The 272,199-nt window shown below is 52.3% G+C and overlaps 8 protein-coding genes across 20 annotated transcripts; 5 read left to right on the forward strand and 3 right to left on the reverse strand.

Moving 5' to 3' along the window:
* The first annotated feature begins 2,676 nt into the window (after positions 1-2,676).
* Positions 2,677-33,782, forward strand: SBNO1 (strawberry notch homolog 1). Of its 2 annotated transcripts, XM_063144385.1 has the most exons (31): positions 2,677-2,802; positions 3,674-3,778; positions 4,583-4,895; positions 6,385-6,485; positions 7,857-7,953; positions 8,598-8,758; positions 10,014-10,147; positions 10,245-10,335; positions 11,909-12,070; positions 12,411-12,546; positions 12,653-12,758; positions 13,560-13,713; positions 15,192-15,374; positions 15,495-15,592; positions 17,977-18,128; positions 19,057-19,254; positions 19,456-19,623; positions 19,747-19,916; positions 22,000-22,131; positions 22,611-22,746; positions 24,247-24,359; positions 24,693-24,764; positions 25,062-25,161; positions 25,537-25,611; positions 26,518-26,664; positions 27,231-27,325; positions 27,446-27,538; positions 28,598-28,735; positions 30,915-30,991; positions 31,133-31,326; positions 32,250-33,782. In XM_063144385.1, the coding sequence occupies exons 1-31, from the start codon at positions 2,677-2,679 to the stop codon at positions 32,390-32,392; spliced, it is 4,170 nt and encodes a 1,389-aa protein (XP_063000455.1). In that variant the 3' UTR covers positions 32,393-33,782. The 2 variants fall into 2 exon arrangements, with proteins under 2 accessions (XP_063000455.1, XP_063000456.1); XM_063144386.1 differs by lacking the exon at positions 3,674-3,778.
* A 5,406-nt stretch (positions 33,783-39,188) lies between these two features.
* On the forward strand, positions 39,189-54,220 carry CDK2AP1 (cyclin dependent kinase 2 associated protein 1). 4 transcript variants are annotated; one of them, XR_010026285.1, is made up of 5 exons: positions 39,191-39,280; positions 47,596-47,702; positions 49,038-49,167; positions 51,062-51,418; positions 54,148-54,220. XR_010026285.1 is itself a non-coding variant. In XM_063144143.1 (4 exons), the coding sequence occupies exons 1-4, from the start codon at positions 39,202-39,204 to the stop codon at positions 51,127-51,129; spliced, it is 381 nt and encodes a 126-aa protein (XP_063000213.1). In that variant the 5' UTR covers positions 39,189-39,201; the 3' UTR covers positions 51,130-52,347. The 4 variants fall into 4 exon arrangements, 3 of the variants coding, with proteins under 3 accessions (XP_063000213.1, XP_063000212.1, XP_063000214.1); XM_063144143.1 differs by lacking the exon at positions 54,148-54,220 and having other exon boundaries at positions 39,189-39,280; positions 49,041-49,167; positions 51,062-52,347; XM_063144142.1 differs by lacking the exon at positions 54,148-54,220 and having other exon boundaries at positions 51,062-52,347.
* Positions 52,755-58,979, reverse strand: MTRFR (mitochondrial translation release factor in rescue). Of its 2 annotated transcripts, none has more exons than XM_063144140.1 (3): positions 58,902-58,979; positions 55,299-55,609; positions 52,755-54,309 (listed from the first exon to the last, which is right to left on the reverse strand). In XM_063144140.1, exons 2-3 carry the CDS (start codon positions 55,578-55,580, stop codon positions 54,097-54,099), a joined length of 495 nt encoding a protein of 164 aa, XP_063000210.1. In that variant the 5' UTR covers positions 55,581-55,609; positions 58,902-58,979; the 3' UTR covers positions 52,755-54,096. The 2 variants fall into 2 exon arrangements, with proteins under 2 accessions (XP_063000210.1, XP_063000211.1); XM_063144141.1 differs by having other exon boundaries at positions 58,910-58,966.
* Positions 58,980-59,327: 348 nt separating this feature from the next.
* MPHOSPH9 (M-phase phosphoprotein 9) lies at positions 59,328-94,900 on the forward strand. Of its 3 annotated transcripts, none has more exons than XM_063143830.1 (24): positions 59,328-59,445; positions 64,606-64,738; positions 66,446-66,590; positions 67,999-68,088; positions 70,364-70,878; positions 72,651-72,768; positions 73,527-73,617; positions 76,319-76,422; positions 79,260-79,382; positions 80,467-80,909; positions 82,647-82,802; positions 83,075-83,162; positions 83,939-84,154; positions 84,893-84,940; positions 85,994-86,058; positions 86,335-86,436; positions 86,908-87,051; positions 87,371-87,564; positions 88,703-88,867; positions 89,574-89,694; positions 90,347-90,450; positions 92,231-92,469; positions 93,347-93,415; positions 94,096-94,900. In XM_063143830.1, exons 2-24 carry the CDS (start codon positions 64,635-64,637, stop codon positions 94,195-94,197), a joined length of 3,546 nt encoding a protein of 1,181 aa, XP_062999900.1. In that variant the 5' UTR covers positions 59,328-59,445; positions 64,606-64,634; the 3' UTR covers positions 94,198-94,900. The 3 variants fall into 3 exon arrangements, with proteins under 3 accessions (XP_062999900.1, XP_062999901.1, XP_062999902.1); XM_063143831.1 differs by having other exon boundaries at positions 59,329-59,445; positions 86,911-87,051; XM_063143832.1 differs by lacking the exons at positions 59,328-59,445; positions 64,606-64,738; positions 66,446-66,590; positions 67,999-68,088; positions 70,364-70,878 and having other exon boundaries at positions 72,758-72,775.
* Positions 94,901-96,064: 1,164 nt separating this feature from the next.
* On the forward strand, positions 96,065-217,511 carry PITPNM2 (phosphatidylinositol transfer protein membrane associated 2). 5 transcript variants are annotated; one of them, XM_063143756.1, is made up of 27 exons: positions 96,065-96,109; positions 112,092-112,196; positions 159,281-159,455; positions 171,875-172,089; positions 172,708-172,829; positions 176,623-176,856; positions 177,495-177,827; positions 182,586-182,681; positions 187,318-187,422; positions 188,941-189,011; positions 190,831-191,075; positions 193,290-193,479; positions 194,032-194,151; positions 194,543-194,754; positions 197,710-197,885; positions 198,269-198,439; positions 199,883-200,032; positions 204,241-204,405; positions 207,110-207,319; positions 208,554-208,702; positions 210,325-210,441; positions 212,014-212,130; positions 212,472-212,620; positions 214,496-214,645; positions 215,140-215,323; positions 216,688-216,816; positions 217,121-217,511. In XM_063143756.1, exons 3-27 carry the CDS (start codon positions 159,378-159,380, stop codon positions 217,457-217,459), a joined length of 4,227 nt encoding a protein of 1,408 aa, XP_062999826.1. In that variant the 5' UTR covers positions 96,065-96,109; positions 112,092-112,196; positions 159,281-159,377; the 3' UTR covers positions 217,460-217,511. The 5 variants fall into 5 exon arrangements, with proteins under 5 accessions (XP_062999826.1, XP_062999827.1, XP_062999829.1 ...); XM_063143757.1 differs by having other exon boundaries at positions 199,883-200,008; XM_063143759.1 differs by lacking the exon at positions 207,110-207,319.
* Positions 217,512-224,148: 6,637 nt separating this feature from the next.
* Positions 224,149-227,826, reverse strand: ARL6IP4 (ADP ribosylation factor like GTPase 6 interacting protein 4). The gene is made up of 5 exons (XM_063143735.1): positions 227,603-227,826; positions 226,570-226,899; positions 225,413-225,530; positions 224,991-225,060; positions 224,149-224,504 (listed from the first exon to the last, which is right to left on the reverse strand). The coding sequence occupies exons 1-5, from the start codon at positions 227,808-227,810 to the stop codon at positions 224,448-224,450; spliced, it is 783 nt and encodes a 260-aa protein (XP_062999805.1). The 5' UTR covers positions 227,811-227,826; the 3' UTR covers positions 224,149-224,447.
* Positions 227,827-229,476: 1,650 nt separating this feature from the next.
* Positions 229,477-235,330, reverse strand: OGFOD2 (2-oxoglutarate and iron dependent oxygenase domain containing 2). Of its 2 annotated transcripts, XM_063143754.1 has the most exons (7): positions 235,158-235,330; positions 233,717-233,773; positions 233,035-233,145; positions 232,619-232,718; positions 231,112-231,236; positions 230,409-230,666; positions 229,477-229,810 (listed from the first exon to the last, which is right to left on the reverse strand). In XM_063143754.1, exons 1-7 carry the CDS (start codon positions 235,323-235,325, stop codon positions 229,535-229,537), a joined length of 1,095 nt encoding a protein of 364 aa, XP_062999824.1. In that variant the 5' UTR covers positions 235,326-235,330; the 3' UTR covers positions 229,477-229,534. The 2 variants fall into 2 exon arrangements, with proteins under 2 accessions (XP_062999824.1, XP_062999825.1); XM_063143755.1 differs by lacking the exon at positions 233,035-233,145 and having other exon boundaries at positions 235,158-235,320.
* A 15,617-nt stretch (positions 235,331-250,947) lies between these two features.
* On the forward strand, positions 250,948-263,553 carry ABCB9 (ATP binding cassette subfamily B member 9). The gene is made up of 11 exons (XM_063144393.1): positions 250,948-251,617; positions 252,023-252,137; positions 253,650-253,780; positions 255,201-255,406; positions 256,783-256,980; positions 257,568-257,696; positions 259,074-259,262; positions 260,259-260,432; positions 261,197-261,356; positions 261,899-262,035; positions 263,020-263,553. The coding sequence occupies exons 1-11, from the start codon at positions 251,005-251,007 to the stop codon at positions 263,299-263,301; spliced, it is 2,334 nt and encodes a 777-aa protein (XP_063000463.1). The 5' UTR covers positions 250,948-251,004; the 3' UTR covers positions 263,302-263,553.
* The last annotated feature ends 8,646 nt before the right edge of the window (positions 263,554-272,199 follow it).

Genomic DNA, 272,199 nt, shown 5'->3' on the forward strand with positions numbered 1-272,199 from the left:
GGAGGGGGAGCTGCAGTTTGTTCCTCCTGGCTGACAAAGCAGAACTCTTTCTGTTCCCTGATGTTTCCAGCTTTCTTTCCTTATCTCTTTGGCCAGCAGACTTAGGTCTACTATGTAAAAGGTTTGTACAAAACCTTTGTTTGGTCCTCATAGGCTTTGTTAGTCTTCCGTTTGCTGCTTTTAAAGGGATTTCTATAGTTGATCAGTCGAGCAAGCATAGTATGTCTAAGACAATTACGCAGTCACAGCTAACCCAACCCGGAAGTTTATGTCCTGCACACGTGGTTCACATTGAAGGCTAAAATCTGATGACCCTCCTAGGAACTTTTTTGCTACAGTCCAGTGTGTATCAGTGAAAACCTTTCCGGTATCTGTGGAATCGGTCCAGATTATTTGGGAGACATCAGTTGTCAAATTTGCAAACTGGACTTGGTCTGTTTAGCTCCATCAATTTAAATCAATTCTTTCAGCACAGTTTGTTTGGGGAGTAATAGTTGGATGTTTCACCGAGCTTTGTGTTGCTGTATCTGTACTTATTTCTACTTCAGTCCCTTTTCTGAAAATTAATAAATGTATTTCTTGTAAGACAGAACATATTCCCTTTGAAATAAATGCTGCTTCTACAAAGCCATTGAATTCATCTTAGTCTTGTTAAGTATGGCTAATATAATCTTCATAGGGCTTCTTAGAGTTTATTTTAATTTGGAATATGGATTATACTTAACCTGCACTGTCCTGGTAACAGCAATGTGAGTTACATACTGAAATAGTCACTTCTGTGCAAATTTTGATTAAATTCAACTTTGATAAATCTTTTAAGTCCATAAACACAGAGTTTTTTTCTCTCTCTTAATACTTTTATGTTAACTTCCAAGGAACACTCTGCTTCTTGTACCCTTCTGGGATGAAGGAACCGGAGGCTGATTACATGTGGACATTGCCTTGGTTGTGCTCTATTATCAGTAGAATTCTTTATCCAAAAAGTTACTCATTTGGAGTCTTAACAAATATTGATGGTTACAAAGTCTGGCTTAATGACTTGCAATACTTTTTTACTAGAGTCATGGTTTTAATAACTCTTGCTGGTGCAGCCAATGTAAAATGCCCATGTCCATTGTAACAGTCAAAGATGTTGAATTCTCTCAGTACAGCTGAGGAAGTGTTGTCTTTCTTCTAGTTTGTAGGTTAGCAAGCTAGAGCATTATCAACTTGAGCTTGAGTTGCATGTCTGCTGGCCTCTATACCCCTTTGAATGCCATTTTGGCAGAAAATATAGGTGAAAAAACCCTCCAATAATATAGCCCATATGTTACCAAGGTGAATATTGCAATGTTTCTGAACACTTGCCTATGTGGAAAGTAGGCCCACCCATTTGCGTGAGGACCAAAGCCTTCTGGGTTGTATGTGCACATACAAGTTGATAGAAAGGGTTTAAATCTTCCAACTAAATCTTGAAAACAAAGTTGAAGCAAGTTTGTAGATTTTTTTTGCAGGCTGTCCTCCTAGGTTATGTGCACCTTGGGGATCCAATTACAAACTCAAAGCAAATTAATTTGAAATGACAGTAAATGTATTGCTCTTTGATAGCTCACTCTGTAATACAGTCTTCTCATTACTGGAAACGAATGGGCCTAAGAGAGGTACCCACCTTCCTCATTATGTGGCTGCAGGGAAGAGACTAATCTCATGCAAACAGTTGCACTAAATGAAAATGAAACTGGGTCCCCAGCATCACTTAGCTACAGTGTTGAATGTGGTCAGCCTATAGCAACAGGGTGGTGCATGGCAGGCGTCGTTTGCCAGCAAGGCTAGGTAGCTCTGCAGATGCTGAGTATGAATTACGGACAAGTAGACAAAGGTGATGATATCCATGTTAAGGAGTCAAAGCAGAAGTGAAATAAAGTAAAATACTGGGGATGGAATGAAAGAAGTCTGAAGAGATTTTAGTAAGATGGCTAGAGGTGGGTGGCCAACCTTGAGGCGTGGATGCCACGAAGTGGCACTGGCAACGTAAGTCTGGCATTCCTGGGTAAGAGCAGGAGGCCCTGCTAACTGGCTAGGTAGGGCCCAGTCATGCCTCCATTCCTGCTCAGACGACGAGTGGCGCAGGCATCCCATTGCACATGGGGCTGAGCATGCAGGGCAGTGCGTTTAAGACCGCATGACACGATATCGCAGGTTTAAGTCAGAGGAAGGCAGATTGAAGTTGCATCTCAGGAACAACTTCCTAATGGTCAAGGCTGTCAGACAGTGGAACCAAATGCCTAGGGAGGCATTGGGCTCTCCATGGCTAGAGGTGTTCAAGCAGCCACGTGTTAGGCATGCTTTAGGCTGATACTTGCACTGAGCAGGAGGTTGGACCCTATGGCCTAAATGGCCCCTTCCTACTTTGATTCTATGATGTCATCGTCCAATACTTTGGCCTTGTGGTTTACTTGCCTGAAAGGTTGCCCTGGCCTAAGCAAGAGCTGCATCTTTTCATGTAATGGCTTAGGAAAGAGACTAATGTATAAAATTTGTGTGTTCCTGATATCGGTTATGGGAGCTATCATGGAATCCTGTACCTACAACTGGCAATACCACTTGTGGACAGAAAATATTGCCTTCTGGAGTTCTTCCAGGATAAACAGTTGCTGAAGCGTAAATGCCCTGATTGTAATTTGCTTTCTTTCAGAGATGGTGGAGCCAGGACAAGATCTGTTGCTTGCTGCTTTGAGTGAGAGTGGGATCAGCCCAAATGACCTCTTTGATATTGATTCGACAGATGTGGGTCTTGCAACCCCAACTCCAGCTGTTCAGCAGGTTGGAAAACCATACTCTTAAATTCATTTCTGTGCCATATCCCTTTGAGTTGACTTGATTTATTTTCCTTTAAAATTTGTTGTTACTACAGTTAGGTGATTGAGTAGAAAATAAAAAAGCAGGGTATTTTAATAGCTGCTTATTTAATATATGCTCTGAATGGGGCAGCTTGGGCCCTGAACCACATGTTACCTGTAAAACTGGGCCTGACTTTGATATGGTTGTGAAACTCTTAAAACTGGGCCTGATTTTGATATGGTTGTGAAACTCCTATCTTGCCATATATTAAACGTGCTCCACTTCCAAGGCAATAAAGGACAGTGGAGTTGAGGCTACAGAGAATCTTTCAGACGGTGTGCTTCTCCAAGGCTTAAAACATCCTAGAGATAGATTAATGTGATATGAAGTTCATCTCCTTGGCAACTTTCTCCTGTGAGAATGTAACATTTTGCATTGCTGCCTGTGCTACTACTTCTATCAGTTACAAAATATAAGCATCTAACACTGCAGTCCTATCCTCACTCACCTAACAGTAAGACTTACTTCTGGGTAAAGATGGATAGAGCTACACAGTAATCAGTGACTCAGTCTGTCGTATTTTAATTACTGGTGACCACCTGTGATTGAACAATCTGCATAGGACATACGCACGCAAGTGTGCTGTCATCCAGACTTCACATGTAGTCAGAGAGCTAGTTGTCAAAGTGAGTTTTTCATTTCCTTGAAGCATTTTTAAGTGAAAGAGCATCTCAGCGGTGTGCATAATTGTGTAGAAGTATCTTTAAGATACATCTAAATTAAAAGGCACAGCAAGCAAGTCTGTATTGTTTCCAAGATATCTTAACATAACCTTTTGCCGCTTTCTCTTTAGTCAGTACCACTTAGTGCATTAGAACTGGGCATGGAGACTGAAGCATCTGTTGCTGTTAAAGCAGAACCACAGGCTGCATCTTCTCCAACCGTACTAAACATCAGGGTGAGCAAAATATACGTGTTTGAGTTAGGCCTTTGCGGGAAACTTTAAAAAACACGCAGCCCTAAATAGGTACAGAGGTGGTCTACTTGTGCGCTCTGTGTTGCAGGATGGCTTGAGTAGGCTAGTGGGCCATTCAGAAGGAATTGCATCTCCAGGGGCAAGTGGCTCCATGGGCAACAAGAAAGAGTTCAGTGTATGCCGACCTGCATGCCATGCTGGTTTATATAGGCCAGATAGACCGTGCGGTGACGGTTTTACTTGAGGTGACGATTTATCAAACTTCTTAACTGCTTTCCCACTCAAAGTATCCCAAACTTCCTGCACAATTAAAACAAGCTGCACAATACAATGCACACAAGAAATGGGAGGCATGCAGTGTTTTTGTTCCGTGAATGAACACGTCCTGGAGGCTGTGTCCTGTCTCCAGTAGCAGAGGCAGTAAGGCTGTGAGCACCGTTTGCTGCTGCGCTTGTGTTCCGCTGGTGGTTTCCTTGTTGACAGCTGATTGGCTACTGTGTGAACAGGATGCTGCACTAGATGGACTTGGGTCTGATCCAGCATCAGGGCTCCCCTTACGTCCTTATGAGAGCAGAGCTTCTCTCCACAATTTAAAGAAAAGTTCTTGTTCACAAATGGCAAAGTTTATTGAAGGAGAATGATAAGAAAAGCGTCTCAAGCCATTTAATTAACTAAACAGAACTAACAGAGCAGCTCATGTTCAACAAATAACTGTTTTATTCTAATGCTGGGTTTGTGATATACATCTTAAGACTGCAAGGATGCTCTTTCTTTTTCTTTACATAGCAACCGCCATCAACCACGACCTTCGTGTTGAACCAAATAAACCAGCTCCCTACTCTGGGGGCTGCCATAGTAATGACAAAAACAACCCCTGTCACCACTACCAGGCAGACGATCGCGGTGGCAAAAATCATACAAACGAGCACGACGACCCGGCCGTCGGCGACCTTGCCAGTGGCACGGAACACCCTGACTACAACCACCACCTCCAAGGACCAGATCCAGCTGAAAGATCTGCTCAAGACCAGCAGTCTTAATGAGCTGATGAAGTTGAAGCCGCCTCCTAACATTGCTCAGCCTGTTGCTACAGCTGCAAGTAAGCAGCACTGGGTGCTGACCGGATGGTGGCTGGTGGGGAGAAGGGTTCCCTCAGGGCATGTACAGAGCAACCTAGTATGTGTGTTACGTGCTGCGTAGTAACATCCATGCTGCCTGGATGCTACGTATTGGATGTCTAAGCCTTCGACCATGCGAAGGACGTGATCCTAATAATTCTTTTATGAAAAGAAATCTTAAAAGTAGGATTGTATACAAATGTGGCTCTTTTAACTAACTAATGCGAGGTGGTTCTTGATGAAATCCAAGTCCGAGTATCTTTTTTTTCCAAACGGATACAAAATCCAGAACAGCCTTGCTTTGCATGATTTTCTTAAAATGAAAACTGAAATTAAAAAAAACACCCATTGCTAACATTGGTAAAGATAATTTTAGGGGAGATTTTTGTAGGTGACTGGGTTTCTTCTCAGGTGTTACTAGCGAAGTGTGAGGTTGTTTTTTATATCTACAGAGTTATCTGTTTTTAATCATTCCTGTGAAATTTGTGCAGCAGGATTTAAGGCTCTTCTTGTGACCCACCGAAACTTGGTGGAACCCATTTTTGGGTGTTGAGGCCAGCATGTGAGGCTAAAGGGGTCTCAAATCTATCTTCAATAATTTCTGCCAGACTTGGAAGTCCCAGCAGTCACGTCCTGCAGTTATAATCAATATGGAGTGCCATCGCCAGTGATATGGTGTACACCACCATATTAACCTGAGCAGAGAGGGAGAGAGGCTGCTAGGTCTTGTGTTCGTCTGAAGAATTTTAATATTGAAACCCGAAATTGTTGACTTTTTTTCAGAAATAATTGTAGTTTCTCCAAAGGTGGTAAACCCCACCAAACCAGGTAAGGTGACTTGCACTACTAAAACTGGGAGTAGGGCTTCCTCCCCATAACCCACATGTGACAGATTTTAAGGTGACCTGTATGTCGCTCTGGTGAAGGGTGACTTCTGCCTTTATCGGCTTGGTTTAATGTCTGGCAGCCTTTCTTCTGGTACGATAATGGAACCCGTTGAGAATGCTAATGTTCAGTTGTTTAGGGTTGGTTAAAACTCACGTGCTTTGATGTATTGTTTATTTATTTATTTATTTATTTAGAATATTTATATACCGCTCTCCATTGAAAAATTTCGGAGCGGTGTACAAGGTAAAATGAAAATAAAAACAGAATAAAACAGTTAAAACAAAATTTAAAAAGAAGCAAAAATCAGAAATCCAAGGCTGCATGTTAAAGAAAGGCTTCTTGGAATAAAGATGTTTTCAGGAGGCGCCAAAAGGAGTACAAGGTCGGAGCCTGCCTGACCTCCGGAGGCAGGGAATTCCACAGGAGGGGCGCCACCACGCTGAAGGCTCTTCCCCTGGTGGATCCGGAGTATTGTTGTATATTCAGTGCAGCTTTCAACCACCCCAGTGCAAAGAAGATTTGTTTATACACTGGGAAAGTTTGTTTGTTAAATATTATTAACCTGGAATGTTTTCCTTACAGCTGATCTAAGCAATGGTGCTGTAAAAAAGGAGGCATCTACTAAAGAAGTAGCAAGAATATGGATAAATGATCTAAAAATGAGAAGCTTTTCTCCTACAATGGTAGGTGCAACTTCTTAGGTATTGGGATTTATATTGTTATATAACTTAATGCTTCTTCTGACAATCTGAATTCCCAGAAAAGCAAATTTGTGGATATGTATCAAACTGCCTGCTCCTATAATGAGCCTCTACGCTCATTAAGAGTGCATTGTTAAACTGGAATTGATGGCCATCGACTTGGAAGCCATTAAAAGGTGATTCGATAAATTCATAGAGGAGAAGGGCTCTCGTTGGCTGCTCATCACAATGCCTATTCATTCCCTCCGGGATCAGAGGCAGAAGGCTGCTCAATGCACATTGCTAGGGAACCTGAGAAGGGGAGTGTTGTTGTGATTGCTGGCTTCCGGTCAGCATTTGGTTTGCCACTATGAAAACAGAATGCAGGACTAGATGGGTCTTAGGTCTGATTCAGCACAGGCCTTAGGATCTTCTGTGTACCAAGGTGCCTGATTGGAAGCAGGTCGGAGAAGACCTTTGGGGGCAATCGTGTCAATAGCCCTAGTTAGGTCTTGATTCCATCTATTGACCAGGGCTTCAACAGGATTGTCAACAATACCAGCCATAGCACCCTCTAAGGCTTTCTGGAATCCAAGAGGATCCATCAGCCTTCGAGGGCAGACCATCTCCTTGCTGTCTGCTTAAGCCCTGGGTTTCTTCATCGCTTCTGTTGCTGTGTTGACTTAATGTCTTGTTCTTCACATTTTGGTTTTTGTATTGGGATCGTTTGTGTTGTAAATTACTTTGGAGACTGTTTAGATCTAAAGGTGGGATAGCAATTTATTAATAAGAGATGGTTCATGCCTGCGTGTTCTCTAACTGGAGTGTACCGTAGTTTTGCATCAGTGAATGAGCTGTTATGATAGCACACTACACTCTTTGATTTGCCTGGAATAGAATTTTTCATTGTGACAGATTCAAGTCTATTAATAGTCTGCAGACTTTCGAATTCCAAAAAGAAATATTTGATTCTATACAATGAGGGAGAAGGGAATCTCAGAAATACATGAAAACCCACTAAGAATACATTTTTAATTAGAGGAAATTAAAAGAAACAGTAGCCCTTAACAGTTCTGCAGAAGTGGTTTATGAATCTTTGTAACTAGGAATACAGACTTTACAACTGATTTCATTACATACAATTGTGTACCCATGATGATAGAGGCTATATGCCACCCTAAAGACCTCCTTGAAATGGCAGCCATCAAAGGACAAATGTGGCATAGAAATGTAACAAATACAGATCACTGAAAATTCTGGTGCACAAATAATACTTTGAAAACTTAACACTAAGTCTGTAGTGTCCCCTGTTCCATCGCTTTGTCAGTCTAAAGCTTTGCTGCTTCCGTTTACACAATATAATCTTTGCTACAGAAAGTTCCAGTAGCAAAAGAAGAAGAAGAACCTGAAGAAGAAGATGAAGAAGAAATGGGTCATGCAGAAACATATGCAGAATACATGCCTATAAAATGTATGTTTAAAAAAATTCTACAACAGTTTTCAAAGATTAAATATGTAGGTTTAAAGTGTAAAGGGAGAAATACCTTTTCCTTGATAATAGAAAATGGTTGTGGGGTGTTTGTGATGCTTTTTATTTATTCAAAAGGTGGGTCTCAAGCACAAATCTCTAGGTATTTGTCAGTTGCTGTGTTTTGTGAGGAGAATTAGAATGATGTAATTTTAAAAAAGAAAAAAAAACCTGTGCAGCATCCAAAGTTACACAAGTAGACGAGTCCAGTCACTCCACAGGACTTCCAGTCAACCCCCCTTCAGCATCTCTGGAACCTTCCAGAACCGCAGGAAAGGCCTGAGAAGGGGAACGGGCAGCATTACCAGAATTCATTGCCCAGGGGAGTGGGGAGGGTTGCTTGCCTGCCTTGAATTTTACCAGCCCTTCTAAAGCTTATGAACACAGCTGTACAGAAGTGATGAGTCATGCTGAGAGGTAACAATCTCCAGCCCGTCCCCTTCACTAAGGAAGGCCCCGGCCCATTTATTAGTTCCTTGTACATGGTCAGTCTTGTATTTGGAGCTGTCATTTGCTTTCTAAGTAACCTGTGACAGGATATTGCCAAGAATATATCTGAGACTAATCCACTTACCTCTTCCAAACAGTAAAAATTGGTCTGCGTCATCCTGATCCAGTGGTAGAAACCAGCTCTCTCTCCAGTGTGACCCCTCCTGAGGTTTGGTATAAGTCTTCAATTCCTGAGGAGAGTATTGATCATGGCTGGCTGTCAGCATTGCAGCTTGAAGCAATCACATATGCAGCCCAGGTGTGTTACAGTTAAGTGTGTGTTTGGAGGGGGGGGTATTATCATGCGTCCTTGTATACATAAAACAATGAACGTGGGACTAAAGGAATCTTTACCAGAGGCCTATGTGCGCACAGCAGGTTTATACACTGTACTTCAACAAAATGAGGAATAACTACTTCTGAAGTAGGGATATTGGCTGAAATGAAATGAAAATTACAGTCCAATATTTTGGAGTTTAGTTCTTACGGATGTTCTTAACTGATGCACACACACATGTTACAAAAGAGAAAAACGACTTGGCTCCTATACTAGCCCCCTGGTTCAGGCATTAGTTCTAATAGGATTAACGTAAAGATAAACTCAGAGATTGGGAAAGTTAGCACTTCCCAAATAAGGAGTGGGAGGTGGTGCTGTGGAAATGGCAAAGGATAGGGAGGTCGGGGGTCATGATTATGACAGACTGTGGGCATGGAAATGCATAGATTTGGAGGAGGAAAGAAGACAAAATGGACCGGAAGCTGTTATCATTGCCTGGCCTCAGGGTAAGGGGAACTCAAAGGACTCAACTTCCTGGTTAGTCACAAATATTTGGAAAATGCTATGGGTGCACGCTACCTTTAAGTCTGCCAGCATTAGTCACAAATTCAAAAATGAAGTGAAAGCCTCAAGTGATGTAGGCACTCTTGAGTACTATGTTGTGCAGAAAGAAGCAATAGATGATATATCCAAAGATGGTTCTGATAGAATTTGGGAAATGAAAAGAATGCTTATGGAGGTTTCTGGCTACTTGGTTGAGTTAAAGCTTGCTGGCTATATATAAGAGCTGTACATAGAGAGAGATTAGCTATTAATATGCAAAACAGAAGGTGGTATCAGGGTTGCCCAAGGCCTGTCTATGCCTGTTGACCAGTCTAATGAGTGGGAACACTTCAGAATTGGGCCACGCTTGCCTTCAAGACACTGAACTGGCCCATTTAAAGATGCCCTTGTGGCTTCTCTGGTTGGGCAGTTTGGGCAGTTCTGTGGGAGCCGCTCTCCTCGTGGAATTCCTTGAGGAAGCACCTATGCAGCTCTGGTCCTGCATTAGCTTTCCAGGGCGTTAGCGTTCCTGGCGGATTTCTGTACTGCTCTTTCTGTAATAAAATGGATTCTTGTGTGGTCACAGGGTAGTTTCTGATGTGCAAGTTGTTTACCGAAAGTGCAGATGGGGGGAGGTTTCTGTGGAAGTTTTTTAATAATGGCTTTTGTAATGTACTTTTTATACATTCTGCAGCAACATGAAACATTCCTACCCAATGGAGACAGAGCTGGCTTTTTGATAGGTGATGGAGCAGGTGTGGGAAAAGGAAGGACCATAGCTGGAATCATCTATGAAAACTACCTCTTGGGTAGAAAAAGATCAGTATGGTCAGTGCAGAGAACTCAAATATGAATGTAACATCTTAGCATTTTCTTTTCTTTTTGCTGTATCGTCATGGGTTGTGTTGTGTTTCCTCTCTTCTAGGTTCAGTGTTTCAAATGATCTTAAATATGATGCAGAAAGAGATTTGAGAGATATTGGAGCCAAAAATATTTTGGTCCATTCATTAAACAAGGTGTGGAATATATATTTTTTTACTATAGTTGAGACAAAAACCTTTACGTACACTTGGGTGCAATGCATGTTACAGGAATGCTGTGTATCTCAGAAGCTGAACCCACACTTGCTGTTCTTGCTTCTGTTGCCTTTCTGCTCCAGCTGTTGTGCCAGCTGTGCACACAGCTTGGAAGGAGGAGGGTGTGTAGCAATAACTATGCCAGCACAGTATCCTAACTTTGTTCTTCAAACTTTTTATTGCAGCTAAAATAAGCAAATAATGCCAGTTCATTTCATTATATTATCCAGAAAAAACCACAGTCTTCCAATATACTCAGAAAAAAAATGTATATAAGAATAAACTTGAACAAAATATAAGGATTGAGGGGCAAAAGTACGCTGAATGATCCATAGGCTCCCATGGCCTGAAGTAGTTGCGACTGTCATTAAATGTGTCCCGTTGTTTGTGTTCAGGGTGTTTGTTGAAATGAGAGCAACTGGGAGTTGTAATCTGCCTCTGAACTCTGCCCTTGAAATCTGTAGTTCTCAGAAGCGAAACCTTCATCTGAAAATTCTGTTTTAGGTCTTTGTACTGTAGAATTAGACATCTTACTATATATTTTTTTAAATTAAAAGCCTTTGATGGCATTCATATATGTAAGAAGTTTGCTACTAAGGTTGTAACAGTAATGTTCCAGTAATGAAATTTTCCCTAGCAACCAGATGTTAAAAATACAATAGAGAAGTCTGTCCGTTGAACTTGACGGAACGTCTTCATGATGTTTCTAGGATCAGGGTAAATCAAGTCCTTGGCTAGTAATGCATTTGTGCACATTTCTGGTACAGAGCCTAAGTAGTACCGAATGTTATCTTGTACTAATGAAAATGTTCACGCTGATTACTTTCCTCCCACCATTCTGTAGCTCCCTGCTCTTTGCACAGCTAGTTAATTAGCTTCCCTCCCTTTCTGTAGTGAACTTAATGCTGAGATTTAACTCACCGTTCGTCTCTCTCCCTCCCTCTCGGCTCCTTAGAAGGGGATTCTCCAGGGTTGCGCAGTTACATAGTATGTGTTTGTAACCATAAATTTGAATTGAGAAACATTTTTTGGAGATCCAACAGCTTTAGAATTACAACCAAAGTGTCACAGGCACAAACTCACCAAGATAAGGAACTTTGCTTTCTGGAAAGATGTTACATAGAGACAAGCATTCACAACTCACGTTTTGCTCTGGATTCATTTTTTTCTCCATTTTCAGGCAAATTCAGTCTTCATATTTCAGACAAGTTATTTAACGTTTGTATACCTCCAATGAAAGCAGCAAAATCTGGAAACTGGAATTGGGAAATCTAAGCTTAAGAATTTTGCAATTCACTTGTTCCAGGCATACGTTATGGATATACATGTAGCTAAATAGAACAGAAATAGATATGGGCTTCATATGGCCATTCATATTTCTATTTGTAAATCTTGATGCAATACTATACTAATTTAGTGGGAATTGAACGTTGGGTATTCACATTTGCAATCGAACATTGAGGTTTTAAATGTGCTGGTCTTCCACATTTCTAATCTTTTATTATTCTTTTAGTTCAAATATGGAAAGATTTCTTCCAAACATAATGGAAGTGTGAAAAAAGGCGTCATATTTGCTACTTATTCTTCTCTTATTGGAGAAAGTCAGTCTGGAGGCAAATATAAAACCAGACTCAAGCAGCTTCTTCACTGGTGTGGCGATGACTTCGATGGAGCTGTATCCTTCCTGTGCTCCAGCTTGTTCCAATAACCAAGCCTTCCCCAAGCCCTTTAAACCTGTTCTGTGAAGATTATCAGATACTACAGCTCACTTTGTTATGTAACATAAACATAATGCCTGTGAGTAGTATCTGAGAGAAGGCACCACGAACACGGTTTGGGGGTGGGTGGGGAGCGTGGTTTACATTTACATCCAGAAAACATGCTTCAGATTGAGCTGTGTGATTTCTTTAATTGGGAAACAGCCCTACCAGTCTGGCTGCTTAACTGTCTGTGAAAGCGACCTTGGAAAGTAAGATCACTGGTGTGAACTGTCCATTTCTTAATAATACATTCAGATAGTATTTGACGAATGTCACAAGGCTAAAAATCTTTGTCCTGTGGGCTCCTCAAAACCAACTAAGACAGGATTGGCAGTTCTGGAGCTGCAGAATAAACTTCCCAAGGCCAGAGTTGTTTATGCTAGTGCTACAGGTATGTGCTCCTTGATGAACTACTAAATGTGTGTTTCTTTTTTGTTGCTTTCTATTTGCGGAAATGGGAACAACTTCTTATAATAAATCTGGATGTTTCCTTTCAGGTGCATCTGAGCCACGCAATATGGCATATATGAACCGCCTTGGGATCTGGGGTGAAGGAACTCCATTTAGAGAGTTCAGTGACTTTATTCAAGCTGTTGAAAGAAGGTAAGTTCTTGAATCTGCTTGTCAACTGCTGTGGCATAATATGAGGAGAGGCCGTAGCTCAGTGATAGAGTATGTGCTTTCTATGCAGGTGGTCCTTCGTTGAATTCTCAGGTTTGTTTGTTTGTTTTTTAAAAAAAGGTAAAAAAAAGTCCATGGGTATGTCCTAATTCCATGACCTGCTTCGCATGTAACTAAAACCTAGAGTACAGGTTGTCTGTGAATTAAGCGTTGTTGTTGAGTCATGGGTAGTCATACATGGGAACTCTGCGCTATGGTTTAAGTATAGGTTGTTAACCACAAACAACCCGAGTTCTCAACCCAATAACAAACCATATGTTTTGTGCCTGAGTTATTCGTGGTTCACAACCCATCATTAAGCCATAGTGCAGACTTCATTCATATAACCCATACTCAACTCATATTCTAGGTTGTCATTATGTGCAACCCAGGCCAGTCTAAGACAGTTTCATAAACATGGGTCTTATTTCTGAGTAAACATTTGTGGGATTGGTGTGTAAATTTCATGAATGTCAAATAGTAAAATTGTACGTGCCACCTGAGGGAGCCATCCTCCGCCCCCTAGTCAATGTCTGGGTGTAGCCGACCTTGGAGCCAGTAGAGTGTGCTCCCCACCCCACCTTCAATAACTTCAATATTTTTGGAGGTTTTACATCTGTTATTAGTTCCATATCAACAGACTTGTGTGCAGTGTTGGGTTTTCACAATGTGTTCAATAACTTCCCATTTGAAAGTAATTTCTATATGTAAAATTACCTTGATTTATCATTTTTCTGTCTTCAGAGGTGTGGGTGCCATGGAAATAGTTGCTATGGATATGAAACTAAGAGGAATGTACATAGCAAGGCAGCTGAGCTTTTCAGGTGTGACCTTCAAGATCGATGAGGTTCAGCTTTCACAGCACTATGTGAAAATGTATAACAAATCTGTGAAAATGGTAAGGATGCTTAAATATTTCGCATTTCACATGGTAGCCTAAGCAGTGAATTTTTTGAGCAGTTAAAGGTCGTTTCCCCTCCTATTTGTAACTCGTATGTTGCAGTTGAATGTACTGTCCTGATCCAGAAAGATACAGCTATGTTAACATCCAAATCAGTGGAGTTCAAATTAGTCCTGATTAATTTATCCTATTGATTTAAGTGGGAATTACACACAACTAAGTTAGAATCATAGAATAGTAGAGTTGGAAGGGGCCTACAAGTCCATGGAGTCCAACCCCCTGCTCAAAGCAGGAATCCACCCTAAAGCATCCCCGACAGATGGTTGTCCAGCTGCCTCTTGAAGGCCTCTAGTGTGGGAGAGCCCACCTCCTCCCTAGGTAACTGGTTCCATTGTTGTACTGCTCTATCAGTCAGGAAGTTTTTCCTGACGTCCAGCCGGAATCTGGCTTCTTGTAACTTGAGCCCATTATTCCGTGTCCTGCACTCTGGGATGATTGGGTTCTCTGGATTGAGGCCCAAGACTGAATTTTCCTACTCTGCTTGTAATATAGAGATTACTAATATTTCCTTTTAAAACTGGTTTCCCAGTTTTTATTAGTAAAGACTTAAAACACGCTTTTGGAAAAAGGTGCTAATGGGCTACCCTTAAACCACTGTTCTGGAACGCTCAGCAGCCAGTTTAGCCTGTTTCTACATCCCTTAAGAGGTGGCTATAAACTGACTTTACGCGCCCCAGTGGTTAAAACTCCAGGTGCGTGTCCTGGACAATCTAATGGAACTGCAGTCTTCAAACTGAGATTGAAAGTTTGAGTGCTTATAAGTATTGGCTCGAACAGTGATTGCTGTATAGTGCAGCCATCAACGACTTGTGGCCCTCCAGATGTTCTGGCCTACAATTCGCATGATCCCTCCTCACCATTGCCTATGCCAGCTAGAGTCAATGGGAGGCCAAGACATCTGGAGGGCCACAGGCTCTGCTCAGCCCTGCCATGGAGCAGTGGTTCCCAGGGAGCCCTGGTGTTTCTAGGTGAGATGATCAGGAGAGAGCCGTTCAGTAGGTGAGTTTCTCTGAGGGGCAGAAATGCCCGCCGGGCCCAGTCTTCTCCGGCAGGGCTCAGCGCCAGATATATTCTAGCAGGTGCGTACGGCCAGCGCTCCACGTGAATTGACTGTGTGGCTTAGAATGTGGTTTGGCAAGCAAATCAATGTACAAAGGATGTTCTGAATTTATTTATTTATTACATTTTTATACCGCCCAATAGCCGAAGCTCTGGGCAGTTCACAAAAATTAAAACCATGAAGAGCATAAATGAAAATACTACTGTGATTCAGCAACAATTCTTAAGACAGATGATCTGGGGCATCAATTTCATTTTTAAAATCTTGCCTTGCTGGTAATGCTACATTGCACCAGTACTTCTCACTGAAGGTTCCTATGAAAAGAGGTGGAAAGTTGACTGGTGTTTCTTTTTAGTGGGTGAGTGCCAGGGAGAAATTCCAGCAAGCGGCCGACCTCATTGATGCTGAACAGCGGATGAAGAAGTCCATGTGGGGCCAGTTCTGGTCTGCCCACCAGAGGTTTTTCAAGTACCTCTGCATAGCCTCCAAAGTGAGAAGGGTGGTGCAGCTCGCGCGAGAAGAGATAAAGAACGGCAAAGTAAGTATCAGACTTGCAAACTGCTCTATCAGAAAGGTGTGGGACCTTTCGTGTAAGAGAAACATGTGCCTTGTACATTTTGAACCTCAATTGTGTGTGTGTGATTGTGTCTTCCTCCAGTGTGTGGTCATAGGGCTGCAGTCCACCGGGGAAGCGAGAACCTTAGAAGCTTTGGAAGAAGGTGGCGGTGAACTGAATGACTTTGTTTCCACAGCAAAGTAAGACTCCTGCTCCACAAGTCTTGGGGAAAGTAACTGTTTCTAAAGCACTTGAAAAATCCCAAGGCATTGCACAGTAACAACCATTGTAGGTGCTGCCCACAGTCTTACAGTCTTCAAACTGGGACAAAGGCAGGACACGCTGGGTAGGGAGTGGCAGAGGGTGGGCTGCTGTAATTTAGGGTGCGTCCTAGGCATATATTTATGGACAGAAAAAAGTCCCTTGCTGGGAGTTACCAGATTATTGTTTCTGTCTCAACATGGATAGGGTTGCACTTGAAGTCTTTCAAGGCTCTTTATAAACCGTCCAGAGAAAGTGTGATCTCCTCCCCCCACGCACATCCCTTCTTCCCTCCAAAAATCTAGTGTTCCATTTATTCATTAATTTCCTAATTTGACCTTATGGGCTGTTTAACTGTGAGCATGTGCTGTCTGTGCTTGGTTTTGTACTTGATATTCAAAGCCGATTTGCCGAAGCCCAGGGGCTTTGTAGTAGTATCTTCTCTGGGATGAAAAGTTGGCCTTTGGCTCAAATGCAGTGTAGGTTGATCCCTGAACCCATTGTGTTTGAATTCTTTGATATCAATTCTCATGCAGGGAAAGGTTTGTTGGAATTCCCGGTATTTTTCTGCCAAAGCTGTCAGCAAACCATATAATGAGTCTCTCTGGGGCAACATCAGACAGCTGTTCCGTGGCTGATGGTGCTCCATTCTCAGTTCTGTATCCATTTAATATGGTAACAGCCTTAATCAAGCACAGAGTCTTCCACTCCGTTAAGTTCTGCAGCCAGCTCGCTCTGCTCACCGCAGCTTTCGGAATGTGAAGATCTGCAGGGAATATGGAGTGGTTACAACCGGCTCTGTTGATTACAACAATGGGGAAGGGGACATATCACAACTGGGCTAACTCCCTCGAGGAAGAGTTTAAACCAGTGGTTCCCAAGGAGGGGCTGGTTCTGCCCCCTTGGGGGCGGTGGGATTGCATAGGGGGACGTTAAGAGGCAAGGGGGCGGCAGGGGGGCACTCGAGGTGGTCTTTTCCGAGAAGCGCCTCTCCAGAAGGTCTTAAAACCCAGGGAAATTTTTTATGGGAGAAGGTAGTTTGGTCCCAAGCCAGATAGGAGAAGAATCCACACATGTATTAATACCGTTTAAGAAGAGTCCTTTTAACGGTGAATTGAAATGTTTCAAAAGCACCAAAACGCTAATGAAGAGACATACCCTGCCTGGTGTGCCCCACCATGCTGGCTGCAAAACAGAGGCGTTCGCTCTCTTTTCCCTCCCTCCCTTGGCAAGCCTGCGGCGGGTGCTTCGGATTTTGAATAAATATTCAACTAATTGTTACTGTTTTGAATTTTATTGTTATCTTCCTTAGTGGGTCGTTGAAAACCGCTATTCTGAATAATGATTTTTATAGTGTAGGGTAGGGGGCACTGGGCATGAGTTTGTGGAACCAAGGGGGCGGTGACCTGAAAAAGTTTGGGAACCACTGGTTTAAACCAATGTTTTGTCTGAGGCTCTACCGTCATAGTGCCGTTCCTAGAAATCTCTTTAGTTGCTGAAGTGTAAGCATAGATATTCCCTGTGTGTATGTTGATTTTGTTTTGGTCCGCCGTCTTGTCACTATTAGGAAAAATGTAATACAATTCTTTTAAAAGCCTTCCTTATCTGTAACTGGAAAATGCTTTTTGGATTTGGAAGAGCATTTTGCATGGCCTGAAACCCAGGCTTGTGTGTAGGAAGCAAAACCTCTAGGAAGGGGAGTGGGGGTTGGGAGTGATCCACAAAGGGCGCCTGCCACCTTCTGTGGTGTGGGGCGTCCATGTCTGATGCTGGACTGAGTCTGGGGCTGTAGGCATCACAGTGCCACGGGTGAAGTGGAGGTCTGGTCCCTGAGGTGTTAGGCTTTAGGGTTCAAGTAGCAGACCCTGGACATTGGTTGGCAGAAGCCAGTAGAGTGTCAGTCACTGGGAGCACCTCTCCCTAATCCTGGGCTACTCTGTTTTTGGACCCTCATCTAGTCCCGTGGGGCAGGTTTATGTTGGATGGCAGGGGCAGGTTTATGTTGGACGGCAGGGGCAGGAAACCGGCGTCCCTCCAGATACTGGAGTACAATTCCCATCATCCCTAACCTTGCCCATGCTGGTGTTCCCCACCCCTCTTAAAAGGTGATGGCTGCAGACTAGCTCACCCCTGCTTGATTACAGCCACCCAGGCAGAATAGAAACTTCACAGCATCTATGTGAAATCGTGCCTGCAACAATTCAAGGAGATATTTCGTGGGCAGCCGAGTTTAAGAATGCTAGGAGAGGAAGCCCTCTGCATGGCTCCTCCTCACAGTAAAAGAGATTTTATACTCATTTTTTTCTTTTTCCTAATTCTGCAGAGGGGTATTTCAGTCCCTCATTGAGAAACACTTCCCAGCTCCTGACAGGAAGAAGCTTTTTAGCTTGCTGGGAATAGATTTGTCTGTTCAAAGTAACCACAACTCTCCACGGGACAGTCCTTGCAAGGAGGACAAAGTGAAGAAACGCAAAGGTAAGGTTGGAGATGCTTTTGCAGTCATGGTGCTATTCTAACCATTTATTATTATTATTATTATTATTATTACTATTACTATTACTATTATCATTATTACTTTAGTTCGGAAGACATGCTTAAGAAAAGGTCTGGGGTTTTGGCTGATGAACTCTGTTCATGGAGGTGCAAGGGAGGCTCCCCAACAGTAGCTTGGGGTGGGGGTGGGTTGGCCTTGGTATTCTGAGGGCCTTGCGAAGAAGGCGTCCTGAGCTTCAGCTGCCTTCACGTGCCCCATGTCCATCTTGTGCCAGGGCAGCGGTGGCTGCTGTGGAACGGTTTGCTTCAAGTACTTTACTACCGTGGCACTTTCTCTGCGACTTGAAAGAACCTCAGTGTCCAGAGTTGGGCAAAGCAAAATTAATGTGAGCCATCTTTTTGCAAGCCACACTTCTTTATAATTTTCTTTCGAGGTGGCTTGGGAAAGGGGTGCCTGCTCTATAGAGCTGTCTTCATGCAGTTATTCCACAGGGAGAACTAGTGGAATTCCTCCCTTGGATAATGGTGCCCAATCTTCATAGAAGGCTGCCCTTTCTACACCTCATCGTAGGTTTTCCACTGCGCCCCAGCAAGCAAGGGAACGTCCGCAGCTCCACTCACGCCCCTGACTCCATTCCCCCAGCATCGCCTCCCAGTGGACCACCCTCCATCGCCCTGATCCCCAGCCCCTTCTCCTTAAGCCCAGCACAGTTGCAGCTTCCACTGGGAGAAGCCTCGGGCGGTGGCTGCTCGTAGAGCCCTTAGTGCGAGGAGTCCCAGTATTTCCTCAGCTGGGACAGCGTGTTGGTTGCCTGTGCTTCAGCACCTCCCAAAGCCCGTGCTCGTGAGCGAGAGTGGGGCTGCGGCTGCACTCTGATGCCTCTGCTTGCTCCCCTTTGTATGAAAAAAGGTGAAGAAATAACCAGAGAGGCCAAGAAAGCGCGTAAAACTGGCGGACTGGCCGGGAGCAGTTCTGACGAAAGCTACAGCGAGTCTGATGCCTCAGACAATGAAGAGAGTGACGACGAGAGCTCCCGGTTTTTAAGCTCTGGGGACGACGACGACTTCAACCCCTTCAGGGATGAATCTAGCGAGGATGATGAAGATGGTGAGACCGTACGGGAACCTTGTTTGTAATCTGTTTTCTTTCTAAATTGTCACACTTGCCTGGGCCTACTGTGATTCCGTTTGCTGTGGCAACCCTTCCTGCAGGTTGATTTACCTCTACCACAAACAGCTTTGGTGCATGATTTCACACTTCTCAGAATGCCAATATTTGAATTGCTCCTTTGTCTTTCTTTGTATTCAGATCCCTGGCTAATTAGAAAAGAGCATAAGAAAAATAAAGAGAAGAAAAAGAAGAAAAGCATAGACCCAGACTCTATTCAGAGTGCCTTACTAGCGTCTGGTCTCGGATCCAAGCGGCCCAGTTCTCTCTCTTCCACGGCTGTGACCTCTTCCACTACCAATGCTTCTGGTACGCTGAATATGCACATTCTGGGTTGGGTTTTGAAATTGAAAATCTCCTTCCAACCGTGGAAGCAATGCATCCAACTTCTCAAGCACCCCCCCCCTCTTTTTGTGTGTGTGTAATCTGCAGTTAACAGTAATACCAGTGTGAGCTATGTAACGAGTCAGGATGCGGTTGAAAGAGCCCAGCAGATGAAAAAAGAATTGCTTGATAAACTGGAAAAGCTATCAGAAGACCTCCCTCCTAATACACTGGATGAGCTGATAGACGAACTGGGTGGACCTGAGAACGTGGCCGAGGTAGGCACTTCACCACAGATGGGTTGCCAGGGGCCACTTAGTGAGCCTGCAGCTGTAATGGTATCCGATTCTTAACACAATGAAGCCTGACATCGTGCTTGTCAGTCCCCCCGTGCCTTCATGTTCCTTGGCCAGAGAGCATGGGCAGGTCGGTGGTGGGCAAGGTGTTACGGCTTGGTGAGCCGTTGATGGCCAAAGTTGCTGTGCATCATCAATATGCTCTCAGAGCTGAAGAGCACCGGCCTCAGCCTGAATGGAAACGCTGACCTTGGCTTGGTTTCCCAGTGCAGGGCTCCTCACTAACGCCCCTTGTTGATGTGGGTGGCGCAGGGTGGGTGGGGCCAGGCTCACAAGTCAGGTTTCCCTTTTGTTCCAAGGAGGCTTCCAAACTAGCTTCCAAGTTCAGATTGGGGTCTCTCTCGGTCTTCTGGTCTTGGAGAGAGTGGGGCTGTTCACAGGACACGGTAGCCCTTCTGTGGGTCATTCAGCCCACGGCAAGGCTGTGGTGCTTGCAGGGTGCATGGGGCAGCCGTTTTGGACCTGCAGCCCCTGCTCGGGGACTCTCCTGTTTTGCGAGCCAGACGGGCGTGGGTTATTCAAGGGTTAAACAATACCCCCTGAGTGCCGGCTGTGTGGAGAACGTGCCACCCACAAGCCCAGTGGCTCAGTCAAACCCAGCTGCTGTGTGGAGCCAAACTGCCCTCAGCTCATGCAGTCGGGTGTGCTCAAAGCCAGTCGTAGCTTTTGCGGGCCACATCTGTGTCAAAAGGGCATTAAAACCCTGTTCCATTATTACTTCTAGGCCAGCCATGCACACAAGGTACTTATCAGGATGGGGCCCAGGCTCCCTGGTTTGGTTTCTGACTCTTGAGTCAGAGGCGTTGCTAGAAGAAGCCCAGCCGGGACAGGGAGCAGGGAAAGACTTTCCCAAGACCTTGAAGGAGTCAGCGAAGAACCTTCCTGAGGCTTCTAGAGCTGGAGGGCCCGTCCCAGAGATGGTCTTCCCCCTGTCCCTGTGGGCAGCCGGCCTCTGTCGGAGGGGGACCTGGCTTAGGAGGGTGGAGGTGGAGGAGGGACTGTCGCCAGAAGGGAAGTGTCAGGATATAAGAGCAGAGAGGGGGCAGGATGACAAGGCGAAGGTGGATTTTGAAGGTAAGGCTAAGAAGCTTATTCTGGATCTTGGAGCATACAGGAGAAGTAGCCATTAATGAGGGATGTGTCATGGTCAGACCGATGAAAGGTGAACAGATTTGGCAGCAAAGTGCTGGATAGATGTGACTGGCCGAAAGTGAGTCAGGAGGAGGATGTCGTACTCAAGGAGAATCAGAGAACCACAGCTACGTGCCTGACCATCTGGGAGGATGGTGACGTTGCCAAAGGACGTAGGGAATGAATGAGGAAAGATGGAAAGTCCCACCCTGGACATACTGAGCTTCAGATAGCAACGAGGCATCCAAGCAGAAACACCAGAGAGGCACTTGGAGATGTGGGATTGTATACAGGGCAAAAGTTGGGTGTTAACAGCATAAAGGTGGTACTGAAACCCATGGCTATTGCAAGGACTATCTTGCAATTGGTATCTGGGGATGTAGAGAACTCCTTGTGGAAGCTCCATAGCCCAGTCTCAGAACTAAAGTTTCATCTTGGTCAGTGTTTTTCCTAACCACCTTTTTCTGAAACCGGAAAAACTAAGTACTTTTTAAAGCAGCCTATGTTATGGCATGGGAACCTGCTATTTAACGAGACCAAAAACACAAATGCCCCCATCCGGGCACACACAAGCTCTCGGATGTCCATCAGTTAGCTCCTTGCATCCTGGCCAATCACTGTGACTTCCCCAAAAAGGTTCTCGCCTCCAAGGGTGTGAACCTACAAGAATCATCAAGACACCAAACAGTTCACGAGAGGAAAAAATATTTTTCTCCATTTGCCAGGCCAGTGGGCAAAGCGGGCCAGAACTGGGCTGTGTGTTTTGTCAGATAAGTTTGGGCAGCCATAGAAAAGCACAGGACATTAATTGGAAGTGTTTAAGGGGTGCCTCAAAGCATTCTGCAGCAGGCCACAACCGTCCGTTGTTCCACAGATGACCGGTCGCAAAGGGAGAGTCGTGAGCAACGACGATGGCAGCATCTCGTATGAGTCAAGGTCGGAGCTTGATGTTCCTGTTGAAATCCTGAATATTACAGAGAAGCAGCGATTCATGAATGGAGATAAGGTAGCAGCTGCCTCCATGGCCCTTGGCCTCTTCATATAAAACAGACCAACAGGTCTCCCAGGGTGGCGGTGGGGATGGGGTTCTTGGCAATGCTGTGTTCCAAAAGTGGCTGTACCACTTTAATACTGTGCGTGTGTCTGTATAATACCTGTGAAATTCATATTTATTATATATTTTATGAGTCAGTGTATAAAGAGCTCTTGCTTAAAACCTTTCTGTGTGTCAGTCTGCCAAGAAGGACAGATGCAAGATCATTTCTGCTTTAGCAAGCATATGAAGCTTGGCTTGAGCAAGAACGACATAGCCGAGAGGAGTGTGTTCTCTTCTGAGCATCCCATGCCACAGTCCCGTTTTCCTCTTGGAGCATGGTGGGGCTCCTCGGATCTCCCTGAGCTTGCCCACAGCCGCCACATCGTACTGAGATCCCAGCTTTGCGTCTCTCGCTAACCGGCATCTCTGCCTCCCCTTTTACCTTCAAGAACATTGCCATCATCTCCGAAGCAGCCAGCTCAGGCATATCTTTGCAAGCGGACCGAAGAGCCAAGAACCAGAGGCGCAGGGTCCACATGACCCTGGAGTTGCCGTGGAGCGCGGATAGGGCGATACAGCAATTTGGTGAGTACTTTGCTTTACTTGCAAACAACGTTCCTTGGTCGCGCACATAGGTTCAGTTGTAGTCTTTGCAATTCAACAGTTTTAACAGAGCAGCCCTAAGCACTCCACTTTAATTGAGTGGAGTTACTGAACAAATGTATGTAATCTCATAGATCATGGGTTCTCAACAAGGGGGAAATTCCCCCCTGGGGGGGGGGGGAATTGGGACCACTATTCAGCAAAGCATGATGTCCTGTAGATTATGTCTTCCTGCACATGTTATTAAAAACGTCCCAGAAAAGTGTCATGTTGTCTGCAAAAGCCAGGCCTTTGCTCTCTTTTCCCTCCCTCCCTCCCTCGCAATCCTAGAAGTTTCAAGCTTCCCATTTAAAGGGGCAACACAAAGCATGGGAGATGAGAATGTAAAAGGGGCCATGCTTTGTGTTGCCCCTTTAAATGGGACTAATATAGAAAAAAAAAGATTTTCAATATTATATGCATATTATTTGGAATGCACCTTTTGAGTTAGACTATCTTGGGAAGGGGGGAGTTATATTTTGAACAATGGTGAAAGGGGGGAATGGAGCAAAAAAAGGTTGAGAACCACTGTCATAGATGAACTGCAGTTCAGCCTGTGCTGGGTTTTGTATGATGTCAAAAGGTAGTGGAATCTGACCGTTTTGGCTTGGTGACAGTGTTAGAACAGGTCTTTCCACCTCTGTCCAGATCAAAGTGCTTCTTCCATTGCCACAAAGACCAAACTAGTGCTGACCACTCATCCTGTGTTTATGGAGGATATGGCTTGCAAACCATTAATTCAATTTTAAAATAGTTTGCTGAACAGCAAAATGTAACAACTTATTTGATTCAAGTATACCTGAAGCAGAATGTAGCTTGCAACACGCACAAGTTGGGCCTTAAGTCCAGTCAGACGTATGGGTCCTCTTCCTCCTCCTCCTCCTCTGATGGTTCGTCCTCCCATTTGCTCAAGGCAGTGCAGGGCAGATTTGCTGCTTCGGCCTTTGTTCCTTCTGCAGAGGGAAAGCTCCACCCCGCCCCGCTCTCTTCTGATCTTGCCTGCTCAGCAAAGGTTTCGTTTCCTCCGTTGCTTTTCAGTGTTACTTGGCAGCAGTAATGGCCTGGACAATCCCTTGCCCTTGTGGACAAAAGAGTTTCCATTTTCTTTGTTTTTTTCTCAATGGGGTACCCTTCTTCCCTCTCCCCCACTTCACAGTCCCAATGTGCATTACTCTTGCCCCACAAGTTACTTAGGATGTAGCCTCAGTTCACTTCCCTGTGGCTGTGCATAAAAAAGAGGACTGATAGCTGTTTGCAAGTTGTCATTCAGAAGAATGCCTCTCCTCATTAAGGAACCCTAGAATTTTTTGGAACACGGGGAAAGCTGTTGAACCATCGTAAAGAATATTGTCTCTGCAGACACACCTGCTTTCCCATCAAGCATCTTGAGAATTGGTGCTGGTGGCTTGAGGGAATAAAATCTGTTCTCTGCTTGATACCCAGGCCGGACTCACAGGTCCAACCAAGTGACTGCACCAGAGTACGTCTTCCTAATTTCCGAACTGGCAGGAGAACAAAGATTTGCATCTATTGTTGCCAAACGACTTGAGAGCTTGGTAAGAGACTAAGAAATTGGTGATACATTAACAAATTGTGATTAAAGGTTCAGGAACTGTCGGACTCCTTTCTTGGTCTGTGAAGGGATACAACAAGGGGGAAATGGTGACCTCCCATTTCTGTAGAATGCCGATTTAGAACGGGTGGATTTGTGAGTGATGTGAATTGGATTCTGTTGTGTGGTAGCTGCCCTTGCTTTCTTAGTTCCTTGTATTCTGTTCCCCTCCCCTTTAATTTTTGGAAGTTTTGTTTTAAATTAAAGATTATTTGTTTTTTAAAAAAAGGAAAAGAGCATTTCCCTGCCTTGATTCTAACGTGGTGTCTTATAACAGGGCGCTCTCACTCATGGTGACAGGAGAGCCACAGAAACAAGAGACCTGAGCAGGTTCAACTTTGACAACAAGGTAAGGCTTTGGGTCTATTTGAAGAAAGCCCCGTCCTGTTCGGATTACTCCCTTTGGAAAATGAAGAGGGGTTTGTTTGGTTTTGCATCGTTATTCTTTGCTACATAGGGACTCCTGCATTTTAATAGCATACCCCGTATTTACATCTTTCTACATAAATATCCAATGTATAAATTGATCATTGGATGAGAGAAGCAAGTGCCCTAATTTTCTAGAGAAAGAACATGTTGCCTTTTAAAGAAGGATGTTGATACTTGGTGTGGGTTACTCCAGCTGCTTCCTCTCCCTTTCAAATAGTACGGCCGAAATGCACTGGAAATCGTCATGAAGTCTATTGTGAACTTAGATTCCCCGTTAGTGTCTCCACCAGCTGACTACCCAGGAGAGTTCTTTAAAGGTACGTGAGTTCATTTTTTCGAATGCTAAGTTGAGAATCACTCTTGTAAGTGAAGAAACTATTTTGTAGAATGAATTGAAATTGAATTGTGTACCTTATTCAGGTGGTTCAACTATGTATATAAATTCAGCAGCTCAGCTAAGTTGTTTTCGCTACTTGATTAGGGAAGCATAAATGTCATTCCATCACACTGAGGTGGTTGATTTCACCACCTGTTCAGCCTGCTGCTTTTTATTTAGAAATCTTTCTGTGTGTTGAACTGATCTACTTTATATACTTTTAAAATTGATTAAGTTTTATAAACTTTCTGCTGGTGGTCCTTAAAGGTAGGACCCATGACACCCTCCATAAGTAACCACCCTCTTTTCTTCCTAGATGTCCGACAAGGTTTAATAGGTGTGGGGCTAATAAATGTAGAAGACCGGTCAGGCATTCTAACTCTGGACAAAGGTATTTGCTCTTTAATATCAGTACAAATGGGAAATACTGGTTATTGTGATGAGCTTTGAAATCAGCAGCCAAACATTGCAGGTATACATGAATCAGACTCAAGGTGAAGTTAAGGTATGAGGGAGGGAGGCGTGCTTTCACGTCTTTGATGAGAGTCTTGGAAGGCCACGAATGGCCTGAAAACGGCTCTGTCTCTCCACATCCATCCATAGATCTAGGGGCCCCCAGACTGCAGAAGGCTCATCTAGGCTGCAGCCTTCCTTGAGGGAGGATGGATTAGCGTGGCCACACATGGGGGCTCTCTCCGTGCACTCTGTTGTTGTAGTTGCTGTTTTTAATTGACCATTCTGTGTATGCAGTTGCTCAGTTCTCCAAATAATAATAACAATAATAATTTTTTATCCACGTCTCCCTCTGGATCGAGGCTGGGAACAACATTGAATACAAAAACATAAAAACAATACATTATTAAAGTCTTAAAAGATTTTAAAGCTTTAATAACCTTAAAATTCGACTGGGTACAGTGGGTAGGCCTGCTGGAAGGGATCCGCCTTTACAGCCCTTTTACAGCTGGTCGCAATTATACAAATCAAGCCATATTTTGCTAGATTTGCATAATTCTGATTTTGCTAGTCAGGAGGGGTGGGGGCGTGAGTTATGTTGGGGCAAGGAGCGATGCCGGACACTCTGGTATTTCCCCGGACTGCCAGAGATCTTGGAAACCAAAACTGATCAGCAGGAAGTTGCATTCTGTGCCTAGTACAGTATCCTGCGGGCGATCAGGGAGCTCCTATAGAATCTTGGAGCACGTATTCTTAGATGGACAGCGCTCCTGGCAATTCAGCGTATTTACAAGATGGACTTTCCGAATTTGTGCTTAAATGGCTTCACCCCCTCTTGTTTCAGATTACAACAATATAGGGAAATTCCTAAACCGTATTCTGGGTATGGAAGTGCATCAGCAGAATGCTTTATTTCAATATTTCTCTGACACTCTAAACGCAGTAATTCAGAACGCGAAAAAGAACGGAAGATACGACATGGGCATTTTAGGTAAGTGCAGGAGGAGGAGGAGGAGCCCCTCTCAGTAAGTGCAGTGGTAGAGCCCCTTCCAGGCGGTCCAGGTTGTTCCATATCCTGTAAAGGAGGCAAATGGAACCAGCCTCTTTTACCTTGCAGCTGCATTCTGCCCACCTCCCCAGCCCCTTGAAAGCCCCTTGAACCAGCAGGCAGATGCTGGCCATGCCATGCCGTACGAGAGCCACGCTGCTCTCATGTTTCTCAGACCCACTTCCTTGATAGCTGCCTGCTTTGAGGTTTATGCCATTTCCCCTCTTTCATAGCCACCATCTCCTGTGCCTTTCTCTGCTGCTTACCGTGGCTGGTTGTGTCCCAAACGTAGCCTCCGTATTGCTCTTGGAAGCCTTGGAAATCCCTGAGAGAGGGGTTGTATTCTCCCTCAGTGGAAGGAGGTATCCCAAGGTGGATCATCTCACCCACTTGCTTCAAAGTCAGAGCCATGTTAATCATTGCAGACTTTTATCCTTTGTTTTCTTTTATGTATTGTGCCAATATTAAAATTGCATCTTGTGACTCTCTCTCCCCCCCCGCCCTTGAAGATCTGGGTTCAGGAGATGAGAAAGTGAGGAAGGCAGATGCTAAGAAATTCCTGACACCAGGATATTCTACATCAGGGCATGTTGAGTTGTACACTGTAAGTCTGTTTCTTTGAGTTTGCTTGGCCACGAGCTGCTAATATCCTTTGTTGGAATTCTGAGCTTGTGCTTCCAAGGCTTCGGCCTAAACGTCCTTTCTGCTTTAATGTGTGTTCTAGATAAGCGTGGAAAGAGGGATGTCTTGGGAAGAAGCTACGAAGATCTGGGCAGAGCAGACTGGACCAGAGGATGGGTTTTATTTATCACTTCAGGTGAGGCTGGGTTCTCTGCAGACGTCCAGTCAGGTGTTGCTTGTTTATTTGTTTTGTGGGGGGAAGGTTGCTTTTTTCTTTTGGTAAATCAGACTTGGATTGCTGCAGCCCCCTGAATGTTTTGGTTGACTTGTTTCTGCACCCTTTCCAATGCTCTCTTTGGAGTGCAGCAACGAGAACTGTACACAGTATTCCAAGTGCGATTGCACCATCGATTTGTATTAAAGGCCTAACCATACTGACAGCTTCTTATCCCATTCCTGATGCACCCAAGCGTGGCACTTGTCTTTCCACCATAACCCCAAGATCACCTTCCTGCTCAGTTATCACCTGTTCAGATCCCATCAGTGTATCCCTGTGAAGTTAGGAGATATAACCCCATAGTGCATCATTTTACACTTTTTTATTTTATTTATTTGTTGAATTTGTATACCGCCCCATAGCCAAAGCTCTCTGAGTGGTTTAATTGCATTTTCCGTTTTGTTGGCAGGGAAATTACTTGCCATAATTGGGGAGAAGGCATTATCCTTCATGTAGACATAGAAAGCTTACAAATGAGTGGTGGCAAAAGGCAAGGAAAGGTTGATAGCAGATTTACAGCCCTTCACATTATAAAACATTTCTCATTCTAGGTGCCCTTGATAGCATTTGGGGAACGTGAAACATTTAATAGATTTATATCTGACTCTTCCACCATTTAGGCCTTCATGGCGGTTAAGAAACACATTTGAAATACAGTTGTTTGCATTCTCGGTGGGGGCATATGGGAGTCTTCCACCTCAGCCACCCCACTCCATGCCTGATGTGTCTACATCAGGGGTGGGCAGATTAGGTAGATTAGGGCCTACTAATAGATCTCTGGGTGATTGACTACAGTCCTCTTCCGTGAAACCTTTTGCCGGAATAAATGTGTTAAGATTGTCATGTAAAGCCATCTTCTTGAACTCTTAAATTCATTCCACAGATTCTTAATTCCGAATCAACGTATGTCTGTTTCCTAACTGAACGGTGTTCAGTCCTGACAGTACTTTTCGTGTGTGTGTGTGTTTTCTTTTCCAGATACGAAACAATAAGAAAACTGCCATCCTGGTGAAAGAAGTAAATCCCAAAAAGAGGCTTTTTCTAGTGTATAGGCCAAATACCGGAAAACAACTGAAACTTGAAACCTCTGCAGAAATAAAGAAAAAATATAAAAAGGTTAATAAAAAAAAACACAATTCGATCTGTATGTAAATAATGAATGGAAGCTGTCAAAATGCCGCTTTTATATGAAGCTTATAATCTTGAGGAAGGGGAGAGCAAAATATTCTTAGGTTGCAATCCTATGCACGTTTAGATAGAAAAAGGGCGTACAGTGCTGGGAGTTGTAGGTTTTATTTTTCTGTCTAAGAGCACAATCTGATGCGTGTTTAAATGTGTGAATTCCATTGAGAATTCATTAACACCTGAAGCCCAAGTGGTTCCCAGGCGGCCTCTGCCCCCTTTCTCTCCTTTCCCTCACAGGCTCTCCCTGCTGCTTGCTTCTTCTAACCCGGGCTGCTCTCTTTCACACACACACACACACACACACACACACACACAGACTAACTATCCCTTTATCAAGGCGAAAGGCCATTTCACACAGTTTCATGAGTGCACATGAGATGTTTCAAACGCCCACCTCCTATAAGAGGGGAAGCCCAAGGGCAGCGAACACAGGTGTGTTATGCGCGAGAGGCTCCTCCTCCCAGGGGGACCCAGGAGTAGAACAGCCAATGCCAGCTTGCCTCTGTGCACATATGCCCCTTTCCAACCTTTGTGCACCACACCCGGTGGTAGCGATGGCAGAGAGCAGCGGCAGCATTCTGAATTGGAGCTGATTGGCAGCGCTTAAATTTCCCACGTAAATTTCCCAGCGGCATCTTGTGAAGTTAAAGTGGCACCACCCATTTCTGAAGTAGAGCGTTCGTCACCAGGCTAAATGTTTTTGGCGAGGGGTTCGAGCTGCCCGTCATTGGTGGGACCCTGGCAGGGCATTGGGGTCTTGGCAGCTGCCACAGGATGCCGTGTGTTGGGGTCAGGCCTGTACGTTTTGCCCACCGGCATTGCTGCTGCGTAGCGTTAGGCCAAAGGCCAGTCATAGAGGGTTGCAAGCAAAGTCCTTCCAGGTGAATCCGTGAAGATTGTTGGTCTGGTAGGAATCATTTTGCTTACTTTATTTCCTTGGAGTCCCCACAAGCTTCCCAGGCTCTTGGTGCGGATGAGGGAAATGACCGTTTGGGTCCTCCGTAGCAATCGCGTGTTTTGCAGCGCTGCCGGCTCTCTATGCTGGTGCCAGCCGTGGCTTGACCTGGGCTGCCTCGCCCTCTCCTCCTGAGATGCAACTGAAATTGCGGCTGCATGCTGCCATTGTTAGGATTTCCTAGATGTCTTTCTCAAAAGGCAACTTAAAACAAAATGAAAATATACAAAATTTCAAACAGCTGAAGCGGTTATTCACTAAAGTGCAGCCACCCCATAAAAAAACTAAAACACCAGTGGCAACCATAAACAGTTCAACTGATGCATTAAACAGCCCATACTATCCCAATAAATACCTGAAAATAGAGGAAAATCTAAACCTGGTGCCAAAGCCATGGCAAAACCAGCCGCTGTTCGGATCATTCCCAAAGATATTTTTTTTCAAGGGACTTGATCAGTTCGAATTTATTTATTTATTTATTTATTACATTTCTATACCGCCCAATAGCCGGAGCTCTCTGGGCAGTTCACAAAAATTTAAAACATTAAAAACATTCAACTCATTTGATTCCAAAATCCATACAGAGGCACACTTAGGACCAGCTCGGTTTTGTAGTCCATGGGGGCAGCCTGATCGTATCAATACCTACTTGCACGTGCAAGTCTGAGTGAATTCAGTGGGACTCCCAAGTAAAGGGTTGCAGTCTTAGTCAGTGGAAGAGCTCTTGTTGAAATGCTTCCCCTCCCGCCCCCCCCCCCCCCCGCAAGCATCTGTAGAGTACGTCACCTAGAGCCTGCTCAGGCATCATGCACAGACCGTGGCTTGCTTGGTGCATTAAAGTGAACCTGCTCTGTGGCGTCTTGGGCTCACTTGTGGGGCCCTACGTCTGCCTGCTCCCCACGAACATGACTTTTGATCCTTGTTTGAGACAAAGTATTATGTTCATCAGAACAAGCAGAAGGGTTTGTGTTTATCTGCAAACTATGGTTGCTTACTCAAACTGGTTTGCTCTCAACAAGGGTTGGAAGTTACATGTGGGCTGGAGCGCTGCAGAAATGAGATTCCTCAGGCTCAGCCCGTTTATGCAATGCCTAACCAGAGTTTGTCATTGCATCTGAATGGGCTTGTAAACAAATCCAACCATCTTCCTTCCAGGTACCTTCTGATGATGCTCTGGCTCACTGGCTAGAGCAGTACAAGTCATCCACAGATACTTGCACCCACGCCTACTGGTGAGTCCTTAAAAAGCCACCGAAACAGACCTTGCACAGGGCAAAATGCCACAGAGGTGGCAGCTTCCCCAAAGTGGCCTGTGGGAATAGAAGCTCCCCGTGGGCATGTCTTCACTTTTTAATCTCCCATTCCTCTTTCAGGAGAGGCAACTGCAAAAAGGCAAGTCTGGGCCTGGTTTGTGAAGTGGGCTTGCGCTGTCGGACTTACTACGTCCTGTGCGGTTCAGTCTTGAGTGTCTGGACGAAGGTGGAAGGAGTTCTAGCTTCAGTGAGCGGCACAAATGTGAAAATGCAGATTGTTCGGCTACGGACAGAGGATGGACAGAGGATTGTAGGTGAGTCTGATCGTTTGTTGTCTTTGGGTCTGAGTGGAAAGGTCCGCAGCTCCTCTCTGCAGTGAACATATGTTGTGCCTTGATCCCAAGCACTATACAACTAGTTCCACGGAATTAATTGAGCTTTGGACTGTCTTGAACAAAGGACTTCCCTCCCTCTGCTCAGCATTGTCTTTTCCCCAAGATGGAATATTTGAACCTTCGGCCTGTTTTTTTCTTCTGTGTCATAGAAGCATCTTACATTGAAAAGCCAAGGGCCCTGGTTTTTAAACTGGCGGAAAAATCCACTGGATGCACACAGTGCCTTTACCTCAGCTAAAGTAGCTTTTTCAGTTCACCCTCTGTACCCTACGCGAGCCAGAGCGGGAGAAGAAGTAGTCAAACTTTTTTGTGGCAGTTAGATCCTGTGTGGAGGACAATCTGTTCTCTTAAGTGCACCAGAATCCGATCTTCAGGCGGCATGAAACAAGCATAGGAACAAGTTTCCTTTAATATTCGCAGTAGTAGTCCAAATCCCTGCCGTGCTGGTAGCTTATTGTTTGGAATATGTGCAGTGTTCATAACCATGTGCAGACAGCAGCCTTTCCCACCCAGGTGCCCACCAAGCGTTGCGGACGTCAGCAGCTCTCACTTGCCCCAACCGGCATGGCTAATGGTCAGGAATGCTGGATCGTGGTCCAAAACTTGGAGGTGGTGTGTGTGTGCATAGGCACCAGATTGTAGGTGGCTGGCATGCAAGATGGTCTCTGGATTGGGCTAACACTAGCCACTATGAATTGCTAGCCGCGATGGCCCTGCTAGTCAAGATCAAGGCTGGGCAGTTAATGGGAGAACAGTGGCGTGGAGTGCAGACCGGACAAAGTCGAATGTTGAAACCGTATCAATGTCTGTGAAGTAAGACCTGGTCCCCTTTTCCGTTGCAGGCTTGATCATTCCCACAAACTGTGTGTCTCCCCTCGTAAATCTCCTGTCGACCTCAGACCAGTCACAACAACTTGCAGTGCAGCAGCAACAGATATGGCAACAGCATCACCCACAGAGCATTTCCAGCTTCAACAATGCATGAGAAAGAAGAGCGTCTTTGGTATTTGGCTGTAGAAACATATCATTGCATTTTATTTTTTCTTCAAATATCAGGGACAGATTCCAAAGAATTAACTTTCAGTTCCATCATGCTCTCTTAGAACTCTGTGGAAGTAAAGAGGCGCCTGAAGGGTGGCCAAACTGAGAGCCAAGCATTGCTTTCCAGCGGTCCACGTGTTCTCTTTTTGTTTGTTTATTCCCCTGTGCGCTTCGTAGCGCTTCTTTTTACAATTTGTTTTCGTCCTATTTGAGCGACAAATCACAACTTTGTTTTTGAAGAGGCTTGGAAATTCCCAGCCGAGCTGTCATTCTCCCCTTGTCATTCAGTGCTCAGGGTTTAATGCAGTACATTGGTGCCATTGCTGCAGGAGAGGTCCTCAGATGCATGTATTTTGAGTTCATAGAGAGAGAGACTATATATATAAATATATATAATATTGGTGGTGACAGAGGTCTCAACCTATAAATAAAGAGTTCATTTATTTAAAAAAAAGCATGAAAATCTAGAAGTTTGCAAACCATGCATTCAAGACTGTTCCCCATTTCTGTTTCGGCCATGCATGTCTCTGGAGCGGCCATGAGCGAGATCTCTCCCACACACAAAGCCAACTGGGAGAGAGTGAGAGACAATCTCGTTGCAGCATTAAGGATTTGCGTTTTTTAAAAATGGCATCTGCCCAGTGATTGCATTTTCAGGCTTTCTCCTAGAGGTTATATATTTGAATCTGCAAATTTTTTTTTTGTGTGTGTGTGTGTAATGAAAACATCTTACATTTTTAAAGGTTCTTTTTTTAATGTATTAATGGTGTTCCTAAAGTGTGCTGCAAGAACGGCTTTAAAAAAGCCGGATTTCTTTTTCTTCCACCCTCAAATGTTTTGTTTATCCAGTAAGGTTTCAGGAAACTCGTGTGGAAATTTACTTCCATTTCACAATACAGCCCTTTTTTCTTCTCCTTTTTCTGGTTACTGAACACCTTACTTGAGCTGTCAATCAGACGTGAGGGGGAGGCTGGGCGGCCTGGGGGGCACGTGAGGGTTCTGACCTACGTGCTGCATTTTTTTCTGTTGCCCCGTAACTTGAATACTTTTTGTTTATGTTGTAAGACATTGTAGAGTTTATCCTTGAGCTGTTTAAAATTGTAAATGTACAAAATGTGAATAGTCACTTATCTAAGAATATGGGTAAGTTTTGTTTTGCCTATAATAGTAGATGTTTATAAGAAAGTGAAGGACAATGTTTGTCATTTTTCTTCTTGCTTGCACAGGTTGCACTATTGAAAATTTGAGATTGTATAAACCTGTCCACAGAACTGCAAGATAACAAAATCTTGTAGATGTCAAATAAAAAAAACAAATCCCTATTGTTCTAACAAGTGACGGGTTCAGTGCTTAATCAGGCAATTGCAGTTGTAGAAACACTTTTGTGTTTGTATCATAGGATGAGTTTATGCCACTTGATTCTCAACCAGCGTGCCTCAAGATCAAACTGTTAAAGGTTCCTGTGCGCCGAGAGCACCTGTTCAGAGGGGGTTCCTTGTGGAAACTCTGCATGCTATGCTGTTCTGACCTTGCCTTTTTCAGATCAACTTCTGACACATTTATGTATTAGCTGCAGATAATTTAGCCCTTCCTGGTGCAGTAAAATTACTCACCATCTGAGGATGCTGCTTGTTGCCTCAGCCAGAGGCTCTGCGCTTGCCTCATTCCACTCCAGAAATGTGCATAGATCAGTGCCAGGGTAGGATCACCTGAGGCCAGCTGGTCTTTACTCGTGTCTGTGCTAAGCAGAGACCTTGCTTGGCTAAGAAATTTGACTCACGTTTATTCAGAAAATTTCTGCCTTAACTTTCTGAATTTGGGACATTTGTATATTTGACTTATACATCACTCTTCAACAGATTCCTGGGATGGCTTTCCAAATCATTAAAATTACAATGAAGCCAATTTTACATAGTCAAAGAACTCTGTGGTTTCCCCCAACTCCCATGAGTACAGTCCTGTTGGACCGGAGAGGTTTCTTCCTCTCCATTGCAAACAAATCTGCTCTTTTCATGAGACTACGTGTGTTTTGCAATGAGCTGCCACTGAAGTACAAAGCCTACTTAAAAACACTACCAACAGTGATATCTGAAGCACTATAGTGTAGCTTTACTTATACAAAACAAAGTCCCTGCTCTCATTCAGAGACTTTGCTTCCAGGCATCATGTCTGCCCCCCTAACCCTGAGGTGTTGTTGTTATAGTGGCTAAGTGCAAGACAGGCGCCCTCAATTCAAATGTCATCTGGATCATGGGTCCAGTGAGTGACCAGCCTCCCTTGTCTTCTGCCTACAGCAAAGTCCTCCCCAAATTCTGAAGAAGCCCAGAAGATGGCTGTGAAGGGAGATGGCATCAGGGGTGGGGTTTCGTGAGGGATTTTCAGCATGGAATTCCTTGCCTGGGGGAGAGGGGGTGGACCCAGAGGGCCGTATAAACCAAGTTCGGTGAGTTTCCAATGTCAACATGTCCATACCGACAGCCAGGGATATACTTGTCTTCAGTGACCTTTTGACTCGTGGAACCATACAGGGACGGAGGCTACAATTTGTACGGAAACGGCCTCCAGAAAATGGAGCAGATCCAGGTACCCTGTGGGATCCTTCCCGAAGGTGGTACTGGGTGACCACAGCAGAAGAAAGCCTTGGGCGTGGCTTCAGCTAGAGTGGGCAGCCAGAACTTGGTGATCTGGGACAAAGTGGAGCGAGGCTATGCAGGGGGCAGAACCCAGGTGTTGTGCAGCTGGAGGTGGGGATTCCAGCAATGGGGAGAAACCCGACCTGGACAACTGCTTATTGTGCATCCAGCGCGCCCGGAGGAGGCCACTGCTGCTCCTGCTCACCAGCACTGGTGCTTGGGCCCGAGCAAGAGGCAGGTGAAGAGAAGAAGCGGCTCTTGGCAGGGGCCCAGCCACGCCTACCTGTTACCCTTTGCATTGGGCCTGGGAGGCGTCCGTGAGCTCGTGGGAGGGGAAAGGGCTACCAAGCACTTCCTACCTTTGGGGTTCAATTTAGACATTCAACTGGGTAATATGGGTGAAGCAGGAAGGGATCAGGTGAGTAGCCGGAGCCTATCCCAACCAAAGGCTCAGAGGGGAAGTATCCTGCCTGAGCCCTGGAGAGCTGCTGTTGCCAGTCAGTGCCTGCAATACTGGGCTAGATAGACCAAGGGTCTAACTCCGTATAAGGCAGCTTCCTATGCTCCTATCGGATACGGCCGTGGTGGGTTGAGGGGGGGGGGAGCATCAGATACAGGAGGAAAGAACAGAGTAGATGGGGTGGGTTGTGTCTGGCCCGTTCCTCATGTGGAACCCTGCTGCCTCAAAAGAGGAACCTTCTGGACAGCACCTGTGCCTGCTGCAGAGGAACCCAAGTCCACGTGGGGTGTTTCTGCCACTGTAGCGGTAGAGCCCAGGAAACCGCCTGCCTCCATGGGCACCTGCCCTGTTCTAGGACCTGCAAGAGCGGGCAGTGGGTCAAGCACGCATGAAAGGCCTCCCTCCCACACGCATTGCCACGGGCCCCCACTCTTTTGCCTTTAGAAAGGCGGTAGAGAGACATCGGTTTAATTTAGCCTTTAACTTTGCTACTTTTGAAAAGAGGGGTATTGTTTTGAATGTCCCTGCGACAGGTAAAAATGTAATAACGCTCCAACTCACAGGTAACACAAAGAAAGCTGGATGGCCTTGCTGGAACCCTGCTCACCTGAAGGAAGCCTGGCACAGACCTGGGAAAAACGCGCACCTTCTTCAGCGCAGGACCAGGCGCCGATCTACCAGCCCCGCCGTCCGCAGCTGTGACCCAGCCGGGCCTGAGACATTTCCCCTCAGGTGAGCAGCAAAGGGCGTCGCTTCCTTCCCCCCCCCCCCCGGCAAAACAGCAGTCTCCCAGCGGCCTGGGGGTGAATGGAAACGGGCAAGAGGTCATTCCCCAGCGCCGGCCAGAGGCAAAGCTGCAAGTGCCCGCTCCCCTCCCCCAAGCCAAGGGGCCCGGCCCAGCCCAGTATTGCGAGCGCTGACTGGCAGCCGTGGCTGCCCTGGCTTTGAGGCAGCAGCCTTTCCCAGCCCTCCGTGGAAGTGCTGCCGGGGGCTGAAGTGGGGGCCGTCTGCAGGCCAAGCAGGGCCTCTCCTGCCCCGCTGCAGGCCTTCGCCAAAGCCAGGCTGGTTATTTCAGCGTCCCAGGCAGAACCTCCCCCAAGCCCCTCTCCCTGGCAAAGGAAACAGAACAACCTGTTAAATGCCAAATGTTGGCCGCCTTTCAGGATACCCTAAACCTGCTGCCTCAGGCAGCCGCCTCACGGCAGGGGCTGGCCCTGTCGTTATGTCGGCCCTAGAGCCAGGCCTTAAAAATTGGTCCTGTAAATTAGGCTGCTGTGTGTATGGGGGGGTGGGGGCTGTAGATAAAGAGACCACCTGGATGGTGTTGGTGTTGTGGGGGGGGGGCAGCGGGAGACCTGGTTTCGGTTCCCTGGTCAGCCATGAAGTGTCTTCGTTCAGTGACCGTGGAGGCCAGACACCACCTCAGCAGAGTGAGTCTCCCTAAAGAAAGGGATTATTTGCCAGGCCAACCCCACACCCCACCTCCTGTGAACTGAAAACACAGGGACCGATCCCTCTAGCAGAGACCGCCATTGCTCCTGCTGTGGAGGTTTTTAAAAAGGGGTGCAGCTGCGTCCCCCTCACGTGCCTGCTCCGCTCCACCACCCACCGCTAGCCACGTGATTTTGGCACCTGAGGTAGAAAATCCCACAAGCTTACCTTTCCTCCTCCCTGACAGTTAAATTAAAATACTGCAAGGGAGTTATTTATTATTATTGAGTACTACTACTAAATAATAATAATAATAATAATGAGGAGTACTACTACTACTAATAATAATAATAATGAGGAGGAGGAAGAGGGTTGTGTATGCCACCTTGGGTTCCTTGGAGGAAAAAAGGCAGGATATAAATGCAATAATAAATAATAAATAAATAACAATAAATAACTCCCAATTTGCTGCCAATCCATGACAACCAAAATCAGATGCCTAAGGTGGCCATTTCACTCTACCTACTGATAGGACCATCCCTGCAGGCTACTAGCATTTTTTTAACAATATACTATAATGAGCTCTAGAAATATTTTTACAGGTCAATAATGAGTGTATTTTTTTTTTAAAAAAAAACCCCTAGATCCCTCTCCCCACCCCGCCCTAATTGACAAGAATTCTCCAAACTTTGGTATCTTTCCACTTTTAGATTTCAGAATTCTGACACTGCTTTCATCTGTATCTTTTGGAATGAATTAACAGAGTTCATCAAATGCTCATAGATATAGCATTAGATTGTGTGGTTTTCGTCTTTTTAATTTTAAATTACCAATTTCCAAACTATGTGCCTTGGGAAATAACAGAGAGACCCTTCTGAGCTGAAACTGTCCACGCACAGAAGAGGTTGCTTGCTACAACTCTGCGTGATTGACTGCTCTGGGCCAACCTCCTTCCAATCAGCCGCAGTTGGGAGTGGACTGTTCTGTCCCCTTCCTCCTCGCCATCAGCGGTGTGTTCATTCGCTCCTGACAGAGGTGCGTGTTCGAATGACCCACCCTGAGCAGCAGGGGTTTCTGCAGGAGCCATGGCCTGGGCCGGCCTTCTTCCCACCGGGGAAGCGTGACCCAGGCGGTGGCAGAGTGGGCCCTGGCCATTTCCCCAGCATGTCTCAGGCTGGGTGTTTTAATTGGTTAAACGGCTGAATGGACCTGCCCATCCTAGTTAGTATATCTGATAGCAACCAAGTACCATACTACAAACTAGATTTTAATTTTGAACATCAACTCTATGCTATGTTAATTAACTAGAGCCATTATTTTCTGGGTTTAATTGATTAATTTAAGAAATGACCACATAATGTGCCTGTATATGTACACACACACACACACACACACACACACACACACACTGAAATGGAGATGTTTGGGAAGCCAAGAAAAATCTTAAAAAGCAAAGCATTTGGTAACACCCACACAAGTAGCAAATGTCATTTTTATTTCTAGCCTGCTGTATTTGTCAGCCCTTTTGAAAGCCTTGCCGATCTCCTGGAATCATTGGTTTTTATTTTTAAAATAATGTCAATCACTTTGAGCAAAGACATTTTTATCACCCCCACTGCCCCCCCCCCCCCAATCCTTCCTTTAAAACGTTCATTTCCCTTCCAAACTCCCAACCCATCCTATTCTTTCTCCAGGCTTCAACTTTCCTCCCAAAACTTTTTTCTTTAAAACTCCGAAAACTGTTTCCTTAAAAGAGAGAGAGAAGCAGAAGAAGACGACACCCCCCCAGCCCTGCACCTCTTCCGCTCGCAGCATGAATTCCCAGGGGTCACGAACTGGAGCCTCCTCTCCATCGAGCGCGCCCGGGAGGTGCCGGAGCTGCCTGCGCCCAGTTGGAGCTGGAGCTCCCCCCCCCCCAACCAACCCGCCGCTCCTCTTCCTGCTCCTCCTCGCCCGCCCGGCCTCCCGCCCTCATGCCCGCCTTTCTGTCCTCGCCGGAGGATGGCTGCCTGATCTCCTCCTGCGCGGGGGAGCGGGGGGGGGGCGAGATCTACAGAGGCGCCCAGGGATCCCTCGCTCGCTCTCGAGAAGTGACGCGGCCATAGGTGCGGAGGGGGCTCGCCTCTCGCAGTAAACAAGCCCCAAAGTCTCGGGAGGGCAGCCGGGCGGCGAGAGCGCCAGGCGCGGCGCGTGCGGGGATCCGGGCCATTCCGCCGCCTCCCTTCGCCCATGTCGCTGCTGCTGCTCGGCATGTCTTACAAGCCAAACTTGAACGCGCACATCGCCGCGGCGGCTCCCATCAGCCAAGGTAAGAAGGCGGCGGCGGCGGCGGCAAACTCTCGCGCTCTGCCCGCGCCTCGGTGCCGGCCTCGCGGGCATGCCGGTGGGGCGCGGCGGGCAGCGTGGCTCCCCGGGCGGAGCGCGGGCGCGGCTCCTCCGAGCTACCTGGGCGCAGAAGGGGGCGCCGCGCTCGGCTCTCGCAGAGCTGATTCATCTCCGCCATTATGCACTTTGGGGGCTGGGGGGGAGGCCTCCTCGGCCGCCTGGTGCAAAGTTTGGGTCCCAGCACCCACCGACCCACCCACGCTCCCCGCCCCGGGCGGCTTGGAGAGGCTCCGGGCGCTTCTGCCCTGCCGTGGCCGCCACCAGCCTGGGGGCCGGGGTGGGAGGGGACCAAGCAGCGGCGGTGGAGGATCGGTCCCGGCGCCGCCGCCTCCTCCTTCCCCTCCCCCTCCATGATCGCCTCCCTAGAGCGGCTGATTGATTCGGATCAAGGAAGAGAAGGGAGCGCGCCGCGCCTCTGCGAGGGCCACTGCTGGCGGCGGGGCGCAAGTGCGCGCGGAGGAGGAGGAGACCGGAGGAGGTTGCCAAGACAAGGATGGAGGACGAGTCTAACCCAAGACGGGACCCCCACCCCACCCCAAGAACTGGGGGGCACTAGCACACGTGCTCGCAGGCATCATTTCTGGAATCCACTCCTCTTCCTGGAGACTCGCCAAGAGCAGAGCTTGTGTGTTCACATCGCACTTATGGAGGCTGACTCTAGATTCAGTGCCTCTAGTATTCAGTGAGAATGACGGTAAGCGTCCCCAGGACTGTCGCCTCAATGTCTCTCCATTGTTATTTTTTGTAAACGGGGCAAGACCAGCCTTCCCCCACCTGGGGATGTGTGGAGACCCTTTCGGTGTTGGCCGGCTGCAACTCCCACCTGTTCTAGCCAGTGTAGCCCATGTTGAGGGTTGGTGGGCGGCCCCTTCTTGATCTGGCCATTGGTGCATCTTCTGGCCGCTGGTGTTTCTTCAGGGTCTCTCCCGCCTGGGGTCTTCTTTTCTGTGGAAGTGGGTGTGGGTGTCTCCCAGCCCCGCCTGCCTTCAAAGTGACTTCTGAGACGGGCAGGGTCTCCGCTTGTTGGCTGTGGCAGCGCTGCAGCGAAGCCTTGACTGAGTGTACCGAGCGTGTTTTGCCAATGTCTGCTTACTGTTCACACATATGCCGTTGCCCCGACCCATCAAAGGATGCTCATGTGCATGTGAACGGTCCCCTACCCAAGCCCAAGCCGGCTGGAGAGATAAGATGCCTCATCGACTGGACCTTTGACTCTGTTCACTTGCAGCGTTCATTTGCGACGTCTGTTGTTTCTGTGCAAACACGGAAATTGCGTAACATGAATGCGGAACAGGCACAAAAAGCAGGCACATTTTCAAGACGTGTAAAACAATGCACTTTTCCCCAGAGACTACCAACGTGAAAGGGTGCATTTCTTTAGAATTTGTGTTGGTTGGTTTTCAAATGCACATTTTTCTGTGGTTCAAGAATTTGCCAACCCTTTGGTGGGAGAGCGCTTGCGCCTGCGTTCGTTCCGGGTTGCGAACGTGGACGAAATTAAGAAGCCCCGTGAGCTTCAGCTGCACTCCCTTTATCGCCGAGCTCCTCCTTTGCTAACGCGGTGCCCTCCAAATGTGTTGGACTGCAACTGCCATCGTTCCCAGTTAGTGTTGGCCATGCTGGAGGGGCATGCTGGGAGTTGCAGTCCAGCACCCTGGGAAGGCACCCAGTCAGAGAAGGAAAAGTTAAAATGATCATTGGTGCAAAAGAAATGCTTTTCGACTCTCCTTCGCTTTCCTTTTACAACTTCCTTTCGCTTCTGATTGTCTTTCTGTAGTTTTGCTCTCTTCTGTCATTTTTCTTTCTCTTTCTTAATCCATTTTGCCTCCCCCCCTTTCCTTCCCCTTCCCTCCTTTGGCTTTTCTCTTTCTTTTGACTTTCCCTTTCTCTTCAACAGTTCCACCGCTGCCCTGCAAAGCTGCTTTCAGTTTAACTTTGTGCCTGGTTAAAAGGTGGCAATATCTAGTAGTGTATTAGGTTTTGTGGTCGTCCTAACTTATTCTGGAATTATTCTGACCATAACTGAAAGGACGCACAAAGCTTCTACAGGGAGTGGATGGAAAAATTCCATTGGCCGCTCAGGTTGCCACATTCTTTTGCTGGCCCTGCTCCTGTGCCTTTAACAACAGTTTAATAACAGAAATTTCACCTGTGATTCTCCCTACCACCACTTCATTGCTTTATCTCCAGGCCAGGAAAAACTTCAGTTGCTTAATTTTGGGGTTTCTCTTAAAGCACAGGAGCAGTAAAAACACATACTTGGCAGCTCTGTTTGCACTACCAATAGTACAAATGTTCTTAAAGATACAGAGGTTTAACTATTTAGTGGTGTTCTTATTCAAAGAAGAGAAACACCCTTGTTTGATTTATTTTTTAAACAAATAAGCACGTAATTTCCTTCTGCCTGGCACCCTCAGCCACTAGGTGGTAACATGGCGCTTTAGAGGAACCTGCTGCTTGAACACAGCTGCTCCCCAGGATCTCGAGCAGAGAAGGGACTATTCCACTGCCTGTGAATGGGGAGAGCCCTTTATCTAGAGAAGCTGGAGTTTCAACCTGGGACCTTCTGCATGCAAAACAGGAGCTCAAGCGCTGAGGCGTGGCCTCTCCCTGCCTTGGGCTGGCCCTACCATGAGGCCGAGGGAGGCATTTGCCTCAGGCGGCAGATAACCGAGAGGCAGAGGCAGCAGCACAGTTTTGGAGTGGAGAGAGCTGTGTGCTGTGGCGCCTGCATCTTGCCCCGTGTGCCAGTGTGCTGCCTTCTGAGGCCGTGTAGGATGTGCTGCCGCCTTGCCAGTGCTGAAGAAAAGCTTCTGGTGTACGTGGAATGGGAGTGGGCACCATCTTGTTCCTCCTGTTAGGGAGCAAAATGTCTTGGCCTGCCCTGGTTCAATCCCGCCTCCTCGTAAGTCAAGGTTGCAAAGAAGGTTTGAGGCGACAGAGCCCATCGTCCCGGACTATTGGGCATGTTGGCTGGGCCTGAAGGGAGTTGTAGTCCCAAACATCTGGAGAGCACCTGGATGGGGAAGGCTGAGTGAAGCTGTGAAGGCTTGTTAGGGGTCACCTATGCTAACAGGCTGGCCTGATGGGCCGTCGTTAGCCTCTGGGGATGGCTGGATGTGGCTTGCCAGAGCTGCTGGGCCATGTCTCAGGGCAGGGAGGGAGCGCCATCCACCGGGATGTTCCACACGGGCCCCATTGAAAACGAGGAGGGACCGCCCAAGGGGGCAAGGCTCTCCCGTGGCGCTGGTGCAGGGAAACGCCCCAGCGAGCCGGAAGCTGCTTCAGTTCCGGCGTCACTGCTTGAGTGCCCTGCCGCTTGGGGAGTGGTTCTGTGGGCTTGCGTGCCTGGCCCTGCGGTCGATTCTGCCTCAGTGTTGGGACGATCCGAAGGCCCCAAGATGAGAAATCTCCTTTCTTTTCGTAGGATTATAGAACAGTATAGTTGGAAGGAGCCTCTAAGGCCATCGAGTCCACCCCCCTGCTCAGTGCAGGAATCCACCTCAAAGCATCCCTGACAGATGGCTGTCCAGCTGTCTCTTGAAGGCCTCCAGTGTGGGAGAGGCCACCACCTCCCTAGGGAACTGGTTCCATGGTTGTACTGCTCTAACAGTCAGGAAGTTTTTTCCTGCTGTCCAGCCGGAATCTGGCCTCCTGTCACTTGAGCCCATTATTCCGTGTCCTGCACTCTGGGAGGATAGAGAAGAGATCCTGGCCCTCCTCTGTTTTTGCAGAGGGAAAGCCAGGCCCTGAACGAGACGCATCTCAGAGCGAGGGCTGCGGTAGCGGCATCTCTGGGGCTCCAGGGGACGCCCAGCCTTTTCACTTGACTGCAGCTCCGGATCTTGGGCCAGAATCCCACGTTCCCCAGCCCCTCCCGCTCTCCACCATTTCCTTTTGTCCTGCCTTTGGGATGGCAGAGTAATTGTGACATTGGGAGTGAGCTGGGTGTGAGCGAGAACACCGTCCGCTACATCCAAGAGAGGCCGGGGATGACTCTCTCCAAATCTGTTCTTCTCTTTAACCTGGGAATAATTATGGGGGGTGGGGGGTGTTTGAAAGACAGACAGAGCGGAGGCTGCTGCGCAGCTGTGCTCAGGGACGCCCGTTTCACCTGTGCCACGACTCCTTGCACGCCATCATGCTTTTTCTAGAGGAGCAGCTCTCTGTGGAGCGTGGCCAGAGGGGAGCTCTCATCCGTTTCCAAAATGGTGCCTGTGCCTGCTTTGTGTACCAGCCTTCCCTCTCTCTCGCTCGCTCGTGGTGCTAATGCCAGCACCCTGGCTGAAGGCCAAGGCAGGGAGACAAAGGAGCGCTGGAATCACTCCGAGTCGCAGCGGTCTGCCGGCAGAGGCTCTCGCCCCCCCCTCGCCCCGGAGGAAGCGCGTTTGGATGGCCGGGGCTGGTGGGGGGCCCTTCATGCATCCAGATGAGAAGCTTCCCTCTTCACGCAGACACAAACACACGCTCCAAACATTCAGGCGTGTGACTCGGGCTTGGCTTCCAAACCTGAAGTCCGGTTTTGTGTGTGTGTGAGTGTCCCCCCGTCCGTGTCCTTAGGTAAAAAAGCAACCCACGCTGCAGAAGGCCCAGGGAGCAACTGGGCTGCCCTTCAGTTTTTTGGCCCCCATGTTGTGTTTTTTGAAGCCTGCAGAAAGATTGTCTGTTGAATTTCATTAGGCAGGTGTCAAAAGACGCAAAGAAACAATTAAAACGCAACGGGAGGGAGGGAAGGAAGGAAGGAAGGGCAGCAGCAGCAGCCTAAACTCAAACATGGAGGGCCTGGAGACATCCTGAACTGTCGGTGGCCTTCAGTGCCCTGTGGGCAGCGCTGGGTCTGGAACGTTTGGGTACCAAGAAAGCCGTGTCCCCCAACTCGGTGCCTTTCCATGCTGGCTGGGGATGGTGGGAGTTGTAGTGCCACCTATTTGGAGGAAGCCAGTTGGGGCAGGCTGCCAGGTTGCTAGAGGCAACAGCTGCAGCATCGACGCCGAGGCTTTGGGGGGCTTCTGGCCTTGCTGCTGTTGATTTCCCACCCCACTTCCAGGGTTCCCCCTAGCAAGGGGGAAGGAGGCATCTCCGCTGACGTTTGCACGAAGGAAAAACGTGGCAGATGTGGATGGGCAGGGGTGGGCCACGACCTTGCTTAAGAGCGCGTGACCTTGATACCGGCTCCAGCCACTGCCCCCACCCACATTTTCTCCCATCACTCTTCACCATTTCGGGTTGCCAACCTTCTTTCATAGATACTGCTCCTGTGTCTATGACAGCAGCCCAACGCGTGGAAACTAAGCAGGCAAAGCAGGGCGATGAAGCAGTGGGGAAAGTGAGCTTCTGTGTATCAGGGCTGCTGTTGGAGGCACAGGGCAGCTCCCGGCGGAACAACAAGCCCAAAGAAAAACTGGCCCGCTCCATTGCCGTTCTGGTCCCGTTCTCCTGGGTCTCCTGGCAACTACGGGGCACATTTTATTCTAGCCGGGCTCCTGAGCTCTGCTAGCCTCTGCGGAGTCGATTGCATGAGAGGGAAAAATTCAGCCACGGAATCTACAGCCTTGTGCTGGGAAAGAAAGTCAGCAGCTGTTGAATTTCTGCCTGTTGTTTGGGGGCTAAAAGCGCACGAGCCCCTGCCAGAGAAGATGGTGGGAACCCTGGCGAGAAAAGCACGACGCCGGTTGTGCAATCGCCCACGCGGCGGTTGATGGAAAGCGGGGTCCCAGAAAGGTTCTGTGATGGACACCTCTATCCAGGAGCTGACTGGCCAGAGAAGTTGCCTTTTTGGAAGCAACATTAAAACTTTCAACCAGCTTGATGACAATAAAACACCCCATAAAATCAAATAAGGACAAGAGAGCAGCTGAAGAGAAATATCAACTGTTCTAAACAACAACCACCCACCATCGCATGATCAGCAAGAAAATAATTGCTTATCATATAAAAAGGAACAATTCAGGATGTTTTCCCTTTTGCCTGCAGAGGCCTGCTGGGAGCGAACTGTTTTCTGCTATCTTCCTTAGACTTGAAAGGTAACCAGGCCTCACTGAGGAAAAGGCTTCCGTAATGAGGGTGCAAGCACTAGAAAGGCCCTGGAAGTCTGAGCCCGGTAGAGGCTCCCCCCAAAGCAATCTTGTCCTGGACAAAGATTCCACGACAGCGGATCAACTAGTGATCCGGGTGGGGGAAGCTTTTTCTCCACTTGGCATCTTTGCTCAAGACATCTTTGCTCAGTGGGTTCCTCCTGGTGGTGTGAATTGGGGCATGCCACGCTGGGGAGCGTTTGCGGGAAAGCAGGGCGGTGTGGCACCCGTGGACGAGCGACCGCCAGAGTCCGTAAAGGGCCGAGGAGGCGGACGGAGAGGCCGTACGAATGCCTGTGGCTGGACTTATGCAAGTGCGCTGACAAGCTGTGGGCCGGATCCTTCTGGCAGGGAGAGCCAGCGCTGCCTGGGCTCTGGCAGCCTCAGGACAGGGCCTTGCTTTGGATGCCCTCTAGCTACCCAGGAGTCATGAAGCAAAAGGGGGTGGGGGGAGGCTGAGTCTCGCTAGAGCTGGCGTCCAGGGTCGGCAGGGCTGGGCACCTGCTGATGGCCCACCCACCCCTGGCAAGACACCCCCCCTGCAGTGGCCCTGCCTCCTCTTCCTCAGAAGGGCCCCCTCCCGGCCACTATGGGGCTTAGGTAAGACGTCCTCGGGGTGGGGTGGGGTCCTGTGTTTGGCTTCCCTTCCTTCCAGCCTCCCTCCAGCTGGGCTGAGCTGGCGCAGCTAGGGAGGCGGCCATCTGCATGGCGCATGGGGGCCCTGGCACTGCAGCCAAATCCAGCCTTCCCCCCCCTCCCCGCCGCCTTTTGTTCTCGAGGCTCGTTGCAGCAGCAGCAGCGCTGATAAGGCGCTCTCTGCCATCCCTGCTGCTATGTCTTATTACATGTTCGAGGCAGATGGCAAAGGCACAGGTAAACCGACTCCCCCCCCCCACACACACACACGTGCGCGGGCTGCTTGGTCTTTGGTTGGGGGAGGCGGTCGCCTCCGGGACCCAGTAGCAGCCTCGAATGCAAGCTGTGCTGTTGCGGGGGGGCACCTGCCCCGGGGCATGGGTGGGAGATGCGCTTGTGCACCCCCTTCCTCCCCTGCAGCCCTGTGGGCTTCCTTCTGGGCTCTTTTGCCCCCTTCGTGAGCCTGGCGGGGGGAGCCCCGCTTCAGCGGAGGGAAGGCTCTTGCTCAGTGCCAGGGAGGCCCAGCTTTGCATGCAGGCAGCCTTTCCGGGGGCAACTGGGGAAGACCCGGAGAGCCACGGCTGCCATCCGGTGCCGACACTACTGGCTCGACGGACCGTGGGCCTGACTCGGTCTAAGACAGCTTCTGAATTAGCCCTTTATGTGGAGCCATGAGGACTGGGATCTTGCTTTTCTTTCAGGCCGTGCTTTGCAGGCACGGGGCCTCTGGCTCCGGCCGTGGCCTCTCCAGGGAGGCCTCGGAAAGGCCCCTCTAAAACCCGGGGAGGTCTTGCTGCCCGTCGGTGTGGGCACGAAGGAGTTAGCTGGCCCTGGATGGAGCAGCGCCCTGCATTTCCAAGGCCTCTCGCTGCTTCCCATGGTCTGCATGGGCCGAGCCGCACAGCAGGACCTACCTGTGCCCACCTGCTGTCTTTGACAGGGGCCAGGCGGGCCTGGAAGCCAATTCCTTGGAGGAACAGTGGGAAGAGCTGGATGCGGCTAGCCAGGAGACAGGGAGGCGTGCTAGCAGTATTCCAGGAGCTGAAAGGCCGTCCTGCAGGGACACAGCAGAGTCACCCTCTGCTGCTCCGGAGGGCAGGGCTAGAGTCAATGGGTGGGAATGACAGGGAAGCGGATTTCGGCTAGGCATTAGGAGCAACGTCCAAACAGCGCTCTCTCTTTGGCAGTGGTGTCAGCTGGCCTCGGGAGCTGCGGGGTCCGCTGGAAGGGGGCAAGTGGATGCCGGAGGGCCACCCGTCAGGGGCGCTGCAGCTGCACTGCAGGGCTGGGCTGGGCTGGGCTGGGTAAGGCAGCCCCTGAGGTTCCCTCCAACCATGGGGCTCCATGAGCAAGAGGTAGCAAGGCAGGGAAGAGTCCAGCATCGCTCCACAGGATCTAAGGGCTGTTTACGGAAGGAAGAAAATAGGTGCTGCTATTCTCCCCCCTCCCCACAAAATGTACATTAACCTGCATTGCCGTCTGCCTCACTTGGGAACCGCTCTCATTTCTTCCTTTCTTTTCTCCAAAGCCGGGAGCGTCCACTCTCCGTCCACAAGCATGGCGGGGGCGGGGCAGTACAGGCAGCTGATCAATGACTATGGGCCGCCGTCTCTGGGCTACACGCAAGGAGTGCAGGTAAGGAGTCTGGCCGGGCCTGAGCGTTACGGCCGGGGCCTGAGTGTCGCTTTCACATGTTGAGACCTTGGTCTTGTTTTCATCACCCCATTAAAATGAACCTGATGCTGTCTGGATAGAGGGGATATTTTGGAACGGCTGCATTCCGTGATTGTAGGCTGACCCTATGAAAAGGAGGACAGGGCTCCTGTATCTTTAACAGTTGTATTGAAAAGGAAATTTCAGCGGGTGTCCTTTGTATATAAGCGGAACCTGGTGAAATTCCCCTCTTCATCACCACAGTTAAAGCTGCAGGTGCCCTGCCCTCTTTTAAATCTGGCCACTCTAGTATAGCTCCTGCAGCTTTAACTGTGGTGATGAAGAGGGACTTTCAGCAGGTTCTCCATATATACAAAGGACACCTGCTGAAATTCCCTTTTCTATGCAACTGTTAAAGATATAGGAGCCCTGTTCTCCTTTTCATAGGGTCACCCTGCGTGATTGGGAGGCTGTGCAGTTTGAGGAGACAGGGCCCTTGGTGCAGGTTGGGATTTGCAGTGCAATCCTCTATGTGTCTACTCAGAAGTAAGTACCACTGAGTTTGGTGAGACTGACTCTCAGGTCAGGCATAGGGCTACAGCCTTTGGGGTTCAAGCGGGTGCCTGTTTCAGCTGGAACTGGTTCTGCCTTGTCTTTGGCCGTTCTTCAGCCTTGCGGAACCTGCGCTGTTTTGAGGTCTACCAACCAAAATTCAGGTGCAAAAACAGTGACTTAGGTAGAGGAGGAAATATGCTGAGAACTGTATGTCAGAAACCCTTGCCAATCGATTGCAAATCACCAAGAGCTTTACCAGCAGATGTGATCTACCGTCAGTCTGTTTCTGCATTATAAGAAATGAGAGGACAGGTCTCTGCCCCTAGGGGGAGACAATCTAGAAAACGATACAACAGTGAAAACGGGAAGTGGAGGCTGAGTCAGCAGAAGTGCTTGTGGCTGCTGTAGTTCTGTGTATCTTGACTTCGGTTCAATACAGGACGTGGACTACGGAGGAGGGTAGAAAGAACTCCCTTCTAAACTTGATGATGCTGAAGTGAGTTCAGCGGGCTTTACTTCCTGGTAAACAACAACATGGCTTCTGCTGAACACCCTTCTCCACTGGCGCACTCCAGTTAAAGTGCACACGGTGGGCTGAACTCCTGTGTGCAGACTGAACTCTGTGGGACGGACGTCTGAGTAAACCCGCATAAGTTGACACGGTGAATCTGCAATGACAGAACTCCACAATGTGAGATGGTGTCTTGTGGGTTGTTGTGATTGTGGTTCTGGCCTAATTCCCATCCCGCTTCTCTCTGCCAGCAGGGAAATAGCAGCAGTCAAGTGCCGCAGAGCAAATACGCCGAACTTTTGGCCATCATAGAAGAATTAGGAAAAGAGATCAGGCCCACCTATGCTGGCAGCAAGAGCGCCATGGAGAGGCTAAAGCGAGGTAATCGTGCCGGCATCGCGCAAGTGGGGGGATCTTTTAGGCTCCATTACTTTAAGTGACGGAATGGAGTTTCTGGTCTACAAGGTTATGTGGGAAAGCTTAAAAGGACACAAATTGTGTTTAATAACTGTTTATTAGCAAGACTTGGCTTTTGAGAGTGTGGGGCCTCCGCCATGGACTGAATCCTAAGAGTTGGTGGGGTGAAAAGGCCCACACCCTGCCCCAAAGCGGTCCGCTCATTTGCAGCCGATGTAACAACCAGCACGAATGAGCGAGGCACAGCCCTGTGCAACTGCTGCAGCACTTTCTCTGCTGCCCCGAGGGGACTACTTACAGGGAGACTTTCGGCTTGCATGTTTAATTTCCGGGGACACTGAAAGATGTGATTTCACCCCATTGCCTGTAGTGCGACACTGTAGCCTTTATCGTGCCACCTTCAGGGCTCTGCCACCCCATTATCGACTCATTCTGCTGCTTGTTTATGCCTGGCCAAAGGGTGCCCACTGCTGTATCCATTGCCTAGCGAATGTTGGCTTGGGGGTGGGGTGTCGTTTTCACAAGGGAGGGGAAGGAGAGCTGTGTGCGCTTGGAATTCCTGCCATCACCCCGGCCGTGGAAGGCAAGGGGAGGACGTGCGTCCAGCATGTGGTTTGGAGCAGGCAGGCAAGCTGGGTCAGTTCTGCGTTGGGTGCTGGTGAACCCAATGCTCTCCAGGTGTTTTGGATTAGAGTCCCAGCGTTCCTGACCATCAACCATGCAAGGTTGGGGTTGATGGGAGTTGGAAGTCCAGGACACCTGAGGGCACCGTATTAGGGGAAACAGATGACTTGAGTCCTTTTATATTCCCCAGGCCTGCCCCCCCTCCGCCTCCAGCTGTGCTGCCTTGCGGAGGAGGAGTCGTACAGAGGCAGCCTTCCGATGATGGGTCTAGCGCTCAGGTGCAACCCTGACCTCTCGCCTGGAGTGCTGGCAAGCAGGCTAAATGGAGGAGGAGCAGCCCTGGGCAAGGATGCTGGCCCTTTGCAGTTATTGGGATGCCATCTCTGGCAGTCTGGGGCCTCAGGCAACCCCTGCTTATCTAGTTCAGGCCCAGCACAGGGCCACGGGCTGGGTGTCTCCATAGCCTCACCCTCTGAGTCTTGTGTGGGTGCTACCGGGTCATGACCTGGCCCGGCCCCTTTGGCTTCCCTGTGTAACCAGAAGCTTTCAAATAAGTTATTTCTGTGCTGGAGTATATCAAAGGCCTCCCCTGTTGATCGCCAGCACGTAATTTCTGATCACCACTGGAGACGCTGTGTTTATCTGTGGACCTCAATGCTGAAATTCAGGAAGTTTGGATTAACGGTTTGCTGTGAGCCCATTTCTCTGACCACTCCCAAAACACACTTTGAAGGGGGTGGAATAAACTGTGTTCCTGATGCAAATGCTGTGACCATCACTGAACTGTATCAGAAAATAGGAAGAGTCAATAAAAAAACCCACCACAAAGGGCCACCATTTGCTACTGCAAGACGTAGTGATGGCCATCAACTTGGACGGCTTTAGAAGGGGATTAGACAAATTCATCGCGCATAATTGATTGCGGCTCTGCATCGCCTTCAGCACGAGAGGCCATGTGCCTCTCCATAGCGGTTGCCAGGATCACGAGCGAGAGCGGGCCTTTGCGTTCAGGCCTGTAGGGAGCCTATGGTTGTTGCCACCACCACGGGAAACGGTGCTGGGAAGTTCTTACACTGCGCCTTTATGTGAAGGTTGTACAGGAGGACTCCCTGCTGAATTGTGCCTCCTTTTTCTTTTTCCTGGGAAAACCTACTTCCTCACAAGTCTCCGAAGAAAAGATGTGTGTTTGTTTGTAAAGAACATCCAAGCTTACCGCCTTTCATTTCCACCCTAGGCATCATTCATGCGAGAGGACTAGTCCGAGAGTGTCTGGCAGAGACTGAGCGGAATGCCAGGTCCTAGCCCTTTCCTGGCTGCGAGGTTTTCCATCTCGTCTTATGGAGGAGAGACCACCGATTCCTTTGCGGGCGGCAGAGACGCTCAGTCGGGCCCTTTCATCGGGCTGTTCCACTTCCCCCTCCCAGCAACACTGCCCCTTGCAAGAACGTGGGCAGGGATCCAAAGAGCTACTTGGTACCCACCCAAGGGCTTCTGTGCTCAGTTGAGGCTTTGGATCGTCCAGCATTGAACAAGTACGTCCCCGTCCCCAACAGCTCCCCTGGGGTTGCAAAAGAGTTCGCCATCCAGCACGGTGAGCGTCTATTTGAGAATGGCCAAAGGCCGCTTGGGCGGAGGGGCCCTGGCGTGGGGTTTGGGGATCCTGGCCTGAGTCAGGAAGTCCCCACCCTCCCATTAAACATGAAGTTTGCAAAATTTCATTTCAGTTGGGACACACCCTGAATTAGTGTGGAAGATTTAAAAAGGAAACGAACGAACACAGCACCCTGCATGCAACGTGTCCCTCTCCACCCGGTCATCTTTCTCCTGCAGAACATACTGTTCCTTCTGCTGGCAGGGAGCCCATCATCCCGGGGTTCTTCAGTCTGCATTCATGGGGATGTTGGAGTCCTCAGCAGCTTTCCTGGGCTTCCTAACTGGCAAGATCAGTAGAGGGGGATGGGATCCCTGAAAGGCCGCTCTTGCGCCACTTGCAGTCTTTGCCCGCAATGGACAGGGGAGCAGTAGCCATGTTTTAGGTCACGCTGTAGGTTCCTGCGGGACAACGGTCACCTCTGGCCAGCAGCCCACATGAATTGGGTGAGTCCGCCCACAAAGGAACCCACCATCCCAGCCTCCTCTGTAACGCACCAGGTTTCCCCTGGCAAAGATGCTGGGATTTGGGAGACAGCCGGTGCAGAAAGGTAAAATGTTTGGAAAGGATGGCCTTAATCCTCCAAAGTCAACCTGCCTCACAACTCAAACACTCTTACAGATATAGTGTTGAGGAGTCCAGAGGTCACCCCTTGTTTCCCCCAATCAGGGGCCTCCCTAATTGCATCCTTCCTCCTTGCATGACCATTAGGGTTTCAGAGTCCAATAACAGTGCACGAGTTCTACAAGAACAGCCTCTTCAGACCTGTGACAGGGCCCCAAAGGTCCCCCTGCCCCAGATTTAAATGGCAACTTTTCATCTTTGTATGTATTTATTACTTGATGTAATAAAGCTTATTTTCAGAACAATTCATCTTGTTAAGAAATGGAGGTCGGGCACAATTACTGGTACACCTACGGGTGGGATCATCGCCCAAGAGGCCCAGCGCAGGAACCTGGTGACTTGGAAGGTTAGAGGCGGGGGAGGGCTGCCACACCACACCACACCACACCTCCATTCGGGGCTCTCAGCCTCCGGGATTCAAACTCCGAGCTTGGCCAGGGTTTTCCCAAGCCGGCTGCCCTCGTCCTTGTCAAGGCCTCTTTCACAGCACATCAGTGAACACGCTGCACAGAGGGGACAGCTGCTCTTGGTGGGGAGTCCAACTCCCAGGACCCCTGGCTGGCCTCTGCCTGGGCAAGCGCGTCTGCAATCCCAGAAAGGCTTCAAGCACCCGGAAGGGGAAGCGGCATGCTCCACTGCACCGCCTGCCCTGCTGCTGTCACACCCGCGTAGAGAGGACGGCTCGGAGCCCACGACGACGACCCTCGGCGGAAACTCCGGCTCTTCGAATGGATGGTGAGGCCTCCGCAGGCTCCGTGCCAGGCGGGCAGAAGAGCCAGGGCGCTGCTGACCTGCTCCCTGCTGTGCTTAAGGCACCACCAAGGCAGAGGGTGGGGCTGTAGCTTCAACTCTCAGCAGTTGTCAGGTGTCGCAAAGGAGGCAATAGCTTTCCCACTTGCCATATAAAGCTGGTATGGACCACTTGTGGTGCTCCAGACGTTTTGGCCTAGAACTACGGCTGCAAGGAGGGCTTCCAGGTTTTTCATTCTGACACTTGCCTAATGGTGACCCCAAATGAGCCCCTTGAAAATCACAAGAAAAGCTGCCTGCACTTCACAGAGGTAAAACATGCTGGGCCGGTCAAGCTCTCCCCAGTGGCAGAGGGAGGGCAAGAGCCCCACGAAGCCACGGCCTCTGGCCTGCACCACCAGAGAGAGCCGTGTTCTGCCGGAGGGAGGCCCGGGCGTTTGCTCTCGGCATGTGCATCTCCTTGGCCGCTTTGTGCCTTTGTAACGAGCACCCAACGCTGGGCCTCGTGGGCTGAAGGCGGTGTGCAATACTCGGCAGGCTGCAAAGGGCGCGGTGCAGCTTCCACTGGGCGAGGCCACCTCTGCCGTTGCACCGTGTGCCTGGGAAGCTTCGCTTCTGTCCTGTCACGCCTCTCTGGCTCATTTTGCATCAGTTTCAGTGCCCTGCCCTTGATGCATGCATCATTCTCATGCCCGGGGCTATCCTGGGAGCAGGTCTCATCCGCTGCTACAGCCCCCAAGATGCACATAGCACTGTGCCACGACCTAATGACACACTCGACTTGGGAAGGGCTGAACAGCGCCCTCGTGTACTGCCAAAGAACTCTGGAGGTGTTCTTCACGGCAGGGAACTGGATACAAATACCTGGGAGCAGTGGCAGGGTGACCTAGTCCTGCCTTAAAACAAGGGCCAACCATCAACCTGAGGCACAAACTGCTGGAAAGGGAGGCAACATGGGTCTGTTGGTTCCACTGGTGGACACAAAAATGGGAGAAAGAAATCTGGCAATCCAAGAGAACATGCTAATTCTGGCTCTGGGGAGCATTCTGCAGCCTTTTGCTATGTGAGTTTATGACGCTTTGGCATTTTGCCAGCCTCTGGGACTTGCAGGGTGCTTTTCTTTTGATCCCAAATGAGTATTTTGGAAATGACAACTAGTCACGTCTCAGTCAGAAAGCAAAACCTGGAAGTCCAGCCCCCCACAGCTAGAATGTGTGTGTATTGTTAAAAGCTGCTTAAATTCTCTATTGGTCATCCAACGTTTGCATTTCTTTCAAATGCTTTTTCCTTTCAAGGTTTTCCTTTGCTCGCCTCTTCTTCTCTTGCTTTTTCTTCTCTGATTCCCGTTTTTCTTTAACAACATCGCTGCTTTCACCTTTGTAGAAAATGTCAACTTTCTCCTGGAGGATCTCTCTAGCTCTTTTGCGGTTCTGCTCTAGCGATCTCGTCTGATGGCACTAGGGAAAAGACAATTAATTTATCCAGGGGGTTACAGCCTGCCCTATCCTGAAGGTTAGCAATGTTCTTGCAGACCTAATAGGATAGAACCAATAGATATCACCTGAAAATACATTTGTAGAGACAGAAACCTGGAAGAGGCCTGATGAGAAGGGCCTGGAGGGACTACGTGAATTCAATATACGATTCACAGGAGGCAAAATCAAATGGGGCTACAGGTGACTTGGAGGTGGCAGAAGTCTTGTGGATGTGTGGGAAGAAGAGAAAAGCACCAGTGACTAAATCCTGTTGCCTTCCATCCTTATCTGGACTTCAGCAGGTGAGGGTGACCATGCAAAATGCACGTTGTTAGGGAAGTTGGAAGGGAGTTGTAGAGAAGAAGGAGCTGGGTCAGGCCATGCTGTGAATTTGGGGGTAGGACCTTCAGGATCTGGTCCTACTCTGCTGAGGACATGACAGTTCAGTCTCCACTAGGTGAAAGGATGCCTTGGTCACCTGGTGCTAGGCAGCTCATCACGTCACAGAAACCTGGTTTAAAGACTGTTGGTGGATGTAGCACATGCTGGGATTTCTGAAGCATCAGGTTGAGAGAATCCAATTAAGGGAGAGTTTTAACTAATGTGAAATTCATGGCTTGGGCACCAGACATAGGAATAACCCACATGTCCATCCATTTGTATTTTGGTTACATGTACATTGATGGTGCTATATAAATAAATAATAATAATAATTTGTGGCATGAAAGTTTGCTGTATAGTCACCTGGATTTGATTTGTACTCACCATAGCTGACAAGGAACTGGCTATTTTCAAAACTATACTTGGGTGTGTGCCAGATTATTATTATTTACAGTATTTATATACCACTCCATATCTAAAATAGATTCCAGAGCGGTGCACATGGGGGTTATCTAAAGTTATGTACAGAAGCAGTGTGCAGAAGACAACTGACCCTTGCTATAGAAGTAGAACCCATTCAACAGAATCACCTTGACTACAATCCCTGAGGGAAGATGCTTCAGGACCACACAGTTGTTGGTTTTATTCGTGGCTTGGCCTCCTGGCCCAGAGCCACGGACACACTGTTCTTCCAGGTCTGCCTCATTTAGAACCAGGAGGTCCCCAGAACTCTTCTTCCTCGCTTCAAGGAGCAACGGTCCGGGCCACCGAGGAAATAAAAAACACTGCTTCTCCCAAAGCCCTGGTGTCCGAGGGAAACCATGAAGTCTAGTCAACGAGTTTGCCAAGAGCAGGAAACTTGAAGGAGGCATAAAAGAGAGAGGCTGGGGTTCTTTAGATGCTAAGAGAGAGAGCAGGACAGGAGGGGCAGAAAGACATCAATGAGTAGTGTTCATAAAGCAGGTTCATCGACAGAATTGTTAGATCAATGTTCTTTTCACCCAAGGACGAGATCCAAACAGCCCTTAAGCACGACTCCACCATTCCAGCAACAGAGGGTTCAAAAGCACTTTATTGATTAGTAATCAAGGCCTGGTCTCTTCAAAGGGAGCAATCAGACAAAAGACATAGGGAATATGGTACAGTATTAAAGCTTTCAAGGGGCAGGGCCCAGTAGCAGCATTAACCAATCAGAACATAACACTGAGGCATAGCTAATTATGCTAAACAGTCCTGTAAACAATACCTTTGGCCTGACAGTAAGTTACAGAGAGTTAACTTCGACACAGACAGCTGGAGCCAGGACTCTTGTTTATATTAGTAATCAAGGATGCACACAAGGAGACATTCTCATACAGGGCATTATGACATTTTGCTTGGTGTGCAATGGAGACTTTATAGTTTCCTGTTAAAAATGGAGGTGATTCTGCTAACAGAATGACACAATGTCCGGCACATTTTAGGGCCCTGTGGCTTTGTGCTTTTTGGTTAGGGAGGGGGATCGGAGCCATTTTCTCCAGCAACTTCAATGCACTGAGGGATGTCAGCTGCCCATTTTCATTTAACTCCGCTGACTTCGCATTCTGCAGTTGTGATCCAGGCTGGCCGGGGCAGATTGACTGCCGGGAGAAATGATGTCATGTCTAGCGATTTAACCCCACCCATGCCACCAAACAACACAAACCTGCCACGAAACGTGGTTGGGGCTGCTGCATGGTCACCACCCTGTCATTCTCTCCCAGCCTTCCCCCCACACCCCGCTTCTCCTCAAAGTGCAAGACCACCTCGCTACTCAATAGTACAAAGTGCTTTCCCAACTGCTGGCTGAAGTGACAGATCTTTTCTTGAAAATGAGAGGAGAGCAAAACTAACAGGCCACAATCTTCTGCCAGGAGACCAGTGAAAACAAGCCTTGCCCGCCTGGTGCCTCCTTTTCTGAGAGCACCGCCACTTTGTATGTATGATGCAAGCAAGACTGACAGCCGGTGCCTTAACAACGGCCACGTCTCGATGCTAAACACTGCCCACGGCGGCAACCCAATCATGGCATGGTGTTGAGGCTGCGGTACGCTATTCTAGCAGTGCAAGCAGACAAAGGTACCTCCGTATCCACAGGTGCCCAACTTTCACGAGGGAAAACTGCAAAGGCTTTTCACTTCTGCATTGGGGTGTGGGTGAAGAACGAGGGGGGGTCCTGAATGAAGACAACATTCTGCTCATTGTATCCCTCAGAAGTGTGGAAAACACTGGCACAGAAGATGCAGAAACAGTGTTTTCAGTGAGTCCAAACAATCTCTTGGGGGCACCAGAAACCAAAAGATGGGGAATTAAGTGTCCTTACAAAACTGGAATTGTTAAAATGTTGATGTTAGAACGCTAGAGAGGTTAATGCTAGAGAGGTCACCCCTGCTTATTGGTTGGGATCAATACATTTTTCAGTAATGCAGGGCGGGTGAATAGAGTTTTCTGAATTTTGCTAATGTGATGCTAAAGATACATTTTCGGGTCTGCAACCTGAATACTTCCTGGAATTCACATTTATCAAAGAAATTTAATTGCTTGCAAAGACAATAGGAACAAATGATCAGTGGCCACCTGCTACGCCTCAGGGCTTGGAGGTCTTCATTGATTCCTGACAATGCAACAGAATAGAGAGTCAGCTGCCGCTTCAAGGTTTTGTTGCCCGCCCACCCATTCCCTTCCATGTGGCTGTCATAAATAAGATTCCAGGTGCTCAGCAAATAGGCATGGAGGGATGGGAGAGCCCGCAGCCAGTTCCTCTCCCAGTGCATCTTGAATCTAGAAAGTGCAGTGCCCACCCTTTCTCATGTTACTATCCACAGAATAGGCCAAATGAGTGATATAAATTTAATCTAGGATTTCACCAAGAAGCAAAGATATTGGGGAAGAGAAGAAAGCCTTGCTGCCTTCAATTCCAAAATGGAAAAGGTTTAAATCAGCATTTTTTTAAAGGCCAAAATAAGTCATCATAAAGAAATATTGTAATAATGAGAAACAACAACTTAGACCTGAAAAAAACTCCCACCTCTCTCTGCACCCCCGAGCCATGACGGCAAAAGCTGAAAGGCTACTTAAAAAACAGAAGCAAAGCTCTAAGTTCATTTGGTTCCCCAGGTTTCATCAGGCCCAACACCTTATTCGTGATACTCTGGTCCCGCCTGTGCCTGACGCTCAACGTGTTTCCATTTCGGCGCCAACTGAGCCGGAGTCACACCATCCGGGAGCGGCGGCGGCGGCGGCACGGGTCTGCCAGCCACAACCTGCGACTCCACCCGCCTGTGCCAAAGAGGCCCTGGCTCCTGGGGGTGGAGGGCAGATGCACTTGCCGTGTGGGTCAATCTCGACCCACCCTACCACCCCATTTCCCTCTGCAGTGAAGTCACAATCCACTCGCTGGCCTTATCAGTTGCCAGGGGAATCAGGGAGGCCGGGAGGAAGCCTCCGCATCATGACTTCTTCCACTGCGAAGGCCGCGGCGCGTTGCGACCCAGCACCGGCTTAAACGCAGCCCGGCAGCCCTTCACCATGGCAGGAGGCGGTTCTCCTGCAGCGGGGCTTCCGAGACCTCGGGAGGCCCTCTAAGCAGGTAGGGCCAGAAGAGGCGGGCGCCTTGCTGCCCGCTCGGAGCCAGCCGTGCTCCGCCTGGCCCGTGGAAGCAGGGCCAGCGCATCGCCCGTCACTTACGCCTTGAAGCGCGACTCCCATGATAGGACATGTAGTCCCAGGTAGCCGAAGGGTGCTGCGGGGCCGTTGCCTGAACTGGGAAGGCGTTGTCAGACGGGGCGGCCGCCGGGGTTTCCTGCGTGGCTCCCAGGACCTGAGAGATCCCGAGAGACGCCGCCCGCCCGCCTTCCCTCCCTCCCTGCCGTCCGCCTGCCTTTCCGGACTCGGCTCAAGGGCGGCGGCGACGGCGGCTCCAGCGTCCGCGCAGCAACGGCAAGGGGGCGCCTCCGGGCTCTATCCCTGCACCTGAGGAAGCGGCAGGGCCCGGGACGGGGACCCGCCTCCACATCTGGGGCAGGAGGGCTGCCGCGGTTCCCGGCGCCCGTGGCTCTGCGGGTCGGGGGGGAGGGGCTCCGGCCGCGGGGGCGAAGGGCAGGGCTCCGGGCTTCGCGCGGGGAGGAGCCCGCCACGTTCAGAGAAAGGCCCGGCGCTCCGGTAACTTCTCTTACCTACTTACACGAGACAAGGGAGGCCGCCTAGGACAACAACAGGCCTCAGTATCGACCGTTTTGCGCATGCGCCCTAAAATGGCCTTTCTTGAGAGCAGGGCCCTTGAGGAAAAGGGGAGGGTGGAAACGCTTCTCAACGCCAATAGGAGGCGGCACTGCCCGCCAAAAGCCAATGGCAGAGAAGGGCCGCTGATGCGACGTCATTTCCCACTCCCACCGCCCTATCCCCGCCTAGGAGAGTCGAACGGCGCGAGCCCGTAAGGGCCAATGCCTGCGCAGCCCTCGTGCCCCGCCCCCATGAGCTCGCGCATCTGGGCAGCCAATCACGTCGTGAGGCCAGCCTCGGCGCGGCCAATTGCCGCACGCGCGAAACGGCTGCGCGAGCCTCTTGCGTCGGCCCGAAAGCCTTCGAATCTCAACCGCCAATCCTGAGGGGAGCTTGTTTACCCCTCAGACTTCGCCTGCGGGGGAGAGAAGCGACGCGGCCTTTTCTTCTACCGTTTTCCTGCCGGGCAGCCGACTAGGCCCGCGAGCCGAAATGCAGGTACGAGGCGGGAAGCGCCTCCACAGTAACACCGGTGGGGGGTGGCGCGGAGGGAAGGGAGACTTCCTTGGGCCCTCTGCGTCCTCTTTTCCCCCCGTCGGGCACGCCCCCAGCCCGCGAGTGACGTTCCCGCTCGCCAATCAGCGGCCTGTCTGGCTGTCTTCGTCTTGCAACGGGCCAATAAGGTGGAGGAAGGTGGGGCTTGAGAACTGCGGTAAGAGAGGGGCATACAGAGGAAAGCGGGTCTAGAACAGGCGAGCGGACAGGCAGGTTGGTCATCCAGCAGCAGCAGCCTTCCTCCGCCTGGTGCTCTCTAGATGTTCTGCACTTTAACTCCCATCAGCCCCAACCATCATGGCCAATGGTCAGGAATGCTGGGAGTTGCAGTCCAGGGCATCTGGAGGACGCCAAGTTGAAGGCTGGGCTAGTAGTTAAAATGAGAGGGGAGAAGCGGGTTGCATTCTTCCTCAGCCTCCAAATCCTATTTGGTGAATTTGAGCTAGTCACCATCTCTACCCTAGTCTACCCCGCAGGGTTGTTGGAAGGGTAAAAGGAGAAGGCCGTATATGTTGCCCTGAACTCTTTGCAAAGGAGGGTAGGAAAAGCAGTACCAAAAAACCAACCCGTGTGTGTGTGTGTCTGTTGCAGGGTTAGAGGAGGTTCTTTAGTGCCACAGTTGTGTTTCCCCCCCCCCTTCATCTTTTGTAATGGGGATGAGCTAAGATGGAGGGCAAGAACTGTAAAATTTCCAACATGAGATGCTGCACAGTAATGGTTAACAAGAATGACTCTGATTAGAGGTTTACAGTCTAGGGGGAAAGTACTAAGGCGTGGGGAAACTAAATAAAACTGATTTAGAAGAGCGGAAGGACTCATTTGGGGGGTTGTTCCGAAAGCAATCAAGTTCTTAATAAAACTTAACTTTTATGTAATGCTTTTGTTTATTTAAAACACATGGTTTAGATTGCCTCTGTCATTTTTAAAGCAACCCTGCAAATTATCTCTCATCTTTTAATCAACACTGTAAGGAAGGTCATGTCTTTTGTTCTCCATCTGCAAGAGGCTGAGAGTCTTGCTAGTCCATTTACATTGTTCACGACTGAGGTGAGGTGTTGCAAAGTGCGGCATGAGTGTTCATTCAAAAATACGCTCCTTTGAATTCAATGGAATAGGCTTCTAATTAAGTGTGAATTAGATTGCAGCCTCAGTTTCTTTGCTGCTGTGCTATTCAATCTTGCTGCTTTTTTACTGGTCCTACTGTTATGTCTTTAGCAGCATTCCTGCAGGCAGAAATTCAGCACAACCAAAGAGAAATAGCTTCAGCAATTTAATTTCTCAGGCTGCTGTTAAAGGTACAGTTGTAAAAGTAATCGCCATCCAACCCCCCCTCCATGTCTCCTTGATGTCATTTGCATTCTTACAGCACATTCCTAAGATTGTTTACTCAGAAGAAAGCTCCACCGTGTTCAGTGAGACTTGCTTCCTAGAAACAACTTGAAATAAATAGGATTAGATTCACTTAACTCTTCGTTGTATATGTATTTATTTATTTATTAAATTTATATACCGCCCCATAGCTGAAGCTCTCTGGGCGGTTTACAAAAGTTAAAAACAGTGAATGTTAAAAAGTATACAAAATTTAAAACCATCAACAATATAAAAACAGCAGTGTAAAACAAAAGTATTGCAGACTTTGATAAATCTTCCTTTTTCTAAATGGAGCAATAAAAAAGTGTGCGTGTGTAGAAATGTCTGAATGTGAAGTACGAAGTTGTCCTTACAGTCCTGTCAGTGTGCCCCTCCTGAAGAGCAGCTTGATTAAATAGTTGGTGATTGCTAGGAGTTCAAGAGAAGGGTGGGAGATAACACTTAAGCGTTTAGTTTAGATAAGCATTGGAGAGGAAGGCAGTAGAGAAAATTGTTGATTATTATTATTACATTTATATCCTACCTTTTTTCCCCCCTCTTGCAAGGTACTCAAGGCAGCTTACATGGTCGTCGTCCTCTCTATTTTATCCTTGCAACAACCCTGTGAGGTATGTTAGGCTGAGAGTAAGTTACTAGCTTAAAGCCACGCAGTTGGCTTCATGGCCAATTGGGGACTAGAATCCGGTTTGCCCAAGTCCCGGTGCAACACTCTTAACCACAGCACCACACTTGTTCTCACAAGCTCCTTGTTGTCTGAAGCTAACTGATAATTTAGAAGCAAGGCTATATTTCTAAGCTCATTTATAAGTCCCATTGAGCGAACTTCAGAGTAGGCATGTATACGATTGAGTTAGCTAATGCTTACTTCCAAGTAAGTATATATGGTCTCTGGAGAGGCCACCAGTGAGGGAGGAAGCAGCAGCCAGGCACCTCTCCACCTTGCCTGGGTCCAGCTCCAGCTGAGAGCTCCCTCCTTCCTGCTGTCAACTGTCTCTGGAGAGGCCACCAGTGAGGGAGGAAGCAGAAGCCAGGCACCTCTCCACCGTGCCTGGGTCCAGCTCCAGCTGAGAGCCCTCTCCCTCTTGTTGTCAACTGTAACTGCTGAACTTTCCAACTAAGATTGTAGTGCCTGAATTTGCTTTCCTTTCCCCCCCCTCCTCCTCCCTCCCAATCCCCTTTCCTTTTGTGTCATGTCTTTTAGATTGTAAGCCTGTGGGCAGGGACTGTCAAGAAATACTTTTGTGAGCCGCCGTGAGAGCCTTTTTTGGCTGAATGGCGGCATAAAAATCCTTAAATAAATAAATAAATAAATAAATGGGATTGTGGGATGGAATCCATTTTTAAAAATAATAATCACGAGTTCTAGTTGGTTGATCTATAGATTAAACTTACATAGCAGTAAAAAACATGTTTCTAAAGCATGAAGTATATTTTCTTTCTTTTTAAGATGCAGCACTTGTGTTGTGACAGGCATCATCTTGGAAGAGGCATTCCTCTTGGAGCACAAATGGGAGAATGCCTCTTTTAAAGTAGTGCTTGCCATCTGCACTTTTCATAAGGACAAGCATTACAGTCTACTGCCCAATTAGTAAGGGGCACCTCTTTAGTCAATTAGTGCTGCAGTCTTATATTCATTTACCTGGGATTAAGCCTCATTGACTTCATTGGGACTTACCTCTGCGTAGACACATAGAGGACTGCACTGTAAACTTTTTTAATCAGTTACTCCAATTGATCAATTAAATGTTGCAGCCCCCTCTCTGCCTCCTGTATTTGTCTTTCCTCTCTGACATGGCTAGACAGCACTCTTCAAGAAACTGGATTTAAATCTGAGGCTGCTGGTTACGAATCCCTAATCTCAGCAGGGGGCTGATAAATTTTGAAGGGGAAATTTGCAGTCCAGGGAAACTGGCTAGAAAGAGCAGCAGGAATACAGAAGGATGGAAGTTGCAGGAGAAGCAAAAGGCTCAAGGAGAGGAAGTGTAGGGTAGTGATGATTTGTCTGGGTAATGGACTGATTGACACCACCCAGTGGGGAAGTGGTTGGTTTGTTTTTCTTATTTCAAGTGTTGATTTATAATTTCTCCCTGTTTATTAGAATTATAAATTGAATTGCTGAGTTACATGTTTTAAGAAAAGTTTTCTGGCCAATACTGCTGCTTCCCTTTATTTGGATTTTATATAAAAAGGCACACTACATAGTACTCCACCAGGTCAAGAGCTAGTTTATTGCATAGATTACATCCTGACATTCAGTATGCTGACTGGACTGACAGATTCTTGCCTTGGCTAAGCCAGCAAGATCTTTTCTGATGGATGTTGTGATGCTTTTTTCTTTCTAAAAAAATATGGATTCTTTCAGATAGCATTTCTACTTTACAGTCATCCCTACCTTACACTTTACAACCATCCCTGCCAATTACATCTCTTTCTCCTGTTGGGACCCATAATATCTATAGGTGAATAACCTTCTCCCCTGTCCTTCAGATATTTCAGGAATGACTAGACAATTTGTAACAACTGGGCTGTGTGTGGTTGTTGCTACTCTTATTTTATTTGCAGGTGTAATTTTAAAAGCCTTGCCTTATAAAGTGAAAGTAAGTAGAAAAGCATACATGGCTTTCTCTTACTCTTTTCCTGATGCTGCCTTGCTTTTATTGGGTACATGTAACTTTACTAGTTGCTGTTATATTTTAACTAGCTGATATACCCGGGGTTGCTCGGCCCCTCTAAGAGATATGTCTGCGAGGTAATCATCTTAAAGTAGTAGGCTGGTGCTAGGACTGTGAGTTAATTTTTAAATGAATTAAATTGCTCAAGGCATGCTGGGAGTTCTATGCCTAAACTGAGGCTAGAATGGAATGGTGTGGGGGAGGGGGAGGGGGAGGGGGGGGCTAAGCTTATCTTCATTTATATTGTTGTATATATTTAGCTAGATTTTGAAAAGAAAATGTTAAATCTTTAATACTTTTGTTTTAAATCTAATGACTTTTTAGGAAAAATCTTATATTAACTGCTCTGGGAGAATAAACAGGATGTAGTACAAATAAGTCATGCACAAGGAATTGTAGAAGGGCAGAAATAGGTCAGGCAAAACATACTGAAAAATAGTTAGCCCCTGAATTTTCAATGTGGGCTTTTAACAGCTGAGAATTCTACTTCGTTGATGTAGTGAAATTCACTTTGGGTCTGGCCACCTTGATAAAATAATGACGATGGAAGAGTGTTTGGCTAGAATATTATGGATATCCACCAAAGGTAAAATAAATTGTTTTATTGCACTCAGCAAATTGAGCCTAGGAAATGTGTTTGTAAATAAATAAATTGTCCCAAGAGATGTTGGCTCTTCAAGACATTGTAGCAAGGCCCTGTGTGGGGGACCTTCTTAACTCTTTCTCAGGTTCATCTATAAAATGGAAATAATAACTCTGTTCTACTACTTCACCAGGCAAGACTCTAAATTCACTTTCTTTGGCGAGCACAAACAGCAGCTCAATCTTAGCCAGTGGATGCTGTCAATGAGAAGTCGTTGGCTGGGTTCAGCCAAGTAGCAGCTTAGTTCTTAGCTGAGATGCAAGGATGTCAATATTCTGCAGCTTAGAATGGAAGCGTCTGAAGTCTAGGTTCCTAATGCAGCGGCGCAACTAGAAAGATTCTGTGTTTTCGAACCGTGAACCCATGCTGCCCTTTTTGACATGAGCCTGTTGTATCTTTTGGGTGTTTGTTTGTCAGGATAACCACAGCCTTTGCAAGCATGAGATATGGAACACCTGGGCATGGTGAGAACTGAGCAAGAGCCCTCTTCTGTTGACCTTGATACAAGAAATGCTCCCAAGTCTCATGACTATCAGTTAAGTAATAACAGGTAAATCTGATCTACTGCATAATTTATTGAAATTATTTATTTATTGTATTTCATAGCTGCCTTTCAAGGGTGTAGTCTACTCAATCAGATCCCCCGCCCCCAATAAAATAGACAGGCTTGTACTCTAGTACAGACAGTGTTGGCTAAGGTGGTGCGAAACCTGTTTCAACTTTTTAAAGTACAATGTACTCATCAATTCTCATGAAAAAAGAAGTGAAGCCCTTTTAATTTTACAATGCAATAAGCAGAACTGGTAATCATGTAGACTTATTGTGCAAAATGGGCTGGACAAAGGCCGTGAACGGAGCTTGAGGCACTGTGGGGTGGGTCACACATCTGGAAAATAGCTCAATGGCTTTTTTGGGATGGGTTGCACACACCCACACACCCGAAGGAACAGGGGCATAGTTTGGGGGTGCTCATCTTTGTCACTTGAGGCTCAGGTGGCTTCAGTGGCCAGCAGGGCCTTTTGCCAGCTTTGCCTGGTAGGCCAGCTACGGCCATTCCTGGACTGTGATAGCTTAGCCACAGTGGTACAGGCATTGATAACCTCAAGGCTGGATTATTGTAATGCCCTCTATGTGGAGCTACCTTTGGGCTGCGTCCAGAAGCTACAGCTGGTGTAGCATGCAGCTGCAAGGCTGCCAACTGGGGCCTCCTTCCAACAGCAAGCTACACCCTTGCTAAAAGAATTGCACTGGCTGTCAATAAACTATCAGGTCAAGGTGTTGTTGTTAACGCAGAAAGCACTAAACAACTTGGGGCCAGGTGACCTCGACAACTTCCTGGCCGCTTATGTCCTTGCCCAGTCTTTGCAGTCATCAGAGGGAGCACACCTGAGGTTGTCACGTGCTCCGGGGGTTGGCCTCAGGAGCACTTTCCCAACTGTCATTGGACAGGCCTCCACAGCTCTGGTGTTTAGACATTTTCTTAAAACTCATCTATGGTTTGCAGCATGCAGTAGAGGGTCAGTTTTATGGCTCATTGATTTGTATTGTGCTGTTTTGTTGACATAGTTATTGTTTTTATGTCATTGCATTTTGTATTCTCCACTTTAATACTTTTGTGGAAAGCACTATATAATTTGAATAATAAATAAATAATCAATACTAATTATTTTCATTATTAACATCTCTCTCTCTCCCACTTTTGGTAGAAACTAAAGTGGTGGAGAGGGGGTACAGGAATGAGCATAGCTGAAAAGGGTGCAGTGCTTATGTGCACAGCCACTAAACTGAAGAAGTATTTGAGGAGTATGAAGGGAAAAACACAACGGGAAGAGGATTTTCATAGGTAGTTGTGAAACTCTGAAAATAGTACAGCTAAATCATAAACTTAATAGAATGTAGGTCTTTTAGTAATGGCTGTGAAGCATAGTTGTCACTTACTTCCCTAAAGACTGGTTTTCTTTTTAAACAAGGAATCCATAGTAATGGATGTTAATAGTACAATCATAATTGTACATATGTGATTGTTATGCCCTCATTCTCATCGATGAGCCAGTCATTTTCATTCGGTTTACCAACCTACACTTTAAGGTCAGGAAACTCTTTAACCACTGTGTGGTTTACGGCACACGTGTTTCATCTGGTCTGTTCCAGCTTGTGTTCAGCATAAAAGAGAGTTGGGCTGCTAGCTGAGCACTATAAAGACTGTTTTGTTTGGACAATTGGCTCAATAAATAATTCACATAGCTTTCTTCAACAGCAGCAGTCCCTTGCCCAACCCAAAGGGCGCCTCCAGTTTCTCAGGGAAAACTGGCCCTTCCGTAATTTCTGGCCAGGTTGGTCTGCTGCCTTCCTTCATGCAAGACATTCAAAGGAGGGGTGACTTGGAATTATTGAGCTGTGAGGTATGTAATCTTTTAATTGGTTTCTCAATGATTTAACACTTAAAATTTATATAAAATTATGAAAGCCTTCTGTTATGAAAAATTGTATGATCGTCTGCCCTTTGGCTGCCATTCCCAATACATAAAAAAATGTACATTTTGTTAATTTGCTAAGGCCACGATCTGTGGTCCCACCACAGTGGTGCTCCAGTGCCAAGCGTCAGGCTGGTCCTGCAGCAGCTGCTGCTTTGTCCCAAGGCTGGCCATTGGCCCCTCTAGCCTGAGGACTCCCTGTTGACAGCGAGGTCTTTCCAAGCCTTCTGCCTGAGATCTGCTTGTCTGGCTAGGCCAGGGACTGGACTGGACCAGGGGCCTTCCGAGTGGCAGGGTGCCACACAGCCAAGCAACCCACTGGGGAACTGGGACACCGTACGGCCAGGCAGCTGTGCAACAATTGCCCAGTGTGGTACCAGCAACACCGGGTGAGGCTTCTGCGCCCTCGAGGGAGAGCCAGGGTGTGCTGCAGGCTCGCTTCTCTCGGCTACGACCTAGCACAGCTGCTCCTATCGGTTCTGGCAGGATCTGAACTGGGGTGGGGGTCTGTCACAGGCACGTCACACTAGGATGGGGCATTATGCTGTGTCTGCGTTTGTAGCCAGTTCGGGCATGAAGTAGAATACACATTTGTCTCACATTTTATTTATTTATTTATTCATTACATTTTTATACCGCCCTATAGCCAAAGCTCTCTGGGCGGTTTAATACATGGCATTTTAGCATGCCATGTATTAAGTATGTCAGTGTGCCATTATTTTAGTGCAAATTGCTGTAGTTCCATACTTCTATTTAGTCAAAGTACGTCGATCCCACTCCTCAGCCAAAAAGGCACCCAGAGTGTCTTAGTGGGATCAGTAGAGCATGACAGGCCCCACCCGCAGGCTTGTGATCTAAGAAGGCACAACACAACCCACGAAGAAAAAGTTATGGGGAGGGTAGAGGAAAAAATCAAGTTCTCTTTCAGTCTGGCTGGTGAAGTGGACCTTCTGTAGAGTTTGCTGGGATGGCTGCTGGTGGCCATTTATCTGCTTTGTACGTGAAAGAGTCTGATTTGGCATCTTTATAAGTTGCCAGGTGTTGAAGCATCTGCAACATGAAGAATTAAATATAGCAAAACAACAGTAATCGTTTGGACTGAAGTTCTCATTCTTTCCCCCATTTTTTCTTCATTTTTTAAAAAGTTTCATTCCATATTGAGGAGCTTGTCAGCATCTCGGGCAAAGGGTAGTTTTATCAGATGGGACTGCTATACAGCATGGTCAATTTCCTTGCCTGTGTGTCTGAGACCAAGCCCCTGCTGTGCTAGATGTAGAATAAAAATTGAGAAGGACATGTGTGTTCGTAATTTTAAAAATAATTTCATTTTTAATAGACCAGGTGGTTACAATTGTTCAGACTGGTGGAGAAGCAATGCCAAGACCAGATAGCTGCCCAACAAAAAGTGTTCCATTATCAACTCCATGTAAGTATTTCGGTTGGCTTGGCTATTTCAACTTGAAGTCGTGGTTCTCCAAAGTGTGGGGGAGGCCTGGACAGCAGCAAGGGATGTGGATGCTCCTCCCCTCCTACGGTATTTTACATGCATGTAATGGTAGCCTAATTTGGAATAGCGTGTGTGCACGCACATCTTTAAAAGACATGGGTACAGCGACGAAAATACGTATAAGCAATTCTCCTATGCAAACAGTCCAAATTCAAACATACTCATTTTGATATCCCATAATTGCACTAGAATAAACCTTGAATGCTAGGGTAGGTTTTATCCCAGAGTTCATCTAAATGCCTAAGACCAGAATAGCGTTACATTGTCAGCCTCCGCTCTCTTTCCAGCAGTGTAGGACTGTGTGGAGCTTCTCCTTGTACAGGTGCCGTTGTGAATAGGGCTGGGAAAGTCTGGATCAGTTCCTTGGGGCCGGATGAGACACCGGCCCTGTGCAGAACTGAAAACACATTTCAGATTCATGCATGTAAGCAGCAAAGTGGATGACCAGAAGCTTGGGATTTTCCCAATCTTGACTGTAATATGTGAGCACGATGAGCGGACATAAAAAGCTTCTCTTTCTCAGAAATTCCATTTCTCCATCCCCATTTCACAGGAAAATCAAAATATCAGAATCTCTGTATATGAAAACAGCTATATGATACATTTGAAATGTATATATTTGGTACATTTGAATATTTACATCCTTTTGGTTACTGTTTCTCCTTTTCCTGATGGCCCTCTTCACTAATAGTAACCAACAGCTCCTGAAATTGAAACAAATAACAAAGAGGTATTGTTCTTTTTTGTTCTCTTTCATCTTCCTGTTTCCACCTTCCTTCCTTTTTTTCTGTCTCTCACCTTTTGTCATTCATGCTCTTGTTTCTCCTCTGTGTGTAGTCTCAGATCATGTGTTGCTATGGAGAGGCCTGATTACTCACTGAGTGATGCCTGCCAGCGCTGTTTGTTTTTGAAACTAACCCTTCAGAAGGGCCACTGATGCACACAGGTTGTCTGTCCCAAATTTGGCCATTGTACAGATCCACTAAAATTTTTGTGAAGAATCCTGAAAAGCACTGGTCAAATCTGATCAGGATTTCTTAGGGTTGAGGGCTGGCTCTGTATTTATTTTATTTTTAGCAAAATAGAAGTACTCTTGGTGTTTGTCACTTTATAGAAAATAATGATGTTGCAGTAAATTCGGTTTGTACTGTGTATTGGTAAAGCTGAAAAGTGAATGGCTTTTATTCACATTTAGCTAATTCCTATGAAGGAATTATGGGGGTGGGTGGTTTTCGTTTGTTATTATTGTTTTTTAGGTATGTCTCACAGGATAATATAGAAAGGACAAAAAATAAGACCAAATATCAAAACAAAAAACTCTTCATATTAAAATTGCCTCCACAATCTAGCTCAGAAATTTTTTAAAGGTGAACAGTTACCAAAGTCTTATGTTTCCAAGATAAAAAAAGTATGTCTACAACTGCAACTTTAATTAAGGAATACTCTCTGTTGAACTTTGTACAGCTTAATTCCAAATCAACATGCTTCATATCTTCTAAAAAGTATACCAAGCAATCCCTGGTTGTGAGCAAATCAACTGTTTAAGTCAGGGAATCCATCAGAAGGCTTGTGACATCTGTCCATTGGCTGTCTATCCATTTGGGGGAGGTGGAAGTAGCTGGGCCTTTGCTCAGGAGGCAAAGGGATAGAGGTGAGGGCTATTAATTCTGGAAATAGTTGCATCCATGGTTTGGGGGGCAAGCAGACAGAGCAGACTGGGAATGGTTCTTGGCTTAGTGTCTCTCCAGATTTATCCATGGCTTTCCTTTAAAAAGTTGGACTTCCGTGGCTTATAATGTGTTTATAAATGTTCTGGTAAATCAACTTTGCAAGGTGAGAAACAATTCCTGCACATGGAGCTTTGCCAGACCAACACAATACTCACAAGTATGTCTGGGATGGTCTTTGTTTTTCTTACCTGCAAGTCTGCAATAGAGTTCCAATATAGTCTTACCCAAGCAACACTGAATTTGCACACGCATGCATTTTGATGGTCAAAGGGTGGCGGGAGCAACTCTTTGGATAGTCATTTGTACTCCATAACACATTGCTGCATGTTATGTCTGTATGTGGAACGTTTTATGGGAGTTACTGTGAAAAATAACAGAAGCTGACTCTTCTTCTGCAACTTTCTGAAATGCTTCCAGGTTTCTTTGCTTCCCCCCTTTTTAAACCCTCACACTTCTCTTTGTAGGGCATACAGAATGAAATCAGGCACTTGGTGAAACTGCAAAGCCAGAATGTGGGCTCGTGCACCAGGCAACTCTCTCCAGTCAAACTTGCAAACAGTTTCTCTCCATTAAAAAGTCCGATGGGGCTGCAGTCTGAACCCTTTGAAGAAGATGAGCTCTTTGCCCATCCGCTCAAATCCAGCCACACTGAGAGTCAGCCGGAAGCATCGGCCGGGCACCAGGAGTGCCTTGCGAACGGTGTGTCGATGAGCAGCGGGTACGGCACCTGTTCTCCTGCAGGACTGAGCCCTAGCAAATGTAAGGACGTTCAGATGTGCATGGGAAGCGCAGCAGAGAGCACCGGAGGACGCGATGGCGCATCATCAGTGCGGGAGGGATTAATTGCAGCCAGTATTCAAAACCAAGTGTGCACCCAAACACCTGTTGAACATTGTCCACCGCTAAAGGATGATGATATAGTTTTTCCCTCTGAATTTGAGCATATGATTCATGAAGGTCAGTGTGGAAAAACGAATTGGTAAGTGACCGACCTTGGAGGCCTTAGATTTATCTTTAGCGTTAGCATGTTTTTAGTGTGTCCGATTCCCTGCTCCTCGACTTTGTCACTAACATGTGCTGAGGTTTTTTTGTAAGGTACATTCCTTGTGTGGCGACGACCTGAAATGGTGTTGCTAATACAACAGGAGGCTGACGAATTCAAAATCCTTCTTGTTACCTGTGGGTGGGGTGGGGGAATCAAGATTTCTTTTTTTAAAAAAATAAAAAATAAGCAGACCAGTTGCTAGCATATGGCACTTCGTGCCTTTTGAATCCTGGTGGCTCTGCAGTTGCTGCATTGCAGTTTGACATTCACAATATGTGAAGAGTGAGGTGTTACAGAAAATGTAGGCAGCTGCCTTGTACTGCATCTGACCATTGGTTCGTCAGCATTATCTATGCTGACTGGCAGCGTCTCTCTCTATGGTTTCAGAGATGGTCGGCCCTGTCCTGACTGGAGATACCATCATGTGCTCTACCCGTAGATCAGTCTTCCCCAGCCTGGAGCTCTCTGGATGTTTTGGACTACAGCTCCCAGCATTCCTGACCATCAACCATGCTGGCCGAGGCTGACGGGGATTGAAGTCCATAATGTCCTGGGGGGTGGGGTGGAGGGGGCACCAGGTTGAAGCATATATAGACTGCTTCGTCGGTCTTGCTCTCCCCACAGAGTTTAATCCTCTGAAAACCTTTAAATCATCCAAAGCTGGAGATATGTAAAGATGTAAGAAATGTTCTGAAAGGAACAACATCTAAGCCTGAGAGGACCTGGCTGAAGCCACACTCCAGTCTGAAGCTACGGTAAACAAGTGTTTGCCTCCTAGTCATGGAGTTGTTGGGGTGAGAAATGCATTCCGCTGTGAATGTACTGAAACGTGGTAGTTGTATGCTGTCAGCTGCAGAGTTTATTATAGTGTGTGTGGTTTGACTATTATTTTTGATGGGTGTAATTTCATTGTGTCATTAGCAGTTTCAGTGCAGTGAATGAATAGCCTGTGCACATTTATTTCCAAGGCAGCAATGATGGGAATATGTGATTGCCTGTCCTCTGTCTTCACAATAGTCTGTCTGTAGCCCTGGCTCCTCATGAACTGTGCTTTGAGATATGGGTGCATTGGGTGGGTTTTTGATTTTTTCCTCCAGCTCTTGATCAGCAGACACTCTCCCAGCAAATGTAACATCAAAACTCCTCCCCCCCCCCGCCAGTTTTACAAGGGATTTGTGGTGTGTCTTGGGAGGGCTCCTGTTCAAAACGCAAATATACAGAACTCTCCTTGGAGAACGTGGAACTGGTCACTTGAATTCTGCAGCCTGGATCCTTGTATCATTGAATCTGTGTTACAAATATTTATAGAACTTGGAACATTTGAGTTTGTGGGAAAGGTATATATTTTTTCAGTTGCTCTGATATATGAGCTTCTGAAGGGATTGTTGAACTAATAATGAGTAGCATCTTCTCTTCATTTTGGTACAGAAATGACTTTAATCAAATTAATGGATGTCCTGTATTGGGCTCCAGGGAGCCTCTCTCCTTTGCTGAAAACCACAATATGAGTAGTCAGCTCAATGTTCCTCTTTCCTCCCTCAGCTGGCCTCCAACAACCCATCAGGCCAGAGGTAGTGTGATCTGTAGAGTGCCTGTGAGGGCACAGCAAGAAGCAAAGCTTCCAATACATGTGACTTGCAATGCTGAGACAAAAATCTCTCTCTCTCCCTATCTCTCCTTTTGTTTTGGTTTCCTCCTTCCTGCAGTAAATCTTTAACATCATGGGCTCAAAAGCTGAAACAAAACCAAGTGAAGAGAACAAATGTGGAAGAAGGTGATGCGCATTCTGTGCAAGGAAAAGAGCAAACACGGACCTTGGGGAATGTGAGTGGTAGGCCGGCCTTTCGTCCTAGTCCCCTTCTTCAACATAAAAGCCTGTGCTCATCCAAGGCTCCTTCATTTGGGCTGCAATCCCATGGAACTCAAAGGGGGTACAGGTTTTTCACATCACCCTGGGCTCTAAAGAGTTCTGGAGAGCTCCTTTAGAATTCTGACTGGCTCTGATTGAGATCCGGAGCAGATTTACAGCCCCACTGACGTCACAGCCCCAGCCCTGTGTGCCTGCCTGGATCTTCCCCGTCCCCTCTTTGAACTCTCTTGCCCCTTACTTGTCACAAACAGGTTTTGAGATCCCCTTCCCTTTCAGAGGCGGTGGACCATGTGGCCGCAATGCTGCTCTTCAGGGTGGGCTGGCCTTAGCGCCTCCTGGGTCTGCAGAATTCTTTGCATGGTTCTTCGCATCCTGGCGGGTGTGTCAGTTCTTTGCCCCATCAGGCACTGAATGTGGCCTATGCAGTGCAGCCTCAGGTGGCAACCCACCCCGTGCACCTGTGCCCAGAGTAGGCACCATTGAACTCAGTGGGACCGCCCTCTGTGTAGACATGTAAAGGATTGTGCTGCTAGTGGACTCTGGTGTTAACTTTGGTTAAATGGCTACGGATAGTTGCTTGTAAAACTTTTTTTCAGTATTGCATTTGTAGTTACTGTGCACATTCTTTCTGTAATCTGTGCATTTTGTCACATTTAAATTGATGTATTTGTCTATAAATCATTGGGTTTTCTCCCCTTCTATGGAATTATAGACTAACCCTTCTGCTGCTGTTTCGCCATCTTATACTTTTTACCTCAATCAACCAAATGGAAGCCAGAATTCTTTAGCGTCTGATATTTCAGGTATAGTTAATTGCTAATACTTTCCCTTTTTTGTTTGTTTTTTATTAGCATGTCCCAAAATCGCAAGCAAATGTAAAAGTTTGGCATGATTATCATGGTGTTTCTCCTTCTTTTCATTCTGCTCCTTGAATATTGCAGTGACTGCGAAGTATAAGATCAAAGGCACAATCCAGGGGGGAAAGCAAGCACACTTAAGGCTGCAATTCTATACTTATTTACCCAGGAGTAAACCTCATTGAACTTGATGTGGCTTATTTCTGAGTAGACATGTATAGGATTATGTTGTAAATCCCACTGAGTTTAGCAGTGGGATCCTATGTGCACTGATTTGAAAGTGTGCATCGCGCTTTGAACTCAGTAGAACCAATTACCTCTGAGTAAATATACATAGGATTGAGCTATTAATCTCTTTAATTTCAATAGAACTCAGAAGAAACCTTTTAAGAAGAATTACCAGTCTCAGAAATAGGTACTTGAATTTTACCAAGGAATTTCAATACCAGATACTCAACATCAGCCACTTATCCTCGTAATATTAAGACCCTATGCATGCTTACTGAGTACTTCTGAGTTTAATTGGTCTTTCCCCTAACTGAACCAGGCTTCCATAAATTTATATGAATTTATATCTTTCTGTCTCCAGGCGGAAAGTCCTTGTATTCCTCTTCTACCTACTGCCCAGCGAGAGCTTTACAGGGGAGGAATGGAAGGCTCTGTATATGTATATGTGTGTGTGTGTGTGTGTGTATCTGTCCGTAATAATCCCTGCTTTCCATCCCAGGGCACTAATGCACCCTGTCGATGTTCTGCCCCCTGTGCTATCAACAGCTTTTTTAAAAAAGTATTATTCCTGCACACAGTATCTTGGAGGCTTTCCCTGCTGATCGCTAGAATTAAATTGATGGCCTTCACTGGTAACTGTATTTGTGGATCCCTCGTTCCTAGAGTGTTCCTAGAATTGCAGACCCAGAATTGCTAACCCTCCAACAAGCCATGTCACCCAGGTTCGGATGAGATGACAGCTGTGTTCATATGACCCACGACGTGCAGTACAGATTGTAGGGTGGATAAAAGGCCATGCTCCATGCCAACTATCATGGGGGATTATGCAAGTGAAGGACATGGGTGCAGGTGGGGGGAGAAGCCATGATGTCTTCCTTCCCCCATCGCGATTGTCCCTACACACCCAATAAGTCACAACGGGGCAGCGATTATGCAAATCGTGTCCCACACATGGCGACAGGCACCATGGCTCACAAGAAGCCACTGTGGCCTGTTTTGATTGTACGAACTGGCCCTTTGTGTGGGGTAGCTGCTGGTGAGCAGAGCTTGCTTTATTTATTTATTTTAATTTACAGCATAATCCTGTGCATTTTTACTCAGAACTAAGTCTGTCTGCATTCACAAGTCATGCTAACCCATTGAGCACGATGTGAGTGAGCTGGAATAAGCCACAGTGAGACATGACCGCCCAGGGAGCTTCAGCTATTGGGCGGTATAAAAATGCAACAAATAAATAAATAAATAAATTGGCTTCTTTAAATCAAATTATTGTTGTTTGTTTAATTGCTTTGTAGTCTGCTTAACTATATAAAAAGAGATCTCAAAGCAGTTTAAAATATAAAATGCTCGATTAAAAAACATCCACAGTTTTGTATGCTCTGTTCATCAAGGAACAAAAAATACAAAACATCTCAATTAAAAAACATTTCAAATAAAAAATAATCATTGAAACATTAAAACTAGAAGACCCAACAGTCAACCCAAGGAGCACTACAGTCAGCCAGGGAAGGCCTGGGAGAAAAGGTGGGTCTTTCACTGGCACCTAAAACACGCCACTGCTGGCGCCTCCAGCTTGCCACGCAGAAGGGCATCCCATAAAGTCAGCTGAAATGGCAGCCTGCAGTGTAGCAGAAGCCCAAGCTGCTGGGCGGAAGGTGGGGCGAAGAGAACACCGCTGGCTGCCGCTGGCTGGTTCCTGTCGCTCTCAAGTGTCACTTGGTGAGATGTCCACTGCCTTGGGTTCCTTGGAGGGGAAAAGGTGGGATAGGAATGTAATTAATAAAACGTTTGACCATGGCTGCTGCGTCCAGTGGTATTTCTTAGTCAACGATTTCATATATGTTGCTACCTGCCTGAAGACTTTAGAATCAGACAATCTGTAAACCTTTAATTAGATACCCAGGCTGGCAAATCACTTTATTTTGCCCCAAGCACAATCTGTTTGGGTAGGGGGTGGAGGTGGAACATATGAGAAGTGCCATTTGGTTTTAAATCTGTTTTCTAGAACGTATTTCCCTCTTTCACCACCAGCGGCGTTGACTTTTACAACAGCTGAAGTAGCACAGTATTGAAAGGCCCATTTGTTAATCAGACTCGGCAAACGAGTGTACCTGTTAAATCTAATACAAGGAAGAGTGATTCAGTTGGTGATCATGTTGAAATATTGCTAAGCACAAATATTTTCATTACATTCTTGACACTAGCTCCCCGAGTTCTCCACAATATTAATACGCTGTCTTTAGCATTATTTCATGTCGAGCCCTGTTACCATTAAACCTCTGAAGCATAATATTTCAGATATGAGTATTTCATAAGACTGAATTTGCAGCCATAATGTGAAAATCAAAAGAAGTAATCTTAGGCTTCACAGCTCACTTCTATGCAGAAATCAACTTTTGATGTATTTTTTACTCTTTAGGACTGACATACTGGAAACTAGATGAGAGAGAGATGTACCACACTTTGCCTGAGAATCTTGGAAATGAATTCAGCACCTTCCAAAGAAAGGTGTCCTCGGAGCAGGTATCGTTTGTCTTTGTTTGATATTTTGCTGGATGCTGTAAAGTTGCTTTTTCTGTTCTGCCACTGTGGCTGTTTAGGATCAGTTGATGCGCTTTTGATGCCTGTGAGCATTGAGGGCAGGGGTGGGCAACTTGTGGCCCTCCAGATGTTTTGGCCGCTCACTCTTACCAGCCTTAGCTGGTATAACCAATGGTGAGGGACACAAATTGCCCACTCCTGATTCAGGGGGGCTCCAAGATGGCCCCCTTCTTCTGCAACACCCTTTTTTTCTCTGCCACCCCCCCCCCCCCACTTGAGAATCTGATCCTGTAGGTCTGCTTGAAGGTGAGTCCAATTGTAGGGCAATTGAAAAGGTAGACAGTTATTTAAGCAGGTGGCTGGCTGGTGAATGATCTGTGAACATTTTTTCCTCTGAAGAATTGTTTTCAATATGAGATACCTGCTTTAAGGGCTTTCCCCCTACAGCCCCAAATAAAGGATAAATATAAGTAAGCAAATTCCCATGGTTTGCTTACTATTATTGTCGGATTCACCAGGTGAGTCTTGTCTGTTCCCAGCAGTTAGCATAGGAGTCGCTTTTTATGCGGACTGGACCCAACCTACTACTACTTGTGTCAACAATGGCTAGTTTCTAATAAATACAAGTGATAAAATTTATTATTTACCTTTATTATATTTATATCCCATCTTTCTTCCATGGAACCAAGGTAGCAAAAGGAGAGAGGGGAAACACAGGAGAGGGCTCGTCGTTTTGATCACATCACCCCGCTCCTAAAATCCTTTCACTGGCTCCCTATCTCCTACGGAATTCAATACAAGCTTCTCCTTTTGACTTTTAAAGCTTGTCATGGCCTGGCTCCTCCCTATCTCTCGTCTCTTCTTTCACCTTACTGTCCTGCTCGCACCCTTCGCTCTCATAACACCATGTCTCTTACTCGCCTAAGAGTTTCTACTTCTCTCGCTCGTCTTCGCCCGTTTTTGCTCGCTGCCCCCTAGGCCTGGAATTCTCTTCCAGTGCATCTGCGAACCACAACTTTGATCTCAGTTTTTAAAACTTATTTGAAAACATTTCTTTTCTCAAAAGCTTATAATCTGTAGTGTGACGATACTAGTTTTTATTATTTGTTTTATTGTCCCCCATGCTGGTTGGCCTTTCCCCTCCCTGCTTGTTTGTTACTGTGATTTTGGAATGTAAGCCATATGGCAGGGTGTTTTGTATTTTGTTTTATTTTGTTCTGTACAGCACCATGAAAATTGATGGAGATATGGGTAACTGCAAATAATTCCATTTTAGCTTCAACAGGCAGTAAAACAGAACTTCTTTTTACCAATAAAATGATCCAAAGCCTTTCCCCCCTGTAATTTACAACAGCTGACCTTTGATAAGCTTCAGTACTTGAAAAGGCAAATGGGAAAAATTATTAGTTGGGTGTTCTTTTGGGGGGTTGGGGGCAATTGTATTTGGAACTGCCATTTTCATTTGGAGTGTGGCACCTCTGTCCTTCTTAGATTGTTTTCTACATGGAATATATACTGTTATGTTTGTGTGAGTGAGAAGGAGAGAGGGGGGACAATTCAGATGTCTGCTGGCCTTCAGGGCTAAACCAGACAGGATGCCGTTCAGACGATTAGCAATTGCGTAAACAGCTTTTAACAATTCGGTGCCTGGTTTGTATCACGACTATAGTAGGGGATAAAGGGTTAGGGCCTACTTCTTGGGACCAATCCAGATTGGGCTTTTGCACCAATGGTTTATAGCCATTCGTGCCGTTGCTAATTGTGTGACTGGTGTCTTGCCGAGTTTGGCCATCATTTTTAGAGTTATTTTTGCATCTCGTACATATATCATCCCTGGCTTTCAAGGAGAAACCAGGCAAGTTCTTCTGTTGCTGAGAAACATTTTCCTTTTGAATAGAATCGCCTGGGGAAATTGGCTGGAAGCTGTTATTGGCCCTTAGTTGAAAATAATTTCAGACAGAGGGAGAACTGCTTTTATTGAAAAGTGAATATAATGGGCCCAATCCAGCTCAAGGGTTCTTGACACATGTGTAAGTGCTCTGATGGACATGGGTGTTTGTACCTACTAGGAATTTTGTAGAGGGATGTGAAATGGCGCTAGGGAGACATGGTAAGTTTGAACAATTCAACAGAAACCTAAATATGGGTTGCCCAAAAATCGTTTTCTGCACGGGTAGCTGTGTTAGTCTATTGCAGCAAATAAAACGAGAGACTTGTAGCACCTTAAAGACGTGCGAATTTGTTTTGGCGTAAGCTTTCATGGATACTGTTCACTTCATCAGATGTAGCTGATTATTAAGGTACTGGACAAAATTTAAGGTGCTTCCGTCTTGTCAATTGCAGTTGCACTTCCTGGTTTGAATGTGAAGATGGGAGCAGATTTATTTATTTGCCGAGCATTCCGATAGAACTCCAACAGCACACTTTTCCTTACAGCTCCGTAAATGCAATGGGCGACAGATGGACTCTTAATTTAATTAAAGCTGAAGATTCTAGGGAAGGTGCTCATAATATTTCTGAGGGTGGGGCCCTTAGAGTGCTCCCCTGTTTTTTGGCTATGGCTTTAGAGAGCGACTGTCTGTACAGACCTTCTCATTTCCCAGCAGTGTCAGGAGTGAGCTCAGCCTGTGTCCTCTTGGAGTGAATGGGGAACCCCCTCTCCCCCCCCCCCACGTGACTTAGACCCCACATGGATTAATATCATAGCATTCAGCTTTTCCTCCCTCTGAGGAAAATGTAAGTTCACCTGGTCATCTTTGGATTAAATATAACAGATGTTTTGCTTAAAGTAACAGCTTTCTTAATTGCTTTATTGTTAGTTGTCTTCTGGTGATGAGATGAAGCCATCGTCCTTAAAGGACATTTATCATAAGAAACAGAGGGAGAGTAAGCTGCTTACAGACTGGAGCCTTTCCCCATCACAATCAACTCACCCCCCTGAGGTAATGGTTTGCATTTCAGCTTTCTTTTCATTTTATTATTTATTTATTTCTTACATTTACATCCTGCCTTTTTGCCTCTTGAAAGGAACTCAAGTCAGTTTACATGGTCATCCTAGTCCCCATCATCATCATCATCATCATCATCATTATTATTATTCCTTTTTCCCAGTACTCAGACTCACAATAGTCCTATGAGATGGGTTAGGCTGAGAGTCAGTGGCTGGCCCACAGTCAGCCAGTGAGCTTCATGGCCTGGTGAGGACTAGAATCCGGGTTCTCCAAGTTCCAGCCCAACACACTAACCACCGTGCCATTTTAGACTGGCCATTCTCTTCCAGACTGCAAAACGCAATTAAATCTTCCCTTGACACAAGCTCCAAAAGTAGATCTTTGTAAAGAAAAATATATATGATATGCTACACTAGTCACCCTAGTGTCTCATTGTCCTCTGTTATCCCTTTCTCTAATAAAATCAGGTACACAAGATAAAGGTTGTTTATTTCACATATCTCAAGAATGTCACCATCAGCTCTTCTACCAAACAAGGCTTTTATTTGACCCAAAACCAATATTTTAAAAATGGCTGCTTCCCATTCAAGTGGAAGCCCAGAAATTTCAATACAACTTACAACCTTAAGTCTGGCCAGTAGAGGGGAGAAGAGGCTGGGGGGCAGGGGGTGGGGGAATAGGATGAGACCAGATCCAAAGTCCCCTCTCTTCCCTGACAGATCTCTGGATTAGGCCTGTGAATGATGCCAGACTGAGACGGTTGTAGTAGTTTTTTTCCCTCTCCCATTGGTTTCAGTGGGAAGGAAAGAAGGATGTGGGTTAGTGGAAGAAAAACACTGCACTCCTCCTATTCTAGCTGAAGCAAGCTGGCAGGGTTTGGGAAGTGGAGGTTCACCTGCTAGCTAACGCTTCCACCCCCCACCCCACCCCTTTATCAAATGGAAGCTGCAATTTACCTCCTAAGGATTTCCCCACTGGCTGTTCTTGTACCAAAATGAAAGGCCCTTCACCAGGATGCTGGATATTGATGTTCAGTTCCAGTGACCGTGATGCTTTCTTTCTTTTTTCCCTCTAGGTCCTAACCCTGGACCCGACGCTGCATATGAAGCCAGGCCAGCAGAATCCAGGACTTACTTCCCCCTGCTTCTATGGAAACCCTGAGAGGGTTTCCTTTTCTCCAGACTCTATGGCAGGCCCTCCTTTTTCCGTTCCTTCAGACACAGACTCATTTTCCCACATGAGCACAGTAACGTCACCTCCGTCTGCTGGGTCACCCAGATTCACTGCTGGGGGAGCGGCTTTGCACATTGACCCCTGGGATGCGTGCATGTTCCAGGATGAAGCCAACCCCTGCGGTTCTTCTGATCTAAGCCATGAGATCTTCAACATTGAGGACGAGGACAACTTAACGCTCACCCCGCCTTCAGCCCCCCAGTCCCAGGGTCTGTCTGCGGAGAACAGCTTGCCAGAATGCCATGTTCCGGTGATGTGTGTGGAAGATCCTGTGGTGTTCTCCAAGTAAGGCCGCCAGGAGGAGGAGGAGGAGGAGCGTTGCCTTTCCAATTGGGATTGCAATATTCCGCCGTTTGCAACTGCTGCTTACGCTCCATTCCAGAAGGCTTTGGTTAAATCATATAAACAGAATCATAGAATCCTATAATAGCAGAGGTGGAAGGGACCTACAAGGCCATCGAGTCCAACACCCTGCTCAATGCAGGAATACATTCAACCTTGTTACAGGCTTACAAATAGCAACTTCCTGGTCGCCTGTGCTGAATACGAATAGCCACCAGATGACTAGTCTGGGAAACTTAGCTAATGTTGTTGATTCTTCCTCTTTTTCTGTAGACCATAAATCAGGGGTGGAGAACCTGTTTCAGCCTGGAGGCCAAATTTAATTTCGGAATTATTTATTTTTAGGGCTACATTGCAGTGCTGAGCAGGGCCAAAGGGGTGGGTCAAAAATAATACATGTAGGTTGTATCCTAAGGGTGCAACGCTATGCATGGTTTGACAGAAACAAGCCCAACAATGTCCAACATTCCCTATCCAGGTTGGGGAATGCTGAGAGTTGTAGGAATCTTCCCCTGCCCAAAGTGCATAGGGTTGCACTCTTAACCCGTCGTGCCGGTGCCTGGAGCACCTCTCTAAAAAGGGCCTTCCAGCACTGGGCTGCCATCACTGAAAAAGCCCTCCTGTTGTTGCAGTGCATCCTTCTGCTAAGGACCCAGCTTATGCCTTGGGGCGCAGTCCCATACATGTTTAGGCCCAAAAAACTCCTACATCTCTCAACATGCCCCAGCCAGCATGAATGGTTGGGTGGAAATGCTGGTAGTGGTAAGACCTTGTTCTGACTAAACATGCATGGGATTGTGCTGCAAAGCTCTGGGGGGCGACAAGGGAGATCAGGGGGCTGGAGACAAAGCCCTCTCAGGAGAGACTGAAAGAACTGGGCATGTTTAGCCTGGAGAAGAAGAGAAGGCTGAGGGGAGACGTGATAGCACTCTTCAAGGACTTAAAAGGTTGTCACACAGAGGAGGGCCAGAATCTCTTCTCCATCCTCCCAGAGTGCAGGACACGGAATAACGGGCTCAAGTGACAGGAAGCCAGATTCCAGCTGGACATCAGGAAAAACCTCCTGACTGTTAGAGCAGTACGACAATGGAACCAATGACCTAGGGAGGCGGTGGGCTCTCCCACACTCAAGGCCTTCAAGAGGCAGCTGGACAGCCATCAGTCAGGGATGCTTTAAGGGGGATTCCTGCATTCAGCAGGGGGTTGGACTCGATGGCCTTTTGGGCCCCTTCCACCTCAATTAGTCTGTGACTTTCAGTAACTGAGCCTCAGCAGAGTCATTTCAGCGTCTTAGAATGGGGAAAAGCTGCACATGAGTCAGAACATCGCCAAATGGTCAGTGGTGGGAGGGAAGAGCAGGGCCTGGGGCATGAGATACGACCCTCTTGCCCACTCCGGAAGTGCTGGATTGGGCTTGCGATGCCCACTCTTGCCATAAATGGGGGTTGTCAAGTGCTTTCGGTGGACTAGTGAGTTCAAGGAACACTCTCCAATTCTCTTGTCCATTTAGAACTTTTTATGCACTATGGATCTTGTGGTTCATTGGGGAAAACCAGTCAGTAGAGAAATTTTGAGCAAAATGTTTACCACCAGTGCCCACATGTTCATTTTTTGTGTCAAAAACACTGCTGTCCAGTAAGATGAGAAGGTGTTCTGACATGTTTTTAATTTCAAAAACAGGATTAGGCAGAATTTGCGGGAGAAACATGCCCGACATATTGCTGATCTACGGGCTTATTATGATTCAGAAATTCAAAGCTTAAAACAGCAGCTGGAGGCAAGCCATAAACCTCCTTCGGAAGACTGGGAGCACATCAATCAAAGCCTTGCTGACAGGTAAGAAGAGTTGAGAGGCTTTCAAATGATGGGCCTATTTTTCTTTAGGCTTTTTTTTTAAAGCCGCCCTGTCCTGTTCCAACACTAATGCAGTGTTGGAACCTAGTTTTACAATACCTGGGTTCAAATCACTTTCTAGTGCAGTTTTGGTCACTATCCCACAGGCCAGTTAGGTAACTCAATGAAAGTTCTTGAGAAAACATTCAAAATCCTTTTTCTTAATATTTTTTTTACTGTTATACTTTTTTAATAGCAATCATTTTAATTTTTAGATGTGACCAGTTAGAGGCAGCATTGAATGAAGCTAATAATCGCGTGCGGGGCCTTGAGAATAAAAACAACACTCTGGAAATGGAGGTGGTAAGTGTCCGTTGTGGGTCAAATAGAGGGATCCAGCGAGAAGGCACAAGTCCGACCTGCCTGTGTCTCCAGAGTCGTTCATTAGGCCCAAGCCCGGAGTCACAAATCAAGCGAATATTCTGGCATGGATGCTGGTTCCCCGCTAGAACCCTAGTTGTGGGGTTTGGGTTCTTTTTTCCCTTTTATATCTTGCCTTTCACCAGAAAAGCTCTCGCTTGCGATACAAGCAGTAAAATATAATTCATTCAGGAAAAACAACAACATTTTAATACCGACCATTAAGACTACAAGTAGAAATGACTTTGTCACCTAACAATTAAAACATGGCACTGGCGCTACTAAAAGACAGGATACGAAAGCAAAGATGTATGGGGCAGGTGGGTGTACAGGGTAGCCATAGTCCCTAGGCAGCATGGCTGTGGGACCCAACCATTCCAGGGGAAAAGGAGCCAAGTGGCAGCACATCCCACTAGTGGATGGGGGTATGGCACTGCACACAGGACCTCACATGCTCTGTGGGGCTGCCTGTGGGAGGAATGAGCAAAACAGCCCTGCAATGAGGCCTGTGAGGGTCCTCTGCTGATGCTGTGGTCACACCCAGCTGCATCAGGGCCTCTGTATTTTATTGATCACCTGTTGTGGCTATTTCTAACAAAATTAAAAACAACAACTGGGAATTGCTTTGGCAAATGGGTTGTCTTCATTCTTGCGCTGCAAAATTGGCATCTATTAAGTGTGGAGGCTTGTGGGACTCTCTTGGATTGTTTGTGTTTCAGATGGACTGGAGGGAGCGTTTTAGTGCCGTCAGCAATACAACCAAGGCCTTGCAGGAGCGCCTTGAAGAAATGCGCTCTGGCAGCAAAGAGAAAGATAACACCATCAGTCGTCTCAAGAGGAGGCTTAAAGATTTAGAAGAAGCCTTTGAAAAAGCCTACAGGCTCTCGGATAATAAAGATGCCAGATTAAAGGAAGAAAATAAAATGTTTCAAAATGTAAGTTGCAAAACATAAGGCAATGCCTTCATTTAGGCTAAATGCTGATCTGGGACGGAAGAAGTTTTGAACAAGTTCAGCCAAGCACTGCATTTGTGATGCCAAAGTGTAACCCAGTTGCTGTATAACAGGGTTCTTGCTTGAGATGATCTTTCTAAAGCCTTATAAGAGGAACCTCCTCCCCCCACTATTTTGGTAATTTGGCAAATCCTTAGTGGAAATGTCTTTAATAAAAGTATAAAGCTGTCTCTCCTGAAACAAGGGTTCCTTTGTGGTGGGCTATGTTGTGAGAAAGAAACTGTGGACATCGAAAGAAAAGAGGCATTCCATTCTGTTTAACCTCAGAGCGTTAGGCTTTGCTTTTCAACAGCAGGGAAGACAGGTCTTGGATAGCGCTGCCTACTCAGTTTCTTTCCTGTCTCCTGCAGTTAAAAAAATGTGCTGCTTAGCTCATACTCTCTGTTTCTGGTATTTCTAAACTAATTCTATGTTTCTCATCGGGCAATTTTCTTTTAGATCAACTCATGATAGGCTAAAATTCATCATATACGAAGTTGAATTAAATTCTTTTTAGATGGCTGTGTCTAAGGTTGCTGTTGAGTAAAGTGTGAGAGATTCCTGGCCCGTGTCTGTTGTTGTTAACATTTGTGGTCTTGTAGAATTTTAGCTAACTGGATTTTTACCTCAGTGATTTAAAAAAATATCTCAGATTGATGACAACAATTTCTTTCTTTATAGCTTTTAGGAGAATATGAGTCCCTTGGGAAAGAACATGAGAGAGTAAAGGTGAGAAGCAAATCAGCTGTGTGCTGAAAATGGGGAGGACCAGAGGCTCGGAGCCTTGGAGTCCATCCAAAGGGCTTGCTGCTCAGTACAGAGGGTCCCCAGGCTGGAGGCCTCTGCCTAGTCTGTGCCCCCCTGGCAGGTTGGAGGCAGGCAGGGCAGGAGGAGCGCCGCACAGGCCCACCCCACCCTTTCCTTCTTTTCTTTACAGTGATCCATCTTCCTGTGGGTAGGGCGGGTGACAGAGAAGATTTAGGATCCTGTGGATCCTGATTCCCTCCCGCCCCATCTCTCCCCCATCCCTGAGCTCTTCCAATATCCCCTGCTGTGACTTCAGAAGAGCAGATGGCACAGCGCTTTCCACGGTGGCTGCAAGGGGGAGGATCCAATAATGGGTTCCCCCTTCCCAAGGTCATTGCAGCGTCTACAGCCTTCGGAACAGGATTTGCCATATGCGCCACACCCTGGGACACTTTCACAGCGCCCCTCAGATGGTTCTGCTCAACTCAGAAGGGATATGCCGTGGGTGTGCATTTGACCATTGTTCGGAACGAACGTGCTAAGGGGGAAAAAACTTTTGTTGGCATGACATCTTCACTCTGGATTAGGAGCAACGGCCACCCAGTAGCCACAAATCCAGTCTTGAAAATAGAATTTGTCACCTGTTAAACCTCTGATTCATTGACCTTTATCATGCAGATTATAGTGTATCACAAGCATGAGGACAGGAGCCTCCGAGGTGTGTCTCTGCCAAAGGGGCCTAAAAGCAGGAAGCCTCTGAGAGGGAAGGGTTGCTTGAGCAAGTGAACAAAGCCACATGTGCCCACACATGCGCACGCATGGTTGCCAGCCAGCGTGGAGCGAGCCCGACAGGCTCCATATACTGATTAATCGTTAGCCGATGATGAAGCCAAACTTGTCCCCTGAGCTTTCTCCAGAGGAAACTATAGAAGGACTGATGCCTTGAGAAAGGGAAGATGTATTCAAGATTAGCAAAGAGATCGAGTCTGTGTTTACTGTGCACTTCCATACGTGTGGTTTTTTCCTTCCCCACAGGATACTTTAAATATAACAGAGAACCATCTGCTGGATGCCGACACACAGATTTCTGATTTGAAAAGGTAAATGTGGCGTTCTGTCTGACGTGGGAAGTAAGGCGCCACACCCCATCCCACCCCGATCTTTGAAGCACTGCTTTGAGACTTGGGACAAGATTTCACAGCTTTGGGTTTCGTGGTGCCGGCAGGGACAATGAATTGGCGGCGCATGAGCTGCTTCCTGCCACTGAGCCAGACTCTGCCAGTCTGGGTTGACAGTTCTGCATTGCCGACACTGACTGGCAGAGTTCTTGAATCAAGCTTCTCTTCAAATAGCCTTGTCTTCGCCTTCTGCTTTAGAACGGTCTCCAAACTTGAAGCTCAGATCAAGCAGTTAGAACATGAAAACGTGCTCCAATTCCGCCATCTTGCAGACAGTCCCTTCAGAACATCGTATGTCAAGTAAGTGAATAATCCATAAGACCCAATGCGGAAGGGAAGGACTCCTGACTCACGAAGCTGCTGTGGCTTTGGGAAGGATGAAAGGAGGGGACTGTTTACAAGAACTGGGGGCATCTGTCATGATGGGGGACCTTGGCAGGGGTTCGATCCGGTTTTCTGCCCGATCAAGTGCGCTGGTGGAAGTAGGCTTTGCCTGCCCCCTTCTTCCCAGAGCAGGCCTTCCAGCCCCCTATGCAGAGGTCAGGAGGCCCTTTTGAACAGGGTGAGCTGTGGTATGTGTGGAGGAAGGGGATGGGAGGGACCTTCTGCCAGGAAAGCCCTTCTTTCTATGCAAGAGGCAAACAGTTTTGTGTTCATAAACTCTGTTTTGACAAAGGTTTCTGTGAATGTTTGTGTTCTGATTTCTTTTGGCTAGTAAAACACATCCCAGAAGAGTGAGGGTTTCATTAACCCTCACGTTTTCTGTCCTAGCAGCAAATTAGCAAGCTGTGATGTGAGCAGACGGAAATGGTTGATACCAGGCTCTGAGTACTCCATCTTCACAGGCCAGCCTTTGGAAGCCCAAGAGAGTCCCAAAGATAACAGGCTTGAAGAAGCAGACGTGGCGGCGCACAGGTGAGGAGATGCGGAATGCTCAACCACCCTCGTAGCTCTTGCCAAAGGAGAGCCACTGCTAGCCCAGGGAGCGTTTGTCCCCTGCCTGCGTCCATGGCACGGGGAGCAAAACCCACACTAGCCCTAATTCACCCCTGGTGGGTGGGCTTCAGCTCAGAGAAGAGGATCCACAGGCAGCTGGTTGAACTCAGTTCTGCTCACTGGCTCTGGCTCTAAACCCAATATGCATTTAAAATTGCTGTGAAATCTGCCGATCTTTTCATTGGCGTGATTCTTGTAAATGCTGAATATGCATGTAAATCCCTTTGTGCGTTTCTAGACGCCAGTCGCCTCCAGAAAAGGATTCCTCTTCGGATCCCTCACGACCCAATGAGACATCAAAGAAGGAAAGCAAAGGCCCGGAAACGCCCATCCTAAAAGCCTTCAGAGAACTCGAAGAGAGGAAGGCATTGAAAAAATGGGGCCCTCAGACAGCGAAAGAGGAGGAAGAGGAGGAGGCGGCCGCACCGACAAGTAAGCCGCCTTGCGTTTTCCTGGGTTTCTGGAGACACAGGCTTGGTTTTGCTGTTAATTCTTTCCTTCCCATGGATCAGGATCCGCCTGGCTCAGAGGTGGCCGATGCAGAGCCTCTGGGCGAGGCACAAGCGTCGTCTCCGGGAGGGGCGCTGTCCCACCCCGTGTTCCTCAGTCCCTGACCAACGGCTTCTTGAGCGGCCACAGAAGCCTCGCTAGTGTTTCCCTACCTGCATCCTTGATCAGGTGGAGTCAGCTGAGGTGTCTCCAGACCACGATTCATTGCATTTCACTTTTCTCCCTCATTGCACCAGCACTAGTTCTGGTGCATTTCCCATAAATCTGGCTCTTCCCAGAAATGAGTGACAACATTTTATATGGTGGCTGAATACATGGATCTAATTGCACAGACGAGCTGGTCCTAATAATAGAGGAAAGGATGGAGAAGTGGCCAGGAAATGAGTGAAGTGAATAATTACTGGCCAGGAAGCATTTCAAGCCCCAATCCATGGGATGTTTAGGCAGAGAACAGGCGTACAACTGCCAGCTCCCCTATCTTTATCCCACTCCTCAACTCCCACAGCTCCCACAAGAGCTTCCATGGGATCAATAGGAATGTTACTGGGTCCCTTGAAACTGTACTATTGGAAGAGGAGGCCGCAAAGAGAGTCAGCAGCAGCTGTTTCCCTGGCCTGCTTTCAGGGGGGGCGTTGTCAGGGCCCCTGTGAGGGTAAGAGGGACCCAGGCGGAGTCGTAGCAGGACCCCTCCATGTGAGACTAACATCCAGACCAGTCACACACGCAAAACTTTAAAGGCTTTTGATGCCTTCCTCATATTTGAGGAGGCTCAGGTGGCCATCTTGGGAACCAGCAGCATAAAACATTCTTTTGGTGAGCTTGCTGTTTACAACACTCTGTGTGTGGGGGGTGGGTGGGGGGTCAGTCGGTTGGTCAGGGTGGGTGGGTTTCTGGTTCTCCTTTTTAAAGTACCTTCATGTTTGCTGCTTTTTGTATATATATTTTAATACTGTTACCTTCTTTTAATATTTTAAACTGCTTTGAGGGAAGGAAGAAAAGAAGGATATAAATCCCACAAATCAATCCCAAAGCCACCTTCTTGCGCTGTTGCTTATTTCAGAAGCAAGCTCTCGGCGGCCAACAGTTGGATTTGACGAAACAGCTCTCAGCGCCTCTCGGTCCCCCGAGAAAGGCAGAGACCAACTCAGACACAAAAGATACAGCTCACCAAGTGGCCAGAGGTCCTCGTCTCTCCCGCCTTCACACCGGAAGTCAAATGCCCCAAGTGAGAATTGCTCTGACCTCATGGCGTTAAACGTGGGAGCTGCTCTATGGATAACCGTGTGCAGCAGCAGCTGCTCATAGGCTGGCATGGCGCCTGCTTTTATATAGCCAATACAGTTGTGGGTGATAGCTTATTCTGCTGCCTTAATGTCTTTAAGTTTGCTAATTTTTATACTTTTATTGGATTTGGATTTATTAGCTACGTTGAACTTATGAGAAAAAGCAGAGTTAATAATAAATACTACTACTACTACTACTACTACTACTAATAATAATAATAATACAGTAGTAGTAGTAGTAGAAGAAGAAGAAGACCAGGAAGAGCACTGTGATCTTAATGGCTTCCCCCCTACAACCTTAGTCCACCTAATTAGCTTTACGGCAGGGCGGTGTTTAGGATAGTGGAAGTGGGGAGGGGGCTGGCTGGCTGGCTGGCTGGCTGGCCCCAGAGAACTGCCAGCGTGCCCGTTTCCACAGCCACCCCTTCTGCAGTGCAGCCCTCTCTGCAGTGGCTGATTGCCTGAATGGCTCTTGTGGCTTTCAGTTGCTAAGCCCTGCCACATGCTTGCCATCAAAGCCAAAGGCGCTGTTGGAAAGTCCTTGAATAACAACCCTGCCTTTGTGGCAAATGACTACATGAGTGAGTGGAACGCGGCAAAGCCTCCGGTGCCTGCTCTTCAGTCCTAGTAAGCTCTTTCTCTTGGCAGCAACGAGAGAGATCATGCTGGCTCCGGTTGCTGTGACCTACAGCCCCAAACGCTCTCCGAAAGAGAACCTCTCTCCGGGATTCAGCCACTTGCTCAGGCAAAGGGAGAACATGATGACAAGGTAATGGCCTATGGATTCTTACCTTAGCCAGGGAAGCGGGGGTGGGGTGGGGAGCAGGTAAGGGTCTAGTTGAGATCTGCACAAACAACAGCATCCAAACACATTGTGATCCAGGCAACTCCAGGAGCAGCAGCAGAAAGCTGCTTCTCCGCTTCTGCATTTGTGGATAGAGGGTGAACAGGCGGCCATGCTGGGGCAGCGTGTTGGGTAGTAACGGGGGATGGAAAGTGAGTGGCTCTTCAGTACGGTGCTTCCTCCTGGGAATGGGAGGAGCAAGCAGAAGAGGCACCCCCCCCTCCACTCCAGGACCACGTGTGTAAAGCCATCCCTTGGGTCCAGACGGTGGTCCCCTGCTCAGCCCTCTTTTTTCTGGCAGCCTGTCCAGCTGACCAGCATGCAGGTGGCCCTTCCTGGACTGGAGCTCATTGGCCTTCGCCTTGGCAGGAGGGCTTTTAAACAAGCAGCCCTGTGCCGCCTCTGTTGCGTTCAAATGTTGTCGTTGCTTTTTTAATCTGACAGGAAATGGCCTTTTGAGTCTTTCCATTGAGCCGTTTCCTGTGATGACACAGGGTAAATCTCACCAGTATTCAATGATGGTGGAAGAAAAATCTGTTTGCAAGTGATTCTGTATCTCTTTTCCCTAAAATATTAGATTTGATATTCATCTTGATGACTTGGAAACTGTTTCCTCGCCTGCAGCACAATACAGCAACCCACGGAAAAGGCTTCAGTTTCGCTCAGCAGGTGATACAGAAGGTACATTTTTTTCAGTAGCTTTTGTTTTGTTCGTTTTGTTCCATAAAAGAATTTTTTGTCAATCCACCGCAGAGAAACCACTTTGTGCCTCCAAGGATAGGATCCAGGTTGCATGGACCGTCCAGAGAGCTTCAGCAATTGGGTGGTATAGAAATGCAATGAATGGATAAATAAAGCTCACAAAAGCCATCCTTTGGGTTTCGTTCTTTCCAAAAACTTTACTTCCCCCGCCCTCACATCTGAATTCGTTGATATTCCATCTAGCAGATGCCGTATAGAATATTATTGACGTCTGATGCGCTGTAGAGAATTAACACAAGGAAGATCTATTTCTAACTACAGTTTCTCTGATCCAGCCTGGGAGCCTGCTGCCCCACCTGCATGGTACAGCTTGGTATCACTTGCATTAGACCGTAGGGATCCTCGTCTGGATTCAGATTCCGGCGAAGTTATGAAGAGTCTCGAAAACTCTCTCATGTGACCCTCTCCCTTACATCTATTCAATCCCTCCCTCAAAGCCTGGCATTTCTGGGAAGGTGTTAGAACAACCTCTTAGATTTGACAGGCCCTTGGAGTGCTGGGGGTGGGGGCGTGTCAGACCTCTTTGCAATGTGCCATGGACATAGGTGGCGTGCCACTATTACTGGGTGGCCGTCAGCCTTAACTGCCTCACAGAGTTGTCCTGAGGACTAAACGGGATGCCCCCCTGCCCCGTCCGCTGCCCTGTGCTGCTTGGGAAGGTGTGGTCTGATGAATGGAATGCACCCCAGTGCGCTCATGGGCTTGGCATTGCTTATCCACCTGCCCAACTTTCTCTGGGTTTAGGCTGTTTGGTGTACAAAATAGACTAAATCCAAAGAACTTTGGGATTAGACAGGATGCTATCTTAAGCAGTACAAAACCCTTCATTGCTGTGCATTATACACATTACAATTATCTTATTTGTACATAGTATAATTCAAACATTGAACCTTGTTTGTGATTGTTTTAAAAAAACACTAATATCCTGAGACATTTGCATTCACCACCTTGTATAATGATATTCTTCTATGGTAAACTACTTTTTTATTGGTAAAAGAATAATGAATGCTTTTGAATTTACATAAATTCCATTGGTCCTGTGTTAACTTTTTCAGAATTAAATATAGTGATGTATCCAGAGTCAGTTAGTTACACTTCGATCCCATTGAAAGCAATGGAACTTCACTTAAAGTGTAACCCTATACACGTCTACTCAGAAGTAAGCCCCACTGAATTCAATAGAAAGTGTGCAGCCTCAGCCATTACTGACTTTTCACATGTATGGTGCCAGCCATCTTTTATTTTTAGAGGAGTGTTACTCAGTTTAGATGTATTATAACTTGCCTCGGGTCTGTGGGACAGAATAATATAGAAATCCAAGAGGCCCTTTGGAATTGTGCATTCAAAATAAAAATCATTTTTTAACAAAATAGCTGATGGTTTGATACCTTGCGAACGCTCCACATTCCAAAGAAGCCGTTGTAATGGTGCTCTGGAGACTGCCACATTTCTGCTGGCAGAGGGCACTCTTTGGAAGGCTTTCCTGGAGTGACCAAGCCAACGCCACGCCCCCCCCGCCTCCATCCTGCTCTGCAAGGTCCCTGCCCTGAAGGGCCCGTTTGTGGGGAGGGGTGTGTGCAATCCACTAGCAGGGCTTTGCTGGCAGGAGGGCCCCGCTGGATGTAGGAATCCTTGTCCCGTAGTGAGCGTTTCATCGAACGTCTGCTTCCCTTTTGTTTTTGTGTGTGTGGCGGTGTAGAGCTGCAGCCCGCCAGCTGTGCCAAGCCTTCCTCTTACCCGGATCCTTTGCGTGGGGGAGCAAAGAAAGGCGGGGCGAGGCGGGCAGCTTGGCAAGAGCCGAGTTCTGCACAGCCGGGCGATCCGGTCCTCCCGTCAGCAGCCCCTTCTTCTGAGGTCGAGTTCCAGGATGCTCCAAGGATTAAGACCCTGGCTGAAACGGAGAGACTCTTCGATGAGCTCACGCAGGAAAAGCAGCAGGTAGGAAGCGAGCCCTTTGCCCCTCTCTCCTTGCGCTTCTCGGTGCTTCAGGGAACCTGGTTACCCTCCACAGTAGCTGTGTTGAAGGTTCTCTGTGAATGCCCAGGGTTGTGTGTAGGTCATCAGAAATCCCACCCTTGCAGGGTAGACCTGGAGCCCAATGAGCAAACTCCACGGTGTCTACTGCATACCTGTTTGGCAGGGGCATGTGGCAAGGATGCTAAACGTGGCCACGGATGCTTTAAGCCAGGCTTCAGGTGCATCCAGACATGGAATTTCCTTGCCTCAAACCAAGGATGAAGTGTGATGATGCCCTTTTTAGGGTTAGGGTTTGGGCAGGCCCGTGCACTTGGCGTGATTTCACCTTGAGGCTGCTGTCCTCTTCTCTCCCCACTCTCGGTTCCGTCCATCTTTTTTGCTAATAGTGAATTTGGCCGATTAACGTTGCCAGGATGGTAGACGAAATGGGAATCCTGAGAAAAAAGTGGGAGGAATCCCAAGGTTTGCAGAGTACAAGAAAATCTTTTAAGTGAAGAAAAACGTAAGGGGGCAGCCCCACTCCCAAAGCAGGCCAGTGGGGAGCGAGCCAGCTGGAACCCTGAAGAGGAGCATGCCACTTCCGTTGCTGGTCCCAGTTTTGTACCTACTTCAAAACTATCTAGATAATAAAACATCAAATAGGCGCTTTTTTTTTTTAAAGGGATCTCAAGGGGCAGGCTGATCTGTCCACAAAACCCAGGATGGTGCAGTCCTAGCATCTGTTGTGCTGGGAAATGGGTCCTGCCATTCTTGCAGATAAATCATAAGGTAGTTTTATTCTGACTGTTGAAACTTTGAAACTTTCGTAATTGCCCGGTAATTTGATTTGTACTACTAGATTGAGGCCCAGTTGAGCCGAATACCATGTGCTGGAGGAAGAATGGTTCTGCAGGCAAGACTCAATCAGGTTTATATTATCTATCTATTTATTTATTTATTTATTTCTATGCTGCACCATGGCTGAAGCTCTGTAGCCTACATTTTTAACATAGGAAAAATTAAAACAATGTAAACAGCTAAAAGCAATTTAAAATCAGCACTGTTTTTCCGAATGGACCTGTTCTAAAAGAGCAGACATCGAGGCCTCATCGGCTGCCATCAGCCCGTCCCTAGACCCATGCGCGTTTCCGTCTTTCCGCGGGACCGAGCAAGACAGAAGGCCCCCCGTTCTGCCACAGCCTCTCCCCCCCCCATGCCTGCTCCTCAATTGGCAGTTTCAGCACTGGCCTGCATGTGTGAGTGAACCAGCGCAGATAAAAAACACCCTTAATATTGCTTCACACGCAGTGTTGCTTGAGCCCCAGCTCTTAGGCTTGGTAGGAACTATTTGTCTGTCTGTATCTTAGATTGGATGAAGAGAGATTTGGGGCTGGGAGGAATTTTTGCAGTCCTGCAACTGTATCAACATGAACAGCACCCATTTGTAAATACTGTTCCACTTTAAAGGTTGTGCTGCTTTATGCAGATAGAAAGCTGCCATTTCCTGAGACACCTGATGAAAAACTGGGTGTAGAGACCCCATTTCAAAGGTGCTGCGGCTTTTCCCTTTACTGGCTCTGAAGGTGTGTTTTTGAATATATCCTGCAGGAAGCCTTGGAAGATCGCTTGGAAAGGATTAATAGAGAACTGGGCTCCATCCGCATGATTCTGAAGAGATTCCATGTTTTACATACCTCTGCAAATATTTAAGAGGTCTCCCTTTAAATTTAGATATCCTTTTGTTTGCACTAAAAGTATAATAATTATGCACTCTGAAAATGCAAAATTGTTTTGTAATTTTGTAAACCCTCTGCAGCAGTTTTGAAATCATGTTGTCCTTTACACATGACAATATTTTGTATTGAGCCACATATATTTTAAAAAACAACACTATTTTTGTTACACCTGAAGGAATCAATCTGTCAATTCTGTATTTTGCTACTTTTGAAGAAGTGTTAATAGTTTTTCTGAAACAGCAGATGCGAATTCTTTATAAGAATAGAGAAACCAAAAGGCAGCTTGTTTTCAAAGGTTCATCATGTTGAAATTGCTTTTGTGTGGTACACTGTGCTCACCATTTTTATAGAGTTGGTACCCTGTCTTGTAAAGTAAGTTATAAAGTGTTGAATTTTTATTTATGCTAAACATGACCCATAGTGTCCTGTGAACACTCCCCAGCTTGTAGTTCACAGATTGCATCTCGTTTCATAATCTCCTCTTGCTCAGTTGTAGCACAGTGCTTTCAACAAATGCATTAGTCCAGGCCGGGTAGTTTATTTAAATATTTGTATAAATGCATATCGAATTAAGAGAGAAACACCCCCCCCCCAAAAAGTTTCTCTTATTTTAAAAACAATGTTTTTGTTTTATTTTGCATGTTTGTTGCTGAATATTAAAACTTGTCTAAAATGAAGTAATTGAGCTTGTTTTATCATCTCAGTGTGAACATCGTTGGTGTTGGGGTGCAACTTCTGTTTGTGGCTACATCACGCGGCCTACAAATCGCCCATGGCCTTCTCTGCATAGGCAGCTTCTTTTGTAGCCAGGACCCAAAGGGAAAGTTCTGAAGGAAGCTCCTTGTTCCTCAGCACTTCTGGGAAATGTATGTGCAAAACAGAAGCCATAAAAAAGACCTCTGACCCTCCCTGGTCTTGGATCTACCATATGGCTCCCTCCTTGCTCCAGGGGTACAGGACTCTACACATGCTCAAGGGCATCCTGCCATTCCCTAGAGGAGCTCTCCAGGTTGCATACAAGCCCCGCCTGCTTCCTAATTGGATGTTGCAAGAAAAGCCCAGAAGCCCTTGCAGCCATTCAGAATTGAGCCCGAACTTGTCCGAACAGGACCTGGCTTCTCGGGAAGTTCTAAACATAAAGGAGGAACGAAAGGCGACTCCATGCACCCCAAAAAGCAGTGGCTGCCCCGTGGGGGGGGGGGGGGGGCCGCCATAATCTGGGCCAGAGCAGCAGGCAGGTTGCAGGGTGGGGTGGGGTGGGGGGAGGGAGGCTCTGGCCAGGGGGCGCCGCTGGGCCGCGCGCAGCAGCATCAGTAGGCGCCCCCCCGCCCGGGGAGGCGTGGGCCGGGAAGAGGCGCCCCGCCACCCCCCAGCCCCGGCCTGGTGCGCGAGCACTGCTCCCTTTGCCGGCCTCCACCCACTCACCCACCGACCCACGGCCGGGCTGCTGGCGCTCGAGCGGGCGGGCCGCGGCCAGCAGGGGGCGCCGGCGGGCCGCTTTCTTCCCTGACCAGCTGCACTGGCGGCGGCGGCAGTGCGGGAATGTGCGCCCGCCGGGAGGAAGTCGGAGCCGCCGCCGCTGTAGCCGCCGGAGCTCCCGGGCCGGCACTGTCCAGGGCGCCGCCGGAGCGGAGGGTCTCGCGGGGCCCGCAGCGGACGAGCGCAGAGGAGCGTCCGGGCCGCCGCCGCTGAACGCGGCGTTGCAGAAGCGGCTGCCTCGCCTCGCGCATGGGGCCGGGCGGACTCCGCCGCTGGGCTCGCGGAGGGCCGCGCGAGGCGGGCGACGCCGGCTTCTCTGCCACAGCTGCTGCTGGTTCGACGCGGCGGCGGCGGAGGAGGCGCGGCGGTGCCGGCCGGGAACACGGAGGCGGCGCCCTGCCCGGGAGGTGAGTGGCTGGGCCGGGACGCGGGCGGGACGCGCTCCGGGAGAAGAGCGCGAGGCGGGGGGGGGGGTTTGGTTTTCGCCGCCGCCGCCGCCGCGGGGCTTCCGCTGGGCCGGGGGCGGCAGCGCACGTGCGGCCGGCTCCTTCGCGCCCCGGGGGGCCTCCGTGGCCCATCTAGCCGTGCCTGGAAGAGGCCCCTCAGCACTGGCCGCTGGAGCTGGCCCGAAGGTGGGCGCCTCGCGAACGACCCCCTCCCGCTCCCTACAAGAAGTGGCATCTGGGCAGGCCTCAGGGCAGCGGAAGCGAAGGCCACCCTGTTCCTTTGCTGTGGTTTCAGCCGGCGTGAAGTGTAAAACTGCACATGCTCAGAGTTTCCCTTGCCTCCCCCCCCCCCCCGGGGTTGGCAAACACTTAAACGTGTCAGGAACGTCGGAGCAGTGGCACAGCATGGAGCAGGCCTCTGGTGTGGCCGAGGTGGGGGGGGGGCTGCAGGGGCCAGGGGTGGAGCGGCGCCCTCTGGCCCTCCTGCCAAGGTGGGATGGGGGGGCAGGGCCCACCTGAGAGCGCTGTCCTGTCATCAGCATCCTCTGTCCCGTTGCCAAGGGAGTCCGGGCCCCGTGGGGCTTCCGGGCCCCTGAGGGCGCCTGGCTGTCTTCTGTGGCCCGGCGGGCCCTTCCCTTCCTCAGTAGGCGCTGTGCAGCCGACCCTGCTGCCTTCGTTGGCACTGCCAGCCATGGACACCCCCCACCTGGGAAGCACCTGAAGGCGAAAGGGGGGGTCCCACAGAGGTGCTCCCTGGCCGACTAACCCTCAAGTGAGGAGCTCGGGCACGGCTGGAGATCTCATTTAGGGAATCTGTGGAGATCTCCTTTAGGGCACAATCCTAGCCAAGTTGTAGTGCTTTTTTCGGGCTGGCTGGCTGGGGAAAGCAGGGAGGTGTTGGGCTTTTTCTTCCATCTCAGCAGGCCTAGGATTGGGCCTTGATCGCCTTCAAAACACTGCCTTCAGACAGGCGACTTCTAGTTCAAGGCATGATCCGAAGGCCTCTTGTGCTGCTGCTCCATCTTCATTCCCTCCAGAGGGTTTTTTTTGCGTTAAGAAAACGGATGGAAGAAGGGGGGTGGACAACATGGGAGTGCTGCTAGGGGAAAGGTGCGTTGTCTGCCTGCCCCCTGCCCCCGCACAGTCCTGTGGAGCCCCACTACGTGTCCACCTCTGAGGGGACCCCAACAGGCTGTGTCTTCCAGCAGATTCCACCGCCCCCCCCCCCCCACGCACCCCCAGAGACCAGGCCTTGTTTCTTTGGTGTAATGCATGGACCGGCCCTTGTTTTATTTAAAAGATTCAGGAGACACCTCTTAGGGGAAACCTTCCCAGGGTGCCTTCCAAAAATTTAAAACAACAACAAAAAAGGATCAAACCAATAATAAAATAATAATTAACAGTTACAACCTGGTTACACCATCTATACAAGGGCGCCCAATAAAGTCCTGAGTCAGTGATAGTCCAAGATAAAGAAATAAATCCTTAGGGCTGCTGTGTTACACTGGTGGGGGCGATAGAGGAGCGGAGTTGAGTTGGGACAACCCCCCTCACCCCCTTCTCCTTCCTTCTGCCATTCCCCGTCGTTGCCTGCTGCTGGGGTTAGAGAAGACATTTTCCTTCTGCCAAGCTCCCAGTCCTCAACCTTTCTTCGCTGAGGGGAGTAGAGATCCAGCATCCTCCCCTCAGCCTGTTCTTGTTGTTCCTAAGCTGACGTTCTCTCTCATGGCTCCGTTTTTGTTACCCTTAAGGAAACTGAGGGTTTTGTGAGGAAAGCCCCCCCCCCCCCCCCCCCGCCCGTGCGTTGCTACGAGACCTCCTCTCCCAGGTTACTGGCAACCAATTTTTGTGCTAATGGTAATTTCTGTCCTCTTAGGACAATGAGTAGGATTTAGGAGCCATTTCCCTCTGAGCTTCTTGTAAGAACGGCAGAATACCCATGTAATCAATAGATCTAAAAATGAAATACAGATATTTTCTCGGAGATAGACAGACGCACAACTCAACACAACAACTGTAGCTAAGAGAAAATGGTGGACTGCCGAGGTAGCTGGCCACTTGAGTCTTAAGCAAGCCGTTGTGGCTTGTTGAAATGGGTGGCCTGTGCTGGGCACCATTAGCCTAATCGATCCAACCAGACGTGGAATGTCATGCTGTCCAAACCCGGGCAGTACTGTTTGTTTGAGGGGGAAACAACTCTCAAGTCACTCCCCAATAGACCATGCTTTATTTGAGTCCCCCCCCTCCCCTTGATCAAGCCATGCCACCTGGCTTCGGATGACAGGACAAGCTGGGCCTGGGTGGGTAATTAGGTTAATGGCAACTGACATGTCCTGATGATTTAAACAAGCCGCTTAGGCTTAAAACAAACCATGGTGGCTTGTTTGGATCATGCAAACTGTGTCGCTCCCTTTCTCGATGTGGCCTGCCCACGCAGGGCTGTTGTGAGAATGAGCCACCGTGCTCATCAGGGAGATCCTGGCTCTGCTGGTAGATCTCTGGGTGGTTTGACAGGGAAGAGCCTTCCGGCCACCTCTGCTTGATACTACTTTAAACTGAGGAAGTCGGAGGTTGTGCCTGGGACCTCCTCTGGGGAAAAGCAGGTGCTCCGCCACTGAGCTCCTGTCCTAAGTCCAGTGTGAGGATTTGCAACTGAATGTGTGAATGGGACACCCACCCACCCACCCACCCACCCCTGCTTGAGTGGCATTTGCCATTCAGGATATTCAAAAGGGCACTGGTTCATTCACACACACACTCAGGGCACCACTCTAAGGTTGCAAGGGCCATTGGAGGAACGTGGGTACATGAGTCAACTCAAGAACATTGTTTCAGCCCTTGCTCTGTGTAGCTCAGAACCAGAACTGATTTGAATACTAGTGCTTGTTCTTGGGCTGTGTGAAATGAGAGTAGAGCGTGCCTCTGGGCATATGGAGAGTGCATTTCCTCAGCCCATAAGTCACCATGACCTGCCAGCACAAACCTGGAACTGGAGAGGCATGAGCTGCAGGCACACCTTGTGCTGCAGGATGATTAGGAAATCTGTGTGAGGAGGGATGGGGGGGGGGGGGAGAGCGGGATCTGAAGCAGGGGCTGAGAGCAAATGGCCGGGCCTGAAGGGCTGAAATTTTAGCTCGTTAACATTCTTTGCCTTTCAAAAAGATCGAATTGGAGCCCTGCTAGCTCGCTTAGTTTCCATTAATTATATTTAAGCTTTCATAACGAACTTTTTAATTAAGTGCCCAGCTGATGCCGACTTTAATGAAAGTACGCGCACAAAGCTGTCTTTGGGAATGAAAATGTTTTTTAATTCTCGTGTTGTTCCCTTAATGGCCCTTGGATGCTTCTGTGGCCGTTTTTGACTCCTATCCAGGAACATCCGTTTATTGTTTATTTTCCTCCTTTTCTTTTTTAAAAAAAGTGGTAGTCATTTCTCTCTCTCTCCCTGTGTTTGAGCATTTAAGAATTGTGTTTTAAACAGGTGTGCCTAGTAAGACACCTGTGCTGTTGACGTAAGGCTGTATTTACAGGAAAATACTGTGGGCTTCTCCTCTCCTGAGGTTGGTGTTCTCGTGGGAGACAATTTAAGTGTTCAGGATGTGCTGAAGGGAGACTATATATACATGTAATCAGCTTTGTGGTGGGGTTCTAAAGATCTGCTCATAAGCTATTTATCTTTCTGTTTTGAGCTATGTACAGAATAATGCAATATGGGAGTCCTTAAGTTGTAGATGTGTGCAATTTAATATTTATAACATCCTGTGCCAAATACTTGTTTTCTCAATGGGGGGATTGTTGTGATTATTGTAGCGTTTCCCTAGTTTCTGATTCTCAAAGCATAATTTTAGTAAACTTTCCTGGCCTGGTGCTCTCCAGATGTGTTGAACTGCAGTTCCCATCAATCCCAATCAACATAGCCATGGGAATTGCAATCCTACACATCTGTTAGTTACCAGGTTGGGGAAGGCTTTACTGAAAAGTGACTGGAAGACATACTGTTCTACACAAAGCATTTATTGTGTGCTTATGATTTCTTACACACAGTTGTTTACAGATTCTTTAGACACTGTTGTGATCCTCCAGTTTTGGTTTTTGTTTTTTTTTTAAGAAAAAAAGAGAAGTCCCCCATTTTTTTAGAGCAAGGGAAATGAGGTATTAGTTCTGAAAGCGAAAGAAAATGTATTTTCCTACTTGTGTAATTGTGATATTCCACTACAGCACAGCACCACCTAGAGGTTATGTAACCAAAAAGCAGGCAAGGAAAAGTTCTTTGTGTAGAGCTCAGATCTCAATTCTGAGACAAAACCAAAAATAGATTCGGCGATTAACAGCCTCGAGTAGAAATGCTCAGTGTCAGGGCAGATGTCAGGAAGCATCTTCCATGGTGGATATTTGGGGTTCATATGAACCTTTGATTTTCTAGTACGGTGTGCCTGGGCTCCACGCTACCAAATTTTAGCTTTCTCAGTGGTGTGGTGGTACCATAACAACTTCAGTAACCCCATGAATTCGTCCATCAGTACTGAGCAATATGCCTCTATACGATCTTCACAGAATTTTCTTTCTTTGTTGTTCTTTAGGCAGACGGGCCCAACTTTTTCCTCCCCGTGATGGAGGTCTTTGAGCACACGCACCTTTGACTAAAAAAAAAAATTTTTTTTACAGCCACAGAATTTTCAAATTTATTTTGGGTTCTGCTTCTCACAGTGTGTTTTTGTGCGTTTGCCGAGGCTGTGCATCTAACAGCCCAAACGTTTACTGTGATTTTTTTGCCATCTGGTATGTGGGAGTTCTTCGTCGTTACCTAATTTTAGGCCGGTGGCAACTGCCTGCAGAGAGGGTGAAGCGAGGGGGGGGAGGGGGGGCTTAGTGCTCATCTGTGAAGACGTTCTGCCCAAAACGTCGCCTTGGCGCTGGTCAGGAAGTGGCGCTCTGGGCCGTCGGGCCGTCCCGGTCGCCTCCCGATCCTTTGGGCAGCTCAGAATTCTAGGCCAATGGCGAGGAGACGTGCCAGTCTCTCCCTCCCTTCAAACCTCCTCTCTCTGTGCAAGCGCTTGATGAACCCGAGCAGGAACAGTCAGCTCTGCCGGCAGGTTTAGCGGTGGTGGAGGTGGAGGAGGAGGGGAGGCAGGGCCCGAGTGCTTGGATGCTCCATTGTCTGCTTCCCCCCTATGCGGCTCCTGTGCCTTTGCGAAGGCACTGACATGCCCACGCCCTCTCCATTCTCACGCGTGGACTGGCTGTGTGGACTTTGGCTGCCCTCGGGACTTCCCGCCGCTTGAGGAAACAGGAAGCTGTGAGGCGATCCGTACAAGCGGAGGAGCCCCTTGGCTATCCCAGGCTGCACCGGGCGCCATCCTGAGATCAGCGGGAGCCGCTGCGTGCCCTGGGACAGCCTCCCTTTGGCAGTGGTGCCGCGGGTCCTGTTTGGACAGCTGTGCTCAGCCAGGGCCGTGGCGCCGCCGGGAGACTTCACGTCCACAGAGAAAGGACGGGACCTTCCGGGCCTGGCCTGCCGCCCTCACCGGAGGCGGCCAGGAAGGAGGCAAGTTATCTTTTCCCCAGGATGTCGCTGCGCTCCCCGTGGGAAGTCCGCCGCGCGCATGCACCGAAGCAGCATGCCTGGTCTTCTGTGCCAGAGCCCCATCTGCATTTCTCTTGAGTATAGGAGGTGGGTTTCCAAGTCCGGGGGGGGCTTAAAACGGGGGACGGTGAAAAGCTGCACCCTACTCTTGGGCAGTATGTGCCCTGGTACTTAGGCTGTCAGCCGTCAGGCCAAGCCCCCATTGGCTTCTGGTGTCGTTACCCTGTGAGGGGCGCTTTCCCCCGTGTCCCGGTGTCAGGAGGGAGAGGGACCAGGAGCCGGGGCAGAGGCTGCGGTCACCCTGCTTGCTCCCGGGGGGCCGTGCTCTGAGGGTGGCAGCTGTGGGTGCCGTGGCAGCCTGATGGAACACCTCTCCCGACATGAACCTACCCGTACACTATGCTCAACATCTACGGTCCTCCTCTGGGTGTCTACCCGAGGGAAGCTCAGAGAATGGCAACAAGGGAGAGGGCCTTTTCAGTGGTGGCCGCTCAATTATGGAATGATCTCTCCAACGAGGCTCGCCTGGCGCCAGCGCTGTTATCTTTTCAGCGCCAGGTCAAGACTTTTCTCTCAGGCGTTTAACAGCATATGCTGAGTTTTTTAACTGACCCCAGAATAGTTGTTTTAAACGGATATTGTCTGTTTTTGTTTGCTTTTTATGGTTTTATATTTGTATATCTGTTTTTAATGTTCATTGTTTTTAACGTTTGTAAACCGCCCAGAGAGCGTTGGCTATGAGGCAGTATATAAATGTAATAAAATAAATAAAGCTCGCTGAAAGAGTGTCGGCTGTCCTTGATGAAATCTCATTGAGCAGGGGGTTGGACTCGATGGCCTTGTGGGCCCCTTCCAACTCTGCTATGCTATGATTCTATGCCAGAGAGAGGTGACTGAACGAGCGTTCCTGCTGATGATAGCAAGGGGGGGGGACTTTCCACAGCTCCCCCCTCCTCATCCCCATCACTAGCAAAACCAGACCTGTGTTACATGGTAAAAGTTGCAGAATAACTGAGGCAAATTAAGAGGAATTATGTAAATGTGCTTAGGGTGTTTGATATTATTCAGGCCACGGAGTTCAGTTTTTCTTCGTGAAGGATCTGGAATTGCTTGGGTGCAGAGTTTTAGCCTTTTGAGGGCACAAACCTGTGCATGTTTAGAGAGGAAAAAGTCCTACCATCCCCGGCAATCCCCAGCCAGCCAGGTGCCCCCCCCCACACACACACCATTGTCATTTAGGCACCAGTTAAAGACCTTTTTATGCGTATGGCATTTTGTGATGTATTTCTGATTTGAGAGCCATGGTTTCAATGTTGATCTGCTGTGCCGTGCTTTACGCAGGGTGCTTTGCCACCCCGGGTTCTTTGAGAGGAAGCAGGGGCGGGAGGGGGCGGCATCAGGCAAGGAAGCTGTAAGCCAGGTTGCCAGTCAAGGTGGTTGCCTGGATGCCGTGACCTGGGCTGGCCAACCCCAGAGGCCTCATTTGGGAAGGGAGTGATTTAAACCTTGGGATGGGTCACAAGGGCCCTCTTCATTCCATCGTGGGCTTTAACAAAGGGGGGTGGGAGGGGGGCGGCTGGGCGGCGCGTTTTATATTAAGAGCAGGCCCAGCTCCCAGGTCGGCTTGCGGCCACGTGCCCCTTGTGAAACGGGTGAGTCATCCTTGGGAAATCCGGCTTGGGCCTTGCGGCCTGCCCATGAGTCAGGCACTCCTCAGATGATTTGCCAGGGTGGGGTGGGTGATGAGGCCTGGCTCCCCCTTCGGCCGGCTGGCAGCGCGCTGCTGCACCTGCCTCCTCTTCTGTGGGGCTGGGCTTTAGGAGGGAGGCCCAGGCCGCCTCTCCTGCTGTGGGCTCCTCAGTGACGGGCCCAGGTGCAGCTGTGTGTCCCGGGAGAAATACGCTGACCCTGCCGCTGGGGCCTGCAATCAGGGTCTGCCCGCTGTAGCTTTTACGTGTGATTCCCTGGCCAGGCCTGGTCGCCGGTCAGTCTCGGCGTGGGCTACGGTCTGATTGTTCAGCTGCTCCCAGTTCGAGACCTGCCTCGAGTCTGCCTGGCGTCAGAGAAGGCCACAGCCCAGCCACAGAAATCTTTTCCTTCCTCTCTTCAAAAATCATGAACTGGTTCAGGTGAAGCATGCCTGCCATTTTAATGCAGAGTAATAAGTTTTTAAAATGTCCCTCAGCTACCAGAAAATTGGCAAAAACTAGAGAGAAAGAGAAAGGGAGAGACTGACTGACTGACTGTCTGGCACATGTTGACACCTGCAGCAGAAAATTCAAATGGTGGCAACAGAGTAGAAGCACAAATGACTGAAGGGGCCGTGACCTGCCCTTGGCTGGCAGCTACCAGCTTGCCACCTGTGGAAGGTCCAGCCAGCCCTGCCCAACTGTAGGGCCGGCCCTGGGAGTGCTGCGTTGCAGTGCAACGAAGGCTGCACGGTCTCCCCTTGCCTGCCTGTGGGCATCACCGCAGCCTTCTGCTTACGCCAGGCTCTTTTCCACCCTTGAGGCGGAAGGGGTTACCCCAGCTTTCTCCAACCTGGCGCCCTCCGGGTGTTTTGCACTCTAACTCCCATCAACCCCAGCCATCACTGCCAGTGTTCAGGAATGCCAGTGGCTGTTGCCTGAAACGTCTCCAGGATGCCGCACCAGGTTGGGGACAGCTGCGTGAGACGGTCAGATCGCTGGAATCATTACTGCCCCTGGCCAATCAAAGGTTGCGGCGTGAGATTTTCTGGGCCTGTCAGCCTAGCGGCATCTGGTGAGTGTTGCTCAAGGCCCAGCAGCTGCTGGGTAGGCAGAAACTGTACAGGTAGAGCAGGTGGTGGGCGGAGCTCTGCCTGTGGAACTTCCGCCTCCCACTCTGTCATTGAAGGCCCAGGCTCTCTGCCTGGACAGACAGGATGCCCAGGGCAGAGGCTGGCGTGGCCTGTCAGAGCCCCCGCCGGCCAGCCCTTCCTCGCTTTGCCCGAGACCACCACCAGCACAGGGGCTTTTCCCTCTTTCTGTGCCGCGCAAGGCAAGTTTTTTTAGCATCCTCATTTTAGAAAGAACTGACACAACACGGAATTGGTTTCTCTGTGTGGGCAGCTTACTGATCTTAATGTTACTTTTTCGTTTCATCTTCTCTCTCCTCCACCGCCTCTCTTTGTATAAATAGTCGTGGCTTCATGTTTATGGCAGATGAAATTGAAATCCAAATATTTTCTATCTTCTGGCTGTCTCTCAGGCTGACAACCGATTGTAGGTGTCGTCTTCCTTTCTTTCTTTGTTTCTTTCTTTCTTAATCTTTTAACTGAGTAGGCTTCTGCTTTTCCTTTCGTATTTTTAAACTTTCCGGTAGATGCAAAGAAATCCAGGGCTTTGGGCTGTGCTTTTAATTGTTTGTTTGTTAATTTTTTTAACCCTACGCATCCCCCAAGGGGTTCAGGGTTTCCTCTGCTACCCATTTCATCCTCTCAAGAGCCCTGCGAGGTGGGATGGACTGAAAGAGAGTGACCGGCTCAAGTTCACCCAGTGAGCTCCCTGGCTGAGGCGGGATTTCAAACCTGGGTCCTGCCAGGTCGAGTCCCAGTTGGACACTGACCGCTGCCCCAAACCAGCTCTCAGTCCTCACACGGGAGAGGAAACGTAGGCCAGTCAGGGCCTCGTGCCGCAGGGCTGATGGTGGCCGAAATGCCCTCTTCTAGACAATGGTTAAAATGTTGGGTTTAATTTGCATTGTGGCACCACCGGGTATGGTTCCGTACAGAGGAACGTAAGCCAATGAGCCTGACTAGAGGCAGTTCTGGAAACTTGAGCTTCGTTTTGGACGGAGACGGAAATGGAAGCAGCAAAGCAAAGGCTTCCCAGACAGAGGAGCTGCTCTCCGCTCCGTCGTGTTGCCCTCCCTGCAGACCGCAGACGCGTGGAGATCCCTCGTGACAACGGCGGAGCTCTGCTGGATTGGCCTCTCCCAGGGCAACGCTGGCCCACTAGGTGCCTCCGGAAGGCCCCCCCACCCCCAGGAGGGCCGCCCCCCTCTCCCTCTGGGTCTCCCCATCACCTGGTTTGATTGGCGTCCTGCCTCTGGTCACAGGCGCCCCATAGAATCAGCATGGCTGGCTAAGCCTTCCTTGCGTAAATGCAGTCAGTGTTGCACCTGCAGCTAACGCTGCTTCAGATCGGGAAGGAGCTATTTCCACTTGGGGGGGGGGGGCAGGCATCTTTTGCCCCTATCCTCCTGCCTCCCCTTCCTGGCTGTGTTTTGTTACTGTCTTTGGGAAGATGACACACATTTTCCCAGACAGACGATAGGTTGAAATCCCAGATGGCATTTCCTCCTCACAAAGCGTGGCCACGTGGGATTGTTAAGGGCCCAATCCCAGGCACGTTGAGGGAGGAAAACGCTCTGCAACTACCAGAGCTCCCCAGCCAGCCTGGCCTCTTGTGGGACTCCTTTTTTGTCTAAACAGCCGGAGAGACCTTACTCTGAAGCCACTTCTGCCTGGATCCATGACGTTCCTTGCTCTTGCATCAGTTCTCGTACAGACCCACACGCATGCATGCGCACACGTAATGTACATGTAGGTGCATACACATACACACAACACAAAAGGAATGCTGTTCTAACTTGTCATAATTGTTTAGCAATGCTTACCTGGCCAAGCCTGATTAACCTTAATTTTTACCTCTCCTATATAGACTTGATGCAAAGAAATTACCTTTTCTTTGTTAACAAATATGTAATCTGTGAGGGGTTTAAAAGCTCCTTTGTTAGACGAACCTGCTGTGCTAAAAGTCCGCCTGAGATCCGTGTGATGTGCTGACGGGGTTTTAAGGGGTTTTAATGGTGGAGTGTCTGTTTAGATGAAAACAAAACTGCACAGGAGAGAGAATCTGTATTTTCTGTTTAGCTGAGCGACTTGTTCCAGCTTTTAAATATCGCCCTACTTTGCTTTTTGGACTGGGGTCGTTGTGTGAATACGTAGCCCTTGAGCTCTGAAGACAGGTCTAGATGCTCAGGGCGGAGTGGCACATGGCTGGTTCCACTGGCCGATATGTACACCACTGGCCATGGAAGCCAAAGGAAGATGGCAACAGGAAAAGGTCGCCATTATCCCATCAGTCGCATCAGTCACCGGCGTCTCATCAAAAAACTATTCAGAAAACCTTCAGAAACTGGGCCTACCAAAATACATCCACGCCAACATCCAGAAAGTGGTCATACTTAAAACATGTTCAGTTGTCAGGAAATTCCTGAATCAGTAAAAGACAGCATGACTTGGCAAAGCCCATGTCATGTCCATCTAGAAAGAACACCACGAGTGAGAAAAGTGATGATGATAATGTGGCTAAATTTTTTAAGAACAACCCATAGTCCAGTCACACGCTGGCTTGTCATGTTGTGTGAACCCGACCATTGGCAGATGAGACAGGATATGAAAGGAAAAAGAGGTGAGGGGGAGGAGGAAAGCCTGCCTTGGGATAGCCGTTCTGGCAATGGCCAGTCAGTGGGGCCAGGTCAGAAAGGGTGCCGTTGTGGAGGGAGCACGTTGGAATCGAGGCGTGGAGAAGAGGAAGTGGGGGCAAGGATGTGGGAGGCTTTAACGTGGGCGCGACCAGCTTCCGCGGGGGCCAGGAGGCCGACAACAGACCGATGCGAGGGTGGGAGGGAGACGGGGGGGGTCAGGGTTGCGGAGACACGAGGCGCGTCGCAAGCGGTGCCCGCCTGGTCATCTTTGGGAATGAGGCTGTTGCGGACGGGCCATGTCCTGGCAACAGTGCGCTTGTTCATTCGCGAGGGTGAGTCACGAGGCGCGTCCCTCACCCCCCCGGCTGGTGTTTCATGTCAGGTGCAGACACTCCTTTTTCCGCTTGCACATTCCACCCCCCTGCCCCGCCCCGCCCTCTCAACCCTTGAGCCAGGATGAATTGCCCCAGCGGATGTTAAGCTAGGCCCTTTCATGTCAGCACTAGCCGTTCTCTAGAACATTCCTCATCCTTCTTCCTGCAGAGATGGTAGTACGTGTGCGTGTTTTAGTAAACATTATTTTTAAATGTAGCTGTTTGGGATTGTGCAGCCGCCACAGACCGTAGGAGGGGGGTTCTTAAAAATAGAACAGCCTCGCTGTGGTCTCTGCAGTGAGCCACACGCCGCCCGTCTTTAAGAGGGCTCCTTATTCCGACTGCCCAAATGCCACGAGTCCCTGCCGGGGCTCTTCACGGCCAGGCTTGCAAACCTTCCAGTCCTCGTCAGCTGAATTTCCGCTGGAAACCTTGTGCACTCTTTGCGTGAGTGCGCGACGCCGGCTCTCTCAGATAACTAACGGCTGGTTTTTTCTTTTCTTTTTCCCTATGGAAAACCAAAGATAGTTCAGGTTCTCTTGAAAACTGGGGTCATTTAACTTTTTTTCAGCGCTGGCAGTTAGAAAGTCCACCAATCTTATCTTTATAAGGTCCGTCAAGTACTCGAAACTTACTTATTTAAGAAAGGCAAGATGAGGTTCTCATTCTTGCTAATTTTTGGACCGAGTGACGACACACAGACGGTGGCATTGACTGTCCCAGCTATGGAGACCATGTGGGGTGGGGGCACCCCTGAAAGAGGGCATTTTTGTCTCTCTGTCTCACATTGAGCAGGGGATTGTCCCCCCCAAACTGTTTTGCACCGTTCAGGCCTCAAAGACATGAAGCACAACCCAGGAGAAGTACATATTTTTGATATTTGATGTCAGCTTGTTACAACGATGGGCCTGTGGTGCAACCAATCTCTAGATGTCTTGTGGAATATTCCATCTTCCGTTCAGAAGTTCTCTGATTAAATAGGGTTGCAAAATGTAGCTATTGTGAGCTCTTTCAGGTGTTACTCTCAGGAAAGGGCCCCCGTGCACAGGAAGAGGCCGTGTGCTGTGCTTTTGGCCCCAATGTCATGCAGCTTCCCCATGGCACCTTCACATTAGACGGGAACATCTCAGCTACGGGCGTAGAGGCCTACCCCCATGGGCTTTTGTAGCGCAGATGTCCATGACCGAATCCGTGGCAGGGGCCGAAGAAGCCATGCGGCCGGTGGTGAGGCTCTGCTGCTCCTTTCTAAGCATGGGCGGAAAGTAATGGTTCTGCTTCTGTTGGCCTGGGAAGGTGGAAGGACAGGAGCAGTCCTCTCCACCTGTTTGCAAGCCCTCCCCCCCCGCCCCGCTCTGCCCTGCCGTGCCCCGGGCTGCCTTCAACATGCCGCAGGCAGTTGGTAGAGCGAGTATTTGCATGTCTGCTTCAGCCGCAGAGTATTCAGCACTAATTAGTTAAATCCATGCCAGGACTTTGTTCTCCTGGAGTAAAATGAAGTGCAAAGAAGAAGAAGTAGAACTTGCCGATCGGGGGTGGTGGGGAACACACACACGTGAAGGCAGTCTTCTTTTTTGTTTTTCAAGAGAGGCAGGAGGCAGAACATGTTGGGAAACAGGTGGAGTTTATCACAGATGAGATAAAACTAGCACATTAATGCAGAAATAATCAGAGGTGCAAATAAAAGGTCTTGGAACAGGAGCGCGGGCCGGGTGGGCGGCATGAGGGTTGTGGCTTTCACAGCAACGCTCAATTGCACATTTTCTGCAATACATTGACGTGCCCTTGCCTTGCCCAGAACAGAGAAGCCCTTTCAGCAGCAGAAGAGCTGAGAAAAGGGGCTGTCAAGCCTTTCAAGGCAAGAAGGGAGTGGACAGCTTCAGTTTTATGGACCAGGATGCTGTGGAACCAGATGCCCGTCATCTGCCTCCGAGCAGCTGAGCTTCTGGGTTTATGCCTTTGGCCTTCTGTGCCATGTGGGGGGCTCGTGCCTCGGCACAGGCAGCTCTCCCGGATTGAGCACCAAACCGGTTTAAAGCCCATTAGGTTTCATAGCGCAAATGTGGCTATGAAAAACTGTGGGATCTACCGGATCTCTGCTTGAGAATGTACACCTAGGCTGGGACGCCTGGATGCCATGTGACCGGCCGCAGCCATCTGTAGAGGACCAGCCCTCCTGTATTTGATGGAGTCCTCTGCTGGGAGGGCTTCTGGTGGGAATCTGGTTTAAAGATAAAGGTAAACCCTCAGAAAGGAGAAGCAAAGAGGCCCTGAAGTGTCCCGTCTCCCCCGCCAGCACCTGGGCAGTGGAGAGGTCAGCTGGTCCTGGGTGTCCCCACCGTGGTGAGGTGCCCTGTGTTTCTCTTTAAACAGTAGGAATCGATGACACACAAGTGACCTCTTGAGCACTTATGTCCTGGAAATAAGGAGCTGAGTTTGGACATGTCAGCCTAGTATGGTGCGGTTTTCATCTGATGCTTCCCTTTAGTGAGCCCATTTTCATTTCTTTAAAGGGTTATGTGTAGAAAATGTATCCAGCTTTGTGCTGCTGTTTCATGAACAAGCTTCCTTGGAAAGGGTTCCCCCACTCCTTAACACAGCGGTCCTCAACCTGTGGGTCGGGACCCCTTTGGGGGTCGAACGACCCTTTCACAGGGGTTGCCTAAGATCATTGGGAAACACATATTTCCGATGGTCTTAGGAAACTGTATTGACTGAACTATGTCATGTATCATCTTTTGTATTATTAAAGCTATTGTTATGTATTATTTTCATTAGCAAACCATCCCATGACAATGAATCGTGTAGAGAAGAACAAAAATAATTTTATGGTTGGGGGTCACTGTATTAAAGGGTCGCGGCATTAGGAAGGCTGAGAACCACTGCCTTAACAGGAGGAGCTCAGAAGCGGGGCTTCCTCCCCGCCCAGCCCATGACTTGTCTTTCTTTGGGGCGCCTGCGTGGCCCCAGGAAGTGACTTAGTGGGGCAGTGATGGAGCGCCCGTGCCGTCCGGCTGGGATCCTGCCGCGGCTGGGCTGGTGTCCCCTGCTCCTCCTGAGGCTTGCCTGGGAGTATTTAAAGGCAGGAAAAGGTGCAGGGCAACCGCCTTGCCCAGTCCGTTGTTCGCAGGCGCCTCGTGGGAGGGACGGTTGCCGGTCACGGGGGCTGTGCATTATCCCCGGCCTCGGAGGCCGGAAGGCTCCGTCGCTGGGGAGCGGGAGCAGGTGGGTCTCCTTGGGGTGGCGTCCTCTTGGCACCTGGGTGACCACCGTGGCACGGACGGCAAAGGCCCTCGGCCTGATCTTCCCGTGTTCTTAGAAGCAGCGGCGGCCACAGGAGAGCAAAGGCTCTTTCTTCTTGGCCAGAGTCCAGCGCAGCGGCGTCAGCCGAGGCCTGTGCGTTGGGCTCTGTGGCGGCCCTTCGCCACTCTCTCTTGCCGCCAGAGCTCTCTCGAAGGAACGGACCAGCGAGGCTTCGTCGCAAGCCTGCCTGGAACACCGTAGTTGGCCTCAGACAAGCCCCCCTCTCCCCCTCTGTCCTCCCCAAGCCCACATCTGCAATACCTGGCACTTGTGGATATATTTGCACAGCTACTTTTGTGGCCAACCCTTTGTGCGTCAGCAGCAGCTGTGCAGGGAAAGCAGTGGCATGTATGTGGGGGGAGAGGGGGAGCAATTGAGCATGACCGCGGGCGGGCAGGATTGAGCTACTCCGGCCTTCCTACTTGAGTGATGGCTGTTCTCCATGGCTTCTCTGTCAGGGATCGCGGTGAGCAAAACCGGTGAGACCAGCAAGGGAAGAGGCTGGTCCAAGAATTTCAGTGCAAGGCAGAGAGGGGTTCTGAGCTTGAAAATGCAAAACCACCACTTGGGACCCAGTACAGAAGGTGTGCAACACCTCAGCCTCCCAGTTGAGCCAGGGGTGGGGGGGTGGGAGACCCCCCCACACACCCCTGTTTTTAATTCTTAAATCATCACTTTGGAGGGGCTGGGCATCTGCTGGCCCCATGTTGGAGCCCCCGCCCTGTGCCATAGAAGTCGCCTCCCCTCCCGCTTGGGAACACTTGCAGGGATCCCTGCCTCTGAGTTTAACTGAAGAGGTTTGCATGGATGGGATGGAGACTGAGGATCCGGGGGGGGGGGTGAGAGGGAGAGAGAGAGAGTACGTGAGGGTGGTCATTGCCCTCGCTGCCTCTCCCCCTCCCCAGCTCCCCTGGTGAAGTTTCCATGAGTTCGAGAGACGGTGATGACTCAGAGCTTGGAGCGAGTCAAAATCCCTAAGGTGGCTCTTTTTGCCGGCTGCTGACAGGCACTGAGTTTCCAGCATCCCCGGGGGGGGGGGGCTCCGCCGCTGCCACGGAGCCTCTTGGGGAAGGCGCAGTCCAAAGGACCTCGACCGCGCCACGTCCCGCTCGCTTGCGCAGGGGCCCTTAGTGGGCAGCGCAGGTCTAGAAAGCATCCGTTTCGCCGCTGCCCACTCTTGACTTCTCTCTGGCTGGCTCGTTAATGCCATGTTGGTTTGGCTTCTCTCTAGGATATTGATGTTTAGAGGGCAGCGCGGGCCTCCATCCGGCTGCGATGCTGCTGCTGCTGCTGCCCTGACTCCCTCCAACCACCAGACGTTACCTTGTGCCCCCAGGTAAGTCCCGGCTCTTTATAGGGGCAGATCCCAAGAAAGGCTGCCAGCTGATTCCGCCCGGTGGGGTTTCTGTCGCCCTCTGCTCCCAGTTTCTAGCCATGCTGTGCTTGTGGCCCCGTATTCTCTATGCTGGAAAGGGCAAATGAACGAATCCGCATTCCGTGCCCAGGAGACCCAAGGTCTGCCGTGAGGGAAGAGACGCTCCGCAACAGTATTCATTGCATAAAGCGAGCACCTCTCAATTGGGTCATCTTGTTATGGTTCTGCAAGTTGCTACGAAAGCCTTTGCGGACCTCTGAGCTTTGGATGTGCCATGCAGTCACTCCTATGGGTTTTGGGGGATTTCAGCAGGCTGGTTCCTCCCACTTCCACGCACATTTTCACAGCCATGAGGGCTAGAAACTTGGCCTGTTTAACAAGTTTAAAGGAAAACGTAGGTTTTCAGGACGTGGCATTCTGCAGTTTGCTTTGCATTTTGTGACTGCAGAACTCTGTGCATGTGCAGCCCTGCGTGTATGACATGCAGTCATCTTGGTTATTCTGCGCACAGTTCTATCAATTTAATTCTGCGCCTAGAAATTTAGAATTATGCATCCTATATAAATCATGCCCATTAGGCAAACACGTGTGTGTTTCCTTGCTTTGTACTTGCTCCGTGTTCCATGTGTTGGGGTGGGGAGGGGAAACCAAAGAGGTGCGCAGTGCACACAAGCCCCCCTGCCCCTCTCGGTTCAGGGAGTCCGGCCCTCCGGCCCTCCTTCTCTCCAGGCCTTCTGCGGTTTTGCTGGGACTTGTAGTCAAGCCCAGTGGCCGTGGCCGGCTGCCGTGGCCCAGGTTCTTCCTCCGCTTGCAGCGTCCACGTCCTTTGGAACTCCTCCTATGAGGTCCAGACCCATGGCGTCCCCATGGCACTCGTAGCATGGGCAGATGAACGGGGCTCTTCTTCACCCCTCTCTGGCAGTCCTGCCAAGGGAAGGAGCCTCTCTGCTTGCCTCCCCTCTCTCAGGGTGGTCTTCAGGTTTTGGGGGGGATGTGGGCAGGAGCCAACCTTCTCCCGGCCACGGGCACTCGTGGCTCTGGCTCCTCGTCTTCTTTCCCATCATCACTGCCACGTGCGACGGGCTTGATGGACAGGCGGAGGGGCCTGGGGCAAGGGGGCCGTCTGCTGCTCCTCCACCTCCTCCTCACCAGGGCGAGGTGAACAAGCAGTGGCGAGGAGGAGGAGGAGGAGCAAAGCCCAGTGGACTCTTGTGGGCAGGCCCTGCCAGGACCTGGGCCCTCGGCCACTGCCCAACCGTGCCTACCCTTGAAGCTGGCCGTGGCTTCTCTGCAGCACCCTCCGAACCCGGCAGAAAGTGGCCCACAGGGAAGTGGCTCCAGTCACGTGTCAAGTGGGGCCTGAACATCTCTTCTGAAGATGTGCTGGGGGCTGTTTCCTCCGCCGCCTTTCCAGCAGAAGCTCTGGGCCCTGCACGTCGTCTGGGCGCACGGCTGCACCTGGGGAGTAGAGGGCGGGCTTGTGGCCTCACCGCCTCCGCGGGCGACGCACTTCCTGTCACCTACAGAAGGGGAGGCTCCTCTGTTCACGCGGCTCGTTGGCGAGGGACTCTTCTGCTTTCATCAGAGGTTCTGTGTTGCCTTTAGAATTAGGCGCCTGGAATCTCCGTTGTGCTTCTGGTGGGTTGTAGGGGAAAAAGAGTGAGGGGAGAAGCTGTGGATGCAACTACGAACACAGCTCAGGTTTTTATTTTGAGCATTTTGCTCACTCCGAGATAGAACAAGACCCTTAAAGGATCTGTTTTGCTCTTCTTCTATTTGAAACCCCAGAGCACCCATTTTGCAATCAGATGAGCATGTGCTGAAAAATCCTGCTGATTTTGCAGAAGATTGGTCACGCTGCACAGGCTTAACTGATGGAGCTCACTTTCACAAGACGTGGCCACTGTCTTAGCCGGCGTTAAAGCAGTGCAGGACAGGGGAGCAGGGGTTCGAACAATTCACAGAGGCGACAAGGTCTGTCAGTGGCTGTTCTGCATGATCTACTTACTTACTTAATAGCAACTGTGTCATCCATTTAATTCAGGTACCTACCTATAATGCCTGCCACTGTTCTTACAGTTTCATTGAGTGGTGAATTTGTTGGAAAGTCTGGTGGGACTTACAACAGAGTTGCTTTAAATAGGGAAAGCGTGGCAACACAGCATTTAATATTGGCGGCAATAAATGCAGGCTAGAGCCAGTTTGAAAGGAGTTCAAAAAATTACTGTCTCTCTTTTTAGAAAGGAGGAACGCTGGCTCTTCCGTAGGAGAATCCAGACGTTTGCTTACCTCAGAATCATAGAATAGAATAGCAGAGTTGGAAGGGGCCTACAGGGCCACTGAGTCCAACACAGAAGAGGCCTTTTGAATTGGGATCTGCGAACTCGCTCTCGAATCTTGTAGCTGGAAGGTTACGTAAGAAGAAGAGGGCCTGGGGATCTGAAGTCCCTACGGAGTCCACCTCTGTTCCCAGCGATGTGTAAAATATCGCGGCCTCCGGGCGGAGGAGCACGTCCCGTCCAGCTGTCCCAAGTCCAGCAGCGCAACCGGGGCTGCTCCTTCCCTTGTGGTGTGTTGTGAATGAAGTCTTGGCTGGCCCACGGCCTCCTCCCGCCCTCATGACGTGGCGTCTCCAAGGAGGGGGGAAATGTAAACAGAACAGTTTGGGGCTGTTGTTGCGGGGGGGGTGTCTCCGCATTCAGGGGAAATGGCAACGGGAGGAGGAGGAGCGGGTTGGGTCTTTTATTTATTTATTTTTAAATTGCAAGTTCAGAACTGCTATGAAAAGTGAAAACCTGATGAGGGTTTAAGGCAAACTTTGCTGTCATTGTTTTTGAGCCAACTAGATGCCTTTGATTAAATAAATCCTTATTTCAAAGAAGGGGGGAAATGGAAGAAACGTAATACAAGCTTTATTGTAGCATGCAGAAGCTTTCAAAAAAGTAAACTTCCTGAATGAGCCATTTGGAAGGTCTCCGTGGACTTTAGGATCCATGTCATTAATTTAATTCTGTTGCTTTCATTAAAATTGTCTACAGTTTGGGGTGTTTTTTTTTGTACTACGACGTACACTGCAGATGCACTTAAAGTGGGAAACCAAGGCAGTCGGAAAAGCTTTTCGAGAAAGTAAAATTGAGGAGACTCGCTAATGGTTTTCGAAAGACTCCTGGAAACGTGAGCATGAGGGCAGGGTCTGCATCAGCAGATTAAAACTGGAGGGAGAGAAATGCATCTGGGTCCCCTGTTTCCCCCCCCCCACCTCGCTGTCCCCAAATTATGTCTGTCGGGTTGTACCTCTGGGGTTGGAGAGCAGGCGGAGGCCTTGATTTGCGAGGGCCCGGGGCAAGTGGCAGGATCACTCAGGGCAAACAATACTGGGGTTGAGGGCGGGGAGCAGGGCTGCCACGAGAAGGGGCTGCTAAACAGAGGGGGGGGGTTTAGTCAGCAGGGTGCGCCGTGGGCCCCCGCCCTGCGCCCCCCCGATCCCCAGAGCCTCACGGAGCCTCGCCACAGGGGCCTGAGCAACGCATCCCCCCCCCGGGCCCATCCGCCCTCTGGGAGCCCTGGCTTGGCTCACACACGGAGCTGGAGGCAAGGAATCTCCGCCAAGGAGAGCCTCGTGGCACCTCCACGTGCACAGTGGACCTTTGTTTTGAACCCTCTGGCTTTTAGCAGGGCACATTTGTCCCGTCTCCCAATGCTGTTGCTGCCCAAGACTGAGTTTGGGGGACGGGGTGTATGCTCAAAGTGAAGACGTGGAGAAGTGGCGCTGGATTCAAATGCGTCCGAGATGCTGGGGGCGAGGGTGGGGGAGGTGCGGGCCTCCAGATAGGGTTGGGACTACAGTCCCCATCAGCCCTAACCATTGCTTATGCTGGGAGTGGTTTATGGGAGTTGGAACAAACCAGAGGCTGTTGGTGCAAGCAAATGGACAGACCACGGTTTGCAGTTGGCAGACCATGTTTGACTGTGGGGACGAAGCCGCGATCCGTGGTTCCCCCCAAGTTAGGGTGGGGATGAGGAGCCCCTGAGCCCGTCACATTGGTCTGGGCAATCGCCTGGGGCGTGAAGGGGGGGGGACGACGCCTGCCCTGGGCTGCCTGCTGTGGACATGCAGAATCCCTTTGGGGGAATCAAAGAAGCCACCCGGGGTATGGGTGTGGGTGTCTTTGAATGGCAGCCGAGCTCCAAAGCTGGTCGGCCCAAGAGAAGGGAGGTGGCCCAGGTCTCTGCCCGTCTCCTTCCAAGAGCGCGACGATGTGGATTGCCCTAAGCTGAACGTAGTGGCGGAGGAGGAAGAGGAAGGAGAAAGGCCTCGGGGGAATCTGCCCGCCGTTTCGGCTCTTCCCACCGAAGCCGGTTTCTGCTTCCGCCACCACAAGGGCTTCAGCGTGTCCCCCGTGTCCCCCCCCGTGTCCCCCCCCCTCCAGCCCTCCGGTGCCTTGTTTTTGCCTCAGTGCTGGCTGAATTATTAGAAAATGCACCGAGGGATATTTCAGTTTTTAAATGCAGAGGGCATGTGGGTTTATTTCTTTCATCATAAAAATGCGTTCGCGTGTGCCTGTAATTAGTCAAAATGCATTTTCGTTGCATTATTTATTGCCTGTGTTCCAGAAACAGCCGCCGTTTGTCTGTCCGGAAGCAGGACGAGGAGATTCGTCAGCCTCTTCGCATTTTTTTTTTAATGAATAAACAATGTAATTTGCCTCCCACTGAAAACGACCCACTACTTGTAACAGGGCTAAATTACACCCTATATACACACACACACACGCACACACATATTTAAAGTCTTTGTCCCCAAAGACTTTGGGGAAAGGAGCAATATTTTTTAAATGGTCATTATAGCAATCATGTATAAAAATACCAGCATTTGGGTCGAAATTTGAGCGGGGTCGGTCTTGCCTTGGAGGTGTCCTGACACGTCCGTTATTCCTGTTTGTTTGTTCATTTTGGCAGGGAGCTGGTCAGCTAAGGCACACACAGCAGGAGGCTTTGAGGTGGGCTGTGTGGAAGCAGCAGTCACAAAAGAAATGTTGGGTGGCCGGTTCCCCACCCCCCCACCCCGCGCTTCCCCCCCTTTTAAACTGAATCGTGTTCAAACGTCTCCCTCCCTCAACCACCGCTGACTTTCCATCCGTCGCCTTCGTAAAACTCCCCAGAGGATGTTGGCTTGGTGAGGGCAGAGGAAGCAATAAACGGTGTTTAATGGAAAAAAATCTCGCAGCAGGAGGAACAATATTGCTTTCTTAGTTCAGTCGGGGCGGTGGGGGGGGGATTGTTTGCCACGGAGGCCCTGCGCGTGGAAGTGGGCGAGGCGCCGCTTTGCCCCAGCTTTACTCCAGCCGTGGCTTGGCTTGGGCCTGTGCAGCTTGTGACCCACCACGCCAGAGAGGGACCACGGGTGGGACCCTGCCGGGGGCTAAATAAACCTGTTTTTACTCTCCTAACTGTAGAAAATGGGGTGGGGGATCAAGCGCCCGACAGCCCGCGCTTCGTGTCTGGCATGGGGGGGGGTTTGGCCAGCTTGGCGGTTGGCACAAGGTGTGCACGTGCCCAGTTGCGCTTCTGCTGGGGCGGGGGGCGGGGGTCTGCAACGTGCAGCCTTCCAGATTGCATGACTGCCAGAGAGTGCCCGCAATTTCAGCCTGAAAGATACTTGTTTTCCATTTTATTTATTCTGTTTTTGTCCTGTCCATCTTCCCAGGAGTTCAGGACAGCAGCCATGGCTCCGCCTCACCGCAGCTTTCTCCTCACAACGACCCTGTGAGGTAGATGAGGCTGAGAGGTGTGGGTAGCGGCCCCTCCGGAGTCAGCCAGGGAGCTTCAGGGCTGGGCGAAAACGCCGGCCAGCATTCCTGGGACACGGCCTTCCACCCCAGCGATCCCACTTTCCACGCTTGCAGGGTGCTGGCGTCACGGCAGGGCCGCGGGGCGTGTCTGGCCCTGCATTTACGCACGTGCACGCCCTTGCGGTTGTGACCATCAGCCACATGGAAAAGTTCTTTTTCTGTCAGAGCCTTTGTCTTTCTGAGTTAAAGGTCACAACCCGTTTCTGGACTGCAGCCCGGGAAAGCTCTCTCCTTCTTGGTTTGCAAACTGCAGTGGTTGGACGCCGTCCAGAGCTGTCGCCGGCCCTATGCCCCCGTGTCCCCCCCCCGCATCTATCGCCCCGGCACAGCGCATGCCGTCTCCTCGCCCCGAGCGCATTCCTGCCCGTGCTGGCGCCCTCGGCGATCGTCCTTGGAGCAGGCGTGCCCCAGGGTGGGCCTGATCTCCCCCCTCCTGTCAGGGGATGGAGTCAAGCCACTCTCTTTGTGTAATGCGTACCCGTGCCTGTGCTGACATAGCAGCTGTGGGGCTCTGGTCTAGGCTGGAACGGGGCCAAGGATTGAGGGAGGCCGACCCTTGCCCCCTCAGGCCACAGCCCCGACAAAGGTCAGCGTCCCCTTGCCCTCCTGGGGCTAGCGTCCGCTTTCGGGAGGGCCATTTCTGCCGAGGTCCCTGCCTGGGGCTGCGTGTTCTCAGGGGCCGGGACGCCCTGCTTGGCAGGCAGCGGGGAGCCCCTGGGTCAGCCAGGGCAGCTACGGGGCCGGGCACCTGCCCCCCACTGGCTCTTCTGCGGGGTCTGGCGCATGTGCACGCAGGCCCTGACGCTTCAGCGTCTCCATTCTCTCCCAACTGTCAAGCCCCTTGGGGCAGGACTCTCAGGTCACCTGGTGTTTCTGCCGTGACGCGCTATGCGCGGCGATGGCCCTTCAGACATCACATCAATCTGTAAATAAAATCATTTATTTATTTATTTATTTATTTCTAGCCCACCTTCTCCCCAAAACTGGGAATTAACAAATTAAAGCATTTAAAAACTTTTAAAATACGAATAATTAAAAACAAATTCCAATGTATAAACCACGCATAGACCTAGGTCCAGACTACCCCCCACCCAAAGGCCAGCTGGAACAAAAAGGTGTTAGCCTGCCTCCGGAAACACACCAGGGAGGGAGCCAGTCTAGCTTCCCTGGGAATGGAGTTCCAGAGCCCCGGGGCAGCCACCGAGAAAGCCCTCTCCTGCGTTCCCACGGGCAGGCTGGTAAGGGAGAATCTTATGGCCTTTCAGATTATCATTCCTCCCTAAAGGCCAAGGTAAAGCAAACAAGCAACACCCAATGAAATACTTGAGTTCCTCCTATTTATATTCCAATTTTGCTTCTCTTCTCCTGTTCCCGTTTTTATTCTATCCTTTTCTACACTAGATTTTTATTATGCTAGAAAATTCTTTAATTAAAAGATTCATCTGTATTCTGGACCAACTTGATATTATTAATAATGCAAGCCCTATTGAGATTATCTATTTGCTGGTCTTATATACATATTCCTCCCGTTAAAGGATGCTTTCCCCCAGGAGTTTAGGATTATCATCACTCTTTCTCTCTGCCGCCACTGGTCCTAGACTAGCGTAGGTGTTGCACTAGTTTTCTGGAAGTTCCGGCTTTCAGCCTTGGAAGGGAGGCTCCTTCACCTTTCTGAGAAGCGAATTCTCCTTTCCCTTCCATTTTTGCTGTAATGATGGCTTTTCATTATCCTTGCACCTGCGCTCGCCATGTGTAATGCTAACCAGGTTCCCCACCCTAACCCTGCTGTGCAGTGGGTTTGCATCCCCAGGTTAAGAGAGCCTTGGATGCAGGTGAACCGCGATCCGCATCTGCGCAGGTGGCAACTTCCAGGGAAACCGGGGGAGGGAGCGGGAGGCACTGGTCCCAACTTTCAGACCGAGGTCCATAGCTACAAAGGTGGGGGTGGGGGTGGCGGCGAGGTGGGGGGTGCTGAGGGGGCAGGGAGTGATCACAGAACTGCGAAACAGGCATCCCGGTAGCCTGATAGGTTAGAGCGTTTGGCACCCTGGAACCACCTTGGTGGCCCTGGTGGGTGAGCGTCCAGGAGAGAGACCTGGCCATCACAACCCTGCTGTTTCTGCTAAGCAGTTAGAGTGCTTTTGTCTTCTATCTCTGCAAGTGAAAGATCTAGCCACTAGACGCAGCCCCTCCGCCCACCATGATACACTGGGGCGGTGGGGGGCGTAGGGGTCTGGCTTATTTTGAAGCCTTGGAAGCTCTGTTTGCTTTCTTGATAATCTGGTGTTGTTATTCTTTGCTGTTCTGTTGTTAAGTTACTGCTATTGTAGCTTGGTTGTTTTATTCTGTTAACGACTGAATTGTTTTAAATACCTTGAGACTGGCATTCCCAAAGTGGCTTTGCAATGTGGCGCTGGAGGTACAGGATATAAATTAAAGCAAATAGATATGCTTGAAGAGACCGAGGAGCTCCCCACGGCTCCTGTGGCCTGTGCGAACGGGCTCCTGTGGCCTGTGCGAACGGACCGTGATTTGTGGAGAGCTGATCTTGTGCCTATAGAGGCCTAAGCGAGACCTAGAGAAGAGGGGAAAGGTTTGAGCCAGAATGCTTCGTCTCTAACAAAACTGGCAAACGCAGCAGCTCCCATGTTTTAAAACGGCGGTTCTTCTTTGCCCATGTGTGTGGGAGAGGATTTTGGGGATCTGAGCTGTCACTTCTGGAGGATAAAAATATGGTTTTAGCAGCGCTGCCACATCTGATGGAGGTAGAGGAGGAAGACAATCTGTGTGGTGCTGAGATTATATATATTCTTGTCTTCTCCCCCTTTTTTTCTGGGTAATAAACAGCACATTTGGGCTGAAGATACTCTGAGCCGTAGGCAAGTTGCTGAAGATATTACATGGCCCCTGTATCATGGTTGCCCTAATCTTAGCTCCAGATGGCAGAATTCATGCAAACATTCACCCACTTGGGTTTGCACCTCCTGAAGGAATTGGCAGGTCTGAAATATCTCTGTCACACACACACACACACACACACACACACACACACACACCATCCTGCTGCTCAGCTTGGTGTCCGTACTTGCAGGTGATGAGAGATCTCTGCCGGCTTGCAGCCACATTGCCTGTTCCTGGGCACTAGCATCAAACTTTTAATCGCCATTTTGGAAAACATTGCTGGCCTGATGGATAAAGCTCCCAGATGACCGCTTCTAGTTGAGAGCTTTTCCTGAAAGTCAGGCTGAACTGACTATTGCACGGTTGATTCATGAACTGCTCCCCTGCTTTAGAGTGGACGAGTGCATAAGTAGCTCCCCCGCCCCCAAATCTGGTCACCTGCCCCCCCCCCCCATCACCCCCACAGGCCTGTGAGGCCAAGTCAGCGAGGAACTTAATGGCAAAGCTGCCTTTGGGGAAAAGAAGTCGGGCCAAGGCCTGAAATCACGTCGGACGTGTAAGGCATCGCCCTTGGGTCTGGGGAGGCTGAAATCCCAACTGAATCGTTGGCTTGGTTTAGGTGTTTCTGTGCCAAACGGTTCACTGCGTTGCCAACATGCAGGCCAGCCATGTTTTGTCTCTGTCCTTGCCTTCCCTGAGGACTCCTCCAGCACCAGCAGCCTCCAAGGATGGAGCAGACCAGGACTTGTCCGTTACGACGCAACACCCAAGTACAGTTTCTCCCGCCTGGTGGTTGGCAAAGCAGCTCCTGGTGCCAGACCCTGGCTTGGCGGCCCCTTCACACACTACAGCGGTTCCATGGTTTTGGTTCAGATGTGACAAACCAGGCCTCTGTGTCTGAACCGTCTTCCTGGCTGTTGCTAGGCAACCTTGGACAGTGCACTATCCCAGCTCAGGTGTCATGCCAAATCATGGTTTATGAAGCTTGACCATGGTTTGGCACGACATCCCAAACCGTAGCTTGCCGTGGCTCCATAAACGAGAATCAGAAACTGTAATTTGAAGCACAGATGGGCACATCGGTCTTTTCCATCTCACTTGCATCAGTCGTGAGTCTGCTTCATCCCATGTCTGCACTGATCTGCAAATAGTTTTAAATCACATGAACATTCACATTAAAATGCATATTTAAATATTCCAAATTTTCTCTCGAGGTACAGATTTCCAAATAATTTTCTCTCAAAATACACCTTTTGAAAATGCATTTTGGTACGGTTCCTTTTACACTGAGAACTGTGTCAGAAAACCCAGGAAATGCTATAGCCATTATTTTTAATTGCAAACGGATGCAGAAATAAGATGGAACAAGGATGGGGTGGGTGGGGAATAAGGCTATTGCGAAAAATTAAAATGGACAGATCCAGCCATTCCTCTGTCAACTCTCAGTCCGTGTTGCAAAATGGGCATAAAAATGGGCATGTGGATGTGACGGGGGGACGCAGGGCGTTGGCGTCTTCCGTGAATGTGGAGCAGAGGGTGCTTGAGCCGGGGCAGGGTGTGGAGCGGGCCCCCCTCTCCGCTGCCGTGGACTGGTCCCACCAGCTGCCCTGGCCGGAATGGCGGCGGCTGCACAATTCTTGAAAGGTGCCCCCACCCTCTCCTCGCCCAACATCTGGTCGTCGGGGTGACGGGTCTCACACGGTTGCTGTGAGACTGGGAAAAGGTAGCACTGGAAGTGGACTTTGTACGTGGAGAAGGGCTGCCACCTTCATGGACTCAGGGACTGCAGGAGTGGTATAAAGGCGCCTGGGGTTGGGGTGTGCGTGTTTAAATCTCAGGGCGTCAAATCGAGGAAGATGAGTCTGTTTTGCATCCCAGCCCTGTCGTCTGTGTGAGAGAGAAGAGAGCTCATTAATTTTATTTAAGGCCTGTGAGCGCAATCAGTTCTTGAAATTAACTGACGGGCTGTTGACTTGTCACCCTGTGAATGAAATCTCATTGGTTTGTAATTTGTTTGACAGGGTTGTGTTCTGTTGTCAGTGTCCTAATTACAGGGAAAATATAACCCAGATGTTTGATCTCTGTGGTCTATTTTTGTGTGTGCCCTGGTGCCTTTCGTTCATTAGATCATTCGTTGTCTCTCTCCACCCCCCGCCCTTAATCTGTTTATAGTGCAAATGTGTTGGGGTGTGTGTGTGTGCAATTCGTCGCAGAAGATATTTATTAATGTTTATCTTGGGCATTTTTATCCCGCCTCTGCTGAGATAAGGCTGCAAACAATAAGACCGCAAAAGCAAAGCAAATGGCACACTAAAAAAAGAAGAAGTATTTAAAATATTGTAGAATAAAACAACTCAGGACCCAGTCATGTTAAAACAGCAGTGGGCAATTGTCACTGTGATGCAGGTGAAAATGTTCCCTTTGCCCGTACCGTGGGCCTGGTAGCCCCCAGCCCCCCACCCCCAACCCCCGTCTCACCACACCCATTTCACATCCATCTCTCTCCCCTCTGAGGCCGTGCGCCTTCCTTCTCTTTTTTAAAAAATATTTATAGCTCATGATGGTACTGAAGCTTCCATAATTTCACTGGTCAAAACAGAGACACTTGTTAAAATTTTGTACCAGGCGCCACTACCCAAGGGCTATGCCCCAATACCTTCACAGATTACGGTAGACTGCACTACAGCTCCCGTTATTCCTGACCATGCTTGCTGGGGTAGATGGGGGTTGTAGTCCACCAACATCTGGAGGGGCCTAGATTCTCCATTCCTGTTCTAGAAAAATATAATTGTTCTACAGACAGTTCTGCAGATGTGTTGGATTACAGTGCCCATTGTCCCCAGCTGGGGAAGGCTTACAACATCACTAGTTCAAAATAGACCTTGGCAGCTGCAGTCTGTGCGCAATGGCAGGTGCCCAGTGCTGCAGGGTGCCCTGGCAGGGCCCTTACCCTGCACCTCTGCAGCACAGAGCCTGCATTGGACAAGGGGTTGGACTAGGTGTTCTCCGAGGTACCACCCTATCTACGATTAAATGTTCCTGCGTTTTTGCATGCCAGATGCCTGAGGGAGGGATGCATCTCTTCTCCGAGAGAACCTGGGGAGGGATCTGAACCATGAAGGACAGCTCCAGCCACTTGCCATAATGAAATGTTAACAACTGCCTTCCACTCCAAATGCAGAGACAAGGGGCAGTTCTTGAGCCCAGACTGGCTCCAGGAAACAGTGGTGTTGTCGGGGCAGGCCTTTGGGGCCCATGGATGCAGGAAGGCCAGCCTGAAACACGTTGAAGGGAGAGAGGCGGCGCACGTGACCCTTTCACTAGGAGTCCCCGCGCCCGCTAAAGCCCATGAAGGCCGGAGCCTAGAATGACCTCACCACGGCGCCTCTGCCAGGGAAGGGGTGGGGTGGGACTTCACCTGGCCAACCAGATGAAATTGGCTTCCCCCCCAAACAACATCCCTTTCAGCGTGTGTGTGTGTGTGTGTGTGTGTGTGTGTGTGTGTGTGTGTGATTTCGAAAACCTTGAGCCATTTCCCACCTGCTGGAATAAAGTGAACCTTTGCCCCCCCCCCCTCCCCGGGGGATTTCATTTCATTTCATTTCTAGCCTCTCCAGAGCTCTACCTGCCCCTCGTGCCTGAGGAGTCGAAATTGTACGAGCCAGAAAGTGAAAAAAATACATTTCTCCATAGCAATCTCTGGGCAAGGGATGTGTTTCCAGTAGCGGTTTGTCATGCTAAAGAACTTTGCGGCTAAAAACCGTCTGTTGTGCTGGGTTGCAGTTCTCTCTGTTTGACTCTTCTCCCTCCATTACTTGCTGGAAGGACTCGAGGTTGGATCCATGTTTAAACACACTTAGACTAGATCCAGTGAAATCAGTGGGGTTTCTGCTAGTCACAACTAACTGAACTCCCACTGGTTGCAATGGATCTGTTCTAGGTAGGACTAAATCTGCAACCCCCAGGGAAGGGGCATTTCACTGGAGGGCCCCTTCCCTTAGGAGGCCTTAATCTGGTCTGGCTTGACTTGGATTTTTAAAATAACCCAAGCAAACTGGGGGTGTTGTGGGGAGAAGTTGAAAGTGTGGTGACAGGTCCGTGGGATTTCTTGTCGTGTTGCCCTGTGCCAGTGGGTCTGGGATCATTTCAGTTTCCTTAGATGGGGCTGTAGTTCCACTGGTAGAGTCCCTGCTTTGCATGCCAGAAATCCCAGATTCAACCCCTGGCAGCATCTCTAGGTCAGGCTGAAACCTTCCCTGACTGAAATCCTTGGAGAGCAAAGGCTGCCAGTCTGCGTCAACAATGCCGGGCTAGACGGACCAGTGGCAGGACTCGGTGTCCGGGTTCACTTGTATCGCTAACTCATGGTCTGTTTAACTCAAGGGTTATTCTGTTCTGGGGCTGCTGTGATGAGGGAATGGAGCCGCACTAACATACCATAGTTCATTAACCACAATCAACCCAGAAAGAGAACTCACGGTTTATAGTTGGGTTTTGAACTCTGGGTTGTTTAAACCATGGATTGTTGTTACATGCCAAGCTACGGGGCAGAGAGCAAGAATGGTGAAGAGGCCTTTGAGATGCGGGGAGGGAGCGGGCGAAGGAGGGGGGAAACGAGCAGCCCAGGGATTGAGGAAACAACTGCAGCTTATTCAGTTGCCTTCCGGACAAACCCTGAGTAAGGCAACAAACCGTGGGTATGCAAATAAACTGACTGGCTAACTGAATGAGGACGTTCTTTCTTGGGTCTGGCCTCAATTTACCACCAGTTGATTTCTTTGGAGGGCCGTGACTTCTAGTATTATGAAAGAGAAAGAGAGAGACAGGCAGAAATTCTCCCCCCCCCCAAAGCATAACTTTATAACCATTTCCGTTTGATGGGGTGATGGGGGGTGGGTGCTAGGTTAGTCAAAGCCCCAGTCAAGTAAACTCCTTACAACCGGTGCTCCAAGACCTTGGTGGTTCTGGGGGCTGATTGGGAGTTTGGTTTGGGTCTCGGCTCGGGCCCCCTTCTGCTGGCCCCTGTTCTGGCCGCCTGTGGCCCAGGGCCGAAGGGCCGTGTTTGTTCCTCGCCAGCCTTGTCCGGACCCTCCGTGCCGTCCCCCTCCCGTCCCCTCCCCCCGCGTGTGCGGTGCCTTTGCTGCCTGCCACAGCAGGGCCGGCTGCCGGCTTTCGGTACGGCTCCCGGCTTCTCCATGGCAACGTGGCTTCGCGTCCCCTCCCTGCCGAAGAGAGGATCCGCTTTCTTTTCGGCCCCTGTCCTCCCTCCCCCCCGCCTTCCCCTTGTCTGCCACTGGGTTTTTCAAGCCACGGACGTGGCTGCACTGCCGGTCTTTGTCGGTCTCCGGGGCATGTAAGGAAAGGACGGATCGGGGCATTGAAGGATGCCAAAGCGAGGGGACGCTTCGGAAGCTGGGGAGAAAGAGAAACGAGATCGACAGACGCTCTGAGCAGATCAGTGGCAAGAGGTAATTCTGCAAGCGCTGGGCGACGATAACGGCGGCTTTTGTCAGCCGGGAAGGTTCAGGGTCAGGATCGGGGCGGCTGCTCAGGGGAGCTGCACTTTTGGCCATGAATATGCACCCATCTAAGCAAGAAACTGAACTTGGGGGGCCCTCGGCCTTTTCAAAGGAGAATGCTTCATGGGCTCATGTGGTTCTATCCCATCCCGGCAAATAAGCAGTCAATGGGTGACTTTTGTGCAGTTGAATTCCCACTTAGGGGTGTCGCGACAAAGGCACATTCATATCGGAGCAGTTTATGCTGAAAGCTGTAAAAAATAGAATAGGACGGAGGGTGAAGTACGTTAGAGTAGTTTGACAGCACTGTCTGGGCCCTCAAAACGCCTGTACGCGTTCTTGTCCTGGTGTGGGCTGTGGGGGGAAATGCCATGGCAGGATTTCGGCATGGTTGAGTTTGAACTGGGGAACAGCTGGCTGTGGCGGGACAGCGCCCGTTGGACAGCGCCTGTGGCATCACCAGTGCCCAAATCAGTTTTTCAAGTTTTGTGTAGAATTGAGATTCCCCCTTTCCTGAAAGGTGGTTCAAGTATTTGTACATCAAAGAATATTTTCCACTTGTAAATAGGTAGGGCTGGACCGAGAGCTAACACACGCACACGCACATACCAGGCACGGGAAGGAACTTGCCAGCGCGGACACGGCTACTATGGGTGTTTGTTGCCCAAGACGCAGTGCCGACTCCAGGTTTTAGGCCCCCCTTGGGCCAGATTTCCTCCGTGGGCCTCCCTCGCTGGGTGGTCTTGCCCCCCCCTCCCTCCTGGCTTCTGCCTCCACTGCCCCTTCACTTTCCCTCTCCGTCTGGGTTCAGACTGCTGGGAGGGAAAAGTGCGAGGGAGGGGGGGCAGGGAGAGCCGTTCTGGCCCCTTCCTTTTGTCAGAGGCAGCAAGCAAGAAGGACGGCGGCCAGCGAGGAGGCCAAAAGGGCCCCTTCCCTTGGCAATGTGACTTAAATTATGGTGTAGGGTTTATTCCCCACCTGCAATGGGAAAGAGGTCTCCAGGGTCCCCCAAAGTGGGGGCAACTCAGGCCTCAAGTTGTAGCACTCCTCCCTCCCCAAGTGTTGGCAACGTCTCTCAAGTTGTACAGGGTTTCTTCCCCCCCCCAACCCCGGTGATGTTTATTTTCTTCAAGGGGCCCAAAGTGACACGAAGAGTCCTGGTGTGAACAATTCTTTGGATCTCGTTTGCTCTGTGGGCCCCTCCCGCCGTGTCTCTGCCTGCCTGCCTGCCTCAGAGAGATGGGCCGGGGCGATTCTGTTAGGGCGTGGCGTGGCCGGTCCCCACCCTTCCACAGAGACTACTGCCCCTGTCGGGGACACTTAAGAAGGGGTCCCCTGGGGAGAGGCGGTGAGCCTGATCCCGCCCCACGGAATGTGCCCTTTTGGCAAGTTCAGGCTGTGCCGGTGGGAGCGCTGGGGTGCGAGAGCCCCCCGAACCCTAACGAGGAAGCTGTTTCAGCTGGAGAGCAAACACAGCGACCCACCATCTATCTACCACCACCACCACTGCCTCCAGACGGCTTCTAGTGCTTCCAGCCAGTTCTTGCTCTTCCCTTGTAAACTGCATTGTCCACAGGGTGCTCCGTCCACAGGAAACAGGGGGCCCCTCCTGGTTGGAGCCTCGGCCGTTCCTGCCAGAAATGGGGGGGGGGAGTCTGTGTCAGGGTCCCTCTGAGCATCTTCTGTTTACCTAACCCTAACCCTCCCCCCCCCCCCCCGCATAAATGAAGATTGCATTCTACAACCTCCCACACTCGAGGCCATGTGGATGCTTTATGGTGGATTCCTGCGTTGAGCAGGGGGTTGGATTCGATGGCCTTAGAGGCCCCTTCCAGCTCTACCATTCTATGATTCTATGAAATGCACACCCCTACCTGCTACTGCATGTTCTCCAATCAAAGTCTGACGCAGAGCAGGGAACAGGACTTTTCTCCATGATATACTGGAGGGTCTCTGTGTTTTTAGTTGCAGGGAAGTTTTGTTTTTATTAATTTTTCACCTGGGGATAGAGCATTCAAAAATGGGGTCCCCCACCAGCAGCCTGCGGTGATCCCATCCAAACCAGCATCCAAGGATTGTGCCACCTTATTCTGATGGATGTATATACCAGGCCTTAGATTATTTCTGCATTCACATATAAGGCTAAGCCATTATTTATGTTAACCGTGGTTTGTTGCTTCAGCCATGAATTACCTTGCAGACCAGCAGACAAGGCACAGTTTGCTTTCCCTATTTCTGGTTTGTTTCTCTCCTGCCCATTTTGCCAATCTTCAGAGCAGTTTCATTTTCAAGCTGCTCTTGCTGGCCACCTCTTGTTTCAGAGTGGACAGTAGCACAAACAAGCCAGGGATAAACTCAGTCCTGGGTTCAGACTTCATGACCTGGCAAGTTATGGTTTAAAAAAGCCAGACTTGGTAAGCCAACAACAAACCATGGTTTGTAGTTGGTTAATAAATTGTGGTTTGTTGGAAAGGGTTCAGACACGATGACAAGCCAGAATTCAGTAAACTGTGCCATGGCTTAGAACAAGGCCAGTGGGTGCTTCTAGACCCAGGGCCCCTTGCACTAGCCATCCAAAGGCATGGTGCCGCTATCCCGCCTTGGGGAGCACCCAGACAACTTCCACACCCCAAGTAAGGCCTAAGAGGATGGAGCACTTCTGCCCTCCTCATATACAACCCTCCGGATTGGGCCACTCCGCCCAGCCCTAAAACCAGCCGGCCCCTAGGCTACCGAGGGAGTGGCCCAATCCGTTTCTCGTGTAGGCTCGAACTCTTGAGTTAGTGGGAACTCATTCATGCAGAAACACACATGCTCCTAGCTGGGCCCTGCCTCCCTTTTGTCAGGGAGATTCCTGGAGCTTGCCTGGTGAGGCAGCAAGTAGTTCAGGGCACTGGGGGGCTTATTTATTTATTTATTTATTACATTTTATACCGCCCAATAGCTGAAGCTCTCTGGGTGGTTCACAAAAATTAAAACCATGAAGAGCATAAAAACAACCAACAAATTTAAAACACAAATACAAAATACAATATAAAAAGCACAACCAGAATAAAACCACACAGCAAAAATTAATATAGGTTTAAATATGAGATTAAAACAGCAAAGTTTAAATTTAAGTTAAATTAGGTGTTAAAATACTGAGAAAATAAAAAAGGTCTTCAGCTGGCGACGGAAAGAAAACAATGTAGGTGCCAAGCGAACCTCTCTGGGGAGTTCGTTCCACAGCCGGGGTGCCACAGTGGAGAAGGCCCTCCTCCTAGTAGCCACCTGCCTCACTTCCTTTGGCAAGGGCTTACGGAGAAGGACCCCTGTGGATGATCTTAAGTTCTGGGCATATACATATGGGGGGAGGCGTTCCTTCAGATAGCCTGGCCCCAAGCCATTTAGGGCTTTGAATGTTAGTACCAGCTCATTGAATCGGGCCGGGACATGGACTGGCAGCAAATGAAATTGTGGAAGGACTAGCATGATATGATATCGCTGGGCAGTCCCTCTTAGTAGGCTGATCTGTAAGTCCAGGTGAGAGTGGAATCGGCGCCTGAGAGAGTGATGGGGAGGCCGGAGCGCTGCCAGGGAGCTTGCAAGCCGCCTTGGGACGCAGTGGGCAAGACGCTCCGGGCCTCTGGAGGACTGAGCCCCAGCATTCCTAGAAGGCTCCGCTGGAGTGCGTTGGTTAGTCTTCAAGGTGTCACAAGGCTTTTCGTCATTTGGAGGTCGGGGCCCCTCTCTGGAGACCCCATGCGGGGCCCTGCCTTTCCCACGAGGCTTTTATGCTCTGCCTGCTTCTCCTCCACTTGTCTGTGGGTAAATAAACTGGAATGCTGTGAAACACCACAGGTCTCCGCCGCGATCTTTCCTCCAAAAGCCCTGGAACCCATCACTGCTCGCGGAAGGGGGGACGGGGAGAGAGTGTCACTAGACATCCTGGAAGGGGGGGGCAGGTTGCGTCCCCTTTCCTAGGAAGCCTGCTTTAGAAGAGGCGGCTAGTTCTGTTGCAGGGTTACCTGGCGGTTCAGAAGGGGAGTCAGGAAAGGATGCTTTTGTAATGGAAAAACAACGTTGACTGTGTACTCCGTGCATCCTTAAGTGACTTGTTGCTTGGGGAAAGTAAATCCATTCGCGGGAGCAGATGGGGGAGCGCCTTGCTGCAGCGTGGCAGCTAAGGTTTGTTAACAGACATTTGTAACATGTTTTTGCATTCGGGTTTATTTTGGGGTGGGTGGGGGTTGGTATTTTAAAATAATGATAAAGAAATCTTACTTCTTCATCTCTCTTTCTTCACTGCCATTTCCTCCCCCTTTTTTTTAAACTCCCCTGTTTGCAATCCCCACCAGCGTCGTCCCCATCTTTTGAGCTGGATTTAGCAATGTTTTCATTGTGCAAAGAATGCGCCCGTTCGGTTTGTTTCCAGAAGGAAAGCAACATTTACAGCTTTCCCGTATTAGTTAAAAACAGCAGCAGCAGCACTTCTACAGATTTTATACTGGAGTTAAATGCACCCCAATCAAGTCAAAAATTAAGATTGTGGTTTGTAGTACAGAGGAACGAGTGTCCAGGGCTGAGTGTGCAATGATGCTAGGAGTAGGTGACCTGGTGCCCTCCAGATTTTTTCAGCTACAGGCCTTAGAAGCCCCAAACAGCATGACGCATGGGGCAGGGATTATGGGAATTGTGGTTGGAAGCATCTGGGGGGGAAGACACACCAGGCTATCTGACCCTTTTCCTTCAACTCAAAACATGATAGAAGTTTTCATTAAAAAAATACTGAATGACTCTCTTATTCATAACTGCTTCATCTTAAGGGGGTTTATTAAGGGATTTTCCCACTACGTTTGATTTATTTAGGCTCCACTGCAACGCATGCGTTGCGTCCCCCAACTCACTTCATTCGGGGGTGTAACTGACCGAAACTAAATTTTTTTTTAAAGGAACAAGATGAGAAATACTACAGAAAATCCCTTCATTATAGGAAAATCTGGGAAATATGAGCTAGCACAGCTTGTGGAGAAAGGTCATATGTTTTATGCATGCATGTGCGTGTGCCCCTCCCTTTGGGTACGTTAGTGCCTAGGAGGGTTAAATAGCAATTGATGCTGTCAGAACTTTAACTTCTGTAGTGTTTTAAAGGAGGTTTGTGTGGGGAAAAGTTTCTTCCATCCTTCTTCCATCCCTGAAATCCATGGCTTAATTTTTTCTTTCTCTGTCATTGGTGGGTTTGAGGAAAGAGCCGTCTTGAGGAAGTCAAGTCTTTCTTTCCAGACATATTTCACAATGAGCAGAACATCTGTTCAGGTGGGGTTTTCAAAAGGTCAGGTTTTCGGCTGCCTGCTTCCTCGTCTTGTGTGATTCGGTTTGTACCGCTTCCCCCAGCAGGACAAATGCATGCGTTGTGACCTGTTTCCTTCCTGCCTAGATTTCGCCCTGGTGTGTGTGTGTGTGTGTGTGTGTGATATTTATATGCATTGTGTCAGTGCATTGCTCCTTTCCTGGGCAGGGGTGGGGGAGCTTTTTTCCTCTTCTCCTCCTGTTAAAAGCATGGAAACAGTAGGGGGGGTGGAATTGAGGTTCTTGGACCCTGGCCTTTTTGTTCTGTGTTGTTGTTTTAAATGCATTAACCACATTTTTGCAACAGTCCATCATATATAAGACGTACCCCCGAAAAGCTCCCTGGTGACGGGGTTAAAATGGTCTCCCAGTAGTGTTTATAGCTCTGCTTTTCTGTGGGTTATAATTGCAGGGGGAGTTTCGGTTTCTTCACTGCTGGGTTTGGGAAGGGTCAACACTCGCCTTCAGCGGTCTGCGATCCGTTCCTTGGAGGAGGTTGTTACCTGGAGTGCTTGGCTTTGTGTGTGTGTGTGTGTGTGTGTGTGTTGTGTGTTAAGGGGTGTGGGGGGTTGGTCCTCTTCCCCCACTCCTTGTATTTTATTTTGGCTCCTGCTGTTCGCCAGCCGGCAGGAAATAACCCTTCCCAGAAGTGTAGAAGTGGCAGAGCAGAGGTGCCGCTCAAACCGCTGTCTTTCCGTTCCTTGGATTTGATTTGTTAAATGTGGCTCCAGACGGATGGCTACCGGGTTGGAGGTGCAGCCTTGGATTTTCTGGAGATGCTAATCTTAGTTAAGGCGTAACAGCTTGTGGGGATTAAGGTGAGTAAACCGGGTTTCTTTTTCTGTGCCAAAGGCAATTACACACCATAATCGATGATGATGATCCTATCAAAATGCATGCTTTGTAGTGCAACACGTGTGTGTGTGAAAGAGAGAGGGGGAGGGAGGGAGGGAGAATCCTGCCCCAAGGAACTTACAGTCTGAATTTTAGCAGCAAGGGCATGGGGCAAGAGGCGCAGGGGTCTCCAGGGGGGAATGCAGCCAAACGCTTCCTTAGGCTGAGCCTCCTTGGTCCACGGCGAGGGCCGCCCCGCGATCCTTGTCTTGAGGGGCCTCTTTCCCCGCTTCTGCCCTCGCACTGCCTTGTGGGGCTCCCCCACGCAGCGCCAGCGCTGTCCTGCGGGTGCAGGGGCCGCAGAGGTGTTTGCACGCAGTGGTCCCAGGCGCTCACTGCCTGCAGATCTGTGGATGGAGGCCCTAAACCCACGGCTGGGGCGGAGGGAGCAGGAGAGGCCCTCCCAGGAGAAGGCATGGGGGGATGGGGAGAGCAAAACAGCAGCAGCTCTTCTGGGCTCCCTTTTGCCCCAAACCTGCTGGCATGATGGGAGGGGGCAGTGACGGCACCGGGAAGTCCGTTGCGGTGCGCCAGTGAGGGTTCGCTTTCATTCAGCCTACTTTGGTTTTCAATGTTGCGGGAGGAAAGAAGCGTCTGCCGCAGAATTGGATATGCCATCCTGTGGTTTAGGGTTCCTCTCCAGAGGCGCTGCAGGTTCCTCAAAGTTTTGGTACATCCCAAGGACTGAGAACCACCGGATGAAGCCAAAATGGTGTGTGCATGTGCGTGTCTGTGTTGAGGAGCGATTCAAAGGAAGAGGGCTGCCTCCGCCTACCTCTTCCCACTGTTCTGGCTCACAAAGCCGTCGGTTTGGATTTGAACTCCCAGCATTCCTGACCACCGGCCATGCTGGGCAGGGCGGAGGCTTAAGGGAGTTGAAGTCCGAAAGATCTGAGGGGCTACGGATTGGGGACAGCTGCCATCAAAAACAAGGATAGGAGTGCAGCAGCCAACACACCACACAGCCTCCTGGTGCCGTAGCGACTGAGGGTGCGATGCAATGCCTGTTTAGACAGGGACATGTCCTACAGCTGCCTACAGAAGGCCTGGCTGGGGCGCGCTGGGATTTGTGGGGCATTTTTCTGTCTAAACAGGCATAGGATGGCACGTTCAGTGCCGTCCTGTGGCAGACGCTTTCTTAAGTCTGCTGTGGTTTTAGACACCTTGGTGTTTTGCCACAGAAGACCAACTGGGAACAGAGCACTGGTTTGCTCTTTCAAGGGGCTTTGATTGATTTCCTTTCTCTTCAACCGACTTCCTGCATAGGACCTTGGGAGAGTCACTCTCAGGTTTATTAATTGGCAAAACAAGCCAAACACGCTTGGGGTTCAGCCGACTGAGGGCCCGTCGTCGGCTTCTCATAGCCCCACTCCCTTCAGAGGGGCCCCTGCCTGGCCTGTTGCGTTGGCTGACCCAGGGAACGATATTCTTCATCTGCTCGTGTTCTGTGGGAAATGTCCTCCAGTGAATGGATGACTCCTCATCTTGGGATAACTGGCCTCTTTCAGAGGGGAATGGTTCCACTCTGGCTGAAATCAGCGTTTCCCTTTTCCTACCCGTCGACCTCCGGCGTGGCTTTGCCTCCCGGAACCTCGGGAGATGTAGTTTGTGGAAGATTCTGAGACTTCGGGTTCCTTGGTCTCCTCACGCCACTCCGGTTCCCTGGGGAGAGCGGTGGTGTCGACCAGGCAGCGTGTTTTAAGGAGCTCACCTTGTGGACCGTTTCTCTTCCTCATATTGGGGCTCCAGGGGTGAAGCCAACCACAGCCTCCCTTCGCTGAGCGATGGCCCTGGGTTGCATCTGAGGTTGGCTCAACGGAAACCCCATTCATTCTCAGTGGGTAGGATGAACCTTGGTCGTAGCCCCATATCTTTGACCGGTCCAGCTAGTAGGTTTAAAAATTATGCAAACTCTTTGGAAAAGCAGGGATCTTAATTCCTTTGTGTCTGAAGAAGGGTTCCCTTGAACCTGACTGCTTGCGTCTTATCTCAGAACCAACTGCCTGATCCCAATGGAAGCGGACTCTCTGTCCTCGACCGGGAAGCCCTGCGTGCAGAGCGTTGGGGCGGCAGGGGCAGGCGGGCAGCCAGGCGGGCGGCCTCTCTTGCCTCAGGGTCCGGCCGGGGCATTGTACCTGTACCTGTAACTGCTGCGACCTGCTCAGGCCTTCACAATGCCAAGGGGGGGGGGGGGTCCGTAGTAAAAATACCTCTCGCCGCTCGCAGCGTCTCTCTTGCTTATGACACATGCTGGCTATTTTCGGCACAGTGGGGCTATTTCTGTGCCCGATGCTTCTCCCTGGGAGTTACTATGGAAACAGTGTTATGGGTACGGGTGACCCTGGCAGATGTGGAGGGGAGCGGCGCTCCTCCGCCCCATATCTCCTCCGCGCCTCCCCCACCCCCCCGGGGCGTATTCTCTGGCTTGCGCGTTACACGCAGCGGCGGCGGCAACTCGGGCGCCTGCAGGGGGGCGGGAACGGGAGGGGGGGCTGAGTCATCGCTGCATGTGCGGAGACGTTAATTTTTTATAGCAACCGTCACCATGGCAACAAGGTGCTCCAGTTATCAAAATTAAAACCATGGAAGTTACCTGTCTCTGTGAGACCTATTGTTGCTTGTATTAATTATTGGAGGGATAATAATAGCAAAAATTGTATATGGTTGCCGCTTACCTCACCCGCCCACCCTTCTCCCACCTTGCGTTACAGCAGCGCAGGGGTCTGGAGGATTTCAAGTATGAAACGAAATCCTAAAGTCCGCCTAAAGTCCTGTCTCTTGGGAGTGTCCAGGGAGTCTCGCCACTGGGATAACAGGACAGGGTTGGACCCAGTTTGCCTACCCCGAGAGTGCAAAGACTTCGGGGCACAGGGCAGCGCCTGGATCTCACAGCTCCAAGAGCTGCTTTGGCTGCGGGCGTCTCCTGCCACCAGCGGGTCCCGTGGTCAAGTCTGATACGCAGACGCTCATCATGACAGGCGACGCAGCCTCTGCCCCAGGGAGAGTCCCCAAATACAGGCCACTGTCTTGATCCACCTCAACAGACCCAGGCTAGTAGTTTTCCTCTCCGCTGGAGCAGGGCGCTTGTAAAACTCTTGGGTCTTCAGAATACTTAACGTTACAAACCATGGGTTTTTTTTGGCTGGGAGGATCCATCCCCCCCCCCCCCCCCGGCCAGCTGCTGTGAGGATTGCAGCTCAGCTCAGCAGGAGCGGGGAAGCCTGAGGGGGCCGGCAGGTGATGGCAGCATCCCTGCGGGTCAGGAAGTGCCGGCGCTGCGTCCCTGGGAGGCCTGGTCCCGCTACACCAGTGCTGTTGCTGCCTGGATCTGATGGGAGTCCTCTTTCACACAGCCCAGGATTAAACTGTGGAACTCACTACCACAAGATGTAGTGATGGCCACCCATTTGGATGGCTTTAAAAGGGGGTTGGATGAATTCCCGGAGGAGGAGGAGGAGGAGGAGGCGGAGGAGGCTATCCATGGCTACTAGCCCTGATGGCTCTGTGCTACCTCCAGGATCCAAGGCAGTTAAGCCTGTGTACACCAGCGGGAGCACTCCTGCCCTGCGCGTGGGTTTCCCGTGGGCAACTGCTTGGCCACTGGGTGAACGGAAAGCTGGACAGGATGAACCCTCGGTCTGATCCAGCCTCAGGGCTCTTCTGATGTTCTTTCCTGGCAAAAGACAGCAGGAGAGCTCTCGAGACTCTTCCACGATGTTGTGCACATTTAGCTGGTCTGAAGGCAGGCTTTGCCGGGTGGCGCGTTGGGGATTGTTTCTCATGGACCAGCACAGCTGGCTTGGCTTTACGTCAGGGAGACACTAAGCTAACCTTTTCCCCAGCACCACTTCTCCAAAGGGAGTCTTTCTGTGGGCGCGCCCCAGACGGCTCTTCTCAACGAGTCCGGCCCTGCTTGCTCTCGGCAGAAGCGAGCGGCTTTTGTGACAGCCACCTACTTTCGTACGACGAGCGGTCTTTGCTGAAAGACGCCAAAGCACAGTCAGTCCGGCACCCTCAGATAAATCCGGCCATGGAAGGTGTTGGGACCGGAAAAGGCCCTTGTGCAGTTCAGCGGGCCTGATTCTGACGGGAGCTGCTGTGCTGCGTGTCAACCAGCCTTTTCCCAACTTTGCCCCCTCCAGAATTTTAGCACCTCGACTCACAAGAGCATCGGCTGCTGGATCAGGCCCAGGGTCCCACTAGTCCAGTGTTGCGTCCACTCCAGGGCCGACCAGCTGCCCATGGGAGACGGAGAGACCGGGCGGCACAGGGCAGAGCGCGTCACCCGGCTCCTGGCAAGGCACTGGAGCTCCATAGAGCTCCGCCTTCCCCAACCGACCGCCCTCCGGATAGGTTGGACTGCACTCCCATCATCCACAGCCTTGGGGGGTGGGAAGGATAGTGCAGGGGGGTGGGACCCAAGGGCGAGATTGTAAATGCACTGCGGCAGAGAACGTTCCCTTTTGGTTAGTACTGGTGACGGCTCTATATAAATGAATAACAATAATAGTTTGACAGACGCCTCTTCAATTGCAGCTTGACAGTTAGAAGCAAACTTAAAATAACAATCTCCCAGTCTATTTATTCAAAGGATTGTTCTGGGGCACGGTGGTCATTACGCTTCTGGTCTGTTTCTCTTTTTCCACGATCCCTGCCTGGCGTAGGCCGAGGTTTTTGGAAGATGCTAAAAAGACTTCGAAACCCTGTTGAAATTCAGCTCCCCACCACCACCACCCGGCCCCTAATCCCCTCCGGCACTTCTGAAAATCTCGGCTTTTAATTGGTAGGAGGCAAAACTAGGTCAGCTCCTGAACTGCAGAAGTCAGACCTAAACTAGGTCTTAGCCTGGTTTGGGTTGCGGTTGTTTTTCCCCCTCTTCAAGGTGACCGGAAGGCCTCGCAGGGTCACTCCGTGGGACGTGCTGCGTGTGTGTGTGAGTTCACGGCACATTTGCATCCGGCTGCCTGGTTTTCCACACCTGTGCTGGGGTCATCCGCTTTCTTTCCGGAAGGGCAGGCCTCAGCAGCATCTAGAAACCCCCTCCCCCATTTGTACAGAAGTGACACTGATATCCCGCCTTCCCTCCACGGCCTCGAGGCTGCATCCACCCTCCTCCTCCTCCTCCTCCTCCTCTCCCCCCTCTTTTAGTCCCCAAGTGGCTACTAGAGTCTCCCGAGTGCTGGCCCAACACTCCAGCCCCTACTCGAGTCGAACACTGGGGCACCGCCCCATGAGTGCGCACCGCAGTGGGAGGGCTGACCGGTACGAAAGCAGCGCCAAGGGAGACTTCGGCCGCTCTGCCCTGCCGTGGACGCTCGGGACGATTTACGCTGCCAAAGAGGCGACGGTGTGGCTGGATTGATGGAGCGCCGGATCGGTTTACTCTTCAGACGTCCTGGGCTTGCCCTTCGAGCGTAGATTCAACTCTGGGCCGGTCTCTGAGGCAGCCTGCCAGTTGGCGGACCGCAGCCATCTTCCGCTCACGCTTCAAAGCCCCACATCTCTGAGGAGGGCCAGTGTGGAGCCCTGCCTAAAACCCACGCCTGGCGCAAGGCGCTTCGCGAGAGCAATTAAACCACCAGAGGCTGAGGACGCATCTGCTGGCAGCCAGCGGAGGCCGGGGGCTCCGTGGTCAGGGGGGCCGTGAACCTGCTCAGAGTTTCAGCCAGAACTCCAAAGGAGCCCTCCGAGGCCAGGTCGCTCCTTGAGCGTTCTGACGGAAACTCCGAGCGCGTTTCCCTCCCCGCTGCCGTCGGTGGCCCCGTGTCACTTGTGGCAGCCAGGTCTGCTTCTTCCATGGTGGCTGCCGCTGGGTCTTCTGAGTAGACCCTTCCTTTTGGGTAAGCCCTGGGCAAGACGGCCACTCTGAGCACCCCAGCAGTGCTCCAGCGAGCCATGGGATGAGGGAGGAGATGCGGGACCCACAGTGGAGCTTGGGCGAGGCTAAAGGAGTTCTCCGGAGTGCTTCTCAGGTGACCCCGTGTCCTCTGGGGCAGCGAGGATTGCTGAGGAAACCCAGCCCTCCTCTCCCAAAGAGGTCTCTTTGGGCTCGGGTAGGCCGGGCGCTTGGTGCTGAGCTAAGTGGACCAGCGCTCTGACTCCGTGGCCCAGGAGAAGCGCAGCTGAGAGTGGGCTGGCAGCAGGCCGGGCAGGCGGTGTCCCCGACTCCTGTGCCAGGAGTTTCCAGGTCAGGGCATATCTGTATCCCACCCACCCACCCCGCCCCCGGGCCTGCTCTGGCTGAAGCCCTGGGCTGTCTTTGCTCTCGGCCCACCCTCAGCTGCGCAGCAGCCGGGTCAGACCAGGAGGAGAAGGAAGGAATGCAGCTAAATTGCACCACGAAGGGGGCAGGGCGGGGGCTCTTGGTAGCATCTCCTTCCGGAGAGACTATTTCTCCAGCCAAGACAGGATTGAAATGCCCCTGACTTTTTAGCCTATTTGGCAGAAAATTCAGAACAACTGCAAAGCTGTCTCTTCAGAGATATCGCTCTCTCACACACACGCACATCCCAGCACTGCTAATTTAAAAGGAAAAAAGATCCCATCAACAACCTGCTGCAGAAAGGGAAGGCAAAAGGCATCATCCGATAGTAGCACCCTTTTTAACGTGCAACATCTCTGGCCTTGTACCGCTCGGTCTCTTTGGGGCTGCTGTGCTAGAGGTTCCCCAATTGTATGGTGTGCAATTAAGTTACAGAATCAAACAGAAGCTAAGATGGATGGCTTTGCCGGTTCGTGTCCATCTTCCGACGCCCACCCAGCTAGGAGGGCTCTCGCAACCCAAACGCTTTGGAAAGAGGCTTGGTGTGTGCGTGCGATGCTGTAGACAGGAGCCGAGGAGGCCGGCCAGCTTGGCAGCCCACAGCAGCTGCTGGAAGGCTCTTCAGCTGGGAACGTTTGAGTCGCCCTTCTGGATGGGCTGCGAGGTCCAGCGAGCGCCATCTGCACGCGGAGCGGGAAGGAGCCCAATTGGCAGAGGGTGCCTGGGCCTCAGAGCTCGCATGAATTAGGCCCGGCCCCCACACTTTGTAGCCTGGCTGACGCTACGCTGGGCATCTGTTCTGGCTCTGAACGTCAGCGCACACAAACACGGGCGCATCAGGTCAAGATGCATCTAGTCCCAACATTCTGTCTCCGCTAGCGACAAGCCAGGAACGCCCAAGCAAAGAACTGCCCTCCTGTGGCACGTCTCTAGCGCCTAGCCCTCGGAGGCATCCTGCCGCAGAATCCAGAGGCTCCGCTCGGGTATTGCAGCTAATAGCCCTTTGCAGATGCGCCTTCTTGAATACCGCTCTGCACCATCAGAAACGCCCCCTTCCTGGGGCACTGTGCTGTGGACCTCACACCCAGGGTGGGCGGATGATGCTGGCAGCATTGCACGAAGGCAGCCCTGCTGGCAGCAGTGTACGGGCAAAGCGCCGGCATAGGCCGCTTGCCCTGGCCACGCCCCAAGGAGGGCCCCCAAGTGCAGGCGGCTGTGCCAGCCAACCGTTCTAGCAGCTGGAGTGTGTCCAGAGGAGGGCAACAAGGATGATCGGGGGGCTGGAGACAGAGCCCTCTGTTTAGCCTGGAGAAGACGAGAAGGCTGAGGGGAGACAGGAGAGCCCTATTCAAATACTTGAAAGGTTGTCACATGGACGAGGGCCGGGACCTCTTCTCCATCAGCCCAGAGTGCAGGGCACGGAATCATGGGCTCAAGTTAAAGGAAGCCAGATTCCAGCTGGACATCAGGAAAAACTTCCTGACTGTTAGAGCAGTATGACAATGGAATCAGTGACCTAGGGAGGTTGTGGGCTCTCCCACACTAGAGGCCTTCAAGAGGCAGCTGGACAACCCTCTGTCAGGGATGCTTTAGGGTGGATTCCTGCATTGAGCGGGGGGTTGGACTCGATGGCCTTAGAGGCCCCTTCCAGCTCTACCATTCTATGATTCGGTCTCCACCTGACTGTGTGTGGGGGGGTGTTGTTTCCTTAGGCTATACAGGACTCACATACACAACACCATCTTGCCAGTGCTTCTACTGTCGGAGGCAGCAAGCAAAGCTGAGTCGCATGCAAAATAATTTCATAACTGACAGCCTTGATCAACAATGGAGAAATGGATGCCCTGAGGCGCAGGAAGAATAAAAATAAATAAATCCAAGCCAGATCTTCTTTCCAGCAAATGACACCGAGCGCCTGCCTGCTCGTGCTTTTCCGGCATCTCTGTAAATGCTGTCTGGCTGCTGTGTTCCTCTCCGGGGAGCGTCTCGTCCCCCCCCCCCCCCGCCTCGCCCTTCGCTTGCCGTCATCGGCCTCCGTCAAAGAGAGCCGGCTGGGTGAGGCAGCTGTGCGCCCCAGATGCCAGGCGGAGGGAGGGGGAGCGCCTCGATGGTTTGCAGAGGTGGAATTCTCACTGCTCTCTCCCCCCCTCCTCCTCCTCCCCCCTTTTGAAAGTTTCCTTACGACTTCTGGCCTATGGGAATCTGGAGAACATTCCCACCTCTGCTCCCGTTCCCCTCGGGTTCCTATTTCGGGCAGACGGTAGCACGCCTCGGGAGAATTACGGCTGGGCTGTGTTTGCACGGCCGTGCTCTTTCCCAGGAGGGCCAGCTCACCCGCCAAGCTGCTTGCTTGCCTTCTTGGAGCATGGGCCCAGGGCAGCGGAGGGAGCTCTGCTTTCACAAGGAGATTGCTTTGTTGCCTCCACCGTCAGCTGGGAGAGGAGCCCTCGCTGGCAACCCTCAGCAGGGTTTCGTACTCTGGCTGTAGCTCCTGCACCCCCGAGACCCACCTCGGTGGGCAAGGCTTGGCGTGAGCGGAACTGTCCTCTTCCATCCAGGCTGAGAAGAAACCGGAGCATACTGAGAACACGAGTCCATAAGTGGAGCCCTGCTGGATCAGGCCAAGGGTCCATCCAGTCCAGCATTCTCTTCCCACGGTGGCCGACCAGCTGCCCGTGGGAAATCCACAAGCAGGACCCACGAGTGCACAAGCAGCACCCTCCCTCTCGGGCCCTGCAGCGACTGGTGCAGAGAGTCAGGCTGCCGCTCGTCCTGGAAGCCACGTATTGCTATCCTGACCAGTAGCCACTGATGGCCTCATCCTCCATGTGCAAGATCTGAAGGGAGCCAGTTGGGAGAAGAAGACCCGCTGCAGAGGGAGGACCAAGGAGTCAGCCGCAGAGAATGGAGGGCCCGTTTCAAACAGCTGGCCAGGTTTAGGGACCGCAGGGCCTGGGAGAGCTCCAGGAGGTGATCCCATGAAGACCCAACAGGTCCAAGCGAGGAGCCGACATCTGCTGTGACTCTCCGGTTGCCATCTGTTCACTTCAGGCTCCACCCATCCAGGCGGGGCTTAGAGCAGATCCAGGGTACCACCTCCTGCTTCCCTACAGCCGACCTTGTGTTTCCTTGTGTGGGTAGGAGAGCGGCTAAAGTAAGGTCCTGTGTTGGCCTGGTGGGACATGACTTTCCCTCTCCCCGATCCTATGGAGAACCTCCCAGTATGTCTTTATTTATTTATTTTATTTTTTTATTTAAGGATTTTTATGCCGCCATTCAGCCAAAAAAGGCTCTTACGGCGGCTTACAAAAGTGTTTCTTGACAGTCCCTGCCCACAGGCTTACAATCTAAAAGACATGACACAAAAGGAAAGGGGATTGGGAGGGAGGAGGAGGAGGGGGGAAATGTCTTTGGCCAAGACCCTCTCAAGGTGGGTTGTTTCTTCGTCCAGCTCCCTCAACTCCTGAAGGGAGAGTTGATGGGGAACATGGGGGAGTGGTTGCGTTCCTGCTCCAGGTTTTGGGTTGAAATTTATACATCTAGGTAGGTCTCCTTCTGCTCACCCACCCACCCACCCACACATTTTGTTAGATAATTTCCTTCTGTAACAGCTGTGTGGAGGCTTTGTCCTCACATTCTTTATCTGATCGGCTGAGTACTTTCTTTTTCTTTCTTAATGGTTGTGCGGGAAATACGTTGCCGCGTGAGTGTGTGTGTGTGTGTGTTCTGAACACTCCAAGCAACATGGGGTTAGATGGGTTTTGCTCACCCAAGAGATTGGCAGAGACTTTCAGCAGGAGAAGCTGCCCTCTTCCGTTGTGGGCATTCAAGGCAGTGTTGTTTTGGTGGAACCTGACGCTTTTCGATGGGCCGTGTGGGTGGAGCGGTGGTGGGTTTTTTTGAGAAACTGGCACAGAGATTTCCTTATCCCAAGAGGAACCTTAATCAAACTTGACTCCCCCCCGCCCTCCACTCCATGGACAGCAGAGGCTTTTTAAAAAAGCATTACCCAGCCCCAAATAAAACACAAACGCTCACCCGAAGCTGCTGATTTTTTCCTAAACTGATGCTTGAGGATTTGACGTCTTAAGAATTCGTGCTGACGTGCTGAGGTTACTAATGCTAAGAGACTGCCCTCGGTTTTAAGTTCTGTTTCGTTGGATATTGTGCCAGGTGTTACAAGAGGCAGATTTCACGTCTGTCTGTCTGTGTGTCTGTGCGTGTGTGTGTGTGTGTGTGTGATGGGGGTGGTTTAAATATGGATGGACAAACTCTTAACCTTGCCAGGTCTGGTGTGTTTTTTAAAACCACCCCCCACACACCACCCCCCTCCCTTGTACGAGAGCCACCACAAAGTGTGTGTCCTGCCAAAGGACCCAGCTCCGCATCTGCCCCTTCCGCCCCCCCCCCCGCCCCGTTCTCCCCTATTTAGTAATGCAGATATATGTGATGTGTCAGGCTGTCACCTAAATAAGCAATTTTAAGCGAGTGAGTTTTAATTGGATAATTAATTGATTATAGCGTGATAAATTTGCATAGGACTAGAATGAGAAACAAAACCACACTTCCTTAGTTGTAGGCGGAGCCTGCATACATTGGAGCCAGCTTCCAAGAGGCCTTTCCCTCCAGGGTGAGAGAGGGTGTGTGGGTGTGGGTGTGCGTGCGTGCGTGCGTGCGTGCGTGCGTGCGTGCGTGTGCCTCCTCTAAGGCAGAGCTCGGCACCTGCGGTTGTTATAAGACGTAAGTCCAATTATTATTATTTTAAAAGGGTGTTGCCTGACTATTTGGGGCGCCCAGCCAGCACTGGGTCTCCCATGCTGGGCAGCTAGGTCCCAGTGCCGCCATTTTAATTCCCCTCCGTACAGTGGAGTGTCAAGTGCTGTGGGGCATTGTGGGAGATTAAAATGGCTGCCGCCCTTAGAGCACAGCTGCTGCCATTGAATGCCAAGATGGGCCCTCCATGCAGAAGGGGGACGTTTCCCCCTCAAGTTTGGCTACCGTGGCCAGAGACGTGGAGCCACCGTGCGGAGAAGCCGAGTGCCCCGCCTATCCCATCTCGGCACGTTTCAGCAAGGCAAACAGGGCGGAGAGCTGTGGGTCTCACACCAGAGATGTCTGCGCCCAGCTGGCCGCCGTGGGAAGCAGGGGCCTGCGCTAGAAAGGCCGTGGGTCCCGCCCAGTGGGGCTCCCGCCTGCTTGCCCTCCCACCGTCTTGCCATCGCCACTGCTCTTGTTCCTGGCCGCGCGCTGCGTTGCCGGTGGCCGGTGAGAACTGCCGGGGGTCAGACACGGCAGCAGGGCCACCTTTTGCGAAATGCAGCCCTTCCTGCTTTGCCGCCCCCTCCTGTCTGTCGGCCATGCTGGCCGGGAATTCTGGGAGTCGCAGTGCAACACTCCGGCAGGAGAGGGGTCCCGTCGCTTGCAGACCCTCCCTTGCCTGCGGGCCGCGCTCAGGCCTAGCTTTGCTTTGGGCGCCATCGTTTGCACCTGCTCTGTGCGTGCTCGGATTCTTCCCCTCCCACTCCCTCTCCCTCTCCCTCCCTGTCTTCGCCTTGCCTGACCCTTTTTTTCTTTTCTTTTTTGGCATTTCCAGCCTGTTTGTTTATGCAAAAAATGGAAGACGCAACTCCAGTTCTTCACTGGATGTTCAGAATAGCTCTACTGCTCATTTCCTCACCATGCAAAGTTGAACTATTTTTAATTGGGATGAGAGGGCAGGTGAGCGGATACGAGTTTATTGGGCCGGCAGAGGCGGGGGGGGAGATGCTTTTTTTGAGTGCAAAAATTGCCTTTCCCAAAGGCCTGAGCACCTGGGAGATGCGTTTTAGCTGAAGCCCCTTTACCCTAATGAATAATTCTCCGAAACTAAGGCTACTGGAGGAGCGTGGCTCAGAGCACTTAGGTTGGCCGGCCGCAGCCAGCGGCCCCGGGGCTCTGGCCCCTGCCTCTACTCGGCCTGGGGGCAGCTGCGCCCTCCTCCAGGGTGTTGTGCGCTATGGAAGGCCCTCAGCGGATCTCTGTACGAAAGCACTTGCACTTTAAAAGTCCTGTGACTCGCCCAGTGATTTGAGCACATGGCGACATCTCCAGGGTGTATGGAAATCTCCCCACCGTTGCCGCCGTGGAGCTGTGCAAAGCCACTGCTGCCACCTGGGAAGTGTCCTGGGGAGGTGCTGAGATCCCTGACACCCCCTCACTGGAGGAAGAACGTTTGTTTAGACGGCCTGTCGGGCTCGTTTTCCACAAGCTGAGAAGTGGGCGTGGGGGCTTGTTTGGATGATCTCTCGTGCACCGTCCATCCCAAGGAGTTGCCCAGTTGGGCGAGTTTGTCCCGGCAGGTTCCCTGCTGTCAGGGAGATGAGCCGAGCCGCCGCGGCCAGTCTGCTGCTGCCAGGGGTCTCACCTTCCGCTCCCCTCCCCCGGAGGCACGTGCTCATTTGAGGCTGGCGTGAGGACAAGCGGAGCGAGCGACGCCTCCTGCGTGGAGCACCAGGTGTCGGCCGGTCGGTGCTGGTGCTGCACAGGGGGCGGGCGGTGGACTCCCCTCTCTTCCGGCGCGAGGTTCTCCCCTCGAGTCCGGGGCCCAGGCAGCTGGTGGCAAGCAGCGCTCTGGGGCGGACGTTCATGTCCAGGCCCTCAGCCTACGCTCAGCCCACACAGGTGTGCAAAGACCCCTAATGTAACAGGAATGCCGTAAGCCTCCAGTGACCGACACGGAACTCCAGAAACGTCTCCTGAGTGTGGGGGGACACTCGGTCGATCATCCGAAGGGCCACAGGCCCAGGAAACCGCGCCGTGCTGACTCACGGCGTTTATGCGCTGCACGGAGGCGAAGGCCGCATCCTGAAGAGCCCGCAGGCAGCCCTGTTCCCACGTGGGGCCGGGCTGGCTCAGCCGCAGCCAGATCCCTCCACCCCGTGCCTTTGGATCCTGCTCTGGCCGCAGCACGTGACTCCCCTGAGCATGTGAATCGGACCCGGCCTGAGGAATAGCCAGCGCCGGCCTCTCTCTCGTCTCCAGTCACGGGCCAGCTTTCTGTCTGCTTTCCAAGCCGTGCCGCTTCCCATGTTATGGATAGTCTGTCTGGGAAACCTGACAGGAAAATGCCTCTAATCCGAACGACACTGTTGATCGGTTGCTGGCGCTGGTTAGGCGGGGGCCAGCGGGGGGGGGGGGAGAGAACTGGATCGAGGCTCTGTGCCACTCCGTCACGGCCCCTGCTCTGTCGGAACCCCGCCAGGTACAGAGATTGTTTCGGGAGATGTAATGGAAAGTCCGCCTCTGGCCAGCCCTGCGTGATTCAGCTGCATCCTGTGCTTCGTCTTTAATGGGGAACGGAATTAGATGAGGCCTCCTCGACCTCTGGCGATGCTGGCTTTGGCTGGGGCCCCCTCTGCACTTCAGATTGCAGGCACGCCTTGGACGGCTTTGCGGTTGGATAGGATTCAGCGGAGCCTCGCTCCTGCCTGCGGAGGCCCCACCCCACCCCACCCCACACTTTTTGAGTGTTTTTAGGTGGTTGCCCCAGGATCAGGGGAGTGTGGACCTTGGCAGCGGTGGCTTTGCTAAGGCTGTGGACAGACCCACGCTCTTTGTGTGGGTGCTTTCATTGCCAGGACCTAAGAAAAGCCACGCTGGATCAGACCAAAGGCCGCTCAAGTCCGGCATTCTGGTCCCACGGTGGGGGCTGAGATTTCTCTCTAAGTGCGATGGTGTGCAGGATTGCATCTCCCCAATGAGCTGCCCCCTTTCTTGGAAGAAAACCCAGAAATAGGAATGAAGGCTGGCCAGTCATGATGTGTGATTTGCAGGGTGCAAAAATCAGTGGCAGGCAGGGAATGCAAAACCAGGCAGGCAAACAAGCAAGTAATGACGCCCCACGCTAACTGGGCGGCAGAAGGAGGGGGGCAGGACTTGCGCACCGAGCGACGGAGTCTGTCGGCCCTCATGCATGTCTGGCTGTGTCTAGATGCAGTGACTTCAGGCAGAATTACGCATTCCCGTAGCTGCCCCCCTCCGCCCTCCCGTTGTCTCTAGTCAGCCTTGGGTCCGTGCCGGCTCCCTGGCCCCTCCGCCCAGCTGATGCAGTCAAGAGTGAAACCATCCTAACTTTGACTATTTGCACAATCAAAAGTGCAACGTCAGTGCAGGGATTTGGGGGCTCTTGTTCTTGTCCTTTGCAGGGGAGGGGCTGCTCCCTGCTTTAGCCCAAGGCAAGGCAACTCCCTGACAGATGGTGCAAGCTTTGCTTCCCAAACCAGTGCATCAGATTTTGTGCCCCAGCCAGAAAAAGAGATGCTCATCGCTTCCCTCTTCACAGCCCCTGCCCTTCGTTTCACAATCTGAAAATATCCTGGAGGCCCATATATTATTTAGACGTTATTAGAGGCTGGATTTCATGTCACAGTCGGTGTAAGCAGTGATTTGCAGCAGCAGTGAGACTAGGTCATGCTTTAAAAGGAAGGAAGGAAGTTGAAGAGAGGAAGGAACCTACAGCATTCGAAACTGTCAGTGTGGATCAATTTAGAAGTCTGTCTCAGGTGGCATGAGATGCTGCTTTCTGTTTTCTCTATTTCGCAATGGGTTTATTCTCAAATCATTACTTTCAAGACTGGCTGGGCGAGGCATGGTGTGGCGAATGGATGTGGTGTCGTTAATGTCGGGCGTGAAGACACAGATATTAACTTTTAGGCCACTGCAGTGGATCAGCAATTAAATTATGTGAGCATTCTTTACACTTAATGATTTAATAACTGGAGCATTTTCGTCCCCACATTTGCTTAGCCTAGCAGAGAAATCAACATTGGAAGATGTTAAGGCAAATTTAAAAAAGAAACCATCCTATTCACATTTAAAGCACATTTTTGAAGATTCTAGCCCGTATGAAGCTTTACTGTTGACAGAAGGGTTGTTTATACAGAGAAGTCTTTCAGGCTATCAGAGGCTTGTTAATTGATGCTCACCTGTGGTATGTAAGAATCACCTCTGGGCGACTAGGCAAGGAAGAGAATTGATTGGCATCTTGACAGATAACACATGCTGGTCTTTCGCTAAAACATCTTAAGCCTCAGGTTCCACCAATCCCCCGGTCTGTGTCATGTCTGCTTGCTGCTGCTTTTCCCTTTTTGCTTCTTAGTGGCTCTTTCGATCAACTTGAAACAAAGAGAAATAATAAGCAGTTAGGCAATGAAGAGGCTGTTAATAGCTATCCTTCTCCCTCAATATCACGAGACGTATTGATGGCCACCAGTTTGGATGGCTTTAAAAGGGGGGTGGGTGAATTCATGGCTACTAGCCCTTATGGCTCTGTGCTTCCTCCAGTATCAGAGGCAGCAACCTGTATGTACCAGTTGCTGGGGAACCTGGGCAGGAAGGTGGTACTGCACCTGTGACCTGCTTGTGGGCTTCTGGTCAACAGCTGGCTGTCCACTGTGTGAACAGAGTGCTGGACGAGATGGGCCCTGGGTCTGATCCAGCCTCAGGGCTCTTCTGATGTTCAACTCCAAGGGAAATCAAGAGAGTCAAAAATAGCCATTGCCAATTACATCTGGAGGCCCTCTCTGCCTCCCCCTCCGGAGCCATTCCCTGTCTGCGGATAAGGTGGGGGCGAGCGGGCCTTCCTCGTCGAGGCCCATGTTCCCTCACGGGTCATCTCTCTGGCACATGTGGGCAGTAAGGGGGGCGAAGCCAGCCATGGGCAGAGCCACAACCAAGGATGGGTGAGTCTGCCCGGCACCCCCTTTCTCTGCCTCTCCCCCATCTCTGCATGCTCTCTCTGGCATGGCACCCTCCCTGCCAAACAGATGCTTTTGCCAGATGTGGAGATGGTGATGACAGTAGGGGAGAAATGGTAGAAGAATGGGCTAGTGAAGGAAAGCAACAGAACTACGGGAAACTGAATTGTTCCTGTTATTTCAGGAACAATTACTTTCGTTTAAAAATCCCCAGAAGGGCAAACTCATAACACCAAGGCCTCCGTTATAAATTGGTATTTCTGAGAATTCATAACTTTCTATTCCTCCACAGCTGGCTCTTAACAAATTTAATCTTCTAAGGATCAATTTCTTTATAACAATCATTTTGGCAATGATTTGATTGCTGGGCTCACCGTCCTGTACCTCCACCTTTTAAAGGTTTTGCAGCATCTATTTCAAGCAGATCCCTTTTGTTTTAGATTATTTTCACCTCTTCCTGTCTCTTTTTTCTCTTTGTTTCTATATTATCCACATATATTTTTAACCAGGTATTTTTAGCTTAAGGTTGCAGAGGGATGAGGGTCAAGAGCAGGCTGGAAAGAGAAAGAGAGCAATGGCAGAGAAGGGCGGGGAGAAGGAGGCTTGAAGGGAAAGAATTGGAGTGGCCAAATAGGTTGTGTTGTTGACCAGAAACAGAGGATTTGTTGCAAACCTATAACTTGTGTGTTTGGTGGGAGGTGGTTTCTTCAAAAAAGAAAGAAAACATATAATGAAACATTTAATTAAAACTGGATTGCCAGAGAAATGTCTGTGCTCCAAAAGGTGATTTGCACAGGAAAATGGAAGTCAGCCCCCTCCCACACTTAAAACATTTAAACTTTTTGTTTGTTTGTTTGTTACCGATTAACAAAAACCTTGTTTATGTGTGGCCATTCTGCCAAGGCACCCAAGGTGATTTATAGTTGAAAACAAGAGGCTGCCATCTAGGCCCAGGAGGTAGAATTCAAAAGCGAAGCTGGAAGGGAAGAGCAATGCCAGCCAAGACAGGTACCGATTCAGTGGTATAGTGACCAGATGATGCAAGCCAGCACGGGAGGCAGTTCTGGCAGGGGAGGGGGCCCAGTCGGTTGGTCCTAGCCCGGCTGAAGGAGGGAGGGAGGGAGGGAAAGAGGGAGCGCTGTAGTCCCCCGTCGCCCCGCTCAGGGCCAGCCCCAAGGCCTTTTGCGCTTGTGATGGCGAGCAGGATGGTGCCTCCCCCATTCCCCAATGGTCCGGTGATGGAACAGGCTCCCCCCGCTAAGTGAACGCAGGGGGCTGGCCGCTTAGTGCACAGCCCTCTCCTCCAACTCCTTGCTGCCACCTCCCAGCAACTGCCTCCTGAGGCGAGCGCTTCACTCTGCCTAATGGCAGGGCCGGCCCTGGGTCTCGCCATTTTTCTGGGTGTCCTGATCCCTGGGAAGCAGAAAAGCATCACCACCTCCTCCTTTCTCTGGTGCCCTGCTGCAGGTGAGAGGATCCCGTCGGCGGGATGCTGTCTCCACCTTGCCCGCAGCGCAGGGGTGTGGGGCTGGAGGGTGCCGCTGGCTCTGTTGCTGCGGGCAGACAAAAGCTTTGCACCGTCTGCCATTAGCAAAGAGAGAAGAAGGTCTGGACTTGCCTCTCACCCTCTGTTTCACTACGTCTTTGCAGTCGGAATTATTCCATGTGGAGATTAGATCTCGTGTGATTCTGCCCACTGCTTCCCGACCTGCCGCTTATACAGAGCAGGCTGAGATCAGCCGTCATTTTGCTTTTGTTTCATTCCGTTTCTCAGGCATGTAATAGCTCTCTTATGTTAATTTTCCAGTGGCCATTTAGAGTACGATCCTTACTGCCATTAAAGTTTAAAATCGCCAATTTGTTGCTGGGAACATTGTGAGAGGAACATGCACGGCTGCCACATTTAATATGTCAGGAAAGACTGAAATTCAATATTCGTTTCCCATTAATGCTAGTAGAAGAAATAAGATCTTGTTTTGTGAGTTCGTATTAAAACCTGGGATGATTTGGGGTGGGGGTGGGGTTGTGAGTGTATTTCGTCCTTTCCTTTCCTATTTTTTTGTTCCCCTTTCTTTTAATCTTTTATTTTCCTTTCTTTGGCTACTGTGAGTAGGTATTTGACTGTCCTGTGGCCTGTAGCAAGATTTAATAGCTACGGTGCAGCTGGATGGCGTTTGGCCCTATTCCATCCTTCTGCTGTAATAAATGTTAGGCTCCTAATGAGCGCTTAAATTCAAAAGGTGACGTCAAACTTCATCTAATAATGGGAAGAGGATTAAGTCTCATAAATGCAGCTGCCCCTTTCAGCGAGCCCTGTGTCTCTCCCAGTTGCACGTCTGCCTGCCATTTCTGGTCTCTCTGTGTGTGTGTCCAGGGCTTCTTGTGTCAGTGGCACTCCCTAGGACAGTGGTTCTCAACCTTCCTAATGCCGCGACTCTTTAATACAGTTCCTCATGTTGTGGTGACCCCCAACCATAAAATTATTTTCATTCTTCTCTGCACGATCCATTGTCATGGGATGGTTTGCTAATGAAAATAATACATAACGATAGCCTTAATAATACAAAAGATGATACATGACATAGTTCAGTCAATACAGTTTCCTAAGACCATCGGAAATATATGTTTTCCGATGGTCTTAGGCGACCCCTGTGAAAGGGTCATTCGACCCCCAAAGGGGTCCCGACCCACAGGTTGAGAACATCTGCCCTAGGACTTCCTAGTGCTGTGTGCAGGGGGCGTTAATTGGCAGTTTAGATGGGGTAAGGGGCGGATTCCACAATCGGCTGTGAAGCTGTCTAAAGAGCCATGGCCCAGCTCAACTGGCAAAATTGGTTGGGAGTTCCCCCCACCCCATGCGAAACGTGCCCACCTCAACTGTCTTTCTCCAAAATGCCCTGCGACTCTGAGCGTCATGTTTGGGGTCTTGACAGTAGATTCAGAAGCCGGAGACCCTGTTTATCCGGGCTGACCACCCTCCCTCCCCAGTCACCACCAGGAAGCCGTGTTGGGCCAGCAAAGCACGGACGGCCTCACCGAGAAGGGCACCCAGGAAGGCCGCGTCACTGGGCAGGACAAGGGAATTCCGAAGGGCTTCTGCAGCCCACCTGTTCTCTGTGTGTGTGGGGTGTGTGTGTGCATGTGCGCTACCTGGGCACTTGAGGTGGAGTATCACAGTTACTAGTCTTTGAAAAGGAAGCAACTCTTTGAGGACTTTCGTAAGAGCAAGGATGTAGGAAGAGCGCCACTGGATCTAGCCCAAGGTCTTGGTAGCCGAGCGTTCTGTTCCCACAGGGGCCGGGCCGGTGCCTACGGCAAGTCCACAAACGGAACGCGAGGGCAGCAGCACCATCCCGCCCATGTTCCCCAGGAGCAACTGATGTTCTGGGGTGTGTGTGAAAGATGTCTTCCTCTCCACTTTCTCTGCAGCATGCCTACACCATGATGCCCCCTCCGCCGTGTTCGTTCCTTTTTCTACACCAAAGAGCTCCAAATGCTGTAACCTTTCCTCTTAGGGGAGTTGCCCAAGCCCCATGGTCATTTTGGTGACACCCTTTCCCCATTCTGCACTACCTTGTCCCCCACCCCTGGTTGTCTTCTTTTTTTAGGTTAATACCCCTCTCCTTTTACATGAACCCCTAGTTATCCAAACAATTCACGTATCCCCAGAGCATTGCATCGAGAAGGCAGTACTGCATGCTTTGCAATGTCATGTTTTTTGCTGTGAATGGGGAAAAAATCCATTTAGCAACCGTAGGCCCAAGCCTCTTGGGATCGCTTTCCAGCTTAACTGTTACATTATAATTTCTAATAGCATTGATAGCATTTACAGTCTTGTTCAGCTGTCTCTGTGTTTGTGTGTGTGTGTGTGTGTGTGTGTGTGTGTGTGTGTGTGTGTGTGTGTATGAGAGAGAGAGAGAGTAAAATGCCTGATTCTCCTTCTGCACTTGGTCTTTCCTATGCTCAGAAGTATTTCCTCCTCACACTAGTCTTCAGGGGCATACTTGACAACTTCTTAAAAGCCAAAGTGGGAAGATTCCTTACTAAAGTAAGGAAATTAAAGTAAGGAAAGTAAATTAAAACAAAATATGAGGAAGTATGTATTAATAATATTTCTTTAGACCCTATTCCTAAATGCACACTAAAAAAAAGGAGGGATGTGGTAAAACATTTTATACAACCATGTTTTGAGAGAAAACATACATTTGAGTCTAGTCTATCTGCAGAGCCTGAACTTGGCAATCTTTCCTCAATTTGCAGAAGTTAAAAAGTTCCACTTGAATAGCTTGGCTAAAATCTAGAATGGAGCAAAGCAAACTAGTTTACAACCCAGCTGATTTCCTTTGCAAAGCTCTTGCAAAGTGCTTTATTTAGCAAATGTGTTACTAAATCATCTTAATTCTCAATAACACTGAGGGAACTCGTGTGAAGGTGAAGCCCTCCAGATCCATGCCAGGCCCAAGGCTAGGTCTACACGACTGCTTTGTAGCGGTCTGATAACGGTTGGGCACAATCCGCATTCCATATACTGCTTTCATAGCGTTATTCCCTGCTTTTTAGTCCACGTTCATAATGATTTGACACAAGATGTAGCTCTGGCCCAGGCTTCTGCTTCCTGACCCTGTGTCTCTCTCTCTCCCCCCCCCCCCCCACCCCCAGCATTTCCCTCCGTCTTACTCTACTGCAGGGTTGGGGAACCTCTTTCATCCTGAGGCCCAATTCAGTTCCAGACCTTAAATCTCTTACTGCTAGTAATTAAGCCTTAGAGGCATGTCAACCAAGCAATAAAGAGTTGAGGGCGATGTTTATAGTGTCCGTTTTCTTCCTGAGGAGAGTGCACTGAAGGCTTAACGTGCCCTTATAATCATTGATTCAATTTCAAATGTATGGATTGAGCAGGGGATGCAGAAGCAAGCACACAGGCTGGGCTGGATTTGAAACAGCATCTGTCCAATTTCTTCAAAATCCCACTTGCTTTTGTTAACTGCTTGCCTGATATTTCTAGCAGCTCGCCTGGATTAGGCAGAAGACTGGTCTTACTGGGCGGATGTGTATGTCTGAAAGCGCATTCCAGTGTGGCTTGTGTGCAAGAACTAGCAAAGAGCCCGTTGCGAAGCCCCAGTTCTTCCCGAAGTACCAGACTGCACAAAACAGCTCAGAGACAGCAGGGAACATCCCTTTCCCTCTTGCAACCCTGTGCATTAGGTAGATCCAATTTCCTGAGCAGGATTAAAATGCAATTCAACCTCATGCCATGGAAATGGCTGATTTTCCTTGTTATTATTTCATAATGCTCATTTATTCAGACCCCAAATGGAAGGGTGTCTAATGCCTGTTTTTCAGTCTGAAGTACAGTCCTGCACTTTGGCTGTGTCTGTCTGAGAGATTACCTGTTTGTGTAATTTTCCCTATTTCAGTTCCCAGCTTCCTGCAGTTTTTATTGCTTTCATGTTGATGGTCGTCTGTTCTATTCTTTCTTTAATGTCCTTTAAAAACACAACCACCCACCGAGGAAGCAGGTTAGAAATTCCTCCAGGGTAGAATTATACTATTTCAATTCATCTTTTAAAATATATATATATATATATATATATATATATATATATATATATATATTCCTTGGGTGAATTTTGGCTCATGCCTGTTTCGGTTATAAATATCATGGCTGTGTTTGATAATATTAATTAAGAGCGGCTTAATGAGATTATCCCCACCCTGTTCTGGAATGTTCTCCTGATGGATTAGCCTGTCACAGGAATTATGTGGGTCAGTTTGTGAGGGGAGGAATGGCAGCCTCTGCAGAGCCGCTTCCCTCCCGGTTCTGTCACGCCGGGGAAATTTCCTCCGGGTTTTCTTCTGACAGGTATAATAGCAATTTAAAAGCAGTAAAAAGGCATGAAACAAGAAGCTGGAAATGAGGGGGGAGCAGTTGTTTATCATGCAGCGCTAGACAGCTAATTTATTTAGGGCTTCTGAGGGAGTCAGGATGGGCCTGCTTTATTGCCACTTTAATGAAAAAGACTTGGAGACGGTGTTAGGGTTGCCATGGGGATGCCACCGGAAAATGGCCTCTCCCGTGGCGGGCGGGCGAGCTCTGCCCTCGTGGCCACGCTGGCAAGCACTTGCCACCAGCCGCTTGCCACCAGGCGCTGGCTCCCCACGGAGACTGAGGACTTGGTAGAAAAGGCGATGAGCATTTGCCAGTGTTACCACAGAGTTAGCTTTGGTGGCCTTGCTCTAGCAACCGAAATGTGTGCTTCGTATCATACCGGAAGAACATCTTGCTGGTTTATGCTGTCAGGTTTTATTCTGTTCTTGGCTTTTATTACCTTTTTCTAGTATTTTTATCTGAGCTGCCTGGAAGGTGTGTGTGGGGGGGGGGGACTTCTGGGGGGCTGAAAAGTGTCACATAAAGAATCAGATAGATAATAACGCCTCAGGCCTCCAACCCTCTGAAAGGAACATGGGCAAAAGTCACTCTGGGATCATTCTCCCATCTCTCTTCACAAAGTGGGATTTTTCACCTCAGTTCTCACATCCTGAAGCTTTTCTAAGCAGATTCAGATTTACAACTGAATGACACTGCTGTCACCCCCCCCCCCCAGTGTCCTTTTTGGGGTGGGGTGGGGTGGGGTGAGGAGGAAGAGCTGGCGGCCCTCCGTGCGAACGCTCCCACCCCTGAGAGGGGCGTGAGGACGCCTGGCGCTCTCTTGGATTTGCCCATAGGGTTGCTAAAGTGACCTCCGATGTGGGAAACAGCCACGGTCAGTCTGTAAAAACCGTCCCTAAGAATGTGGGTGTTCAATTCAAAACACTCTTTCCCCCCAAAACATACTCTGTGGCTTCCTTCAGACGCCTCAGGACTGACTCCTCCTGTGAAGCCTTTGGCACAAGACCCTGCGGGTGGTGGAGTCCTACGGCTCCCAGCATTCCCCAGCCAGCCATGAGGGAAATAAAAAGCTTGTCTCTGCACGTGTGCAGAGTGCATTTCTCTCACCACTGAGTAATGAATTCGGCTGATGCTTGTCTTAGATTAGGGGGCAACGGTTTCTCCTGGCAATTCTTGAGCCCCGGTACACCTCATCCTACAAATTAAGCCCCAGGACTTTCCTGCACTGGACAAGGGAGCAGGAGAGGTACGAGAAACCTTAACTGAACCTTTCATAAGTAGGAGTTATTGTGACATCAACACCCAGCCTGATTTTAAAAAGCAACTACGTTTTGCTGGAGAAAAGGCATTCAGCTTCTCTCTCTCGCACGCTATTCAGCCTTAGCGCCCTAAAACAAGGGTAGTTTTGCTGAGTCGCTACCTCTGGCACTGCTTCTTGGGAGAACGGAGGCACTAAGGGCCTGATCCTGTGAGGGACCATAGGTCCTCCTCGAGCGGCCAGCCAAGGCTGACTCCCATCAGGAACTGTGAATACTGAGCGCTTGGCAAGGGTGCAGAAGCAAATGGGTCCTGGGGGAGAGAGAGGGAGAGGGAGAAAAGGAGAGATGGACACGCTGCTCCAAGATGGTGCACTCCATTACGGATATGTCGCTTTGAAGGGGCTGACGGGATTTACCCTGGATCCGGCGTGTGGCCATCTGATATGGGCGCGCACTTTTTTCTCTGCCTCGCTTATGGCTGCTAATGTGACATCGCTGATAGCTAATGGGAAGTTCTGAGGAAAGTCTGGCCAGAGGTGGAACAATTAGTTGGTTTAATGGTCGGTTAATCAACTGAAGCTCTTGTTGGCTAACCAACCGTTGGACTCCATGTTAATGGTCCAGACTTTAAATGGGCAGACTGAAAGTTAAAAGGCACAGCAGCCTATGTTATGAGTCTGTTTTGGCTCTGATGTCTCCCTGTAATGAAGGTCGAAATAGAAAATATTAAAAGATAGCAATTCCTTCTGTCTGAGTGATAGTTTTGGGTTATTAAATTTAGCTAGTATTTATTTATCTGACAGCTCCTATGCCCCATGCAAGACACCTGTACTGAGACTTTGGTCTTGATTATGGGAATACATTCCATAGAATGCAATGGATGGGGCTTTACCTCTGAGAAGAAATTGCACTGGAATTGGTTAAAAAGCAGGTGGACTGGCCATTCTTTACATGGGCTCAAAGAATGGTCAGGAAACTGCATATTTCCTCAACCATTTTGGAGTAAATCTGTATGAGACACTCCTAGGAGCTCCATGCAAAGGTGGATTATACAAATGCTTTTAATTCTTTATGCGGTTAACAGTCCTAGGCGTTTCAGTTTTGAGAAAGGACCAGGCGGCCTGTAGATTTTGCAGAGGAATATGAAACCAGACAGGAGTGGTCTTGGTCTGGCTTCGTGGTTTCCTAGCCATTAGAGGGAACAGAGAAGCTGCTGAGCCTTTGGACCCTTGGCGGCTTTCCCTTCATTCCCCCAAACAGGGCACCTCTTTAAGAGAGAGAGAGAGAGAGAGATTATGGAGCATAACAATGTGATAAAAGCTCTCATCTTTCATCTAAGTATTTTCACACTTCAGCCAAGGAGGAGTTGCATGGAAAAGCCTTTATGGTTAAGCCTGTGAAGCTCACCGAGGCGGTAATATTGATTGCTACTCTGGTAGTGAGTACATCAAGGCCTCTCTGCTGTGGCCAAGGGTGGCTTTGGGGGGACCTTGGCCTAAAGCAGTGGTTCTCAAACTTCCTGCCCTCAGGGAACCCTCTCCAGACACAGAAGCCCTGTATGCTTTGCGGAGGATTCTGGGGGATGCTCTGGGGCACATGCAATGCAATGGGGTGATAGCCAAGCCTGTCCATCACCCCGTATGTGCTGGGACTGTGCACTGCAGCACATCACTGCAGCCGTGTGTGGCAGGGGAAAATGGGCGATGGTGGGCCCTCTCCACCACTACAGAGTGTCTCTCTTTCAGGAACTCTTGGTAAGGCTCCAGTGAATGCAAGTGTTCCCTGATACACGGTTTGAAAGCACTGATATAGGGGCCACCCAGCTGGCTTCTTCCTCATGTCCTTTTGCAGACAGGAGGAATGGAAGCACTTGGGCATTGCTTAGCAACCGTAGCAGCAGCCTTCTCCTCGCGCTTTCAGGTTATGGCCAGAGCTCTGGATATGCTGTGCTGAAAAAGAGAAAAGAAAAATCCACACGGTACCAACCTAGATTATACAGAAACCCAGTGGTACCCCTGCCTAGTCTTACTGCTTCTGCATGTCTTGAGGTTTCCATTCACACCCATAAGGGCTAGTAACTTGCTTTTAAAAGAAAGAAAGCTGAAATCCTGAGATTCTGTTCACTGAATGTAATTTTCCTGGTTGGTGCAGCATGGTCCCAGGTGTGGAATGCACATAGTGCTGTTTTAAGGGTTCTACGTTGAACATATTCTGCATTTTCTGCAAAGGGCTCAAAGCATCGTATGTGGTTTCTCTTTTCTCTCCCCCCTCCCCTGGCATGTCATTTTATCCTCCCAACAGTCCTGTGAGGTAGATTAGGCTGAGAGAGAATGACTGGCCCAAGTTCACCTAGTGTGCTTCATGGCTGAGTGAGAATTTGAACCCGGGCCCTCCTCAGTCCTGGTCTGACGCTCCCACCGCTTTCTCACTCTGGCTCTCAGTGTGCAGTTCCTGTTAGGCATCATGTCTGAGTGTGTTCATCTCTCCTAGCCCCTCCCACCTCAAAACAGGGGCGTCCTTCGTGTTTCTCACATTGCAACTAAGGACTGGCGAGGTTTGGCCCCCTCTCTGTGTGTATCTGTATGTGCCCATTTTGAAAACGACATATCTTGGAATCTATCTTGGATCCCTGTCAGTGTTGGGCCCCCATTGTGTGTGTTGGGTCTGGCCCTGTGGTTTTTTAGGGAGGAAAAATATGGTTGTTAAGAACACCAGAAGAGCCCTGATGCTGGATCAGACCCAGGGTCCATCTAGTCCAGCATTCTGTTCACACAGTGGCCAGCCAGCTGTTGACTGGAACCCACAAGCAGAACATGAGTGCTACAGCACCCTCCCACCCATGTTTATTTATTTATTTATTTATTTATTACATTTCTATACGGCCCAATAGCCGGAGCTCTCTGGGCGGTTCACAAAAATTAAAACCATTCATAATATAAAACAACAGTATAAAACCATAATATAAAATACAATAAAAAAGCTCAACCAGATAAAAACAGCAGCAATGCAAAATAACAAATTTAAAACACCATGTTAAAATGTATTTATAGATTGTTAAAATGTTGGGAGAATAAAAAGGTCTTCACCTGGCGTCTAAAAGCATATAACGTAGGTGCCAATGTTCCCCAAGAACTGGTGCACACAGGCTGACTGCCTCTGATACTGGAGGACTAGTGGCCATAGATCACCTTCTCCTCCACCAGGAATTTATCCAACCCCCTTTAAAAGCCATCCAAATCGGTGGCCATCACTACGTCTTGTGGCAAAAGCAGGCTGCTGTTTTTGGCTACAGTTTTAAAATGGAATTATTCAGAGAGACTTATCATTTGTTTAATTCAAGAAGGAAAGAAGGAAGGCACTTCAAAGTACAATGTTAAATACATCTCTCTTTCTGCTTTTGTTTCAGGGGCATCAATGCATGAGCTTATTGTTATTTAAGCACCCTCCCATAAACGCCTTTGGCTCACACTTCTGACTGGACCAAAGGGCTCCCGGACTTCAAGATGCTCATCAAGGAGTATCGGATTCCTCTTCCGATGAGCGTGGAAGAGTATAGGATTGCCCAGCTGTACATGATACAGGTTGGTACACACACACCCCTTGTTGACATGCTGTCCCACAAGAACAAGAGGGTGCCAGATGAGTACGGTGGCATCTCTTTTCTTCCCGCCAACGGGCATAAGGAGTGTGCTTGCTTTTGAGTTACACAGAATGCACTCTGTTGCCTCTTGGCGAAGATGGTTAACTTGAGTGAACAAATTGCTCTTTTTTTTAAAAAAAAAAAAAGAGCAAACTGGCATAAGCTTAGCAGGCAGTTTCTCAGGGGGGCTCATTCATTTCCGCATGGCTTTGCCCAAAGCTGATTTACTTTTGAAAAATGTGCTATGATTATTTCCTCTTAATTATCTGTTCCAAATTTAAATAGATGTTTAAATGAGGGGAAAAAACATACAAGGAGGGTAAGAAGCACGTTAGCTATGAAAAATTTAACAGCAGGCGCACGATTCTGTGTAGAGGGAGGGAGGGAGGGGGAGAGAGAGACTTGTTGGCTGGGATGTATTCAGTGCGCTGTCTGTGACGAAAGATGCTCTGTTTTAGGAGTCTTTCTCCTGAGTTCGATTTAGTTCCAAGTCCCCTACTTCAGACTAGGAGAGGTATAGTAGGTGACCATCTGTAAACATGTGACTGCCAGGGGCTAACTTTCCATTATATGCAAATGCATGTAACAGAGCCCTAATTCTATTTATTTTGAATAGCAAAGCAGATTCAAATAAGGGGGATTTGGAGAGGAGAAGAGGTGGGGAAGGGTGCTTCTCTCTTTCCCCACCCACTGACCTGGTTCATGGAATAGGCAGGGAGCCTCTGGCCCAGAAATATGGGAGCCCTCAAAAGCAGCTGGTGGGGCAGGGGAGGCGGGGCAGGGGTGGAATATGGTTTTGACCGATCTTGGTTTGCCTCAGCAAGGCAATTGTTACGGCAACCGAGTTCCTCGGGGCCTTTTCCTTGAAGTAGCTCGTCGTAAAGTGCCCTTGAATTTGATTGGAGTAGCCCTGGAAGCCAAGAGGGAACACAACGGTCCTGTGCTGATTTAAAGCAGTGTGTCGTAAATAGGCACTGGGGTGTTAGCAAGAAAGTGGCGTAGAGTTGGCCCTCCAGTCCACAGCTCTTTGCTGTCCCTGTGCCTGTGGGGATGTGCCAGGCTGTAATAAACCATCTCGAAATCTCTGACTTTCATGCATCGTTTCTTCTCCTGGAATCCCCGGCTGTGGTTTAAAGCGCCTGAAAGCTGATGCTGGATTAATTGCAGCTTCTGAGCCGCCATTTCTCATCCTTCCCACCCCTGACTCTCCCCTGTTCCCTTTTTGCAGTGCTTTCAGTGCCTTGGCTGCCTGCCGTCTTGGTGGTTTGCTGTTCTGCAACGAACACATAACAGCCTCCATCAATTAGTATTAATTTTACATTACAGCAGTGGACTTAATGTACCCTGGACGTGCTTGCAGATCAGTGGATCTGAACTTGAGTTGGTTTTCTTTATTAGATTTTAGACTCCATCAATACCAACATTTTCCATCAGGTGTCTTCTTAATGCTAATACGCTTGTTAGAGAATTTGGTTTGGTAGCTTCTTGGCCATCGTTTGCGGAGAAGTGTTTTGGACACACACTTTTGTTGTTTATTGTTTGTTTATTTGTGTGTGTGTGTGTATTGTTCAAAGTGTAGAATGGACCTGAGCTGAGGTTATACATACTACAGGTTTTATTTGTTGCTACTCCAAACAGTAGCAACTATTCCAGTTAATTACCTGGGACAAGGTAGGCAATGCCCTAAATGCACGGCTGCCACCAAGAACCAGCAGCATAGCATGCCAGGTGCCTCCGTCCCCCTTCCATGATGTCTTGGGAGCTGTTGTCATGATAGTTTGTGTTTTCCCTCCCCAACTCCACATCAGTGGGTGCTGGTGGCCAAAGTGTGGAAATACGTAGAAGCAGCGCCACATCCGGGCACGAGAGAAGCTCTGCTGGTTCAGCCTCCTGCAACCTTGGCACCCTCCAGATGTTTTGGATGACAGCCTTTATCTCATGATGATGAAGATTGGTTTGGCAGGCAGCACAATCCGTTGACCCCTTGGAGTCCATTGCCCGTTCCTCCTTCTGGCCATCTGCACTGATGGCACATATAGCTAACCAGGGGTGCTTTCTCTTCTGCTACAATGGTGCTTCGGTCTGGCTGGCTGCCTTGGTATCTGGCCTAAGACCCCTTGGAGCCAGGATTCCAGACCCTTTGGAACCATGGTTGTGAACTCTGGGTTGTTTGTGGTTAACAACTCTTTAGTTAAACCATAGTCCAGGGTTCACATATAATGTTATCCTAGGATTATTTATTTATTTATTTATTTATTTATTGCATTTATATACCACTCCCATAGCCAGGGCTCTCTGGGCGGTTTACAGAAATTCTAAAATTAAGATAAAAACGAGTATACAAAATTTAAAATTCTAAAACACAGAACACACACACATAAAGCATTAATGCTTTATTAATGCTTTATGTGTGCAGCAGCAGCCCATGCTCAACTCATACTCTGGGTTGTCGTTCATGTGAACCAAGTTATACAGCCAGGTCTGGACATAGGCTTTCTGTTCTAAGAGCTGGGAATAATCCTGTCCTCATGAGGTGTTCCAGATGAATAGAACCGTGCTCTGTGGCCTTCTGCTATGAGCAGTCTGAAAAAGAACAGGCCCTACAATGTTGTTATTAGCAAACTGCCTCTCTCTCTCTCACTTTACACATGTCCGTGCCTTTCCCACCGTCCCCAGACTCGTTCATTGCACACATGGCAGCATAGTTTCCATTGGTCAGGATCACCCTAAGCCGTCTGCCCATGTTCTGATGTGGGAGGAACTGGCCAGAGTCTGGAAGAACAATCATACCCGCAAAGATGTTGTGCATCATGCAACAGCTGCCCTGCGGACAAGCCTTTTTTGACAACCATAAAACTATATAGGCCCTGAAGGCTGCCCAGTCCAACCTGGCTGCCACAGGGAGGGCCCTGCCCACTGACCAACTCCCACGGATCAGTGGTGCAATCGTTTGAAGACCTGTACTTTATTAGGAGCAACCTGTGCAAACGTGATTCTGTAGCATCAGCGCGGTAGGACTGTTTCGGTTTCAGCCAGGTTAATCCTTAAGCCCCTGTGAGCTGCTTTCTCAGGTTCAGGCCCAGGTTGTTCAAAGTGACCTCCTTGCAGCCATTCAGATCTTTTAATATGTAGATCTAATCTTACATGGCGTAGGAAAGGTGCATGTTGGGGCTCAAATGGCACGCACAGCCCTTCTCCGTGGTTGCCAGCGGCATCATTGGGTTTGCTGTCAGTGCTAACGACTTATGTGCTGTGCAGGAGCCTGGCCAAAGCTAGCCTGAACCAAATCCGTTGGATTGCTGATGCAATCTCATTGCCATGGAAACAGATGCTGGCGCTTAAGGCTGCCCTGTATCATCCGTAGCAATGATGCTGCTGACTGGATAAGGATCAGTACGACCACAACAGCAGACCTGGGATGCCGACAGACCTTAAACAGAGACGACTACGAGAGCTGGATTTACAAGTGGGGAAATCCCTTTGAGGACCCCTTGAATTTTTTCCGAGCAATAAGCATAATTTCAAATTCTGATCAGTCCCTCTGCGTCAGTAGTGAATGGGAAAGTGTTGGTGTGCAACGAGGCCACCCATTGACTGGGATGGAAATGAATACTTTTGTATCTTGGGTTTATTGGGATGTCTGTCCTGACACAATATAAAGACATGTATGTACAATGTCCATATCAAAGCCAATAAAATTTCTCTTAGAAATTGAACAGATGTTCAATGTTCCTGAAATAGACGTGGGCCTAATTGATCTACCACGTTGGTATCCTCCTTTCCTTCCCGAGGGTTGTGTCATTCAAGTCACAATCACTTTGGCTTACTGCATGTTTTTTTAAAAATACACATAAGAAAGCAGAGATAGACTTTTCATGTTAAAAGAATTGTTATGTTCATTAAATGGATGCTGTTGTTTTTATATTTTTGATGATTTTAAATTTTATATACTTTTTAATATTCACTGTTTTTAACTGTTGTAAACCGCCCAGAGAGCTTCAACTATAAATAAATAAATAAATAAATAAATAAGTTACCTGGTTTTAGGCTGATACTGTCTACGCCAGCCTCTCTCAGCTTGGACAACTGGGATGGTGGGAATTGTAGTACAGCACATCTGCAGGGGACCAGGTGGGAGAAGGCGAGTCTCCACTGACTTGCAGCAGGGATCTTTCCCCACCTCCCCTGGAGATGTCAAGGATCAAAGCCTGGGACCTTTTGCATGCTTTAGCACTGGGCTCCAACCCTCTCCCAAGGCCCTTTCTCAGGGGCACTGAGTTTCCCATGGCCAAGTGGGCTTCCCAGTCCTTTATGCGTTGCTATTCCACAATGGCTGCTTGAGCCAAGGTGCTGGGGATATTCTGTCGCTGCAGAAGGTACCTTCCCACCTGCGCTTGGGTGTGTCCAGCTGTCTGAGCGCTCCCCTGCCTTAGAATCAATAGCATGTAATCCATTCCTGCAAGACCAAACGTAGGGGTTGGGGGTGGTCTGAAAGGTCTGTGGGAGGCTGCCGTTCTTTTCAGGCCTTGACCAACAGCGTGGTCGTTCCATCTCTGTGATGGGGTTTCGTCCTCTAGGATTTATGCCTTCTCAGGTTGAAGTAGATGGGTGGAGTGGAGGGAGGGATCCTAAACAAGCTTCGAAGGGTCCAGCCTTGGAGGTATTCACAGTGAAATATTCACCGTTCAATAAAGTTGTTATAGCTAACTTTTTATACCCACAGTAATGTTGTCAGCTCAGGTCACAAGACCTCTTTCTTCACAGGAAAGGATTTGTGTGCCTTTGCCATTCATCCCTAGTACAAATGCCTGTTTAATTGTTTGTAGTGATCGCCAGTTGAATTGGCCAGGCGGAGGAGTGTTCCTGAGGGACATGGTCCATAATATGAGGAAGACATGTGCACACTCCCCTCCCCCCCTCCCAATGCACCCTAAATGACACCCCAGCCTCGATCATTGTAAGACACTGTAGTCACTGAAAAACAGTCAGGCATAAAGCGACCACTGTCTATATGCATGTCAGAAAGCTGCCAGCATTGCAAATGGATTGCTTCTAATGAATTAGATGTCAGATTGAATGATCCCAAAGAATTGGTTAATGATACCCAGGTGTGACTCATGCCATGGCAAAGAGACAGCCCAGGATAAAACAGGCGCTCCCGTGTGTGTGTGTGTGTGTGTGTGTGTGTGCGTGCAAATGACTGCAGCACGTATGGGCTTACTGTTTTCCAGATACCTTGGCGCCATAAAAGAATCCATTGAAAAGCAACTGTGCCTTAGCTGCAAGTAATTCTGTGAAAAAGTAGCAGCGAGACGGTGCTCTGAGCATTTTGGTTAATTTCAGCTCCCAGCAATGGAAGCTGCAAGCCTCGCCATCTGCCGTTGCCCCGCTTATTCGTGGCTCTTAGATGCCAGACTTCACATATCTCACTGTTGCAACAGGTACATACCAACCGGAGCGTTTGAAGCTGCCTGGTCACGGTCCCCTTTTTCCTCCCACGAGCACTGCAGACCGTTCCGAGATATCGCGCAGCCGTCCACCCAGGCGTGAGAGGAGAGGCCACTCTAGAGGAAAGGAGGAGAGTCTGTCTCCAACAGGGCTGCTCCATTTCTGCTGGTTTTGCATTCTGCTTGGGACGTGAGGATGTGCTACAATCCCTGCATCGTCTGACTCTGTTGCATGCAGAGCTCCGTTGTATGTCTGAGGGCACAAGCTGATGGGAGACAGCCCAGTTGGGGAACCTTTACCCTGCTCTTTTTGAAAGCAAGCCGGCAATAATTCTGCCCGTTCCTTTTATGAGAAACTACCCTGCTCCCTACCCAATAGCCAATTAATAAAGTCATAGCAATAATTGACACAGCCATTGTCCAGAGAAAGATCTTCCCGGTTAATTTCTAAGGCAGTTCTTTCTTCACTTACCTTATTTTCTTTTTTGGTCTTCCTAGGTGGAGAAGTGATTGCTGCCCCACAGAAAGCAACTCAGAAACCAAGAATTTTAGTGTAGCTATAGGGTGTCTATCCAGTGCCAAAGATCTAGTTGCTCCGATTTTGCCAGGCAAGTTAGGGTGGTGTATGGTAACCCTTCCATGAAGTCCAGTGATGTTATCCAGACTCCTGGCCTGTGGGGTTTTTTTTGGAGGGGGGGAGGGGAAGGGTTAGGAAAATGCAGGATTTGAGGGGCTGTGAAATTGATTGTAGTCACAGTGCAATTAAATAAGCGTTGGGTGGGAGAATGGAGGGTTTCAGCTGTGGCTGGAAAGCTGTCCCCACGCTCGGCCTACCTACTGACCGCTGGCAGCCCACCCCTTGAGAAATAGGGAGCGGAGGAGGCCACCTGGTTTACGAGTTTCTCAGAGGCCAGGTTTACCCAACTTGTTCGATTTGGTGACTAGGCCCTGCTGCTGCTCAATCACCAGATCTACCAGTAATGGTAGACCTGTTCTCTGGCACTGGTTTTACATAAATATACATACGGTATATGTGTATACACACACATATAGATCCGTAGATGTGCGCTCTGCATGAACTGAGAGTCCGCCCTAGAACGCTCCCCCAAGTTAATGTGGAAAGGGTTCCCTTAACTAGATTAGAGGATGGAAGCCTGCGATAGCTGAAATCCGGCTCTTCCGGGGCCTCAGTGATGAGGAAAGAAGCCTTGTGCTGCCAGACGGCCGTTTGTATTGTCACTTTCCTCCCTCCCTCCCTCCCTCCACTCTCTCTCTCTCACACACACACACACCCCGACAGAACCATGTTCTGTAATACACACAAATTTACCTATTACAGATAGTAATTTTGGGTACCCTGTCAACTTGCTCACTTATGCTACAATTACTCAGTGACAAAACACAGTGATTGCGTATAAATATCTGAGAGGGGAAGTGAACTGGGCTAGACAGAAGTGAAGCCCGAAAGAGAAGCGGGGATTCAGCACAGGGATTCAGCACTAGCAAGGCAGCAGGCAGCTGGAAAAGCTCGGCTTCATGGACGTTGTCTCCTCCTTGCTGGGACGTGTGGATTGTGATTGGGGGGGGGGGCGCTAGTCGCTCCTGAGGAGCCATAGAGCTTTGGCCCAATAAATGTCTAGATGTACACTTGAAAAGAAGCAAACCCAACCGAGGCGCACAAAAAAAAATGGATACTGTTTTATACTGTTGTTTTTATATTTTTGATGGTTTTAAATTTTGTATACTTTTTAATGTTCACTGTTGTAAACCGCCCAGAGAGCTTCGGCTATGGGGCGGTATATACATTTAATAAATAAATAAACAAACCAGCTCAAACACGGGTGAAGGTCTGGTTCCGGATCCCGGGTTCTCCAGCCCTTTTTTGCATTTGGTACTTGACGGGTTGATGACTTGAGGGAAGAGAGGGGCCATGGCTTAGTGGTGGCGCTTTGCGTGCAGAAGGGCCCTCGGTTCGGCCCCTGGTGTTTCCAATAGAGACCAAGACCAATAGAGAGACCAGGTAGTAGTTGCAGGGCCGTGGCGGCGGAGAGCGGCTTGCCACTCTGCGGAAAAGGCTTTGGCCTTGTCTGAACCGGGAGAGGGCAGCTGCTTTTGTTCCTCTGGCAAAGGCTGCTGGCGCCTGGTCTCACAGGAACGGCACTGCAGGAGAGCTGGGCAGGCAGGGACAAGGCAGCGGCATTCCGCGCGGGTCACTGCAAAGTGCTGCAGGGGAGGCTCATCGAACCCCAGCTGTCTTTAAAATGTGCGGGAGCTGCACTTCCTCGTACGGTTCTGGAGGCCGTTGTAGCAGGCAGCAAATGAGCAATGAGTTAAGAGGCCTGCTGGTCATGTGTGGCTGCAGCAGGTGAGGCCCATGAAGACACCTGAAGTGGTGTCCACAGAAGCCTTGTTTCCCAGATGTTTAGGGATGCCAGTGCTGCCCTTAGAGAGGCCGTCCTCAGCACGAAGGCCCCAACGTCGGGTCCTGCCGTTTCCAGACACCTTGGGCTGCAGCTTTCCTGGGCTGCTGTTGCCCTGCCTCATTCATGGGATTTTACAGGCAGTCCAGACAACGAAGTCTCCCGCTGGCGACCCTCCTGGGGTTCCCTAACGTTTCTTCTCCTTGCTGCAGAAATCACGCTTCCCCTGGCCAGACCCAGGGCAAGGCTTCAGCGCTTGCCTAAACACCTGGGCCCTCGTTAGGGCCGGCAAAACCAGAGTAAATGATGCAAGGTAGTGTGCAGAATTTATTATGGAAATTTTCTCTTTTGTATAATTTATTCAAGTTGTAAATTCCCACTGTACTCCGTATAGGATTCCGGTTGTCTGAGAGCAGACTTTTTTCCTTTCCTTTTTTGTTTTAGCGCAGAATGCAGCCCTGCCCCTTGTTTTCCTCTAGTCTCTTTCTTTGCTCACTGGTTGACTCTCTTCCACTTTAAAAGTGCTTAATTTTGTTTAGATATAGCCTCTGATTCTTGCACCTGAGTTTCCTAAGCAGTGCTGCTACCCACCCCACGCGTGATCTCAAAACGCCAAACCCACCAAATATTGGAGAAAAATATAGGCTGAAAGGTAAGGTGCTGTTTATTTCTTCCTGGAGAACAAGCTCTGTTGTCATTGGGCTGTTAATGAGCCACAGCCTTTGCGAGCAAGTGTATTCGTCTTGGGCTTTCAGTTATATATCGGTACATCCCCCCCCCCCCCCGGGCAGCAACGTGCATCTCAGCAATCCGTGGCAACAGAAGTGCACTCTGCCAGTCGTAAATGTTGTCTCACGTGGCTGTCACTGAAAGGTTTCAGCCTGGAAACCACAATCAACAGTAAATGAGAGAGCAATGCTTTTCCTCTGGGTTAAGAATCTTGTCTCTCCACTTTGCACACCTCTTTCTGTTCTGTGCGCGTGAGTGTGCATGTATAGCCCGAGGTCATATGCAAGGCAGGGAAAACCATCCAGTTGTTGTCTAACTGGCTTCTGGCTTCTATGTATCTTAAGCTCCCAGGCCCTACTGACTCTGCTTTGGCCCCATTGATGCTGAGGCCTGTCTGGTCCTCCTGCCCACCCATTCCCCCAGTTGGTCTGGCGGTGGGGGTAGTTTAAATTCCCCCCTGTGTCTTGACGTGCCTCAGGTTGCATGGTTTTGGGTCACTGTGGGGAATTTAAAAGGCAGGCGGCTTCCTGGAACCAGCTGCTGCCTCCAAGCCAACCCACAGCTGGGGAGGGAGGCCGTTCAGACCAGGAGCCAGCTCTGCCGCCACGGTGGCGTCTTCGCTCTCCAAGTGCATTGTGTGACGACAGCGGCATTTTAAGGAGCTGGGACGCGTTTTATCAAGTGGTGCTCCTGCCCCAGGAGGCTCCAGAGTCAGCTCTTCTGCCGGTAGCCTCCACCTGAAGGGAGAAATAGAGGTGGAGCACAGGGGGTCGTCCCCCCCCCCCCCGCCCCTGGGTCTTCGCTCCTCCACTTGCTTCCAAATGTCTTTTGCTGCTTGAACAGATGCCGGGAAGCTGGGATTGGAGGCCCTGCGAAATGTGGGTGGCTCTCCTGCCCTTTGCCAGGAGGGCTGGGGGTCATTCTAGTTTGCTCTCGTTGACCTGCACGTGTGAGTGGGAAGGTCGGTGGCTCATCTTACTTTTGTCCAGCTGTTATTTGCAGCTTTTAAGAAACATTCAGTTGTGAAGTGTAGATGATGGATGGGTGGCTGAGCTGCTTCGATGGCATCCATCGGAATTATTCTCTCCGTAACTGCTCTCGCGAGGTCAGGTGCTGCGCCCGGCCCCATGTTTACGCCGCTCTGCTGGGAGATTTATTTTAATGAAAGCCTTTTAAGTAACTGCCATGGTTGCTAATCATAATGCAGCTGCTTCTCTGCCTTCCCCGTTGCGAGTAACTTAATGCCATTACTTTCGCTGGGATGGGGGCTGCGTCACGCGCCGCCTGCCTTGGAAATCCATTGACGGGGTCCGTTCAGAAGGCTTGAAGTTGGCTGCAGTGAGGCGGGGGACGGGATTCTATGATTTTAATACAGTACAAGAGGGCTTGGTGCAATCATGGATCAGGCGTAACTTGCCCCTAACAGTTCCAGGCTGTTCCTGAAGCTTCTATCGAGGACCTTTCCCCTCGGGGCCTTTCACCAAGGCCACATTCTCTCTTTTCCTGATCTTGGATTAGCAACTCCCTTTACCATCTGGATCACAGCACTGAATGGTGGGAAGGTTAATGCTTTTCCCCTATACCATTTTCCCAGTTAAAATTTCCCCCTACACCCTGCTCACACACACATACACACACACACACACACACACACACACACACTTATTTGCACATGGGGGAAAACATGTAGGTATCATCCTACAATGCCTACAAGTAGATATCACCATGCATGCTCAGTTTGCCCTAACCCCCTCCCTCCCCCAGCACTCTGTTCATGATCTGAAGGGGGGGGGGGGCTACAGCTGTTTTAGTTCAAACAAGAAACAGGGACTAGAGATTGGGCAGTTGAGTTGCCAGTTGTCTCTTCTCGTTGGCCCTTATTCAGCCGCCCTTTGGGGACCCAGGTTTTCACCAGCCACCGTGACATTTTCTGGTCTGTTTGTGCAGCCATAAGGACTAAAATCTTCTTTTAAGGAAAGCGGAGAATCTCGGGGAACCTGAACGCTGGGGTCTGATGCCCCGTTCTGCACAGAACCGCAGACTGTGAGTGGCCCGGTTGTGCTTCTCATTGCGGCCATGTCCCTCGGAGTGATGATGAGAAACGGGCTAATGGCAGACAGGTCTCTTGAAAACCCTCCGTTCCTTTGCCGCCATTCCCCCTCCTGTCAGGCCCAGCTTCAGGGAACCGCTGGGCATCTTCCAGGACAGGCTTCCGGCCTTGACCGTGTGCCCTGCACTTTCTGAGGATGTGCCTCCTAGAAAGCATCCCAGAATCCTTTGCAATGTGCAGGGATTCTGGGGCTGGCTCTCCGTGTCCCTTGGCAGGCACCTTGATACAGAACAGGTTTCCTGAGGGCAGAAAGGGCTATGCCAGAGGCGCAGAGGGCAGGACTTCCCGTGAAGCCTTTTCACAGGACTTTTCTCACTGCGCCCAGTAAGGAGATAAACATGGAAACCAGTGCTTGAATTATGGGGGAGGGGGGGCATGGGGCTCCTTATTCAATCTACAAGCCCCCCCCCCCAATTTGAGGCAAGTCTCTGTCACAGATCTGGCTCCCTGTAATTCAAGCGGCAGACTTCTTTAAATGCCTTATTGTATTCTTTGGTGTTGGTTCTTTTTTCTTTCTTTTAATATGTAGAACTCCAGATATTGGATGGAAAGGAACTGCAACACTCCCGTCGTCCTCCTCCCCTTTCTTACTAGCGGCCTTCCTTGCCATCTTGTCCTCAGACAGAGATTTGGATCTTCTGTGTTATATTAATCATTCTTTTTGTTAAACAGGAATTTCTTTTCATCTTGTTTGCCTGCCAAAAATAAAAGATCATTATCGAAGTGTCTTTTACAGCCAATTCATAACTCTAATCTCAGTTTGTCTTTAATTCCCTAAGTAGTGGCCTCTTGTAAGCTCTTATAAAATGCAAACCAAAAAGGGGGGGGGGTCCTTTTAAAGGAAAGACTTATAACATTTTGTTTTGTTTCAGAAAGGAAATTCCTGTACTAGCCCTTCTGATAGCGCGCGCACACTAAAAACATGGAAATATTCTTGGCCTCTCAGCTGAAGCTTAGGCATTGAATGCAGCTTTCCTTACCAAAGTAAAGTAGCCAACTTTCCCAAAATGCTACGGATGAGGCTGGCTGCCAGTCCATTCCCAGGTCCTATTCAAAGGATTGGTATTAATCTATCAGCCCCTAAATGACTTGGACCCGGGTTATCTCTCCCTCCTTATATGCCTGCCAAACCCTAAAATTGTTTTCAGAGGCCCTTCTCTGCATCCTCCTGCCAAATGTGAGGCGTGTGGCTACCTAAGGAGAGGGCCTCTTCAGTGGTGGCACCCTGGTTGTAGAATATCCTCCCCAGAGAGGCTTGTCCAGCATCTATATGGTGGCCTTTTTGGCGCCAAGTGAAGAACTTTCTGTTTTCCTAGGCTTTTTCGTCCTTCCATTGCTTCTAAATCTTTGCACTGCTGCTGGCTTTTGCTCTAATTTTCTTTGTTTTACACTTAAGATTTTTATATTACGTTTACTGTATGTTGTGGTTTTAAGCTTTACTTTGTGAACTTACCCAGGGAGCTTCAATGCTGAATTTTAAAAAACATAGTTTTAGAAATGGTGTCCGTAGGGCTAACCAAGGTCACTAGTCGTGTGGCCAAATCAGCAGCTCTGCGGCGCTCAGTTCACTGCAAATGCCGTCCAGAGTCAAAGACTCGACTGACTTCGGGACAGTGTTGAATCCACTCCTCCTCATTTTTTGTTGCTGTTTCAGAAAAAGAGCCGAGAAGAGACGTGTGGCGAAGGCAGCGGTGTAGAGATCCTGGAAAACAGGCCATACACAGACGGTCCTGGTGGCAATGGGCAGTATACCCATAAAGTCTACCATATTGGTATGCATATTCCCAGCTGGTTTCGGTCTATCCTGCCAAAGGCAGCGCTGAGAGTCGAGGAGGAGTCGTGGAATGCGTATCCTTATACAAGGACAAGGTATCGGGCACCTCTCCGTTCGTTTAGCGTTTCCCCGGTGCTTTCAATACACAGAGTGATTTGTGAGATTGGCCTCGGTTTGCTTTCACAACAGTCCTGTGAGGTAGATCTTGATATTGACACAAGGAGACGAGGGTGAAGGGTGAAACGGCCACCTCCTCCCGGTATCCACTTTTGCCTGGACCCCGGTGGCGCGTCACGCATGGCAAGCACGCGGTCTGACTTTGCCGCGAGTCGCAGCGATCGCTTTGCATCCCGCCTCTTGAGCCGTGATTTGTGTCGTGAGCCTCGTTCTTTGCTCTAAGCATTCGCCCTAAACCCGTCCCCTCCAAGGCCGCTTCTTTTGCGAGCTTTCTGGCCCTTTGCTCTGCAGCTCTCTCCAAGCCAGCGTTTACAACGGCAGCCTGGTTTTTGCCACGTTTGTAAAAGCTGGATGTTCGTCTTATGAAAACCAAGGTGTTAATGAATTCTGTGTCACACTGTAAGGCGTGTGTATGTGTGTGTTGCTTTGGAAAGCATCTTCCTTTATTCCCTGCTGTGTATGTGGTGTTTTTATTTAAGCGCTCTGGCGTGAGGAGGCTTTTCGTCTAAGCTTTCCTGTTGCTCTTTCTTTTTCAGGTACACCTGCCCATTTGTGGAAAAATTCTCTATTGACATTGAAACCTTTTATATAGCTGACGCAGGAGAGCAAGCCAACGTGTTCAACCTTTCTCCTGCAGAGAAGAGGCAGACAGTTCTTGGTGAATATTCTTCTCCACCCCATCCCTCCCCACCCCCTGCCCAGTCTCTCTCTTCATCCTACCTGAGAGTTGCTGTTGCGGGTGTTTGTGGGTGTCCGTCCGTATCATGGCATTATTAACACCAGAAGAGCCCTGATGCTGGATCAAGCCGAGAGGCCATCTAGTCCAGCATTCTCTTCAAACAGTGTCCAGCCAGCTCCTGCGAGTGGGGGGGAAGCCCCAAGTAGGACACGAGTGCAACAGCACCCTCCTGCCCATGTTCCCCAGCCACTGGTGCAGTGCATAGGCTCACTGCCTCTGATGCTGGAAGTAGCATGCAGCCATCAGGACTGGGTTCGCACGACGCAACAACCCACCGTGGCTTGTTAACCGTGATGGCTTGTTGTGTTGTCTGAACCTAGGCCGCTTTCCACAGGGTGGTATATTTGGGGGTAACAAGCCCCCCGGCAACCCATGGCTTGTTCTAGAGGTTGTGGGTTGCGGTGAGCGGTGAACGAGTCCCTCGGCAAGAGCAGCAAGGCCCCTGCCGCTGCCGCCGCTGGCGTCCGCCCGTGTGCTGCCTCCAGCCTCCCTGGCCAGTGACAGCCGCTCCAGCGATGGATGGCCCAGCGGGGCTTTTTGGAGGAGGCCTCTCTTGCCCGCCAAGCCTTTTCTCGTTCCGGGAATTTGCACCAATGTACAGTGAGTGCCTGGTATTTGGCGTGAACTTTGATTACCCCAAACTCACGGCTATGTTGACTGAGGTAGATTTCTCTGAAGAAGTGAGGAAATGGCTATCTTCAGACATTTAACGAAATTAATCTGTGATTGTCAGCCTTCATGTGTACATGCCAGTGTTCACCAGATCTCGCCCATTCTCTGTGTGCCATACGCACAACACACACACCCTCTATACCTGCCTAAGTTCTGCCCGGTACTCCCAGGTGACAAAGCACCGCCTTGAGTGTTAGAGCGCAGGTTCGGTTTCCTCTTCTTAAGGCTTGTAGCCAAGCGAAGAGAGCGCACCTGGCCTTGGCTCTGAGGCCGGGGTCTGGTGGCGGCAGTGGTGTGCGCGCGCATGGGCACGCCGGTGGCAGCAGATGGCTTAATTAGTCCTGCCAACACTGGCGGAGGCAGAGAGTAGCGCATAACCACGGAAGACGTCAGCAGTCTGCGGGGCTGGTTTGTTTGGGCTCCCCTGCCTTCAATATTTGGGAGGGAAGGCCCGGCAGTTTTGCTTTGGGATTTATACATCCTCCAAGCGCTCCCTGAACTGCCGCTTCAACCTCGACGCTTTCCTGCTCGTAGGCAGGGAGCCAAGTTGCTGCTTCCAGCTTGCGATGGCCCTGCGGAGTGGGGGCACGGTGTGTGTCCGCGTGTGCGTGCGCGTTATTTTGAACCACCAGTACACTATCACTCCCTCCATTTTCAGAGTTCAGAGGTGAGTGTGGATCCTTGTGCAGCCAAAATGGCACCATCACAGTTCCGTGCACAAGAGGGAGGTTTCAGCAGGCTTTGGGAAACCCCAGGATTTACAGAAGTACTAAAAAAAATTTAAAAAATTGCAGCAGGGTGGGGTAGCTCTTAAGAGGGCAAAGAAAACCCCAAACAGCCTAATGAGGATAATGGGGTGCTGAGTTGACTGTTGGGGGGGAAAGCAGAAAACCTGGTGTGGGCAATGCCAAGCGATGAATCCCATGCTTTCGGCTTGTGATAGTCCCTTTGGCGTTGCCCGCACCGTTTCATGTATACCTTTGCAACCGTAAGGACTAGGAACGTACCCCCAAAAGTAGCTACAGATGGTTTATTTGCCAAGTGTGAGACGACAGGCCCCTGCTCAGAGGACCCTACCATCCAAACTCTGATGCCGGGGAGACATCCAGGGAGGATGGGGAGATGGAGGCGGGGTGCGCAGAGGAAGGAGATGCGTGGTGCGCTGCCCCTCGGGGGCTTGCGCCAAGGTTTGCTAGGGGGTGGGAGCTAAGGGGTCATGCAGAGGCTCCACGGAAAGGGGCGTTTTCAGGAGGGGTTTGGAGGAAGCAAGAGAAGCTGAGCATCCCATGGGTGCCCTGGGAGACTGTCCTGGGCCTGAGGGGCCCCAGGGGAGAAAAGGAGGAGTCCATTGAGGGCTGAGCTTGGCAGCTGAGGTCCTCCGGAAGTGCTGGGCGAGACACCCAAGCTCTCCCTTGGGACTGCAGCACCCACCAACCCAGCCTCACTGCGTTGGAAAGGGAGCGAGCGAGGGAAGAACTGCCCCTTTCACAGCGGCAGGCAGGCAGGCAGGCAGGCTTAGCAAGCGTCCGCACCTCGGCGTCAAGCGCCCCTGGTTGATGCTGGCCTAGCCGTGCTGCCCCCGCTCGTTCCATGTGCCGTGCACGGCAGGGGTGCATGCGCACGCCTCTGGATCTGGAACCTGTTGAACGGTTAATGCGCTGAGAAAATTAACTGAGAGACTGAAATGCTTTTCAGCCTGAAATTTAAACGGCCCCCGACACCAGTTTCTGCGCACAGCTTCATTGTAAGAGAAGCATTAATTAGTTCTGCTACATTTGTACGGCCCCCCACCCCCCACCCCGCTTAAGGGTTTGTCGCATGAATCTTCAGGCTTAAAAAGGTAGACGTTTCCCACTGTGGGAGGCGTTAGCGGTGGAGCATTAGCAAGGCAGGACACGACGCAGCTGCGCTCTCTACGGCAGCTGCTGTGTGCCAAGCTGGCTGGGGATGATGGGAATTGTGGTTCAGCACCTCCGGAGTTCACCGGGTTGGAGAACACTGTTCTGTGGGCTGTCTGGACCAGCGGAGGGCAGCATTGGTCCTGAGGCAGAAGGCGTGGATGTCCCCCCACCGTGCCACTGATAGCCACTCCCTGTGGTAGCCACACGGCCACCAATGAATGACAGCCCCTCTGCAGTCACGCCGCCGCCACTGCCGTACTCCGTTCATTGGTGCTTGGGGGGAGCCTTCCATTGCCTTTTTCCCCGCTGGCCAGCCGCCAGCTCAGGCCGCTGCCTCGCCATGCCTCGCGGGATGAGGTACCTCTGAGGGTTCAAATCCGGTCAAGGTTTTGCTTTGCCAAGGCAGCAGCCTCCGTCGCTCCAGGGCCACGTTACCCGCAGAAGGCTCCCGGCTCAGTCCCGGCCTCGCTTCGCCGGAAGCTTTTGAGGGCCGCTGCCAGTCGGTGCAGAGGCATTCCTGAGCCCGGCGGATCCGTGGCCTGGCTCAGGGTGAGGCAGTTTCCAACGTCCCGACACCTGCGGCGGCTGCTTGTGTTGCTCCAAGCCCCGCCAGGCACGGGTAGGACGCAGAACGTGTGGACCGCTGCAGCAGAAGGCTGCCTGCTGTCTGGTTGGCCTCTCTCATGGCAGAGAGACACCGGTCTGCATTTGAATCTCTGTGTTCCGTGTTCAGATGTGTTCTGTGACGGTACTGGGAAACGGGCAGTCGATATTGCTGTGGCCCCTCCAGTTGCACTGTGAGGGAGACTGCTGGAACAGAGCGTTGCCTAGAAGAGGTGCTCTGGTCAAGTGCGACGGAGAGAGCGCCTCTCAGTGCCTTGTTCACACACACACACACACACACCTACTTGGAGCAAAGTTTTGAATTTGTGGCTTCTTCCAGAGAAAGCCAAGGCTGCCCACTTCTGACAGATCTGGACAAACTATTTAAACACCGGTTGTTTCAGTCTAAATAGTCAGCCAAGATGATTATAGTATTTTTGTACTTGTCAAAAAAAACAACTGTGGGAAAGTGTTGTCTAGGGTCCACCTTCAAGCGGTTTACGTTTTTGTTTCAACATCTCCCATTCTGCCCCTAGATCCCATTGATATTGTCAAAGACCCCATCCCTCCACACGAATACAAGTCCGAGGAGGATCCCAGGCTGTATAAATCGGTGAAAACTACGCGAGGGCCTCTGCCAGAAGACTGGATCAAAGAGCACAAGAACAACCCCGGGAGACCCCCTATCATGTGTGCCTACAAGCTGTGCAAAGTGGAATTCAGATATTGGGGCATGCAGTCCAAAATTGAGCGCTTCATTCACGACGTGGGTGAGTATTTGACTCCGTTCCCCTTCCTCAGACGCCCCTAGCTCAGCCGCCCAGAGGCAGGGGCCCCGTCGTCCCCAGCCAGCATGACGATTGGCCATGACAGCCATCACTCATGGGGTGGGTTGTAGCCCAACACATCTGGAGGGCGGGGAAGGCGGCTGTTCTGGAAGAATCGTGAGCCCAAAGTCCGGCCTGAAGTCCTGGGTTGGACTTTCCTACCGGAGGCTGGCTTCGCAGGCTGGCACTGGGCCAAGGCACACTGCCCTCACCAATCCTCTGGCGGCACCCAAGGCAGCGGCCTTGCTGAAGCGAAGCCGGGCTGGATCTGGCCACTGCCTGGATGGGCCACTGCCTTGTGTCCCCCAAAGCCATCGGCCCGTCCTTAGACTCCAGGCAAAGGCAGCCAAGGGCGGAATGCTAGGGCCTCAGGGTTTGCGCAGAAGCATACGGCCCCTGCTGGCATCCAGCAGAGGGGGACACGTCGGCATAGGTGTTCAGTTGAGGCCACTGGGAATTGAAGCATGGCGAGCATCTGGGCACACCTGAAAGGCTCCTCTTCCTCTTCCTCCTCCTCCTCTTCCTCCTGGAGTGGGCGGCTGGCCCGCTGAGTCCAGTGGCTTTTGTCCCCCCCCCCCCAGGCTTGCGGAAGGTGATGGTGAGGGCCCACCGGCAGGCGTGGTGCTGGCAGGACGAATGGTATGGGCTGACCATCGAGGACATCCGGCAGCTGGAGAAGGAGGCCCAGTTGATGCTGGCGCAGAAGATGGCCCAGTTCAGCTTTAATGAGAGCGAGCCGGAGCAGCACCTAGCCAAGGAGCAGCACCTGGGCGAGAATGAGACGGGAACCACGGCCATCCTGTCCTCTGCTGAGGCCGCCGAGGCAGCTAGCGACGTCGGAGGCGCCCTGCCGGCGGGGCGAGTGTTGACCAAGCAGTGGTCGACCTCTTCCAAGTCCTCTTCCAAAAGAGGAGGTGAGTCTTGCCCGGGGTCGGTTTCAAAAGGAAGGTGGCTGGAGTGCGCGTGCGCGCGCGTGCGTGTGTGTGTTTCCAGGCGGAGGGCTGCAGCACCACCAGCTAGAAGCCATTGTGCAGGGGTTCTGTCTTTCCCTCCTTAATGGCTCTTCTGTGGCCAGAAAAGCAGTGGAAGAAATGGTGGGGAAACGTGGGCGGGTGGTGAGTGGAAGACCACCACCACGTCTGGACCCCCTGTAGAATTCCGTGAATGAGGCAGGGTGGTGGCCACCATACAGAGCGTGGGGGCTTTCTACCTATACCAGCGCCACACCCCTAGATCCCCCTGCAGGCCTGGATCCCCTGCTAGCCATTGCTGGGAACATTCCTGAGGTCTGAGGGGGAGAGTGTGGGGAGGGGAGGTCGTGGGGGTGTCATGGGGGTGGTCACCATTTCTTCCACTGCATACGAGTATTTGTTTTACATGAGGTTAATTACCTTTCCTCACAGAATCTTGGGGATTGTAGTTTAGCATATGTTGCAAATTCTCTGCTAAGAGATCATTACCCCACCCCACCCCCACAGAACCATAGTTCCCAAAGTTTCCTGGGAAGAAGAAAGTCACTACAGAACCCGTTTTTTTTACGTGGGGGTGGACACACCCTGTATAGTGAGGCCACACAACGCGAGGCCCTGGCAGAGACACGGCAACCAGGGAGAGAGAGGGCCTTTTCAGTGGTGGCCCCCCGACTGTGGAATGATCTCCCTGATGAGGCTCACCTGGTACCAACATTGTTGTCTGCGGCGCCAGGTCAAGACCTTTCCCTTCTCCCAGGCTTTTAACAGCATTTAACAAAAGTTGTTGGGGTTTTTTAATGGACCCCAGAACTGTTGTTTAAAATGGATACTGTTTTATACTGTTGTTTTTGTATATTTTTGATGGTTTAAAATTTTGTATACTTTTTTTTAATGTCCACTGTAAATCAGAGAGTTTCGGCGATGGGGCGGTATATAAATTTAATAAATAAATAAAAAATAAATGACAGGAAGGGAACCCAGATCACCACCGGGCCACGCTCTCCAACGTGCGCATGCTTCAGGGGGTCTAAACGGGGAGCCTGCTCGCTTCAGGGGCAGGTGTGTGTCCGTCCCCCCGTCCCCCCCGCTGAGAGCAGAAGCTCCTGGCCTTTCCAGTCACCCCCTGCAGACGACTGATGAAGGGAAGCCCTTGGCAAGTGGATGTGCCCCAGGCAGGCAGGCAGGCAGGCAGGCAGGGGCCGCCTTCGTCAAGGGTGGCAGCCGCTCCCGAGAGATGTTCCTTTTTGTTCAGGAGAGAATCTGGTGCTTTTGTGAAGGAACTTTATACCCCGTCTGGCTGAGGAGGGCATGAATTCGTAACAGGTTTACAACCTGGAGGTGTTTCGTTCCTTTCACGAAGCTGCAGGCCAAGAAACGCCTCGGCCGGTCAGGTTTCCTCCGTGGTGTTCTGTTCCAGCCGCACTCCTCTCTGGTCTGCCCCCAGCCCTGGCCCTTCGCAGCCATGCGGTTGATAGCCAGCAGGGCAAGAACAGGCGGCCGGCCGGACCTCTGCCATACACAGCCGCCCCCGAAAGACGGAGCCAGCCAGATGGGCGCAGTGTGTTCCTTCTGGGGCTGCCCTGCTGCTTGCTTGCTGCGTGCCTTCCAGTCCTGTGGGAATGGCTTTTCAGGGCCAAACCCCTCACAACGCAACATCCCCAGCGTGGGAGAAACAGCAGAACAGCCAGGCAGAATGCGTGAAGGGGTACGGTGGTGGGCACAGCTCAGTCAATGCATGCAAACGCCCGCTTTAGATCACGCAGGTCAGTGAAGGAAACACAGCAGTAACAAGGAAAGGCTCTAAAGCCTTCTGGAACGCTGGTACTGAAGGGCCCAAGCACATGTTAATGACAAGAGTTCCACATCTGTGGGGCGGCCACCGAGAAGGCCCTGTCTCGGGTGCTGTCAAGCCAGCTACTTTTACTAGCAGATGTGCAACAGCCTTAAAGGTGAACACCAGCACTTTGAATTGGGCCCAGAAACGTGCTGGTAAGCAGTGAAAGTGGAGCGAAAGAGGAGTAGGCACGTTCTTGTTTAGTTGATTAATCAGTTAACAATAATCTTGGTTGGCTAAAAAGGTGCCCCTGATTAATCCACCGAGAGATTTTACTATACTCAGTGGTATATAAATGCTATAAATAAATCACTAATCCAGCAGCTGATGTTTAATTTTTTTGTGATTAATGAATACCTCTTCTGAGATGAGGTGAATCTAATGTTGAGGGATACTTTTTCCCCCTTTAGGACAGTTGTATTTTTTCTTACAGGCACATTTATGCAGATGTAATCAATCAATGAATTGGTTGACTGTCCAAAACTCGTAGGATTAATCATCTAAGATTTATTGAATCGGGTGACAACCTGAGCTCTGTGGTATTTGACAAGACATGTTTCCTTGCTAGCAGTGGTAGGAGGAATAATAATAACCCCCAAGGATATGGCGGGATACGGGAGGGAGCTGACGAGAGGAGGTGCCGGGGACGTGGGGGGGGGGGGGCAGAAAGGCTCGGTGATTTGCCAGGCCTGGAAACTTCTGCCGTGGCATGATGGCCTCAGGCGGTGTGCCGTTCCTGGACATGCGTCTGCCTCGTAGGGAATGCTTGGCACAGGACAAGAGGCTCTAAGGCGATTCATGGCTGCAGCCCATCACCATCCCCCGGCTTTTGAACTCTCTGCAATGTGCTGACCACGGCCCAGGAAGATCTCTCTGCCTGTGGATGTGGATGGACGTCTTCCCCCACCCCCCTTACCCCCAGATTGTTTCTCTGGGAGGATTGTGGAATAATGCAGCATATCGCAGAGTATGGGGCAGGCCCCCTGGGAGGGGGGGTGAGAGGCCTCACTTGAGGGCGGGAGAGGGTCTGGAGCTGAGGGGAGTGTCCCTCCTTCCACGGCCAGGATTGGACCCCCCTCCTCCAAAGCGGGTTTGTGGGTTGAACGCTCACCCTCCTTGGGGGCAAAGGGCTGCTACTTCGCTCTCCTGATCTTACCCAGGGCCAGATGATAGAAGTGGCCAGAAATGCCCTGTCCTACAGCCTGCCTTGGGGTAGTGCCTCCAATCCACAGGTCCTCGCGGGCAGGCTGCGTGCACACAGTCACATGCCAGCATCTCTGCATGGTCACCTGGGCAAGAGCTGGGCCTGAGGGTGGAGAGCCCAGGAAGAATACCAGGAGGAGGAGGAGGAGGAGGAGGAGGAGGAGGAGGAGTGCTCCGCCATGTTGAGTATCACAGGGCCTTGCAGCCCAGGCTGGTCGCCTTCCCCCCCACTTCCATGGCCTTCGCATAGGAGGAGGAGGAGGAGGCGTGGGATCTCAGGTGCCTTTTGCCACCCTCGTCCAACTTCCTGCCCCCTCCTTCAGCACCACGCACAGCACCAGCTCTCCTTTGCTGAGGGCCCCTCCTCCCCACTTGGTGACGGTGGTGTCCTCTCAACAGCATTGGCCCTGGCTCGAGCCAGGCGAGAGGGCGGGCCTCTCCAGCGCTGCTGCCCCCTTGGCATCTTGGCCTTAGCCAGAGGCGCTCCCTCCTGTTGGCTCCAGGCTGACTGGATGCCGCTCGTGAGAGCAACAAAGGGCAGCGGAGGCAGCCAGGGCAGCGTGTCATGCGCAGGGCGGCTCCCTCTCTTCCCCTGAGCTCGGCTCAGGAGGCGGCTGCCCACCAGCCTGCGCGGTCACCGAGGGAGCCGCTCGGGCTTCCTGCCAATGTGGACGGGGAAGCGGAGGGGCCGTCTCTCTCCGCCTGGATCAGGCTTCTGCTGTCCAAGCAAGACCCCTGGTGCACGTGGGGGGGGGAGCAGTGCGGTCCCCTGCCGCACGCCAGCCCCTATATCCTTCCCCATCCTATTTTTAGCAGCTGCTCTGCGAGGCCTTTTGGCTTGGCTCTGTGCTGTCCATCACTCCGCTGCCTTGTCCCCAAGGAGATGGGGCGGGACAGTCGGGGGCTCCGGAGTGAATGCCCAGGCCAGAATTAGCTCTGAGGCTGATCAGGGGGCGGGGCGGGGCGGGGCAGGGGTACAGTGGCCTTTCAACGTGACAATTAGTGAAAATAGAAACCACAGGAATTGCCTGGCACGACGTGCAGCCTTCTTCTGGCAGCTCAATAATAACAAAGGGGGGTTGTGCTGCCGTGTCACTTGACACGAGCCCCCGGGTGGTTGGGGTGGGGGTCTCCATGTGCATTTCATGAGCCCGGGGCCCTTTAGCTGCCTTTATTGGCTTAGCCGGGGCGGCACGCAGCCCGTGTGGATGCTCTGGCCCGTGCCCCAGCCCCAGCCCTCGCCTGAGTGGGACTGAAAAGAAAGGGGAGCGAGAGCAGGGCAGGGCAGGCGGGTGCTGCTGGGGCCAAGCGCCTGGCCCTTCGCCGGTGCTGCCCTCCTCACGGCAAAACCGCACATGACACACGCGGGCGCAGGGGGCTCTCCCGGTGGGTTGGGCTTCTGGAGTTCTGTTTGGGATTTCTTTTTAAGCCTCTCAAAAGCGCCATGCTCAGGCTGCCTGCCTGCAGTCTGGGGGGTAGCTATGGGGGGGGGGGGTGGAAAGCTTGCCCCGGCACAGCAGGCCTGGCTGGGCTGGCCGCGCCCCCTTGCTCGGGGGACGGGTTTCCACGGGGCCTGCACTGGGAAGGACATGCCGGGACGGTCCAGCCGCCGTCCTCCGAGCGCCGACAACGAGCCTTGTGTGACGCCGTTCTCTTCCCCCTAGCAAGCCCCTCGCGCCACAGCCTATCGGAGTGGAGGATGCAGAGCATTGCGAGGGACTCGGATGAGAGCTCGGAGGACGAATTCTTCGACGCACACGGTAGGCGGAGCACCGAGAGGGCAGCTGCTGCTGCGTGGGGGCGGGTGGGAGCGTCCGTGGGGCGGGGTGGGTGGGACGTGGGTGGCTCTTTGTGCATTTGTAGCAGTCTGTGTGCATGTGTGTGAGAGAGAGACAGGAGCTGCTTTTGCTCACAAAGAATGGTGTCACTCGAGTGGAAGGGGTTCTGCACCACCAACCGAGAGGCTCACGCGCACCCTGCAGGCTGGCCCTACTGCTGACTGTGGGTCGCCACCCAGATACATCTGGGCATTTAAATGTTCGAGTAGCGGTGGCCCAAGATGTTTTGGTGACTGGGCGAGATGCAAACAGGGCCATGTCTCGTGCCCCACGCCACTGCGGGGGCGCCCGCTAACGGCACCCCGGCCCCTGCTCCTGGCAGTGGGTCGCTTTGCTTTGCCTGATGGTTTCTGGCTGTCTGCGTGCCGCCTGCAGAATGTGCCTGTATGTGTGGGCGTGACTGGGAGGGGAGGACGCCTGCACTCCTGGCAAAAGGCGGAAGGAGCCGAAACGGCCATGAGCAGCAGCCTGCCTGCTCCAGCCTCACCTCGCAGCCCTTGCTGCTACTTCTTGCGGTTGGCCAAGAGAGATAGCAAAGCAGCGTTGTTCTTTCCAGCTGGTGTGGTAGGATGCAGTGGCGTAGGCTGGCATAGGCTGGGAAGGCCTGGATCCAGGTCGCCTCTCGATTGTGACGATGGCTAGGGCTCTGTTGCGCCCTCCGCCTCCTCTTTTGTTTGTGAAGTGCCCCTGCGGTGGTTGCTTGTGCACAGCGATAATTAAAGAACACATGCGGCCCCAGGAGGAGGGGCCCCACCGGGGTGGCAGTGGCACCGTGTACTTCCTGGGCCACGTGGCGCCCAGCCTGTGTCAAGGGGCAGCGCTGACTTGCCACATGCCAGCCCAGTTGACTGGGGGTGGGGGGGAGGCCTTTCCAAACCAGATGTCGTGAGGGCAACTGGCTTAGGTGGCTCGTTCCAAAGGGTTACGGGCCGCCTCCTGGTGGGCGTTGGGCCAGGTGGGCCTTTGATTTGATCCGACCAGGCTGCTCCAGTGTGCCTGCATGCCCTGCTCTTCGGCTGTTCGGTCTGCCTTCTCTGGAAGGTTGGTGTCCGGCACTCCAGCACCCTGCGTGTTTCTGGGGTGGGATTCTGGAAAGGGGGGGGGCTCTTTCAGCCTTCGGCTACCGGAGCTGCTTGGTCACGATGCAGCGGGAACATCTCTGGACCTCTGGTTCCATGGAAGCAAACCCTCCGCTGCAGGAGGCCCCTCCGGCGGTCCTCCGTGGAACGCCAGGCCCTTGCTAAACAGTGCTCTTACGCAGTGCTCTTACTGGGTGTTCCCAACGCAGGGGAGAGAACCTGCTGCCCTCCAGGTATTTTGAATGACAACTCCCATGATCCCTTACCATTGGCCATGTGGGCAGGGTCTGATGGTTCATGTAGTCCCAAACACCTGGAGAGCAACAGGTTGCTTCCCTCTGTCTCGACGCCTGGGACTTCCTCCCAGGGCACTTGAACAAACAGAGTTGTAATTTATACATGCGAAGCGACGTACCAAGTTCTAGTTGGTCTGGAATTCATCCAGGATTTTCAGATAATTGCAGGTTCAGCCTTCTTAACATAAAGCACTATTGTGGCACACAGCGAAGCCCTTATTTCTCTTCTCTGAAACACTTTTTGATGTCAATTTTTTAAAAAAATCCTTTAAGTTTTAACCACCTGATCCCCTGCATCTTTACTCAGAAATAAGCCTCACTGAACTCAATGGGGCCTACTTCTGAGTAAACACTTAAGAAATTGTTTTTTTATTCTATTTTTTATTTTATTTTATTTATTGCATTTCTGTACCGCCCAATAGCCACGTTCCAGTGTCTACGGATGGTGGCGTTGGAGGATGAAGGCCGCAGGAGGGGATGTGCCAAGCGAGAAGTGGGAGGGAGGTTTGTGTGGGGTGGGGCGGGGTGGGGGTGCAAACAGGCATTTGCTTCTACTCGGCCTCCTCGTGAAGCTGGAAAAATAAGAGGCCCTTATTGAAAGGAGGTGGAACAGATTCACGGAGGAAGAGGGGGCCATGACAGGTAAAGGGGGCAGAAGCTGCTGCTGCTGCTGCATCACCACCGTCATCATCATCATTCCACTCTTCCATCAAATAGGCTCCCCGAAGTCCTCTCACAATCCCAACCTCGTCTCCCCCCCCCCACTCCCAGGAGCAAGGGGGGCAGCTTGTTTCCTGCTTACTCCCTTGCTTACTCCTAGGATAGCGCCCGCAACCACTGGGCAAATGCTGGAGCTCCGAGGCCCTCGGTGGCCCCAGTGATCGGCTTCAGAGAAGGACCTTTTAACGTGCATCCTGCGCTCCACTTCTGCTCCCAAGCGCACGGGTGGGGGCAGGGCAGTGTTTGCTCTCGCCTGCTGGGAAAGGCGTTGGCCATTCTGCGGTTTGGGTTTGTCCTCTTCATTGGTTGGCTTGGGCCCACAAGCCTGGCTTGTGAGGTATTTGTCTGGGGTGCTGGGGGAGGAGGGTGTCCTTGGGCGCGAAGGGCACTGGGGCAGGTGACGCAGACAGGAGGGAGTGTTTGCTGTAAACACGGGAGGAGGATTTGCCTTAAGCTGCCACAGTGGAAAGCAGGCACGTGCCCGGGGGCGGCGTTCTGTTGCAGACACAGCCGCCTCGGAGGCCCGGCCCAGCCTCACCAATTTCAGGGAGGGGGGAAGTCTTTGCTTTATTATCATCATCATCATCATCATCCTTTCCTGCTAGGGATGGGGAGAGCTGCTTGTGGGATTTCTGCCTAGTGTGCCCAGATACTGTGAACTGGTTTTAGGTGCTACACATCTTGACTTGAGGAGGGCGGGGAGTCCGTGGCTGATCTGCCTGAGGCAGCAAAATGCCCTGAGCCTCCGGACTTGTGCCTGGAGGAGATCGCTCTCCCCCAAGCCCCACAGGAGAGGGACGAAGGACCAGAAATGGTCTGAAGGCTGTAACCTCATGCAGGCCAGTTTCTGAAACGACCCAGGGGTGGAAGCCGAGGGCCCCCTGGACCCCTCTGCTTTTTGCTCCCGGGAAGGAGGAGGGCCCGCCACAGACACGCCATTAGAGCCGCAGGCTAGCGGTTCTAATGAGGGGTGCGTGGATTGCTTCCGCCCATCGCATCGAGAACCGGATCTAGATTTATTTCTTTTAATCTCGCAAGCCTTCTCTCATGCTCTCATTTGCTGGCAAAGTCTGACACCCTGAATTATTAATATCGAATACCCGTGTCACAGGAGAGGCAAATAACGAGAAGCGGAACCTGTTCGGTGATCGCGGGAAGCGGCAGAGAGACCTGCAATTAAACCTCTCAAGCAAACGGGTTCAGTAGTTAGACTAAGTTGCAAGAACAAGCTCGGAATGTGAATTCGCCTCTCGTTGCGCCTTTCAGATGTGACAAGGCTCACTTCTCTCTCCTGCTGTCTGCTCTGCAGATGCATCAGGCAGTGGGCAGAAAGCTGTATGGCATTAATTGGCACGATACATTAATGGGTTGCAGATTAAAAATATGTATTGTTAATCAGAGCTGCAAGAAGGCTGGTCGGTGTCTGGGGCGCTGATGTGGGCAGGCGTGGCCATGTCTGGACTGAGGCGCTATTCTTAAACCATTGCTCCTATTCTGAGGCGATGTAAGCTATATTTTAGCTGGTGAATTAATTGGCTCAAAGAAAACGTGTCGCCTCTTGAAGCAGTCAAATGGTCCCTCAGGGGACAGAATCCATTTTGATCCTTTTTCCCGACACACGCAACGCCCGGGACCTGCAACGGACAGGAGGAGCCTGGGAATCTGCCTCCGGCCACGCCGGGCCCTTGGTGCCCCGAGGCGAGCGTGGCCTGCCCTGGCCAAGAGCAGGTCTCCCAGCAGGGCTTCCAATGGGAGCCATTGCCCAGCCCCAGCCCCCCCCCCTGAAAGGTAGGGGAGCCCGGAGGCACAGGCAACGGAGCCCATCTCCAAGGGGGAGGGGGCTGACACCGGGGCCTTCTGCATGCCCCTGGCTTTCCCCACGTGGCTCTGGGCTACCTCCAGTGCCAGGGGCAGCATGCCCGGGGGCGCCATGAATGCTGTGGGACTCACGCCCTGCTTGTGGGTTCCCTGTCGGAAGCTGGACGGCCCCTCTGTGAGCAGAGTGCCGGCCCCTTGGCCTGATCCAGCAGGGCTCTTGTTAGATGTTCTTATGTTCCTAAGTGACAATAGGTGCAACGGTGTGGTGGAGATGGCGCTGTTTCCTGTGCTTCCCCCCCTCCACTCCACCCCCACCCCCCAAGGCCCTCTTCTCCATTGTACCAATGCTCTTAATTGCAGCTGAAGCATTGCTGGGTCAGTGCAGGGGTTTAAGACTTTTTCAGTTCACGGTGAGCACACGTGTGCGCAGGGCCTTCTGTGCGCGTCGTCTTTCGCAGCCTCTGAATTTCCCCCGCCTCAGGGACTGCGGTGGGATTTCTGAGCCCTGGATTTCCCTGTTTGCCCTGCTAGCCTTCATCAGTTAGGGGCTGACTCAGAGCTAGCGAGGCACTCCTGACCCCATGTGCCCCCTTTGTGTTTGTGACCATAATTGTTGCCCCCCCCCCCTTATCTCTCTCTCCAAAGAGGGCCTGTCTGAGAGTGAAGAGGTGTTCCCAAAAGAAATCACCAAATGGAGTTCAAACGATCTCATGGATAAGATTGAAACCCCCGAATCTGAAGAAGCACCAGGTGAGGTATTTGTACAGGGGGACACGGCGGAGAAGATTGTACAGTTATTCCCTTCAAGTACAGACTTAAGCGGCGCCCCTCTGAGTGGGGCGTAGAGTGTGAGTCCCCAAAGTGTGCAGATCTGCTTTAAGAACGAAACCAGTTCTATGCCGGTTCAGCTTCCCCTGAAGAATCCTGGACAGTGTGATGGGGCAGCCCCTTCTTCAGCTGGGGTGAACACCCCCCTCCCCTGGGTGGGCGGCTGCCCATCTCTCAGCCCTTGGGGCCAGAGGCAGGGAAGCCCGTGCCGCTTCCCCCAGGCTCCAGCCTGAGGACGGAGCTCTTCCCCGGGGCCTCGGCTCCTGGACGTCGCCATCCCCTTCGGCCTGCCGCTCCCTGCCTGCCCTTCTGGAGCGTCCCCAGGACTCCTCCGTGCCTCACACCTCATGAGGCTGGGCAAACTCTTATTTATGTATTTATTTTATTACATTTATATACTACCCCAATGCCGAAGCTGTCTGGGCGGTTTACAAAAGTTAAAAACAATTAACATTAAAAACAGATATACAAAAATTTAAAACCATCAAAAGCATAAAAACAGTATCGATTTAAAAACAGTATTGATTTAAAACAACTATTCTGGGGTCAATTAAAATTTCAGCATATGTTGTTAACTGCCTAAGAGAAGAGAAAAGTCTTAACCTGGCGCCGAAAAGATAACAATGTTGGCACCAGGCGAGCCTCGTCGGGGAGATCATTCCATCATTGGGGGCCACCACTGAGAAGGCCCTCTTCCTTGCTGCCATCTTCCTTGGCAGGGTCGAGAGAGCGCCCCTCCCCTCCCCTGGTGACTTCGCCAGCGGCTGCATTGTCACTGTGCCAGGCGTGGCGTCGTGGCTGCCATCTTCCTTGCCCACAGCCTAGGCAGCGGCAGCATTTCTATGGGCCTCTGGCAGGCCTTTGGGATGCAGCTCCTCCTCAGGTCCTGAAGCTCTTTGCAGCTTCTGGGCCTCTCAAGTGGGCGGGGGAGGGTCAGGGATCTCTTCCATATCACTTGGCAATCCTGCGTTAGAAGCCCACACCGGCTCAGGGCTCCGGTTCCTTGCCCAGGCTGCTCTGGGCAGGCAGAACAACGATTTCCCTCGAGTAAAGCTGTTGTGCCGAGAGGCCCTTTCCCTAAACCTCCCCAGACCCACCATACGAGGCCAGCCTCCCCACCTGGGCAGCAGCTGAAGGAGCTTCCGTGCCTTTTGAAATCCAAGCACCTTCTGCACGTTACGCTCGTTCCCCCATTTGGCCGTTTTGCCACCGTGTTCTGGGTGGGTTTTCCAAACTGGGGATTGGAAGCGAGTGCCGTGGAGTCCCGCCGGCACCGCCCTCCCCCACCCAGCTGTCCAGAGCGCTGCGCAGAGGAGGAGGAGGAGGAGGAGGAGTTACTGCGACCCCGCTGCACGTTCAGTCCGGGGACTCGGTGGGCTGTCTCCCGACCGGCGGAGGAGAGGAGCCCGGCACGTGTGACTGGCCTCTTTTACCTTCCAGATGACCCGTGCCTTGGGTCGGCAGCAGAGTACAACGTTGGATCTAGCGTGGAAAGACTCGGCCTAATGGAGGTATGCCGCCTGAATAAACTCCCTTCTCTGGCGTATTTGCAACAGCAGACGTACTTCTCTTCCGTGTGAGCAATGGCCGTGTTTGAGCACAAACACTCCGCAGCCTGGCTCCGTGCAGCTGAGACGTGGCCATGCGATCCGGGGCCTCGCTGCAGCCCAGGGCCCGGTTGGGCTCCACAAGCGACGTCATCTGGCCTCCGGGGGACCCTCGCCGACGCTAGCCACAGCGTGATCAAAAGCATGGCTCAGTTTTGCTTGTAAGGGAAAGAAACGGCAGGCTCTCCCTGCTCTGTCTCCTGTGTGGCTATGGCTGGGCTGCCATCTCACGCGTGCTGGCAATTTCGAAGGTCCGCTGCAGACTGCCTGCCTGCCTGCCTGCCTGCCTGTGGCGGGCGGGCAGGTGGGTGCGTAGGGGACAACCAGTCAGGGAGCCTGCCCATCCTTCAGCGCTCTTCCCTGCATGAACGCACCACCGAGGGCACGCGCTTCGTGTCTCTGAAGTGGCGAGGTTAGAGCCACGTGGTAGAGAGTGGCTGCATCTATGGTGTGTGTATGTAGATCAGTGTTCCTCAAACTGGAGCCTTCTAAAGACGTGGGACTCCAACTGCCATCACCCCATTGGCCATGCTGGCTGGGGATAGTGGGAGTTGGAGTCCCCACACATCTGGAGGTCACCAGGTTGGGGAAGGGTGGTGCAGATTATTTCGGCTCTCAGGAGAGTGGCAGCACAATGTGGTTGCCGCTGAGAATGTGGAAATTGGGCCGCGTGCTGTTTTAGTGGAAGAAGGGCACCAGGAGCTGGAAGCCTCGTTCCGGGCATCTCTCTCTCTCTCTCTCTCTCTCTCTCTCTCTTTCCATGGGACCAGCTAGGAGCCAGTGCTGTTCCCCAGGTGGAATCCGGGGAGACCCCAAAGCAGCCCAGCACTTGCAGAGCACCGTCAGCCACTTGCCTCCCACCTTCTCCTCCCTCCTCCTCCGGTTGCCCACACGGGCCGCTCGAAACCTGTCCTTTGGCTGCCACGAGTCGTGGTGGATTTTGGAAGTAACCCTCACTTGCCGAAGGCCGTTGACTTCTGAGACGCCCAAACTCGTGGCCTTGATCACCCTTTCCCCCCCCCCCCCCCATGTAAACGTTAGAGGACTCCATGCTGTGGTCACAGGACCCCTGCTCTGCCTTCTCACCCCGCTCCCCGGCCACGGAACCGTGTTGCGGCAGAGAGGGTCGCCTTTTGTGCTGCGCTTGGGCTTGATTGAAAGGAGAATGCAACGAAAGCACAAATGCGTCAGGCAGCGCATGAAAGCAGTCAGAAGCTGGAATTGTTCCAGGGAAGCCCTCTGTGCTCTTTTGGCTAACTCTTCCAGCTTATCCCTTTTGTTTCTCTCTCCCCACCCCTCCTGCCACAAACGCAGCCCTTCCCAGCGCCCGGGCCTCTCCTCTCCTCTCCTCTCCCAGCCACTGGATTCTTCCGGTGCTGAACTACAAGAGGCTGCACTGTGAAAGCGGCCCGGCGTGTCCATGCTGAAAGTGTCCAGATACTTGGTACAGACCCAAGAATGACCGTTCTGCCGTGGGGGTGGGCAGAAGATGGGCTCCGGATCGGCCCTTGGGGCCTCTGGCTGGTTTGGAGCAGGTCGGCAAAAGGGTTTCTGACTCCCGCTTGACGAACGAAAGCCTCCCCGACCCCCAGTTGCACTGCTGAAATGAAGGGAGTTTGGGGTAAACACCAATTAACTTTTTTGTGTAGAAAAATGGTGAGCTCCTCTGGGCCTTGAAGCCTCCGCCTGACCTGATCTCCCCCCCCCCCGGCGCCCTTTTTAGGATGTGGCACTAGCTCCACTGGTGCAGCCGAGCAAAACCCACGTCCTGCTTTTGGTTCTGCATGGAGGCAACATCCTGGATACGGGGAGTGGCGACCAGAGCTCCAAGCAAGGGGACGTCAACACCATCGCTGTGGCCTTTGATGCCGTCATCCGGGTCCATTACCCAGCGGCCCTCGGGCGCATCGCCGTCAAGCTGGTTCCCTGCCCAGCCATCTGCTCTGAAGCATTTTCACTCGTTTCCAAGTGAGTCACTGCTTTGTTTTCGGAACCAAGGGACTGGGGGGGGGAGGACTTGGGGGTGGGGAGGGGGAGAGTGAGTGTAATGTAGGGAAGGCCAGGAGGGGCAGCTGTGTTTCAAACCAGACCGCGGGTCATCAAGGGCCCCTTTCAGCATCCAGCCACAGGGCACCGTTCCATAGAGAAACACGGGAGATCCGTGAACCAGCCACGTTCCCCTGGGCAGAGGCAGCAGCTTGCTCTAAAAAGCGAGGCGGTGGGGCGGGAGGTGGCATGAAAGAGCCATCGTGGCGGTCGATCGGCGTCGTGACCCAGGCTCCCAGCAGCCCCTCCAGGGGAGAGGGAGCCGTGGAATCAGAAGGGCCAGAGACCCTCAGAATACAAACCTCCCAAGCTGGAGCCTCCTGAGGGACCGGCGTCCTTCCCCTGCGGGCCTCACGGGCTGAGCCCCGCTCACTATCTATCCGGGGGCAGAGAGGAGCTGCAGCTCACGGAGCCGCTGGCGAAAGCCCCCTGTGTCTTGTCAGCCAGTCTCCTGCTCCCTTGGGACCCGGGTGAGGGTCTGGCAGTGGCTGGCCCAGCCCAAGGCAGCCTGAGAGCAGAGGGAGCGCCAGGCGCCAGGCCAGAGAGCTGCCCTGACTGAGGGAGTCAGGCTCAGGAACGCCGCCCGGGGCGGCTGGCACCGGGCTCTTCCGGGAGCAAGCCGGCTCTTCCCACGGACCTGTCCAGGGTGCTGAAGCGCTCCGCCTCCTCTCAGCCCGCCCTTTGCTTCCTGAGTCCGGCTTGTGAGGCCTTTGTGCGGAAGCCCAGCCCAGATTCCGCTGTGGGCTTATCCTAGCCAAGACCCAACGGGCTCAGCCTCGGCCTCTCTCTCCGTTGCTCTTTTCCTGTCCTGCTCTCCTCCTTGGCCAGGTAGATGTACCTGTGTTGGCTTTGCTTCAGAAACCACGTGCAGCTATCGCAGAAATGGTGCTCCGCCTCCAGCCGTTGTTAGCTGGAGGCGTGTAGCTGGAACAGCCATTGGGGATCCCGTGTGCCTGCCTGTGGGTTTCCTTCCTTGGCCGTCGCACACAGGCGCCCTGCTGCACATCGGGCTGCGCCCCCCTCCCCCCCAGCCTCCTGAGCTGCCCCCACGGCCGTTGGGTTTGTTCCCCGCCCCGAACTCCAGCGGAAGCGGCGATGGAGCACCCTGCTAGGCCAGTGCGCCCCGAGCCCTTCTGGGTCCCTCCAGAGTCCACTTCATTCATTTCCCCGTGAGCCGTCTGGTCTGGGCCTCCCACGTGGCTGTAACGAATGCCATGGCATTGTACTCAAAGAGCCACGAGCGAGTGGTTCAGACTAGTCCGGCAAAGCCTTAAGCGTGGACCGGTGGAGTGGTGTGGCAAGGGAGGGAGGGAGGGCCCCTCGGGTCATGCCTCTCTCGCTCTACGGCGCCAGGTGCGGAAGGCCAAGGAACCTTGCGAGGTGGGGAGAGAGGGTGGGGCTGGCAACCGCCCCCATCCCTGTCTCTTGTATGTCTGTGTCTTGAGGGGAAGCAGGGACACCCGTCGCTCTCCCCCCCCCTCTCTCCACCCCGCCCCGCCCCGCCCCGCTCTCGCTCTCGCTCTCCCTCGTCTTGGGCCGCCTGCAATCTGGTGGCCCTTCACTTCCGCAGGTCCTCCGACCTTTTTTTTTTTTTAAGTTCACGTTGAGTGTTATGACTAACTTGCCCCATTCATTTCAACAGGTCTACTCTAAGTAAGACTATCATTAATACAAGCCTATAGTTTTATTTTCAGTAACAAACATATTCAGTACATGTATAACCGATTTTAGAAACAAAACAAAATGAAGGGAATGATAGTAGTTTAGCTCATTTGAAAGCCGTCTAGCTTTCGCATCGACATCAGTGTAAAGAAGTCTGGATTTATTCGTCTTTCCACAGTGACCGTCAAAGCATTTGCCTCTTTTGTTTCTGTTTGCGATAAATGTTCCGAAAAGACGTCGGCTTCCTTGATCCCTCGTGTCGCTCACGTTGCTTGAGTTTGCTGTTCTGCGCATGCGGTGGTCCGTGGGGTTGTCGCGATGACCGTGTCCCATGAGACTCGCCTTCCACGCCCCTGCTGTAAACTGCCTGCGAGCCCCCCTGCCTTGAACACCAGCAGCGGCCGGGCATTGGTTTCCCTGTGACACGTCCCTAGGAAGGGGGGAGTCCTTCTTCACCTCCTCTCCTCTCTCCAGCCTCAGCCCATACAGCTATGACGAAGGCTGCCTTTCCAACAGCCAGGATCACATTCCGCTGGCGGCGCTGCCTCTGCTGGCCACCTCATCCCCGCAGTACCAGGAGGCGGTCTCCACGGTGATCCTGCGGGCCAATCAGGTGTACAGCGAGTTCCTCAAGTCCCAGGAAGGCGCGTCATTCAGCGGCCAGGTGAGCAGGCCGCTCTCGTCGGCAGAGATGAACCAGGGAACCTTCTCCCTTTGGTTCCTTGTGGAAGTTTATAAAGAAAGCCCCCCACCAGTGCTACATTTGTCACCCGGTTAATTCACTCTTAATTGATTAATCATATGCGGTATTTCCGTGTGTGTGTGTGTGTGTGTGTGTGTGTGTGTGTGTGTGAGAGAGAGAGAGAGAGAGAGAGAGAGAGAGAGAGAGAGAGAAGACCAGGGTGGGTGGGGGTGGGGGGTGAGGAATGCCTTTTCTAAGATGGTGCAATGTCACCTGCATTTTTTCTAAGAAAATCATCACAACTTATTAAAAACGATAACATTTTTAAACTCCGTTCTGCAATTAATCAGGGGCACCTTTTTGATGAATCCGAGGACTTCTGATCAATTAATCTCACTGATGAATCCGTTTAGTGCTGCAGCAGCAGCATCCATCAATGGAGCTGCAAATTTGAGCCCTTTGCCTTTTCCTGGACTCCTCGCTGCCGGCGTTCCGTGACTGGGGCCGTGCACGGCCTTTCTTTCCCCTGTACAGGTGTGCCTGGTGGGGGACTGCGTCGGAGGGATCTTGGGCTTCGACGCCCTGTGCTACAGCAATCAGACCATGTCAGAGAGCCAAAACAGTAGCCGGCGGGGGAGTGTCATAAGCGTGCAGGTAAACACACACGCCCTCTGGGAAGGCAAGGAAGCGCACCGCGTGTACTGCAGAACTATCACATTATCTATAGGGACGCATTGACTTTGCACATTTCAAGAGCGCTTCATCTATAGTAGCTTAAGAATCCCAAGCAACCCAAAGAGGCAGGGACATATTTGTGCGTGGTCATCCCCGTCCCAGGCTAGACTTCCTTAATACAGATCTGCACCGCGAGGAGCTCTGGGTCCCGCCCTGACCTCCGTCCGGCCCGCGGGCAGCCGCCGGGGTCCTCTGGCTTCCCCCGCTCCCAGGCACGCCATGGGCTCGTCTTCCAACGGAGGCTCCGCCGTGCCGCGGCCGCCCTTTGCCCGGGCTCTGACGCCTCGGCCTTGTGCCCTTCGACTTCCAGGACACTGACCTCTTGTCTCCCGGAATCCTTGTGAACAACAGCTGCTGCTCGGGCGGCTCCAGCCTGGAGGCCAGCCAGCACCTCAGCCGCAGCAACGTCGACATCCCGCGTAGCCACCGGGAGGAGGCCAAGGCGCCGCTGCCGCGCAAGAGGAGCGACTCGTCCACCTGCGAGACGGATGCCGTCCGGCAGCACCAGGCCTTCCTCTCCAGGTAGGCTTGCAAAGGGGGAGGCGCAGCGGGGGCGGGGCTGGCGGGCAAACGGCGTGGGGAGGGGGGCTTTAGACCACCATGGCTTGGGAAGTGATTGGCAGCTTTCCTCCAGGGCTGGACAAGCAGCACAGGGATGAAGGGGAGGTGGCCCCCGAGGAGAGTCCATGCGTCGCAGGTGGCTGTGTTGATCCGTGGCCCCCTGGCCCGCCGTCGGGGCACTTGTCTGCCAGGAGCAGGTCTTTTGCCGGGTGGAAGAGGAGGGGTCTTCCCCGGCCATCCCAGACTAAGATGCTCCTGCAGTATGGAGCCCTCTGTTGTTGCTGGGAGAATCCATCCCCAGCCACTGTGAGGACTGCAGCTCAGCTCAGAGGGAGCACGGAAGCTGGGGTGGGGCGGGGCAGGGGCCCAGTCCAGCAGCTGCGGTCAGCCCCCTGCTCACCCAGGCACGCCAGAGCTGGTCCCTGGGATTCGCCCCCTCCCATCCCGCCGGAGGGCTGGGCTGCCCGTGAGAACTGCAATGAGGCTGGAGCTCCGGCTGATTCCCTGCTCTATGAAGCGGGGCTCGCCATGAGGGAGGACAAGAGGCTGGGCGGCCATGGATGGTGCTCTAAAGATTATAATAATAACAACAACCGCAACAGCCAAGGACGGGGCTGCTGGGCCGTGCTCCTTCGGCCCTCCGGAGAAAGCAGCGCTCTGGGTGCAGGCCAGCCCTCTCCCGCCCAGGCCTCCCAGGATTCGTGTGGCAACCGGCGCTGGCGGCCTTGAGGCCCACAGAATGCCTCCTTGCCTGCCATGCGGCCGCCTCACTTATGTATCCCATGTATGTTCTGCAAGGATGTTCTCTTGGGAATATTCCAAATATGTAACTGATGGTGCTGCCTCTATTTGTATTACTCCTCCTGGCACTAAATAACATCGCGGGCCTCTCTGCCTTGACTGGCTCCCCAAGTCGGGGGGGGGGCTACTCCTCCGCTCTCTGCCATCGCTGCTCTATAAGCCAACGTGCAGATCGGCTCCCGGCCGTTCCAGATTTCACTCCCAGCTAAGCAGAGGCTGCCTGCAGCTCATACTGAAGGGGAAAGAGGTGCTGGGCCTGTCCAGGTGGAAACTCGAGCAGAGTCATGGAATGGCAGAGTTGGAAGGGGCCCCTAAGGCCATGGAGTCCAGCCCCCTGCTGAATGCAGGCATCCACCTGACCGCATCCCTGCCAGGGAGCTGTCCAGCTGCCTCTTGAAGGGCTCTTGGCTGGGAGAGCCCATGGCCTGCCCAGGCCATCGGTTCCAGTGAACCCAGCGTGACCTCACTCGGTAAGACTTGAGCTGAGGCGTGGAACGTGGGGCTCTTTGAACGGCATCGTTTCCCCCGCCGTCCTTGCCTTGGTGGGAGGCTCCTCGGAGCCCTGGAGCCGCGGAATCCCTGCATGGTGCTGAGCAGTGGTGGCCACTCTTTTTCAAGCGGGAGACGCTTTAGGGAAACCTGCCGCTCGGCACGCTTAGCAAGCCCTGGTGGGCGGCTTGTCCTGGCTTCGGACAACAGCCGTGTTCCAACGGGTGACCCACAGTTCGACCACCAAGTGTGTCTCAGCGCGTGCTGTGAACTCCAGCATGCCTCAGCCGCTGGGCTTGCCTGGTCCTGCCCTGGCCCACCAGGCCGGCTGCAGCTCTTGCAAATGTGCCCGAAAGGGACGCTGGGCTCCCCTGGCTTCAGAAGGTGGGCAAGAGGCGACGGGTGGTGGGTGACCCCAGGGCGAAAGCCTGCGCCGCATTCGACCCGCCATGAACATGTGAGCTTATGGACAGACGCTTCGCGCTGGCCAATGGGATGGGCGGTGAGCAGAGATGCCCGATTCCCTCCCTGCCAACGGTGATCTCTCTCTATTTCTCTTTTCCTCTCTTGTTTGTTTCCTTTTTCTCTTCTCTTTCGTTAAACCCTTAACACTTGTCCCAACAACTTCTTTGAGGAAGAAATAGGTAAGCATAACTCATGGCTTTCCATAACGTAGACACACCTGGAGCCTTTAGGGGAGCCGCAGGGGCAGGTGGAGCTGCAGCCCTGCGCCCGCTTCCCTGGGAGCAAGCCCCACGTGTCCACGGCGGGGCTTCTTCCCACTGAACGCGGCCAGGATTGCGCTGAACGCGCCTTAAGGCATCCAGAACAGGGGAAGACGATCAGGCCCGAGTGGACCGGCGGGGTCCTTGCAAGTGCCAGACCCGCTGTGCGGTTCTTTTCCAGTCCCGAGTGGTGAGAGCCAGATCGATGTGGCGATGGGGGGTCAGAAAACAGCTTTCCCCCAAATATACCTAGACTTGAAAATTAAAAAAAAAAAAAAAAACTGGGTAGTTTAAAGGGTTGTAAATCTCTGCAAAAACTTGTTCTGAACATAATCTTTACCTGTCCTGTATTGCATTCTGCGCAACCGATACAGCTGCAAGATCTGGTGCCTGTAACACACACACACACACACACACACAGAGAGACACAGACACACGTTCGTTCACAGTGGATGCAAACAGGACTGAGTTTTCAAAAGGAGTTGGGGGTTCGGGTGGGGGAGAATTTCCTAGGAGATGCTGCTTTGGGGCAAAACGCCTTCCCGTAATTTCCATCTTGCTGCTAGAAACGATTCCGCAATCGATGCGGCCTGAAACGCGGCACCTGGCATCCGTTGGTGCGAGAGTTGCCTTCGCCAGTGCTTGTGCTCCCTTGCGGATGTAAATGGCCACAGTCCAGCGCTGAGACGACAGCCCTCCCTCCCTCCCTCCCTCCCTCCCTCCCTCCCTCCCGCCCAGTGTGCTTCCTCCGGAGCAGGCCCCTGTGCATGAAAGCTGCCGGGGCCGCACGCAACGCCAGCCACGCGCGGCAGGACGTGGCCTTTGGGGTGGGGCGGGCTCAGCCTAGTGGCTGGGGGGCTGCCTGCTTTCGGGCTCACCGTGCGTTTCCTTCTCTCTCTAGTTTACATTCCAGCACTCTGAAAAACTACCCGGGATCAAGGAGATCAAGCAGCTCCACGGCGCTGGACGGAGGGAATCTCGGGAAATTTGAATTTGAGATCACCGACTTCTTCCTGTTTGGATCTCCTTTGGGGCTGGTCCTCGCCTTACGGAAAACCGTCATCCCGACTCTTGACAGTAGGTGCTGGTGTGGGGCGGAGGGCTGAGCGGAAAGGGCTTGGTGAGCAGAGAAGCGGGTCTGCAAGGCTCAAGGCCACACAAAAGAGGCGGGGGGGCCCCACTGCGCACCAGGGCACCTCCTTCCCCGTGAGCTCCGGGCCCGTTCCCTGCATCCCAACCCCTGCCTCGATGCTGGCCTTCCATGCAGCGCTGTCCAGGGGCCGGAAGGGCTGCTGGGGGCGGGGGAGGGAGGGCAGCAAAGCCCCCTTCCACCAGCCCCAACACGCATGCGCACACACACACACACTGCAGATGCACGCAGCCGGCCAGGTGGGCAGTGGGAGAGTGGTGGAGGGCTCCTGCCTCACTCCCCTCTCGCCCCCTCCCTCCCTGCCATTCAGTCTTCCAGTTGAGACCAGCCTGCCAGCAAGTCTACAACCTGTTCCATCCGGCAGACCCTTCTGCCTCCCGCCTGGAGCCGCTGCTGGAGAAGAAGTTCCACCTGCTGCCGCCCCTCAGCGTCCCACGCTACCAGAGGTTCCCCCTTGGGGACGGCAGTTCGGCCCTCCTGGGTGAGTCCGCCTTCTGCTGCCCCAGAGGCCTGGCTCCGCCCCTTCCCCCGCCATGCTGCCTCGGGACGAGGAGCACCGCCCTCCCGCCCATCCGCAGCGGGCTCCCTTGGGCAGCGCCAGCCTCCTTCTGGCTGAGGCCAGAGCCCCGTGTCTGGGCTCTGGTGCTTCTGCGAAGGAGAAGAGCCCAGACGCGTACAGAGAGCTGGGCCAGGGCTCCCTCCACCCCTGCCCCAGACGCCTGGTTTTCAAAGCGCAAGGAACGTTTGGCCCACGGGAGCGTTCCGATCGGAGCAGAGCTGTCCCAGGTTCGGAAGGGCCCTTGGCCAGGACCCCTCCCTGCGCCCGCCTGCCGCCTTGACAGGCCCCGGAGCCCCTGATGCTGCTGCCTGTCCTTTCCATCACCCCCACCGTTGTTTGGGGCAGAGTGAGAAGCAGGTGGCCTGGGGGGGGGAGCGGGGAGAAGGAGGAGGGAGATCAACGCCAGGGCATCTGGGGGGAGGGGGGTGGACCTGCAGCAGGTGCCCGGCCTTCCCGCCAGCCAGCCCTGGGCACGAGAGCCCGTGTCTTCCATCTGAAGTGGAATTCCCCAAGCCCAGGGTTCCCACCACAGCAAGGGCTCAGCCCGTGAGGCTGCTGCAGAGACCCCTGGGTACACTAGCTGTGCCTAAGCTGGTGGGGCGGAGGGGTATGCACGGCTGTCTGGCTGACTGCAGCAGATGCCTGGCCTCTTCACCATGGCCCTTTCCTGCCTAAGGCTGCCTTTAGCTTCAGCTCACGCTGGTCTATGGCCGATTTCCTCTGCGCCATCGAAGGCTAGAAATGTGCTTTTTGAGGGGGGAGGAGGGAGGGAGGGAGTGCACTGGGATCCAGGTCCCTTGGACTGGAAGTCAAGCGCATTGGTGACTAGGGCACTGCTGGCAAGGCGGCCCGCTCTGCTCACAGGCTCAAGGGAACTGGCTCCCACGCGTCTGGTGCCCCGGTTGTGTGGCAGGTGGCACACACACAGCGAGGGCCGCGGAAGGCCCTGGCCAGACATGGCGGCAGCATTCCTGGGTGGTCCGAGGAGGAGGGGTTCCACGTGGGGAAGGCGGGAAGGGGCCACCAGACGTCCTTCCCCCTCAGTTGCTCCAGAGGTCCCCCCGGGAGCAGCAGGTGCGCCAGGGAGGCGCCGTGGCCTCTCCTTTCGGGCTGGGGGAAGCGGGTCAGAGCCCTCTTCCAGTCCCGCTGCTTCTCCGGCTGCAGCCACCGCGGCAGCGTCTCCCGCTCCACACCTGCGTGGGCCTGGGTGCCGCCGCCGCCGCCGCCGTGCCCAGTCTGGGCCTCTCGTTTGTCCACGTTGTCCGAAGGCGTTTGGAGCCACTGTGCGTCTCTGTCCCGGTCCCTGCGGCCCACATGTCTGTTGTGTTTCTGCCCCTCTTTGTTTTCTTCCCCCTCTGCTTCCAGTGGAAACAGTCCAGAGCAACCCAGTGCTCCTCGTAGAAAGCGGCCCCCTGGCTGCTCTCCAGATCCAGGAGAACTTCATGGAGACCAGTATCCCTGTCCCCATCCTCAACTGGCAAGATGTCTCCAGTAAAAGCCCTGGATTGGCTGAGTGTGTGTAATCTGCCCTGCCCCCCTGCCCCCACCCACCCCGGTGCCCTTGGGACTGTGGCGAATACGTCCCTGCTGTGTCCGTCCCCATCCCCCCCCCCCCCCCGGCAGATCCTGAACGCTTTCCCTTGCCCGCCGGCCGGCTCGATCCCTGCAGGGTAGGAAAGGCAGAGGCAGCAAGACGGTTTCTCCCAGGGGGCCAAGAGTCAGACTGACGACGTCAGGCAAACATGGATAAAGGAGGCAGGAAGCCACCTCTGGGGAAAGCAGAAGAGGCCGACGGGCCTGTGGGTGTTTAACCCAGCAGTGAGGGGAGTTGGGGGTCCCACTTGCTTTGAAATCCTGTCTCTGAAGAAGAGCTCCGGGGCGCTCAGAAACTCCACCTTTGGCATTTTTAGCATGAGTTGGTCCCTAGGCACTCGGGGCCCCTCCCGTCACAAGCAGTCAAGGCAGCCGCTGTCCTTCCTTCACCAGGCAGGCTCCATCCTGCGAGGCAGAAGCTGTGGGAGAGGGGCAGGGCCCTGGCCGGCCCAGGTGTGGGGCGTTCCCAGGCCAAAGGGTAGAAAGGGAGGGGCCCCTCTCTCCTCCGGCACTGCAGGCGGGGCAAGGGGCGCAGCCAAGGGGTGTTTCCCTCCTTGCTTTCTTTTGTAGCACCAAGTCACCCACCCACCCACCCTTAATTCCCCATCCACGTAGCATCACCCCTTGCTCGTGGCCGGCCACGGGGTTTTCCCCACCCCGACAGGAGGCGGCTCCTCACTGTGCACCCCCCCTCCCGCCTCCAGCTTTGCACCCGCCCCCCAAATGGGTTGAGCACTGCAGTTTGTGGGTTCGGGATGAGCATTTTGGACAACCTTTGCCTGAGCACAGCTGAGTTCAGGCGAGAGGGGGATTTTGGACGGCCAGCCGCGACGGCTGTGTGGATGTGGAGCGGCTCCTTTCCAGCTCGGGGTGCAATGCTTCAGAGGCTGGCCCTGCGTGGCCCCTGCTGCCTGGGAGGCAGCGCGGGCTTCATGATCCGCAGGAGTTCCAACCCCCTGGACAGGAAGACCCTGCCTTGCCCACCCCCACCCACGTCTAGGGTCAAGTGCCAGCCATCTGCCCCGGAAGGGGGACGGCTTCCCATGTTAACGCTCTGTGTTGAAGCCCTGTTGAGAAGACGTCCTCGAGGGAAAAGGGAGGCGCTTGAGGCTCCTCTTGCAAGCGAGGGCCGTTGCTCCTCTGGGGAAAGCGTTCAGGACCCCCACCCCACCCACCTCGGCTTCTCTTGCTGCTTCTGCTTCCCAAATCGGGCCGCTTTCTGTCGTTGTCGTGCTGCTGCTGCTGCTCCTCCTCTGCATGGCCCCGTTTCTTCTTTTCGCATCGGAAAGACACTGCAAGATGCCGGTTGACTTATCAGAGCGAGAGGGGCGGATCTGCCCCCTCCTTCCTGCCTGCTCTCAAACTGCGCCAGACGGAGCTCTGGGCAGCGGATGGCGAACGGACCCCCGGCGCAGGCCTGGAGTTGCAAAGCCCCCTCCCACCCGCCACGCGGCCCCTGCAGCAGACCTGCATCCGTGCGAATTCTCGCCACGGCTTTTCTGACCGATGGCTTTTGTCGCTTGGTGTTCCTATGATTTTATTGCCTTTAGATTGCCCGAGAGTTTTGTACTGTTTTTTGTTGGCGAGAGGTACATAAACTTAGGCCGTCGGCTCTCCCGCACTAGGGACCCTCAAGAGGCAGCTGGACGGCCCTCTGTCAAGGATGCTTTCAGGGAGATTCCTGCGTTGAGCAGGGGAGCTGGGACTCGATGGCCTTAGAGGCCCCTTCCGGCTCTACGTTCTATGATTCTATGAAATCACACAAAAAAACTAGAGGAGGAGGATCCCTTTGGTGCTGCTTCCCTGCTCCACTCCCGGCCTGCTCGCCACCTTCCTGTGGATCTCGACCCCGCTCTCGCCCTGGCCTGACGCTCGCTCCGCAGCCTCGCTTTCTGCACTCCCCCGTCGCTGAAGAGGCGCACAGCATGAGCACGGTCTGGCTCTGCGGCGCAAACGGCTGTGTGCTGCAGCTCCGCAGCGGGATCCATGGCTGTGGAAACTCAGCGGATCAAAGCCGGCTGCAGGTGAGAACCTGCCGCATCGGAGGAGTGAAGCTGGGAGAGGAGGCCCGAGCCGGGCCCTTTCCCCTGGCAACAGGGACCCTCCCTGGCCAGGAGCGGCAGCCACCCACAGGGCTTCGGTTTCTCCCGGGGGCCTGTGTTTAACTGTAGGGATATGAAGAAGGAAACGCCTGCCTTTGAAACGCTGCTCAAGGGCACCAGCTGTGACCCCTGAGGAAGGAGCAAGGCAAGGCAAGGCGGATGCATCAAGCCAATTAAAATGGCTCCATCGAGATTAATCACCCAGCAGCCGTAGCTAAAAGGCATTTCGAATTCCCAGGGGTGGGTCGGCCCTGCTACGCGCAGCGGCATCAGCCTTGGTGGACCGCCGGCCGCTTCATCGGCTGCGGGAAGGCTTATCCTGAGTCGCGGCCCTTCACGGTCTCCCCACATGCCTGGGACTCCGATCCAATGTTCCCTGTGGCTGATGCAGCGGGCTGCAATCCACGAGGGCTGGGGGTTGTCATGAATGCATTGGCCTCGGGGGCCGCGTGGCTCTTTTCACATGCTAGATTCCCACTGAGAGGCTGCCCCAGAGCTTAGTTTGCAGCTGCACTTTGACGTTGCCCCAGGGAAGGGCGCTTTGCTCTCCAGTCCGAGAGACTTTCCCCCAAAGCCAGCTGGTGGGACCAAGGCCTTTGGCCGGCGGTGGGCCGTGAGCCCCGTGGCCGGCGGCCAGGCAGCCCCAACTTCTTGCGACTCCGCACGGGGTTCCCTCCGTGCTGCTCCTGCGTTGCTCCACGGCAAGGCCCCGCTCTGCATTTCCTGCTTCTGAATTCCAGGTCAGCGAGCAACATTTCCAGGCGTTTGCTCTGGAACAATGGGAGCAGGTGCAGTTTGCCGCAGCGTCGGTTCCCTCCGGCTCATTTGCGCCTTTCCCCCTCCCTCCCTCCCTCCCTCCACTACGCTTGCAGAACACCGGGAGGCCTTGCCGAACACGGCAGGACAGCAGAGGCCCTGCCTCAGGCGTCCGCTGGTGTCAAGGTGGGTTTTGTGCCCAGCGGTAACGTAGAGGGAGCGGCCAGAGGCACAAGTGAACCGGAAGGCCTGGAAGCGAGGGCAAAACGAGGAGGAGGAGGAGAAGAAAGCTTTAGCTGCTGACAGACGTTTGTTTTTTAGTTGTATTTCCGTGTGTTCTAGAGCCTTGTAAGCCCCCTTGGGTGGGCAGTGCGCTCAAAATATCTTACATGAATACAAAACTCCGTGCAAAATTTTGCTATAAATGGAGAAAATGCATCAGTCCCACCCTGGAAACAAGACCAGCTAGCTCAGAATTCTGAAAGCCAGGGTGTGGTGGGGGAAGCAGATGAGGAGAACGTCGAAAGCATATCGCTGTTTGCAACCCTGGGCTGGGAGGAGGCCCAGTGATCCCTGGGGAAAAGCCTTTCCAGGCGGGAGGAGGGGGTTGGTTCTGGGCCTGGTGCTTCCCCACATCCACCCAGGACCCGGGCTGCAGTGCAAACAATGCCGGCCTGCATTCTAGCGGGTGGCCTGGGTTCCCCTGAGAGGCTGGCTTGACCCGGTGGGCCGCACTGCCCCATGCAAACTGAGGCTATGCGCCCAAGACCCCCTGCAGCCCCTCTTGGTCAGGAAGGGTGGGCAGAGCCAGGGGAACGGCCTTCCAAGGACGTGGGCCCACCACGACCGGCCTTCCCGTTGGAGAAGCCCTGGGAGCCCCCAGAGTTTCCCGGAGCGCAGCTTGGCAACGGCTGCCCTCTGCGGGCTTTGCCGAGTGGTGTGACTCCACCTCAGGCTCGCGTGGGGTGGACCGAGGGCTCCGTCGGATTCCAAGGCCGTGCTTCCGCTTCCGTCGTTCGAGGAATGGCGGCTGAGCTGCTGGCCTCGTTTGGTGCTTGTGCTGCGTGTTCCTTGATTCTTCTCCGCTCCGAGGTCTGTGACGCGCTTATTCATCCCAATCCGCTTTGGAAGGCTGCGTTTGGCAGCCCTTCGATGGCCTTCTGCCGTGTGCGTGCGTGTGGGCTTGATTTGATTCTTTGCCTCCCGCTTGTCTCGCCATGCTCTGTCTCTGTTTGGTCTAATCTTCTCAATTTCCCTGTTTCGTCTCTGTAGCGGATGTTGTTCCGTCTCATGGTGGCGTCTTCGTGGAAAACGTGTCCCCTTCTGCCCCCAATTCAGCCCCCCAGTTCAGGGGCTTCCGGAGGGCCAGCGAGGCCAGTATTGCCAGCCAGGTCTCAGGAATGGCAGACAGTTACACGGCTTCCAACATAGCCAACAGTAAGTGCTCCTCCCCATCCCCACCCACCCCACCCCACCCCCCGCCAAAACTCCCCACTGCTTTGCAGGACAGACTGATGGGTTAGACTTAGAGCAACTCAGTGACCCACGGTTGACCTACCTGACTGAACCTTCCTCTTGTACCCCGGTCAGTTTGGGCATGATCCGAGGCCTGTTTAGGCAGAAGGGGGAAGCCCTACCGCTCCTAGCGTTCCCCAGCCAGCATAGGCTGTCTGGGGGGTGCCGGCAGTTGTTGGGGTTTCTTTTCTTTCAACGTGACTCGAATCGCAGCCTTCGTTGATTATAAAGGTGCTTTGCATAAATTTTGCTGATTACGCATAGCAGCCTAATTGTGCGCTAGTTTGCGAGATCAGATTTAGAGCCTCGCAGTTCAGGTATTAAAACCTGTTGAAAATCAATCAATAAAAATTAGTTTGCCAGCAGAGAATCCCAGCAGCTAATGCTAGATTTCAAAATCCACCCCTGGCTGCTTTATTACTCTTCAGCTGGGAGATCAGATTCTTAACTGAGCTGAACTCCTGAGGCAGCTGGCAGCCATTCAAGTCCACTTTGCGGAGTATGTCATGTCGGACGAAGCCCCACATGGCGGCCGGCAGGGACACACCCACACCCACACCCACACCATCCACCTGGGCCAACTTCACTCCCGGAGCAGCACAGGCAGGCAGGCAGGCTGGCTTCTCCGGGGTCGTTTGCACCCTCGGAATCCCACGGGCATCCATCGCCCCCCTGGCTCTGAACCCAAGGGGAGAAGTCCTGGCCGGAAGAACCAGCCGTCTCCTCGGGGGAGAGGAGCGGGGGCCACGCCTGCGAGGAAGGGCCTCTGGGCTCCCCTGTGAGCCTTGCTGTCTGGATGGGGCTCTCGAGCAGACGGGGTGGGTGGGTGCCTGTCCTGCATTGTCCGCTTGTGGTCCTTGCAACAGCCCCGTGAAAGAAAGCCCGCCCACGTTGGCCTCCGTGGTGCTGTAGAGGGGGGTGTGTGTGCAGGGGGACAGGAAGGTCCAGCCGCTGGCTCAAGCCTTCCGCAAGAGTAAGAGAGGGTGGGTCAGGCGCCGAGCTCCCACCACGCTCTGGCTCAAGCTGTGCTTCCTGGTCATCTTAGCAGGAGGGGCAGGAGGTGGCATCTCTGCCGGGCGGTAGCCAGGCTGCCTGTCTAGGACTGGAGCGGCGTGGGGAGGAAGGGGCGCCAGGCCTGCCCCCTCGGCCCTCACGGCTGCCCTGGGAAGGTCGGGACGGGTTCTCCTGAGAAGGCTGGCCTCAGGCCACGTCCACGCGGCTCTTAAAACGTTGATGGTGCGGCGTTCCCGCGATGGTCGAGGGACAAAAAAATCCAGCCGTTTAGATTTTTCTCAGTTTCTCATTTTTTCAATCTTCGGTTCGTTTGGTCCTTTTTGCACTTCAGTTTGCACATTTTTTTCAAGTCTGCAAGAAAATTTGCACGTGTTTTCATGTGCATTTCTTCTAATATATGCATTTGAATGCATTTTAAAGCAATTTTCCTAATACCTGCATTTTTTTTGCCAGCATTTTTTCCTAATACTGTGCATTTTTGTATCTTATTTTCACTAATTTATGCATTTTTGAGCACACTTTTCCCTAATATAGTTTTGGGTTTTTTTAATTGGAAAACTGCACTGTAACCTTTGGGGTCCAGATCCGCACCAAGCAGGATATAGGACACTTTGAACACGCTTTGAAAGCTGCCTCTGACGCTCTGGGCCCTGGGCCCCAGCAGTTGTCATTCCGGTTATAAACCCCTTTAAAGCAGTAGCGTAGATCCTGCCCAGGTTTGGAAAGTGTGAATTATTGCGAACCCATTTTCTACCCCTTCCCTGACATGGTCCCAGGTTTGCTAAGAAGATGGGCAGTAGAAAGAAGCCGGGAAAGGCGGCGGCCGCAGCACGTTGCTGGGCGGATCTCCTGCCTGCCAGAGGGTCCTCCATCCTTGCTGTGTGCTCCTCCCTTTCCCCAGAGAAAGACATCCCTGTGCCTCCTGTTGGGCAGAGACCCGCCCCGCTCGCGGTCCATTAGTCCTGAGCCTTCAGCGCGCTCACCTTGCAGTGTAGCCGTGAGGACTAGGAACATGCTCTCCAGGATCCAAGAAAGCGCAACGGGAGAGAGGGGTGTTTGGGGCATCAATCTGGCGTAGCCGGGCAGGACAGGGCAGGGCAGGGACGTCTCAGCCGGCCTCATCCTGAAGAGCCGGGCAGCAGCCAGTGGCTCTAGAGGATGTAGCGGGGTGCCGTTGGCTCTTTGAGTCATCGGGTCTCTTCTGAGCTGGAAATGGCAAGGCCACCTTTGGCCATTGACCGTGGAGGGGGCGGCAGGGTGGCAGGCCCTTCGCTCCCTCTTCCACCAGCTCCCTCGGTGGTGTGGCGCGTCCGCCTGCGGCATCCTCTGCAAGGCTCTCCCATTCAAGACCCCCTTGGCTGACGCCCCAGGCGTGTGCCCAGCCTTGCCTGGCTCTGCTCAGTTCTTGGCACCTAGAAGTAGGTCCCAGGTCTAGAAGCCACGGCCCATATACAGCAAAAGGCAGTGGAGGTTCTTAAAGCGGCCAAGGTATCCCCTTCGTGACCCCTCTCCATTGAATTTCATTGTTGCATGACTGTGCTTGTGTTAACCAGGATGTGTTTTATTTTTGTTTCGTCTTTTTTTGTGTGTGTTTAAATGTTGTTCCTTTTAGAAAACAAAAACCATTTCCACCACTCCAGGGGGTTTAGCCTTCTAGCCCTGCTTGCTCTCCCGCACAAATCCCCCGCCCACCCCTCGCCTCAAAGGCAGAGGGCATCTAAGCCCGAAAGGTCCCAGAATCCTCTGGGAAGAAGGTTTGGGAGGCCCTCCCATGGGGAAGCGGATTCCACTCTGCCGATTCCAGATCTCGACTTCAATCAAGGTATTCTGGAGAGAGGCGGAGGGGGTCACGGGGCAGCACCTCCTCCTCCTCCTCCTCCTCCTCCTCCTCCTCCTCCTCCTCACTAACCCCCTCGGTCACCGTCTCCAGAGCCCGTTCCCCGGTGTTCCCTCTTTGGCACGTCTCCGTCTTGGTGCGGGGCTTAACAAGCTTTCTCTCTGCTTTGAGGATTCACCTTCATGCAAAGCGCACTCTGGTTCGCTTTCACTTTGGGCACCTTTGACTGCCCTGTTTGGAGAATCCCAAATTCTGCTGCCTGTCTTTGAACAGGAAAGAGAAATCTGGAACATCTGCCCATCCGAGGCAGCCTTTGGCTTGGGAGCAGAGACCACGGCTGGCGCATTCCGAAAAGTGCAGCCATCTGGGTACATCAGGATCTGGGGACAAAGGGCATCACCAGACGAAGGAAACCGAGGCAGAATTTTACAGATTTGGGGAGCGTTCATCAGTTTTCGTACCAATCTGGCCTGACAGTGAGGTTAACAGAGCCAATCAAAATTAGGCTGGGGGGGAGGGGGGGGAGATCATTGAAAAACCCAGCAAACCCATTGGAGTTTTCTGCAAAATCCCAGGTTGTGACCTACGTGCAGATAAATGAGGATTCTCCCAACAGCCGGTGCTTGACGTCCTTCTCCCGTGTCTGCATCTAAACTGCAAAGCGAGGAGGGGGCATAGAGGAGAAGGGGGGCTTTCTCCCCCCTCCCCTCCCCCCCCCCCCAGCAAGCTCTTCCTGGCCTTCCTTTGGGCACTTGCGGTTTTGGTATTCCATCACTGATTTACATGTACAAACGTGTGTTTTAAAAATTAGGTATCCAGAAATGGTAGGTTTGGGGGCAGAAGCCTCAGAGGTGTTTGAGGTCCTGAAGGAGGAGCCCATCTCCTTCATTTTCTCTTTGACTGAGACTTTGCCAGAGGTTAAACCTGGTATCAAATATAGAATCGTGTAAGCGTCTGTTTTCTTCGCCCGGAAAACCCTGAGAACTGTCGTTCGGTGGGCGGTTGGGTCAGCGGTCTCTTAACGAGAGGATAACCCGCCAACGACAGCCCCCAGGATTCTTTGGGAGGAGCCATTGCGGTGACACTGGGGTCACGCGTTGTCTGGTACTTTCGTCAGAAGAGCCATGCAGCTGGAACCTGGAACGAGGCTCTGAAATGCTCGCTGTTTCACACACACACACACCCCATTGGGCTCTGCCTCCTTCCCTCTTGTTCTCAGTTGCTGCGAAATGGTGGGGGGCCAAGCGGATCGACTACGCCCTCTACTGCCCCGACGCCCTGACGGCCTTCCCCACGGTGGCTCTGCCGCACCTCTTCCACGCCAGCTACTGGGAATCCACCGACGTGGTCTCCTTCCTGCTCAGACAGGTCAGTCCCGCCTGGTTGGAACAAGCACCATCCTGTGTTGGTGCTGAATCACAGCAGTTGCTCAGGGTTGTTCTGTGAGACTGCAAAGGTCTCGTTTTCGTGTCCCAGGCGTTGCTTCTCATGTTTACAAACGGAGGCATTTCTGAAGCAGCCTCCAAAGGGCGTGGGCGGCTGCCACTTTGAACAAGGACGGCTTGCAGACACCCGTGGCTAAACGTTCATGATGGCAGCAGTACGAGCGTCGGCAGCTGCCGCGTTGCCCTTGGCAAGTCCAGTGGCGCTCCTGGTGACCGGATGTCGCTGCTCCCAGGCCTACGTGCCCTCCCCTCCCACCCACCCCAGTTCTCTGTAAGCCTCCATTTTTCGAAATCTGAATGAAAATTCTCTTGCTGAAGGGTCCTGACTCCTCACACTCCGGAACCTCTTCAGATAACAAGGGGGAAAGGAAGAAAACGCTCTAGAAAGAGGCTCCGTGGTCCTATGAAAGCAGGCTGGGACCTTCCAACGCTGCTCCCTGGCATGCTCTGGGGGTGTTTTAGACAGGGCGCTCCTTTGGTAGGAGCCGGAGCCAGCCCTGGTTCCCCCTTTTTGCCTGGGGAGCAGCTAGGGGGGGCGGGGGGGCGGGGGGGCTGCGGCTTTGGCATCCCTGATACAAAACGTATAAAGCACATCCGCTTCTTTGAGAATGGTTTTGTAAGGGGAATGTGGTTCAGGCATATGGGGAGGGAACAAGATTGGGAGGGGCGATCCACGTTCAATTGCAAGAGACCCGAGGCATGCCAAGCGATCTGGGAAGCTGGTCTCACCCTTGGGGCGAAGCACCCTCGGGGAGCACGGTTCACGATGCCTTGGCGGCGTTAGCTCTTTGTGGGGGGGGGAGAACTGGCACGTGCCGAGGGGAAGCAGAGCTCAGCGTTGGAGGAGCGCTTAAAAGAGCCGGTCCTTCACCTGGCCAAGTACCGGCAGATGTGATCAATTGTAACGCCAATTCATGGCAATGCACCAACGTCAAAGACCTTGTAGTGTGATACTTACTGTCATCAGCAGTAGGCAAATGGGACTCCACTCACGATCCAAGGGGCTTCTTTTGGCCCCTTCATCCGTGTCCATCCCTTCATCTCTACAAGTGTTAATTAATCCAGAATAACTACTAGCTCTCTCTTCTTCTTCTTCTTCTTCTTCTTCTTCTTCTTCTTCTTCTTCTTCTTCTTCTTCTTCTTTTAAAAAAGGGTTTGAATCCTGTCTTTCAGTCAGTGCAGAAAAACAGCCATGGGGCTGAGTAACACGACGCCTCGCCGGAAGAACGCCGGGGTTCCCCCAGCCCAGCATTCCAATGCCCACGCAGTGGCTGCCCGTGGGAAGCCCACAGAGCAGGGCACGAGCCCGACAGCAGCCTGCTGCCCGTGTCCCCCAGCGGCTGGCGTTCAGAGGGGCAATGCTGCTGCCGCTGGTGCTGGCTGGAGGGACCCTGGAGCCCTCTGGAGGGCGAGGAGCCGTGGGGAGGGTGGTCCTGCAGCCAGCGGCCTGATCCCCTTCCAAAGCTACCGCCCTGCGAGCGCCGGTGCCTTGCCAGGAGGCTGGAGGCTCCGTGGAAGCCACTGACCAGGCTGCTCTTTCCTCAGGTGATGAGACATGAGAACTCCGGCATTCTAGAGCTGGACGGGAAAGAGGTCTCCGTCTTCACGCCCTCCAAGCCCCGGGAGAAATGGCTTCGGAAGAGGACCCACGTCAAGCTCAGGGTGACTGACGGCAGCCCCCCTCCCTGCTCGGCCATGTATTTGACTCCCTCAAACACCACAAAAACATGACAACGAGCCATATTACGCACCCAACAGTATACATAACAATAGTTATTGGTAATGGCTTTACTTTTGCTTTAATTAAATTTTTCATTTTACATCACCGCAAAGACATTAAAAACATCAAGATTATATTATAACCAGAACATAAAAATAGTTATTCACAATAGCTTTATCTTGGTTATAATTAAATGTTTAATTTTATATCATCAAACAAAACAAAGACATCATAAAACTCTACATTATACAACCGATGCATTAAAAAAGAAGATGCGTAATGGCTTTAACTTTTTAAAATGGTTATTGTAATTTAACATCAACCTAAACAAAACCATTAGAAAATCCAAATGAGAATGGGAGTATTTCCATGACTCCACAAGGGGACACGTTAGGCACAGTGGTAGATGGGTGTGCAGAGGGGACTGTGGCTACGTGTGTGCCAGAGTGCCTTTCCACGCAAGGCTTTTATTGCGCGGTTGTGGTTGCTCACTCGTTCACGGTCGTTTCTGGGTCCTTTATACGACGGCGTCCTCCTCCAGGGCCTCTCCTGTGCTTTGCAACCATTATTGCGGGTTTCCACGCCCCCCCCCCCTTAACAGGGCAAATCTGGTATAGCCTTAATGGCTCCATTAAGCTTTCCGTGTGATTGCACAATTCCACTACGCCACATTGCCATCTGGTGGCTGTATAATGAAACATACAGGCAGAGAAAGAAAACCCCCAGGGGGGAAACAGCACCTGTAAAGAAGCCGCTCCTAATCCTGTACAGAATGCAGAAGCCCAGGTAAAGATGCAGGATAAAAGCCTCCCTGGCAGACATGCCCTGAGCTGAGAGCAATCGCTTTCATTCGCAATAGGCAACCTGAAACCCCCCTCAGACGTTTTTGGCTACCATTCCCATAATTCCTGGCCGTTGGCCATGCTGTCCGGGGCTTATTGGGGCGGTTGCCCCAAACATCTGCAGGGCTCCCGGTCGCCTGTCCCTGCCAGCTGCTGCTCCTCCTCGGCCTCAATCAATTTCTCCGTCGCTTTGGCTGCCCTTGCTGGAACCACGGGGCCTTCAGCCAGCAGGGTTCTGAGAGGCTGACTGAAGCGTGGTTCCTGAATCGTGACAATACACGTGCAGTGCGGCTGCTGCTCTTCCATGCTTCGGGGTTTTACTGCCTTCAGTGCCGGAGGAGCAGCAGGTGGGGGTCGCACACGCGGCCTGTCTCACGGGCTTCCCAGCGCAGCCTCTGGCCGGACCCTGTGCCAGCAGAGTGCAGGGCTGGATGGGCCTGTGGCCGGACCCAGCAGGACTCCTGCTCCTCTTCGCACTCCTGCCGTTTGATCGGCGCCACAAGGGAAAGGGGGGCTCCAGCAGTTCGTAAACAAACAACGATCCCACCCTTAAAGGCAGCCGAGAAAGACTGGCAGGCAGGCAACCGAGAGATCCCACTCTGCTGGGACGCATCTGCAGTTCCCTCTGGGCTGGCCGGTGAAATGCCCAACTCGCTTCCCTTCCGTTTGCAGAACGTGGCCGCCAACCACCGCATCAACGATGCCATTGCCAACGAGGACGGCCCCCAGCTGTTAACGGGAAGGTTTATGTACGGCCCCTTGGACATGGTCACGCTCACAGGGGAAAAGGTACGGTGTGGCGTCGGTCTGAGCTGACCCTGGTGGACGGAGGAGAGGCGAAGGGCTCTACGGCATTTTCTGTGTCACTGAAATTGAAATGTGGTCTGTGCTAAAGGCTTGTTTAAAACAAATTCGCTGATCAACATTGTTGGAATTAATCAGCTGTCTGAAACCAGATGTAACTCAGGAAGCAGCCATGTTTCATACAAACAGTGCTTGTTCCTAGTGAAGGAGCTGTTCAGTTCACAGGGACTGGTGAAGCAAAGACTCACCAAAGATTATCGCAAGTTCTTGATTTCCGTTTTTGCTATAGAGAAACTTAACATTTAGGCTCTTGCTTTGTGCCACAGGTGGACATTCACATAATGACACAGCCCCCATCAGGAGAATGGGCTTACTTTGACACGGAGGTCACCAATAGCAGTGGTAGGATTTCCTACGTTGTCCCAGAGAAGAGGCGGTTGGGGATCGGTGTCTATCCTGTCAAGATGGTGGTCAGGTGCGTCCCTCTGAGCGGTGGCACCTTGGCTTGTGCAGCCCGGGGGGGGGGGGCGGACGGGGGGAGGAACTGGGGCTGGGGCTTACGATTGTGGAGGGCGAGAAGCTGGACGGAGAACGTGTCAATTGATCAGTACCCCAAAAATATGGGTTTGGTATGAAGAGCGGTGACAAGGGCCGGATTAGACGAGATCCAAATATTTCTTTTTAAAAAATGAAACAAAAAGAAGAAAATCGCTGCAGGAGGGTCTGATTTGGGTTGCGACTGAGAGAAAGATGGCCAACTTTTCTCCCTCTCCAAGAATGCTAGAGCCCAACGGGGCCATGATCCCATGAAGCTGATCGGTGGGAGATTCCGGACAAGTAAAAGGAAGGACTTCTTCACACAGCACAGAGTTAAACTGTGGAACTCACTACCACAAGAATGTAGTAGTGATGGCCACCAAGTTAGATGTGTGTGGGTTTTTTTTTAAAAAAGGGAGTTAGATAAATTCCTGGAGGGAGAAGGCTCTCAGTGGCTCCTAGCCCTGAGGGCTCTGTGCCACCCCCAGTATCCGAGGCAGTATGCCTGTGTACATCAGCTGCTGGGGAACATGGGTGGGAAGGTGCTGTTGTTGTTGTTGTTATTTATTACATTTATATACTGCCCCATAGCCAAAGCTCTCTGGGCGGTGTGCAAAAGTTAAAAACAGTGAACATTAAAAAGAAATATACAAAATTTGAAACCATCAAAAGCATAAAATACAAACAAAAACAGACAATATCCCTTTAAAAACAACTATTCTGGGGCCACATATAGTCGTGCCTCGGATTAACCTCGTTGGCTACAATGCTGACCCTGCGCAAAGCATTTGCACCCGTGTCGTGCTTGTGGGTCCCTGGTCGACAGCCGGTCGGCCCCTGTGTGTGAACTGGGCCAGATGGACCCTGGGCCTGGCCCAGCCTCAGGGCTCTTGTGCTGTTCTGCCGTGGAACCCTAGACCAGCAGAGTGCTATAAGGCCAGCGGCTCCATGCAGGGATCCCCTCTTCTCCCCCATCTCCTCCTGCCCGGTTTTCCCGGTCAAACCTCTGCCACTTCGTCACCAGCTGTTGTTTGCCCCAGTCAGGGGAAATGTCTGGGCGCAATGAGAGTAAAGGTCTCACCGTTGCAGCTGCGGAGGACTCCGCCCGAATCAGGACCGCAGCGAGGGGAGAGTTGTTACAGCTCCCTCTATGCTTGGGTGGCACTGTGCTTACTCCAGAGTAAAACAGAAAAGCTGTGAAAACCACCCAATGATCAGGGGAAGAGGGAGGGCATTTGGGGACTCCCAGAAGGCCAGATTGGAACTGGGGTGGGAGGTGGGGAGGGAACTTGGCCAGCAGGCTTGAGGCTCATTCCCTGTGCGCGAGGGTTTCTGGCTCCCAAATGTTTAAGAAGGTCAACAACAAGCCTTCTCTCCCCACCCATGTTGGGTTGGGGTAATCGGGAGTGAGTGGAGAGAGAAAAGGTGGGGGCCATGCACTGATCCTGTAAGCAATACTTGCTCTGAGCCAAGGGTTTTAATTCTGCCGGGTGTGGGTGGGTGTCTGCCCTGAGCCACTCTTTTGCACCTAAGTCCAGATGGAGAACCCTGGAAACCAAAGCGAGTCTTGGAGACTGGCGTCTGCACTGGATGGACCATTTGGGCTAACGAAGCAGCGTTCTTCTCATGTTCTGTTAACAGGAGTTGAAGCGGAATTGTGCTTCTTGCGTTGGGAGAGGGAGTGGACGCTGGGAGCCTCAGCCATTGCTGTCCTCCCGAGGAATTTGCGCCCCACCTTTCCTCTCTGGCATGGAAGTGCCCCAGAACTGCTAACTCTAGAGCCAGTGTTCACTCCTCCTGCCTTTCTCTGCAGGGGTGACCACACGTACGCCGACAGCTACGTCACTGTCCTGCCCAAGGGGACAGAATTTGTGGTCTTCAGCATCGACGGATCCTTCGCAGCCAGCGTTTCGATCATGGGCAGCGACCCCAAAGTCCGAGCCGGAGCGGTCGATGTAGTACGGTACGAGGGCTGTGGGGCGGGCCTGGGTCTGAGGGGTTGCAGGGAAGTCCCTTTCTTTTGCCACCCCCCCCCCCCCCGCACCGTTGGGAACGGAGGAGGCGGAGGCTGCTCACGGGCTCCTGTTCGCTCCCTGACCTGGGGGTTTCTCCGGGATCGGTCCAGAGCCTCTGTTGAACAGAGAGACACACTTTGGCGGCCTGCAGGGGTGCGTTGTGTTCGTTCTCACCTTCAAATACATTTCTATCCCGCCTTTTCCCCTCTTGCAAGGAGCCCCAGGCGGATTACGTAATCCTCCTCCTCCTCCTCCTCCTCCTCCTCCTCCTCCATTTTGTCCTCAGAGCAAGCCTGTGCGGAGGTTAGGCTGAGAGGCCGTGACTGGCCCCGGTTCACCCAATCAGCTTCGTGGACCTCCCGGGCCCCAGCCCCGCGCTCCGGCTGCCGCACTGGCCTGGCTCGCTCTCATGCGCTTCTCCCCTGCCCTCCCTTCTCCACAGGCACTGGCAAGACCTCGGCTACCTCATCATCTACGTCACGGGCCGGCCGGACATGCAGAAGCAGCGGGTGGTGGCCTGGCTGGCGCAGCACAACTTCCCCCACGGGGTCGTCTCGTTCTGCGATGGGCTGGTCCACGACCCGCTGCGGCACAAGGCCAACTTCCTGAAGTCCCTCATCACAGACGTGAGTGGGGGCGGGGGGCGTGCGTGCGTGCGTGCGTGGCCTGCGTCCAAGCGGGAACCACCCCGAGGTCTCTCTCGGCATGAGCAGGGAGAACGTCTCTAGGCCGCAGGGCCTGGCGGGGGGCGGTGGAGGCCCTCGTGGACGGGGGGAGGAAGAGGCCTCTGGGGGGCTGCCTGGGGGGCCCTGGGGCGGAGATCCCAGGCATTGGGGGGGTGCAGTTTCATGCCTCAGCCTGGTTGTTTAGGGTTGCCGTTGATATTTTGGTTCTACCTTCAAGGGCTGCCTAGAAATAATTTTAGATCAAAAGGTTGTATGTGGTTGTATTCTAATGAATAATTGTTATAGCTGTTTTAAATTTTGTATGTTTTGAGTTTATTGTAAGTTGCTTTGAGCCTTCTTTTAAAAAGCTACCTTAAGAAATTCGGTGGTGATTCGATGGTGGTGGTGGTGGTGATAGCAAGTGGACGGCTCCGGGCCTTGGAGAACTACAGCCCTCATAAAAGCAGGCCGCACAGACGTAGCCTTCTTGGGCTTCCTTTTTTCAATAAAGGGAAACCCCAGAATGCCGCGGGGGCGGTGTGGGTGGGCTTCTCATCACCTTGACCGTCGCAGGCGAGACTGTGGAGGAGGGCCGGAGAGGGCCAGGCGGAGAGTCGCGGGGAAGAGGCCGCTCCTGAAGTTGCAGCCGGCCGGAGGCTGAGGCTAAGCGGGGCGTGGTGCCGCCTCCCTGCTCTGCCACGGCAGAGGCTCCTTCCATAAGCATCCTTCCAGGGCGCTCCCGCGTGGAGCTGGCCTCTCCCAGGGAAGCCCTTTGCCGCTGGCTCTCTTCTTCGAACCAGCCCCCAGCTGGGATGGCTGGTTCCATCTGAGAGAACCTCCAGACCTGCAGGAGCTTCCCTCTGGGCGTGAGGAGCGCCATGAAGCCCGGCAGTGCTGGTGCTCCCCACAGTGAGTGCTTTGAAGAGGAGACGGCCGAGGCTCAAGACGGCCGTTCCCGAGCAGGAGGAGGAGGCTGTGGCCGGCACTCCCGGCATTCTTTTCCTGCCGGGGAGGCTGGGACTCTGAGTTGCATCCTTCCCAGTGGGGAAGCGCTGAAGCTACAACTGCCCCCGCTTTCCTCCACCTCCCCTGGAGTATGTCGCTGGGTCACCTTGGAGCAGGCAGGGGAGGTAGCTTGCAGGGTCAGGGCGACGGCTGGCCCTGCTGGTGGGCGTTCGAGGAAGGCCGCTCCTCTCGAGGAGCACTTCTCCGTGGAGCCCCGCATCATTCCAACTCCTGCACGAGGTGTCCTGCGATGTGTGGAGCGGTGTGGGGTTTTAGGGCGCCTGGCATCAATTTACGGTTGGCTTCCCTCCTCCCTGTAGCTCGACATGAAGATCCATGCGGCCTACGGATCCACAAAGGACGTCTCGGTCTACACCGCCATCAACCTGCCGCCTCCACAGATCTACATTGTGGGCCGGCCGACCAAGAAGTTACAGAACCATTGCCAGGTAAAGGTTCTTGGGTTCACGGTGGGAGACGGATCCCCGTGAAGCCTGTGGCTGTGGGGGGAACCTGTCCGAGGCCTGGCGCTCTGCAGCTTCCTTCTCAGGGGGGCAACGCTCTCAGAACTCGGAATGTGCCCACCGGCCCAGGGAGGCCGGAGAGCCCCGTGCGGACGGGTCGTCTGCATCCACCTCCGTTGACGTGTGAAACGGCAGCTGTGCAATCGCCCTCAGCTGCGGCAGCCGAGGGCATCTTTGCGCTCCGATCGAGGCGTCTCAACGCTGAGCCGGCTTTGCTTCTCGTTCGCAGTTCATCACGGAGGGCTACGCAGCCCACTTGGCCCAGCTGGAGTACACCCATCGCTCCCGGCCCGCCAAGAACACCACCCGCATGGCCCTGCGGAAAGGCAGCTTCGGCCTCCCGGGCCAGGCCGAGTTCCTGCGCAAGAGGAACCACCTGCTGCGCACCATCTCCTCTCAGCCCCCGGCCCCCGGCGGCCCCCGGCCGGAGCGGACCCAGAGCCAGTCGGAGAGCAGCCGGGAGAGAGAGCGGGAGCGCAGCCAGCGGAGCCTGAGCGTGGCCACGGGCTGCTGGGGGCGGAGCGGCGGGGCCGCCAGACTCGAGCCAGGGGCCTTGGGGCCCAAGTAGAGCCGGCCGCCTGGCAACAGCGGGCAGCTGCAGGCGCCCGTGGCGGCGGCAGGAGGAGCCAAGGGGCCCGGGAGGCCTGCCGCGCAGCGGGGCAAACACGGTGCTACCCGTCGCCCGTGAAGCGGCCAGGGCTGATGGAGGGACTTCCTTCCTTCCTTTCCACGCGAGGCGGGCGGGCCGGCCGGCCCTGAGGGCAGGGGAGCTGCCAGGTTTGCGGCCCACTAGCCGCCGGGAGGGCTGCCTTTTCGGGCCTTGGAGAGGCCAGGCCAGAGGATCCGCCTCCTCTTCCTCCTGCCCCCACCTCCTTTTCTGATCCAGGTTTAGCGACTGTAAATATCTGCCTCCTCCGCTTCTTAGCCATCCGTCAAAGATGCAACGGGGGGTGGGGGGTGGGCAGGGGGGACCACAATGCCACGTGGTGGTGGGATTTGACAGATGGGGGGCTCGTGTGGGTTGGCCTGGGTATCCTGATGGGGAAACGCCGCTGGGTGATGCCACTTTAACAACACCATTTGCCTGCGTTTGTGGCATCTGGAGGCTCAGGGCGCTCCGGACCGGTCCACGTTGGAGCACAGAGCAGCCGTCTCAGCAGACCCTTCGCAGAGGCGCCTTCAAAGCCGTTGGTATTATCAGAAGGGAATTCGATGGACTGGTTATCGGTTTCTGTTTTTTAAACAAAGCAAAGCAAATCTCTTTTTTCTTTTTCTTTTAAAGGAAACCAAAGCAGGTTTTTGGAAGCTGGTGCATTGCACCGATTCAGGAACAGAGCAGGAGTGCTTTGAGGGGCTGCAGAGCTTCTGCCCCTTAACGGTGATGGTGGAGGGGCAGGGGGGGAGGAGAGGATTTGGGCCGTTTTCCAAGCATTGCTCATCTACAGACGCTGCTTGGGAAAGTGCCCCCCAGTCCGGTGGGAAGCAGCCGGGAAGCAGAGGGCAACATTTGCTCAGCATAAACAATTGGCCAGGCCCGAATTCTCCCCCTGCCCCACCCGCCCGCCCCCGCCACCATTTTGCTTCTGTTTCTGGTCCCTTAGGAAGGAGTCGTTCCTCCTTTCCAACCTTGGTAACAGCTTTTGACAGAGGACCTAAACTTGCTTCCTTTTTCACTGTAGTTCTGCAACTGTAAAACCTCATTGTTCTCGTTTGTTTTGCACTGATAATGTTTGGACAGGCAGCCAGTTGCTCTTTCATCAAGCCTCCCTCCCTCTTTATGGAGCAGGACAGTGAAATGTTGCTAAGCCAGGGGGTGCCGGCCTGCCCACCCACGCTTGGGGAGAGGAAGAAACAAAAGCACACGAGGCCTGGCTTCCCCGGCCTGGTGCCCTCCAGAAGTTTTGGACTGCACCTCCCAGAATTCCTAGCCACTGGCCTTGCTGGCTGGGGCTGCTGGTGGAATTTGAAGTCCAAAGCCTCTGGAGGGCACCAGGTCGGGGGGGGGGGGGGCTGCACTGTGGAAGGGAGCCAAGTTGTTCAGACCAGCCAGGGACTGTATTTTTTTTTTAAGCGTAAGGCTCTGTCTTGAAATGTCTGTAGCTTGTCTTCGCACAGGAGTTTCGGGTTTGATGGATTTGTTGCTGAATGGGCAAGGCTCTGTGAGCCGCCGTGGCTGTGTGGCCTTCCCCAGCCCTGGCCAGTTTCAAAGGGGGCTCTCTTGCGTCACCGTGCCCCCTTGATTGGCCATTTTAGAGGAGGTGGTTGGAGGGGGAGGGGGAGGGCCTCCCAGAAAGGGTCCTGCAAAATCCCCCCCCCCAATATGTCAGGACTCGGAAGGCCCCACCGTTGCCAAGGTCCCTTCCGATACGGGCTGTGCCCGGAGGAGGAAGGGGGGCAGCAGCAGCCGTTCGCCAAATGCCGGCCTTGGGCCTTTCCTGCCTTTGGGGTTCTGGCATTTTTATATCGGTGCCACCGCCATTGCCCTCCCCCGTCCCCCTGCCCCGTCCTCCTCTCCCCCCTCTGGCCATTTGTCCCACTTTCTACTCTCCCGGCTCTTCCTTCTGGGTGAAGCAGGTCCTTTTTAGATCGGTGGCGGCGGCAGCTTTGTTTTCTTCCCGTCCCCTTTTGATGCCAAGACTCGCAGCACTGTGAACTCTGCCGCCTCTTTCAAAAGCCACCTCGAGGCTTCAACGCCTCGTCTGGGAACATTCGCGTCCTCCTGGGCCCGCCGGCCAGGCTGGAGCGCCACGTTCCAAATGGCTTCTCCTAGAAGGGAACGATCCACTCGGGGGGGGGGGGGGTTCGCTTCGCCCGGACAGCTGCTACTCTTGAAAAGAAGCTCCCGACTCCCGACGGATCTCAACGGCTTAGGTAGCCATACCGCACGATTCTAAGCCGCTTGTCTCGGACAAAACCAACAAGAAGATCCTGGCAGGTTTTTGCTACTTAAAAACAACAACAAACTCCGTTGGCTTCCCTTTCTGTTCATTCAGCCTAATTCTTTGTGAAAACATACATCGAAAACTCACGAGAGGGTGTGGGGTGAACACGGATTGCGTTATAGCTCTTTGCTAGCGGAGTATGGCTCTTCACGTGGCCCGTGCAAGTCTCCGTGGGTTCTGTACACGTTTACCAGACCTTCATCGCAAAAGAGACAAGAGGGGCCCCCGATCTGGGCTTGGCCTGCACTAATTCCACCGTTCCTCTCCACAGAGATCACGATCCGAGGCGTGACACGTGTGCGTTCTCCGTCGGCAGGCGACAAGCTCGAGGTCTCCTTTTTATGATGTGCATGTATGTAGATGGCATAAAACAACGGACCTTGAAAAGCTGGGGAGGGGAGGCGGTGGGGATATATGCCATGAAAGTAATTTATTTTATGTAAAGAAACTATGCCTTGAGGGAAAGAAGCCGTCCGTGTTTATTACCACCCCCAAATCTGCCTTTCCCCTGCCCCCCACCCCTCTGGGAGTTCCAGCGTTATGGACCAAGCTCGAAGTACCTGTCAAAGGGTGCAAAGGCCCGTCTTCTCCATGCCTCTCGTCACTCCTCTTTGCAGCCAGCCCGTTAGCATGGTCGCCATTGCCCCGTGCGCTCACGACCGTGGCCAGCCTTCCCTTCTTGTCCAGCCGTTCACCCCATTTCTTTTCCACACGGCCCTTTCCTGCTCTGGCAGATTAAAAGCCTCTCAGGGGGGCTCCCAAAGAGAGCATCCCTGCCCAGAGGGCCTCTCACAGCTCCTCCGTTCTTTTTCTCCTTAGCGGGTTTTCCATGGCAAGACAGAGGGTGGAAGCAGCCGTGGAGAAACCGGGTGGGGGGGGGGGGGGCGGCGGAAGACGGCGTGCCCTGGGCCCCTTGGGAAGTGCCGTGGGCGGGGTGAAGGTGGCGTGGTCAGAGCCAGCCTTTCGCCCCACTGTTCTGTGCCACTGCAGTCACACCGGGTGCTGTGGGCACGTGGGGAGGTGCCAGAGCAGGTTTGGTTTTGTGCCTTTTCAGCGCCCCTCTGGGACACCCGCGTCCTGCCCTGGGCCCTTCGTGTACGTCCCCCGTTGTGGTGGTGTTCCAGATTTTGAAACCTGAACTTACTGCTCTCTAGAATCCAACAATCACAATGGATCTGCTTGAGGGCTCTTCTTTTTTTCTGGAATGAATTCCACAAGACGCATTTTAGAGGCAAAATGGTTAATCCCTCCCTTCCCAACAATTTGCAAATGCAGAGGAGTGATTTGGGGGGATCTGGAGCCGTTTTTGCCAACCCTGTGATAAAGCGGGATCTCAGCAGGTCCATGCTGTCGAAGTCTGGATTCCACCCAGTAGGTCTTGCAGGTGATCCAGACTCTGGCGTGGTTTCCTTTCTCGGAGGGCGGCGTCCCCAAGGACAGGCGTGGTCAAAGGCCAGGTTCCTGGGCGCTCATCTGCCCTTGGGGTCCAGGCTGTCCAGCCTGCCCATGTAATCAGAGGGCGTGCCTGAGGAGCTGTGCCGGCCTGGGCCTAGTCCGTTCCCGGACGGACGCAGGGTCACCTGGCAGCTTCCATCTAGGCCCACCTGGGTGAGGGTGCTCCTAGGCCATCTTTCCCAATAAGGCTGCTCCTTATCACTTCGTGTTGGGCCAGATGGTCAGCACCTTTTGACAAAAACATTTAGATCTTTTGAAGACCATTGACAGCGCCCTAAAGCTCGGTCGAGGGAAGCCCACTGCCAGAGGAGCTGTGAAGGGAACCGCCTCTCCTCCGGCCGGCGCTATCCTGCACCCGCTGAAGCGGAGCCCCCCTCTTGGTCAGGCGTCTTTTGCCACGGCTGCGTGTGCCTGGAGCACCCCCTCTTTTCTGCCCCCCAGGCGTCCTCTCCCCGGCTCTTACCATTGCACATTCAGCCATGTTCATTGGGTTGAACCGGGGGTTGTGGGGGGCAAAGAGCTTTAAGGAAACGGATAGAAACCTTCTAGGCTATTTGTTCAGAGGTAGAAAGGCACAGCTGAGAAGCCCAGAGGCCAGCTGGGCACCTGTGGGGTCATCTTTTCGTTACCGTCTTTTGTGTGTGCATGACTGGGCCGACCTCCTCGCTCTTGTACGTGACAGCCCTCTCCCCCGACCCCAGACCCCCGCCCTTGCTGTTACTGCCGCCTTGCCCTGCCCGGGTGTGCTTTGTGTATGGTTATCACTTGTTCGTTAACACCAATTAAAAGAAATGGGAAGGCTGCCCTGCTGTGTTTGCTTCTTCACCAGAGCTTTGAGCGTGACGGGCACATGCCTGAAGAGCTTGCGCAAGGGCCCTGCAGGGCGGGACCAAAGGCTGGCCCTGGCCCGGCCTTCCACGTCCACATTAGGCGGCAGCTTTGGGGGAGCCCACGAGCACCTCTCCCATGAAGGAGGCTGCAGAGAAAGGTTTCCTCAGGGGGAGGGGGAACTAGGAATGGGCTTTTCAGTGCAAGGGCTTGTGAGTTTGCTGCTGGCACTGAACACAGATGCCTGTGCCCCGAGCACGCACACACACACCCCGGCCTCGCTCCTCAATTCTTCTTGGAGCACCATTTTGCACCTGGCTCCAGCTGGTAGACCTCCAGGTTCTAGTTTTTAAAAAACCCAATAAAGGAGATCTTCCAAGCCTCGAGCCCAGCCCACCCACCCCCACTTTCACATCGTAGTTGACCTGGGAAACAGCCCCATTTCTCAGCCAGCCACCCCCCCCCCCCGCCATGTTGGACGGGAGATTCCCTCAGACAGAGGAGGTGCTTCACACGGAAAGGCGTCTGCATGTGCTTTATTGGACAGTCTGCGCAACCGTTGCATCAGCCTCCCGTGTCGGCGCTCTCAGTCGTGCAGTGAGGTGGGATTGGTTATCTGAACTGTCACAGCCTGGATAGCGGCAGCTGCCACAGAGTGGGGGCTACAGACCCCACACCTTTTACGGCCTAAATCAAGCCGAAGCGGGGGGCCTTCTGTTAGGACCGGCGGAAGGAAGCGAAGCGAAGCGGTGGCCTCGCTGTTCGTGGCCGTGGCTTTGCTGGGTTGCGCCCTCACAACCTCTTGGCAATACTTGACAATGCTTTCTGGGCCAGTTCCTTAAGATCACCCTTGAGACAAACTCCAACTTGGATTCTGTTTTTCAAGGGATGGCAGATGAACAAGAGGCCGTGACGAACCTGGACCCCACACCAGCAGGTCAGGCTGCTGTTCACCAGGGGTGCCTCTTTGGGAGGCGGGCTCCTCAATCCCCCGGTTGCAGAGCAGCTTTCTCTGTGCTGATGCTCTCCAGCTGTGCTGGATCCTCCTAGCAGTTGTAGTCTGACACATCTGGAGGGCACCAAGTTGAGAAAGGCCTTCGTAAAGGGGGCCCTCCGGGTGGGACTTCAGCCCAAGCAGGAGCTGGGAATGGGAGGAGGCTGTGGGCGTTGGGGGCCTCCCGGGAAAGACAACAGAAGCCGGCCCCTTAATGAACGACAGTGTGGGCGACTGGCGTGGCGCTGCTGGAGTGTGGGCCGAGGAGCCGTCTCTTAAGGCTTCGGCCGGCTTGCGACGTGCGAGCGGCACGGGCAGCATCTGTGTCTTCTGGAAACAAGGACACCTCAAGGACGTGCATGTCTGTACAGGCGGCAGGGTGAGTCCGTGTCAAAGCACAGTCCAGGGCTGAACCGCTGGTGGGCCTCCTGTCCTCGTGTGACATGGCCACTGGCCACTCTGGCCAACGGGGCTGCCAGCCTGGATTGGCTTGAGGACCCGACCAGGCCTCCGTGCCATCCCTGCTGACTGTGGGAGAGCCAGGCCCTCTGCCCTGAGGCAGAGGCTGGGTGGCGCCGCTCAGACTGAAGAGGCAGGAAAGCTGAGGTGGCGCACCGGAGCGGAGCGGCCTGGAGTGCTCCTCACGGGCATCCCTGAAGCTTCAGCGTCTCTGCGAGCACAGCCGGAGCGGAACTCGGGGAGAGCGGCAGGCCTGCACCAGGGGCCATGATCGGGCCAGGGCCTGCAGGCCACTGCCGGACCCATCCTGGCGGAACCCGAGAGCCAGAAAGGCCCCAGGCATGTGCTGGGGTGGCAGGTGGTTCCCAGGGACTTCTGCTCTGTGGCCAGACCTCAGAAATGCCCGCTAGCAAATGCCCGGGGCTGCCACTGAACCGCGCTCTCCCAGGAAGCCGAGCCCAGCAGGACCTCGGTCGGAATCCTCCACACCAGGCAGGTTTCGCCCGGACATTGCGCTGCATCTGCCTGCCTGTGGGTCGAGGGGCCCTCCTTCCGGCCAGGCACTCGTTGCTTTCCGTCCATCCACTCCCCTCGACTTTGGAAGAGCTCCGTTCCGGTTTCTCTAAGAGGAAGCGAGCTGCCAGACATGACCAGAGAGCCTCGGGGGGGGGGGGTCCCTGAGGAGGGGGGGCTAGAGCAAGACGTGCATCAGGTGATGGCAGGCACCGGTGGTCCGGCCTCTCTCCTGGCATCCTCCCACATGTTTGTCCGTGGAGTGCTGATGTCTTAAGGACAAAAGGGCCCTGAGCCTGTTTCCAGCAAGGCCTTTGCAGGTGGGCAGAAACCCGTCTTTGGCACGCCGGCGGGAGGCCGGCTGGTTACTGCAGCATCCCTGTCCTCATCTGGAAGGAAAGGCCGTCTCCCCGGGTGGCTTGCTGTGAAGGGAGAAGCAACACAGGTCGTTACAAAAGCAGAGGAACTCTGGTTGGTAAGGCCTCGCCCCTTCTTCTTGTAGGAGTCAGAGAGAAGCTCAGCTTTCTTTGGGGAGCGGAGGCTTGTAGCCCTCATGACAGAAGAAAAGGTAACTGAAAATGGAGGCAAAACAGACTAAAAGCCTGTCGACCAGGTTGGTCTTGGGTGCAACTTCCGAGAGACTCCCGATGCTTAGAAGGTGCAGCAGCAGCAGCGTCCCCATCCTTGGCAGACCTTAACGCCCTCCTCAGCAGGGGACTGAAAAGCCTGGGGCTATCAAGTGACGGGAGCAGAGCAGAGTGGGCCCGCCTGGGAAAGTCTCCGCCACCCAAAAGCGTTGGAATGGTTCTGTCCCCCCGAAGCCCACCACAGCCCCACCGGGCGTCTAAACAGGCCCCAGATCACATCCCAGCCTTGTTTGATCCTGAGAGAATAAGGGAGCCACGTGCCTTGTTGATTTCCTTGTGCCTCTCCTTCGTCACAATCTCCTCGAGGATCTCGCCGTCTCCCTTAATAAGTCTGAAAGAGAAACATGGACAGGCTCGCAGGAGCACGGCGTTGGCACACCCTCCCGGTCTGGAGAGCAGTAGAGTGCCTGAGGCCTCGCTGGGAACAGGAGCGGGAGTGGCTGGCTGGTGCGGGGAGCAGGATGCTGACTGGGGGCACCTTTGGCGCGATCCAGCTGGGCTGCCCTTGCGTGCAGGAAGGGGCTTAAAGGTGAACGGAAAACACGTGGCGCTTCGTCTGTCAACTAGAGCTCCAGGAGTGTGTAGGCGCTTGCACGGATTTCCAGGGAGAACACGGACAGGGGAGAGAAAACCAGACCATCGGACTCCATAAAGGTACCCCAGAGACCCTCGACCCACCGCACCTCATCCTTCCTGTTTCCGGGTCAATGACTTTCCTGACCACACTCTGCCGGGCGTCCCATTCCTCTTTCGTCATTGGCTTCATGGCTTGGATGCGGGATTTCTGCTCATCCGTCAGGGCTGAAAGGCAGACCTCCGTCAGAAAAGGGCCCCAATCTCCTAACTCAGGGAGCCCCTATCTCCGCCCTGTCTCCCTGTCCCAGAGAGGAACGAGAGAGAGCCCACCCTTGCCTAGTGCCTTCCGACTGCACAGCACCGGGGTGAGGAATGCCCTGCTGCTCCCGGCACGCAGCTGGCAAATAGGAGCAGGAACGTGACTGGAGTGCCATCTAGGGCTTTTTAGAATTTCTGGCCTCAGGCTGTTCTTGTTAGCACGGATCCGTTGAGAACTAGGAGGCCGCTATGGCCAAACTTGGAGACGAGGCATCGCCGGGGCAGAAGAGATTTCAAGGTTCCCTCGACAGTAAAAAGCGAGCAAGCCCCCTCTTTATTTCTAGAACGTTTAATAAATAGGACTCAGTCCAAGGGCAAAGCAGCTGCAGCTGCCACCGTCTTCCTGGAGGTTGGAAAGACGGAGGCGGCTGTGGCTCCTTTGACGGGCGCTGCAAAGACCAGCACCGCCACAAGGGCCACCGCCATCGTCCCACTGGTCCCCAGGGCAGAACGCGGAGGCAACGGGCCGTCCGGAGGAACCCAGGGCCGGGCGATGCTGAAGACAGGGGAGTGGGTGGCCTCGGGAGGGCCACCACCCTCTCTGCCACTCTGGGCAGCCCAGGGGGTAGCTGTGCTCTTGGCCACTTGGGGCTAGTTGGGGCTTCTCTCCCGCAGCTCCCGATCGTACCCCCCCCCCACATCAATACCCAAACCCTCCTTGGTCATCCACCCCCTTACCCCCAAGCGCCATCCTTCTCTCGCGCTATTCTACCAAACCGCTCCCCTTTCTGTGGGACGGTGGACATGGCATGTGGGTGCGGATCGCATTGTCCGCCTCTCGTCACGTACGACGCCCCCCTTCCTTTGAGCAAGCCCCCCTAATCTTTAGCCACAGGCTTCTAGGTGGCCCTCGGCTCTTCAGCTTGCAGAATGCCGCTGAAGGGCCACCTAGACTCCCTCATGGTTTGCTCCAGGGGCTGTGCCCCGGCTGCCCCTGCCGCCTCACCTGGCCCGGGGTCTGCCCCCGTCTCCTTCTGCCACTGGTCCAGGGAGGGGCCAGGCAGCTCCTCTCCCCTCGGCTTCCCCTCTCCTTTCTCCCTCTCCTTCAGTTTCTTCTTTGCTTCCTTTTTGGCTTTCTTCTTCCTCCTCCTCCTCTTCCGCTTTTTATCTTTCTCTTTGGTCAGCTTCTTCTTGCTTTGCTTCCTCCGCTTGGGCTTGGGCTCGCCGTCACTGGATTCTTCCGGAGAAGAGGAGGAGGATCCAGAAGAGGAGGTGGTCTCGGAGGAGGAGGTGTTGCTGGCTTTTCTCCTCTTCTTCTCCTTTTTCTTCTTTTTCGCTGGAACCCCGCATTCATGAGAGATTAGCCGGGAAGGTCTGTCACATCACAACTACAGAACTGCCACCCCAGCAGGGAAAACGGAGGGGTGCTTCCTTCTAGTCCTGGACAGAGCCTGCTCTATCTGCAGGTGTTGTTAAGGGGGTGGGGTAGGGAGATGGAGCTCTCGTAGAGAAGTACTGTGCCTCCATGAAACTACAACTCCCAGAGTACCCTGCCTGTGGGAGGGGGGCTTTCTCACTCACGCCCTGCAGCTGTGCTGTGGGTGTGACTTCCCAAGGTCCTCTCTAACCCACTGTCCAACAAATTGTACAGGCAAAGATATTGATGTGCTACCTAAAAGGAAACACGTATGCTGCAAAAGCTGGCTTCCGGCATGGTTCATCCATGGCATACCTGAGGCACAAAGCTTTGCATTAAAAAAACCCCAAAAAACCCTCAAGTTTCTAGACCTGATGGTTCATTCTAGTACGAAGTTTTAAGAAAATGAAAGCACTGTGCGTTTAAACACTCAAGCCGTGGGAGGAACAGCTTCGCCCTGCAAATCTAGGCAAGAACGCTGCCTTCACCTAACAGGATGGGGGTGGGGATGGGGAGAGCAGCCGCAGTGAGCGGTGCTGCCCCCCTTCCTTCACCCCCGGGAGTCAAGGCCGCTGCTTTGGAAGGCCCCCCAACCCCCACCCACCCCTGGGCGCATCCTTACCTTCTTTGGCCGAGGCTGAGCTCATCCTGAGCCTGTGGGATTCGAGGGGCCTTTTGCTGGCAGGAGAGCGGCTCCTGCGGCCACGGCAGCCCTTGCTGCTCTTCCGCCTCTGCTTTGGCTGCTTGTCCTGCTCCTGCACGTCTTGCCTGCTCCGAGAGGCGCTCTGGCTCCTGCTCCGAGATCTCTTGCTCACCTGGCTGTGAGCCATTGCACCCTCTGTGCACCTGTGGCAGACGAGTGGATTATTTTTGTTTACTTTCAGGATGGCCATCACCAGTGGTCACTGCCCTGTCCTCAAAGATCGGCCCCAGTGCTGGTCTCATTCCAAACCACGGAACGAAGAAATGCTGTCAGCATAGAGGAGCCCCAGTAAGGGACATTATGCCTTGCAAAGAGAGCAGTTTATGACCCCCAACACAGGCTGCCCTCCTAGGGGTGGGTGGGTTCTTTTTATTGCACTTTTGGCTGCCTAGCTTCGTAGCCACCTCATGGAGTCGACTAATCGCTTTGTAGTCATTTGGATACTACTGGCTATCACATCACCCTGTAGCAAGGAGTTCCACCGGTTAATTCTCCGTTGGGCAACGAAGCCCTTCCTTCACCCTGACCCTCCTGCTCTAGTCCATGAACAAGCCTGCCGTAAGGAAGTTGCTAGCTTGAGCTACTTGAAGGATGCGCGGGGGGTGAACTGTAAAATGTCGCCTTTCCCTTTAAGAATCTCGGGGCGGGTGTGTGTGTGAGCGCTGTGCCTTTAAGAAACGCGGCGCAGCTACCACTGCCCTTCACAGCCTTTTCAACCAATCGCAGTGTCCCGTTTCCCTCCCTCTTGCTAAGCCCCGCCTCCACCGTCTTGCCAGAGAAGGACCCCGCCTGGCGGGTACGGCGCATGCGTACTGAAGGCCTGCCCGCCAGAATCACTGCGGGCCCAATTTCGCCCCCTCCTCGCGGACTCACCGAGCCAGGTAAGGCGCCCGCCGCCGGGGCGAAGGGAGGGAGCGCGGAGCGCCCGGCTGAAGGTCCGCAGACAGCGAGAGCGAGAGGCAGGAAGGCAGTCGCCCCCCCTCCCCGCCTCCGGCAGCCCTTTCGTCCGCTGCCTCGGCGACTTCCGGTTTCCCCCCCCCGCGCGTTGCTCAGACGGGTCCGGCGGGGAACCTGAGGCTGCGCGCTTTGGTTCCCACCTCGCCGGCACCTGGACCCACAACAACGCGTCGGAGCCGAACAGGAAAGTGGGCGGGCAGGCAGGCAGGCCGGGCTCCCCCGTTTTATGCCTTTCGTTTTTATTGCTTTAAAACGTTCTTCTACAGTTTCTCTCTTCAAAATGCCCAAAGTAATTCACACAACAAAAGCATCTCTTCCAAGTTGCCTTAGATGGAGAGGTGGGGTGTGCATCTTTCACAATAAATATTCCGAACACCTTCTCTACCTGTTTTTCAACTCTTGGCAAAAATTAAGTTATTTATTCTCCTTTTAATATACTTACTGCCTCTGATTCTGGAGGTAGCAGGGAGCCTCCAGGGCTAGGAGCCGTTGATAGCCCTGCTCTTCCGCCAGGGATTTCTTCAGCCCCTCTTTAAAGCCATCCAAATCGGTGGCCGTCGCTGCGTCTTGTGGTAGCAATGTGTGAAAACAGGAGGAAGCTGGGCCTCTGCGCGGGCAAGGCGAGCAGCTGGGGCGGCGGGGTGGGGTGGGGTAACCATCAAGAGAAAAGAATGGTTTTGAAGTGCAGAGATATCAAATGGATCAAGCTGTTGGCTGCGCTCCACCGACAGGCACCTTCCCCCCTAAGCTGGGACCCAAGCTAAGGGTTGTTTGCTTATTTAAAACAAGACACCTTTTGCTTGGCCGTGTAAAAGAATGCGCAGCTACTACTAGGATTGTTCTGCCACTGGCAACGTCTTTATTGAAACTCAAAGACCCACACACACACCTTCGCTACACGAAAGAGCACACGTCCACCGTTTCAGGTGGCAACACCTCAGGGCTCCTGGTAAATCCATCTCCGAATCCCTCCGCATCCACCAATTCAGGCTCCCTATTGCACATGGGGCAAAGCTGGTTGCGGACTGCGGAGGACCGCATCCAGACGATCAGGTTCCAGCGCTCCCCGGAGGCGATGGGCAGCGCCCCGTGCATCTGCCCTCCCCGATGGAGCAGTCCGTGGAAAGGGATGTGCTCGACCTCGACATACTTTGGCACAGGGTTGGCGTCCTTGAAAAGAATTCAGGAAGATCATGCTGTTACCGCGGCAATGGCTCAAGGTGCTGCCAGCTCAACGCGAGGGCTTTGGATAGGGACGCAAAACAGGCTGTCTTCTTTGTACAGCATTTGGATACATGCGGTTCACTACCACAAACTGTGGGGATGGCGAACAGCTTAAAACTTTTTAAAAAACCAACAGGCTTGTATAACGTCATGGTGGTAAGTCCACTGCTGATTAAATAGAACTCAGACCAAAGTCTACTTAGTCCAGCATGCTATATCCAGTCTAGGCCACTCTGGCGCCTCTGGTATTTCACAAGCAGGGCAGGAAGGTGATGAAGGTGCCCTCTTCGTCCCCTATAGGCACCTTGCCACTGTACAGGCAGGTTCTGTATAGCTTTTGTAGCTCACGGGCTGTTCAAAAACTATCCCCTATCAGTTTATCTAATCCTTTTTTAAAGCCAGTTAACCTTGAAGCCATCACCACACACTACAGCAATGAACCCTGTACATTTATTACTCTTATTGTATCACAAAATGCGTAATAAAGTGAAAGAAAACTTGAAAGCCACGGGGAGCTCGTGTTTTATTTTAAAAGGAGAGGCACCTGTCTGAATTCAGCAAAGTAGAGATTGCCCTCGCTGAACTCTTTCCCCAGGGAGACATTAAGAGTGACTTCCGCGTTGTCATAGTGGGAGCTCAAATCAAGGTCTTCGTGCAAGGCATACTTCACAACGAACGCTTTGTGGCTGTCCAGGCAGTCTCCGCCGCAGTCCGGGTACAGCAACGCTGTGAGGGGGTGCAGGTATTTCTCACGCAGAGGCGTGATGAAAGCCTCGTCCATCCCAAGTTCGTCTAAGAGAACCTGCAGTGGATAGTGTGTGTGTGTGTGTGTGTGTGTGTGTGAGTGAGAGAGAGAGAGAGAGAGATATTTTAAAGAAAACATCCCAGGCAGAATATAAATGACGTTTCCAACAGAAGGGTTGGGGCATTTTGTAGCAGTCAGGTTCTTGCAATGTCCCATTTCTAATGTCTCATAGTTGCCTCAGTTCAGATAGTAGAGATCTGATAAAATGGAGCAGGGGCTGAATCTAAATGAGGAGAATAACTACGCATTTACCTTGTACTTTGGAGGTTTGAAAGCACTTCATATACATCATCTCCTTTGCTTGTTTATTTATACTTACATCCCGCTTAATAAGGAAATCTTACAAAAGGTTACTTACAAATATTAAAAATCACTATTTAAAGTATCTCCTTTCACGCTGCTGTGTCCCAAGCTACCCATACGTACAAAACATGACTCTCACCCCATAGTTATTCATAGAGTTTGGCCTCCCCTTGGGCATCTCAGACTGTTCAAAATTCTCCAGCTCATCAATGAAAGCTCGACAGAATTCCTTGGTAAATACCGGAAGTCGATAGAGTCTCTTCTCTGATGTTGGGAAGCAGGAAAACAAAAATGGAGGGAGCTTGAATATAACCACTCGCATGGTTGCCCTCTGGCAAGTAAAACTCCCCAGCTAACAAGAGTTAGGGGAGGGGGCGTTTCCCCCCCTCAACAACGGGAGGGAAGTTGGTTCCTCCTCCCTTCTTTTTGCCAGAAGGGTTCCCAGCTCAGTGGAAGAGGACAAGCTTTACATGCAGAAGGGCCCCCATGTTTCATCCCAGGCATCTCTGGCTGAAAGGATTTCATGCAGCAAGGCGGAGGAAGACCCATCGCTGCCCAAGGCTTTGGAGAACCTCTGCCAGGAAAGACCGGCCCTGCTGGGCTAGAGGAACCAAGGGTCTGACTTGGTATAAGGCAGCTTTGTATCGCCTTGTATCTCAGGCCTTCCACTGAGCCATGAATTAGTGTTACATACACAGTGGAGGCGGGTGGCTCCGACGTCAGCGGGCAGTGAGTCTGAACCAGTTGGAACTCTAAAGGAGCTCTGCATTGTCTTCCACACCTTACGAGGAGGGACTGAAAGGACTGCAGGGCATGTTTAGTCTGGGGGAGAGGAGGCTGAGGGGAGACACGATAGCACTCTTCAAATACTTGAAAGGTCACACAGAGGAGGGCCCGGATCTCTTCTCCATCATCCCAGAGTGCAGGACACGGAACAATGGGCTCAAGTTAAAGGAAGCCAGATTCCAGCTGGACATCAGGAAAAACTTCCTGACTGTTAGAGCAGTACGGCAATGGAACCAGTTACCTAGGGAGGTTGTGGGCTCTCCCACACTAGAGGTATTCAAGAGGCAGCTGGACAACCATTGGTCAGGGATGCTTTAAGGTGAGCAGGGGGTTGGACTAGGTAGCCTCATAGGCCCCTCCCAGCTCAACTATTCTATGATTCTATGACTGAAATGCTATGACTGGCATTGTCTGCCCCACTGGCACCTGAGCCTCCAGCAGCCTCCACTGCATATCTGTGGGCAGGCAGGCTAACAAAAGGCCTGTGAGCTGGTACTCTTTGTGGCCTTCTCTGTGCAAATCAGACCATCGCTGGAGCGTTGACCCAGTTTTGCTGTGCCGAGCTCAGCAGCCCTTGGTGCCCAGGCGGGGCCGAAGGTCAGCCTAAATCACTGCTTGTGGTAGAAAAGGGAACCGTGCGATTTCAGAGCCCTGCTTCTTTTCCACGGGAGACCAAAGAGCCCGGAGGCAGCGGGCTTTGCGCCACCGTCCAGAGAAGGAAATACGGAGCCTCCCCAGGTATAACGGCCGCTCCCTCCAGGAATACCAAACACCAGCCTGAGGCTCAACAGGGGTAGGAGTCCCTTGCCACTGACGCAGCCTGTCTCATGTTGATGACAAACAGAAGCTGTTCTGCTCACCTGATATGGCTTCCACATGGCCTAGCACCCTTTGCAGATTGGCACCTTCGGAAGTGCAGTATTTCACCGTTTCTAAAAATTCTGGTGCCAGAAACGATTCCTAACATTGGATTGGAAGGAAAAGCATTACTATTTCCACAGATAATAGCAACTTCTGTTCAACAAGCCTTTAATGTGTTTCAACTTCAGTTCTGTTTTGAGAGAGAGAGAGAGAGAGAGAGAGAGAGAGAGAGAGGTGCAAAAAATCACAGGCCTGATCTCTTAGCTGTGGTGACTGAGGGAGGGTTGCAGGCTTGTGCACTGGCTGTGTGGGTTTACACACACACACACACACACACACACACAGACCATGTCTCTGCCTTTCCTCTCTCCTCCCTCGAACGTAGTGAAGCACGTGTGTGTGTGGGTGTTTTTACCTGTAAAGCATACAACTGTGGGTGCTTTGGTGTGTAGCTCTGGGAAATGATTGCTTTTCTTTCTCTCGACCGGCAGCCTGATTCCTTTCTCCTCTGCACTTCTTCTTCCACCTTGGAAAATCCAATCCAATACTTATAATTAGATGGATACAACAGCGCTTTCTCCTCCTGACTTTCTCTGGATCTCCTAGGGTAGGACGTGGCCCTGCTGACACTCAAGCACCCAAACCCCACAGCTGTGTGGTGATTAGAAGTACTATAGGTTTCACCCAACCCTGCGCGTTTTCTCTTTGTCAGCCCATGTGTATCAGACTGCAGCCTTGCAGCCCAATCATATAGGGAGCACTCTGGAAACTACCTTGGACCTCCAACTGCCAGGGACCAGAAGATTCGGCAGAAGGGCTGCTTCTGTGGGCCACTCCTGAGTCTGCCTGCGGCCCCCTTCCCTGGGATACCTGCCGTGTATCCCCTATTGCGAGGGGCCGGAAGAGATGGTTCCCCCACCCTGCCACCAAACATGCCAACGTATTGCACGATAGTACCTCGGGAGCATTTTAATTATGAGCTGCTTTGGGAGACAATCTTGGTTGAAAAGCAGGGTATAAAATACAAGAAGTGAATGAATAGGATCGAGCTGTTCTCACAACGAACTCGACATCCAGGTTGTCAAGATGTACTGTACCTCTTGGATGACTGCTTTAAATTCTTCTTCGCTTCTGCAGCCACGTTGTCTTAATGCCTGCAGGATAAAGAGACGCTGATGGCCTTTATGTGCCGTGCGCGTGCATACACACACACAAACACACTTTAACTTATAAAATACAGCTCCGGTTCTTCCTGCATTGAGCAGGGGGTTGGACCCCTTCCAGCGCTACTATTCTAGGATTCTACAGTGGAAGACACCTGTGCCGGGATTATCCTGTGACTGTCCACAAAAATAACCCAGGGGACCCATGCAGCTCAGAGGCGGAACTTGTTTGCTCAAGTCTGCAGATGCAATTGTTTTGAAACAGCTCTGGTAACACAAATCTGCCTATATGCAGATCTGTCTCGCGCACATGGTGCTTACAGGCTGAGACCTCTGTACATACTTACTCAGAAGTAAAATGCATTCAATTCACCAAATTTATACATCTTAGTACAGCCTTGCAGCCCAATCCTATGCATATTGACTTTGAAATAAGCCCCACTACAGTACTTCCTTTGCTGTGGCAATCTTATTTTATAAACGCGATGGGTGGGCGGGTGGTTTGTTGTTTCGCTGCCTTCCCTCCCTGCTTTATCTGGGGGGATTCTGTATTTCATTGTGTCTTTAATCTGTTTTGAAGGCCTTCCGGTGGAAAAGCAGGCTAAAAATAGAATAAACAGGGACATCCCCAAGTCAGTGTGCCTAGGAGTGCCACATTGCACAGCGACCCTGTGTATTCAGAAGCCAGCCCCACGGAGTGCAAGGGCACTTCCTCCTGAAACGACCACGACCATGACCACGAAGAGTTTTGTGACCCTTTAAAGAGGAACACTTTCATTTTGGCATCAGGTTTTGTAGGCACCCTCCCCTATCAGATACATGACGTGTGAAGAAGCTGGCAGGTTATATCCAGCCTATGTCTGTAAAGGGGTTCAGACGGGAAACAAGGCCTGCAACTCCCAGTGCTCCTCAGCCGGCATCGCTGCCGAGGGAATGCTGGGGGTTGTAGGATCCGCGACCGGATCGCGCCCTGCATCTGCAGCGTCGAGGCTGCCGCGGAGGTGGGCGACGCCGGTGCCACAGGGGCTCTGCGCGCCTTTGCGGTGCCACGAGGCCCTTCGCGTCGGCTTTGCTGTGACACGAGCCCGGCTCTGGCCCCTCTGGAAAGGGTCGCTCCCAGGCAGCGTGTTTCGGCTCGCAGGGCCTACTCGGGAGTAAAGCTCCCCTGGGGCCTCAGCGGGGCTGCCTTCGGAGGAGGCGTGTTTGGGGCCGCAGCGCCAGAGGGCGGGCAGGGAGGCAGCCTAAACCCGCCGCCGCCGCCGCCCCGCGCCGATGTGCGTTGAGCCCACGGGATCCCGGCTTCAATCCGGATCGGCCGCAGCGCAAGAGGCGTGCCCGTGCCCGCCCTCCAGGGCCCGCGCTGCTCCCCGCCTACCGGCCCGTGATCCCTGCGCAGCTGCTCCGGGTCCCCCGAGTAGCGCAGGTGGAGGCCGTAGCGCGGCACGAACAGGTTGTCGGTGAAGAAGCAGGCGCAGGCCCGGAAGCGGCCCCGGCCCGGACTCGAGCCCGCCCCCGGCCCCGGCCCCATCCCGCCGGGCTCCATGATGCCAGCCGGACCACGAAGGGGAGCGGAACAGATCTCCAAGGGCAACGGGTGCGTCGGCGAAAGCGCCTCGGCGGGAAACAAGCGCTCTGCGCTAGGGAGCGTCGACAAATTACGTGCAGGGCGGCTCGAGCAAAGGCAGCCCCGGCTGGGTCAGAGGAGGGCCCGGCCCGGCCCGGCCCGGCCCGGCCTGCCTGCGGGGTTTCTTTCCCTGCTGCGGCTCCTCAGGCAAGAGGGGTGAGGGGGGCTCAGGAGGGGTCACTGAAGCCCCCCCCCAAAAGAAGGCCAGAGAGCACAGGTTTGCTTGAAATGTCTTTGCACCAACTCATTAATTCATTTATTCCTGACATTTCTGTGCCACCCCTCTGAGCAGTTCGCAACAATTAAAACCGTAAAATACAGATGATAAAATGCAATACAAAAGTTTAAAACACCAATTTAAAAATAATAAGTGAAGAGAAGCTAGCAGCAGTGCAAAAATTTAAAACAACAATACCAGATATGAGAGCGACGTGTACCTCCACCCCACCTGCCACGGCCCACATGCCACGGCGGCCCGATCCCCCATGCAGCCTCCCTTCCCACAGAGCCGTCTAAGCTAGTGGCCGCAATGAGCACATCCCGAGATGGATGGAGAGCTCCGCACGTGACTGAAGGGCCCCCGCTGTGGCCTGGCTCTCCGTGGCACCAACGGCTCTACCGGCTGCACCTCTGCCTGTTCTCTAGCAGCTCAAGGCACAGCTAGGGAGGCTGGGTGGGGGAGAGAGAGGGAGGGAGGTCAACCATCTTTCAGGCGCCTAGACACCCTCGTCTGTTTTGGATATTTGAAAGCGGCCGCCTTTTCTTCATCTTCATCTGCTGCCATTAACTCTCTGGTTTGTTTCCTGAAGATACGTCTGAACTGCGCAAATTGGCTGCAGCCCTCAGGTGACAGTGGCAGAGATCAAGCCTGCGGAGCTACAGGGAGCTCTACCGATACCTGTCGACAGGGAGCTACTCCAAGCATCTCACTGCCTGGCAGAGGAGGAGCCTGAGGTGAAAGGCTCGGGGGAGGACAGTCTCCCTCCCCGAAATGACCCCAGTGTTCCCTGCTGGACGTGGCAAGAGCGCCTTAGGGGCCGATTCCCGCAGGAAGCTCCCTCATCCCCGGCCTAGGCTTCGGTCTACTCTCGCAGGCGTGGCGATGCGTGGCCTGACCCACTCTTTGCCAGAGTCTGCATTAGTGGTGGATGTTAAAGGCTGCCGTCAGTCATGTGCTGCGCGACGCCTCCGCTCGAAGGACTTGTGAGGAGAACGCTTTTGGCTGTGCCCCTTTCTGGAAGGCCCTGTTTTCTCCGATATTTTACAGTTCAAGAGAGATCCAACTCCATCCTTCCATCCCGTGGTCTCCAAGGGGCAGCTTATGTTCAAAATTAAAGGAATGTGAAAGTAAAATGCCCACTGAAACCCACAACAGCAGCGCTTGGTGAAACCCTGTGGCCGAGCCGCTGCTTCGTGCACGCCCCGGGGTTCAGCCCAAGACGCCCCGCCGTGGCGGGGAGCCCATGACCAGGTGACCTGCGTGCGGCCAGTCGGTGCGCCTGCCGCCCCGGTGCTGTCGACGGCCCCCTTCAAGGCTCTTCCGCTGAAGCGGATGTGGACTGGGCAGGCCTGAGAACAGACCACAGCCCTGCTGCAGCAGCCCTTCCAGGGGGGGACAGTCAACCGGGCCAGGTGGGCGCCCAGGCCGCGGCAGCTTCACAGACTTTAGAGAGAGGTGGGCGCAATGGGACCAGGGCCGGCGTGCGTGCGTGAGCCACAGGTCAAAGCCACGGATGGACTCTGCAGTGCTACGGCGGCGGGTGTTTGGACACAGTCCCTTAGCAAAAGCATAACACGGGGCTGCCGGTGTGTCTCCCCGGAAAGCCTCCGGCTCCTCCTCTGGCCGGGAACCGGCTGGAGCCTTCCGTGCGTGGCTGACCGGGGCGGGGGGGGAGCCGGCCCTCCAGCCCCCGCTGCTGAGCATGGACTCCGCTTTGCAAGTGGCCGAGGTGGAGGTGGAGGTGGAGCCCTCCGGGCCCGGCAGCAAGTTCGAGGACATCTTCCGCCTGCTGTCGGAGGGCTCCTTCCCCCCCAGCTTCTGCTCCATCAAGAGGAAGAACCTGAAGCGCTACGCCCAGAAGTTCATCGTGGAAGGTAGGAGCGGGGGGCGGGCGGGCGGGGGGCACGCTCGCCCGCCCACCCCCACGGGGCTCCTGGGCAAAGGGTGTGCAGCTTTGCCCGGTGGCAGGGAGATGCTGCGAAGGGCAACCCTTCTCAGAAGCCCCACTGGGTTTGGGCTTTGGCAAGGCCCGGGGCCCAGGGCCAGCCTCGGAGACGGGCCTCTTTCCCCACTGTGAAGGCCAGGGGAAGGAGCCCTCTGAAGGGCACGGCCCAGGCGGGGGGGCTCCGAAGTCCCTGGAGATCTAGTCTAAAGCAGGGGGTGGGGGGCCTCTTGGACTCCATCTCCCATCAGCCTCCTGTGGCCAGGGAGGAGGGCAGCTGCAGAGTCACGCCATCTGGGAGCCCCCCCCCCCCACTCTAAAGGCAGAGGGACGTCAGGCTTTCTGCCGTTCGAGTGACGGTGACCTGCTGGCTTTGCTTTATGGAAGCTGCGTGGGGCTCTCTGCTAGGGACAAAAGCCAACGTAAATGTGCATTCATTAGGAGCCTGCCTTTGCATCTCTGAGGAAGCGCTCAAAGTGTATCAGCACCCTTGTGATGCAGTCCTGCGGTGGGGCCCATGGGGCTGACTCCCCGGTAAGGGGTTTTTTGGCAGCGGCAGCCTTAACTGCAATGAATTCCCTCGGCAGAGTTGGGATTGGGCACTCTGGACGTGGCCCACAACTGGCAGTGTCCCGGTTAAAGGGTTAAAAGCAGCACCAACCCACCGGCTATGTCCTGACCATGGGGGGGGGGGGCTGCTCGCTAAACAACAGTCACCCTCCCACACCTGTGTCTGGCCTGGGCCAGGGAGGAGGAGGGGGGAAGTCAGACTAGAGAACAAGGGAGAGAGGCGATAAAGCCCGGCTGCACAACCTCACACCCGGGGGCCACATCCGGCCCTCTGGGGTTCCCCGGAAGGCCCCTCCCCCTTCCCTCCAACCACCGGCTCGTCTACCGTTCCCCCCGCCCCCTGACGTTTAGCTACTGGCAGGAGGAGTGCGAAGCTGCAACATGGCCCCGCCCCCTTTGCCCCCAGCCCCACCCATCGCTGGAACACCCCCCCCCCCACGAGGGCTCCTCCAGAATGGGATTTGGGGCCCAGGATGAGGAAGGGCTGGGCGTTCCTGTGTCACAACAGGGAGTGCGGGGGAGAGGGCCAGGGCCTGGGTTGGGGGGCGCTGTGGGGCGACGCAGCCCGGGCTCTCTCTGGCACGGCCACTTGGCCTCTCCGTCGCCTTCTGCAGGCGGCCGCCTCTACTACGTGGGTCCAAAGAAGGAGGAGAAGCGGGAGGTGGTGGTGGAGGCCGCACGGCGCCGGCAGGTCTTCCTGGACTGCCACTTCTCCGACCTGGGCCACCACCTGGGGCAGAAGAAGACGGTGCACCGCATCCAGGGCCGCTACTACTGGCTGGGCATCGTCAAGGACGTAGTGGACTGGGTAAGCGCCAGCCAGGCCACCCCACCGGGGTCTCTGGGGCTGCCGGCCTACGGGCCCTCGCAGGCACTGCCCTGCCTTGGGCCAGACTGGGCCGGCTGCGTGGTTGGCGGCTCTTCAAAGCCCCTCCTTCACCACTGTCCCCCCCTCCACCACCACCACCACTCTCTTTGGCCCACAGATCAAAATGTGTGAAACCTGCCAGAACGCGGAGCAGAGCAAGAGCCTGTCCAGAAAAACCCGGCCTGCCAAGGCAGAAGCGCCGTGGGAAATTCTAGGACTCGATGTCTACGGTCTGTGTCTGTGGCGGGGATCCGTCCCCGGGAAAGTCTGTCTGTCTGTCTGTCTTTCTTTCTGGCATTTATCTCGCCCCTGCGCTGACCCCCAGCTGCCATCAGGCCTTGTCAGCGCCCCAAACACGGGGAGTTCGGAGCAGCGCAGGGGGCACGGGAAGCTCCCTGCCCTCCTGGCCACTGAGTGTCCGCTTTGGATCTGACGTTCCCAGGGCCTTTCCCGGAGTCTGCCCGGGGCAACGCGCATGTCCTCGCTGTGATGGATCACTACACCAAGTGGGTGGAGGCCCTCCCGCTGCAGAGCAGAGACGCGCCCTCGGTGGCCAAGGGGCTGGCCTCCTTGTTCTACAGGTGCGCCCCCCTTCCCCGGTCCAGGTGTTTGGCTGGCACTCAGGTTTGCGGGGGGCAGAATGGCGGAGCTGGGGAAAGGCCTGTTGTCCCGGCAGGCAGGGGGAGGGGCGGGCTAGCGGAGGACTCGGGGGTCTCCAGAGGCGGCCTGCGGGCCTCAGCCTGCCTTCTGCTAGAGTGGCCCCGGAGCCCTCTGCTGCTGCTGCTTCGCTTCAGGGGGCTTTTGTGTCCACATCTCCCCCCCACCTTGGTCATTCACCACGTCGTGTGTGCAGAAAGCGTCCTAAGAGCCTAACCGAAGACTGCTGGATCCAACCCGAGGCCCACCTCGCCCAGCCTCCGGCCTCCTGCAGGGCCCAAGTGCCAGAGGCCGGCCCTGCTGCTCCGCCCCAGCAGCAGCTGCCACAGCGACATTTTCTTCCTGCTGGTTTTATTGCTTTACTTGCTGTTTTATTGCTTTTAATGTTTCTAATGTGTTATTGCTTTTAATATTATATGTATTTTATTGTAAGCCGCCTTGTGAGGGCTTCGCCCCGAAAGGCAGCCAAGAAACGTTTTGAATGAATGAATGAATGAATGCAAAAAGCGTCCTTGAATGAGGGCTGCCATTCATGTAAGCCCCCTTGCACTTTCTTCATAAGGTTTGGAGCGTCCAAGAATATCTTCTGCAGCCTCAGCTGGGACTTCTGCGAAGAGGTAAAGCTCCCCCCCCCCCCCATCAGCATCTTCCTTTGTGAGCCCTGGAGCTCGAGTGGGGCAGAGCAGACGTTCTGGGGCGGAGGTGACGGAAAGCTGCGTTCTGCGCACGCCCGGGAGCCCCCCCTCCCCCCCCGGCGCTGCAGGAAGGACTCTTCTCTCCTCCTTGGATTCCAAGTGTTCTGTAGGCCTGCTGCCATTTCTCCGTGGCTAGAAGGAGCCGGAGGGTCTGTGCAAAAGAAGGACCCCCCTGCCGGGCTGCTGCACGTGCAGCGTTTACGGCGCACAATTGGCCTTTCCTGGGTGCAGAAAAGCAAAGCGGGCGCCTCTCAGGAGGGCTGAAGCGGCTTGCATCCCGTCCGCAGGTGGTCCGGCTTTTGCTGGAGAGGTGGAACATCTCGCAGATGCTGACCCCGGCCGACGCGGCTGGCTGCCCCAGCCCGGATGGACAGGCCGGCGAACTTTTGAAATCCTCCATCTGCAACGTTGTGAACGAGAAGCCGAGCGAGTGGGACGAATCCCTCGAGCCGGTTCTGTTTGATTTCCGCACGTCCATCAGTTCCGTGACCAAATACACCCCCTTTTTCCTCCTGTACAACAGATACATCTGCCTGTCCTCAGAGGTAATGCAGCTTCCCAAAGTCTACACCAGAGAGGGCAACGGGGGGCTGGAGGGGCTGAATCCTACTGAGCCTCTTTCCGCCGGTGGGGGGGCTAAATCCCTCTCGGGAGAAGCCCCTGGGGGCCACCACCTTCCAGGGTGGGCGGGGCCAGAGGGGCCAAGACGGCCGGAGCAGGGGCTGGTCTGAACGGGAGGCCGCGGGCCGGCTGGATGGCTGGCTGGGAGGGCCGAAGTGCCACCCTTCCCCCCACCCCCCGTGGCCTGAGTGCTCGACCACCTCCTGCTCCCCTCGTGTGTAGGAGATGTGCAGCCCGAGCCTGGCCAAGACCTGGACGGGTTGTAAAAACGAACGTGGATTGGTGTCCTGGGGGTGGTGGCAATAGCCTTCTCCCGGCCAAAGGCCACGCAGCCCAGTGAAGCGGGAGCGGAGGGTGGCGGCATCAGCCCCTCGCTTCTCTGGCGGCTGTTGGAGGCCTGACGCCACCATGCCCGGCCTGGCTGCCGGCTTGGCCTCCTCCTGAGCGCTCCTTGGGTTCCCCCCACCCCCTCTCCCCTCCTCACCCCTCCTAGGCTGCCTACATGATGGCCCCCTCGAAAGAGCAGGGCGCCAGTCCTCTGAAGGCCCCCGGCCTCCCGCCCTTCGCTGCTGCTGCCCAGGAGCAACAGAACGCCGTGAAGGAGGTGGTGAGTGCGGGCGCTGCCCAGTGGGGACGCTTTCCCTTTCGGAGCGGCCTCCTTTCAGCGAACACCTTGACGTGCCCGTGGCCCTGCTTGCGAGGAAGAGGGGGGCGCCCAAGCAGCTCCTGCGCACAAATCGAGGACGGAGCGAGCTTTTCTGTGGGACGGGCTCTGCCTCAGGGTCTTCGTCATGCGGCAGGGTGGGCTGGGGGTGCGAGGGAGCGACGATAACGCAGCTGCCCTGGCACGGATCAGCCGGGGAACAGCCACCGGGGGGGGGGGGGAGTTCAGGCCCGAGGCGATGGAGCGACGCTTCTCGATCCCTTGTGATTCCGCCATTGCAAGGCGGGTCCCGCCTGGGCAGCTCAAGGAGGGGCCCTTTCGGGTCCGCCACAGCGTGTCCTGGGGTGGCAAAGGGCTGCCAGGCACGTGGCTTTAGCGTTAGGGGACGGCAGGGCAGGGCGCTGGGGCTGGTCCCATGGCTGCTTCATGGGCGGCAGCATCCTGACTTGCAGTTCACGCCTCCTACATGTGTGTGACTTGCTGTGTTCACACCTGCTGGCAAGCGGTTTACGGATCCCTTGGGGCTGCCCTGTGTGCACATGCACAGTCACTTCTGTACAGAGGGGGCTGTAGGAGAGGGGGACGCGGGGTGGGCAGAGACGGGGACCCTTCCAGGGGCCCAGGAAAGAGCCCGTTTGGGCTTCTGGTTTCTCTCTTCATTTAAAATGATCAAAGGTCCCACCTGAGGCCTCTGTGTAGATTGCCCCGGGTTGCTTGGAGGAAGCGGGGGAGGGGAACAGATGGATGGATTTAGGAAGAAATACCTATGTGATGCCGAAGTGTCGTTCGAGGCCCCCGAGGCCTCGGGACGGGATGGAGCGTGAGCTCCATCGTGAGACCGACCCCAGGCCCTCCGCTTCCTCCCCAGGTGATCGCCAACATGGCTGCCGCCTACAAACAGGAGCAGAAGAGTGTCAAGAGGAAAACGAAAGGCCTCTCGGCCTCTCTGACTTACAAAATGGAGGACGGGGCGTTCGGGAGCAGCGGCGAGCAGAAGCCCTGAAGAAGCGGAAGACGGGCCCGTTTGTGGCGTTCCGAATCGAGACCGCCTTGCCCCCGGAGCAGAGCATGTCGAGCGCAAAGAAAACAGGCTGAACGTAGTTCTGGCGTGGCGGCCGTGCATGTCTGTCTGTGGACACGGCGCGAGATGGGCCCTTGAATCAAGCCCTGGAGTTCTGCGGGGGGTTGGCGGCCGCCCACGGCTCTGTGGAGATGAAGGGGCCACGGGAGCTGAGGCAGCCATCTTGACCTGAGCCACGGAGGGGCGCTGTTCTTTGTGGCACGTGTGCAACGTCCAGGAGTTGGGTTTCGGCCTAAGGAGTTTGACTTCAAGTTGCACGCTGGATGGCCTCGGGCGTGCCGCGTTCTCCCGGCCCCGGTATTCCCATCTGTAAAATGGGGTTATTTATTACTGTTTGTCTCCATAAGTGAACGTGTTACTTAGTTCTTGGTCATTCCTACGCAGGTGCAGAAATTACTCTTAGGCCCATCATTCAGCGTCTTAATACATTTCATTTCCCATTTTAAACGGACAGGCAAGTTTCTCGCTCTTAGGACTGTGAAGATATGCTTGGAAGTGTGCGGCCCACGGCGTGGCACAACCCAGGCCCCCAGGAGGTGGGGCCGAGCAGTATTATTGGGGGCCGAGCAGGGCCTTCGGGGGCACCGCCTACCCCCCTCCCCTGGAGCAGCAGCAGCAGCAGGGCACGTTGTGCAAAGGTGTGTGTGCCTGCAACACGCCTCTTCTTCAGAGGCGAGGAGGCTGCTCAAAGAGCTCTCGGCACGAGCGCAGCATTGGCACAGTGCCGAGCCGTGTGGACGTGTTTGGCTCCCAGCGGTGCGCCCGGGCAGGAGAGGGCTTTTGCGCACCACAGAAGGGTTTCTGGGCTCTTCCGGCCTGGGTCTGCCCCACTGGGGGGTGGGGGGAGTGAAGAGCGCCTCCCTCCGGCTTTCCTCCCAATAGCAGGTCAGCCAAATCCATCCCCTCCCCCTGCTTGGCTTGGGCTAGCTGAGCCCAACTCGAGGGAAGGGGTCTCGGGTGGGTGGAAAGGAGGCCTGTGAACCAGCCCCGGACAACCCAACATCCCCAGTTAGGCACCAGATTTATATCTGGGGCCAGCCGAAATGCCCCAAGAAGGGGCTTTTGAGTTCTCCCAAACTCCTTGTCAGGTGTCCTCAGGCAGCGTGCGCAGGTAAAGCCCACCTTGCCAGAGCAGTCGAAAGTGAGGACCCCGGACTAGCTGCGTGAGATTGCCGTGTCTGCACCTGCCCGTGATCCGGGAGAACAAAGCGCTCTGGGGTGAATCAACCCCTGCTTTGGCGTTGAGCTGAAATGAGGATGGCGAATGGTGTTGCTCCACGTCCACCCTTGGTCTCTGTGAATATGTAAATGATCGCCTAATAAACGGCTTTGGCCTAATATAGTTCTGCGCCCGCCTTCCGTTCGTGGCTTCCTGATCTCGTGAGCGGCCTAAAGCAGCCTCGTGGGGGTACTGAGCAAGATGCCCAGGTAAGGAGATGCCTGACAGCAGCTCTGTGCCTCTGCAGCGCTTCCCTTTTCCAGGCCCTGTAATGGAATGCGATCAGCTGGGTCTGAGCTGACCGTTAGTTTAATGACCAAATAAACAAACAAAAGAAAGCTTTTGACGAATGCTGTTTAAATGTGAAATGTATTGTTAGATAGGGTGGGTGAAAAAATCCACATAAGGACATTTTATGTTCAAATGTTTAATTTGTAGATTCTGTGAGAGTGCAGAACATGGAATAATGGGCATAAGTTATAGGGAGCCAGTTTCTGGCTGAACATCAGGAAAAACGTCCTGACTGTTAGAGCTGTACGTCAATGGAACCAAGGATCTTGGGAGGTGGCGGGCTCTCCCACACTGGGGGCCTTCAAGAGGCAGCTGGGCAGCGACGCGTTCATTTGGATTCCTGCATGGAGCAGGGGTGGGTGGGCTTGATGGCCTCAGAGGCCCCTCCCAGCTCTGCTATTCTAGGGTTCTGTTTCAAAGCCAAGGGCGTTTCTTCTCTGGCTCTCAAAGCTTTGTTGTATCTCAGAGGTGGGGAACCTGTGGCCCGTAGCGGTGCCCCAGCGGGCCAGCAGAGAGAGGAATTCCTGCTACCTCCAGTCTCGATGATGGAAGACAACAGTGATGTCGGGAGATCCAGGTTCGAGTCCCCACTCGGCCATGGAAACCCACTGGGTGGCTTTGGGCCAGTCCCAGACTCTCAGCCCAACCTACCTCACAGGGTTGTTGCTGTGAGGATAAACTGGAGAAGAGGAGGATTACGTACACAGCCTTGGGTTCCTTGGAGGAGAACAGGTGGGATATAAATGTAATCAATCAATCAATAACTGAGGATTCCCTGGGCACCCCTTGCCCTCCCAGGTGATTCCTGCATTGAGCAGGGGTTGGACTAGATGGCCTAATAGGCTCCTTCCATTCTCTGCTATTCTATGATTCTATGACCCAGTCCCAAGAGTGCAGAAGGGACTGGACCAAGGGATGACTTAGTCTGGTAGTGCACTAACGCTCATTTCCTAGAAGGTGTCGGCTTCTTTGCAGCATGAAGCTGGAAGAGCTGCAGGGAGAACGATCCAAAATGCATTTTATCTCTGGAGCGAAGTGGCAAAAACATTTCACCGGGAAATCCCTCAGCGACAAGCTGCTTGGCAGGAGATTGAAGCAGACCGAAGGAAGTGCGGCTTCATGCAGTGCGTGGTGGGCACGCGGAACCCCCTGCCACCAGAGCCCAAAGGGGATTCGGGCAGCTCAAAGGCCCAGGCCCGGGCATGGCTAGCCAGAAGACAGGACAGGCCCGCCTCTCCCGGCATGCCCCGAGGGGGGTGGGGTGCAGTCCCGTCACCCCACCCCCGGCCTGGCTATTCAGTCCTCCTCTATCCTGGCTTTATTTGTATTCTGGATTTATTTCAGCTCTACGCCGGCCTATAGCTGGAGCTCTGTTTCTACTGCTGGAGCGCCCTCTTCGGCTGGGGGCGCTGGGGGCGGCGGCACCGGTGGGGCGCTGCCGGCCCGCATCTCCCTCTCCCGGGCCTTCCTCTCCCTTCGGGGCCACGTGCCCGGGCCCGCGCCTCCGGCTGCAGAGGGGGCGTGGCCCGGGGAGGCGCCGCCCACTTCCGACCTTGGCCCGGGGAGGCGCGCCGCAGCCCCCGCTCCTCTGCCGCCGCTGCTTTGCCCGGCCGGCCTCTCCGGTGCCAGGAGGGGGCCGCGGCCTGCGCCTCCGCCTCCCTCCCCCGCAGGTAAGGCTCGCAGCGCCCCGGGCGGGGATGGAGAGGGGCGGGATGGAGAGGGGGGCTGCCCAGGGCGACCCCCCCCCCGGACCTCAGCTCACCTGGCGGCGGCGGCGGCAGCATCAGCAGCAGGCGGGGGGAGGGCGTTTGCCCGGCCCCTCCTCACCTGCTCCCTGCGGATGCCCGGAGTGGAGCCGGCGCCTGGCGGGCGGGCGGGATGCCTACCTGCCTGCCTGCCTGCCTGCGGGGCAGGGGCTTCTCCAAGCTGCGACCCCCCTCGCCTCAGACAGACCCCCGCCCCTATGGACGCCGGGTGTGTGTGGGAAGGGAGGGGGCTCTCTGGCCCTCGCCCTGCCCGAGGGGGTGTTGGGGGGGCTGGAGGCGGGGGCGGGGGGGCTGCGCTCTCGCCAGGCGCCTCCTGAAGCGGCTGCTCAAAGGGGCTCCCCGGGGACCCCGCCCTGCGTGTCTCCCCACTGCCACTCCTCATGCCCCCCCCGGTGTGTCGGACTACAATTCCCATGAGCAGCAGCAGCCAGCATGGCCGGGCCGGCGTACTTCCCTCCCTGGCTTGGGCCGAAGAGTCTCTCCTGAGGCGCTTGAGCCCCCCCCCCCTTCGCTTCCCAAATCGCTGCGCCCCCAAGAGAAGGCGGGGCGGGGGGGCACTGGCAAGCGCCCCCCCCCGGGTCTGCCGGCCTGGGAGCGAGCGAGGGTCTCCTCCCCCCCCCCCGACCCCGCACTGGCCTCCCTCGCAAAGGGCTTTGACCCCGGGGCACCCCGTTTGCTGCATGCGGGGGGGGAGGGGAGGGGGGACCCCCCCTTGCCCCCTCCTCCGGCCCCTCGCATTGTGTTCTGCACACAAAACAAAACAGCATGTAATGGTATTGTGTGCATATGTGTCTGACAAGTAATGGCACTGAGGGTTCACACAGCCATGTCCCGAAACTCATTTAAAGCCCTGCATCCTTTCCCTCCTCAGTCTTCCAATCCTTGTGGTTAGAGAGGTTAAAATCGAAAACTATAGTGGAGGCCTGAGCAGGAAAAAAGAAATCCGAGCGCGTCCCCTCAGATCTGCTGTCTAAGGCACACCTGATCCGTTACTCTGAGGGAGACCAAGCTGCGGACTGTGTCCTTGGCAGGTTTCCCTGGTTATAGCGGGAAGAACGGGGTGGGGTGGGGGGTGTCTGCTGGTGGGAGAGAGGCACAGAAACGAGAGCTGGAGAGGCCTAGTGGTTAGAGTGCCAGACTAGAACCAGGGAGACCCAGGTTCAAATCCTAATGCTGACACAGAGTTTACATGGTGAGCCCAAACTAAACCCTCTCCCTCATCCTAAACTACCTCACGGGGTTGGTGTGAGGATAAAGGAGAGAACCGTGTATATGCACAAGGGGCAGGGTACAAATGTAATTAAAATGTAATTATAAATTAATCTTATAATTCTTAAATTAATCTGAAAATTGTTAGTCGATAAATGGGTTGTTACCTAATTAAAGAAATCTTAAGTTGGTTTAGGTTTCAGTCTTAATAAATTGAACTATTGCTTATATTTGGATATGGGTAAAATCACGATAGCTTCAGGCATCTGTAATTTGTATAACCCCTTATATTAGTAAGAAGAAGAGTCATTATTACATGAAGTTTGCCTGTTTAATTTGGAACACATTTCTTTCTTCATTTTCAGCTCTTTTACCCCACTGTTCAGACTCTCAGAGCCGCTTTACATGAGAGAATGAGCAAAGAAGAGATTCCCCACAGGCTTATGATATAAAAACCATGACGGGGAGGGAAGGTTTTAATTGATTTAAAAATTAAAATTAGTATGATTTAGATTTATAGCCCAGCTTTCACCTTTTGACCCTCAAGGCAAGGCACGTGCACATAAAACCTAAATTCATGCTAATTCGGAACATAGCTTCACTACAGGGGAGAACAACATTGAACTCATCCACTTCCAAAGGCTTGGGGAAAGAGCAGCATCTTGACGTGCCGGCTGTATGCGTGCATTGAAAGCACCAGGCGCACCTCGGGGTGGGGGGGAGGGAGCTCCACAGCCTTGGGGGCCACCACAGAGGAGGCCCTTTCGCACACCAGTCACCGCTGCCCCCCACGCCCCGAACCTCCGAGTGCCGCAGTATTGATAGCAGGGCCTGTCCTGCTGAACTTAGGCCCCGGGCTGATGTCTCAGTTGGCCGTTGCAGCCCTATAAATAAGGAGCCCCTCGATTAGAAGATTGACGGACTCCCGATAGCTGGCTTCTCCCTCTGCTGCCACAAGCTTCAGCTGTAACAGGACGCTGCAGGGAGGTGTTTTTCTGTCCTGTTTCTCCTGTGACAAACCGCTTGGGACCACTGCATCAGGAAGCGTTATTTTTGTGATGCACACCTGAGCATTGAGGGGAGGCGAGACCCCAAAACGGAGAACATCAGAGGTGCCTTCTGTGGCATTTCTGTTCTCAGCCCTACGTCGGGGCCTGTGCTCTTGCATTTTGGGGTTTGGGCCCCCACTGTTCACACTTTTCTCTCGCACCAGCGCTCACCTGTCTGTCTACCAACCCAGGACGACTTCCACGAAAACTTCTTCCACAGTAACAACAACAAAAAGGTTTTGTTGTAACTGTGAAGCATAACTGCCCTTCTGGTGCTGTGAGTGAGATATTTCAACTGCTCAGATCTGTGATCACAGCCGGGGAACGGTTGGGTTTACGTCCTCTCCCCAAACTCTTCCCACAGATGGTGGAAAGTGAGAGCGGGGGTTCTAGTCCACATGAGTGTCCCTGAAGGCAGAGCCAAGGGAGCAGGACGGGCTCTTGGCTAATGAACCCGCAGTGCTGGTGGGCAGAGCGGCCCGCAGCCGGTAGGCCTCAGGGGCTGCCTAGGACGGCAGAGCTGACGAGGGTGGCTTGGGCAACCTTTGTGGGTGGGCGGGGGGGGAGGGCGGGCAGGCAGGCAGGCAGGCAGGGCCGGTGTCAGCAGCTGGCCTGGTGGAGTGCCGCCCGCTGACACCGGCCTAATCCCATAGCATCTGCCTGCCTCTCTCCCCCGCCCCCCAGATGCGGCTGGCATCGTTCTTCCAGATTACATAGATTGGAAGACGGGGCGGGGGGGGAGGATCCTGTGTGGGGAGAACCCAGTTTACGGCCCATTTTTTCCAGTAGTGGGGCTCCCAGCGGGGACTGGTTGTGTTTTGGGGGGGGGTTGAAAAACCTCTTCAGGAGGGACCGGCCTTGTTCCATCTCCATGGCAACGGCCAGGAGGCCTGCAAGGCCAAAGACCCGTTAGCCTGGGTTCTCCTGAAGGGTTTTAGCGCTGCTGCTTCAGAGAGGAGGATACCGGGATTTGGAGGCCAGCCGGCCAGCCCACCGGCTGGCCTCCTATGGGAGGTTTTTCTGTGGGCACGGCTGGCATTCGGAGCGCCTGCTGTTCCCGCGGCCCCCTCCCACCCGGGACGGACACGGACACACACACACCCACACCCCGGAAGAGAAGGGAGACGTTGTCCAGGAGCTCCTGTGGCCCGTGTGTGTGTGTGTGTGTGCGCGTGTGCGCTCACGCGCTTGAAGTTGACTTCTAACATGAAGAGGAGTTTGGGTGGGGGCAGTCGGGGGTGGGAAAGCAGTTGGAGCAGCAAAGTGGGGCCCGTGGATTGGACTCGTGGGGGGACCACGCCATTCGCACTCGGGGCCGTCGCCAGAGGCTTCGAGGCCACCAATGCCCCGTGGTTGGTTGGTTTATTCGAAACATTTCCAGTTGCCCTTTAGTCCAAAGGCTTATTCTTCTTGTTCTTATTTATTTTTACAGTACGTTTATGAACTGCCTTATAGCCAAAGCTCTCAGGGTGACGTACGTGATAAAAACCAATAAAATAAAACCAGTGGTAAAACGCACAATCACAAAAATGTAAAAGAATTTAAAAACAGCCACAATGGTAATTCGATTTTGATTTAAAAAAAAAAAAGCAGCTAAACCATAAAAAAGGAACATTTAAAAATGCAGCTTCAAATACATTAAAAACAAAACAAGCAGCCATTTTTTTAAAGGCCTGGGAGATTGAAGTGACCTTTGCTTGTGCCGTGGATTTCTTGGCACCAAAAAGCTAACAAAGCAGTCGCCCGGCGGGCCTCTCGATAAGCAGCGCGCCCCACTTTGGGGGCCACCACAGAAATATTTCTTTAAAAAAATTCTTTTCAGTTGTGCGTTGTACCCCTGAGCATGTTTACTCGGAGCTAAGTTCTACCGAGTTCAGTGGGGCTTTACTCCATCGCAGATGTGTCCAGAATCACAGCCTTCGAGAGTAGGCCGGAGGGACAAGATGGCCGCCGGAGCGCCTCCATCTTTAAACGGCTCCGGAGGAAGCTCTGGTTCCTCTGAGCCTTGGAGTCTTTGGCACGGCCCTCTGCGCAGGCTGTGGCAAAGCCAGTGCAGCCTGCCTTGGCTTGTCCCACTGAAAACGGCAGAGGGTCCTGGAGGAAGCGGGGCCCGTTTGGAGGAGGAAAGCGCAGGCCTCTGGCCAAGGAAAGGGGGACGCTGAGCTTGAATCCAGCCACGCTGTGTTGGTCCTTACCAGCCGCCACACCTGCGATTTCCCTCGGAAGGGCCGCCGTGCGCGGCAGGCCAAAGTTTGGGGCTGCTTTCCCAAATGTGGATTGAGCGCGTGGAGTCCGCCGTTTGTCGGGCCCTGTCTTAGGCGAGCGAGTCCCACCGGATTCCCAACACGGGGTCAGGTGCATCCGATGAAGTGGGCACCAGCGTCCACGGAAGCTTCTGCCGGAATGGAGCTCTTAAGCTTTAAGGTTGGCTGTTTGTGCTGCTGCCACAGATCAAGGCGGCCCTCTGCCTGGGAACAGGTAGACAAGGCTTCCTAGCGCACCAAATGGCCACAGAGTGGACTCAAAGGGAGACCTTCCCGCAGCAAGCGCAGAGGTGGGTGCTGGAGATGCGCTGCTTCTCTCGCCGCTCCCAGCGCCCGTCTTTTTTGCCACGTTCTCTCCTCTCTTGCAGGAACGGCTGGGTGGACGTGCTGGCTTCAACCCCGGCAGGCCAGGAGGCTCCCCTTCCTCTCCCCTCTCCTCTCGCTGCTCCTCCGCCTCTACCTCAGTCCAGGACAAGCTGAAGATGCGGGCCTGGAAAGCCGTGGCCGGCACACTGGCCTTCACGGGCGTGGACGTGACGGTGACCACGTGGCTGTACGAACGCAGCCGTGGCACCGGCAGCAGCATCCTGCAGGACCTGAAGCACTTCAACGTCTTTGACTCCATGCTGGACATCTGGGGCGTCTGCGTGTACAGGAGCTGCCTGCTCTTGGGCGCGGCCATCGGCGTCGCCAGAAACACCAGCCACGGCCCCAGGCGGCTGAAAGGGGCGCGGATCTTTATCACGCTGGTCTGCCTGGCGGCAGGGATTTATGCCTTGGTCAAGCTGCTGCTCTACTCGGAAGTGAGGAAGACCATCAAAGACCCGTGGTTCTGGAGTCTGCTTGCCTGGACCTACGTGTCGCTGGGGGCCACGTTCTCCTTGTGGCAGCTGCTGTCCTCTGTGCGGCCTTCCAGGGAGACCCTGGGCGTGAATTCCGAATCGAGGACGGAAGCGGAAGACACGGGCGAGGCGGGCGCTCCGGAGAATAGGGAGGAGGCCTCGGCAGCCACCATCTGCAGGCTCCTGTCCCACACCAAGCCGGACGCCCCCTTGCTTGCCGTGGCCGCCTTCTTCCTCCTCGTTGCTGCTTTGGGTGAGTGACTCGGGAGGCCTCCGTGCCAGTTCATGGCACCCGCTGCTGCTCAATGAATGAGCCTTCCAAGCCTTCAAAGCGCTCGAGGGCCATGAGCTCGTGGTGCTCCTTACAGCAGGCCCCTGAAGTGTTCCTGTGCCCTGATGGCGGGGGGGGGGGGGGGGGCGGGGGAGCGGCCTTAGAGCCGGTAGCTTTGCCCAAAGCCATCTCAGGGGCATTCAAATTGGTGCTTCCTCATTTGTAGCTCCGTCCCGTAGCCGCCATGCTACGCCAACTCCCGCTTAGCCAGGACGGTTGAGAGGGCTGATTTCCGCCGCCCCTTCGGGGCAAAGGTGCAGCGGGGATTCCTCTCCTTCTTGGTCTTTTGCCTTTAATCTCGGTTGCCATTTGCTGTCTCCCTAACAGGAGAAACGTTCCTGCCCTACTACACAGGCCGAGCCATTGACGGAATAGTGATCCAGAAGAGCATGGACCAGTTTTCCACGGCGGTAGCGATCATGGCCCTTCTAGCCATAGGAAGGTAGCCTTCTTAGAGGAACGGGGGAACTGCGCTAGCCCTGTCGCGTCACACCGTCACTCAAAACCTGGCTGGAAAATTTCTTTGTGCTCATGTGGGTGGGTGTCACTTAGGAAGACGTGCCCTTCTGCGTACTTTGCCCACGGTCTTGGGTTTGGAAAGCCATTCCCTGCCTTTGCCCTGGCAGGGAGGATCACGTTCAGACAAGACACGTGACACTCTCCTCTTTTCTGCTGTGTAGGGAGGAAAGAGCCTCCTCCTTCTCTGTGCTTGACAAGAGGTGTCCCGAGAGGTTTCTAAGCAAGCCCTTCTGTTCACACGAGCCGTATGCACTCTTTTTCCAAAGAAGCGTCCCTGTGCCTGTTCCATCTTCATTCCCCTCGACGACCGGTCTGCGTCTGTGTGTTTCAGAGAGAGCGGCCGACAGGGGATCCTCCTTTGAAATTAGCACAGAAGTTAATGCACGTGTATTTAATCTGAAATATGTCTACCCTACCCCTTCAGTGGGAATGAAATGATAAATAAGTGTAGGACTGAATTAATGGTCCGTGTGAACGGAGCCAGGGGCTACGTCCGGCCTCCCTTGGCTGTTCCCTAGCTCTGGTCTCAGAAGCGGGGCCACCCCTGGTCTCAGAAGCAGGCCTCCCCCTGGTCTCAGAAGGGTGTTCGGCTCCACCAGCTCGTCCCTTCGCAAGGAGCCGGGCTCCATCACAAGCTTGGGGCCGTCCGACAGGAAAAGATGAGTGTGAAAAGGGAGGTGTTGAGGCCTCCTCTCTGGCCCCCGAGGCCCAGCTATGCAACGTGATCACGGTCAAAGCGAAGAAGCCACAAATGGCTGGCGGGCTTCGTTGTAAGGAGATCCGCTCTTGAAATGGCCCCGTCTTGCCTTTCTCGGTTGCCTCGTGAACCCGAGACGGGTTTCCAGCGAGTCGCAGTTCACTGCATTGGTGAGGAGAGGCAGGCGAGCGCCAGCAAGGGTGGACTCCGAGAGGGGCTCCTCTGTCAGACCCGCCTTCCCCCGCTGCCCTCACGGACTCTCTCTCTCCCCCTGCCAAGAATAAACCCCCAGTTAGTCAGGTGCCGCACGTGGTTTGTGGGCGTCAGGAAGAGGAGCTAGGAGAACGGGTGCTCCTGGGGAGGGCGTGGAAATGGCCTCCTTGGGTAAAACGTGACCCACACCTTTGCTTTTCCTCTTGAGTGGAAGCTTGTGTGCAAGCCCTCACCCTGTGTGGACTAAAATTTGGGAGAGGGGGCGGGTCAAGTGGAGGGGGGCAGGTCCAAACCGCCGGCCACCCCTGCTGTCGAGCACGTGGGGTGAAATGGGCAACTCCCAGGGCAGGGGGCACTAAAAGCATCTTGAAGCCACACCCGAACCCCGCCGGGCTGCTCGCCTGTGCCTGGTGCCCTGGTCTCTGTCCCCTTCCTCGTGTCCCCTTCCCCGTGGGGGGACTGGGCTGGCAGAGGGGTTGTGGGTTGGTGTCCGTCTGTCCTATAACGTCTCTTATCTGCAATCAGCTCATTTGCCGCAGGTATCCGGGGCGGCGTCTTCACCCTCGTGTTCGCTCGGCTAAACATCCGGCTTCGCAACAACCTCTTCCGGTCGCTGGTCACGCAGGAGATGAGCTTCTTTGACGAAAATCTCACTGGTGGGTTTCTCCGTCCGTCTCACACAGTCTCTTCGCTCAAGCCCCACCACCTTCTGCTCCCTGTGCTCTCGTGGCAAGCGGTCCGGACGGTGTCGGCAAGAAGCGGCGCTTTAGCTGCAGGCGCCCCGTGGTTTCCCGTGTTCGGGGGAAGCCCTTCCCTCAGTCCCACCGACAGCAGTGGCACCTTCGCTGGGGATGAGGGGCGGGGCCTTCTCGGTGGCTGCTCCCAGGCTCTGGAGCCCCCTGCCGAGTGAGCGAGGCTCGGCTGGGCTCGGCTGGCTCCTTCCTCTTTGCCGTCATCCACCAGCAGGCAAAGACGTTTCTGTTCAGGCAGGCAGGGAGAGGTGAGCTGGCTTGTGGCTAAAGTGGTTTTTTAACTGGCGGTTTCCGCTTCTTTTATTGTCATCTTTCAGTTGTGTTTCAGTTGAATTATTTGTATGTTTTAATCGAGATCTTGTCTTTATCTGCACTTTGCTCTTCTCCGCTGCCTTGGGTGCCATTTGTGGCAGAACGGGGGGCTCGTTTATCCGTGCCCTTCTCCATGTTTTGGGCAAACCTTCAGAATGTGCAGCAACTCTCTGAGCAAAGTCATGATTCCCATTTTACAGATGGGGAACCAAAGCGGAGAGGGCGTGCTCAGCACCACCCCGTCCGGCAGCAAGCCAGCCACAGGTTGCCTGGACTCCTAAAACAATGGGCATTTCTGTAGCTGACCTTGCATGACTGAGAGGGCTTTTCCCAAGGATTTGACGCCCCCTCCCTTCCCTATAGCGCTTACGAGCAAACTGAGATCAAAGCAGGACACCGAGGCGAGGGGGGTGGGTGAGGCTGGGGAGGGCATTGGCCGCCTGGGGACCCTTGGCAGCCTGGGTTATGCACCCAGGGCAGGGCGGTGGGGAGGGGTTCCCCATCCCTGGCACCGAGGGATGGGGAAGGGGAGAAACCGGTGGGCTTCTTTTGGGGGAAACGCTGGACTCTTGAGAGATCGTCACACAGGTTGATGGGCCCAAGGGGCTTCCCCCCAAAAGGGGGGGGCTGGGTTGCTCTTTTAATGCTCTTGATTGACCGACTGGCATATATATATAGCTTTTTGATTGTTAGATGATGCTGTCTTGTGATTGGATGGTTTTTGGATAGATTTTTTTAAAAAACTCAGTAGTGCATTTATTAGGATTGTAAAGGGATTTAACCTATAGCGCTCCAAAGTAACTTCTTTAAAACCCCATAATTTTACGGGATTGTGCCTCCTGGAAAGAAGCGGCGCAGTTCTCCTGCGGCCCCAGGAGGAGGAGGAGGCGGAGGCGGAGGCAGAGACAGCCCCGCCCCAGGGATCCCGCTAGCCAGGCCGCGCTGGTGCTGACCCCTGCTCTGCCACCCACCACTGCTGCGCTCTCCTCTCCTCTCCCCGCTCCCCACCCAGGCGACATTATTTCCCGGCTGACTTCCGACACAACCATCGTGAGCGACCTGGTCTCTCAGAACATCAACATCTTCCTGCGCAACGTGGTCAAGGCCACGGGCGTCATCATTTTCATGTTCAGCCTCTCCTGGCAGCTCTCCATGGTGACCTTCATGGGCTTCCCCATCATCATGCTCATGTCGGATCTTTACGGGAAATACTACAAGGTGAGGCTCTGGAGGCCGGAACGCTGAGCTTTGCCCTGGCACGTTTCTCCCGCCTTCCGTCCTGGCAGCGGGCTGTTTTGGGGTGAGGGTCCTTGCAGGCATGAGCAGAGAGCCTCTCCCTCTCGCGACCACCACAGCCGGGCCCAGCGCATGCACATGGAGGGAAGGGCCGGGTCCTCTCTGGCGTTGCCAGCCCCAGCCAGCATGGGAATCCCAGCACCATCTTTGTGCGCGTGGGCGGGCCAGGCCCTTGCCCTGAGCAGTTGGGGCACCTTGCGCACCCGCAGAGGGTCCTTCCTGGTTTGCGAGCTGGCTGGCGTCTCGCTCCGCCCTGGGGCCCCAGCCGTTGCCCGTGAGTCGGCAGGAGGCCCCCTGCCCTGCCCCTGCCCCTGCCCACGTCCTGTGTGCTTCCCCCAGCGTGATCCGGCGGCAGGGCCAGGGGCTCCCGACACAGGGGCACTCTGTAAGCGTTGAGTCGCTGGCGGCCTGGCTGGCGGCCCGCAGCAGCTTCTTGGCTCTCGGGTTGCCGGATTAATTGTGCTGGAAGCAGGACGCAGGGGAGCCGGGGAGGTTTTTGCTCAGTCACAGGCTGCGGGATGCAGCTGGTTTATTGACCTTCCTAACGGATGCGCTGGCTCTCCCGGCTCTGCCGTTCTGCACTCAGTTCAACCTTGGCTGCAGTAAAACCTTCCGCAGGCGGCCCCTGTGCCTTTTCCACGTGGCCCTGATCAGCCCCACGTGGGGCTGGTGTGGTTCAGGTCAGCTTTCTGCCCCCGCCCTCTGGCTGAGCTGTGCTGTGGAGGCCCTGCTCCTCCAGGTGCCGTCAGTGTTTCCATGGGCAGCGCCCTTCGAGGTGGTGGCTTTACTGAATACCCTTAACCCTAGAGATACCCGCAGGATACAGGCTTGATTGTCGCTCAGGTTAGATCATTGCTGTGTTTAGACAACATGCAAAGCCAAACCACGGTTGGGCGTAACGTCTGAATCTGTGCCAGCTTACAAACCGTGGTTCATGAGGGCTGCCGAGCCTGGATATCAAACCACAGTTTGTACTCTTTTTATTCACTGTCCCTGACAAACCAGCCACAAACCAGCATTACAGCCATTGCTACACTTCAGGAAGTGGATATGCAGCCCTGGGGAGGGGAGTTTTTCCATTTGATTTATCGGTTTCCACTCTGCAGTTGCATTGGTCTTAAACTGCTTTCGGAAGTTTTCATTGGAAAGACAAGCTATAAGCTTTCGACATAAGAGGGCTGGTGGTGTTCGGTGGTTGGGCCTCCTGGGGGGTTCTGAAGATCCCCACTAACGTCCGGCTGCTCCCTGTCTTGGTTGTTGGTCAGTCACCCCCCTTCTCCCCCCCCCCCCCCATTTAGAAGCTCTCCAAAGAAGTCCAGAATGCTCTGGCGAAAGCCAACAACACTGCCGAGGAGACCATCTCCGCCATGAAGACCGTCCGTAGCTTTGCCAACGAGGCGGCGGAGGCCGACGTCTACTGGGGCAAATTGCAGCAAGTTTACAAGCTCAACAAGAAGGAAGCCAGCGCGTACACGTACTATGTGTGGTCCAGCGGGGTAGGTTGAAAGCCTCCCCCCCCCCCCCCGGCCCCCTCCGCTTTCGCCCGCCTGTCTTTCCAGCCAAAGGCTGATGTGGCGCCTCAGAGCATTTTCCCTGTGAAGGGCTGTTGAGCCCCGGGGGGAAAACAACTGGCCAGTTGTGAGCAGAGCCAGATACGCTGGTGAGCAGAGTTGGCAGCCCTGTAGGATCGTCTAGCGCTCTCCAACCAGTCCTGGGCTGGGCGCCGCGTGTCAGTGCGCAGCGCATGCGCTCCCGCAGTGGCTCCCGCGCATTCCCCAGCTGAAGCACTTTTCATTCCGTCCTAATTGCTAGAGCTTTTTTAAAAAATATATCAGGTTGTTTAAATGAACTGTTGATACTTTGCGCACAAAATCTTATTTTCTCCGTCAAAACCTGGCATTAATTTCTTGTCTTCCTGGCCTGTATCGTGTGTTTCTGTTCAAGCCAGCCTTCTGCCCATGCCCCGTATGTTTTGGCTTCCGGCACATGGCTGTACAAAGGGAAATGCCTTGTGGCCATTCAAGGGGACCTGAGGGAATGTTCACTCCTGCTTCTCAGCCTGCGCGTCTGTTCTCGGTTTCAGCTCACCCTCCTTATCGTCCAAGTCAGTATCCTGTACTACGGAGGCCACCTGGTGATCTCCGAGCGGATGACCAGCGGGAACTTGATCTCCTTCATTATTTATGAATTTGTCCTGGGAGACTGCATGGAGGTGAGTGGGGTCCACCTGGAAGCCGCTCTCTCCCGCTCTGAGAGAAACGCCGCCGTCTGGTGTCAGTTCTTTACGTTAATTTTTATTGTCAATTTCAATGAAACAAAACATAAAAAGGAATAGAAAAAAGAATCTGTCTCTCACACACGATATCATGCATTAAGACTATCCACTTCAATTGGCTATAACACTCTAGAAAAAGCGGATTATACATAAACCCCAACACGAGCAGACCACTCATTTGAATGTTGATAGCATTGGAAAGTCCTCATCCCATTGCGTGACGGGAGGCGAGCATTTATCCTTTTGGGTGCATAAAACCCATTTATGCTGACCGGGCAGCAGTTAAATAATTTAAGGGAACATCTACATCAGTAAATATTAAAGAGTTTTCCAATACAAAGTTTACCCGTGTAATAACTTTCAAAAGGAGGCAACTTTGGGGCATTTCAAAAATGTGGTTAAAAGAAGCATTCGCTGTAATACACCTCCAGCACTTAGCCAAGTTAGACTCACCCATCCAGCACAGGAAGGCAGCACATGCCCAGTGCTCTGGAGGAGGCCTTCAACCCTTTGACCCCGGCTAAGGCCTGAGGGAGAGAGCATCATTGCGCTCAGGTTTGACATGTGGGCTCCCCCCCGCCCGCCAGCCGCAGGTTGGCCACGGGGTGAACGGGATGCTGGACCAGACGGGCCTTTGGTTTGATCTAGTCCCGATCAGGCCCGCTTGGGCTCGCAGTTTGCATTGTGGGGAAAACCCTCCCATGGGGTGAATGGGTGAAGCGTGTCCTGAAGCGGATGGTGAGCTCCTGAGGGCCTTGCCTTGAGCGTGGCCTTCCTGGGGCTTCCATTTATTTTAACTGAAAGGCCCCTGCCTGTAGCCTGGTGACCCCCGCCTGTCTTACTTGCAAAAGGAATGTTTTTGTGAGGAAGAGGCTCCCTCCAGGTTTCCTCCATTGTGTCACGGGAGCGCCTTCTCGGCGCTGTGACGCCCCGAGTGTCCAGGGCCGGTGCCAGACTATTTTGCGCCCTAGGCAGGCGCGCCGTACTGAAGCTGCCCCCCAACCCCAGCACCCGCTCCGGGCTTCGAAGCCAGGACGCTGGGGTTAGGGGGCAGGGCGGAAGCTTCAGTATGGTGTGCCCGGGCGCGCCATTCTGAAGCCGCCGCCTCGCCGCCCAACCCCAGCATCCTGGCTTCAAAGCCAGCTGGCTTCGAAGCCAAGACGCTGGGGTTGGGGGGCGGCGGCTTCGGAACAGCGCACCTGGAAGCGGCTTCTGGGCGCGCTGTTCGGTGCCCTCCTTTGCTTGGTACTCTAGGTCGCCGTCTGAGCTGCCTCTATGGCAGCGCCGGCCCTGCGAGTGTCTCCTCTGTTTCAGTCCATTGGCTCGGTCTACAGCGGCCTGATGCAGGGAGTTGGCGCGGCCGAAAAGGTCTTTGAGTTCATAGATCGCCAGCCGGCCCTGGTGAGCGATGGGACCCTGGCTCCCCACCAGCTGGAAGGCCGAGTGGAGTTCCGGAATGTCACCTTCGCCTACCGCACCCGACCCGCCACCCGCGTCTTACAGGTAAGCCTCCCCCCATCTGCCCAGTTCCAGGCTGCTTGGCCTCCGTGGGCGTGTCGCAGTGAGGGAGCAGAGCGGCTGTCGGATTGAGGGCTGAATTCCTCGGGGGAGGGGGGCTGCAGCATTCCAGTGGTGGGAGGGGCCAAACCCCCCCCCTCTGTCCCAAATGCCCAAAGCAGCAGCGTATGTCTAGGGGCGGGGGCGTTCAGGGGAGCCCCAGAGGGGCAGGCTTAAGCCCCCGGCCTGAGGTGCCCCCGCCCCGGTGTAAAGGATCGCCGGACTTTTAATTGCCGTAGCTGCTTTGAGGATTGTGCAGTGAGTAGGCCAGGTAAGAAGGTCTTCTCTATCCATCTGAGAGCGCTGTGCCCCAGGGCACAGATGGCTGGAAGCCAAGGCGCCTGCTGCTGTCCTGCCCTCCTCAGGGCGGCCCGCAAGCCTCCGATGCACCTCCCAGCCAGGGGCACACCGCCTGAGGGGATGCCACCCTCTGCTTGGAAGAGGAAGCGGGCGCCGTTTGACCAGTGCCGTTCATCATCGTCCCACAGCCGTTGGTTTTTTGAAACTTGCACTACTTCCACGCCTAAAGAAGGGACGCGAGCGGCCTGTAGAGACTGTTACCGTAGCAGGAAGCGGAATTCGTGCTCACGTTACTGCCGTTCTGCTGTAGTAGTAAAGTCCTTTTCGTCCCTTCAGGTGCCTGGGATTTAACCAGAAGCGAGTTTTGCTAATTCCCCCCCCCTTTCTTTTTGCTCTTGAATAGTTTTATGAAAACATTCTATGGCTTCATGCACTCAATTGTTTAAACCGCATTATTATCATTATTATTATTATTATTATTAATATATATATATATATATATATATATATATATATATATATATTATCAGTTGCCTTGGGAACACTTGAATTGAAAGGGTAGTACAGAAATGTAGTAAAGTTAATAAATGATGCATATTAGACGTGTGAAGATTTGGGGGGTGAAACCCTTTTGTTTTCTAGAATGTCTCCTTCACGCTCCATCCTGGGAAAGTGACGGCGCTGGTGGGTCCCTCGGGCAGCGGGAAGAGCTCCTGCGTCAACATCATGGAAAACTTCTACCCCCTCCAAGACGGGCAAGTCCTGCTGGACGGGCAGCCCATGAACATGTACGAGCACAAGTACCTGCACTCAGTGGTACGCCGCGCCCGTAACCGTCTCCTCGCTCCAAGTGGTGTTGGGGGTGGCCGAGCCGGCTCTCCGCAAGTGTAGAATTCAGCTTCCTGGAAATCATTGTTTCCAGAAAGAAAGAAAGAAAGAAAGAAAGTTTCTAGTCCTTCAGGCTGTGAAGATATGCTTGAAATGGCTGTTGCTGAAATCCTAAATGCTGAGCAGCCCAAGGTGCGGCTTCCGTGCCTTGCGGTCACCCCTGGCCTCTCCCTACAGCTTCCAGAACCAGAACACATTTGGCAGAATGGGTCCACTTGTGCCAGCTGTCTCATGCAGGTTGCAGATCTCCCCTTGGGTCCAAGGCACCTGCCCAGGATCTCTCCTTCCTTTCAAGTCCAGAAGGGCCCACGTGGCCCTTGGCCAATGAGCGTGGCACACACACGGGCGCCACCGGTGGCCGGCAGGACAGTCCCGTGCAGTAGCTGTAGCACACATTGGCAAATGAAAAGGGCTAGAAAGGTGGGATCCTGTGCTCCAGCCAGCCATGCTGGGAGTTGTAGGCCTTTTCTTCTGTCTAAACATGCATAGGATTGCGCCCTGAGGGGTTGCCGTTACTCAACCAAGACTAGGAAGTCATGTAATTAATTCCTGGTATTCACACTCTGTTGAACCACGGATGCCTTTTCAGGCAGGGCTCGCAGGGCCCATTTCAAGGGCGGCTGTTCTCCTCCTGCCTTCTCTTCTTCCCCCTCTCCCCCTCCCCCCGCCCCGTCTCCCATTTCTTTCCGTAGATCTCCTTGGTGAGCCAAGAGCCGGTTCTCTTTGCTCGATCTATTGCAGAAAACATTTCCTACGGCTTGGCCTCTGTCCCTTATGAGTCGGTCGTCCAGGCTGCCAGAAAGGCCAACGCCCACACCTTTATTACGGACTTGCAAGATGGCTACCACACAGGTATGGAAAGCCGGCTTCACTGGGCCTTTGGGAGAACGGGTTGAACGTACAAGTCGTGCCGGTCCTCCAGGTTGGAGAAGCAGGTGGGTGGCGCCCCACCCCACCCCCGGACACGGGGGCCGTCTCTCTCCCTCTCTCTCTTCCAAGCCCATGTGCTTGTGTTCTTGGTTTTCACGCGATCTGCCCCGTCTCAAACGGCATTCTGTCTGTGTAGCCTGGCTGGGCTCTTTGGCAGCCCTGGTTCCTGCCCGGGGAGCCGTGCCTCCCTCACTTGAGGTTTGACCCTAACCTCGCGTGCCACAGAGACTTACCTCCAGCCACTAAAAGACAGCCGGCAAGCCGTCTTGGTGGCCCAATCTGTCTGCCAGGCCCAGCTAAGCTCTTCCGCGGAGGCCCTGGTTCCATCCAAGGAGGCTCTGCCTCCCCGATCCTTGACCCTCACGTGCCACGGAGCCTTGGTCCCGATACATACCCCTGTGGTCTGATCCAGCGTGGCTCTTCTGATGGCCTTATGCTTCTTCCCCATTCCTTTGACCCCACAGAAGCGGGAGAAAAGGGGACCCAACTCTCTGGTGGCCAGAAGCAGCGGGTGGCCATCGCCAGGGCGCTGATCAGGAGCCCCCCCATCTTGATCCTGGATGAAGCCACGAGTGCCCTGGATGCAGAGAGCGAACATGCGGTGAGCGGGATCTCCGGGGGGCTGGCCTTGTTCAGGCAGAGGCTTTGGGTGCCCACGGTCCGACTGCAAGGAAGCTTCTCACCCCAGCCTGGTGCCCTCCAGATGGGCTGGCTGGGGGCGATGGGAGTTGCAGTCCAAGCCATCGGGTTGGGGACAGCCACCTGACACCACCATGCGATGGGGGCAGGGGGGTTCATGTAACTCCAGACTGACCAGCAGCTGCTTCCCAGGGCGGTGGGGGTGGGGCTTCCCGTCCGTCTGTCCATCCGTCCGTCCTGATAAGATCCCGTCAGCTGGAGGTTCCTGCGGCTCAGCCCAGAGGCTTCCGCATGCAAGCAAAGCTGTGCTCTGCCAGGGAGCTGTGCTGTGGCCCCTTCTCTTCCATACGTGCGTCTCTTCCATACGGAGCCCAGCCTTCGGTCCGGTCCAGCCCAGGTATCTCGTCGGACTGGCAGTAGCTCTCCAGTATCTCAAGAAGAGGGTCTCCCCCTCCCGCCCTGCCCCAGGTTTGGCCCCCGAGGTCCCTTGGGATGAGAAGTTGCCGGGGCTTGGACCTGAGGGCTCCTGCATGGGAAGCAAGGGCTCTGCCACAGAGCCATGCCCCCCCCTCCCCCCGCTGCCTCGGAGGGAGGGAGGGAGGGAGGGCAGGATCAGGTCGCACACCCTGGCCCATCCCGTCCCGTCCCATCCCTGAGCAAATTGAAAGCACAATTGAGCATAGGAAGACACGAGGGGCGGGTGGGTGGGGGTGTTTGGCACTAGCTTCCCTGCTTCGTCAATTGGAAGCTGCTGTTACTCGCCCCAAGTGACCAGAGTTGGCCATTTCCAAGCCGTCTGTCGCTTCTGCACGGGGATTCCGGGGGAAGACTCCTGTTCCTGGTCCGTTTGCTTCCACCTCTGGGGCGGCTCTGGCTGGGAACTGGAACGGAGGAATTCACCGAGTCCTGTTCTCTGCCGTTCTTCTCATTCTCTCTCCCCCGGCAGATTCAGAGGGCCATCTACGGAGACGTCCAGAGCCACACGGTGCTGGTCATAGCCCACCGGCTGAGCACTGTGGAGAAAGCGCACAACATCGTTGTCCTCGACAAGGGCCGCGTGGTGCAGCAGGGGACGCACGAGCAGCTCATGGAAGAAGGCGGCCTCTACCAGAAGCTAGTGCAGCGCCAGATCCTGGGCATGGGGGACGGCGGCCAGCCGGGCAGCAGTGGGGCTGGCGTCCGGAAGGAGTCCCCGGAGGCGGGGCTGGCCGAAGCGTTCCGGCTGTAGGGGCGCCTGGGCTCGGCCACGTTGAGCCGGGGGCGGGGGGCAGCCTGTCGGAGGTGACAGAGCTGAGGAGGACCCCCACCCCCGTTGGAATCCTCCCCTTCCCAACGGAAGCGTCCTCCTCTTCAGCGCAGCCTCTCCAGTGTTTCCGCTGTGATGGGATGCTTGTTTACAGCAGGGGGCGCTGCTCAAAAAGGGAGCCGGTGGGCCAACCGTTCCCCCCCCCCCCCCCCCCGGCTGTCCTCCTCCACTGAAACGCAGGCAAAACGTGCTCTTCTTTATAAACAGGGTGGGTGGGTGTGATTTTAGGCCGCTGCAGGCATTGTGTGGGAAGGGTAATGGCTGGTGGCGGATCTCTGCAGGGCGCTGTGTTGTGTGTGGACGGGGGAGGAAACCCTGGCTTAGAGGTGGGGCTGAAGGCAGCAGGGGCTTTGGGATGGGGCGCGGCTCCAGGGCCTACAGGCGCCCTTCCTACTTCCATGGGGGCCGTTGAGCGTGGTGAGCTCGTGGAAGCCTATTTTCTCTCGGGCTCTTGGCTCGCCATTTTGGCCAGCTTACAGCCAGGATTTGCAAAAATGGCTAGTGGTCCTGGATGCCTCTGACTTGAAGCGTGCAGCTTGATATTCACACGACGAATGTGTGTGATTTTTTTTTGGGGGGGGGGGTTTAAGGCAGGAGCTTTGGAGGCTTGCTTAAACTGGGCATCCAGAACCATTCTTCCTTTTTGTGATGGGTCCCGTAGCGATGGGGCTTAGACCAGAGCTAACTGGTGGGTTGCATCCCTGGCCTGCAGCAGCAAATGCCTTGATGGCAGTGATGAGCCCTGGGAAAGACCCTTCTTTCCTCAGGCCCCTTGGTCAGCACTGGGTTTTGGAGGCAGGCACTTTTAAAAGAGAAGCAACTTTTAATTGCAATGTGGAATTGCAGCTTTTCTCTCTCTGTTTATGAATTGCACACTGAGAATTGGGCACTTCCAGTCACAGCAAACGAGACAATCCTATTTTCAAGACGTTCCTTTGCAAGAGCAGTCAAGGTTCCTATTTTGGTTTGAATGCCTCACATCAGGCGTGAAACCTTCCACTGGGAACATGTCCTGCATGAGCACAATTCAAAGACGTAGGACTTACGCAAGAACACGGGTTTTTCTCCTACGCGGCTTCCATTGGTTTCAGTGAGGCTTGTGGGAGAGATTTTCCCAACATTTCCCCCGGTAGACTGTGCCCGTGGGTGGGTGGTTTTTTTGAGGTGGGGGAGGGCAAATCCCAGCAGAACCCTTTTTAAAGCAGGGAGGTTTTGTTAGCAGTTGCAGATAAATTGGTGAGAGCTGGAGGCCGTGTTTTACTTTTCTTCCGTCATCCGGCTTCAGATGATTCTGTTCATTTTGTTTGTTCTGTTAATTGTGGGGAAACGGTGGGGGAGCAGAGAAAACCCCGTTCCAGCTCCTCTTTGCATCGCGTGCTTTGGCCCGGCCTTTTTGCAGTTCCATAAATGATTAGAAGGAGCTCTCAGGCAGCCAAACGTGTGCTTTAAAAATATATATCAACCCAAAAACCTAGACTGTGAACGGAGGATTGAGCAACTTCAGACGCGTGGAGGGCGGGTGGGTGGGTGGGTGGGTGGTTCCCTCTTTCTAGTCGCTCCAGTTGCACTTGGTTGTGAAATGACCTCAAGCACTTTAGCTCATTTGAATTCCTTTTCTGATACTTTGATGCTGCTGTGTTTTGGGGCAGATTTTTGTTGTTTGCAATATTTAAAAGAAGCATATGATATTTTAGCAATATTTTACACACACTTTACAAAATTAAAAAAAGACTACCTCTGACGCTCTGTTTTTTGTCTCGGGGAAAATGGGGTTCCGTCTGCTTATTGGGATGGCTGCCTCCCGAGGGGAGCGAGGCCGCAAGGCCGGCCGAAGCGGAGCCCTTCGCTCTCTCTTTGCCCAGGGCGTGCAAGACGCTCCCCGAGGCAGTGTGAGGGAGCCCTGGAAGGCCCTGCCTCTTCCAGCTGAGGCAGCCTTGATTTCCCAGGCAATCTTGGCCTGAATCGCCTAACCTCCCCAGCCATTGTGCCTACTGGTCAGTGGTGGCTGGAGCCGTAGTCCAACATCTGGCAATCCGAGGTCGGCAAAGGCTGAGCGGGGGCCTCTCGCTGAAGGCTGCCGCTTTGAGAAAGAACCCCCTAAAGACCTGGCGTCCACACTGGTTCCTCGGGGGGCTGCCGCACGTCATGGTGACTCATGTACTAGAGGTGGTGGTGGTGTTGCGGATGTGTTCCCCACAGGCCTGGTTGCTTGGCTTGCCTTTGCTAACCCAGGGCCTCTGTTTTGGGGCTGCGGGGGACACGAGGCCATTGATTCCCGGCCTGTGGTCTGCTGATGCTAATGGCATAATGGATGGGTGGCTTTGAGGGCAGGCAACGAGGTGCCGCTGACTCACCAGCGATGGGGCTTTCCTCATTCTCTTCTGCTCTCTGCAGAGCATTCCCTCGAAACGACCAGCCACATGGGTGAGATTTAGCACCGTGTTTCCCTCTAGAAGTCTGCTGCCTCCGGGGTGAGGCTGGACGGCCTCCTGTGAGCAATTGCTAGAGCGAGTGCTACCACCTTGTTGCGTGAATATACCGTCCAACCTTCCTTTGTTAGAGCTTAGGGTTAATTTAAAAGACATTTTGTGTTGTCAACAGAGCCCTGCTCAAAGACGCCGAGAATGGGATTCTGCAGCTTCCAGAGCCAAAAGCTGTTAATGTGTTTGCCACGAGGCAATCGTAAGAGGACTGCTCCCATCACATGCAGCCCCACGGCATTTCACCCAAGGTGAGGCTTTCACCTGAACAGCACAGCAGTCTCACACCTGCCCGTTTTCTCACATTATCATTCCGTGCAAATGTTTACTCAACAGCTACTACTAGAACGGGGGATTGGAAGGAAAGGGGCCTCCCTCCCGGGTGCCCCCTTTCCTCTGTCCCGGGCCGCTCCTTACGTTGGAGCTTGGAGGCAGGCCCGCGTGTTTAAAGCGATGCCACGGTGGCTTCTCCACTTGCAGCAGGCGCCTGGTTTTTCTCTCTGGCTTTTCCACATGCCCAGTTGAGCCCCAGGGCTGCTGCCAGTCTTGCCTCTCCATTGTTGCTTGAAGCCTGGGTCCACCCTTCTCTCTCTCTCTCTCTCTCAGAACCAGTACAATTTGTCACTGGTGTATTAATTAAAAAAACCAACAGCAGGAGGCGTGGGACAGCTTGGCGGGTGCCAAGACAGGCGTGTGAAGGCGCACTGCTGCCTGCCTGCCTTTGCACTGGCTACTCCGTATTACCTCCGCTTGCAGAATTCGTTATTTTCAGAGCTCAACTCAGGATGGGAGGGGGGGGCTTCTGTGCTGAAGGCAGTGAAGGTGTGCAAAGTGGCAGTTCTGCTCCGCAAACCCTACATCTTCCAACCTTGTTTTGTGTACCTTGATTTATGTTTGCCACCTTACCTGTAGCTATTTTGTTTCTACACTACTGGTTTTGCTAAGCAGAACACAACTGGGTTTTAGGGTGGCTTGAACAAGCTGGTTGAATTTAACAGCCCCACTGCAAGAGAGTGGTAAAGAATTGCAAAGATTAGACTTGCAAATTATATTTCCACTGATTTTCCATTGCAGACTGTTGTGAAGGTGACTCATAGAACACAAATACACCCAAGAAGCAAGCAGAAGCTAACCTTGAAAGGGTACCTGGTCAAGGGTGTGGTTGAGCAGAAAGAGAGCGCATTTACAAATGAATCGGGTCAAATATCTCCTCAAATCGCAGTTCTAGTTCAGGAAGGCTGGGTGCCAATTCTTTATGAACAAACAGGCTGTCACCATGATAGTCAGCGTGTGCAGAAGGGGCCGGACTGCTATATAAATAATAATAATAATAATAATAATAATAATAATAATAATAATAATAATAATAATAATAGTGTATCCGTAAGTACACGGGCACAGGGTGCCTCTCAAAAGCGATGGCACACGTCAGCTTGTAGGTTTAACAGACCGTGTCATTGGGAACAGGAATTCAGACCACAAAAGGGAAGAAGGTACAGCTACATTTTATTAAACAGTAAAACAAACCACAAAGGGATAGTCAGCCAAACAATGAGCAAAGCTAACTGAGTTGGCCTTACGCAAAATTCCAAAACCCACATGAGTGGGGTGGCTCATCTCTGATCTTCACGTGAGTCCTGGACGTTCCTCATTCGGCCTGGGCGGAGGCTTCACCAGCGGGACAGGGTGTGGTGTGGCCACGTTTGGGTTGTGCTGCTGTCAGCTCTAGCTGTGCCCAGGCTTCGTTCCTCTCGCTCTACCTGTAAGATCCCATTGGTCTTGCCGCCATTACTACTGTGTGTGTCGTCGTCCCCCGCCCTCCCTCCCTCCCTCTCTTTCTCTCACACACACACACACACACACACACACCAACCACAGTGCTTTGGCTCCACGTATAGGTGAACGCTACCTTACAGTGACGTTTTTGTAAATGCACTTCTTTTTAAAATGAAAGAATACCTCCTTCATTGACCTTGAATGAATTCTCCCCTCCACCCTGCCAGGCTGTTTTTTTTAATGAGCCAAGGCTGCCCTATTTAGTTTCACAACCAGGAAATCCTGCCTGTAAATGATCAGCTGTGACGTTGTTGACATATCTACAAGCGAATGCTCACTTAGCCCAGTTCACATACCAGTGAGCCCCAGTCAGACCAGAAGCCCCGCCTTGTAACTTGTTTTCTGTGTGACGTCTCTGCCCAGAGCCTCAGCGTGTAAAGAGTTTAAGGATCTATAGGATGCAATCCCACTTGGGTCTCAGAGGGTGCGTGGGTATATACGCCACAGCAGGCCCTTCACTTCCCCCGCCGGGAGAACGGGCGGCACGAGGCCGCCTCCACCAAGGAGGCCATGGCCCTTTGCAGGTGTTATAAATGCTTTGTGGTGATATAATCATTTGGGGGTGCTGTTTTAGTAAATTAAATTGGATAAAATAAAGTTTGCATTCTTGAATGGCAAAGTACCTTACGTAATAGACATGGGCCCCAATCCCACTAAATTTAGCTATGAGTAAGGAGGAAGGACAGGCTCCCCAGAAGACAGGCAAGATACAAATGTGATGGTGAGCAGGGGTGTGTGGGTATTTATTTATTTATTTATTTATTGCACTTATATACCGCTCCCATAGCCAGGGCTCTCTGGGTGGTTTACAGAATTTCTAAAATTTAGATAAAAACGAGTATACAAAATTTAAAATTCTAAAACACAGAACATACACACATAAAGCATTAAAAACCGTTTAAAAAACCTAAACGTGGGTGATTAAGATGTGCCGCCATATGCCTGGGCAAAGAGGAAAGTCTTAACCTGGCGCCGGAAAGACAGCAGCGTTGGTGCCAGGCGAGCCTCGTCTGGGAGATCGTTCCATAGTCTGGGGGCCACCACCAAATCTCTGGTAAATTTTTGGCACTTTTGTCCTTTAATAACAGCTCTTATTTAATAGCTGTATGAGGGAGTCCTGGAAAGTTTGCGGTAATACAACTTTCAGAACAAAACACAAACTTAAAATACTCGTTCTGACGGTACCTCCTAAAACAGTATTTTCCCAACCTTCAAGATCTGGATTTTTTTTAAAAAAATAATAAAATTCAGAATTGTAAATGTTTATACTGTTTGCTTTACCAATATTTATTTGGAAGTAATTTGCACTGTGTAGAGTGGGTTTACTTTCAAGTAAGTGCGCATAGGATTGCAGCCATGGGCAGATGCTGGGACACTGCCCACTTTAGGTTGCAAGTTATTTGTTGGAAGCTAAAGCATAAGAATTCCTAAGGCCAAGTTGCACATTAATGTCCATGAGTGCTTCCTTGATGTGTGTTTTTGTTCTTTTGCTTCGAAATGTCTCGCAGCATTAGCCACTGAGGTCAGGGAGCATCACGACACGACAAAAGCACTTGAGCTCCTGTGTTCTCTCACTTGTGTTTTAACTCCGCCTGCCCTGCTCACTCAGCCGAGTAGAAGCCTCTCCGTGATTAGGTAGGCGTAGTCGCTGAACGGCAAGGTAGGGCTCTTACGCAACACGAATGCCGCTTGGCCACCTGCCCCACCCTGCCAGCTCTTGAACACAACTACACCTGAGTAATTAGGGAGAGGACGTGCCTTGCCAGTAGCAAAAAGCATTCCTGGGGGAGGCAGGGGCCTTTATTTTTCCGCTGGGATGTTGCTATGCAGGAAGCGTTTCAGTTATGTGGGTGAATAAGGGAGCAGTGAAGGCTGCAGGGCCTATCTGTTGTGGGCCCCGCGGACTGTATGAACGCACCTGCTTCTCAAGATGGGCAGTGCGTGGTTATGTCTTAAGAGCTCCGCAAAACAAAGGGCAATCGTTCCAATAATGTTAGATGGGGCGGGGGGGGCGGGGAGAGAAAACCTCTCATCATCACACATTGGAAGCAGTTTATATGCTGATTTGTTTAGCTGCTTGCTTGTAGCGTTCAGAGCGTTGACCAGCAGAGGTTCAGACAAGAAGCTTCCCCCGGCCCTACATGGAGGCACCAGGGACTGAAACGTGTATTTTATCCCTGAGCTACAGCCGTTCTCTGAGGGACCTCCTGGTCTGCTCTGTATGAAAATAACAAATACAAAAAGCTACCATATGTGGCACCAAAAGATGTCATCAATGCATAGTAACAGCAATGGTGCCCCATAGCACAATAGTAAACTACACTGGGGAAAATGCACACGCAGTTAAAACAGCAGCATAAAGGGTTCCATCCAAATGAGTAATGACTGCTAGTTCTGTTAAAAGAAGCACGTTAGTAGTAATAAATATTACATCATATAGCTGCTGACTACTGTCAATACCAATGAAGAAAGACATTGAATAGGTATGCAGTAATCTACAATAATTGCTACTTAATAAGGAGTAATTGGACTGGTTTGGACATACAATTGCATTTAAGAAGCTGGTAATGAGCTTGTACGGCTCATGTGCTCTGCACATTGATGTGCCAAGATAAGTTTAAACTACAGTTCTTATGTCTGAAACAGGGAACTTTATTATTTATTATTATTATTTATTTATATAGCACCATTAATGTACATGGTGCTGTACAGAACTGTTTAATGTCAGATCACTAATCAAGATCTTAACTTCAAACTTCAGTTTAAGATCCTGGTTAACTAAGCGGACAGTAAGCTACAGTTTCCTATTTGAGATGTAACAGAGAACTGTAGTTTAAACGAACTAGGATCAGTGTGCTAAGGACAGCATATGGCAAGAGGGACGAGGAAGGATTGTGCAGGGCCGATACTCATTCCCAGTTTGCTAAACCATGCTTTAGCGAAGCAAGAATGTGCATCTGAAAGGGCCCTGTTATATGAGTGCTATTTCAATATTAACATTTAATTGTTCCACAACGTTTCCAAACCTTCAATCTGAACTAATAAGTAAAATGCTTAACCATCTTACTTCTTAGTAAAGCATAGAATTATAGAATAACAGAGTTGGAAGGGGCCTACAAGGCCATCGAGTCCAACCCCCTGACAGCTGGACAGCCCTCGGTCAGGGCTGCTTTAGGGTGGATCCCTGCCTGGAGCAGGGGGTTGGACTCGATGGCCTTGCAGGCCCCTTCCAACTCTGCCGTTCTATGATTCTGTGATCAAGAGTGCATCAGTGTCTGTTCTAGAACTATCTGGTAAAAGAAATGCCACTCGTTGGTTTTTTGTTATAAAAAGAGACTTCCTAATCCTTCCCATTACACGGCACGTTTATTTCTTCCGAAAGGAAAAAACTCATTAAAGGCTCTAATTATTTCTTTTCCCTGTTCCGCTAAAACAGTGGTGCCTGCGTTGTCATAGTAGCTATCGGCTGTAGGTTTTATTTTTACATAATGAGGTTTGTTTTGTGTTTTTGTCCTTAGCAGCCACCCAGGCCCAGGCCTCAGGCCCCGGCCCAGGCCCACTTGTCGGCCCCCCTAGAGAGAAAGGGAAAAGGAACAGCAGAGGGCCCCGAGGCTGGACCAGGCCAAGGGCCCACCTCGCCCAGCGCTCTGTTCACCCAGGGGCCAGGCAGCCCTCGGCCCGGGATGAACCAGGCAGGACATGCATGGCGCAGCAGCACCCTCCCGCCCATGTGCCCCAGCAACTGGTGCACACAGGCTTACCGCCTCGGATACTGGAGGTGGCACAGAGCCCTCGGGCCTAGGAGCCCCGGGCAGCCTTCGCCTCCAGGGTGTTGCCCACCGTTCCCCTCTGGAAGCCACCCAGATGGGAGAGGCCCCTCCGGGCGGGCAGGGGCAGGGGCAGGGGCAGCCGCTCATGAAGCTTCGCCCTCCATCGCTGAAGAGGGATCCAGTGGGACCCTACTGAAGCCGCTGGAGGCTTTTGCTGTCGTAGTTTTTCCTGTGGTTTTGTTTTTTATTTGGCTTTGAATAGTTTGAGTTTGTTGTTGATGAATAAGTTCATTACGGCATGACAACCAGTGTTGTTGATGCAGTTCATATTTTTAGACCCATTTTCTACCCACAAACAAATTTATGACTTTCCCAATTAAACAAACAAGTCCTTATGGAAAGCAGTCAAAAATAAAACCCAATTGCAATCCTGTTTTAATGATGTGATTTTGAGGTTTTTAATACTTCTGTATTTTAAGCATTTTAATGCTGCTCTTCAGCCAATAATGCGTCCGGAGCGTCCTACGTGAGGTCAATAGGGACAAAAACTCTTGTCATTGAAAACTGGACTCGGAATTAATTAAACGAGCTGTTTAATATATATATATATATATATATATATATATATATATATATATAAAAGTAATACAAAACTTGCAAAAGAATAGACAAAGAAAAACCAGTTTAAGTTGAGTACTTTAATTTCTGTAAGCCATTTAAGTTTTAGTTGAAGG

Source organism: Elgaria multicarinata, chromosome 18 (genome assembly GCF_023053635.1).
Source record: "Elgaria multicarinata webbii isolate HBS135686 ecotype San Diego chromosome 18, rElgMul1.1.pri, whole genome shotgun sequence".
Classification (NCBI taxonomy): Eukaryota; Metazoa; Chordata; class Lepidosauria; order Squamata; family Anguidae; genus Elgaria; species Elgaria multicarinata.

Coding starts and splice junctions, on each gene's coding strand:
- SBNO1 (XM_063144385.1), top strand. CDS start 2,677: ATGGTGGAGCCAGGACAAGATCTGTTGCTTGCTGCTTTGAGTGAGAGT. Junction 12,547..12,652: donor TGTTTATGCTAGTGCTACAG/GTATGTGCTCCT, acceptor GTTTCCTTTCAG/GTGCATCTGAGCCACGCAAT. Junction 19,255..19,455: donor TAGCGAGGATGATGAAGATG/GTGAGACCGTAC, acceptor CTTTGTATTCAG/ATCCCTGGCTAATTAGAAAA.
- CDK2AP1 (XM_063144142.1), top strand. CDS start 39,202: ATGTCGCTGCTGCTGCTCGGCATGTCTTACAAGCCAAACTTGAACGCG. Junction 47,703..49,037: donor GCTACACGCAAGGAGTGCAG/GTAAGGAGTCTG, acceptor TCTCTCTGCCAG/CAGGGAAATAGCAGCAGTCA. Junction 49,168..51,061: donor CATGGAGAGGCTAAAGCGAG/GTAATCGTGCCG, acceptor TTTCCACCCTAG/GCATCATTCATGCGAGAGGA.
- MTRFR (XM_063144140.1), bottom strand. CDS start 55,580: ATGCCTCCTTCAAGTTTCCTGCTCTTGGCAAACTCGTTGACTAGACTT. Junction 54,310..55,298: donor CCTCAGGGATTGTAGTCAAG/GTGATTCTGTTG, acceptor TCTTTTCCCTAG/TGCCATCAGACGAGATCGCT.
- MPHOSPH9 (XM_063143830.1), top strand. CDS start 64,635: ATGGAACACCTGGGCATGGTGAGAACTGAGCAAGAGCCCTCTTCTGTT. Junction 84,941..85,993: donor AAGAACATGAGAGAGTAAAG/GTGAGAAGCAAA, acceptor CCTTCCCCACAG/GATACTTTAAATATAACAGA. Junction 89,695..90,346: donor AGGGAGAACATGATGACAAG/GTAATGGCCTAT, acceptor CTAAAATATTAG/ATTTGATATTCATCTTGATG.
- PITPNM2 (XM_063143756.1), top strand. CDS start 159,378: ATGCTCATCAAGGAGTATCGGATTCCTCTTCCGATGAGCGTGGAAGAG. Junction 177,828..182,585: donor GTCCTCTTCCAAAAGAGGAG/GTGAGTCTTGCC, acceptor TCTTCCCCCTAG/CAAGCCCCTCGCGCCACAGC. Junction 215,324..216,687: donor TGAAGTCCCTCATCACAGAC/GTGAGTGGGGGC, acceptor TCCTCCCTGTAG/CTCGACATGAAGATCCATGC.
- ARL6IP4 (XM_063143735.1), bottom strand. CDS start 227,810: ATGGCTCACAGCCAGGTGAGCAAGAGATCTCGGAGCAGGAGCCAGAGC. Junction 226,900..227,602: donor CTCAGCCTCGGCCAAAGAAG/GTAAGGATGCGC, acceptor GCGGGGTTCCAG/CGAAAAAGAAGAAAAAGGAG. Junction 225,061..225,412: donor CCGGAAACAGGAAGGATGAG/GTGCGGTGGGTC, acceptor TTTCTCTTTCAG/ACTTATTAAGGGAGACGGCG.
- OGFOD2 (XM_063143754.1), bottom strand. CDS start 235,325: ATGGAGCCCGGCGGGATGGGGCCGGGGCCGGGGGCGGGCTCGAGTCCG. Junction 233,774..235,157: donor TGCGCAGGGATCACGGGCCG/GTAGGCGGGGAG, acceptor TTTATCCTGCAG/GCATTAAGACAACGTGGCTG. Junction 231,237..232,618: donor CCATGTGGAAGCCATATCAG/GTGAGCAGAACA, acceptor TCCCAACATCAG/AGAAGAGACTCTATCGACTT.
- ABCB9 (XM_063144393.1), top strand. CDS start 251,005: ATGCGGGCCTGGAAAGCCGTGGCCGGCACACTGGCCTTCACGGGCGTG. Junction 261,357..261,898: donor GCAAGATGGCTACCACACAG/GTATGGAAAGCC, acceptor TTGACCCCACAG/AAGCGGGAGAAAAGGGGACC. Junction 262,036..263,019: donor ATGCAGAGAGCGAACATGCG/GTGAGCGGGATC, acceptor CTCCCCCGGCAG/ATTCAGAGGGCCATCTACGG.